Source organism: Trachypithecus francoisi, unplaced genomic scaffold (genome assembly GCF_009764315.1).
Source record: "Trachypithecus francoisi isolate TF-2019V2 unplaced genomic scaffold, Tfra_2.0 Lachesis_group0, whole genome shotgun sequence".
NCBI lineage: Eukaryota > Metazoa > Chordata > Mammalia > Primates > Cercopithecidae > Trachypithecus > Trachypithecus francoisi.
Genome location: NW_022681453.1, coordinates 16840828 through 17110310, shown reverse-complemented (window position 1 = coordinate 17110310; position 269483 = coordinate 16840828). Strand labels below are relative to the sequence as shown.

Sequence of the window (269483 nt, the reverse complement as noted above, 5' to 3'; positions counted from 1 at the left end):
ACTAGAAGTCATTTCTTTTGTTTTTTTTTTTTTTTTTGAGAGGGAGTCTCGCTCTGTTGCCTGGGTTGGAATGCAGTGGCGCAATCTCAGCTCACTCCAACCTCTGTCTCCCGGATTCAAGCGATTCTCCTGCCTCAGCCTCCTGAGTACCTGGGACTACAGGCGCCCGCCACAACACCCAGCTAATTTTTTTGTATTTTTAGTAGAGGCAGGGTTTTACCATGTTGGCCAGGCTGGTCTTGTACTCCCGATTTCAAATGATCCACCCACCTGGGCCTCCAAAAGTGCTGGGATTACAGGCGTGAGCAACCGTCCCTGGCCAGTCCTTTCTAATTCTTTCTTCTCCAGGCAGTTTCAGAGTAAAGCCAGTTAGGACTTCACTATCTTCCCCCAACACACACAGACACACTCTCACACATACACATTCTTTTCATTCAACCATGCAACTGCTACTGCTCTGACGGGTACCCACCCCACCCCATTGTGAATCAGCAGCTCAAACGAACAAGTAAAAGCCCAGAAATCACATTCAGCCTGTGAAGTCCTGGCTTTAAAAGCAGAAATGGCTACAGAGCATTGTTTGCACAGAAAACACATACAGCATTTAGGCCACTGACCTAGGTTCAGAAACTTCCATTTCAGCAGTTCTTGCAGAATGGCTGCTTTTGGGTTTTTTTTCAAACATTAAATCTGATAAAATTAGGTCAGGCATTTCTTGCACAATTAACAGTTCATCAAATGACTTCCTTATTCTGACTCAATGTAGTCCTATAAACAACATTTAAAACAAGTTTATTTTCAGGCTCAGTGCAGTGGCTCACACCTATAATCCAAGCACTTTGAGAGGCTAAGGTGGGCAGATTGTTTGAGCTCAGGAGTTTTAGAACAGCCTGGGCAACATGGCGAAACACTGTTTCTACAAAAAAAATACTGGCAGTCGCGGTGGCTCATGCTTGTAATCCCAGCACTTTGGGAGGCAAAGGCGGGTGTATCACGAGGTCAGGAGTCCAGCCAATATGGTGAAACCCCGTCTCTACTAAAAATACAAAAATTAGCTGGGCGTGGTGGCGCGTGCCTATAGTCCCAGCTGCTCCGGAGGCTGAGGCAGGAGAATCGCTTGAACCCGAGAGGTGGAGGTTGCAGTGAGCTGAGATTGCGCCACTGCACTCCAGCCTGGGTGATAGAGCAAGACTCTGTCTCAAAAAAAAAAAAAGGCCGGGCGCAGTGGCTCAAGCCTGTAATCCCAGCACTGTGGGAGGCCGAGACGGGCGAATCACGAGGTCAGGAGATCGAGACCATCCTGGCTAACACGGTGAAACCCCGTCTCTACTAAAAAAAAAAAATACAAAAAACTAGCCGGGCGAGGTGGCAGGCGCCTATAGTCCCAGCTACTCGGGAGGCTGAGGCAGGAGAATGGCGTGAACCCGGGAGGCGGAGCTTGCAGTGAGCTGAGATCCGGCCACTGCACTCCAGCCCGGGCGACAGAGCAAGACTTCGTCTAAAAAAAAAAAAAAAAAAAAAAAAAAAAAAAAAAAGCCAAGGTTGGTGACACATGACTGTGGTCCCAGTTACTTGGCAGCTGAGGTCAGAGGATTGCTTAAGCCCAGGAGGTCGAGGCTGCAGTGAACCATGATTGCACCACTGTACTCCAGCCAGGGAGACAGAGTGAGACCCTATCTCAAAATAAATAACATAAGTTTATTTTCAGAAAAGCATTCCTGGCCTGATAAGTCTAATAAATCTCTTACATTTTAACTTTTGGATAAGATAGAGTAAAAAGCACTAGCTAAAGATTTCCCCAAGGGGCTAGGCATGGTTGCATGCACCTGTAGTCCCATCTACTCAGGAGGTTGAGGTGGGGGAATCACTTGAGCCCAGAGGGTCAAGGCTGCAGTAAACTGAGATTGTGCCACTTCACACCAGTCTGTGAGACTCCAGCCTGAGCTGTCTCAAAACAAACAAACAAACAAACAAAAAAAAAAAACCCCAAAAAACCAACCTGGCCAACAAGGTGAAACCTTGTCTCTACGAAAAAATACAAAAATTAGCCGAATGTGAGGCAGGTGGATCATTTGAGGTCAAGAGTTTGAGACCAGCCTGGCCAACATAGTCAAACCCCATCTCTACTAAGAATACAAAAATTAGCTGGGCATGTTGGTGTGCTCCTGTAATCCCAGCTACTTGGGAGGCTGAGGTAGGAGAATTGTTTGAACCTGGGAGATGGAGGTTGCAGAAGCCAAGATTATGCCACTGCACTCCACCCTAGGCAACAGAGTGAGACTCCATCTCCAAAACAAAAACAAAATTAGCCGGGCATGGTGGCATGTGCCTGTAGTCCCAGCTACTTGGGAGGCTGAGGTGGGTGAATTGCTTGAACCCAGGAGGCGGGGGTTGCAGTGAGCTGAGATAGTGCCACTGCCCTCCAACCTGGGCGACAGAGAGAGACGCTGTCTCAAAAAACAAAAAAACAAAGCAAAACAAGAAAATTTCCCAAGAAAACACAGCATGGGTTTATAGAGAGCAGGCCATGATCCCTGTCAGAGTACTCTGAATTGACATGTTTTTGTTACTGTACTCATCAAGTAAGGGGAAGAGTATGCATTCACATACAGGTGTGACACACCTGGGCGGGCACTAAAATAAAGCCCAGCTCCAGCCAGCCACAGAAATTAATGGGTATCTGCCTCACATCAGACACTGACTGGGAGCTGAGGGGGAAAAATGTCAGAAGTCCTTGTACAAGGAATGAGGTCTCATAGGCCTTGGCCCTGAAATGGTGTAATTCCCACTGCCTCTCAGTGAGGCTATGTACAGAGACATTGCTGATCTCTACTCAACAGTCATTCCCAAGTCTTTCCTCCTGGCTGGCTGGCAGAATCTATTTTCCTGCTGTCAAGATAGGGACAGGTGACCTAATTGGCTACAAAGAGATGCAGAGGCTCCTGGGAAAGCCCCCATGATCCCGGGGAACAGGAGAAGGGAATGTTCCTCTCTCCCTTCTCGCTGGTGAGTGTTCTTGAGGGTACCCAGAGTTCTGGGAGCAAGGCAACCACGTTGGAGCTTTGAAGGCAAAGAACTAGAAGGCCCCAGAGAAACAAACTGATGTCTTTCAGCTTTGACCTTTCCAAGAACTCAACTCCAGACGTGTCATGTGAAAAAACAAGAACCACCAAATGGTTGGACCAATGGCTGCTGGGGATTCTGTTAGTTGTATCTAGAAGCATTGAGACTGACATGACATGACAGTGGTGTGTTGGGCAGGGGTACTAGGCAACTTGTTGCCCCTAACTGGCCGGCAGAAAATTTTCCTAGCCAGCTTACCTGTTGTAAAGGTAAGGGCAGGTGACCTGATCTTGGCTATGAAGAGACACAGAGGCTCCTGGGAGACCCATGCTTAGTGCCCCTCCCAGGTCCAGTGTAGTTGTGGCCCTCGAGACCAGTAGAGGAGACCATAAAGCAAGCCCACTTGATCCAAATTCCTAGAGCTCTAGCAGCATTCAGGAGCACATGTAGCTTACCCTCAGTGGTGACCTACAGTTCTGAAGACCATCTGGTTTCATGGGAGGCAAGTGAAGGGAATCTAAATCTCCCTGTAGCAGAATACCCCAGTCACCTTTGTCCCCAGCATGTGACTGTGTGTGTATGCATGTACCTGTGTGTGAATCTAAAGTCCTGGTTTCAGGCCGGGTGCAGTGGCTCATGCCTGTAATCCCAGCACTTTGGGAGGTTGAGGCGGGTGGATTACCTGAGGTAAGGAGTTCAAGACCAGCTTGGCCAACATCCAACATGGCAAAACCACGTATCTTTTTCTTTTTTTTTTTTTTTTGGAGTTTTGCTCTTGTTACCCAGGCTGGAGTGCATTGGCGTGATCTCAGCTCACTGCAACCTCCGCCTCCTGGGTTCAAGTGATTCTCCTGCCTCAGGCTCCCGAGTAGCTGGGATTACAGGCATCTCCCACCATGCCTGGCTAATTTTTTGTATTTTTTTTTTTTTTTTTTTTTGAGGCGGAGTCTCGCTCTGTCGCCCAGACTGGAGTGCAGTGGCCAGATCTCAGCTCACTGCAAGCTCCGCCTCCCGGGTTTACGCCATTCTCCTGCCTCAGCCTCCCAAGTAGCTGGGACTACAGGCGCCCACCACCTCGCCCGGCTCGTTTTTGTATTTTTAGTAGAGATGGGGTTTCACCGTGTTAGCCAGGATGGTCTCGATCTCCTGACCTCGTGATCCGCCCATCTCGGCCTCCCAAAGTGCTGGGATTACAGGCTTGAGCCACCGCGCCCGGCCAATTTTTTGTATTTTTAGTAGAGATGGAATTTCACCATGTTGGCCAGGCTGGTCTTAAACTCCTGACCTCAGGTGATCCAACCGCCTCGCCCTCCCAAAGTTAATAGGGTTACAGGTGTGAGCCACCATGCCTGGCCCAGTGAAACCACATCTCTACAAAAAATACAAAAAAAAATTAGCTGTGTGTGGTGGTACGTGACTGTACTCCCAACTACTGGGGAGGCCGAGGCATGAGAATTGCTTGAACCCAGGAAGTGGAGGTTGCAGTGAGCCAAGATCACGCCACCGCACTCCAACCTGGGAGACAAAGTGAGACTCTGTCACACACACACATAAAATAGTAATAAAAAAAAAGTCAGCTGCGTGGGGTGGCTCACACCTGTAATCCCAGCACTTTGGGAGGCCGAGGCGGGCAGATCATGAGGTCAGGAGATCGAGACCATCTTGGCTAACACGGTGAAACCCCATCTCTACTAAAAATAAAAATAAAAAAAATTAGCTGGGCGTGGTGGCGGGCACCTGTAGTCCCAGCTACTCAGGAGACTGAGGAAGGCAGGAGAATGGTGTGATCCCAGGAGGCAGAGCTTGCAGTGAGCCGAGATTGCGCCACTGCATTCCAGCCTGGGCGACAGAGCAAGACTGTGTCTCAAAAATAAATTAATTAATTAAAATAAGAAATAAAGTCCTGGTCTCCTGAGCATCCTTTGTGGATGTCATCACACACCCCCAAAGGCCAAAGGGAATATTAAATATGCCTTTGCTTTCTACACTAGTTGCTTAAGTTTTCTTCCCAGGGAAGTATCTGCAAGCATGACCCTTCATGTTCTTGTGACACTTTTTTTTTTTTGAGACAGAGTTTTACTCTGTCACCCAGGCTGGAGTGCAGTGGCGCGATATCGGCTCACTGCAAGCTCTGCCTCCCGAGTTCACACCATTCTCCTGCCTCAGCTTCCCAAGTAGCTGGTACTACAGGCGCCTGCTACCACGCCCGGCTAATCTTTTTGTATTTTTAGTAGAGACAGGGTTTCACCACGTTAGCCAGGATGGTCTCGATCTTCTGACCTCATGATCTGTCCACCTCAGCCTCCCAAAGTCTGGGATTCCAGGCGTGAGCTACTGCACCTGGCCCTTGTGACACCTTTGTCACACAGCAGACAACACTGTATTACATATGTAACCATCCTCCATCCCTAACCACACTGTGAACCCCTGGAGGGTAGGGACCATGAGCACATAATACTCAAGTACTATTAGTCCAGTGAAGAAATGACTAATAGCTGGATAATTCTTTCTTTCATTTATGCAAGAAATGCCTACTGAGAATTTGCACTGTGGAAAGGGCAAAGGATACACGCAAGTTAACATTAAATACTGGTTCATGGTTAAGACAGCGATGGTAATAGAATTACAGGAGGAAGACAAGACACTGGCGGCACCTGGGCCCAGGCTGCCACACCCTCTGCCCAAAGAGGGCTGGCCATCAACACAAGTGGCATAACCAGAATGGAATCTGTCCATTGGCACAACTCCCCTGTATAAAAAAAGTGATCCCACTTCCTCTCTGTGAGACTTGTTCGTTTTTTTGCCTCTATTATCTTCCGCAATAACCTAATCCTTATATAACAGAGGTTAGAAATCACTGAGAAGACATTTAATTCTTCTAAAGCATACTTCTAGAGTCTTTTTCTCTTCACAGTCCCCTGGGCGGGTTAAGGAGGCACAGGTGAGAAGGAACCAAAAATATTTCTCCCCTGCTGCCACCTCCAATGAAAGCATGTCTAATACTTGTGAATACTGCCATGTGTGCTCTGTTAGTGCTGGTCAAGTGTGGACCAAGAATAACTTGGGAGAGGCAAGTCCTGTCATGTGTAAAGAAAACTGTGGTAGCAGCTAAGACAAAAACTTTATGATTTGGAATAAAATAAAGCTTAAAGGCCAGGCGCAGTGGTTCAAACCTGTAATCCCCGCACTTTGGGAGGCCGAGGCGGGTGGATCACCTGACGTCAGGAGTTCAGGAACAGCCTGGCCAATATGGTGAAACCCCGTTTCTACTAAAAATACAAAAATCAGCCAGGCGCAGTAGCGGGTGCCTGTAATACCAGCTACTAGGGAGGCTGAGGCAGGAGAATCCCTTGAACCCAGGAGGTAGAGGTGGCAGTGAGCCGAGATCGCACAACTGCATTCCAGGCTGGGCGACAGAGTAAGATCTTGTCTCAAAAAAAAAAGAAAAAAAAGCTTAAAGTTCACACACCCAGACATTATTCACCTTTTTTTTTTTTTTTTTTTTTTGAGACAGAGTTTCGCTCTTGTTGCCCAGGCTGAAGTGCAGTGCAGTGGCGCGATCTTGGCTCACCGCAACTTCTGCCTCCTGGGTTCAAGCGATTCTCCTGCCTCAGCCTCCCAAGTAGGTGGGATTATAGGAATGCACCACCATGCCCAGTTAATTTTGTATTTTCAATAGAGACTGGGTTTTACCATGTCGGTCAGGCTGGTCTCAAAACCCTGACCTCAGGTGAACCACCTGCCTTGGCCTCCCAAAGTGCTGGGATTACATGCGTGAGCCACTGTGTGCGGCCCAACATTATGAATCTTTAATTAAACATCACAGTCCAAGATCAACCAGTATATGACCAATAAGCCAGGTTTTCCTCTAGTTCCCTTCCTGATTTTTCTTCTGTTCTTGTGGCCCAAGGTCCTCTGGTAATGGATGGATTGTCCACTTCTGGGATCTTGGTGTCCTACCGGGCCTACGGGTCTCTCTAGGATAAAGTTGCTCAACATAGAACACAGCCCTGGGGCCAAGGTATCTCCTGAGCTAATTCAGTCACTCTTGTCATCTCCTCCCGGGTCCCTAGGTCACTACCACAACAGGAACACGGAGGCAGATGTTCATTGTTTCCAGTTCTCTTTTTTATTTTTGAGACAGGATCTTGCTCTGTCACCCAGGCTGGAATGCAGTGGCACAATCATAGGATCACAGCTCTCTGCAACTTCAAACTCCTGGGCTAAAAAGATCCTCCTGCCTTGGCCTACTTAATAGCTGGGATATTACAGGTGCATGTCACCATGCCAGGATAATTATTTTATTTTAATTTTAAAATTTTAAATTTTTTTTTTTTTTTTTTGAGACGGAGTCTCGCTCTGTTGCCCAGGCTGGAGTGCAGTGGCCGGATCTCAGCTCACTGCAAGCTCCGCCTCCTGGGTTTACGCCATTCTCCTGCCTCAGCCTCCCGAGTAGCTGGGACTACAGGCGCCCGCCATCTCGCCCAGCTAGTTTTTTGTTTTTTTTTTTTTTTTGTATTTTTTAGTAGAGACGGGGTTTCAGCGTGTTAGCCAGGATGGTCTCGATCTCTTGACCTCGTGATCCTCCCGTCTCGGCCTCCCAAAGTGCTGGGATTACAGGCTTGAGCCACCGCGCCCGGCCAAATTTAAATTTTTTTTTTTCCTTTCTTTGAGATGAAGTTGGCCGGGTGTGGTGGCTCAAGCCTGTAATCCCAGCACTTTGGGAGGCCGAGACGGGGGGATCACGAGGTCAGGAGATCGAGACCATCCTGGCTAACACGCCGAAACCCCGTCTCTACTAAAAAATGCAAAAAACTAGCCGGGCGAGGTGGCGGGCGCCTGTAGTCCCAGCTACTCGGGAGGCTGAGGCAGGAGAATGGCGGGAACCCGGGAGGCGGAGCTTGCAGTGAGCTGAGATCCAGCCACTGCACTCCAGCCTGGGCGACAGAGCGAGACTCCGTCTCAAAAAAAAAAACAAAACCACCACTTATTTATTTATTTATTGAGACCAAGTTTTGCTCTTGTTGCCCAGGCTGGTATGCAATGGCATTATCCTGGCTCACCACAACCTCTGGCTCACGGCAACCTTTGCCTCCCATGTTCCAGCGATTCTCCTGCCTCAGCCTTCTGAGTAGCTGGGATTACAGGCGCATGCCACCACACCTAGCTAATTTTTGTATTTTTAGTAGAGATGGGGTTTCACCATGTTGGTCAGGCTGGTCTCAGTCTCCTGACCTCGTGATCCACCTGCCTTGGCCTCTTAAAGTGCTGGGATTACAGGCATGAGCCACCGTGCCTGGCCACCATTAAATCAAATGTTTACAAGCTAACAAAGTTTAAAGACTTTGTAAATAATGGTGACCTTGCAGTCCGGGCACGGTGGCCCCTGACTGGAATCCTAGCACTTGGGAGGCCAAGGAGGGAGGATCACTTGAGGCCAGGAGTTCAAGACCAGCCTGCGCAGCATGGTGAAACCCCATCTATACTAAAAATACAAAAATTAGCTAGGCATGGTGATGCAGACCAGTACAGCTATTTGGGAGGTTGAGGTAGGAGGCTCACTTGAGCCCAATACGTCGAGGCTGCAAGTGAGCTGTGATTACACCACAAAAAAAAAAAAAAAAAAAAAAAAAAAAAGGTGACCTTCTAACTATGGCTTTCACTTTATTCTTCACATTTCTTTTTTTTTTTTTTTTTTTTTTTTTTTGAGACGGAGTCTCACTCTGTCGCCCAGGCTGGAGTGCAGTGGCGCAATCTCGGCTCACTGCGAGCTCCGCCTCCCGGGTTTACGCCATTCTCCTGCCTCAACCTCCCGAGTAGCTGGGACTACAGGCGCCCGCCACCTCGCCTGGCTAGTTTTTTTTGTATTTTTTAGTAGAGACGGGGTTTCACCGTGTAGGCCAGGATGGTCACGATCTCCTGACCTCGTGATCCACCCGTCTCAGCCTCCCAAAGTGCTGGGATTACAGGCTTGAGCCACCGCGCCCGGCCTATTCTTCACATTTCAACTACCAGCACTTTGTAATCTTTTATTTTTTTTTCATGCAAATACCCAGATATCAAGAAGAATATTTTGCAATCCTAATATTAATTTTTAAGGAACTACCAATAATTGATGCGCTATTTTTATAGCTATTAAAAGCACTAAATTCCTGACTTAAAAACCTTTTCCAAATTTTTCATTTTTATAATTAGGTTTTGTCCCCTTTTCTAGTGGTGCTGAGGACTTGTCCTACTTGTCCTCCTTAAGACTGCCATAAATGGTATAGGAGAAACTGCTAAAAAAAGAAGAGGGAAGCAGACACCCTGAAATGTAGATTCCGAACTGATGTCAGTAACCAACTTTTTTTTTTTTTTTTGAGATAGAGTCTCACTCTGTCACCCAGCCTGGAGTGCAGTAGTGCGATCTTGACTCATTGCTATCTCCATCTCCTGGGTTCAAGTGATTCTCCTTATCTCAGCCTCCTGAGTAGCTGGGATTACAGGCGCCCACCACCATGCCCAGCTAATTTTTGCATTTTTAGTAAAGACAGGGTTTCACCACATTGTCCAGGCTGGTCTCGAACTCCTGACTTCAGGTGATCCGCCTGCCTCGGCCTTCCAAAGCCAAAATGCTGGGATTACAGGCCTGAGCCACCGTGCCCAGCCCCAACTTTCTTTTTCCATAAATAACAGGACTAAAGGTAGTGTTTCTTTTTTGATAACATTTTTAAGAGTTTCAGCTGGGCACGGTGGCGCACACCTTTAATCCCAACACTTTGGGAGGCTGAGGCTGGTGGATCATGAGGTCAGGAGTTTGAGACCAGCCTGCCCAAGATGGTGAAATCCTATCTCTACTAAAAATACAAAAATTAGCCAGGCGTAGTGGTGCACGCCTGTAATTCTAGCTACTCAGGAGGCTGAGGCAGGAGAATCACTTGATCCAGGGAGGCAGAGATTGCAGTGAGCTCGGATTGCCCCACTGCACTCCAGCCTGGGGGACTGAGCGAGACTCTGTCTCAGAAAAAACAACAAAACGAAACAAAACAAAACAGAAGAGTTTCAAAGAACTTTCATAGAAGGGGATTTGTTAGGGTTGGCTCTGCAGATGTAGAACCATCATGTGGTGGTAACTCTTATCTACAGGCGATTAATTGCTGTGTGGTTATTTGAGGCAGTTTTAATTTCACATTTACTTTCCCCTACTAATCTACCCAACTGCCAAGAGGCCTTTCTTATCAGATGGTGTGTGATGGATGTCCCAGGGAGTGCAAATTAATTTCAGTTGGCCAAACACAATATAAAAATAGTAAATCTGTTCAAATGACCTACCATATTTTCACTGGGCCAGTTCCCCTTCCTTCACCCCTGACACAAAACATAGCTCATCTTTTCAACAGGAATAGGGTAGAAAAATAAGAATAATAAAATAAAATAGACATGGCTCATCTGTTTCTCCTCTTCTCCCTCACAGCCACCTCCATAGTGAGAGGGTCCTAATGGTTCTGTGTCTGAGTTACACCATCGTGGGCATGAAGCACCCTGTCATTTTGTCTCTGCTCCAAAACTTCCTACAATGCCTGCCTGCCTTTTAAGGCGGGATATATGGTCTGTCCGGCCTCCTTTCTAGCTTTAGATCCCCTTAGGTTGTAGTAGTGTTGTAGTGCCTGCTCAACTGGCCTAATCCCCACTCTCTGATCCTGTCTTGCCTGTTCCAGAAATTCTCTTCTGGTCCCTTGAGTCTCCCCTCCTGTAACATGCATCCTCATCTTTATTCTGCCAGCATTTTTTTTCAATACCACACTCAAATGTTACTCAAGTCAAAGGTTTCCTATGAGAGCGGGGGTTGTGCCTGGCATTCTAAAGCCTTTGGTTCACACCCTTTTGTTTTTTTTTTTTTAGAGGGGGTCTCGCTCTGTCGCCCAAGCTGGAGTACAGTGGCGCAATCTTGGCTTACTGCAACCCCCGCCTCCTGGGTTCAAGCAATTCTTCTGCCTCAGCCTCCCGAGTAGCTGAGACTATAGACATGCGCCACCACGCCTGGCTAATTTTTTTTTTTGTATTTTTGGTAGAGACAGGGTTTCACCATATTAGCCATGCTGGTCTCGAACTCCTAACCTCGTGATCTGCCCGCCTTGGCCTCCCAAAGTCCTGGGATTACAAGCATGAACTACCGTGCCGGGCGCCCAGCACTTTTTTTTTTTTTTTTTTTTGAGACGACATTTCGGTCTCCACGTTGGTCAGGCTGGTCTCCAACTCCCGACCTCAGGTGATCCGCCTGCCTCGGCCTCCCAAAGTGCTGGGATTACAGGCGTGAGCCACCGCGCCTGGCCGGTTCACACCCCTTATTTGTATTTACATTTTTTTTGAGACAGGGTCTCACTTTGCCGTCCAGTCTCGAGAGAAGTGGCACCATCTTGACTCACTGCAACTTCGACCTCCTGCGCTCAAGGGATCCTCCTACCTCAGCCTCCCGAGTACCTGGGACCACAGATGCGCGCCACCTCCCGGCTAATTTTTGTAGAGACAGGATTTTGCCATGTTGCCGTGGCTGGTCTCTAACTCCTGGGCTAAAGCTATCCTCCCGCCTCAGCCTTCCAAAGTGCTGGGACGACAGGCTTGAACCACCGCACCTGGCCTGGTTCACACCCTTTAATTGCACTTACCACATACTGCTAGGCATTGAGGTTATTTCTGAAACATCTCTACTCTTCCACTAGATTCTATGAGGGCAGGAACTAGGTCTTATTTTTCTCTGAGGACAAGAACTGTTAGACAAGTGTATGGAGACTCATCTAGGCCTGACTTCCTCTTTCCTCTGGGTTTATTTCTCCCTCCAGGAGGCGGGTCGTGTGTCTGTGTGAGCGGGGCGACTGGAAAACACAGTGTTCAGGACGTTGTATTTTTTTTTTTTTTTGAGACGGAGTCTCGCTCTGTCGCCCAGGCTGGAGTGCAGTGGCCAGATCTCAGCTCACTGCAAGCTCCGCCTCCCGGGTTTACGCCATTCTCCTGCCTCAGCCTCCCGAGTAGCTGGGACTACAGGCGCCCGCCACTACGCCCGGCTAGTTTTTTGTATTTTTTTAGTAGAGACGGGGTTTCACTGTTAGCCAGGATGGTCTCGATCTCCTGACCTCGTGATCCGCCCGTCTCGGCCTCCCACAGTGCTGGGATTACAGGCTTGAGCCACCGCGCCCGGCCATCAGGACGTTGTATCTTGTTCCAGGAACTAAGTACATGCCTGGGTAACTAATGTGGAGTACCTCTCCTTCCTCTGTTGCTATCGCCCCTCTGTGGCTGCTTGGCAAGTAGCTCAGTATGAAGAGCTGACGGAATTCTCCGGTGGGCCAGGTGGCTCTGGCGTCCAGATTGTTTAAGGCGACTGTTAATGACTACAGCACACCGTTCAGTCTTGGTCCCAAGGCGCTGATGCACGTGGTACTTCCCGAAATCCGTGTAGGGCCGCTGGAGCAGGAGCCCGGATCCCATGTTTGGGCAGCTGACTCGCCTAAGGCCTCCAGCTGAAAGCGGAATGGCAGGGGTGAGAATGAACAGACCTAACTATGGGGCTTCTCGCACCTGGCCTGCATTTATTTAGGACCAGGATAACCTCGAAGGCCGGGCTGGGGTGCCCAATGGGTCGTGGGCTTGCTGTCTGACTCCCTGAGATCGGCGGGCTGAACAGAGCTTCCGAGTGTAGCGCCATCCTGAGCAGAGGGTAGGCGCCCGACGGCCGCGCAGCGGGCGGCAGGGCGGGAGGAAGTAGCAGCTGCTGCTCCCCGCCCACCCCTCTCGCATCTGCCTTTTCGCTCCACTGTTTGCGGGTGAGCAAGGTGGCGCGAGACGGGAGGGGATAAAAGACAGCGGCTGCAGGAGCCGAAGGCCGCGGCACGAGGTGGGGCAGGGGCGGGCACACGAGCGTGCGTGCGTGGGCGCGGTCTATAGCACGCCGCGCGCGGGGCGGATGTCCGGGCCGGCTGGGCCGGGGCCGCGGACGAGATGGCGGAAGGTGGAGGCCGCCGTGAGCGACCGGATGCAGAGACTCAGAAGTCGGAGCTCGGAGCCTTAATGAGGACCACACTCCAACGCGGGGCGCAGTGGTGAGCACCCGGCTCGCTCTTCCTCTGTGCAGAACCAGGGGCCGAGTGTCTGGTTCTTAGGCCAGCCCCCTTTTTCTCGGCTACAGTAGGGGCTGGGCGGGGATGGTATGTAGTGACCCTGAAAGAGTAGCCTGACACCTGCCCCTCGGGAGAGCTCCAGGATCAGCTCAGGGAAAGCGCAGGCGGGGCCTGAGGGTCGCCTCGGCTCATTTGGAGCCCCAGTGGGTGGGCCCGGCGGGGGCCAGGGGGATGGATGTGGAGAAGGGGAATGTTGGCGGGGACCCTGAGGGTGGGGAGAGCCCTTTACCATGAGGACTCGCCGTGTGACCTTGGGCGAAGGTGTCACAGACCTGGATTCCTCACTGTTAAAACCAGGATAGCAATATTTGGCTCTCCGCCCTCAGTGGGTTGAGGCGAAAATCAGAAGTACTTTGTAACTTGTAAACTGCCAACAGATGTCAAGGTCAGAAGCTGAACAAATGTCTGAGAGCCCCAGATTATTTTGGTAGCAAGTGTCAAAAATATTTGTGGCAGCAGTATCTCGGAGTGGGAGAGAGGGATAGGCTAGATCCTGGAGCTAGATAGAAGATGAAGAGTCCAGAATTTAGAAGACCCAGGCTGAGTTATTAGGCATCTTAACAGATTGTTTAGTAGAGGGGACAATACTTTGTACTACTGGAGAGATTCCTGGGTGGTATTATTGTGTAGGAGTAGAAAAACTAAGGCTAGACTTTGCATTTAGTATGATTGAGTGTTACCCATCTTGTTTTTTTGTTTGTTTGTTTTTTTGAGACAGAGTTTCACTCTTGTTGCCCAAGCTGGAGTGCAGTGGGGCGATCTCGGCTCACGGCAACTTCCGCCTCCCGGGTTCAAGCGATTCTCCTGCCTCAGCCTCCCGAGTAGCTGGGATTACAGGCTCACGCCACCATGCCCAGCTAATTTTTTGTAATTTTAGTAGAGACCGGGTTTCACCATGCTGGGCAGGCTGGTCTCGAACTCCTGACCTTGTGATCCAGCCGCCTCTGCCTCCCATTACAGGTGGGAGCCACCGTGCCCGGCCCGAGTGTTACCCATCTTTAAGAAACCATTATGGTGATGACCTACAGAGGAATTGAGCGGGAGAATAGAAAAATTGGGTTTATGAGGGGTACAGATAACAGCTTATGTATTCACCTGAGCTAGCCAGTTTGTGAAAGGCAGAGTAAACAGGTACTTTTTTTGTGGGGTTTGTTTTTTTTTTTTTTTTTTTTGAGGAATTTCGCTCTTGTTGCCCAGGCTGGAGTGCAATGGCATGATCTCGGCTCACGGCAACCTCCGCCTCCCGGGTTCAAGTGATTCTCCTGCCTCAGCCTCCCCGGTAGCTAGGATTACAGGCATGCGCCACCATGCCTGGCTAATTTTTTTTTGTATTTTTAGTAGAGACAGGGTTTCTCCGTTTTGGTCAGGCTTGTCTCGAACTCCCAACCTCAAGTGATTCACCCGCGTTGGCCTCCCAAAGTTCTGGGATTACAGGCGGGAGCTACCATGCCCAGCCTAGCAGAGGTACTTCTCAAGTTAACGTGTATAGGGCTCATAAAGAATACTCAGCAGAAGCAGAGGAAGTTTAAGATTGACTAAAATAATACAGTAAAATTGTACGGAAGGTATTGCCCAAGGGATTTGGAAGAAAAATAGCATTTTCAAGACGGATGTGTTTATGGGTCCTTGTGACCTCTGGGAAGTTGCCTGACCTCTCACATTTGTTGGTTATACAATTTTAAGGATGCACCAATATAATTGTTCATGCTTTGTTGCTCCACAGAGATTCTGTTTTAATTGTAAAACAGCATAGTGATACTTTTTTTTTTTTTTTTTGAGTCGGAGTCTCGCTGTGTTGCCAGGCTGGAGGAGTGCAGTGGTGTGATCTCAGCTCCCTGCAATCTCTGCCTTCCGGGTTCAAGCAATTCTCCTGCTTCAGCCTCCCTGGTAACTGGGATTATAGGCACGCACCACCACGCCCAGCTAATTTTTGTGTTTTTAGTAGAGACGGGGTTTCACCATGTTGGCCAGGATAGTCTTGATCTCCTGACCTTGTGATCTACCTGCCTCGGCCTCCCAAAGTGTTGGGATTACAGACGTGAGCCACCTCTCCCAGCCAGCATAGTGATACTTTAAAAATATAAATAGGTCTGGCACAGTGTCTCATGTCTGTAATCCCAGCACTTTGGGAGGCTGAGGCAGGAGGATCACTTGAGGCCAGGAGTTCAAGATCAGCCTGGGCAACATAGCAAGACCTAGCCTCTACAAAATAAAAATAAAAAAATAAATTAGCCAGTCATGGTGGTACGTGCCTATAGTCATAGCTACTCAGAGGCTGAGGCAGGAAGATCGCTTGAGCCCAGGAGTTTGAGGCTACAGAGAGCTATGATTGTGCCACTGCACTCTAGCCTGGGTGACCCTCTCTCTAAGGAAATAAATAGATAAATAAAATACCACATTTGCTTACATTTAAGTAAAAAAGTGGTAAGTTGAATATGAAGCACAACTTAATGCTTTTTGACAAGATGAACATACCTAAGCGCTAATATATGTCCATGTGTATGTGTATATTTATATATGTACACGCATGTTACATACTTTTGTTTTTTGAGACAGGTTTTTATTCCTGTCACCCAGGCTAGAGTGCAATGGCGTGATCTCAGCTCATTGCAACTTCCGTCTCCCGGGTTCAAGTGATTCTTGTGCCTCAGCCTCCCGAGCAGCTGGGACTACAGGCATGTGCCACCACACTCAGCTAATTTTTGTATTTTTAATAGACGGGGTTTGTTGCCCAGGCTGGTCTTGAACTCCTGAGCTCAAGTGACCATCCGCCTCAGCCTCCCAAAGTGCTGGAATTACAGGTGTGAGCCACTGTGCCTGGCCTTGTGTGTACATTTTTGGAACTCATTTGGTCCTTAAAAGAAAACTGAAGTGGATGGTGTTTCTAACCCATTTTCAGAAAGAGCATTAGTTTAGTGCTGTTCATGTCAAGTAAAACAGTGTAACCAAACTGTCTGCCTGGACTGGGACCTCTATAAAGATCATTATGAAATTAATGACTTGTGGTAGGGTGTGGTGGCTCATGCCTGTAATCCCAGCAATTTGGGAGGCTGAGGTGGGCAGATTACCTGAGGTCAGGAGTTTGAGACCATCCTGACCAACATGGAGAAACCCTGTCTCTACTAAAAATACAAAATTAGCCAGGCATGGTGGCACACACCTGTAATCCCAGCTACGGGAGGCTGAGGCAGGAGAATCACTTGGACCCGGGAAGTGGAGGTTGCGGAGAGCCGAGATCACACCACTGCACTCCAGCATGGGTGACAAGAGAGAAACTCTGTCTCAAAAAAAAAGGCCGGGCACTGTAATCCCAGCACTTTGGGAGGCCAAAGTGGGTGGATCACCTGAGGTCAGCAGTTCGAGACCAGCCTGCCCAACATGGTGAAACCCCGTCTTTACTAAAAATACAAAAATTAGCTGGACGTGGTGGTGGGCGCCTGTAATCCCAGTTAGTTGGGAGGCTGAGGCAGGAGAATCATTGGAACCCAGGAGGCAGAGGTTGCAGTGAGCCAAGATCGTGCCACTGCACTCCAGCCTGGGCGACAGAACAAGACTTGGTCTCAAAAAAAAAAAAAGACTCTATTTAAATAAGTATTTTGAAGCCACTTGTTTTCTTTCTTTTATTCACTCTTTGAACAATCATTTCACTTAATGGATGCATACTCTGGGGCCAGACTTTCTGTGCCATGTGGGGCCTGGGCCCTGCTCCTGCTCTTGTGGCAGTGTTATTTAGTGGGGGTTGCATATGCCTCAAGTGGAAGGACCATAAAAAAGATTAAGGAAGCAGCTGCAGACATTTATAATCTCAGCTTTTCTGCTACAGTAAATTTTTGTCTCTCTCTCTCTAGGTATCTTATTGACAGCCGGTGGTTCAAGCAGTGGAAGAAGTATGTGGGCTTTGACAGCTGGGACATGTACAATGTGGGTGAACATAACCTATTTCCTGGCCCAATAGACAACTCTGGGCTATTTTCAGGTATAGTAAATGTTGCTTTTCCAGCTAAACATTCACCTGGGCAGTGGCCAGATACTATGTGCATCTATAACATGGACATTGTGAACTTTCCTAGTGTGAGGAGATAGAAACAAGTATCCTCAATTTGCATCTGTAGCAGAAGTCTTTGCAAACCCTTAATGAGAAGTTAAGCTACTTTTATTCCCTTAAATTAACTGCGTCTCATAAGAGCATGCTTCTAACATTTTAACTATCTCTCTTTGCAAATTAGTTTGCTAGCTATTTCACATTTTAAGTTAGTATATGGAATTGAAAGAAGTAGTATGTCATTTTGAAATTGTATCTAAAATTTAAGAACCAGAATTTTTTGTTACCTTTGCAGTGGAACAAATTGTAAACCTGTGAACTTTCAACAGGAATTCCTGTGATGGCTGTTTTTATCATATAACTAGTGTGAGGAGAGGTTGAAGGTCAGTAGACAGAGTAGACTGTAGTCAGCTCCCAATGAGAACTGTGGGAAAACTGACATGTAACACACTAGAGCTTTGCTTGCACTTGTACATGCACCGAGATGACAGAGTCAGCTTTTCCCAGGCTTGCTTCTGCCTGACTTCTGACCTCTTTATAGTCATGATAGAGGTGATCTATCATGGGTGTCAAAAATCAGGGCAGTGCCAGGCCTGGTGTCTCCGCCTGTAATCTCAGCACTTTGGGAGGCCAAGGCAGGTGGATCACTGAGGTCAGGAGTTCAAGACCAGCCTGGCCAACATGGTGAAACCCCATCTCTACCATGTTGCCTAGGCTGGCCTTGAGCTCCTGGGCTCAAGCTATCTTCCTGCCTCAGCCTTCTTAGTCACTGAGACTATAGTGTTTTTTTTTTTTTTTTTTTTTTTTTTTGAGGTGGAGTCTCGCTCTGTCGCCCGGACTGGAGTGCAGTGGCCGGATCTCAGCTCACTGCAAGCTCCGCCTCCCGGGTTTACGCCATTCTCCTGCCTCAGCCTCCCGAGTAGCTGGGACTACAGGTGCCAGCCACCTCGCCCGGCTAGTTTTTTTTTTTGTATTTTTAGTAGAGACAGGGTTTCATTGTGTTAGCCAGGATGGTCTCGATCTCCTGACCTCGTGATCCGCCCGTCTCGGCCTCCCAAAGTGCTGGGATTACAGGCTTGAGCCACCGCGCCCGGCCAAGACTATAGTGTTCTATCACTCTCAGCTGTTTTTTAAGTTTTTTGGTAGAGACGGGGTCTTGCTATGTTGCCAGGCTGGTTGAACTCCTGGCCTCAAGTCATCCTGCCACCTTGGCTTCCCTGAGTGTTGGTGTGAGCCACCCTGCCTGGCCTAACTTGGATATTTTTTAAAATGAGCAATGCTTCAGTTCAGACCTTGTTTTAGGAGAGGTCATGATATAAACAATATCATTTACTTTGTTTCCTGAAATAGGTCAGATGATGGCACTATGCCACGAAGTTACCCTAAGGAATCATTTCATTATGTTCACATTTTGTTCTTTTTCTCATTTTTATGAAATGGAGAATTCTTAAGGTTTTAAATTCAGGTATACTTTGGCTTATTGTGCTTTGCTTTATTATATGTTGCAGTTAGTGCATTTTTAGCAAATTATCTAGGTATTTGGCAGCCCTGCCTTGACACTCTGTCAGTGCCATTTTTACAACAGCCTGTGTGCTCACTTTATGTCTCTGTTATCACATTTTGGTAATTCTCAAAATACTTCAAAATTTTTCATTATTATTTGTTATGGTGATCAGTGATCAGGGAGCTTTTTTTTTTTTTTTTTTGAGATGGAGTTTTGCTCTTGTTGCCTAGGCAGGAGTGCAGTGGCACAGTCTTGGCTCTTGGCAACCTCTGCCTCTTGGGTTCAAGCAATTCTCCTGCCTCAGCCTCCCGAGTAGCTGGGATTACAGGCATGTGCCACCATGCCTGGCTAATTTTGTATTTTTAGTAGAGTTGGTCAAGCTGGTCTTGAACTCCCGACCTCAGGTGATCTGCCCACCTCAGCCTCCCAAAGTGCTGGGATTACAGGTGTGAGACAGCATGCCCAGCCAACAGGGATCTTTCATGTTGCTATTGTAATTGTTTTGGGGCAAGATGAAGGGAGCGCATGTAAGACAGCGAACTTATTGTGTGTATTGTCACTGCTTCACCGACCAGCCGTTCCATCTCTCTCTCCTCAGGCTTTGATGATACTGAAATTAGGCGTCTTAGTAACCCTAACAACACCTTCTAAATGTTCAAGTGAAAAGGAGAATTGCATGTCTCTCACTTCAAATCAAAGCTAGAAATGATTTGAGTTTGGCTAAGGAAGCCGAAATAGGTTGTAAGCTAGGCCTCTTGTGCCATATAGCTAGCCAAGTTGTGAATGTAAATGTGAACTTCCTGGACTTAAGTGATCCTCCCACCTCTGCCTCCTGAGTAGCTAGGATTACAGGTGCTTGCCAGCATGTGTGGCTCATTTTTGTATATATATATATATATATATATTTTTTTTTTGTAGAGATGGGTTTTTTTCATGTTGCCTGGGAGATGGAGGAACCCAGGAAATGGCAGTTTCAGTGAGCTGAGATTGCGCCGCTGCGCTCCAGCTTGCGTGACAGAAGTGAGACTGCATCTCAGAAAAATAAAAAGTGCTACTCTAGTGAACACATGAATGATAAGAGACTGAAACAGCCTTATTGCTGATATGGAGAAAGTTGTTTATTCATTTATTTTTTTTTGAGACAAGGTGCCACCTTGTCTCAAGAAAAAAAAGGTAGCTACTGCTACCTCATGCAGTAGCACAATCATGGCTCACTACCACTTTGACTTTCCCAGGCTCAGGTGATCCTCCCACCTTAGCCTCCCAAGTAACTGGAACTACAGGTGCTACCACCACACCCGACTAATTATTGTATTTTTTGCGGAGATTTTTCGTAGGTTTTGTCACGTTGCTCAGGCTGGTCTTGAATTCCTGGGCTCAAGCGATCCTCCCACCTTGACGTCCCAGAGTGCTGGGATCACAGGTGTGTCACTGTGCCCGGCCTAAACAACAGATTTTCTTTTCTTTTATTTTTATTTATTATTATTATTTTTGAGACAGAGCCTCACCATGGGGTTTCACCATGTTGGCCAGTCTGGTCTCACACTCCTGACCTCAAGTGATCCGCCTGCCTCGGCCTCTCAAAGTGCTGGGATTACAGGCATGAGCCACTGTGCCTGGCCTAAACCACAGATTTTAAATGTAGACAAGACACCATTCTATTGGGAAGATGCCATCCATCTACCTCTTTGCTAGCTAGAGGGGAAAAGTCAGTGCCTGGGTTCAGAGGCCCCCCACCTTTTTTTTTTTTTTTTTTTGAGACAGGGTCTTGCCCTGTCACCCAGGCTGTAGTGTGTGATCACAGCTCACTGCAGCCTTAATCTCCTGGGCTCAAGTGATCCTCCCACCTCAGCCTTCTGGGTAGCTAGGACTACAGGTGCTTGCCACCATGCCTGGCTGATTTATATATATATATATATATTTTTTTTTGTAAGACAGAGTGTCACTCTGTCCAGGCTGTAGTGCAATGGCACGATCTTGGCTTACTGCAACCTCCACCTCCTGGGTTCAAGCTATTCTCCTGCCTCAGCCTCCCAAGTGGCTGGGATTACAGGCACCCGCCACCACGCCCAGCTAATTTTTTTTTTTTTTTGTATTTTTAATAAAGATGGGGTTTCAGCACGTTGGCCAGTCTGGTCTTAAACTCCTGACCTCAGGTGATCCATCCACCTTGGCCTCTTAAAGTGCTGGAATTACAGGCGTGAGCCACCGCACTCAGCTTTGTTTTTTTTTTTTATTTTTTTGTAGAGATGGGATTTTGCCTTGTTGCCCATGCTGGTCTCCCAACTCCTGGGCTCAAGTGATCTGTCTGCCTTGACTTCTCAAAGTGCTGGGATTATAGGCATGAGCCACTCCGTCCAGCCAGATTCAGAGCCTTGAAGGACAGGCTGACTCTCCTGTTAAGGGATACTGCACATGGTGACTTTAGGTTGAAGCCAACGCTCATTTATCATTCCAAAAATCCCAAGGCCCTTAAGAATTAGGCTAAATCTGCTCTGCCTGTGCCCTACACATGCAACAACAAAGCCTGATGATAGCATATTTATTTACAGCATGGTATAATGAATATTTTTGTTTTTATTTTATTTTTCTGGGACAGAGTCTCACTGTGTCACCCAAGCTGGAATGCAGTGGTGCACTCTCGGTTCATTGCAACCTCTGCTTCCTGGGTTCAAGTTATTCTCATGGCTCAGCCTCCCAAGTAGCTGAGATTACAGACGTGCACCACCAGGTCTGGCTAATTTATGTATTTTTAGTAGAGATGGGGTTTCACCATGTTGGCCAGGCTGGTCTCAAATTCCTGGCCTCAAGCGATCCACCTGCCTCAACCTCCCAAAGTGCTGGGACTACAGGCATGAGCCACCACAAGTTTACCGATTTTTTTTTTTTTTTTTTTGAGTCAGAGTTTCGCTCTTTTGCCCAGGCTAGAGTGCAGTGGTGCGATCTTGGCTCACCACAACCTCCGCCTCCCGGGTTCAAGCAGTTCTCCTGCCTCAGCCCCCAAGTAGCTGGGATTACAGACATGTGCCACCATGCCCAGCTAATTTTGTATTTTTAGTAGAGACGGAGTTTATCCATGTTGGTCAGGCTGGTCTCAAACTCTCGACCTCAGGTGATCTGCCCACCTCTGCGCCTCCCCAAGTGCTGGGATTACAGGCATGAACCACTACGCCCGGCCTCCCAATATATATATATTTTTTTGAGACCTAGTCTTGCTCTGTCGCCCAGGCTGGAGTGCAGTGGTGTGATCTCGGCTCACTGCAAGCTCCACCTCCTGGGTTCATGCGATTCTCCTGCCTCAGCCTCCGGAGTAGCTGGGACCACAGGCGCCTGGCTAATTTTTTTGTATTTTTAGTAGAGACAGGGTTTCACCGTGTTAGCCAGGATGGTCTCGATCTCCTGACCTCGTGATCCGCCCGTCTCGGCCTCCCAAAGTGCTGGAATTACAGGCGTGAGCCACCACGCCTGGCCTCCAGCCTCCCAATATTTTTAGCTCAGTGATGAGACCTACTGCTCAGAAAAAGCACTGAGCTAGTCTTATCAAAATGTTACTGCTGCTGGGCACGGTGGCTCACACCTGTAATTCCAGCACTTTGGGAGGCCAAGACGGGCAGATCACGAGGTCAGGAGATTGAGACCATCCTGGCTAACATGGTGAAACCCCATCTCTATTAAAAATACAAAAACAAAATTAGCCGGGTGTGGTGGTGGGCGCCTGTAGTCCCAGCTACTCAGGAGGCTGAGGCAGGAGAATAGCATGAACCTGAGAGGTGGAGCTTACAGTGAGCCGAGATCGTGCCACTGCACTCCAGCCTGGGGAACACGCAAGACTCCATTTCAAAAAAAAAAAAAAAAAAGTTACTGCTTCATTGCAATGTACCTAGTTACCCAAGAGCTCTGATGGAGATGCATGAGGAGATTAATGTTGTTTCATGCCTACTAAAAACATTCATTCTCAGCCTGTGAGTCAAGAAGTGATTTCAACTTTCTCTTTTTTTTGAGACAGAGTCTCACTCTGTTGTCCGGGCTGGAGTGCAGTGGCTCAATCTCGGCTCCCTGCAACCTCTCCCTCCCAGGTTGAAGCGATTCTCCTGCCTCCTCCTCCCAGGTTCAAGTGATTCTCCTGCCTCAGCCTCCCGAGTAGCTGGGATTACAGGCGCCCATTCCCTCTGCCCGGCTAATTTTTGTATTTTTAGTAGAGACTGGGTTTCACCATGTTGGCCAGGCTGGTCTCGAACTCCTGACCTCAAGTGATCCTCCCGCCTTAGCCTGCCAAAGTGCTGGGATTACAGGTGTGAGCCATCGTGCCTGATTTGATTTCAACTTTCAAGTCTTATTATTTAAGAAACACATTTTGTAAGACTTTATCTGCCATAGATAGTGATTCTCCTGAAGGATCTGAGCAAATTAAATTAAAAACCTTTTGGAAAGGATTTGCCATTCTAGATGCCATTAAGAATATTCAGGCCGGGCACGGTGGCTCACGCCTGTAATCCCAGCACTTTGGGAGGCTGAGGCGAGTGGATCAAGAGGTCAGGAGATCGAGACCATCCTGACCAACACAGTGAAACCCCGTCTCTACTAAAAAATACAAAAAATAAGCCGGGCCTAGTGGCGGGCGCCTGTAGTCCCAGCTACTCAGGAGGCTGAGGCAGGAGAATGGCATGAACCCGGGAGGTGGAGCTTGCAGTGAGCCGAGATCGCGCCACTGCACTCCAGCCTGGGCTACAGAGTGAGACTCCGCCTCAAAAAAAAAAAAAAAAAAAGAATATTCATGATTCCACCTGGTGCAGTGGCTTACACCTGTAATCCCAGCACTTTGGCAGGCTGAAGTGAGTGGATCCTTTGAACCCAGGAGTTGGAGACTAGGGTGGGCAACTTGGCAAAACCCCATCCCTATAAAAATTACAAAAATTAGCTAGGTGTGGTGGCATGCACCTGTAGATCTAGCTACTTGGGCGACTAAGGCAGGGGGATTGCTTGAGTCTGGGAGGTCGAAGCTGCAGTGAGCTGTGATCATGCCATTGCACTCCAGCCTGGGTTATAGAGTAAGGCCTTCCACTCCCAACTGCCCACACACATGCACAAAAACATTCATGATTCATGGGAGGAAGTTGAAATCAACATTAATAGGAGTTTGGAAGAAGTTCATTCCAACACTTACAGATGACTTCAGGGGGCTCAAGACATCAGTTGGGGAAGTAACTGCAAAAGTGGAAATAGCAAGAGAACTAGAATTAGAAGTGAAGCGTGAAGATGTGACTGAATTGCTTTATTTTTTATTTTTATTTTTATTTTTATTTTTTTGAGATGGAATCTCACTCTGTCGCCCAGGCTGGAGTGCAGAGGGGCAATCTTGGCTCACTGCAATCTCCGCCTCCTGGGTTCAAGCAATTCTCTTGCCTCAGCCTCCCGAGTAGCTGGGACTACAGGTGTGCACCACCACACCCAGCTAATTTTTGTATTTGTAGTAGAGACGGGGTTTCACCATGCTGGCCAGGCTGGTCTCAAACTCCTGACCTCATGATCTGCCCACCTTGGCCTCTCAAAGTGCTGGGATTACAGGCGTGAGCCCCTGCGCCTGGCCTATTTTTAATTTTAGTTTTAATTTATTTTTATTTCTTTTGAGACAGAGTCTTGCTCTGTCACCCAGGCTGGAGTACAGTGGGGTGATCTCAGCTCCCTGCAGTCTTCACCTCCTGGGTTCAAGCAGTTCTTATGCCTCAGCCTCCCGAGTAGCTGGGACTGCAGGCACACGTCACCACGGCCAGCTAATTTTTGTATTTTTACTAGAAACAGGGTTTTACCATGTTGGCCAGGCTGATCTTGAATTCCTGACCTCAAGTGATCCGCCTGCCTCGGCCTCCCAAAGTGCTGGAATTATAGGCGTGAGCCAACTTGCCTGGCCTGAATTGCTTTAATCTTATGATAAAACTTGAATGGATGAGGAGTTGATTCTTATGGGTGAGCAAAGAAAATGGTTTCTTGAGATGGAATCTACATCTGGTGAAGATGTTATGAGCATTGTTGAAATGACAACAAAGAGCCGGGCGCGGTGGCTCAAGCCTGTAATCCCAGCACTTTGGGAGGCTGAGACGGGCGAATCACGAGGTCAGGAGATCGAGACCATCCTGGCTAACACGGTGAAACCCCGTCTCTACTAAAAAATACAAAAAAACTAGCCGGGCGAGGTGGCGGGCGCCTGTAGTCCCAGCTACTCAGGAGGCTGAGACTGGAGAATGGCATGAACCCGGGACGCGGAGCTTCCAGTGAGCTGAGATCCGGCCACTGCACTCCAGCCTGGGCGACAGAGCAAGACTCCGTCTCAAAAAAAAAAAAAAAAAAAAAAGGAAATGACAACAAAGGAACCCTGCCCTGAAAAAGGCTTGTAAGCTAGTCAGAGGGATGGTGGGAAACCCTAACCACCTCATGTATGATTTATTTATTTATTTTTGAGATGGAGTCTCGCTCTGTCACCAGGCTGGAGTGCAGTGGCGCAATCTTGGCTCACTGCAACCTCTGCCTCCAGGGTTCAAGCAATTCTCCTGCCTCAGCCTCCCAAGTAGCTGGGACTACAGGTGCGTGCTACCACGCCCAGCTAGTTTTTGTATTTTTAGTAGAGACGGAGTTTCACCATGTTGGCCAGGATGGTCTTGATCCCTTAACCTTATGATCTGCCCGCCTCGACCTCCCAAAGTACTGGGATTACAGGCGTGAGTCACCGTGCCCAGTCAATTTTTTTTTTTTTTAACATTGTTTTGCCCTGAGTTACAGATAAGTTGCACCATAGTGGGTACGTTTTACTTTTACAGTTTCATGGCCTCGCCGGTCATCGGGAGAGCAGTGGCTTCCACTGTTCTCTGAGTGGGTGTTGATGGGCATAGACTTGGCAGGGAAGCTCCCATCACGCTTGGAAGGTGATCAGTCTTCCCTTTTTTTTTTTGAGACCGAGTCTCGCTCTGTCGCCCAGGCTGGAGTGCAGTGGCCGGATCTCAGCTCACTGCAAGCTCCGCCTCCCGGGTTCACGCCATTCTCCTGCCTCAGCCTCCCGAGTAGCTGGGACTACAGGCGCCCGCCACCTCGCCCGGCTAGTTTTTTGTATTTTTTAGTAGAGACGGGGTTTCAGCGTGTTAGCCAGGATGGTCTCGATCTCCTGACCTCATGATCCACCCGTCTCGGCCTCCCAAAGTTTTGGGATTACAGGCTTGAGCCACCACGCCTGGCCTAGTTCTGACTCTTGAGTACTGTTGCCTGTCTGGTGGGTGTAAGATGAATGTTTAGCATGTTGCATATGTTCTCTCTCCACTCCACAGGGGATTATGCAGCTGGGCTTTGATTTAGAGTGTTTAAAGATAAAAATGCTAATTGACTGTTGGTTAAATGAATTTAACTTCAGTGCCTTGTTTATTTAGTTTCTTAAGACATCTTTCAGAGGAAGACAATTTCTGATTTTAGTGTGTTATCATTAAGAATATTTTGGCTGGGTGTGGTTGCTCACACCTGTAATCCCAATACTTTGGGAGGCCTAGGTGGGTGGATCATGAGGTCAGGAGTTTGAGATCAGCCTGGCCAAGATGGTGAAACCCTTTCTCTACTAAAAATACAAAAATTAGCCAGGCGCAGTAGCAGGCGCCTGTAATCCCAGTTACTTGGGAGGCTGAGGCAGGAGAATTGCTTGAACTCAGGAGGTGGAGGTTTCAGTGAGCCAACATCGCTGCACTCTAGCCTGGGCAACAGAGCAAGACTCCATCTCAAAAAAAAAAAAAAAAAGAATATTTTGACATCCGGGTGTGGTGGCTCACTCCTGTAATCCCAGCACTTTGGGAGGCTGAGGTGGGTGGATCACCTGAGGTTGGGAGTTTGAGACCAGCCTGGCCAACCTGGTGAAACCCCTTCTCTATTAAAAATACAAAAATTAGGCCAGGCGCAGTGGCTTATGCCTGTAATCCCAGCACTTTGGGAGGCCAAGATGGATGGATCATGAGGTCAGGAGATTGAGACCATCCTGGCTAACAGGGTGAAACCCTGTCTCTACTAAAAATATGAAAAATTAGCCGGGCATGGTGGCATGTGCCTGTAGTCCCAGCTACTCTTGAGGCTCAGGCAGGAGAACTGCTTGAACCCAGGAGACAGAGGTTGCAGTGAGCTGAGGTCATGCCACTGTACCCCAACCTGGGTGACAGAACAAGACTCTGTCTCAAAACAAAGAAAAAAGAAAAATTAGGCAGGCATGGTGGCGGGCGCCTTTAGTCCCAGCTACTCGGGAGAATGGTTTGAATCTGGGAGGTGGAGGTTGCAGTGAGCCGAGATTATGCCACTGCACTCCAGCATGGGCAATAGAGCGAGACTCCACCTCAAAAAAAAAAAAAATATATATATATATATAGATAGATAGATAGATAAATATTCATAATGAACAATTTTTATTGTGGAATATGGAAGCCCTTTGTAAATGTAAATTGAAGGTTTTTTTTTTTTGAGATGGAGTTTTGCTCTGTCACACAGGTCAGAGTGCAGTGGCACGATCTCAGCTCACCGCAACCTCCCCTCTCCCAGGTTCAAGCGATTCTTCTAGAAGCCTCAGTATCTGGGATTTACAGGCACACGCCACCACACCCAGCTAATTTTCGTATTTTTAGTGGAGACGGGGTTTTACCTTGTTGGCCAGGCTACTCTCAAACTCCTGACGTGATCCGCCCACCTCGGCCTCCCAAAGTGCTGGGATTACAGGCATGAGCACCTTACTCGGCCTGGAGTTTTTCTTTTCTTTTTCTTTTTTTTTTGAGATGGAGTCTCGCTCTGTCATCCAGGCTGGAGTACAGTGGCACAATTTCGGCTCACTGCAAGCTCTGCCTCCCGGGTTCACACCATTCTCCTGCCTCAGTCTCCCAAGTAACTGGGACTACAGGTGCCCGCCACCACGCCCAGCTATTTTTTTGTATTTTTAGTAGAGACGGGGTTTCACCGTGTTAGCCAGGATGGTCTCTTATCTCCTGACCTCGTGATCCATCTGCCTCGGACTCTGAAGGTGTTGGGATTACAGGTGTGAGCCACTGCGCCCGGCTGAGTTTTTCATTTTTATCCTCTTCTCTCCCTCTAATTATAGAAGAAATACAAATTCCTCATAAAATGTTTATGGATAAAGACAAACCATGGATAAAGACAAACCATGGATAAAGACAAAAGTCTGCTCTGTATAATGAGCAGTGACAGAATTTTGGAATTTCATACCTGTTTCTTTCTGTAAATAATTTTCTTATTTCTGAAAAGTACATGGAAATCATGTAAAACCATCATTTCTGGGGTGAAGAGCAGTGACTTATGTGCTCTTTTCCTTTTTTAGATCCTGAGAGTCAGACCTTGAAAGAACACTTAATTGATGAATTGGACTATGTATTGGTCCCCACCGAGGCCTGGAATAAATTACTAAACTGGTACGGCTGTGTAGAAGGGCAGCAACCCATCGTCAGAAAAGTGAGTTATGTGAATCGTCCCACCTGCTGTTCACTGTCTGCAGATGCTTTCTTTTGGACACTGACTAGTATTTGCTAGGAAAATGAACATACCTCAGTGGTTGAATAGTGATGCTTGAGGCCTTGTTTCTGTATCTCTCTCTTTTTTTTTTTTTTGAAATGGAGTCTCTTGTTGCCAAGGCTGGAGTGCAACAGCACGATCTTGGCTCACTGCAGCCTCTGCTGCCCGGGTTCAAGTGATTCTCCTGCCTCAGCCTCCCGAGTAGCTGGGATTACAGGCGCCTGCCACTCTGCCCGGCCAATTTTTGTATTTTTAGTAGAGACAGGGTTTCGCCATGTTGGCCAGTCTGGTCTCAAACTCCTGACCTTGTGATCTGCCTGACTCGGCCTCCCAAAGTGCTGGGATTGCAGGTATGAGCCACCATGCCTGGCCTGTTTCTGATTCTCTTTAGGAAATCGTGGTTGTGAGCAAAGTTGCTCGTTCAGGATGTTATCATGAGTGGCCTCTAAACATCAGAGCTGCCCAGTGGCTTGGAATGTGCCCAGCAGTGCTGTGAGAACACTTTCTGGAAAATTCTATGAGAGAAAGTTCACTGGGGGCATATGGACATAATTAATGTCCTGCGTCTTATTTATCTTAGAAAACCTTTATGATACTGCTTTTCCCTCTATGCTTAAGAGTCTTTGAGCCAGGTGCAGTGGCTCACACCTGTAATCCCAGCACTTTGGGAGACTGAGGCAGGCAGATCACGAGGTCAGGAGATCAAGACTATCCTGGCCAACGTGGTGAAACCTCATCTTTACTAAAAATACAAAACTTAACTATGCGTGGTGGCACATGCCTGTAGTCCCAGCTACTCAGGAGGCTGAGGCAAGAGAATTGCTTGAACCCAGGAGGCGGAGGTTGCAGTGAGCCAAGATGGCGCCACTGTACTCCAGCCTGGCAACAGAGCGAGACTCCATCTCAAAAAAAAGAGTCTTGGCCAGGCGCGGTGGCTTACATCTGTAATCCCAGCATTTTGGGAGGCCGAGGCGGGCGGATCACAAGGTCAGGAGATCGAGACCATCCTGGCTAATATGGTGAAACTCCGTCTCTACTAAAAATACAAAAATTAGCTGGGAGTGGTGGTCGGCCCCTGTAGTCCCAGCTGCTCGGGAGGCTGAGGCAGGAGAATCTCTTGAACCCAGGAGGTGCAGGTGGTAGTGAGCCGAGATCCCGCCACTGCACTCCAGGCTGGCGACAGAGCAAGACTCTGTCTCAGAAACAAAAAACAGTGAAGAATAGGCGTCTCTCTGATTTCATCAAGATACTCTTGGCCTTAGTGGGTAGAAAATATATATATATATATATTTTTTTTGTGGGGGACAGAGTCTCGCTGTGTTGCCCACATTGGAGTGCGGTGGAATGATCTTGGCTTACCGCAACTTCTGCCTCCCAGGTTCAAGCGATTCCCCTGTCTTAGCTTCCTGAGTAGTTGGGATTACAGGCACATGCCACCATGCCTGACTAATTTTTGTATTTTTAGTAAAAATGGGGTTTAACCATGTTGGTCAGGCTGGTCTCGAATTCCTGACCTCAAATGATCCACCCACCTCGGCTTCCCAGAGTGTTGGGAATACAGGTGTGAGCTACCACACCCGGCCAGAAAAAAGATTTTTAAACTCCTGGTCCAGCACCGGTGGCTTTAAAAATCTGTTCTTTCGATCCCTTGATCAGTAAAGGAAACTGATTATCATGAGTTTTCTGCTTTTTGCTTCTGAAAAAGATGTGCTTCATCCAAGACTGCCCAGCTGCAAAACCGCTATACCTTCACCCCCGCCTCTTGTTCATAGGTCGTGGAGCATGGCCTGTTTGTCAAGCACTGCAAAGTCGAGGTGTATTTGCTGGAACTGAAACTCTGTGAGAACAGCGACCCCACTAATGTGCTGAGTTGCCATTTCAGCAAGGCAGATACCATTGGTGAGAGGCTGGGCTGGGGTCCCTAGTATGTGGTGAGAGAGTGTAGAACACTGTGGCTGATGGGAGGGAAGAGGGCATTATTTTATATGCCCTCTTTAGATTTGTTCCCAAATCATCTCGAGCTGTGGCTGCCAGTCCTGACCTGGGAGCCTGTTCCCCCAGGGAATTCTTATGGAGCGAACTCTGGGCCTGCTCCTTGCCCATTGTCTATGATAATGAAGATAAGGAAATGTAGATCCAGAGAAGTTTAAAAATAACTTATTTAAAAATCTCAGAAAGGTTTACAGTGAGCTACGATCCCACCACTGCACTGCAGCCTGGGCATCAGAGCAAGATCCTGTCTCTAAAAAAAAAAACAAATCTCAGCCAGGAAATGGCGGAGCTAGCTTTTGAAGCCATATCTGAGTTAACTCCAAAGATAAGCTTTCTCACTTTCTATGTTGCTTTTGCGCTGTAAATGAGAGACAAACATTAGAGAAGAAGCACAGGGAGACTTTCCAGGCGTATGAGTGCAAGAGGCCACCCATGGGAGATGATTGATTTTAGGAGTTATCGGGGTTGAACCAGAGCACCTGTGAGCATCTGAAAAGAAGGAGGATGAGCATTAGTTTGCCATGGCTGTCTTTAGCCTTGCATGTGGACAAAGCCCCAAGTGATATTTCTGCCTGTTCCTAGCAACCATCGAGAAAGAGATGCGGAAGCTGTTCAACATCCCTGCGGAGCGTGAAACACGGCTCTGGAACAAATACATGAGCAACACCTACGAGCAGTTGAGCAAGCTAGACAACACTGTCCAGGATGCTGGGCTATACCAGGGTCAGGTAGGAGGGCCCACGCCATTCCCCAGCAGGTAGCTCTGCCCAGGGTGTGTGGCCAGATTCTTTTTGCTTCTTAGCATGTTGGAAACGCAGTGGTTTGAACTCTCCTCATTTGGTTTCCCCTTTTACTCAGGTGCTAGTAATTGAGCCTCAAAATGAAGATGGCACATGGCCCAGGCAGACCTTGCAGCCAAAGTAAGTGAATTTTTTCTCCCTTGTCATAGGCTCACATGTGCAAAAGAGACAGTCTTTCCTAAGGCAGTACTTGTACTAAGAAAAATTGTTCTGATTTAGATGAAAAACGCCTATTTTGTATATCCAGAGTTCCTGCTTCTGGATGAAGACCCTGGCTTTTGGTAGCAGGGCAGCATCTAAGGGAAACCTGTCAGGATATCTCAGCAAGGTGGCGAGCCTCTCCTCGTGGAGAATGAGAAAAGGAGGAAGGGATCTGAGGGATCAAGTCTAAGGTTGCTGCTCTACCAAGAGGTTGCTTTGTTTTTGTCATGCTTTTATTTTCTTCACCTGTAGTTAGAGGCCTTGATGGATAAGAGGAGGGCTAAGGCATGGGGTTTCATATGACTTAAAAGTGATAGTTGGCCGGGCGCGGTGGCTCAAGCCTGTAATCCCAGCACTTTGGGAGGCCGAGGTGGGCGGATCACAAGGTCAGGAGATCGAGACCATCCTGGCTAACACGGTGAAACCCCGTCTCTACTAAAAAATACAAAAAACTAGCCGGGCGAGGTGGCGGGCGCCTGTAGTCCCAGCTACTCAGGAGGCTGAGGCAGGAGAATGGCGTGAACCCGGGAGGCGGAGCTTGCAGTGAGCTGAGATCTGGCCAGTGCACTCCAGCTTGGGTGACAGAGCAGACTCCGTCTCAAAAAAAAAAAAAAAAAAAAAAAAGTGATAGTTGAGGCCTGAACACGGTGGCTCATGCCTGTAATCTCAGCACTTTGAGAGGTCGAGGCAGGTGGATCACCTGAGGCCAGGAGTTCGAGACCAGCCTGGCCAACATGGTAAAACCCTGTCTCTACTAAAAATACAAAAATTAGCCAGGCTTGGTGGCAGGCACCTGTAATCCCAGCTACTCGGGAGGCTGAGGCTCAAAAGTCACTTGAATCCAGGAGGTAAAGGTTGCAGTGAGCTGAGATCGCACCATTTCACTCCAACCTGAGTGACAGTGCAAGACTCTGACCCCAAAAAAAACAACAAAAGTGATAGCTTGATTACACCTGTTTCTGCCCAGTGGCCTGTTACTCTTTGTTGCCCTGGGAGCTTGCTGGGTGAATTGTTCAGCTACAAAACTTGGACTAAAGATACATCGTCTCAGGAGATGTTCATGTGGTATGTGGAACTGTGCATGTTCCTAGAAAGGGAGATAAAGAAGTGATGAATTTTCCTTATGGTATAAGTTTTGGAAATTATATCTGTGTTCCAGTAGTTATGGGAACAATGTTGCGCTCTGTCCTTTTCCCTCTGTCAGGCCTTGGACTGTGACCATTACATAGTAGTGGTGCTCCTAGCTCATTTGAGAACCATGAAAACTATGAGTTCTTAAGAGAAGAAATGTTAGACCCCTGGAGTTCAATCATGGACTCCAGTTTAAGAAACCCTGGGTGCCAGTTGTTGACAAGATGAATAAAATCGCTGTGGTAGGCATAGCTGTGCTCATCTTCACCCTGAGATATCCATATCCTAATTCCTAGAGTCAGTTTCAGAATCTCTCACTATGTCAGGTGACATGTCAAAAGGGACTTTGCAGATGGGATTAAGCATGATGGTGAGTGCCTGTAGTCCCAGCTACCTGACAGGCTCAGATGGGAGCGTTGCTTGAGTCCAGGAATTTGAGGCTGCAGTGAGCTATGATTCCACCATTGCACTCCTGCCTGGGTGACAGCAAGACCCCATCTCTCTTTTTTTTCAAAAAAGGCTAGCGCGGTGGCTCATGCCTGTAATCCCAGCACTTTGGGAGGCCGAGGTGGGCTGAGCACCTGAGGTTGGTAGTTCGAGACCAGCCTGACCAACATGGAGAAACCCCGTCTCTACTAAAAATACAAAATTAGCCAGGCGTGGTGGTGCATGTCTATAATTTCAGCTACTTGGGAGGCTGAGGCATGAGAATGGTGTTTGCAGTGAGCCTAGATCATGCCACTGCACTCCAACTTGGGCAATAGAGTGAGACTCTGTCTCAGGAAAAAAAAAAAAAAAGGTACAATAATAATAAGCAAGGTTTAAGAAAGCATCTAATATCTGCAATATTCCAGAGATAAGTTCTGGGTAATGCCAGCATAGGTGAGGGGGCAGGAATTAGTATAGAGCAGAGAGAGATGAGAATGTCCAGAACTACTATTCTTGGAGATGAGAAAGGTGAACAATTGTAAGTTCATGTAATTTATGGGGAAAAATAAAAATAGAGATCCTAATAAGTTAATGGAACAACTAATAGAAATGGAAAATTGAATGTATAACTTTGAAACATGCTATGTCAGTTAGGAAAGGCTTCCTGGCAGGTAAGAAAAATCTGCAAATTAGTGTATTAAGCAAGATGGAGGCTTACATCTTTCTGAAAAGAATTTTTGACGTAGGCAGTCAATCCATTGCTGATGTAGCAGCTCCATGGCAGTATTAAACCCAGCTGTTTTGTTTGACAATTTTGCTTTACGGTGTGTGGCTTCTACTTCAAAGATGGCCACTCCTGGTCCAAGGTGACTGCTAGAACTGCAGTAATTAGACCTGCATTCCAGTAGCTGGGAGAGGGAGAAGGGAAGGAGGACCTACCCCTTCCTTTTTAGGACATTTCTCAGATATCATACATCAAACCTTCTTTTACATCTCATTGGCTAATCATATGACAATACCCGGCTTTCAGGAAGGCTGAGATGTACTGTATAGCAGGACTGCATCATGTCCAACTAAAAATTGGGGTTCTCAAACTAAGGAAGGAGGGGAAAATAGCTATCAGGAGGCGACTAGCAAACTGCCACACCTGCAAAAGGAAACTTAATGGAAGGCAAGAATGAAGGGGGAAAAAAACTAAGTAGTATAGTAATTAGAAAACGTGTTAGAACATGTGGAAAAAGGGGGAAAAGAAAACCTGAAATAAGGAGGCTGAATTACATTCGTTTAAGTCTAATAGCAGCATAAGAATCACTGTAGATGAGTTAAATTTACCAACCTAAAGACAAATTCTCAGATCAGACTTTAAAAGACAAATCACACCAGGGATATACAGTGGTGTGTGCCTATAGTCCTAGCTACTTCAGAAGGCTGAGGGAGGAAGCTTGCTTGAGTCCAGGAGTTCAAAGTTACTGTGAGCCATGATTGCATCATTTCTCTCCAGCCTGGGCAACAGAGTGAGACCCTGTCTTTTTTTTTTTTTTTGAGACAGAGTTTCACTCTTGTTGCCCAGGCTGGAGTGCAATGGCACAATCTCGGCTCACCACAACCTCTGCCTCCCAGGTTCAAGCAGTTCTCCTGCCTCAGCCTCCTGAGTAGCTGTGATCACAGGCATGTGCCACCATGCCCAGCTAATTTTGTATTTTTAGTAGAGACAGGGTTTCTCCATGTTGGTCAGGCTGGAGACCCTGTCTCTTAGAAAGAAAAGAGTCAGGCATGGTGACTTATACCTGTAATCCCAGCATTTTGGAAAGCTGAGGTGGGACGATAGGAGTTTAAGACCAGCCTGGTTGGCCGGGCGCGGTGGCTCAAGCCTGTAATCCCAGCACTTTGGGAGGCCGAGACGGGCGGATCATGAGGTCAGGAGATCGAGACCCTCCTGGCTAACACGGTGAAAACCCGTCTCTACTAAAAATACAAAAACTAGCCGGGCGAGGTGGCGGGCGCCTGTAGTCCCAGCTACTCGGAGGCTGAGGCAGGAGAATGGCGTAAACCGGGAGGCGGAGCTTGCAGTGAGCTGAGATCCGGCCACTGCACTCCAGCCTGGGCGACAGAGCGAGACTCCGCCTCAAAAAAAAAAAAAAAAAAAAAAGACCAGCCTGGTCAACATAGCAAGACTCCTGTCTCTACAAATTTTTCTTTTCTTTTTTTTTTTTTTTCCACATGTTCTGAAAATTTTTCTTTTTAAATTAGCTGGGCATGGTAGCTTGTGCCTGCAGTTCCAGCTACTTGGGAGGCTGAGGTGGGAGGATCCCTTGAGCACAGGAGTTTGAGGCTGCAGTGAGCTGTAATTGTGCACTGCACGGCAGCCTGGATGACAGAGCAAGAGCTTGTCTCAAAACACAACACACAAGAAAATAAAACAAGGCTGGGCGCAGTGGCTCATGGCCTGTAATCCCACTTTGGGAGGCCGAGGTGGGTGGATCACTTGAGTTCAGGAGTTCAAGACCAGCCTGGTGAACGTGGCAAGACCCTGTCTCTACTAAAAATACAAAAAATTAGCCAGGAGTGGTGGCGTACACCTGTAATCCCAGCTACTTGGGAGGCTGAGGCAGGAGAATCACTTGAACTCAGGAGGCAGAGGTTGTAGTGAGCCAAGATGGCACCATTGCACTCCAGCGTGCGTGACAGAGCAAGACTCCATCTCAAAAAAAAAAAAAAGAGACCAAACATGTTTAGTAATACATTGTGTGTCAAAGACACAGAGAAGTTGAAATTGAGGGAATGGAAATAGTGGCTCATGCCTGTAATCCCAGCACTTTGGGAGGCCGAGGCAGGCAGATCATGAGGTCAAGAGATCACGACCATCCTGGGCCAACATGGTGAAACCCCATCTCTACTAAAAATACAAAAAAATTAGCTGGATGTGGTGGTGTGCTCTTGTAGTCCCAGCTACTCAGGAGGCTGAGGCAGGAGAATCTCTTGAACCTGGGTGGCGGAGGTTGCAGTGAGCTGAGATCACGCCACTACACTCCAGCCCAGGCGACAGAGCAAGACTCCGTCTCAAAAAATAAAAAGAAACATACATCAAGGGAATATGTTATTGAAGGAAGGGTTAGAACTTTTTAAAAACCTACCAATAAGGTCAGTTTTATATATTTATCTTTTTTGTTTTTTTGAGACAAAGTCTTTCTCTGTCACCCAAGCTGGAATGCAGTGGCATGATCCCCTCCCAAGGTGCTGGAATTACAGGTGTGAGCCACCGCGCCCGGCCTATATATTTCTGTTTATTTATTTATCCCTTAACAGTCCTCCCTCCAATTTAATATATTTCTTGGCAGAGGATAGTAAATGTTTCCATGGATGGATTCCTTGGTGGTTGTTTTTTTTTCTTTTTTTTTTTGAGACGGAGTCTTGCTCTGTCACCCAGGCTGGAGTGCAGTGGCCAGATCTCAGCTCACTGCAAGCTCTGCCTCCCGGGTTCACGCCATTCTCCTGCCTCAGCCTCCCGAGTAGCTGGGACTACAGGCGCCGCCACCTCGCCCGGCTAGTTTTTTGTATTTTTAGTAGAGACGGGGTTTCACCGTGTTAGCCAGGATGGTCTCAATCTCCTGACCTCGTGATCCGCCCGTCTCGGCCTCCCAAAGTGCTGGGATTACAGGCTTGAGCCACCGCGCCCGGCCTCTTTTTTTTTTGTTGTTGTTGTTGTTGTTTTCTTTTTTTTTTTTTTTTTTTTTGAGATGGAGTCTTGCTCTGTCGCCCAGGCTGGAGTGCAGTGGCGCGATCTCAGCTCACTGCAAGCTCTGCCTCCCAGGTTTACACCATTCTCCTGCCTCAGCCTCCCTAGTAGCTGGGACTACAGGCGCCCACCGTCACACCTGGCTAGTTTTTTGTATTTTTAGTAGAGACGGGATTTCACTGTGTTAGCCAGGATGGTCTCGATCTCCTGACCTCGTGATCTGCCTGCCTTGGCCTCCCAAAGTGCTGGGATTACAGGCGTGAGCCACCACGCCCGGCCGTTTTTTTTCTTTTTCTTTTTTTTTTTGAGACAGAGTCTTGCTTAAACCCAGGAGGCAGAGGTTGCAGTGAACTGAGACTTCACCATTGCACTCCAGCCTGGGCGACAAGAGTGAAACTCCATCTCAAAAAAAAAAAAAATAGGAGGCCCTGGGAGATGTTGACCCAGCAGGGCGTGGCGCTGCAGAAGTACAACAACAAGCTGGTCAAATGCGTAGAGGAGCTATGCCAGAAGCAGGAGGAACTGTGCCGGCAGATCCAGCAGGAGGAGGACGAGAAGCAGCGGCTGCAGAATGAGGTGAGGCAGCTGGCAGAAAAGCTGGCCTGCATCAGTGAGAACCTGACATGCAAGACTGCCTCTCTCAGTAAGTTCTACCAGACCATCGCGGAGACGGAGGCCACCTACCTCAAGATGCTGGAGAGCTCCCAGACTTTGCTCAGTGTCCTGAAGAGGGAAGCTGGGAACCTGACCAAGGCTACAGCCTCAGACCACAAAAGTAGCGGTGACAGGGACAGCTGACCAGACCAGCTGACCTGCCTCCGTGTGCCTCTCAACTCAGCCCCAGCAAGTCTGTCCACAGAGTGTCTTCTTCATGGCAGCAGCTCTCTTCTTTCACTGTCTCAGGTGCCAAGAGGGGCAGCTGCCTACCTCCACTGGCAACAGTGACAAGCCCAGGGCACAGCCTGTGGGTCCTGGCTTCTGCTCACACAGGCTGTGGGGATGGTGGGCTCTAGGTCAGCTCTGCAAGGGGCCTGTCTCTGCAGCACCCACACTCCTGGGCTGCCAGGGAGGCCCTGGTTAGTCTGAACACCCTGGGCGTCCTCTCACCTTGTGCCTCCTCAGCCAGCAGAGGCCCAGGGCAGGGTCAAGGGTTCTACTTCATTCCAGAACCCAATCCCAGAAGCCACAGGCTTGCCCCTGTGGCCTGTGACTGTCAATAAACATTATCTTAGGCTGGGCGCGGTGGCTCACGCCTGTTATCCTAGCACTTTGGGAGGCCGAGACGGGCAGATCACGAGGTCGGGAGATCGAGACCATCCTGGCTATAACACGGTGAAACCCCGTCTCTACTGAAATACAAAAAAATTAGAAGGACGTGGTGGCGGGCACCTGTAGTCCCAGCTACTCGGGAGGCTGAGGCAGGAGAATGGCATGAACCCAGGAGGCGGAGCTTGCAGTGAGCTGAGATCTGGCCACTGCACTCCAACCTGGGCGACAGAGTGAGACTCCGTCTCAAAAAAAAAATAAATAAATAAAATAAATAAACTATCTTTGTAAAAATAAATAAATGACTGAATGAATGAGTGAATGAATGAAAAATAAATTAGCCGGGCTTGGTGGCTTACACCTATAATCCTAGCACTTTGGGAGGCTGAAGCGGGCAGATCACTTGAGGCCAGGAGTTCGAGACTAGCCAGACATGGTGGTGTGCACCCCATCTCTACTAAAAATAGAAAAACTGGCCAGGCACGGTGGCTCACGCCTGTAATCCCAGCACTTTGGGAGGCCAAAGTGGGTGGATCACGAGGTCAGGAGATCGAGACCATGGTGAAACCCCATCTCTACTAAAAATACAAAAAAAAAAATTAGCCGGGCGAGGTGGCGGGCGCCTGTAGTCCCAGCTACTCGGGAGGCTGAGGCAGGAGAATGGCGTGAACCCAGGAGGCGGAGCTTGCAGTGAGCCGAGATCGCGCCACTGCACTCCAGCCTGGGGGACAGAGCGAGACTCTGTCTCAAAAAAAAAAAAAATAAATAAATAAATAAATAAATAAACTAGCCAGACATGGTGTGTGCACCTGTAATCCCAGCTACTCGGGAAGCTGAGGCATGAGAATGGCATGAACCCAGGAGGCGGAGCTTGCAGTGAGCTGAGATGGGACTCCTGCACTCCAGCCTGGGTGACAGAATGAGACACTCTCAAAATAAATAAATAAATAGATAAATTAAAAGAGTTTATCATTATCTTAATTATAGTTCCAGGTACCAGACTCTAGATACTTGAGGTCAGTCTTTTTTTTTTTTTTTTTTTGAGATGGTGTCTCGCTCTTATTGCCCAGGCTGGAGTGCAATGGCGCGATCTCGGCTCACCACAACCTCCACCTCTTGGGTTCAAGTGATTCTCCTGCCTCAGCCTCTGAGTACATGGGATTACAGGCATGTGCCACCATGCCCGGCTAATTTTGTATTTTTAGTGGAGATGGGGTTCCTCTGTGTTGGTCAGACTGGTCTCTGACTCCCAACCTCAGGTGATCCGCCTACCTCGGCCTCCCAAAGTGCTGGGATTACAGGCGTGAGCCACCGTGCCTGGCCTAGTCTTAAAAAGATGGACTGATTCTCAGAGCAGCGTTCAGTCTGGAGAATGTCTGAGAAGCAAGTGGAGTGCAGTAGATTAAGGAGGGTAGGCATGGGCTCTGCCTGGTTTGCCCAGAGCCTCACTTTGGGCCTGGGCACAGGGATGTTACAGGTCTCCACCATGGTTTCAGGCACACATTTGAGTTGTAATTGATAATCACCTGACATGCCTTGGGAGCAGGACTTAACAGTAGAAAGGTGCCTGGGAGTCCTGAGGCTTGCCTACAGTGTCTCTTAGGAGCAGAGGTATCCTTGTTTGGAGGCATGTTGTCTGTTTTCAGAGTGTGGCATGAGACCCAGTCACAAATCAGAGTGAGATACTGCCTACCTAATATATATGCCTGAGATTCAGACATTTCCCCTGGCTGCCTATTTTCCAGCCTGTAATACCCAGGGTGTGTTCCACAGTTGCCTGAAGGTCTCGAGACTAGTCCCTGCCCTAGTGCTCAGCATTTCCTAGATTGTAGTAAATTTTCTGAAGAGAAGTTTTGCTTTTGACTTGTCTGTCAAAGATAGAGTATTTCTTAATAGATGGGGTCTTGCTTTGTTGCCCAGATGGGAATGCAATGGCATGATTATAGTTTACTACAACCTCTAACTCCTGGGATCGGGATCCTCTTGGCTTAGCCTCCCGAGTAGCTGGGACTGCAGGCTTGAGCCACCATACCTGGCTTTTTCTGTTTTGTAGAGACAAGGTCAGCCTCCCAAAGTGCTGGGGTTATAAGCATGAACCACTGCACCCAGCCTAAGGATAGAGGTTTTTTTTTTTCTTTCTTTTTTTTTTTTAAATCTTACTGTGTAAATTTTCAAGCACATAAAAAGTATCCTTTTATGCCCTTAATTTGGTTTCTTTTTGATTGAATTTACTATGAAAACTACTGGCAGTATTTTCTAGAATATTTTAAACGTCAAATACAATTTTTCTTTAATTTCTATCATCCAGAAATGTTGTCTTTTTTTTTTTTTTTTTTTTTTGAGGCGGAGTCTTGCTCTGTCGCCCAGGCTGGAGTGCAGTGGCCGGATCTCAGCTCACTGCAAGCTCCGCCTCCCGGGTTCCCGCCATTCTCCTGCCTCAGCCTCCCAAGTAGCTGGGACTACAGGCGCCCGCCACCTCGCCTGGCTAGTTTTTTTTGTATTTTTAGTAGAGACGGGGTTTCACTGTGTTCGCCAGGATGGTCTCGATCTGACCTTATGATCCGCCCGTCTCAGCCTCCCAAAGTGCTGGGATTACAGGCTTGAGCCACCGCGCCCGGCAATGTTGTCTTTTTAAGAAATCGACAGGTCTTGGATATCTCAAATGATTTGTATGGATTTTTGCCCTTTTTTTTTTTTTTTTTTGAGACGGAGTCTCGCTCTGTCGCCCAGGCTGGAGTGCAGTGGCCGGATCTTGGCTCACGGCAAGCTCTGTCTCCCGGGTTAACGCCATTCTCCTGCCTCAGCCTCCCCAGTAGCTGGGACTACAGGCGCCCGCCACCTCGCCTGGCTAGTTTTTTTGTATTTTTTAGTAGAGACGGGGTTTCACCAGGTTAGCCAGGATGGTCTCGATCTCCTGACCTCGTGATCCGCCCGTCTCGGCTTCCCAAAGTGCTGGGATTACAGGCTTGAGCCACCGCGCCCGGCCTGCCCTTTTTAAAAATAAATAAAATAAATAGAGACAGGGTCTCGCTATGTTGACCAGGTTGATCTTGAACTCTTGTCCTCAAGCAGTCTTCCCACCCTGGCCTCCCAAAATGCTAGGATTACAGGCATGAGCCACCAGGCCCGGCTGATTTTTGCCCTTTGAAGCTCAAGAAAATAGATGAGTTACCAATGAATAGTTACTGAAAAGAGGAGTGCCATACCATACATCTTGAGGTTCTGTGCATCAGAATTCGAATTTCACTATTCTGTCTTACCTGCTCTCGGTGCTGAGATGACTGAGTCTGCCATTGCATATCAGACCAGCCTTGGGCAGCAGACTTTCTTTATGCATAAGAGGCTAGGAAATCACATTGGACGTCTCACTGAACAGGATTGAATGCATGCATGCTTAAGTCTCCCATGTGGTGAATGAGAGTACCCTTGACTGTGGTGAATCTCGCTTAGTGCAGCTGCTTGAGTTCTTGGACTCCTTTGCAGCATGAGGATGAAGCTGTGTGAACCAAATCCTCTTTAGGATTAGAGAAGGGTACATTTCCTTATGGGAAGGTGAGAGACTGAGGAGCCCTCATTCTCCCTTGCTGTGACTGCACTGTGGAGCAAACCTCAGTTCAGGTACCTGCTTAGGCCCTATGTAATTTCCTGATGTGCCCACTGCTGGTATACAAGATCATACTTGTTTTTGCTGCCACATTTTTCTTCTCATAGGGAAGCCAAGTTAAGATCAGATCCTATGAGGGTGAGCACTGTGTGCACATCTTCTTAGTCATTTTCTGTATTCTAAAAATAACCTGGTATTCTAGAAGGGAAATCCCAGTTTTATATTTGAAACAATGGAAGAGGATTCACTTTCTTATTTGACTGAGTGCAGTGGCTCATGTATGTAATCCCAGCCCTTTGGGAGGCTGAGGCAGGAGGATTGCTTGAGTCCAGGAGTTTGAGACCAGCCTGGGCAACATAAGGAAACTGTTGCTATGGAGTACAAAAAAAAAAGGTAAAAATTAAAAATTTTAAAATAAGATTTACTTTCTTCCTTATGTCCTTATATAGATTCTAGCAGATTGATGAAATTGATAGCAATTTAAAATTTGGTCAATGAGCCCTTGAATTAATTTGAAAGTAGAAATCTAAAATAAGAGCCTGAAAAATATTAAAACGTGAATTTGAAACAGACAGGTTACAGTGGCAAATTCTAGGCCGGGCGCGGTGGCTCAAGCCTGTAATCCCAGCACGTTGGGAGGCCGAGACGGGCGGATCACGAGGTCAGGAGATCAAGACCATCCTGGCTAACACGGTGAAACCCCATCTACTAAAAAATACAAAAAACTAGCCAGGCAAGATGGCGGGCGCCTGTAGTCCCAGCTACTCGGGAGGCTGAGGCAGGAGAACGGCGTGAACCCGGGAGACGGAGCTTGCAGTGAGCTGAGGTCCGGCCACTGCACTCCAGCCTGGGCCACAGAGCGAGTCTCCGTCTCAAAAACAAAACAAAAAAAAAAAAACAGTGGCAAATTCGAAGGAACAAAATTCTCCATAGAAGGCATAGTGAAACCAAATTGGCATTTTTCTCTTCTCATGTCCTTGTACCCAGCTATTTAATTTGCATCCAGCCTTTTTGGAGAAGGTCATCTCTTATTGCCGTTTTTCTTTTTTTTTGAGATGGGGTTTTGTTCTTGTTGCCCAGGCTGGAGTGCAACGGCACGATCTCGGCTCACTACAGCCTCTGCCTTCTGGGTTCAAGCAGTTCTCCTGCCTCAGCCTCCCAAGTAACTGGGATTACAAGCATGCGCCGCTAGTCCTGGCTAATTTTTTTGTATTTTTAGTAGAGACGGGGTTCCACCATGTTGGTAAGGCTAGACTCGAACTCCTGATCTCAAGTAATCCACCCACCCACCTCAGCCTCCCAAAGTGGTGAGATTACAGGTGTGAGCTACCTCAGCTGGCCTTACTGCCATTTCTCTTTGCCTTTCACTGATAATTCTTAAAATTCAGGGAAGCAGGCCAGATGCGGTGGTTCATGCCTATAATCCCAGCACTTTGGGAGGACAGGGCAGGCAGATCACAAGTCAAGAGATCGAGACCATCCTGGCCAACATGGTGAAACTCTGTCTCTACTAAAAATACAAAAAAATTAGTTGGGTGTGGTGGCACGTGCATGTAGTGCTAGCTACTCGGGAGGCTGAGGCAGGAGAATTGTTTGATCTCGGGAGATGGAGGTTGCAGTGAGCCACGATTGTGCCATTGTACTCCAGCCTGGTGACAGAATGAGACTCCGTCTCAAAAAAAAAAAAAAAAAATTCAGAGAAGTTTATGATTTGTAAATCAAACCAGGATGCTTGAAGATGAACCTTTTGGGGTTTTTTTGTTTGTTTGTTTGTTTGTTGTTGTTGTTGTTGTTGTTTTTGAGACGGAGTCTCGCTCTGTTGCCCAGGCTGGAGTGCAGTGGCCGGATCTCAGCTCACTGCAAGCTCCGCCTCCTGGGTTTACGCCATTCTCCTGCCTCAGCCTCCCAAGTAGCTGGGACTACAGGCGCCCGCCACCTCGCCCGGCTAGTTTTTTTTTTGTATTTTTTAGTAGAGACGGGGTTTCACCGTGTTAGCCAGGATGATCTCGATCTCCTGACCTCGTGATCCGCCCGTCTCGGCCTCCCAAAGTGCTGGGATTACAGGCTTGAGCCACCGCGCCCGGCCTGTTTGTTATTTTTTAAGAGACAGAGTATAACTCTGTCACCCAGGCTGGAGTGCAGTGGTGCGATCTCGGCTCACTGAAACCTCTGCCTCCCGGGTTCAAGCAATTCTTCTGCTCCTCAGCCTCCCCAGTAGCTGGGACTACAGGCACATGCCACCATGCCTGGCTAATTTCTTTATCTTCTTTTCTTTGAGAAAGAGTTTCGCTCTTGTTGCTCAGGCTGGAGTGCAATGGCTGCAGTGCACTCACATTGCAATGTGAACAATCTTGGCTCACTGCAAGTTCCGCCTCCCGGGTTCAAGCAATTCTCCTCAGCCTCCCGAATAGCGCCACTACATCTGGCCAATTTTTTTTTTTTTTTTTTTTGAGATGGCATCTCGCTCTGTCACCAGGCTGGAGTGCAGTGGTGCAATCTTGGCTCACTCCCGGGTTCAAGTGATTCTCCTGCCCCAGCCTCCTGAGTGGCTGGGATTACAGGTGCCCACCACCACGTCCAGATAATTTTTGTATTTTTAGTAGAGACGGGGTTTCACTGTGTCTTGAACTCCTGACCTCATGGCCATACTGGTCTTGAATTTTTGACCTCGTGATCCGCCTGCCTTGGCTTCCCAAAGTGCTGGGATTACAAGGGTGAGCCACCTCACCTGGCCTAATTTTGTATTTGTAGTAGTGACGGGGTTTCTCCATGTTGGTCAGGCTGGTCTCAAACTCCTGACCTCCGGTGATCCATCTGCCTTGGCCTGCCAAAGTGCTGAGATTACAGGTGTGAGCCATTGCGCCCGGCCTGGCTAATTTCCTTTGCATTTTAGTAGAGACAGGTTTCACTGTGTTGCCCAGGCTGGTCTTGAACTCCTGAGCTCAGGCAGTCTGCCTGTCTCGGCCTCCCAAAGTGCTATGGAGTCCAAAAGAAAAAGATAAAAATTAAAATTTTTAAAATAAGATTTACTTTCTTCTTTATGTCCTTATATAGATTCTAGCAGATTGATGAAATTGATAGCAATTTAAAATTTGGGCAATTAGCCCTTGAATTAATTTGAAAGTAGAAATCTAAAATAAGAGCCTAAAAAATATTAAAACATGAGTTTGAAACAAAGAGGTTACAGTGGCAAGTTTGAAGAAACAAAATTCTCCATTGAAGGCATAGTGAAACCAAATTGGCATTTTTCTCTTCTCATGTCCTTATATACAGCTATTTAATTACAGGCATGAGCCACTGCGCCTGACCAGCCTTGTGGTTTTTCACACTGAAAGGGTATATGATGGTGTGGACTGATGTGATACAGGAAGACCAATTAATTTCTGGACTCTCACTTTAAGTTTACCTTGAAGTAGTATGAATACAGGCTTTTTGTAATTTATTTTAACTAACTGAATATGAAGAACATTTATTTCTTGAGAAGCGACCTAAGGCATTAAATAGGGCTTGCTCTTTGCAAAAAGTCAGTAGCATTGTTTCTGCTTCTCTCTCCCAGATCAAGCACTGCGCCTAGCAGAAATTTTACTGCCTCTCCAAAATCATCAGCAAGTCCCTATTCCTCAGTGTCTGCCTCTCCCATTGCAAATGGTGATAGCACTAGCACCTGTGGAATGCACAGTTCCGGTGTCCGCAGGGGGTAAGAGCAGGTCCTTTCATTCTGCTTCCTTTCCCTCTGTCCTTTCCCAGGCTGTATCTTGAGAGCTCATCTGCCGCTACACTAAGCATGGTGGGGTTAGAATTCCTCATGGGAACGTGCTGCATGTAGTTTCTCACTCCATTTCATACCTATAGTAAAGTGTGCTTCCAAGTTCTGATCTGTGCTGCTTGTCCTCCTGTGAGCTGGTGTTTTCCCCACAGCCTACATCACAGGTAGTCTTAGTGTGGGGCGGGGTAGGGGTCTCTGCATTTGTTTATGAAGGGATGGGCTGGCACATATGGCAGAGTAGTTGTGAAGGGACAGTGCTCAGCTGTGGATGGCCGTGATCCTTTCTCCAAGCATTTCGGGCACACATGCCACATGGCACAGATGGGGGAAGAGGGCAAATGAGGTGAGGAAGTGTGCATCAACTTTCAGGGCCAGTCAAGCCTGGTTGTGGCCTGGTGGGTGGTAGCAGATGCAAGCTCTTGATAACTAAAATGGTCCTCCCTTAAGTCACCTGGCAAAATTAGCATTTGCCAAAGCCTAACAGGAAAATTCAAATAGTGTTTCTTTCCTTAAGAATGTGCTTACCAGCTGCTAGTGTGTCAAGTAAAGGGTGGGGCAGGTCTGGAGGGCAGGGGAGGTGGTAGAGGGAATTTACATCATGGGCTTACTACCACACACAAGTTCTAGAGGCCCCCATAGGAGCCTCAAAAAACATCTTGAGGGCATGTGTTATGCACTTGCTTTTATTGCTGATGTGTGTTGTGTTTTCCAGTGGATCTGGCTTTTCTGCTTCGTATAATTGTCAGGAGCCACCATCCTCTCATATACAACCTGGGCTCTGTGGACTTGGAAACCTGGGAAACACCTGCTTCATGAACTCCGCTTTGCAGGTAGAGGAAAGAACTTCCATTCAAATAACACAGCATCTTGAGGTTTGGGTGGAAGCGGCCTGCAAAGACACTGGGTGGATCCTGTCCCAGGAGTCCCTGCCTACCCCTTGTTAGTGCTTCAGTAGTCTCTGCCAGGGCATCTCCCACTAGGTGGTACAGAATGGCTTCATCAGTATTTGTGGACCCCAGATGTCTTTGTAGTCAGTTCTGTGTTTGGTTTTATAGTAAGATTATTTTGAATTTTATTGACTATTGAGGTATGATCTCTCTAGAAAATGTTGGAATGCGGCCGGGCGCGGTGGCTCAAGCCTGTAATCCCAGCACTTTGGGAGGCCGAGACGGGTGGATCACGAGGTCAGGAGATCGAGACCATCCTGGCTAACATGGTGAAACCCCGTCTCTACTAAAAAAAAAAATACAAAAAATTAGCCGGGCGATGTGGCGGGCGCCTGTAGTCCCAGCTACTCGGAGGCTGAGGCGAGAGAATGGCATAAACCGGGAGGCGGAGCTTGCAGTGAGCTGAGATCCGGCCACTGCACTCCAGCCTGGGCGACAGAGCGAGACTCCGTCTCAAAAAAAAAAAAAAAAAAAAGAAAATGTTGGAATGCATCCCTGATTGGTCTCTGATGGGATGAGGAGAACTTATAGCAGGTGATGCCAAGCTCAATTATGCCTTGCTGAAGGCCAACTGCCTTTTCACTAAAAATAACTGTCCTAGCCAGGCGCAGTGGCTCACGCCTGTAATCCCAGCACTTTGGGAAGCCAAGGTGGGTGGATCACCTGAGGTCAGGAGTTTGAGACCAGCTTAGCCAACATGGCAAAACCCCATCTCTACTAAAAATACAAAAATTAGCCAGGTGTGGTGGCACATGCCTGTAATCCCAGCTTCTCGGGAGGCTGAGACAGGAAAATCGCTTGAACCCGGGAGGCAGAGGTTGTAGTGAGCCGAGATTGCACCATTGCACTCCAGCCTGGGCAACAAGAGTGAAACTCTGTTTCCAATTAAAAAAAAAAAAAAATAGCTGTCCCGCCCCATGCTCCTTACTATAGAAACTCCAAAATCCCCTATTTGAAACTTGTTTATTGGCCAGGCACAGTGGTTCACACCTGTAATCACAACCCTTTGGGAGGCTGAGGGAGTAGTATTGCTTGAGGCCAGGAGTTTGAGGCCAGCCTGAGCATCATGGCAAGACCCTGTCTCAAAATGGAAAAGAAAATAAACCTTGTTCATTAATTCATCAAGTATTTATTGGGCATATATTATGTGACACCACTGTAATAGTCATGGGCTGCAAGGAGTTAAAGTCCAGCTTCAAAGTTAGGAGGGCACAGTCCCCAAGACTGCCCTCATTTCCAAAACCAACTGCAAGTTTGCAGGTTTCCAAGACCAGCCTTAGTTTTGATAATTTGTTTAGAAGGAGTCACGGAATTTACTTAGTTATTATACTCATGATAATGGTTTATTGTAGTGAGAGGATGTAAACTAAAATCAGCCAAGGGAAGAGGCATATAGGGCAGAGGTCAGGAGGGTCAAAATGTAGAGCTTCTATTGTTTTCTACCTATGAAGTCAGTCCATGGTACTTTCCTTTTTTTTTTTTTTTTTTTTTGAGACAGCATCTCTCTCCTCTCTCTGTTGTCCAGGCTGGAGTGCAGTGGCGCAATCTTGACTCACTGCAACCTCCGCCTCCCGGGTATAAGCAATTCTCGTGCCTCAGCCTCCTGAGTAGCTGGGATCACAGGCACACACCACCACGCCTGGCTAATTTTTGTATTTTTAGTAGAGACAGGGTTTCACCATGTTGGCTAACCAGGCTGGTCTCAAATTCCCAACCTCAGGTGATCCACCCACCTCAGCCTCCCAAAGTGCTGGGATTACAGGCGTGAGCCACAGTGCCTGGCCAGAACATGGTACTTTCCTGGCATTGATATGTATTGATGCGTATGGAGTGCTGCAAACTATGGAAGCTCACCTGAGCTTCAGTGTCCAGAATTTTTATTGGGGCTTCATCTTATAAATATGATTGACTGGCAGGACGTGGTGGCTCACGCCTGTAATCCCAGCACTTTGGAAGACCGAGGCGGGCAGATCATGAGGTCAAGAGTTTGAGAACAGCTTGGCCAACATAGTGAAACCCTGTCTCTACTAAAAATACAAAAAATTAGCTGGGCATGGTGGCGGGCAACTGTAATCCCAGCTACTTGGGAGGCTGAGGCTGGAGAATCGCTTGAACCTGGGAGGCGGAGGTTGCAGTGAGCCAAGATCATGCCACTACACTCCATCCTGGGTGACAGTGAGAGACTGTGTCTCAAAAAAAAATAAAATAATAAAGTATAAATATGATTGACTAATTACCTAGGTGAACTGGTACCGTATGACCCAAAGCTCCCACCCTAAGTCACATTGTTGGTTTTTCTGGAGTGGCTAGCCCTTCTCACCCTAAGACTAGACTGTGCACTTCTGGTCAGCCTCCTCTCCACCTCCAAAATTGTATTATTAGATTATCCAGTATGACCCAAGGCCCACCGGGCAAACAGACAGTCCTATCAGGCATAACATTCCAGGAGCAAATAGATTACCTCCCAGAAGCCAGGGGCAAAGCTAGACCTGTTTGAGCAAAGCAAAATTCTTTTTTTTTTTTTCTTAGAGGCAGGATCTCTCTGTTGCCAGGCTAGAGTGCAGTGGCATGATCATAACTCACTGTAACCTTGAACTCCTGGGCTCAAGTGATCCTCTTACCTCAGCCTCCCAGATAGCTGAGACTACAAGTGTGTACCACCAGGCCTTGCTAATTATTTTTTCGTTTTGTTTTGTATATGTTTTTTTTGTGTGTGTGTGGAAATGGGGTCTCACTTATGATGCCCAGGCTAGTCTCAAACTCCTGGCCTTAAGCAGTCTCCTTACCTTGACCTCCCAAAGTGCTGGGATTACAGGTCTGAGCCACTGCACTTGGCCTGATATTCTTTACATAGGGACTCAGTGGTAAGCAAACCAGCAATGGTTTTTGTCCCCATAAAATTGATAATCTGGCTGGGTACAGTGGCTCACACTTGTAATCCCACTGATTTGGGAGGTCCAAATGGGAGGATCACTTGAGCCCAGGAGTTTGAGACCAAGTCTAGCTAACATGAGCAAGACCCTATCTCTAAAAATTTTAAAAAAAATAAGGGCTGGGCGCGGTGGCTCAAGCCTGTAATCCCAGCACTTTGGGAGGCCGAGACGGGTGGATCACGAGGTCAGGAGATCGAGACCATCCTGGCTAACACGGTGAAACCCCGTCTCTACTAAAAAATACAAAAAACTAGCCAGGCGTGGTGGCGGGCGCCTGTAGTCCCAGCTACTCGGGAGGCTGAGGCAGGAGAATGGCGTGAACCCGGGAGGTGGAGCTTGCAGTGAGCTGAGATCTGGCCACTGCACTCCAGGCTGGGTGACAGAGCGAGACTCCGCCTCAGAAAAAAAAAATAAAAAATAAAAATAAAAAATAAAAAATAAAAAATTTAAAGACTTACATTCTCACTTTTTTTTTTTTTGAGACATAGTCTTGCTCTCTTGCCCAGGTTTGAGTGCAGTGGTGCAGTCTTGGCTTGCAGCAACCTCCGCTTCCCGGGTAGCTGGGATTACAGGCATGTGCCACTATGCCCAGCTAATTTTTTGTATTTTCAGTAGAATGGGATTTCACCATGTTGACCAGGAAGGTCTGGAACTCCTGGCCTCAAGTGATCCACCCTCCTTAGCCTCCCAGAGTGCTGGGATTACAGGCATGAACTACCACACCTGGCTTACAGTCTAACTTTGAAGTTTTTTTTTTTTTTTTTTTTGAGACGGAGTCTTGCTCTGCCACCCAGGCTGGAGTGCAGTGGCTGGATCTCAGCTCACTGCAAGCTCCGCCTCCCAGGTTTACGCCATTCTCCTGCCTCAGCCTCCCCAGTAGCTGGGACTACAGGCGCCCGCCTCGTCGCCCGGCTAGTTTTTTGTATTTTTTAAGTAGAGACAGGGTTTCACCGTATTGGCCAGGATGGTCTCGATCTTCTGACCTCGTGATCCGCCCGTCTCGGCCTCCCAAAGTGCTGGGATTACAGGCTTGAGCCACCGCGCCCGGCCACTTTGAAGTTTTTTGTAGCGTGAGTGAAAACATAAAACATTTGTTAAAAGATTAGATAACCCTTGGGTTTTGAAATTATTTTCCAGCTGGGCGCAGTGGCTCCCAGCACTTTGGGAGGCTGAGGCAGGTGGATCACCTGAGGTCGGGAGTTCCAGACCAACCTGACCAACATGGATAAACCCCATCTCTCCTAAAAATACAAAATTAGCTGGGCGTGGTGACTCATGCCTGTAATCCCAGCTACTCAGGAGGCTGAGGCAGAAGAATCGATTGAACCCAGGAGGTGGAGGTTGCGGTGGGCCGAGATCGTGCCACTGCACTTTGGCCTGGGCAACAAGAGCGAAACTCTGTCTCAAACAAAAAAAAAAAAAAAAAAGAAGTTATTTTCCTCTTGTGGTGACGTGGAAATAGCCTAGTACTAAAGAAGAGGTGTGATTTGGCTTTTCATGGACAAGTTTTTCCAAGTCTTTGCACCCTCAGTTTTCCTTAGCTATTGAGTGAGGATAATGATGAGGAGTTTTAAAGTTCTAAATGTAAATATTAGGGCAAAAAGGGTTAAAATTTCACGATTTAAGCTTCCATCTCATGATGCTAGGAGAAAGAACCCAAAGGAAGTAGAAGGAGAGAAATAATAGCAGTAAGAACAGAAACTTATGAAAAAGGCTGGGCGCGGTGGCTCACGCCTGTAACCCCAGCACTTTGGGAGGCTGAGGCGAGCGGATCACCTGAGGTCAGGAGTTTGAGACCAGTCTGGCCAACATGGTGAAACCCCATCTCTACTGAAAATACAAAAATTAGCTGGGTGTGGTGGCCAGTGCCTGTGATACCAGCTACTCAGGAGGCTGAGGCAGGATAATCACTTGAACTCAGTGGAGGATGCAGTAAGCCAAGATCACGCCATTGCACTCCAGCCAGGAAGACAAGAGCGAAACTCTGTCTCAAAAAAAAAAAGCCAAAAAAAAAAATTTTTTTCATTAAACAAGAATTATTTGATTATTCAGCTTTTTTCCTAAAGTAGGGTTTTTCAGAGACAAAATCTTAGCCAATGCGTATGCAATCCTCTAAGACCACGTCCCTCGGAGATTAGCTGCAAGGGGTCCACCAGCTTGACCTCCTTGAGGCTGTGGTTTACCGTCATGAGCCTTCAGAGAATCTCCTGAGTGCCTCATTTTGTTGGGGTTGTCCCTCAGTGACCCTTTAGAACTTGATTTATCTTGTATCTCTGGTACTGTCTAGAAGATATGTAAAGCCCTCATCATGTTCTGTTTCAGTGCTTGAGCAACACTGCACCACTGACTGACTACTTTCTCAAAGATGAGTATGAAGCTGAAATCAACAGAGACAACCCTCTGGGGATGAAAGGGGAAATTGCAGAAGCCTATGCAGAGCTCATTAAGCAGATGTGGTCTGGAAGGGACGCCCATGTGGCACCTCGCATGTTCAAAGTAGGTAGACATACGGGTTGAGTATCTCTGTATATAGATGCTTGGGACCAGAAATGTTTTGGGACTTCAGGTTTTTTAGGGTTTTTTTTATAGTATTTACATTACGTTTGCTAGTTCAGCATCCCCATTCCAAAATCTAAAATGTTTCAATGAGCATTTCCTTTGAATATCATGTCAGTGTTAGAAAGGTTATGGATCGGCCGGGCGCGGTGGCTCAAGCCTGTAATCCCAGCACTTTGGGAGGCTGAGACGGGCGGATCACGAGGTCAGGAGATCGAGACCATCCTGGCTAACACGGTGAAACCCCGTCTCTACTAAAAATACAAAAAACTAGCCGGGCGAGGTGGCGGGCGCCTGTAGTCCCAGCTACTCGGGAGGCTGAGGCAGGAGAATGGCGTAACCTGGGAGGCGGAGCTTGCAGTGAGCTGAGATCCGGCCACTGCACTCCAGCCTGGGCGACAGAGCGAGACTCCGTCTCAACAAAAAAAAAAAAAAAGAAAGGTTATGGATCTTTGAGCATTTGGATTTCAGATTTTCGGGTAAAGGATACACTCCTGTACTTCCTTTTTCCCACTTTGGGGAGAGTGGTTTAGTGTTGTTATGAGGCATTCCTTTTGTTGCATTTTGGGATTAAGATGGGATCTGGGCCAGGCGCTGTGGCTCACGCCTGTAATCCCAGCACTTTGGGAGGCCGAGGCAGGTGGATCACAAGGTCAAGAGATCGAGACCATCCTGGCCAACATGGTGAAGCCCCATCTCTACTAAAAATACAAAAAGTAGCTGGGCGTGGTGGCGCGTGGCTGTAGTCCCAGCTACTTGGGAGACTGAGGCAGGAGAATCACTTGAACCTGGGAAGTGGAGGTTGCAGTGAGCTGAGATTGCGCCACTGCACTCCAATCTGGTGGCAGAGTGAGACTCCGTCTCCAAAAAAAAAAAAAAAGATGGGATCTGATGACCAGTCGCGATGGCTCACGCCTGTAATCTCAGCACTTTGGGAGGCCAAAGTGGGTGGATCACCTGAGATCAGGAGTTCAAGACCAGCCTGGCCAACATGGTGAAACCCCTTCTCTACTAAAAATACAAAAAATTAGCTGGGCATGGTGGTGCACACCTGTAATCCCAGCTACGTGGGAGGCTGAGGCAGGAGAATTGCTTGAACCTGGGAGATGGAGATTGCAGTGAGCCAAGATCACGCCACTGCACTCCAGCCTGGGCAACAGAGCAAGACTCCATCTCAAAAAAAAAAAAAAAAAAAAGGAATCTGAGACTAAAAGCACCACACTGTCAAACCCTTTTTTTTCTGTCATTCAGTCATTTAGCACACCCCTAAGTGTCTTCAGTGCCCACCTCTGGGTTGGGGATATCTCAGAAGTTATTTGTAAGCTCGTTCCTCAGAATGCTGTATTCTGTAATGGCAGTATTTAAATGGTCAGTTTCCTAAGCCAGACTATAAAAATTCAGTTTCTTGGAAGGCTGAGGTGGGAGGATTCCTGGAGTCCAGGAGTTTGAGACCAGCCTGGGCAACATAGTGAGACTCCGTTTTTGTTTTGTTTTGTTTGAGACAGAGTCTGACTCTCTTGCCCAGGTTGGAGTGCAGTGGCATGATCTTGGCTCACTGCAGCCTACACCTCTCGGGTTCAAGCGATTCTCATGCCTCAGCCTCCTGAGTAGCTGAGACTACAGGTGTGCACCACCATGCCTGGCTAATTTTAGTATTTTTAGTAGAGATGGGTTTTCGCCATGTTGGCCAGGCTGGTCTCAAACTCCTGATCTCAGGTGATCTGCCTGCCTCAGCCTCTCAAAGTGCTGGGATAATAGGCTTGAGCCACTGCGCCTGATCAAGTCTCTGTTTCTTTAAAAACAACAAAAAAGTTGGCCAGGCGCAGTGGCTCATGCCTGTAATCCCAGCACTTTGGGAGGCCGAGGCGGGCAGATCACGAGGTCAGGAGATCGAGACCATCCTGGCTAATATGGTGAAACCCCGTCTCTGCTAAAAATAAAAAAAAAAAAATTAGCCAGGTGTGATGGCAGGCGCCTGTAGTCCCAGCTACTCGGGAGGCTGGGGCAGGAGAATAGCATGAACCTGGGAGGCAGAGCTTGCAGTGAGCCGAGATTGCGCCTCTGCACTCCAGCCTGGGTGACAGAACGAGACTCCGTCTCAAAGAAAAAACAACAACAACAAAAGAAGTCCGGGCGCGGTGGCTCATTCCTGTAATCCAGCACTTTGGGAGGCTGAGGCGGGCAGATCACGAGGTCAGGAGTTGAGATCAGCCTGACCAACATAATGAAACCCCGTCTCTACTGAAAATACAAAAATTAGCCAGGTGTGGTGGTGCCCACCTGTAATTCCAGCTACTCAGGAGGCTGAGACAGGAGAATTGATTGAACCTGGGAGGCGGAGGTTGTAGTGAGCTGAGATCGCGCCATTGCACTCCAGCCTGAGCGACAGAGCGAGACTCTGTCTCTAAAACAACAACAACAACAACAAAATTAGCTGGACATGATGATGTACCTATAGTCCCAGCTACCAGGGAGGCTGAGGTGGGAGGAATTACGTAAGCCTGACAGGTCAAGGCTGCAGTGAGCTGTGATTGTGCCACTGTACTCCAGCCTTGGCGACAGAGACCCTGTCCCAGAATAAAAAAATAAAAAAGAGGCCGGGCGCAGTGGCTCAAGCCTGTAATCCCAGCACTTTGGGAGGCCGAGATGGGTGGATCACGAGGTCAGGAGATCGAGACCATCCTGGCTAACACGGTGAAACCCCGTCTCTACTAACAAAAAACTAGCCGGGCGAAGTGGCGGGCGCCTGTAGTCCCAGCTACTCGGGAGGCTGAGGCAGGAGAATGGCGTAAACCCGGGAGGCAGAGCTTGCAGTGAGCTGAGATCCAGTCACTGCACTCCAGCCTGGGCGACAGAGCCAGACTCCGTCTCAAAAAAAAAAAAAAAAAAAAGAATTGGGTGGCAACACACTGTGCTGAAGCTAATGTAAATAAACAACTGGAAGGTAGTGTTCAGGGATATTAGGGAAGTGTGGAGCTTCCTCAGTAATGGATGTGTTATATATTTGTACTGTATTATGGTAGCCACCAGCTCAAGCACCTCTGAGCACTTGAGATGTGGTTCATTTGACCAAGGAACTGAATTTTTAATGGTTTTTAATTGTAATTAATGTAAATTTAGGTTGCCATATGTGGCTAGTGGCTATGGCATTAGAGAATAGGTGTAGAACATGGTACTCCATTTTTTTTTTTTTTTTTTTTTTTTTTTGGGACACAGTCTTGCTCTGTCGCATAGGCTGGAGTGCACTGGCACGATTTCGGCTCACTGCAGCCTCCGCCTCCTGGGTTCAAACGATTCTCCTGCCTCAGCCTCCCGTGTAGCTGGGATTACAGGTGTGCACCACCATGCCCAGCTAATTTCTGTGTTTTTAGTAGAGACCAGGTTTTACCATGTTGGCCAGGCTAGTCTTGAACTCCCAACCTCAGGTGATCTGCCTGCCTCAGCCTCCCAAAATTCTGGGATTACAGGCGTGAGCCACCATGCCTGGCTGGTTCTCCATAGGATATATCACTGTCTCTGGGAGTGCTTAATACAACACAGACTGCTAGACCCATCCACAGAGTTTCTGATTGAATAGGTTTGCTGTGGGGGCCTGAGAATGTGCATTTCTACTAAGCTCCCAGGTGATACTAATGCTGCTGGGGACTATACTCTCAGAATAACTGGTGGAGAATAATACTGGACAGACAGTATTTAGGGACCTGAGGGCTGTTATGTACAGGAGGATTCCTCCAGCCGATGAAAGTATCATTTGTAATGTCCTTATGGAGTTTAAGACTCTGAACCAAAGAAGGACATGTTGGAGAGGGATTCATGTCAGTACTTGGGTGTGGTTACTCAGGATACCCTACCCTTCCTCCCCAGGACTTAAGGTAGTAGCCCAGGTTCCAGATTCATCCTCCTGGCTCTCTGATCTAGGCCTTCTCTCTGGTGGGAACCACTGGCCTCCTGTAGGCTCTTCAGGAGTTAATTGGACTACTCAACCAAGTGTTCTCTCTCACTACCCAGCTAGCTCCTCAAAGCTATTTTTGATGACAGTTCTCATTTGATTTAACTAGTTCTTTACATATTATGCCTTCTGATGCAGTTGCTTTTGTTGTAGACTCAAGTGGGACGTTTTGCTCCTCAATTTTCTGGCTACCAGCAACAAGATTCTCAGGAGCTGTTAGCCTTTCTTCTAGATGGATTGCATGAAGATCTGAACCGAGTAAAGAAGAAACCCTACTTGGAGCTGAAGGATGCCAATGGGCGGCCAGACGCGGTAGGCCATTAATGATGTCTGAACGAAGAAGCTGCCTCATATTGAGAGTGCAGGGATATTCTTCGGGTCTTTTGAGTGTGCTGTCAGGGCCCTGGTTGCGTCTCACCGTAGCGAGTTATAGGGATATGGTCTCTGTTCAAAAAAGAGCTAACTGTAGTTACTGCTATTTTTTTTTTTTTTTGTAATAGAGACAAAACCTTGCTATGTTGTCTAGGCTCGTCTCCAGCTCCTGAGCTCAAGTAGTCCTCTTACCTCAGCCTCCCAAAGTGCTGGGATTACAACAGGCGTGAGCCACCGTTCCCTAGTTACTCCTAATGCTTCCTCTTGGGCTTTTTCAAATTCAAGTGAGCTTGTTTGATATTTCACTGGTGAACTAGGGACTAAGAACACTCTGAAAACTGTAAAGTGCCTATAGTGGGGACCCCTAAGATTGTTATTGCTCACAATAAAAGCTATCCATGATTACTTAATTTGTTATTAATATCATTAGGACATTTATACTTTTTACCTTGATTTTCTGATCAGGTAAAGAGATTTTCTGATCAGCAAGAGGATTTTAGTCTTTCAGCTGCCCTATCACATTGGGATAATCAATATGAATGCTTTAAAGTAAAATTTAGATCTTCTTAGAAAAACTATGAGTTAGCTGAACTGTAGTATAGATAAAATTATTAAAATTTATTTGTTTATTTTTTTGAGATGGAATCTCGCTCTGTCACCCAGGCTGGAGTGCAGTGATGCGATCTTGGCTCACTGCAACCTCCACCTCCCGGGTTCAAGCGATTCTCCTGTCTCAGCCTCTTGGGTAGCTGGGACTATAGCCATGTACCACCACGCCCGGCAAATTTTTGTATTTTTAGTAGAGAGGGGATTTCACCATGTTGGCCAGGCTGATCTTGAACTCCTGACCTCAGGTGATCCATCTGCCTCAGCCTCCCAAAGTGCTGGAATTTCAGGCATGAACCACTGTGCCCGGCCAAAAACCTTACTTTAGATCACTGGAAACATGTAGGGGGACTTTCCTTGCCCTGGCCATGTCTCTGTACCCATAGTGTCCTCCGGGCTTCTGTTTCCTATCAGGACACACAGACCCCTAGTTTCCAATAGGTCCTATGTTGCCAACCTTATTAAGTGTGGGGATTACAATGAGGCACAGTGGCTTACCCCTGCGGTTCCAGCACTTTGGAGGCTGAGATGGGAGCATCACTTGAGGCCAGGAGCTCTAGAACCATCTGGTCAACATAGTAAAACCGCCATCCCTACCAAAACTAAAAAAACATTAGCCAGGCATGGTGGTGCATGCCTATAGTCCCAGCTACTTGGGAGTCTGAGGCAGGAAGATCGCTTTGAGTCCAGGAGTTTGAGGCTGTAGTGAACCATGATCGCACTAGCGTGAACGACAGAGCAAGACCATGTCTCAATCAGTCAATATAATATATATTTGAAATATATATATAAACATGTATTTGAAATATATATATAAACATATATATGAAATATATATATGTGTGTTGGGGTGGGGATTGGGTGTAGAGCTGGCATGTAGTATGAGTATGATACACTAAGAGTAGTCCTGGCCTTGCTTGTCCTGGATCAAGCTCTTGGCTGTACAGATTGCCACCTGATTCATCTCCAGGTTTGCTGTGAGTCATTCTGGATGCAGGGGCAAGGGACAGTGGTGTTGAGAATGTCCTATTTATCCCTTCATGCAGGTGGTGGCAAAGGAAGCCTGGGAGAATCACAGATTGAGGAATGATTCTGTGATTGTGGATACTTTCCATGGCCTCTTCAAATCTACTTTGGTTTGTCCAGAATGTGCTAAGGTTTCGGTGACCTTTGACCCATTTTGCTATCTAACGCTCCCACTGCCCTTGAAGAAAGATCGAGTTATGGAGGTTTTCCTGGTTCCTGCTGACCCTCACTGCAGACCTACCCAGGTAACAGAATCCACACCCTCATGGCACCCCTCACTGCAAGTGGTCTCCACATCCCAGTGGGACTGCTCCTATCTGCTACATTGGATGCCTCTGAGTCCCGTTGGTACTTGCCTGGGTATGGGCCCTTGGCCTCCATCAGACCTTCATGTAATCCCATATCTTTTAAGGCCTATTGTGAAGGTCTTTGGGGCTTCTTTGCTTCTCTGTCACTTTTTTTTTTTGAGACAGAGTTGCTGTGTCGCCCATTGTAGAGTGCAGTGGCATGATTTCAGCTCACTGTAACCTCTTCCTCCCAGGTTCAAGCGATTCTCCTACCTCAGCCACTCAGTAGCCGGGATTACAGGCGTGTACCACCATGCTCAGCTAATTTTTGTATTTTTAGTAGAGACATAGTAGAGACAGGATGTTACTATGTTGGCCAGAACTCCTGACCTCAAGTAATCTGCCCATCTTGGCCTCCCAAAGTGTTGGGATTACAGGTGTGAGCCATCGCACCTGGCCTCTGTCACTTTTTTGGCCACACTTCATTCACGCAACTAAAGTAACCTGATCTACTAAGTGGTTCTTGAATCTGAATGTTGGGGAACCAGAAGCAGGGTACTTTTTGTACTCGGATGTACCCTCAAATAATCTAGGACAGCCGGTACAGAAGATTAGACCAGATGAGAGGTGTGAGCAGCAGGTCTTAGTGTCTAACCCTGCTGATGGCTCACTGAGTAATTGTATTGCTTAGTAGCTTCTGTCTTTGGTTTCTTTATCTCTAAAGAAAGTTGAGGGCTGGGCGCAGTGGCTCACACCTGTAATCCCAGCACTTTGGGAGGCCAAGGCAGGCGGATCACAAGGTCAGGAGATCGAGACCATCCTGGCTAACATGGTGAAACCCTGTCTCTACTAAAAATACAAAAAATTAGCTGAGCATGGTGGCGGGCACCTGTAGTCCCAGCTGCTCGGGAGGCTGAGGCAGGAAAATGGTGTGAACCTGGGAGGTGGAGCTTGCAGTGAGCCGAGATTGCGCCACTGCACTCTAGTCTGGGCGACAAAGCTAGACTCTGTCTCAAAAACAAACAAACAAAAAAAGAAAGTTGAGGCAGGCCGGGCGTGGTGGCTCACGCCTATAATCCCAGCACTTCAGGAGGCCAGGGTGGGTGGATCACGAGGTCAGGAATTCGAGACCACTCTGACCAACATGGTGAAACCCTGTCTCTACTAAAAATACAAAAATTAGCCAGATGTGGTGGTGTGCACCTGTAATCCCAGCTACTCAGGAGGCTGAGGCAGGAGAATCGCTTGAACCTGGGAGGTGGAGGTTGCAGTGAGCCAAGATCGCGCCACGGCGCTCCAGCCTGGGCGACAGAGTGAGACTCTCAAAAAAAAAAAAAAAAAAAAAGAAAGTTGAGGCTGGGCTTGGTGGCCAACACCTATAATCCCAGCACTTTGGGATGCTGAGGTGGGAGGATTGTTTGAGGCCAGGAGTTTGAGACCCTGTCTCTACAAAAAATAAAATAAAATTTAAAAAAAAGGTAGGACCAGATGGCAATTTGAATTTGTATAATTTTAGCAGTTCTTTAGAAAGTACTCTAAATAATTAAGAATAAATTGAAGCAATATTTGGAAGAGGAAGAGATGGCCCAGCCCGCATGCTGCTGCCTGTGTATTGAGGAGGATGCTGACATAGAGGTCTTGCTTGTTTGCTCTGCTGCTGACTCATCTGTACCCTGACCTCACCCTACACTGTTTCTGGAAGGGCTCCTCTGCTCCTGGTAATGCCTGCTTCTCCTAATTCATTTCCCACCTTTTGTGGGGCACCCTTGTGACCTTGACCATCTCTCTTTTGCAGTACCGTGTGACTGTGCCGCTGATGGGGGCTGTGTCTGACCTGTGCGAGGCTCTCTCCAGGCTGTGTGGCATTGCTGCAGAAAATGTAAGGCGGGGCGATCAGTGGCACTCGGTCTATTTGGGATACTTCATAGCATTTGGAGTTTACTTTCATCCTTGAAGCCACTTTTTTGGGGTTGCTGTTATTGCCAGCACAAATGTGATTATTTGTGTGTGTCTGGATGCCTCACTCACTATTCACACTGTGGCTGAGACTGTCCCTTCTAGCTGCAGGAAACACTGTCTTTCCTTCATTGGGTTCACACTAGCTGTGGTCAAAGGACCAGGAGTAGGACTCTGCTGTCAGTTCTGTGCACTGAGGGTGGCATAGAGACTGCACATTACTGAATACTCCAGAGACTCTGGACAACTGCTGGTTTCTAGTTAGCACCACACTCCTCACCCTTCCTGCCACTCGAGGGCGGATGCTACCAGCGTGTTCAATTCTGATGGAAGCCATGCTGCTCCTCCTCAAGCGTTGGGCCTGAGCTCTCTGGGGCTGTTTGTGTAGTGGTTTCTCTAGAGACAACACTTGAGTATGGGTTTTTTTTTTTTTTCATTTGTTTCTGGGTTTTAAGCAGTTAGTAGGGGCACTCTTAGCCATTCTGTGGTCTTTCTATTACTGTTCATTCTTAGATGGTGGTCGCAGATGTATATAATCACCGATTCCACAAAATTTTCCAAATGGATGAAGGTTTAAACCACATCATGCCTCGGGATGACATTTTCGTGTGAGTACTCAGCAGTTTCTGTTGCAGGTCAGGTCAGAGGACCCGTTCTAGAGACTTTGCTGCATTCATATTTCCAGAACAAAAATTTGGGCAGTCATTGCTCATGTGGATTGGCCCTGACCCCTGGGTGCAAGAGATGGGTGTTGAGGGCATCGTGGGCAGCCCTCAGTGCTCAACCCCTCCTGCCATGAAGAGCTAGACATTCTGATAACTCTCCTCAGCATAGCCACAGCCTTTTTTCAACAGTTTTGTCTGTGAAGAAGACCAAATCACTGCTCCGACAGATGGCCCTACCATCAGAGATTCCTTTCTTTAAGAGGAATCACAGCTGTGTGATGGGAAGATGGGAGTAGGGGTGTGGTACGGAAGGATCTTGTCCTTTCTCTGCCACAGGCTGTGGCTTCTCAGCGAGTACCATGATACTACCATCCCCAATGCAGAAATGACAGAGAGGGTTGATTTAAACAGCTGTTTTCGGCTGGGTGCGGTGGCTCACGCCTGTAATCCCAGCACTTTGGGAGGCCAAGGCAGGCAGATCACGAGGTCAGGAGATTGAGACCATCCTGGCTAACATGGTGAAACCCCGTCTCTACTAAAAATACAAAAAATTAGCCAGGCATGGTGGCAGGTGCCTGTAGTCCCAGCTACTCGGGAGGCTGAGGCAGGAGAATGGCGTGAAACCAGGAGGCAGAACTTGCAGTGAGCGGAGATCGCGCCACTGCACTCCAGCCTGGGCAACAAAGCGAGACTCCGTCTCAAAAAAACAAAACAAAACAAAACGCTGTTTTCAGCTCAAACATTCTGTAAGCTCTGAGACACAATACAGAGGTCTCGGCCTTCCCACGTGCTGCTTCATGGCTGCTCTGTGTAACTGTGTGTGTGTCCCTCTTCCAGGCACAGTGGGGTAATAACTTGCCTGCTGCTCCCAGGCAGCCACTTGCCCAGGAAGTACGGAGCACAGCCGTACTGTCCCTCCCTCTTTACCTCTCACTCAGGAACTTGCCTCTGCGAAAGGGTTTCAGGATTTTGTTTTGGTTTTTGTTTTTGGCTGAAGAATTCAGTATGTAAAGGAGATAGTTCCTTCCCTTTACATTTTTGGGCCTATGACTTCTAGATCACTCTAAAAGGAATAATTCCTATCCACACCAAAGATCTATTTCTGTTCTCACTTGCACAGACACAACCAAGAGCTCATACTGTGCCAAGGGCTAGAACATGGGAAAGTCTGCTTTCACAGACATTTATAACCCCAAGCCCTTAACATGGTCTTCCGTAAATTCCAGAAACTAGTGTTTTCACACACCTGAGCTGAAAGGAACTGGAGGATTACCCTGTGGGGAGCTTAGCAGACCACCAACAAAGGAATTTTCAGAGGGCCTAAGGGCCAACCATTGGAAAAACAAATTCTTTTATATCTTTTATAGATGAATTGACAATTGTTTTATGAAAGCAATAGCAGCATCTGGGTTTTTTTTTTCTTTTTTTTTATAGATGGAGTCTCGCTCTGTCGCCCAGGCAGGAGGAGTGCAGTGGTGCGATCTCGGCTCACTGCAAGTCCGCCTCCCGGGTTCACACCATTCTCCTGCCTCAGCCTCCTGAGTAGCTGGGACTGCAGGCGCCCACCACGCACCTGGCTAATTTTTGGTATTTTTAGTAGAGCCAGGGTTTCACCGTATTAGCCAGGATGGTCTCAATCTCCTGACCTCGTGATACGCCCGCCTCGGTCTCCCAAAGTGCTGGGATTACAGGCATGAGCCACCATGCCCGTCCAGCATCTGGTATTTTTTATTATTTATTTATTTTTTTTTTTGAGACAGAGTCTCGCTCTGTCGCCCAGGCTGGAGTGCAGTGGCGTGATTGTGGCTCACTGCAAGCTCCGTCTCCTGGGTTCATGCCATTCTCCTGCCTCAGCCTCCTGAGTAACTGGAACTACAGGCACGTGCCACCACGCCCGGCCAATTTTTTGTATTTTTAGTAGAGACGGGGTTTCACTGTGTTGGTTAGTATGGTCTTGATCTCCTGACCTCGTGATCCGCCCGCCTCGGCCTCCCAAAGTGCTGGGATTACAGGCGTGTGCCCCCGCTCCCAGCCTGCATCTGCTGTTTTTTAATGTTTTGTACACTGTGCTACTAAGTTATTTAATTCTTACCACACCCTTTAAAGTGAGTAATCCCATTGTCCACCGAATAAATAGACTAAGAAGTTAGGTACTTATTACTAGGTCATAGCAGGCAGAAAATGGCAATGTGGACCTGGAACCTGGGGCGGCTGCACTCCAAGGCCTAGTTCTTTACCACTATGCTGGACCACAGTATTTACTTGAGAGCACGCGTTGGACATTTTTGTGTATTCTTAGAAATTCCTCCTGCATAAACTTCATTCAGGACTGTTTGCTAGACATTAGGCATTTGGCATTTGGGGAGGGGTGTGTGTCTGTCTGTGTGTGTGTGTGTGTGTATATGTGTGTGTGCGCGCGCGCGCACGCGCACACACACATGCATGTTTAGTTTCAAAATTTGAATCAGTAAGTTTGTGTCTCCCCCTATAGGAAGAGGGAAAGACTACAGTCGGTTGCCAACAATTTTGGTAACATCTGTTCCAGGATAAAACATCTATAAATCTCCTCAATTTCATGTATTCACTAAGTAAGACACATTTTTCTTTTTTTTTTTTTTCGAGACGGAGTCTCACTCTGTCGCCCAGGCTGGAGTGCAGTGGCCGGATCTCAGCTCACTGCAAGCTCCGCTTCCCGGGTTTACGCCATTCTCCTGCCTCAGCCTCCCGAGTAGCTGGGACTACAGGCGCCTGCCACCTCGCCCGGCTAGTTTTTTGTATATTTTAGTAGAGACGGGGTTTCACCGTGTACGCCAGGATGGTCTTGATCTCCTGACCTCGTGATCCGCCCGTCTCGGCCTCCCAAAGTGCTGAGATTACAGGCTTGAGCCACCGCACCCGGCCGACACATTTTTCAAAATCATTGATTTGTATCTAGCAGTTTATTTGATTATCTCTGATGTTTTTCAGAATTAGATATAATTCTTTTTTTTGTTTTTGTTTTTTTTGTTTTTGTTTTTGTTTTTGTTTTTGTTTTTGTTTTTTTTTGAGACGGAGTCTCGCTCTGTCGCCCAGGCTGGAGTGCAGTGGCCGGATCTCAGCTCACTGCAAGCTCCGCCTCCCGGGTTCACGCCATTCTCCTGCCTTAGCCTCCCGAGTAGCTGGGACTACAGGCGCCCGCCACCTCGCCTGGCTAGGTTTTGTATTTTTTTAGTAGAGACGGGGTTTCACCATCTTGGCCAGGATGGTCTCGATCTCCTGACCTCGTGATCCGCCTGTCTCGGCCTCCCAAAGTGCTGGGATTACAGGCTTGAGCCACCGCGCCCGGCCAGATATAATTCTTTTACTTCAGTGTTTTCGAACAAAGATGACAATTAGTTTTATAAATTTGCTTGCTCATTTGGAAAAAAAGAGCCTTTGGCTAATATCCTAGGTGTACATCTTTGTACAATATTTGTCTTATTAAGGGGCAGGGCACTCAATGCATTTTTTTTTTTTTTGACATGGAATCTCACTCTGGTGCCCAGTCTGGAGTGCAGTGAAGAGATCGCGACTCACTGCAAGCTCCACCTCCTGGGTTCATGCCATTCTCCTGCCTCAGCCTCCCGAGTACGTGGGACTACAGGTGCCTGCCACCATGCCTGGCTAATTTTTTGTATTTTTAGTAGAGACGGAGTTTCACCGTGTTAGCCAGGATGGTCTGAATCTCCTGACCTCATGATCTGCCTGCCTCAGCCTGCCAAAGTGCTGGGATTACCGGCATGAGCCACCATGCCCGGCCAACTCAATGCATTTTTTAAAGTTGAGCTCTTTGATCACAAAAGATGAACTTGGTGGCTGGACCCAGCTATGTGCCTTTGTGTTCAAAGTGATGATCTGAATAATGGCTGTTATCTGTGTTGGGTCCCAGTTGAAGGACCACAGAGTTTGAGGCTGTGGTTGGAAGAAGGAGTATCATGGTTAGCCCTCAGCCCCAGGTTGTATAGGTTCACATTGTGCTGACAATGGTCCTTCTTTGGATTCCTGACTCAACCTATAGAAACATCTTGGCAATAGTTATAGCCGCCTTTTCTACTCATATATGCTCTGTCGTAGTAATGATAGCCCTGGCCACCACATAGCTTCAGCTCAGATCTCTGTTGTTCACAAGGACCTACTGCTAAAGGTGCCCTCTTGTGTGATTAACGCAGGTACCAGGTCTGCAGCGCTTCCGTGGACGGCTCAGAATGTGTCACGCTTCCAGTCTACTTCAGGGAGAGGAAGTCCAGGCCATCAAGTACTTCCTCTGGGTCAGCGCTATATGGGCAGCCACTGCTGCTTTCTGTCCCCAAGCACAAGTTAACCCTTGAGTCTTTGTACCAGGCTGTTTGTGATCGTATCAGGTTGGTGGCAGGAATGTGATTTGGTTGTTATCTGAGATCAAGATATACCCAGTAATAGTAGAGTGGCAGCTGCTACCAAGTGGCTGTGTTGATCCTACATGCTCACCTCTGTAAGAAATGTGTTTGTAGGCCAGGCGTGGTGGCTTATGCCTGTACTCCCAGCACTTCGGGAGGCCAAGGCGGGCAGATCACCTGAGGTCAGGAGTTCGAGACCAGCCTGGCCAAGATGGTGAAATCCCGTCTCTACTAAAAATACAAAGTTAGCCAGGCATGCTGGTGGGTGCTTGTAATCCCAGCTGCTTGAGATGCTGAGGCAGGAGAATCGCTTAATCCTTGATTCTCCCGGGAGCTGGAGGCTGCAGTGAGTCGAGATCGCACCACTGCACTCCAGCCTGGGTGACAGAGCGAGATTCAATTTCAAAAAAAAAAAAAAAAAATGCACTTGTGCCAGCCCCTGGATGGGCCAGGGCAGGTGCTGTTGGGATGAGCCACCTGGCACATCTTAGGCACCATGATCCTAGGAGTCCAGTCCTCTTAGAATCATGTTAGGGAGGCTAGTGCTTTGATGGCATTTGTATTTTTTCTGAAGTGTTCCACTATCATTCTGAAGCCAGAAATTAGGATTATTGGGAAATACCTTCAAAAATGATGGTGCTACATGACTTTCACATAAGACTTGAGACAAACTTTCCTAGAGTCTTCATTGACTTAATTAGACACCTAATTTCTTGTGGGTTTTTTTTTTTTTTTTTCCTTCCGAGATGGAATCTTGCTCTGTTGCCCAGGTTGGAGTGCAGTGGTGCAATATCGGCTCACTGCAACCTCTACCTCCCGGGTTCAAGTGATTCTGCTGCCTCAGCCTCCCAAGTAGCTGGGATTACAGGCATGCACCACCAAGCCTGGCTAATTTTGTGTGTGTGTGTGTGTGTGTGTGTGTGTGTGTGTGTGTGTGTGTTTTTGAGATGGAGTTTCGCCCTGTTGCCCAGGCTGGAGTGCAGTGGCACAATCTCGGCTCACTGCAACCCCCGCCTCCCAGGTTCAAGTGATTTCTGGCTAATTTTTGTATTTTTAGTAGAGAGAGGGTTTCATTGTGTTGGCCAGGCTGGTCTCAAACTCCTGACCTCAAGTGATCCTCCTGCCTCAGCCTCCCAGAGTGCTAGGATTACAGGCATGAGCCACCATGCCTGGCCTAATTTTTGTATTTTTAGTAGAGATGGGGTTTCATCGCGTTGGCCAGGCTGGTCTGGAAATCCTGATGTCAGGTGATTGCCCACCTTTACCTCCCAAAGTGCCGGGATTACAGATGTGAGCCACCATGCCTGGCCATTTGTGTTTTTTTCTTTTTTTTTTTTTTTTTTTTTTTGAGAGGGAGTCTCGCTCTGTTGCCCAAACTGGAGTGCAGTGGCCAGATCTCAGCTCACTGCAAGCTCCGCCTTTAGGGTTCACGCCATTCTCCTGCCTCAGCCTCCCGAGTAGCTGGGACTATAGGCGCCCGCCACCTCGCCCGGCTAGTTTTTTGTATTTTTTAGTAGAGACGGGGTTTCACCTGTTTTGCCAGGATGGTCTTGATCTCCTGACCTCGTGATCCGCCCATCTTGGCCTCCCAAAGTGCTGGGATTACAGGCTTGAGCCACTGTGCCCGGCCTAATTTCTTAAAATACTGAGCCACCACGTTATTTTATTTTATTTTATTTTATTTATTTTTTGAGACAGAGTTGCTCTGTGCCCAGGCTGGAGTGCAGTGGCACAATCTCGGCTCACTGCAACCTCTGCCTCCTATGTTCAAGTAATTCTCCTGCCTCAGCCTCCTGAGTAGCTGGGATTATAGGCATGTGCCACCACGCCCAGCTAATTTTTGTATTACTAGAGATGGGGTTTCACCATGATGGCCAGGCTGGTCTCCAACTCCTGACCTCAGGTGATCCACCTGCCTCGGCCTCCCAAAGTGCTGGGATTAGCCACCACACTCGGCCCAGTGGATAATTCTAAAGCACTTTTATTTACATAAATTGCTTTGTGAGTAGCTGTCATCCATAGAAATTATGAACTACTTCTTAGCCACATGGTGGTAAAAATAGATAAATGTTACAACTAACAATCTTTTTTTCTTCCTTCTCTTTTTCTCTTTTTGAAGCCGCTATGTGAAACAGCCTTTACCTGATGATTTTGGCAGCTCACCCTTGGAGCCAGGGACCTGCAATGGCTCCAGGAACAGCTGTGAAGGTAAGCATACACCATGCTGTGTGGCTGTGACTGACCAAATACCTCCTGATTTCCCTCTTCTTCTTCTTTTTTTTTTTTTTTTATTTTTTTTTTTTTGAGACGGAGTCTCGCTCTGCCACCCAGGCTGGAGTGCAGTGGCCGATCTCAGCTCACTGCAAGCTCCGCCTCCCGGTTTACGCCATTCTCCTGCCTCAGCCTCCCGAGTAGCTGGGACTACAGGCGCCCGCCTCGTCGCCCGGCTAGTTTTTTTGTATTTTTAAGTAGAGATGGGTTTCACCGTGTTAGCCAGGATGGTCTCGATCTCCTGACCTCGTGATCCGCCCGTCTCGGCCTCCCAAAGTGCTGGGATTACAGGCTTGAGCCACCGCGCCCGGCCTCTTTTTTTTTTGAAACGGAGTCTCGCTCTGTCGCCCGGGCTGGAGTGCAGTGGCCGGATCTCAGCTCACTGCAAGCTCCACCTCCCGGGTTTACGCCATTCTCCTGCGTCAGCCTCCGGAGTAGCTGGGACTACAGGCGCCCGCCACCTCGCCCGGCTAGTTTTTTGTACTTTTTAGTAGAGACGGGGTTTCACCGTATTAGCCAGGATGGTCTCGATCTCCTGACCTCGTGATCCGCCCGTCTTGGCCTCCCAAAGTGCTGAGATTACAGGCTTGAGCCACCACGCCTGGCCGACACGTCACTTTTCTTTTTGGGACTTAGGTGACTCAGTGGCTTTATTTCTGTAAAACTATAGATGTCTTTCAAGTTAGTGCTGTAAATTTTTTTCTTTTTCTTTTTTTTTTGAGACGGAGTCTTGCTCTGTCACCCAGGCTGGAGTGCAGTGGCCGGATCTCAGCTCACTGCAAGTTCTGCCTACTGGGTTTATGCCATTCTCCTGCCTCAGCCTCCTGAGTAGCTGGGACTACAGGCGCCCACCACCTTGCCCAGCTAGTTTTTTTGTATTTTTTTAGTAGAGACAGGGGTTCACCGTGTTAACCAGGATGGTCTCGATCTCCTGACCTTGTGATCCGCCTGTCTTGGCCTCCCAAAGTGCTGGGATTACAGGCGTGAGCCACCGCACCCGGCTTTTTTTCTTTTCTTTTTTTTTTTTTTAAGAGTAAAGTCTTAAGGCCGGGCGCGGTGGCTCATGCCTGTAATCCCAGCACTTTGGGAGGCTGAGGCGGGTGGATCACGAGGTCAGGAGATCGAGACCATCCTGGCTAACACGGTGAAACCCTTTCTCTACTAAAAATACAAAAAATTAGCTGGGCATGGTGGCGGGCACCTGTAGTCCCAGCTACTCGGGAGGCTGAGGCAGGAGAATGGCATGAACCCTGGGAGGCGGAGCTTGCAGTGAGCCGAGATTGCGCCACTGTACTCGTGCCTGGGTGACAGAGTGAGACTCTGTCTCAAAAAAAAAAAAAAAAAAAGAGGAGTAGGGGCTTGATTATCACCCAGTCTGGAGTGCAGTGGTGCAATCATGGTTTACTGCAGCCTCAACCTGCCAGGCTCAGACTATCCTTCCACCTTGCCCTCCTGAAATGCTGGGATTACAGATGTGAGCCACTGTGCCCAGCACATAAATTCTCAGTTGCAGACAGGCGTGATGGCTCATGCCTATAATCCCAGCACTTTGGGAGGCTGAGGCAGGGAAATAATCTGAGACCAGGAGTTCGAGACCAGCCTGGCCAACATGGTGAAACCCTGTCTCTACTAAAAAATACAAAATTAGCCTGGCGTGGCAGCGTGTGCCTGTAATCCCAGCTACCTGGGAGGCTGAAGCACAAGAATCGCTTGAACCCAGGAGGCAGAGGTTGCAGTGAGCTGAGACCGCATCACTGCATTCCAGCCTGGATGACACAGCAAGATTCCTCAAAGAAAAACAAAAACAAAACAACAACAACAAAAAATTATCAGTTGCAAAACCAAATGTCCAGTTTCCTCCAAGACATGCTGTCCTAGAAAGTGAGAATTGACTTTAATTAATTAATTAATTAATTTCTATGTGGAGTTTCACTCTGTTGGCCACTGGAGTGCAGTGGCGCAATCTTGGCTTACTGCAGCTTCAATCTCTTGGGTTCAAGGGATTCTCCCACCTCAGCCTCCCGAGTAGTTGGTACTATAGGTGTACACCACCACACTTGGCTAGTTTTGTATTTTTAGTAGAGACGGAGTGTTTCCATCATGGCCAGTCTGGTCTCGAACTCCTGGCCTCAAGTGATCTGCTCACCTCCGCCTTCCAAAGTGCTGGGGTTACAGGCCTGAGGCATTGTGCCCAGCTGAGAATTTACTTTAAAAATAATGACCACAAGGCTCTGTCTTCAAGAGATACTCCAAATTATTTTTGGCATTTTAGGGTTGAGTAAGTTTTATTATTATTATTACTATTATTATTATTATTATTTTTTCTTTTGAGACAGATTCTCATTCAGGTGATCCACACACTCCTTTAGGTCCCCTGCTGATTCTCTGAGAGAGCTTGGGTAGCTGCTTTCAGTGGATCCTGCTTTTCTGCTTTTTCTTTTTCTTTTTCTTTTTCTTTTCTTTCTTTCTTTTTTTTTGAGACAGAGTTTTGCTCTTGTTGCCCAGGCTGAAATACAGTGGCGCGGTTATGGGCACTGCAGCCTTGACTTCCTGGGCTCAAGCGATCCTCCCACCTCATCCTTCTGAGTAGCCAGGACTGTAGGAATGTGTCACCATATCCAGCAAATTTCTTTTTCTTTTATTATTTTTTCTTTTTTGTAGAGACAAGGTCTTCCCGTGTTCCCCAGGCTGGTCTTGAACTCTTGAGTTCAAGCAATCGGCCGGGCGCGGTGGCTCAAGCCTGTAATCCCAGCACTTTGGGAGGCCGAGATGGGCGGATCACGAGGTCAGGAGATCGAGACCATCCTGGCTAACATGGTGAAACCCCGTCTCTACTAAAAATACAAAAAAAAAACTAGCCGGCCGACCTGGCGGGCGCCTGTAGTCCCAGCTACTCGGGAGGCTGAGGCAGGAGAATGGCGTGAACCCGGGAGGTGGAGCTTGCAGTGAGCTGAAATCCGGCCACTGCACTCCAGCCTGGGCGGCAGAGGGAGACTCCGTCTCAAAAAAAAAAAAAAAAAAAAAAGAAAAGAGTTCAAGCAATCCACCCGCCTTGGCCTCTCAGAGTGCTGGGATCATAGGTGTGAGCCACCACATACAGCCAATATTTGGATTCTCTTTTTTTTTGAGACTGAGTCTCGCTCTGTCACCCAGGCTGGAATGCAATGGTGGGATTATAGGTGCCCACCACCATGCCCAGCTAATTTTTGTATTTTTAGTAGAGATGGGGTTTCACCATATTGGCCAGACTGGTCTTGAATTCCTGACCTCAGGTGATCCACACACCTCGGCCTCCCAAAGTGCTGGGATTACAGGCGTGAGCCACTGCACCCAGCCCCAATATTTGGCTTCTTGTTCTTGCCTGAAATGTTATGTTCATTTCCCGCTAGGGATAAATAGGAATATATTTTGTGTATAAGTCCACCAGCAGGTGTTGGAATGGTAATGGTAGTCTCTGAACAGACCCTGGGTGATCTGTGGCAGTCTGGAAGCTAAGGCACTCTGATCCCCAGCTCAAAGTGTGGGGTGGACTTGAACAAGTCACTTCATCCCTCTGAACCTTGGTTTACCTATCTGCAAAAAGATACCTGCTTCACAGATCTGCGATTACAATTTGAGGTCATGTGCTTAAAGGACAGGGCACATGAAAGGCACTCAGTCAGTAACAACATCTTGTGAGTGTGTTTGCTATTTTTATTGCTAACCCTGCTTCTTAGGCATGTCTGGGACAATGAGTGTCACCTTTTGAATCCTACAGGTGAATCTTGGTGTGTAGACTTCAGACCTTGTTTAAGCACAAAGGTTTTTTTTTTTTTTTTTTTTGTTTTCTTTTGAGGTAGGCTCTTGCTCCGTCACCCAGGCTGGAGTGCAGTGGCGTGCTCTTGGCTCACTGCAAGCTCCACCTCCTGAGTTCACGCCATTCTCCCGCCTTAGCCTCCTGAGTAGCTGGGACTACAGGCGCACACCACCACGCCCGGCTAATTTTTTGTATTTTTAGTAGAGATGGGGTTTCACCATTCACAGGATGGTCTCGATCTCCTGACCTCATGATCCACCCACCTTGGCCTCCCAAAGTGCTGGGATTACAGGCATGAGCCACTGTGCCTGGCCAATGTTTGTATTTTTAGTAGAGATGGATTTTCACCATGTTGCTCAGGCTGGTCTTAAACTCCTGACCTCAGGTGATCCACCTGCCTCAGCCTCCCAAGGTGCTGGGATCATAGGCTGCTTTTTTTCTCATCCTGTGAAATACAGTCCATGGCATTTAATTCTGACTGCATTGGCCCAAGGCTTCTGGCATTGTCCAGGTAACTGGCAGCTGGTGGCGTGAACCAGGACAGAGTTCTTATGAGTATGAGGGCACTGCTCATTTCCTGAGTGGGACTGAGGCAGTTTTGGGTTCTGCCCTTCTCCGAGAGGCAGCAGGCAGGGCAGGTTTTTCCTTGCCAGTGTAGGAGGGGGACAGGCTTATTGTGTGTAAAGGGACAGTGTCATGTCTCAGGAGTTAAGCAAGTTCGGAAAGGAACCTCCATGAGAGCCAGGGGTTGTGGGCTTTTAAATAGCACATTCTCCTTTTCTCAGAATTTCCATTTTTACTGATCAAGTATGGGGACTCTTTGTTTTAAATCTGTTTTTCTCTATTACTTTTACACCACCTTTTGGAGTGGTCCCCATCTTTGCTAAAGTTACTTATTTGATACTTTAACTTTCCGCTTAGACTGTGTCCTCCCCTTATGGAGCCCTGGGACCTAGCATGGTAAACCTGCACCTTAGAGACCTTTAGTAAATACTAGTTAAAGGAAAATTCAGGATAGGTTTTTTTCTGGAGGAACTGAATATTTGTGTTTATTGTAATATTTGAAAATAGCTGGGCATGGTGGCTGACGCCTGTAATCCCATCATTTTGGGAGACTGAGAGGACAGATCACTTTAGCCCTAGAGTTGGAGACCTGCTTGGCCAACATGGAGAAACCCTGTCTCTACTAAAAAATACAAAAATTAGCTGGGCGTGGTGGTGCGTGCCTGTAATCACAGCTACTCAGGAGGCTGAGGCAGCAGAATTGCTTGAACCTGGGAGGTGGAGGTGGCAGTGAGCCAAGATTGCACCACTGTACTCTAGGCTGGGCAACAGAGTGAGACTCCGCTTCAAAAAAAAAAAAACAGGCCGGGCGCGGTGGCTCAAGCCTGTAATCCCAGCACTTTGGGAGGCCGAGACGGGCGGATCACGAGGTCAGGAGATCGAGACCATCCTGGCTAACACGGTGAAACCCCGTCTCTACTAAAAAATGCAAAAAACTAGCCGGGCGAGGTGGCGGACGCCTGTAGTCCCAGCTACTCCGGAGGCTGAGGCAGGAGAATGGCGGGAACCGGGAGGTGGAGCTTGCAGTGAGCTTAGTTCCGGCCACTGCTCTCCAGCCTGGGCGACAGAGCAAGACTCCGCCTCAAAAAAAAAAAAAAAAAAAAAAAAATTGACCTTTAAGATGTGTTTCTCGGCCGGTGTGGTGGCTCAAACGCCTGTAATCCCAGCACTTTGGGAGGCCGGGGCGGGTGGATCATGAGGTCAGGAGATAGAGACCATCCTGGTGAACATGGTGAACCCTTGTCTATTAAAAATAGAAAAAAGTAGCCGGGTGTGGTAGCACGCACATGTAGTCCCAGCTACCCGGGAGGCTGAGGCAGGAGAATCATTTGAACCCGGGAGGCGGAGGTTGCAGTGAGCTGAGATCACGCCATTGCGTTCTAGCCTGGACGAGAGTGAGACTCCATCTCAAAAAATAAATAGGGCCAGGCGCGGCGGCTCACGTCTGTAATCCCAGCACTTTGGGAGGCCAAGGCTGGTGGATCATCTGAGGTCAGGAGTTCAAGACCAGCCTGACCAACATGGTGCAACTCCGTCTCTCCTAAAAAAAATATAAAAATTAGCTGGGCATGGGCACATGCCTGTAATCCCAGCTGCTCAGGAGGCTGAGGTAGGAGAATCGCTTGAACCTAGGAGGTGAAGGTTGCAGTGAACCAAGATCGTGCCATTACACTGTAGTCTGGGTGACAGAATCAGACTCCATCTCAGATAGGTAGGTAAGTAGGTAGGTAGGTAGGTAGATAGATAGAGAGATAGAAAGAATGGCTAGAGTGAGACTGTCTCGGATGGATGGATGGGTGGATGGATGGATGGATGGATGGATGGATGGGTGGGTGGGTGGCTGGATGAATGGATGGGTGGGTGGGTGGATGGATGGGTGGGTGGGTGGATGGATCAAAGATAGTGTTTCTCACCAAGCTGTCGTCTTGAGTGTTGAGTATGTGTTTCATTTAAGCCCTTTTCTCTCTGTGGGCCTAATGATGAAGTTGCAAGAGTGAGAGACCATGTGCTGTGATGTGATGGCCAGTAGACAGGATGGCAGGGCTGCTGAATCTCATTGTGCCTGCAGGTGGCTCATTTAAGCTCTCTGAACCTGTGCTTCCTCATCGTGGAATAGCAGTGCCCAGTCTGCCTGTCTTGCAAGGGTGTGGTGAGGGTCACATGTGAATTCAAGTTAAATGCAAAGAAATAGCTTTAACTTCATATACACAGAACAAAATCTGGAAGGAAACACCATAGTTATGTATTAAATAAAATTTTTAACATTGAAATGGTGGGAAATTATATACATATTGTTTTCCATTTATGTGCCAGGAGAAGATGAGGAAGAAATGGAGCATCAGGAAGAAGGCAAAGAGCAGCTTTCAGAAACAGAAGGCAGTGGGGAAGATGAGCTGGGAAATGACCCCACTAAGACCACCCAAAAGAAGATCAAAGGCCAGCCCTGCCCAAAAAGGCTTTTTACCTTCAGTCTTGTGAACTCCTATGGAACAGCTGACATAAATTCACTTGCAACTGATGGAAAACTACTTAAACTCAACTGTAAGCACTGTTTCTGACCTTTTAAGCTGGGCTTTAGGGACTTAGGATCTGTTTGAAAATCCTTGCACTTGATACTTACCGCATTGGGCTTTCACAGTCTCTGTGCCTCCAGGAGCAGACACTTGTATGATCCTTGGCTTGAAGCCCCCTAAGGACTGTTTCAAAGGTCTCCCTACCTTTCAGGCTTTTCTTCTCGGTCCTCGATGACCTTGGAGGAAAGTAGGTCTCTCTCCACTTCCTCTGTGGGAGTTTGCTGTGGGTCAGTAACCTTTCCCATGGCCACTCTTGGCAGCAACATTTCCCCATACTTGTTCACTTATAAGAATAAACGCATATTTATTTTGTTAATTAATGCTCAAGAAATGTGATCCATTCAGAGGATGGTCATGGATTTTGTAGCCTCACTGACACATGGAGGTTGTAGTGGAGACTGCTGTACAGACAGGAAGAGGTATTCTGAGGGGTTGTGTGAAAAGCACAATTGGCCAGTGAGGACATGTGCCAGCTGGGGGAGGGGAAGCATCTCTGTCTTTCAGCTCCCTTCCCACCTCACCCTCCTGAGTAGCTGAGACTACAGGTGCACACCACCATACCCAGCTAATATTTATCGTTTTTTTTTTGAGACGGAGTCTCGCACTATCACCCAGGCTGGAGCACAGTGGCCGGATCTCAGCTCACTGCAAGCTCCACCTCCCGGGTTTACGCTATTCTCCTGCCTCAGCCTCCCAAGTAGCTGGGACTACAGGCGCCTGCCACCTCGCCCGGCTAGTTTTTTTTTTTTTTTTTTTTTTATGAGACAGAGTCTTGCTCTGTTGCCCAGGCTGGAGTGCAGTGGCCGGATCTCAGCTCACTGCAAGCTCCGCCTCCCGGGTTCCCACCATTCTCCTGTCTCAGCCTCCCAAGTGCTGGGACTACAGGCGCCGCCACCTCGCCCGGCTAGTTTTTTGTATTTTTTATTAGAGACGGGGTTTCACCGTGTTAGCCAGGATGGTCTCGATCTCCTGACCTCGTGATCTGCCCGTCTCGGCCTCCCAAAGTGCTGGGATTACAGGCTTGAGCCACCGCGCCCGGCCTAGTTTTTTATATATATATATATATATTTTTTTTTTTTAGTAGAAACGGGGTTTCACCGTGTTAGCCAGGATGGTCTCGATCTCCTGACCTCGTGATCCGCCCGTCTCGGCCTCCCAAAGTGCTGGGATTACAGGCTTGAGCCACCACGCCCGGCCCATTTTCAGGTTTTTTGTGGTTTGTGGTAGGATGATAAATCTGGGCCCTATTACTCCATCTTGACCTGTGCCCTTTCAGAATTCTCCATAATTAGTTCCTTTGTAGCTTATCTGTATCACTAAGGAAGTCTTTGCCAAAGGCTTTTTGGGTCTGGGGGTCAGAAGGTCTGGCCCATTGCAGAGCATTGCTCTTGGCAGTGGCTGCTGATGGGGGAGAAGGTGTTGATGGTGTGGCCTGAGTGTGATCCTTCTCACTCCTGTCACTTGGAGAGCCTCTCCTGTTGCTTGCCATTCCATAACAAGTGACATTTTGGTCCTCCTCAGCTCGATCTACACTGGCCATTGATTGGGACAGTGAAACTCGGAGCCTTTACTATGATGAGCAAGAATCTGAGGTATGTTCCTTGGGGTTTGTGGTCGGTGGTGTCTGCTGATTTCTGCTCTGGATGTGGACTGCAATCACTTTCACCAGTTGCACAGCAATTTAGAAAGTTATATTTAAGACTGAGAAGGAAAAACACTTCAAGATTTTGTCATTTTATGTTCAGAGTCTCTAGAAAGGTTACTACATTCCATGTGGGAGAGCCTCTGAAGGCCTTCGTGTCAGTGCAGTAAGATCTCTTTCTCCAGCAGAACTGAGTGCTTTGTTTCCCATAGGCCTACGAGAAGCATGTGAGCATGTTGCAGCCTCAGAAGAAGAAGAAGACCACAGTGGCCCTGAGAGACTGCATAGAGCTCTTCACCACCATGGAGACCCTTGGGGAGCATGACCCCTGGTATGCAGCTCCTCACTCTCTGAGCGGAAGCCCCATGCACCCCAGGACTCAGATCTGCCAGGGCCATCTGTGCACATAAACCCCTTTGTATTTGGATGTGTCACTTCTTTATATAGCCAACCCTACAACATTGTCCTCTGTGAGTTGAGGTTTCCTAGGAAAGCCATCACCCCATTTTGAAAGACAGGTCCCTGGCCAGAAGCAGTAGTGTTGAGTGCTGACCTAAAGGATGGCAGCTGTCAGGGGACTGCAGCTGTGCCTCCATGCATGAGTGCCCAAGTGGCACCGGCTGCCTGCCTGCCCTACTAAGTAGAGGTTTTTCTTTTCAGGTACTGTCCCAACTGTAAGAAGCATCAACAGGCAACAAAAAAGTTTGACCTATGGTCCTTGCCCAAGATTCTGGTGGTCCACCTCAAACGTTTCTCCTACAACAGATACTGGAGGGATAAGCTCGACACAGTTGTAGAATTCCCAGTCAGGTGGGTCATGGTGACTGGTGTTAGGAACATTTAAAAACAGGCAGAAAATCTTGGCACTGATTGGCTGAGTGGTTTGCCACCAAAAACTTCTGAGTAAGGATGTGTGTTGCTGGGCTCTAGGAGGTCAGAGTTTAGCTGTAGTTACCCCTCCTGTCCCTATCCTGCATCTTCGGGGAAGAGACTCTTCAGTGGAAGCATTTGCCCAGACACAGGCTGCTCACAGTCATCCCTGCCACTGCTAGTTTCCCTCTTAGGTCACTTAGGCCACCTAACTGTCCTGTTTTTCCTGTCCATCATCTGTCACAGGTAGCCTCACCTTAGCAGAGGCAGCCCAATAGGGGACAAGGCAACCAAGAATAGCCTGCCAGGGAGAGTTGGGTTATTATTGGGGGGTGCAGTTGGGCTGCAGACCTGCCATGGTCCTGTCCCTGGGGTAGGGACTGGGACTGGCTGTCTACTCATATCCTCTCAAGCCCCATGGTACAGACCATAACTAAGAACAGGAAAGTAAGTCAACAGATAGATGTTCCCTGGCTGGGCACAGTGGCTCATGCCTGTAATATCATCAATTTGGGAGGCCAAGGTGGGAGGATCACTTGAGCCTAGGAGTTCAAAAACAGCCTGGGAAACAGATTTCCTCTCTACAAAAAATAAAAAATATATTTAAAAAAAATAGGCTGGGCATGGTGGCTCACGCCTGTAATCCCAGCACTTTGGGAGACCAAGGTGAGCGGATCACAAGGTCTGGAGATCAAGACCACCTGGCCAACATGGTGAAACCCCATCTCTACTAAAAATACAAAAGTTAGGCCGGGCGCGGTGGCTCAAGCCTGTAATCCCAGCACTTTGGGAGGCCGAGACGGGCGGATCACAAGGTCAGGAGATCGAGACCATCCTGGCGAACACGGTGAAACCCCGTCTCTACTAAAAAAATACAAAAAACTAGCCGGGCGAGGTGGCGGGCGCCTGTAGTCCCAGCCACTCGGGAGGCTGAGGCAGGAGAATGGCGTAAACCCGGGAGGCGGAGCTTGCAGTGAGCTGAGATCCGGCCACTGCACTCCAGCCTGGGCGACAGAGCAAGACTCCATCTCAAAAAAAAAAAAAAAAAAAAATTACAAAAGTTAGCTGGACGTGGTGGCACGCACCTGTAGTCCCAGTTACTCAGGAGGCTGAGGCAGGAGAATCGCCTGAACCTGGGAGGCAAAGGTTGCAGTGAGCCAAGATCGTGCCACTGCACTCCAGCCTGGTGACAGAGCGAGACTCCATCTCAAAAATAAAAATAAAAAAGAGGCCGGCACAGTGACTCACACCTGTAATCCCAGCACTGTGGGAGGCCAAGGCAGGTGGATCACTTGAGATCAGGAGCTGGAGAGTAGCCTGGCCAACATGGTGAAATCCTGTCTCCAGTAAAACTACAAAAATTAGATGGGTGTGGTGGTGCATGCCTATAATCCCAGCTACTTGGGAGGCTGAGGCAGGAAAATCTCTTGAACCCAGTAGGTGGAGGTTGCAGTGAGCCAAGATTGTGCCACTGCACTCCAGCCTGGGTGACAGAGCAAGCCCCTCTCTCAAAAAAAAAAAAAAAAGTAGGCCGGGCGCAGTGGCTCACACCTGTAATCCCAGCACTTTGGGAGGCTGAGGCAGGCTGAGACTAGGTCAGGAGATCGAGACCATTCTGGTTAACACGGTGAAACCCCGTCTCTACTAAAAATACAAAAATTAGCTGGGTGTGGTGTGGCGGGCGCCTATAGTGCCAGCTACTCAGGAGGCTGAGGCAGGAGAATGGCATGAACCTGGGAGGTGGAGCTTGCAGTGAGCCGAGATCGTGCCACTGCACTCCTGCCTGAGCAACAGAGTGAGACTCCAACTCAAAAAAAAAAAAAGGGAAAAAAAGGGAGTTGCCCACAAAATGCACATTTTCTTTTTTTTTTTTTTTTTTTTTTTTGAGGCGGTGTCTCGCTCTGTCGCCTGGACTGGAGTGCAGTGGCGGGATCTCAGCTCACTGCAAGCTCCGCCTCCCAGGTTCACGCCATTCTCCTGCCTCAGCCTCCCGAGCAGCTGGGACTACAGGCGCCCGCCACCTCGCCCAGCTAGTTTTTTGTATTTTTAGTAGAGACGGGGTTTCACCGTGTTAGCCAGGATGGTCTCGATCTCCTGACCTCGTGATCCGCCCGTCTCGGCCTCCCAAAGTGCTGGGATTACAGGCTTGAGCCACCGCGCCCGGCCAAAATGCACATTTTCAAATGCTTTCTGGGGGAAAGAATAGATACATGTCAGCAGGAGACTCTAGGTGATGGCTAGTAAGTATTTGTTGTAAAAATTCTTTATCTTGGCTGGGCTCAGTGGCTCATGCCTGTAATCCCAGCACTTTGGGAGGCTGAGGTGGGTAGATCATGAGGTCAGGAGTTTGAGACCAGCCTGACTAACATGGTGAAACACCATCTCTACTAAAAGTACAAAAAAAAAAAAATTAGCCAGGCATGATGGCACACGCCTGTAATCCCTGCTACTTGGGAGGCTGAGACAGGAGAATCACTTGAACCCAAGAGGCGGAGGTTGCCGTGAGTCAAGATCATGCCACTGCACTCCAGCCTGGGTGACACAGTGAGACTTCGTCTCAAAATAAAAAAAAAAATTCTTTATCTTTTCTGTGTGTTTGAAAAATTTTAAATAAAGAATTGGAGGAAGAAAGCTTTCTGGGGCCTGTTTTGGTTGAGTTTAAATTATTATGGCACCAATTGTAATTCTGTTAAGAACAGCCATTTCTGCATAGTTGCTGAAGCCCTCTGTGTATCTCTAGACCCACTCATCACCATTTTGTCTGGTGCTGGAGTTACCCAGAAAGTTTCTCCCATTTTCTTTTGCTGCTGTTCTTTTTTTTTTTTTTTTTTGAGATGGTGTCTCGCTCTGTCGCCAGGCCAGAGTGCAGTGGCACGATCTCGGCTCACTACAACCTCTGCCTCCTGGGTTCAAGCGATTCTCCTACCTCAGCCTCCTGAGTAGCTGGGACTACAGGTGCGTGCCACTACGCCCAGCTAATTTTTTTATTTTTAGTAAAGATGGGGTTTCACCATGTTGGCCAGGGTGATCTCGATCTCCTGACCTCATAATCCGCCCACCTCTGCCTCCCAAAGTGCTGGGATTACAGGCATGAGCCACTGCGCCTGGCGTTTTTGTTGTTGTTGTTGTTTTTTATACGGAGTTTTGCTCTTGTCGCCCAGGCTGGAGTGTAATGGCACTATCTCTACTCACTGCAACCTCCGCCTCCCAGGATCAATCGATTCTCCTACCTCAGCCTCCCAAGTAGCTAGGACTACAGGCATGTGCCACCATGCCCGACTAATTTTTGTATTTTTTAGTAGAGACGGGATTTCACCATGTTAGGCAGGATTGTCTCAATCTCCTGACCTTGTGATCTGCCCGCCTCGGCCTCCCAAAGTGCTGAGATTACAGGCGTGAGCCACGGTGCCCGGCCTAATTTTTGTGTTTTTAGTAGAGACAGGGTTTCAGCATGTTGGTCAGGCTTGTCTCAACCTCCTTACCTCAGGTGATCCACCTGCCTCGGCCCCCCCAAAGTGCTGGGATTACAGGCAGGAGCCACCACACCGGCCCCATTTTCTATCCTGAATATGTCAGTGGTCAGAACATGGACCCTAGGGCCCCTTACATCTTGGTCTTTCTCGAATAGTTTGAGTGCCTCCCTGTGTTCTGCTCTGTTGCATAACAGAGGTTGCTGGGTTACTCTAACTACTTTGTCTGGGTTTAACATATTCAAGAACTATTTTTGTGTTTTGTGCTCAGAGGGCTGAACATGTCTGAGTTTGTCTGTAACCCGTCAGCAAGGCCTTATGTGTACGACCTCATTGCCGTGTCCAATCATTATGGAGCCATGGGGGTTGGCCACTGTAAGTATTGACATCTGCTTCCTTCTGAGATGTTGAAATGCGCTTGGCCATCATCTCTCACCAGTGGACCAGGCATTGTCCTAAATGCTTTGCTTATGCAGTTTCACAGGCTTCATGCTGCAGTCTTTCTTCATAGTGATTCTGTTCTTTTTTTTTTTTTTTTTTTTTTTTGAGGCGGAGTCTCACTCTGTCGCCCGGGCTGGAGTGCAGTGGCCGGATCTCAGCTCACTGCAAGCTCCGCCTCCCGGATTTACGCCATTCTCCTGCCTCAGCCTCCCGAGTAGCTGGGACTACAGGCGCCTGCCACCTCGCCCAGCTAGTTTTAATTCTTTTTTTTGTTATTTTTTTTTTGAGATGGAGTCTCGCTCTGTTGCCCAGGCACAGTGGCGCAATTTCTGCTCACTGCAAGCTCTGCCTCCCAGGTTCACACCATTCTCCTTCCTCAGCCTCCCGAGTAGCTGGGACTACAGGCGCCCGCCACCACGCCCGGCTAATTTTTTTGTATTTTCAGTAGAGACGGGATTTCATCGTGTTAGCCAGGATGGTCTTGACCTCCTGACCTCGTGATCCACCCTCCTTGGCCTCCCAAAGTGCTGGTATTACAGGCGTGAGCCACTGTGCCCGGCCTTTTAATTCTTTTTTTAAAGTTCTTTTTTCCATTTTCATATTATTTACTTCAGTAACCCCACCTCTAGGAATCTATCCTAAGGAAATAACTTGACACTGGGGAGAAGCTTTATACACACAGATACCTGTTTAAAACAGTGAAAAGTTAGAGCATTGGTGACCAACTGGCACTACTGTCTACTTGATGGAAGAATACATAAACATTAAAAATAAAATTAGGCCAGGCATGGTGGCTCATGCCTATAATCCCAACACTTTGGGAGGCCAAGGCGGGAGAATCACTTGGGACCAAGAGTTCAAGACCAGCCTGGCCAACAACGCAAGATCCTCTCTCTAAAAAACAACAAAAAAAATTAGTTAGATGTGATGGCACCCCTGTAGTGCCATCTACTTGGGAGACTGAGGCTGGTGGATCCATTGAACCTGGAAGGTTGAGGCTGCAGTGAGCCATGATTGTGCCACTGCACTCCAGTCTGAGCAACAGAGCAAGACCTATCTTAAAAAGATAAGAAGTAGGCCAGGCGTGGTGGCTCAACACCTGTAATCCCAGCACTTGGGGAGGTCAGGCAGGTGGATCACCTGAGGTCAGGAGTTCAAGACCAACCTGACCAACATAGAGAAACCTGGTCTCTACTAAAAATACAAAATTAGCTGGGCGTGGTGATGCATGCCTGTAATCCCAGCTACTCGGGAGGCTAAGGCAGGAGAATCACTTGAAGTCCAGGAGGCGGAGGTTGTGGTGAGCCGAGATCATGCCATTGCACTCCTGTATGGGCAACAAGAAAAACTCCATCTCAAAAAAGAAAAAAAAGATAAAAAGTAAATAAAAATTAAATTAATACTAACCTGGGGAAATGCTGATTGTATGTTAAATGAAAACAACTACACAAAATTATATCCTTACAAAAGGTATCACAACTGTGGTAATGAACAAGCAAAGAAACTGTGATGGGCCGAGGAGTGAGCCTGGAAGGATTGACACCAAAATGTTCATTTTACTTTTTCCCTCTTTGCTTTACTGTTGTGCAAAATTTCTGTAAGGTTTGCTTTTTTTTTTTTTTGAGACTGAGTCTCGCTCTGTTGCCCAGGCTGGAGTGCAGTGGCACGATCTTGGCTCACTGCAAGCTCCTCCTCCTGGGTTCATACCATTCTTCTGCCTCAGCCTCCCAAGTCGCTGGGACTACAGGCACCCGCCACCATGCCCGGCTAATTTTTTGTATTTTTAGTAGAGATGGGGTTTTGCCATATTGCCCAGGCTGGTCTTGAACTCCTGGGCTCAAGTGATCCACCCTACCTTGGCCTCCCAAAGTGTTGGGATTACAGGTGTGAGTCACCGTGACCAGCCTGTGTTCATTTTTATTTGCTAATTTTTGCACACAAACATACCATTTGGGCAAGTTTCTCATCCTCAGTTTTCTCATCCATGACGTTAGGCTGGTTGTGTGAGGGTACACATTGGGCCTACAGTTGGAACTTCAAGATTGAAAGCCACCATTGTTGCTATTGTGTCAAGCACAGACTGTGTGAACTGGCCGTGAACACCTCTGTTGCCCTTTCCCATGATCTCACTACCACTTTGTGTAGTCAGTGCTATAGTGAGGAACTGAGGCTGCAGTGTTGAACACCTTACCTAAAGCCACACAGTAAGATGACACTGGAAATCAGATCTCCATTGGATTCTGAGGTTTCTGAGAGTCTGGGTGGAGCAGGAACTGGGCTGGGATTGCTGTAATAAACACATCCTGCTTCGGAATAGTCTAAAATCGAGACAGGGAGCATTGTCTGTGAGAAATGCTTAAATCATTGTGGGAAACTGTTACCCAACCACAGACTCTGGACTCCTAGTTTGAAAGATAAATTTCTTTTTTTTTTTTTTTTTGAGACAGAGACTAAGGTATATTGTTCACATCCAGCTCTGCAAACCCAAACACCCAGTGTTCCCCTAACTGGGATTATTCTGCAGGTTCCAGAGGCACTAAACATTCTGTTGATGTTAGTAGCCACCCGCCTAGACGCAGTGGGGGAGATTGACTTGACATGTCCTTGTGAGAGCTATTGTTTTGCTTAAATCTTCGAAGTTTCAGCTCCTTTTATGGGTTCCCTGGTTTTAGATTATTGCACATAGCCATCCTGAAGATTGGCACTGAATAGCTCTATTTTTTGGATTAGTTTCCCAAAATTATAGTTTAAAACCTTGGTCCCTGACAGCTCCATTTTTAGCCTTTTCATCCTTTTTGAGAAGGAACAGATTAGAAAAGAAGGTGAGTTGTTGGCCGGGCGCGGTGGCTCAAGCCTGTAATCCCAGCACTTTGGGAGGCCGAGACGGGTGGATCGCGAGGTCAGGAGATCGAGACCATCCTGGCTAACACGGCGAAACCCCGTCTCTACTAAAATATACAAAAAACTAGCCGGGCGAGTTGGCGGGCACCTGTAGTCCCAGCTACTTGGGAGGCTGAGGCAGGAGAATGGCGTAAACCCAGGAGGCGGAGCTTGCAGTGAGCTGAGATCCGGCCACTGCACTCCAGCCTGGGCGACAGAGCGAGACTCCGTCTCAAAAAAAAAAAAAAAAAAAAAAGAAGGTGAGTTGTTTTTTGGTTGTTAAGACACATACTGTGGCCGGGCGTGGTGGCTCAAGCCTGTAATCCCAGCACTTTGGGAGGCCGAGACGGGTGGATCACGAGGTCAGGAGATCGAGACCATCCTGGCTAACACGGTGAAACCCCGTCTCTACTAAAAAATACAAAAAACTAGCCGGGCGAGATGGCGGGCGCCTGTAGTCCCAGCTACTCGGGAGGCTGAGGCAGGAGAATGGCGTAAACCCGGGAGGCGGAGCTTGCAGTGAGCCGAGATTGCGCCACTGCACTCCAGACTGGGCGACAGAGCGAGACTCCGTCTCAAAAAAAAAAAAAAAAAAAAAAAAAAAAAAAGACACATACTGTAAACTATTTTTAATTTCAGGGGTTTTGTTTTGGGGATTTTTGTGTTTATTTAGTGCATGCCTAATAAGCTAGCCAGATTAATTTTCTGGAGACCGCTAGAGTATTTTCTTTGTTAACTTGGCAGACACTGCATATGCGAAGAACAAACTGAATGGGAAATGGTATTACTTTGATGATAGCAACGTGTCCCTGGCCTCTGAGGATCAGATAGTGGTGAGTAGGCCATGATATGTGGTTCTTCCTCATGTCTTTACGGATTAAAGCTGGGAAGAGCCTCTATCAGGCTAGTTGGTTATTTCATCATCCTGATGTGACAGTGGGAGCTAGGTGTGAGAGCTGGCTGGCATTCCTTCAGGGACCTTCATAAATGAGATGCTCAGCTCACCTCAGAGTTCTCTGCACAGGGCTCCTTCCATTCCCCGCTTCCTGGCAGGGGCAGCCATCCTCAGGTGGAAGGGTCTCCACTGTGTGGATATGGCAGATCTTTGAGGGTTTTGGACAGCTAGATAAAAGCTGGGGAAAATGGGTGATTTTTCCAACCACTGAATGGCCTTTCCCCCTCTTGTATTTTAGACTAAAGCAGCTTATGTGCTATTTTACCAGCGTCGAGATGATGAATTTTATAAGACGCCTTCACTCAGCAGTTCTGGTTCCTCTGATGGAGGGACACGACCAAGCAGCTGTCAGCAGGGCATGGGGGATGATGAGGCTTGCAGCATGGACACCAACTGATGCTGACTCCACGATCCTGCCACCCTGCAGCACCAGCGTAATTCCCCAGGAGAACATCTTTGACACTCTGCAGGCTGCTAGTGTTCTGTCTAAAAACCAGACAAGGAAATACCCTTTTATGAGCAGAAGGGGAAAAAAAAAAAAAAAAAAAGACCGTTTACCTAGAAGAAGCTATGTCCAGTGGCTGAATTATTTTTATTTTTAAACAGGTGGTGAGAAATTTCTGTGAAACCTGTGAAGCTGAAAAGGGGGTGGGATGGGGGTACACAATGGAGTATGTCTGATGGATCCCAAAGAATGGAGAGAAACACAGGCGCTGAGTATGGAGCAGCCTGGAGACCCACCCCCACCTGCAGGGCTGCCCTGAGCGCCTGGATTTCTGGTTCTGATGCTGATACTGGTTACCCCAAGTAGTCTGCTCACAGTAACCCAAGCCTCAAGTAAACTCCCCTTTCCCTCGCTATGTGCACTGATACGGGTTTATAATTTTTTGAAAGTTACCCACTGAAGCCCATTTCTCCGTTGAGTCATCTTGTAATTTCCAGCTTTCTCCCCGCTAAGGAAATGAAGATATTTAGTGTTGGGGATCCTGGCCCCTCAACCTCCTTTGGAGCCCAGCAGTTATGTTATATCCCCTGCTACCCTAGATGAATTAAGACGGTTCAATGCTGCGTGGAACTTTTATTAGATAACACACTTATTAGGTAACACTTAAAGGAAGTCAGTACATAAAACTGCCTGGTGCTTTGTCCCGTCCAGTTGTTTCCATGTTGGCTTGAGAACAGAAATCTTTGTGGGAGTTGTCAGCCTGGAAAGGGCTCCAGTTCATGCCGATTTAGGGTAGTAATACATTTTGGTGTTACCCAGATGCTTTCTAGAACGGGTTCTTTCCTCATCCCTGCCAAGACTCTTACCGGGGCCCCGGTGGAAAGACCCGTCCCCACTCCCACCGAGGGGCCAGCTGCCGCGTGTGGGGCCACAAGGCCTTAAGGAACCGGACGTACGGGTCTGGGCTTTTTTGTTTGACCTTTAACCTAATCCGTGGGGGTTTGGGGCCTGCGCGGGGCGCGCGCATGCGATGACCGTTGGCTGGGTCGGTGTCACTGCGCTGCGGGTGAGGACAAGGACGTGGCTGCGACCTGCCAGAGGGCGGGGTGCGGGGTACGGCCGGGCGGCCTGGGAGCCGCGGTGGGGCAAGAGGCAGTGGCGGGGCGGGCCAGGAAGCTGTGGGAAGTGGGGCGGGGCGTCCTTGGGGTTTCTGGCAGATCGCGGGTTCGTCCGCGATAGCCGACAACCGCCTACTCCAGGAGGAAAGCCCGAGGCTTGTGGGTCCTGCTTTAGCCAGGGCCAAGCTCCGGGAAATCGTGGCCGATCGGGGTGGTTTGCAGCCTCATTTGTAACATTATTGTGTTGCCCTGTGCATTTCCAATGCATTACATAAAGACATGGTCGCTTTTAGGAGAAATGTCTGAAAAACTAAGAAGATGCAGAAAGGAACTGACTGCAGCCATTGACCGGGCCTTTGAAGGAGTTAATTATTCCCAGGAGTGCACAAGCCAGCGGAGGCTGGAACTGAGCGCCGCGCCGCTCTCCTCCTCGCTGCCCGTGCACAGGCTCCTCTGCAGAAGACATCCTCTGGCAGCCTGCTCCTCTGCTGTTCCTTTTGCTGCTGTCCCATGTGCTCCTGAGAATGAGAACCCTGCCTTTGCAACAAACCATGCCCTGGTAAATGCAAAACCACATGCTCTGTGCCCCGAGAGAAAACCTCTGACCAGCAAGGAAAATGTATTGATACATTCCTCCATTTTGGCATCTGAAAGAGAGTCTTGGAGAACTGCAGGAGAGGGGGAAAACTGGAGAAAAGAAAATTTAAGGTGATTCTAATTTTGATAGCTTAACAGCTACAATTAAGGGGATTCTTGTTTCTGAAAAAAATTGTTGAAGATCCTAGATTTAGTTCATGACAGTGCTCTTACCTCCTCTTGGCAACTCTGTGACTGCATTTGGGGAGTTCATAGACATTCTTCAGAATCTGGTCTAGGAAACAGTTATATTTTGTGTATGTGTTCCAGTTGAGGGGTTAGTTGTCAATCGTTGATGTCAAACCAGTCATGGAAACCACTTTGCAGTACCCAAAGGGGTAGTGGATGTAAAATAACCTGGTGTTTAAAATAACCTTATTTTTTAAGTTGCAGAAACAAAGTCTTAATTCCATCTTAACTCCTGTGTTTGAATCTGGACACTGGGGCCTTTGATACCCTCCTTTGCCCACATTAGGGAGAGGCTGAATTGAAGTCTGGGCCCTACTTCCTGGCTTATCTTTGCGTCTGCTCCCCACTCTTACCCCAGCGTTTTTGGACCATCACCAGGTCTCCTCTAGACTTTTTCTCCCAAGTAACTTGAAATTGCCTGGTCCCAGACACCTTGACTTGGAGAAGGGATGAACATAAGAGATGAAACTTCAAAGTTCTGCCATCTTGGCTGCTTCATAGGAAGGGAATAAAGAGGCCATTTAATTCATTCAACTCCACAAAAAATTTTTTTCCTTTCAACTCCACAAATACATTGGTACTCATAAGCAGTGCAGGCCTTATCGGGTGTGGTGGCACGCCTGTAATCTCAGCACTTTGGGAGGCTGAGGTGGGTGGCTCGCTTGAGGTCTGGTGAAACCCTGTCTCTACTAAAAACACAAACAGTAGCCGAACGTGGTGGCGCGCATCTATAATCCCAGCTACTCGGGAGGCCGAGGCAGGAGAATTGCTTGAACCCAGGAGGCAGAGGTTGCAGTGAGCTGAGATCTTGCCACGGCACCCCAGCCTGGGTAACAGCAAGACTCCATCTAAAAAAACAAAAAAATGCTGGGCACAGTGGCTCACACCTGAATCCCAGCACTTTGGGAGGCTGAGGCGGATGGCTCACCTGAGGTCAGGAGTTTGAGACCAGCCTGGCCAACATGGTGAAACCCGGCTCTACTAAAAATAGAAAAATTAGCTGGGCGTGGTGGTGGCCGCCTATAATCCCAGCTACTCCAGAGACTGAGGCAGGAGAATTACTTGAACCTGGGAGGCAGAGGTTGCAGTGAGCTGTGATTGCGCCATTGCACTCCAGCCTGGGGGACAGGAGTGAGACTTCGTCTCAAAAAAATAAAATAATAAAAATAAGTAAATAAATAAAACAAACAAATGCAGGCTGGGTGAGGTGGCTCATGCCTGTATTCCCAGCACTTTGGGAGACCGAGGTGAGTGGATCGTCTGTGCCCAGGAGTTTGAGACCAGCCTGAGCAACATGGCTAAACCCTGTCTCTGAAAAAGAAAAAAAAATTAATGCAGTCTGTGATACAGTCATGTGAGTCTGTAATACAGTCATGTGAGTTATTATGGTAAAGCTGTTAGTCAGTTTCTCCACTGATGTAGCAGTTTCCAATTGTCCTCTAATCAAAGCATAAATGACAAGATCACTAGTAAGTTTTTGTCTTTGAGATTATCTAAAACTGAGTTTCCCTTCAATATTTTCTTGAAAGAGAATCTAATTCCCCACCTTTTCTTCCCCCCAACCTGGGGCTGCAGGAAAGATATGGAGAGAGATTTGAAGGCTGACTCAAACATGCCACTCAACAATTCTAGCCAAGAGGTCACGAAGGATCTGCTTGATATGATCGGTGAGTACAGTGGGCCAGTCCATCCTGTCCTTGGGAAGGTAGGTCCTTCACATGGGTCTGAATCAGCAAGTATCTCAGATTTAAGAAACACTCTCGGCCGGGCACGGTGGCTCACGCCTGTAATCCCAGCACTTTGGGAGGCCGAGGCGGGCAAATCACGAGGTCAGGAGTTCAAGACCAGCCTGACCAATATGGTGAAACCCCGTTTCTATTAAAAATACAAAAATTGGCCGGGCCCGATGGCTCACGCCTGTAAACCCAGCACTTTGGGAGGCCGAGGCAGGCGGATCACGAGGTCAGGAGATTGAGACCATCCTGGCTAACATGGTGAAACCCCATCTCTACTAAAAAATACAAAATATTAGCCGGGCATGGTGGCGGGCTCCTGTAGTCCCAGCTACTTGGGAGGCTGAGGCAGGAGAATGGCGTGAAACCAGGAGGAGGAGCTTGCAGTGAGCCGAGATCGCACCATTGCACTCCAGCCTGGGCAACAGAGCGAGACTCAGTCTCAAAAAAAAAAAAACAAAAATTAGCCGGGCGTGGTGGTGCATACTTATAATCCCAGCTACTCAGGAGGCCGAGGCAGGAGAATCGCTTGAACCTGGGAGGCAGAGGTTGCAGTGAACCGAGATTGCACCACTGCACTCCAACCTGGAGGACAGAGTGAGACTCTGTCTTAAAAAAAAAGAAAAAAGAAACACTCTCTTCTAGTTTGAGTACCATACCAAGATCTGTCTCTTAAAATTTTTTTTAATTAGCTGGTCACAGTGGTGTGTGCCTGTAATCCCAGCTACTAGGGAGGCTGAGGTGGAAGGATCACTTGAGCCCAGGAGTTCAAGCTATGATCATACCACTGTACTGCAGCCTGGGCAACTGTATGAGATCCCATCTCAAAAAAAAAAACACCACCACCACTTTCTGGGGAGAGAGACAGAGTCTCATTATATTACTCAAGCTGGAGTGCAGTGGCACAATCACAGTTCACTGCAGCCTCAACCTCCCTAGGCTCAGGTCATCCTCCCAGCTCAGCCTCCCAAGTAGCCGTAGTACTACAGTAGTACTACAGGTGCACGCCACCATGATTGACTAATTTTTGTATTAGGGTTTTGCTATGTTGTCCAGGCTGCTCTCGAATTCCTAGGCTCAAGTGATCCACTTACTGTAGCCTCCCAGTGCTGGGATTACAGGCAAGAGCCATAACGCCTGGCCAAAACACTCATCTTTTTATTTGGTAGATTTGTTTTGCTCAGACTCTGCATTGAGTACAGAACTGAATGTTAACAAACCCTGTTCCTTCCCTCATACAGTTGATTATCTTGTGAGGTGATACATCAATCAGGTCATGTCATAAATGTCTAGATACATTGAGTCCCTGAAGGCAAGGGATGGTGGCCACTAGGACATGGTGATTGAGCTTAGATTTTTAGGAAACAGGACATAGGCAAAAAGGAGAGAGTAGTTTAGCTGGGGTCGGTAATTAAAGGTTAGGAGAAGGGCTGGGCACAGTGGCTCACACCTTTAATCCTAGCACTTTGGGAGGCAGAGGCGGGCAGATCACTTGAGGTAAGGAGTTCGAGACCAGCCTGGCAACATGGCGAAACCCCTTCTCTACTAAAAACACAAAAAATTAGCCAGGTGTGGTGGTGCACGCCTGTAATCCCAGCCACTTGGATGACTGAGGCATGAGAATTGTTTCAACCCAGGAGACAGAGGGCAGAGGTTGCAGTGAGCCGAGATCGCACCACTGCCCTCCAGCCTGGGTGACAGAACGAGACTCTGTCTCAAAAAAAAAAGATAAGGAAAACAATTAGAAGTCAAAAGCTTTCCTATAATTCTACCACCCAGAGATAGCCACTGTTAATACAGTATAGCATACATCCTGTCAGACTTTTTTTCTACATACAAATCTGAATGTCTTGTATGTGAACTACATGTGCTCTATTGTTTGTTTTGTCTTTTTATTATTATTAGTAGTAGTAGTATTTTTTATAGAGACGAGGTCTTGCTTTGCTACCCAGGCTGGTCTTGAACTCCTGGTCTCAAGTGATCCTCCTGACTCAGCCTCCCAAAGTGCTGAGTTTACAGGCACACCATGCCAATGTGCCCTGTTTTTTAAAAACTCATACTACAGCTCCTAGTAAAGGGATGTATAACCTTGGGTGCTACCTGAAGCTATTGTTTCTGAAGGGTCTCCAGGTTATGAGGGAGGAAAGGGAGGCCTGGTGAGGGTAGGTACTCACCCTGGGCCACAAAGTAAAACCCCTGTCAGCCTGTGAGTCTCCTCCAGTAGCTCCAGGAGGTAAACTGAAGTCATTACTGCCTCTACTCACCATCTCCCTTGGCCTTCACCAACATCAGGAAGCCTTTTTTTGAGACAGGGTCTCACTCTGTTGCCCAGGCTGGTCTCAAACTCCTGGGCACAAGTGATTCTTCTACCTCAGCCTCTCAAGTTTCTGGGATTGCAGGTACACACCACTGCTCCTGGCTGGGCAGCATTTTGATTACCCTAAAGACCTTGTTTTTTTTTTTCACATTGTGTCTTGTCATCCCTGAGAGCCAGGACAGACAACCACGTACATTTCTATACCCTCACACTTACACCTTTCTTGGGGACTGGCATGTGTTTGGAACTCAGTAAAAGCTTGGGCCTGAAAGGAAGGTACCAAACCCACCTTAATTTGGCAGTCTGGCAGCCTGCCTGTCCTGGGGCAGGAATGCCTGCTTTTGCATAATCCCTGACAAATGACAACCCATTCATGGTTTTTAACTTGCACCTGAAATGTCTTCAGAAACCTTCCACTGGAATTGTAAAGCTGAATGTTCTTATTTTTAAGACCATACAAGCATCCGAACTATTGAAGAATTGGCTGGAAAAATAGAATTTGAAAACGAATTGAACCACGTGTGTGGTCATTGCCAAGATTCACCCTTCAAAGAGGAAGCCTGGGCCCTGCTCGTGGACAAGAGCCCTCAGAAGGCCTCAGATGCTGACCCTGGCAGCCTCAAACGGGCTTTTGATGATCATAATATCATTGAGACTGTTCTGGACTTGGAAGAGGACTACAATGTGATGACCTCTTTGAAATACCAAATTGAGTAAGGACAATTGATCTAAGCTTTGATTCCTTACAGCAGGAGGCTGCCCTTGAGCCTGAGCAGAAGCAGCCACAGTGGCCGTTAGGGGCCACATTTCTCAAAAGATTGGCAGAACCTGAATTACCAGACCCTTTTTAAATCCCAGTTATGTCCCTTTTTAAGCTGTTAGACCAGTTTTTTTGAATTCCATTGCTTTGAAATGTTTCCTATTACTGATTTTTTTTTTTTTTTTTTTTTTTACTTTCCTTGACCTCTCGAATGTTTTTTTGATTGATGTTCAATATACCCAGTACCCATGGTACGTGTGGGTTGTGGGCCTCTGCTGTGTCTCTTGGTGTTCTTTTCCATGGACCCCTAAAAAAGTGCAGGAGTGGCCAGGCACAGTGGCTCATGCCTGTAATCCCAGCACTTTGGGAGGCCAAGGCGAGTGGATCACTTGAGGTCAGGAGTTTTGAGACCAGCCTGGCCAACATGGGGACACCCCATCTCCACTAAAAATACAAAAATAAGCCAGGAGTAGTGGTGTGCACCTGTAGTCCCAGCTACTTGGGAGGCTGAGGCAGGAGAACTGCTTGAACCCAGAGGCAGAGGTTGCAATAAGCCTAGATGGCACCGCTGCACTCCATCCTGGGTGACAGAGCAAGACTCCGTCTCAAAAAATAATAATAATTTAGCTGGGCGTGGTGGTTCATGCCTGTATTTCCATCTACTTGGGTGGGGGCTGAGGCGAAAGGATCACTTGAGGCCAAGAGGTGGAGGTTGCAGTGAGCTGAGATCGTGCCACTGCACTCCAGCATGGGTGACAGAGTGAGACCCTCTCTCAAAAGACAAAAAAAAAGGGGAAGAAAGGAAACTGAATCTCAGGGAAGTGCCCACCTCCTGAGCTAATAAGAAGGAAGGAATATGGGGGTGAGGCAGAGCTGACGAAAGGCTGTTTTTTGCTTTGATTATTTTTATTTTTTATTTTTATTTTTTTGAGACGGAGTCTCGCTCTGTCGCCCAGGCTGGAGTGCGGTGGCCAGATCTCAGCTCACTGCAAGCTCCGCCCCCCGGGTTTACGCCATTCTCCTGCCTCAGCCTCCCGAGTAGCTGGGACTACAGGCGCCTGCCACCTCGCCCGGCTAGGTTTTTGTATTTTTTAGTAGAGACGGGGTTTCACCGTATTAGCCAGGATGGTCTCGATATCCTGACCTCGTGATCCACCCGTCTCGGCCTCCCAAAGTGCTGGGATTACAGGCTTGAGCCACCGCGCCCGGCCTGATTGTTTTTAAAGACCAAGTGAAGTATAGTATAAGAAGGGGGGAAAGAGGGGAACAAGCAGTTAGATCCGTAACTGTCAGTAGTCAATTGAGATAACTCACTACCTTTGGACCAGCCAGGGCTGTTTATAAGTGCTAAAGCCTGAACAAACCAAAGAGTTGGGGAGAAAGGCCTAACAGCTGAGTGATTGCTGAACAGACTGTCCTTTAGGCCAGTGACTCTGGCATAGGGCTGGCTGCATAGCCAGCAACACCCCTTACCACAGGTCTAGTGATTCCTCTGGGCTCGAAGGTGGAGGCTACACACCCACTCCTTAGCAGAGGTTGGCCTGGCACCTGCTGGCTCCCCAAGAACTATAGTATGGTTAGACCCTGGCCACTTGATTGCACGTACCTCCCCAGTGGGCGTGCCCTGGTTCCCAACCAGTTGTGGTCACTGCCACTGCCCTGCCTGGGGCAGGAGTAGAGGTTAAGACTAACTAGAGGCTCCTTCCAGGCCGCCTACCACTCAGTCCTTGCAGGAGGTAACACACTCGATAAGCATTCACAGCCTGTGGAGTCAGAGGCCAATTTCTTTTCCCTGAGCAAGAAGAATGGAAGCAAATGAGAAGGGCTCACAGCATGCTCGACTGCCCCTGCTCAGGTGAAGAATAGCCTGTCTGGATGGAGAGATGTCAGGTTACTTGATACTCAGAAAAACAGGTCTCAAAACAGTGTCTTCCAAATAATACATGTGGTTGTGGACACTCTTCTATAGACGAGGTGGAGCTTAATTCCTGTCCTTACCCCCATATTCCCACCTCATTACCACCCTTTCAAGGTGAACTAGACTTAATGATTCTTCCCACGATTAAAGTGGGAAAAGGGAAAAGTCACAAATTTATAGTGGGGAAAGCCTGGCAGACACCTAACCAAGTGATGTCATGTATATGTCATGAGAGGGGTACATCACTTCCCTGGTATTCCTACCAAAAACCAAAATTCCCACTATATGATCATGAGACAAATGTTAGACAAATCCAGACGTGGGGGACATTCTACAGGATACCTGGCCAGAACTCAAGACTGTCGAGATGGCCGGGTGCAGTGGCTCATGCCTATAATCCCCAACACTTTGGGAGGCTGAGGTGGGCAGATCACTTGAGGTCACGAGTTCGAGAATGGCCTGGCCAACATGGTGAAACCCCATCTCTGCTAAAAGTACAAAAATTAGCCCGGCACGGTGGCTCACGCCTGTAATCCCAGCACTTTGGGAGGCCGAGGCAGGCGGATCATGAGGTCAGGAGATCGAGACCATGGTGAAACCCCGTCTCTACTAAAAATACAAAAAATTGGCCGGGCGCAGTGGCGGGTGCCTGTAGTCCCAGCTACTCGGGAGGCTGAGGCAGGAGAATGGCGTGAACCCGGGAGGCGGAGCTTGCAGTGAGCCGAGATCGCGCCACTGCACTCCAGCCTGGGCGACAGAGCGAGACTCCGTCTCAAAAAAAAAAAAAAAAGTACAAAAATTAGCCAGGCGTCATGGCATGTGCCTTTAGTCATAGCTACACAGGAGGCTGAGGCAGGAGAATTACTTGAACTCAGGAGGTGGAGGTTGCAGTGAGCCAAGATCGCATGACTGCACTCCAGCCTGGGCAACAAGTGAGACTCCACCTCAAAAAAAAAAAAAAAAAAAAAAAAAAGACTGTTCAGGTCATGAAAAATAAGGAAAGACTCAAAAACTATCAACAGACCAAGAAGACAGAATGGCTAAATGCAACATGGAATCCTGGAGTGCATCCTGGAACAGAAAGAGAACATTATTGGAAAAACTGATAAAACTTGAATAAAAACTAATGTTTAATGTATTGATGTCAGTTTCTCAGTTTTGACAAATGTATCAGTTATGTAAGATGTTGACATTGGAGAGGCTGAGTGAAGGATATATATGAAGTATCTTTTCTGTAAATCTAAAGTTATCCCCAAACTTAAAATGCATGTAATTGCACTTTGGATCAAGTGCAGTTGATCTCAAGTTTGTGAAAATGTGTATGAGCTCATGTGCAAAAAAACTTTTGGGGGTGATGGATAAGAGGGTATAGTCTTTTTTTTGTCATCTGTATTTTCTTATTTATCTGCAGTGGACATGTATCAATCACTTCTTTAAAGACAAAAGCAGTTAGTTTAAAAATCCTCATCTCTAGTCAAGTAGCCATGGACATCCTTCACAAAGTACCTGTCCAGACCCAACTTTCAGTTTCTGGAGTGGAGTGGGGCCACAACAGGAGGGCTTGGCAGGACCCTGACACAAGGGCAGTCCTTTTCTGGGGGAGCTAGATCCTCAGGAGCTGGATTCTCTAGGTCTCAGGAGCTTAGATAGGTCACCGGTTTACTACTGGTCAGGGCCTGGCCCCTCTCAGGTGGGGCTTTGCAGATGTGGCTGTATTAAATGGGGATCTAGCCGGGCAGGTGGTTCACGCCTGTGATCCCAGCACTTTGGGAGGCTGAGGTGGGTGGATCACTTTAGGTCAGGAGTTTGAGACCAGCCTGGCCAACATGGTGAAACCCTGTCTCTACTAAAAATACAAAAATTAGCTGGCGTTGTGGCACATGCCTGTAGTCCCAGCTACTTGGGAGGCTGAGGCAGGAGAATCGCTTGAGCCCAGGAGGCAGACATTGCAGTGAGCTGAGATCGTGCCACTGCACTCCAGCCTGGGTGACAGAGTGAGACTCTGTCTCAAAAAAAATTTTTAAAATGGGGATCTATCTATCCCTAACTCTAGAAGACTTTGAAATTTATTTATTTATTTTTAACCTACCTAGAGTAGAGATGGGAATGAGGGCCCAGCACAGGGTGAGGGTGGGGAATGAGGGAGAATACAGGCTCTCCCTGGCCAAAGAGACAGGTATGTATTTGCTTAAGCAAAGCCTTTATGTGAAAATTCAGATTTGCCAAACAGGCAGTTCGTCCTGGAATCCCTGAATGTGGAACTTTTCCTCACTGTAGTAATGCAGCTGTACAGTCAAGCAGGTGAGCCCTGAGCCTCTCCATGGCAGTCCCAGATTAGCAGTGAGTGGGCACATAGGCCTCCTCATTTCCCTGGTGACACGATCTACTCCTGTCTCTGCATCTCTGGCTCCCTGAGGTGCCCAAGAAGAACTTCCCGCCTTCATCATCTGAGTCTATACAGTGGGCAGATATATGCTTATTTGCTCAGAACAGGGTTTGGGGAGCTGTTCTCCAGGGATTTAGTTGGAGGGGGAACAGGTGCCCAGAATTTTAATAAAACTTCCTCAGGTTTGTAAGGAGCTAGGACCAAATATTTCTCAGGGAGACTTGATAGTTGACCTTGTTCATGACTGAGAAACTTTAAATGTTTTACATCATTCAGTTCTCTCCCCCAGAGTTCATCTTCGCAAGCCAAACAATCACTGAATTGTTTCCATGGAAACACCAAACTGCAATTTGGATTACCAGAATCAAAATAGAAACAAGACAGCTTCAAAAATAAATAGCTTTGGAACTTGCTAGTTGCAAACTGCAAATTCAAGCCATAGCACAACGCATATGAGAAGCTGGACCCATCCAACCCTATGACAAGAGGTTTCCAGGATCTATGGCTGCATCCCACCAGTGTTAATGCCAAAGCCACTAGAAACCAGGGTTGTAAGCCAACTGATGATACACTTCACAACAATACTTAAGGGAGGAGCTGGTCTTTAGAAGCTTCTAGAAAGAGAGATTTAAGAGCTGGAGGGGAAGGCTGAGAAGGGCAGGAACAAGGAGAGAGATAAGTGAATGGCAGAGTGAAGTTCCAGCAGGGAGCACAGAGTCACAGCCGAGGCCTGGGAGAAAAGCAGCAATTCTTTTTTTTTTTTTTTCCTGAAACAGAGTCTTGGTCTGTTGCCCAGGCTGGCGTGCAGTGGAGTGATCTTGGATCAATGCAACCTCCTCCTCCCAGGTTCAAGGGATTCTTCTGCCTCAGCCTCCTGAGTAGCTGGGATTACAGGCATGCGCCACCACGCTTGGCTAGTTTTTGTGTTTTTAGTAGAGATGGGGTTTCACCATGTTGGTCAGGCTGGTCTCGAACTCCTGACCTCGTGATCCACCTGCCTCGGCCTTCCAAAGTGCTGGGATTACAGGCGTGAGCCACCCCATCTGGCCAGCAATTCTTTCAAAGAGGACATTAAAAAGGGCTGGCTGCAGGCTGGAAATGATGACCCGGCCCTCAGTTCATTCCGATTCCTGTGTTCCCCACACTCACAGGCATCACTGCCTGTGTAGTCACATGGATCTGGTTCTAGATTGTGAACTCTTGCCAGTTAAGCTCTGGGAGCACTTACGTTAGCACACCTCTGCCTCTGTGAGGCTCAGGCCACCACAATTGGCACTGGGACGTACCTTCTCATCTCTAGGACTCAGGGTTCCCCTTACCCATCTGCCTGCTGTGCCCCTCACTCTTAGGATAGGGGATCCAACTCCTGGCACACCTGCCCTGACTCCTTAACATTCTCCTGGGCCCACCTCACCACCATCTCTTTCAATCCCAGAGATGATTCCAACAGCATCCGGAGACCAGAAGGAAGGAGACAGACAACCTGGGGGCCTATATCCCTCACCTTTTTACTCAGGAATGCAGTGATAGAGTAACACCATTCTGCCAACTGGTGAAACTGTGAGTTGTCAATGTTCAAAAGGTCAATGAAGATTTGCAAAAGGGGCCTAGCTCAGGCCGATCTCCCTCCTGAAATGGCTAGACCAGGTGCTCACCACAGGAGAATGGTGTGAACCCAGGAGGCGGAGATCGCGCCACTGCACTCCAGCCTGGGCAACAGAGCGAGATTCCGTCTCAAAAAAAAAAAATAATAATAGAGACTTTGTCACGCCCAGGCTAGAGTGCAGTGGTGAGATCTTGGCTCATTGCAACCTCTGTCTCCTGGGTTCAACTAATTCTCCTGCCTGAGCCTCCTGAGTAGTAGCTGGGATTACAGGGGCCCGTTACTACGCCCGGCTAATTTTTGTATTTTTAGTAGAGATGGGGGTTTCACCATGTTGGCCAGGCTGGTTTTGAACTCCTGACATCAAGTGATCTGCCCTCCTTGGCTTCCCAAAGTGCTGGGATTACAGGCGTGAGCCACTGTGCCCAGCCCAGAGTGGTACTTTTTTTTTTTTTTTTTGAGATGGCGTCTCACTCGGCCTCCCAAAGTGCTGGTACTATAGGCATGGGCCACTGTGCCCAGCTTCAGAGTGGTACTTCTGATTGAGCCACAAGATGTTTTAATGTGGTAGCAAAGACCAATGAGTCATGCAAACCGTAGGAGGCCTTGGGAAGCCAATACACCTGATTATAGATGATTATTGAAAAGGCCCTGGATCGCTTCTCGGCCTTTTGGCTAAGATCAAGTGAAAAGGCTCTGGGCCAGGTGCAGTGGCTAAAGCCTATAATCCCAGTACTTTGGGAGCCCAAAGCAGGAGGATCACTTGAGCCCAGCAGTTTGAGATCAGTCTGGGAAATAGGGAGACACCATCTCTATTTTTAAATTTTGTGTGCGTGTGTGTGTGTGTGGCAGGGTCTCACTCTTTCACCCAGGCTGAAGTGCAGTGGTGTGATGTCGCCTCACTGCAACCTCCGCCTCCCAGGTTGAAGTGATTTTCCTGCCTCAGCCTACCAAGTAGCTGTGATTACAGGCTCCTGCCACCACACTCGGCTAATTTTTTATTTTTTGTAGAGATGAAGTTTTGCCATGTTGGCCAGGCTGGTCTGGAACTCCTGACCTCAAGCGATCCACCTGCCTTGGCCTCCCAAAGTACTGGGATTACAGGCGTGAGCAACCATGCCCGGCCTATATTTATTTTTTTTTTTTTTGAGATGGAGTTTTGCTCTTGTTGCTCAGGCTGGAGTACAATAGTGTGATCTCTGCTCACTACAATTTCCACCTCCCAGATTCAAGCAATTCTCCTGCCTCAGCCTCCCAAGTAGCTGGGATTACAGGCAGCTACCATCACACCTGGCTAATTTTTTGTATTCTTAGTAGAGATGGGGTTTCTCCATGTTGGTCAGGCTGGTCTCAAACTCCTGACCTCAGGCAATCTGCCCACCTCAACCTCCCAAAGTGCTGGGATTACAAGCATGAGCCACCGTGCCCGGCCCTTTTTAAAAAGTTTTTTAGGCCGGGCGCGGTGGCTCAAGCCTGTAATCCCAGCACTTTGGGAGGCCGAGACGGGCGGATCACGAGGTCAGAAGATCAAGACCATCCTGGCTAACATGGTGAACCCCGTCTCTACTAAAAATACAAAAAAACTAGCCGGGCGACGTGGCGGGCGCCTGTAGTCCCAGCTACTCGGAGGCTGAGGCAGGAGAATGGCGTGAACCGGGGAGGTGGAGCTTGCAGTGAGCTGAGATCCGGCCACTGCACTCCAGCCTGGGCGGCAGAGCGAGACTCCGTCTCAAAAAAAAAAAAAAAAAAAAAAAAAAAAAAAAAAAAAAATTTTTTATAAAAAAAAATTAGGCCGGGCGTGGTGGCTCAAGCCTGTAATCCCAGCACTTTGGAGGCCGAGACGGGTGGATCACGAGGTCAGGAGATCGAGACCATCCTGGCTAACATGGTGAAACCCCGTCTCTACTAAAAAATACAAAAAAACTAGCCAGGCAAGATGGCGGGTGCCTGTAGTCCCAGCTACTCGGAAGGCTGAGGCAGGAGAGTGGCGTAAACCCAGGAGGCGGAGCTTGCAGTGAGCCAAGATCAGGCCACTGCACTCTAGCCTGGGTGACAGAGCGAGACTCCATCTCAAAAAAAAAAAAAAAAATTAAAGCCTGGGTGCAGTGGCTCACGCCTGTAATCCCAGCACTTTGGGAGGCCGAGGCAGGTGGATCGTGAGGTCAGGAGTTCAAGACCAGCCTGGCCAAGAAGGTGACACTCCATCTCTACTAAAAATAAAACAAAATTAACCGGGCGTGGTGACAGGCACCTGTAATCCCAGCTACTTGGGAGGCTGAGGCAGAAAATTTCTTGAACCCAGGAGGCAGAGGTTGCAGTGAGCTGAGATTGTGCCACTGCACTCCAGCCTGGGCGACGAGCAAGGCTCTGTCTCAAAAAAAAAAAAAAAAAAAAAAAAAGGGCCGGGCGCGGTGGCTCAAGCCTGTAATCCCAGCACTTTGGGAGGCCGAGACGGGCGGATCACTAGGTCAGGAGATCGTAGACCATCCTGGCTAACACGGTGAAACCCCGTCTCTACTAAAAATACAAAAAACTAGCCGGGCGAAGTGGCGGGCGCTTGTAGTCCCAGCTACTTGGGAGGCTGAGGCAGGAGAATGGTGTAAATCCTGGAGGTGGAGCTTGCAGTGAGCTGAGATCCGGCCACTGCACCCCAGCCTGGGCGACAGAGCAAGACTCCGCCTCAAAAAAAAAAAAAAGAAAAAGAAAAAGGCTCTGTCATCCAGAAACAATCTGAGGCTCATGTTATTTGCATTCTTCTTGGAATGTGTGGGAGAACATTAATATCTTAGGTTCCAACTGAATATCTAGAGGGAACAAAGATTTACTCAGGAAATCTATTTGACAATGGATCCCAGCTGTAGTGGGGAAGGACTCTGTTCTAGGCTGCCTGGAAAATGCCTGATTTGACAAAGAGTTTTGGCCTCAGGCCTGGCATAAACTCGGCTCATGCCTGTAATCCCAGCACTTTGAGAGGCTGAGTAGGGACGATCACTTGAACCCAGGGGTTCAAAACCAGCCTGGGCAACATGGTGAAACCCCATCCCTACAAAAAATATAAAAATTAGCCGGGTGTGGCCGGGCCCAATGGCTCATGCCTGTAATCCCAGCACTTTGTAAGGCTGAGGCAAGCAGATCACTGGAGGTCAGTTTCGTTTGAGACCAGCGTGGCCCACAGGGCAAAACCCTGCCTTTACTAAAAATGCAAAATTTAGCTGGGTTGTGGTGATGGGTGCGTATAATCCCAGCTACTCTGGAGGCTAAGAAGATGGCTTGAGTCCAGGAGGTCGAGGCTGCAGTGAGCTGAGATCGCACCACTGCACTCCAGCCTGGGTGACAAAGTGAGACTCTGTCTCAAAAAAAAAAAAAAAAAGTCAAAACTAACTTCTAGGAAGCAACTATCATTTTTTAAAATAGAGGCAGAGTCGGGCCTGGCATGGTGGCTCACGCCTGTAGTCCCAGCACTTTGGGAGGCCAAGGCGGGCAGATTATGAGATCAGGAGTTCGAGACCAGCCTGGCCAACGTGATGAAACCCCATCTTTACTAAAAATACCACAATTAGCTGAGTGTGGTGACAGGTGCCTGTAATCCCAGCTACTCAGGAGGCTGAGGCAAGAGAATCATTTGAACCTGGGAGGCAGAGGTTGTATTGAGCCGAGATTGCACTATTGCACTCCAGCCTGGGCAACAAGCGTGAAACTCTGTCTCAAAAAAAAAGAAAAAAAAGGCAGAGTCTCACTGTGTTGCTGAGGCTGATCTCAAACTCTTGGACTAAAGAGATTCTCCCTCTTTTGCCTCCTAAATGCTGGGATTACAGGTATGAATCATTGTGCCAGGCTGCAACTATCTTTTTTGAGAGCAGACAGGCTGTTTTCTGGGCACTTTGGGTGAGAGGAGTTGCTGGGAACTGATCTGGGAGAGAAAGCATCTTGTAGGAGGCCCCTTGACAGGAGCCCTTTGGAGCTTCTGAGGCAAAACAGGAAAAGGAGAAATTGGCTGAGCACGATGGCTCATGCCTATAATCCCAGCATTTTGGAAATCAAGGTGGGCAGATCACCTGAGGTGAGGAGTTCAAGACCAGCCTGGCCAACATGGTGAAGCCCCCATCTCTACTAAAAGTACAAAAATTAGCCGGCGTGGTGGCGGGCGCTGTAATCCCAGCTACTCTGGTGGCTAAGGCAGGAGAGTCGCTTGAACCCGGGAGGCGGAGATTGCAGTGAGCTGAGGTTGCACCATTGCGCTCCAGTCTGGGGCACAAGAGCGAAACACCATCTCAAATAATAGATAGATAGATAGATAGATAGATAGATAGATAGGAGATAGATAGATACTTGTGAATGTCAAGAAAATTAGGTACTGCAATCAGCTTCATTTCCGTCCTTGGGCTGTAGCTGGAGTTGTATCAGAGGGAGAAGCCCCTGGTGGCTTTTTGTTTTGTTTTTTTGAGACAGTCTCGCACTATCGCCTAGGCTGTAATGCAGTGGTGCGATCCCAGCTCACTGCAACCTCTGCCTCCCGGGTTCAAGCGATTCTCCTGTCCCAGTCTCCCAAGTAACTGGGATTACGGCACCCGCCACCATGCCCAGCTGATTTTTTGTATTTTTAGTAGAGATGGGGTTTCGCCATGTTGGCTAGGCTGGTCTCGAACTCCTGACCTCGTGATTCACCTGCCTCAGCCTCCCAAAGTGCTGACATTACAGGCATGAGGCACCGTGCCCAGCCCTGTGTGGCTTTTTAGGCCCCAGGCCCCGTAGGCTTCCCACTACATCTGCCCCTGGGTAGCCACATACAGTTCCAGGAACATCTAAAGAGCCAAAGATATTGATTTCCCAGGGACATGCTTGGATGCTTGGGCTGTGACACCCTTGCCAAACCTGGCAGGAACATAGTAGTTAATTTTATTTTTTTTTGAGACGGAGTCTCGCTCTGTTGCCCAGGCTGGAGTGCAGTGGTGTGATCTTGGCTCACTGCAACCTCCGCCTCCTGGGTTCATGCCGTTCTCCCGCCCCAGCCTCCTGAGTAGCTGGGATTACAGGCACCCGCCACCATGCCCGGCTAATTTTTTGTATTTTTAGTACAGATGGGGTTTCACCGTGTTAGCCAGGATGATCTTGATCTCCTGACCTCGTGATCCACCCACCTCGGCCTCCCAAAGTGCTGGGATTACAGGCATGAGTCACTGCACACGGCCTAATTTTTTTTTTTTTAAACCTTAGGAATAAATTAAGAAACGATATCTTTTTCTGACGATCCCCAGAGACAGGCAGTGTAATTTTAATTAACCCAGTCTTATTAGGAGATAAGTTTACTCTTCATTCTACAGAGACACTTAACTCATGGAACACTGAGTCACTCTGACCCTTGACTTCATTACACAAAATGAAATACTTCTGAAGAAATACAGAATTTCTTAACTCATAGCAGGATCAAAGAACAAAGGGTCCTGCTTTCGCATTTCAAAATTGGACACAGTTCTCAAAAAGGCCACAAATACTTATGGAGTCTCAACTCTAAATTAAAATGACTAATCATTAAACTGTTCAACTTAGAGTAATAAAAGATGTCTAGATACAGACCCCTCTGGCCTATAGTCAGTCTGGGAAGGGTTAGAAAGAACCAACCCTTTGTGTGGCTGGGCTCCTTCCATATCTTCCTTGCACAAGCAATGAAACCCAGCAGGGAAAGCAGTGGAGCTGGCAGAAGGCAGAGTGAGAAGACATCCAGTGAGGACTGAAGGGAGAGGAAAGGCCAGGGCAGCCTCAGGTACAGCTCATGCCTTAACTTCCTTGGCCTCAGAGAGGGTTGCTCTGATTGCCTGTGGCTCCCTACAGACCACAGGAGGCCCTTGGTCTGGAAATGAGAGTGAGAACAGTTTAGGCTGGTGTCTGGCAGCCCTGCCATAGGTGTCCCAGGAAAATTCAACTCCTCCATATTGAGATTTTGATGGGACACACATCCCTGAAAATAATGTAAAAAATAAGAAACAAGAACCATTGCTTTCTACAGTGGTCCACTCAGTGGCCCCAATGTTATTTACTGTACTGGCTTGGAAATGGGCAAATTCTGGAAACTATCCATCCCATGAGGATTTTCCCCTTCATATAATACAGGAAAGGGAAAAACCAGTTTGAATGGGTTGTGTTTAATCAAAATCATCTTGTGAGAGCCTTAGGAACTAAAAAGATGGTATGTATCTGATTTTCATGTTTTTTTTTTTTTTTTTTGAGACAGAGTCTCACTCTGTCACCCAGGCCAGAGTGCAGTGGCATGATCTCGGCTCACTGCAACATTTAACTCCCGGGTTCAAGTGATTCTTCTGCCTCAGCCTCCAGAATAGCTGGGACTACAGGTGCGTGCCACCATGCCCAGCTAATTTTTGTATTTATTTATGTTTTTTGAGACGGGAGTCTTGCTCTGTCGCCCAGGCTGGAGTGCAGTGGCACAATCTTGGCTCACTGCAAGCTCTGCCTCCCGGGTTCACGCCATTCTCCTGCCTCAGCCTCCCGAGTAGCTGGGACTACAGGTGCCCGCCACCATGCCCGGCTAATTTTTTTGTATTTTTAGTAGAGACGGGGTTTCACCGTGTTAACCAAGATGGTCTTGATCTCCTGATCTCGTGATCCGCCTGCCTCGGCCTCCCAAAGTGCTGGGATTACAGGCATGAGCCACCGTGCCCGGCCTAATTTTTGTATTTTTAGTAGAGATGGGGTGTCACCATATTGGCCAGGCAGGTCTCGAACTCCTGACCTCGTGATCCACCCGCCTCGACCTCCCAAAGTGCTGGGATTACAGGCGGGCGCCCTGATCTTCTCTCCCCTCTCCCCTCTCCCTTCTCCCCTCTCCCTCCTGTCTTCTTCCTTTTCCCTTCCCTTCTCCCTTCCTTTCCTTTTCCTCTTTCATTTTGAGATGGAGTCTTGCTTGTTCTGTTGCCCAGGATGGAATGCAGCAGCGCGATCTCGGCCCACTGCAAACTCCTCCTCCCCCTCTCGGGTTCTTGCCATTCTCCTGCCTCAGCCTCCTGGGTAGCTGGGACTACAGGCACTTGCCACCACGCCTGCCTAATTTTTTTTTTTTTTTTGTATTTTTAGTAGAGACAGGGTTTCACTGTGTTAGCCAGGATGGTCTCAATCTTCTGACCTCGTGATCCACCCGCCTCGGCCTCCCAAAGTGCTGGGATTACAGGCGTGAGCCACCACTCCTGGTCCCTGATTTTTCATTTTTAAGAGACAGGGTCTTGGTCTGTCACTCAGAGGGGAGGTACAGTGGCACAATCATAGCTCACTGTAACCTCAAACTCCTGGGCTCAAGTGATCCTCCCATCTCAGCCTTCCAAGTAGCTGAGATCACAGGTGCATGCTGCCACGTCCAGCTAATTTGTTTTTTTGTTTGTTTGTTTTTGTTTTGTAGAGATGGGGTCTCACAGGCTGGGCGCAGTGGCTCACGTCTGTAATCCCAGCACTTTGGGAGGCTGAAGCGGGCGGATCACCTGAGGTTGGGAGTTCAAGACCAGCCTGACAAATACAGGGAAACCCCATCTCTACTAAATATACAAAATTAGCCGGGTGTGGTGGCGCATGCCTGTAATCCCAGCTACTCGGGAGGCTGAGGCAGGAGAATCGCTTGAACCCGGGAGGTGGAGGTTGCAGTGAGCCGAGATCGCGTCATTGCACTCCAGCATGGGTAACGAGAGTGAAACTCCTTCTTAAAAAAAAAAAAAAAAGAGATGGGGTCTCACCATGTTGTCCAGGTTAGTCTTGAGCTCCTGGCCTCAAGCAATCCTGCCTCAGCCTCCCCAAGTACTAGGATTACAAGTGTGAACCACTGTGCCTGGCTTCTATTTTATTTCATAAGTAAACTTAAAAAATTAAACTGGGACATCAGTTTGATAAACTTGAAGGAAAAAATAGGCCAGGCGCAGTGGCTCAAGCCTGTAATCCCAGCATTTTGTGAGGCTGAGGCAGGCGGATCATGAGGTCAGGAGTTCGAGACCAGCCTGGCCAACATGGTTAAACCCCATCTCTACTACTAGAAATACAAAAATTAGCTGGGTGTGGTGGTGGGTGCCTGTAATCCCAGCTACTTGGGAGGCTGAGGCAGGAGAATTGCTTGAACCTGGGAGGCAGAGGTTGCAGTGAACTGAGATCACACCATTGCACTCTAGCCTGGGTGACAGAGCAATATTCCGTCTTGGGGGAAAAAAAAGAAAAAAAATATATATGCTTTTAAATGTTTTATTTCTGATAACAAAAAATACATATGTGTTGCAAAAATTCAAAAAACTTCAGCAAGATATAAAAGGAAAGCCAAAGTCCCATATAAGCCCACTGCTCTTCAGAAATAATACAAGGTCTACAATATTACTAGTTTTAAGAAAGTGCTTGAAAAACAGGACAAGGGAAAAAGCACCCAGGAAGAAAAATGGCTTGTGAGCAGTGATGCTCTGGACATTTGCTAGTGTATGTCACCTCTTTCACTGTCAGGCTTATCATTTTCTGTGTTCACAAGAAGATTTAGGGTGTCCTGTAATATGTCTACTGATCAAAAAATGCAAACTGACAGCGTAAGTGGCTAAATATAAAGAAAAAAATCCTGAGGCCTGAAAATGTATTGGTCATGTGTAGGGAATATTTTAAAGACCCAAAAATGTTGTTTGGAGTCATGCTGCCACAGCAAGTTTTATGAGAGCCCTTCTGCTACATAGTATTCCATAAGGAGGCCTGCCCGCCTTTCGCCAAGTACAGGCACCCTGCTCCAGATGCACCACCACCACCACCAGGCTGCTGCCTCAGCTCTCATCACCATTTTCACATTTCATTCCAACAAGTAAGGATGCACTTAATCCTTGTCATGGGCAGCGCCTGGTACCCAGAGTGCTGGACCTTCCCTCCCCTCGTGCCCATTGACCCCACCTCAGCAGGGCTTCTGACTCTAGGGTACTTGGCAGGCTTCAGGGACTTTCTGCTCTTGGCCAGCCCAAATGTCCTGCGATTTGTCTTTCTAGCTGAGACCAATAAATTAATTGTGGGCTGGTCAGAAGCCATCATCATCACTGCTATCAAAACCCAGGTCATAGAGCAAATTCTTTCCTGCCTCCTTGCATAGAGGGGTCTCTGAACATCCAAGATTGAGGTCACTGAACCAGCTCATCTGGTGGTCCCCCTGGGAACTGCTGGAAAGTAGCCTGTTGTCTTGGGAAGAGCATCTGCTGAACTGCAAGAGTCTTCCCTGCACTGCCCTTGCTGTCTTATTGGGCATGACTGTTCCTCCCAGAATAGGGCAGACTGGTTTTCTGGGGCTCCTGGGATATTGCAGATGCAGAGGCTGAGCATCGGGTTCCTGCTGCCCCAGGAAGGGCCTTTGTGGGACAGAAATTGCAGGCTGAGGACTCTGATATTTGGAATTGAATTTACAGGTCTGGTTTGGGATTTGTTTTTGCTTCCTGGCTAGGAGCCTGCCTCTGTGGGCCCTGTGGGCCTTCCTGGGCTGCTGCTTCTTGTCTTTCCCCTGCATTTCTTCAGTCCCATCCTTCTGTTTAGTCACCAAATGTTCACATGGGTCACACAAAAACATACTTTGGGCTTGATATTTTTGGCAGGCATTCTTAATGCTGGTTGAAAAGTTGTTTATCTCCAGTGATGTGAGCTGTGAGGCTCCTTGGGAAACCAGGTCCCTGTCACTAGGAATCTTATGGCCTTGGATGCTGGAACCACAGTTCTTGGCACCTGTTTTAATAACAGCCCAGTTCTTGCAGTTAGTCTGCACTGCCTTGTCCTTTACATGCCTATTTCTTTCATGGGACCCAAATGCTGGCAGTGCAGCCTCTTCTTGGAGAGCATCATTCTTTGCTCCTTCACCCCAGGCACCAAATTCTCCAGGTTGTAGGGAACCCATACCAGGATTCCATGCAGCAGGGAAGGCCTGGGCCTGCCATAAAACTGGCTTCTCAAAGGTGTATTTTTCCTGCCCGGTGAGATTGAGGCTCTGGGCCAAAGGTGGCGACGTCTGAGAAGCGCTGTCTTTTACATGCCCAGGTACTGGAGGCACTGAGATCAATCTCTTCAGCTCTGCTAGGACACTAGGCACATTCAGCTGGCCTAGCTGCTCACACAGCTGCTGGAATTCCTGACTCTGCTGAGCAACTAAAACTTCAAGGTGCTTCAGGTTGGACTTCATTTCTATAAACTCTGCTTGTCTCTGGGGAGAGAGGCAGTGAGAAAGACAGTGATGGACAGTGCAAGTCAGAAAGCACAATAAACATGAGAACAGACCACTGGATGTGACCGCAGAACCACGGCTTGCTCCCTGTAGGAAACCTCCCAGGGTAAGCAAAACTACACTCTGGAGTTGAACCCTTGGGGCCCACATCATGTCAAGGAACCTTGGGAAAGGAAGCTAGCTTATATGCTGGCCCCTTTCCAAGTGGCCTGTGCTGGCCTCTGGTCTTAGCTGAAAATATGCAACTTTAAAGGTTTCTCAGCCGGGTATGGTGGCTCACGCCTGCAATCCCCAGCACTTTGGGAGGCTGAGGCAGGTGGATCATGAGGTCAAGAGATTGAGACCATCCTGGCCAACATGGTGAAAAACTCCGTCTCTACTAAAAATACAAAAATTAGCCAGGCGTGGTGGTGCGCACCTATAAGTCCCAGCTACTCGGGAGGCTGAGGCAGAAGAATTGCTCGAACACGGGAGGTGAAAGTTGCACTGAGCCAAGATCGTGCCACTGCACGACAAAGCAAGACTCTGTCTCAAAAAAAAAAAAAAAAAAAAGTTTCTCTCTGGATCTGGTTACAAAGCCCAAAACACACTTGGAAAGAGGTTGGGGTTTACACTTACAGCTTCAGATCTTTTCTTCATCTCAAGGATGGCCTGCTCCATGTTGCCTTTGTCCTGGACTGCCTCGAACACCAGGTCATTCTGAACCTGCACAGTCTCTTGTACTAAATACAAAACAATGACAGTTTACCTCCTGAAGACTATGTATGCATCTGCCCAAACCACAGAACCACAGCAGTGAAAAGGGAGGAGCTGGATGCAGACCAGAGTGGTTCCTCCAGGTTCTCTTTCCCTCCCTCCTTGACAAGATCCTGGCTAGAGCAGACCTAACCTCAGCACCTGCTGGGGACTCTTGAGAATGGGGACTCTGAGACAACAGCACAAACCTCTGTGGCCTTCCTTCTTGGCCCTGTCATCAGAGTGATCTTTGTAGAATGTAGTTATCATCATGCACCCTCTGAAACCTTCATTGAAACATTTTTTTCTTTTTTTTTTTTTGAGACGGAGACTAGCTCTGTCACCTGGACTGGAGCGCAGTGACACGATCTTGGTTCACTGCAACCTCCACCTCCCAGGTTTGAGCGATTCTCCTGCCTCAACTCCTGAGTAGCTGGGATTACACGTGTGTGCCACCACACCCGGCTAATTTTTGTATTTTTAGTAGAGATGGGGTTTCACCATGTTGGCCAGGCTGGTCTTGAACTCCTGACCGCAGGTGGTCTGCCCGCCTCAACCTCCCAAAGTGTTGGGATTACAGGCGTGAGCCACTGTGCCCAGCCCATTGAAACTTTCAGTGGCACCCCACTGGCCACTGAACAAATCTAAATCTTTAAATTGGCTAACAAGATCTGGGCTCACTTCCCTTTACCCATTTGTCCTCCTCCACATCTCTGGACTCTGTTTTCTCTCTCACCACTGGCCTTCGTACAAAGTCTTCCCTTAGCTTCAAGTACCCTGCTTCTGTCCCTGTCATCCCCCCGACCCACCAATCGCCACCTTAGTCCAGCTAATTCCTATTCTTCCTTCTACTTTCAGCAGTAACCTCCTCAGAAAATACCATTTCCACTCGGTTAGGGTGTTGCTTCTCTCTGCTGGTAGCACCGTGTATGTGCCCTACTATCATTTATTGCCCTCCATTTATTTATCCCATACTTAACACTTGGACCCAAATAGACTTGGGGACCTAGGTGCTAACTACATCAGGACTGATACTGATTTCCCTCTTTTACACAGTGAGATTCTGCACACACACACACACACACACATTTAATGACACAAATTGTGTTGCAATTTATTGCCATCCTCTTGCTAGACTACAGATCATATGAAGATGCTTTTATATTTATTCAATGAATGTTTAATGAGCATATACTATGTGCCAGGCACTATGGATATAATAGTTATCAAGACAGATAAAGCTAGCCAGGCGTGGTGGCTCACGCCTGTAATCCCAGCACTTCAGGAGGCCGAGGCGGGCAGATCACCTGAGGTCAGGAGTTTGAAGCTAGCCTAGCCAACATGGTGAAATCCTGTCTCTACTAAAAATAGAAAAATGAGCCAGGCATGGTGGCAGGTGCCTGTAGTCCCAGCTACTCGGTTGGCTGAGGCACGAGAATTGCTTGAACCTGGGAGGCAGAGGTTGCAGTGAGTTGAGATCCCGCCATTGCACTCCAGCCTAGGTGACAGAGCGAGACTTCATCTAAAAAAAAAAAAAAAAAAAAAAGACAAATAAAGCCCTCTTGAAATTGCAATCTTAGGGAAAACAGGTAGTTAATGACTAATTATACAAATAAATTATACAAATAACTATAAATGTAATAACTGCTCTAAAGGAAAAGTATATTGTGCTTGAGACCATGTAACATGTAGACTTAGTCACTCTCAGGGGTAAGATTTCCCTAAGAAACTGTTATTTAGCTGAATTATCATAAAACTGTAAGGGAAAGAATATTACCAACAGAAGAAAGAGCATGTTCCAAACAGGAATTGAGATCAGCATGGCTGAAACATGGTGAGCAAGGGGTCCAGGAGCAGGCCACAGCTGAGGGGAGGCAGGTCACAGCTACACAGAGGGGTGTATGGGCCATGGCAAGATTGGTGGGCTTCATTCTTTTTTCTTTTTTTTTTAATTTGAGATACAATCTGATTGTCACCTAGCTGGAGTGCAGTGGCATGATCTCAGCTCACTGCAACCTCTGCCCCCAGGTTCAAGAAGTTCTCCAGCCTCAGCCTCCGGAGTAGCTAGGATTACAGGCATGCACTACCATGCCCAGCTATTAATTGTATTTTAATAGAGACGGGGTTTTGCCATGTTGCCCAGGCTGGTCTCGACCTCCTGACCTCAGGTGATCCACCTGCTTCAGCCTCCCAAAGTGCTGGGATTACAGGCATGAGCCACCATGCCTGGCCGAGATATACACCTTTATCTGAAAGTTTATTGTCAGACACTGTGCTAGGAGCATGGGAAACAATTTTGAACAAAACTGTCTACCTACATGAATTTTTTTTTTTTTTTTTGAGACTGAGTCTCCTTCTGTTGTGAGGCTGGAGTGCAGTAGCACAATCTCGGCTCACTGCAACCTCTGCCCCCAGGTTCAAGCAATTCTCCTGCCTCAGCCTCCCAAGTAGCTGGGACTTTAGGTGCGTGCCACCACGTCCAGCTAATTTTTGTATTTTTAGTAGAGCCAGCATTCACCATGTTGGCCAGGATGATCTTGATCTCTTGACCCCACGATCCACCGGCTTCGGCCTCCCAAAGTGCTGAGATTACAGGCATGAACCACCACACTCAGCTGAATTCTACAGTCTAGAAGAGGGAAAAAATAATAAACAGGCTGGCCGGACGCGGTGTCTCAAGCCTGTAATCCCAGCACTTTGGGAGGCCGAGACGGGCGGATCACTAGGTCAAGACCATCCTGGCTAACATGGTGAAACCCCGTCTCTACAAAAAAAATACAAAAAACTAGCTGGGCGTGGTGGTGGGCGCCTGTAGTCCCAGCTACTCGGGAGGCTGAGGCGGGAGAATGGTGTAAACCCGGGAGGCAGAGCTTGCAGTGAGCTGAGATCCGGCCACTGCACTCCAGCCTGGGCGACAGAGCGAGACTGTGTCTCAAAAATAAATAAATAAATAATAATAATAATAAACAGGCTGGGCACAGTGGCTCACACCTATAATCCCAGCACTTTGGGAAGCCACTGAGGTGGGAGGATTGCTTGGGCCCAGGAGTTCTAGACCAGCCTGGGCAACATAGTGAGATCCTGTCTCTATAAAATGAAAAATAAAAATTAGCTAGATGGGGTGGTATGTGTCTGTGGTCCTAGCTACTCGGGACGCTGAGGCGGGAGAATTGCTTGATCCCCCAGGAGGTCAAGGCTACAGTCAGCTGTGATTGTGCCACTGCACTCCAGCTTTGACGACAAAGTGAGACCCTATCTCAAAAATAAAAAAAAGAAAGAAGAAAGCAGTAAGACATGGTACATTTATGTTATGTGTATTTTACCACAATTTTTTTATTGTACTTTATGTTCTAGGGTACATGTGCACAACGTGCAGGTTTGTTACATATGTATACAGGTGCCATGTTGGTGTGCTGCACCCATTAACTCGTCATTTACATTAGCTACATCACCTAATGCTATACCTCCCTCCTCCCCCCACCCCACAACAGGCCTTGGTGTGTGATGTTCCCCTTTCTGTGTTCAAGTGTTCTCATTGTTCAATTACCACAATTTTTAAAAAGTGGGTCCAGGGCTGCGCCACCCCACTGGCAATGCTGGTTGCCTTCTGCAAACTGCATATGCCTCACTCCCTCAGTGTGTAAATTAACAAACACTAATGAGTAACAACAGAAAATGGCATGAAAACAGTAGAAATCAGCAATTTTGCACAGGAAGTTTTGGGAAATGTTTACTGTAGTCTCCCTACAGTTCGGAAAAAAATTGAACAAACAAGATGAATTTGGTGGCAGGGCGTGTGACTCATGCCTGTAATCTCAGCACTTTGGGAGGCCGTGGAGGGTAGACCACCTGAGGTCGGGAGTTCAAGACCAGCCTGACCAACATGGAGAAACCCTGCCTCTACTAAAAATATAAAATTAGCCAGGTGGCACATGCCTGTAATCCCAGCTACTCGGGAGCCTGAGGCAGGAGAATCTCTTGAACCTGTGAGGCGGAGGTTCCAGTGAGCTGAGATTACGCCATCACACTCTAGCCTGGGCAACAAGAATGAAACTCCATCACAAAAAAAAAAAAAAAAAAAAAAAAAAAAAGATGAATTTGGTGCTTTGAAAAGTGTGAAAGCTGCTAAAGAACTCTATTCTCAGATAGCAGAAGTAACCAAAATTAATGAAGCTCTTGCAGAACATACTGGACTTGTAAACAAATCTTCTTATGAAGATCAAGGTGACACTAAGTAACCCTTCAGAACCACATGAACTAATGAGTGAAGAAGTATACAAAAACTAAGTAGGGGCCGGGTGCGGTGGCTCACGCCTGTAATCCTAGCACTTTGGGAGGCCAAGGCGGGTGGATCACAAGGTCAGGAGATCGAGACCACGGTGAGACCCTGTCTCTACTAAAAATACAAAAAATTAGCCGGGCGCAGTTGCGGGCACCTGTAGTCCCAGCTACTGGGGAGAATGAGGCAGGAGAATGGCGGGAACCCGGGAGGCGGAGCTTGCAGTGAGCCGAGATCGGGCCACTGCACTCCAGCCTGGGCGACAGAGCGAGACTCTGTCTCAAAAAAAAAAAAAAAAAAACTAAGTAGGAAGGGCACAGTGGCTCACGCCTGTAATCCCAGCACTTTGGGTGGCCGAGGCGGGCAGATCAGCTGAGATCGGGAGTTCGAGAACAGCCTGACCAACATGGAGAAATCCCGTCTCTACTAAAAATATAAAAATTACCCATGCGTGGTGTCGCACGCCTGTAGTCCCAGCTACTCAGGAGGCTGAGGCAGGAGAATCACTTGAACCTGGGAGGCAGAGGTTGCGGTGAGCCAAGATCACGCCATTGCACTCCAGCCTGGGCAACAAAAGCAAAACTCCATCTCAAAAAAATAATAATAATAAAATAAGGCCGAGCGCAGTAGTTTATGCCAGTAATCGCAGCACCTTGGGAGGCCGAAGCTGGCGGATCACAAAGTCTGGAGATTGAGACCTTCCTGGCCAACATGGTGAACCCTGTCTCTAGTAAAAATACAAAAATTAGCTGGGCATGGTGACACACGCCTGTAGTCCCAGCTACTCGGGAGACTGAGGCAGGAGAAACACTTGAACCTGGGACGTAGAGGTTGCAGTGAGCCGAGATTGGGCCACTACACTCCAGCCTGGTGACAGAGAGAGACTCCATCTCAAAACAAAAAATTAGCCAGGCATGGTGGCATGTGCCTGTAGTCCCAGCTACTCGGGAGGCTGAAACAGGAGAACCACTTGAACCTGGTAAGGGCAGGTTGCAGTGAGCTGAGATGGCACCACTGCACTCCAGCCTGGGTGACAGAGCGAGAGACTGTCTCAAAACAAACCAACCAACCAACAAACAAAAACTAAGTAAAATATATTGAGAAGTGAAAATGAAACCCCTAAACTAACATGAAACAATTTAATCCAGCATAGTTATTTTCATTTTTTTTTTTTTTTAGTTTTTTGAGACAGAGTCTCGCTCTGTCACCCAGGCTGGAGTGCAGTGGCGCAATCTCGGCTCACTGCAACCTCCGCCTCCAGGGTTCAAGTGATTCTCCTGCCTCAGCCTCCTGAGTAGCTGGGATTACAGGCACGTGCCACCACGCCCGGCTAATTTTTGTATTTGCAGTAGAGACAGGGTTTCACCATGTTGGTCAGGCTGGTCTCGTACTCCTGACCTTGTGATCTGCCCACCTCGGCCTCCCAAAGTGCTGGGATTACAGGCATTAGCCACCGTCTCTGGCCCAAATAATTTTTTAGAAGGCAAATTTTCCCATATTTCTCACCACAGGTGCAAGTTCAATTCCATGTGTCAATCAATTAGAAAGAGGCTATTTACTTAGGTATTGGATTTCTGCTCCTAAACTCAATTAGTCAAATATTCTTCAGACATCCATGTAGATATTTATAGTAGAGACCAAATGTAATTATCCTTCCATAGAGAAGTTCCTAAATAGTAATGTTTCTTAGCAACAGTAGACATTACCGACCCTCACAAAAGCAGAGCATGAGAAAGGCAAGCAAAGTGTTTGATTCTGGATTAAGTGCTCAGAAAACATCCATCTGAGGTCCCATACGTTCACTTCTTGTCCCCAGGGCAACGTATGTTTGGTGTCTTCTCTTTTATAAGAGCTTTTGTATCAGACTCATTACTTTCAAAGTCTATCCATATTTTTTCTTTTAAATAATTTAGTTATGAAAATAACTGAAAACCATAAAAGTATAAAAAGGCATACAATGAAAAAATGATTGAATCTCTCCTCTGCAGACCTTGGTCTTCCTGGATTTAACATTATCACTGGTTTCTGGAATTTTACATTAATACGTGTGCATATCTATATATACATTATAGGTCCTGTGTTTGTATGTGTATGTGTGTCTAGAAGAGTATTCTTCTTTGCTTTGACTATAAACATTAGATAATTTTAGCTTTTATGTAAAAATGCCATTTAAGGCCGGGCGCGGTGGCTCAAGCCTGTAATCCCAGCACTTTGGGAGGCCGAGACGGGCGGATCACGAGGTCAGGAGATCGAGACCATCCTGGTTAACACTGTGAAACCCCGTCTCTACTAAAAAATACAAAAAACTAGCTGGGCGAGGTGGCGGGCGCCTGTAGTCCCAGCTACTCGGAGGCTGAGGCAGGAGAATGGCGTGAACCCGGGAGGCGGAGCTTGCAGTGAGCTGAGATCCGGCCACTGCACTCCAGCCCCGGCGACAGAGTGAGACTCCGTCTCAAAAAAAAAAAAAAAAAAGCCATTTAAAATCCATTTCCATATTCTGGACAACATCTGTTTTCCTGTTAAGATGATTTTTAAACAATTTGTTTTTATTTAGCAAAATTTGACAAGGCCTCAATTGAGATGAGATCAGATTGTGATGCAACTTAGAAATGAATGCTTTTCCCCAGATGGCCAGTGATTTTCCTTTTACTCTGTAGTTTTATTCTCCCTCAGGTGCTGATAAGAGCCTAAGGAAAGATCTGGCAGCCTCCTTGTATAAGATAAGACCTCCTCCAACTTTTTTAGGGATACTCTTCCCAATTTTCACTGGCTGGTCACACTTACTGACAAGATGTATCCTGGAGCATGTGAAGAGCACCTTTTTGTTGTTTTAATTTAACAATGAACAGATATTTCCATTCTACCATATTCATATAGATGGATCTCTCTCTTCTTAACAATTATATCTATTTTGCTTAGAAAGGCTTCTCACATTCTAAAATTATAAAAATGTTGTCCATTTGGTTGGCCAGGTGTGGTGGTTCATGCCTATAATCCCAGCACTTTGGGAGGCTGAGGCAGACAGATCACAAGGTCAAGAGTTTGAGACCATCCTGGCCAAAATGGTGAAACCGTATCTACTAAAAATGTAAAAATTAGCAGAGCGTGGTAGTGCATGCCTGTAGTCCAGGCTACTTGAGAGGCTGAGGCAGGAGAATCGCTTGAACCCGGGAGGCAGAGGTTGCAGTGAGCCGAGATCATGCCACTGCATTCCGGCCTAGTGACAGAGCGTGACTCCATCTCAAAAAAAAAAAAAAACAGTTGTCCATGTTTTCTTCTAGTTCTTTTTATAATTAGTCACCAGACTTAACATATGAGGTAAAGTAGTATACAAGAGGCTTTGGTAATTCACTTTATTACTCTGGTCCTTAGTGTCCTCAGCTGAAGAACAGGAAGAGTTAGATTAGATGGCCACAGTGACCCTTCTGGCTGGGCAGGCTGACTGGGAAAATATTTAATGACCTAATCTGTGAAGGCACCAATTACATAACAATGCAAGACAGTACTTTCACACAGTATCTTTACTTCCCTATTCCCTGATGAGCACAGTGAGTAGAGACTGAAAGCTTGCAGAATGCACTGAGGTGGAGTTCAATGCTCTAGGATAGCTGGACTGGACGTGGCCATATGCTATAGGATTTGTCTGGTTCCTCTCTCAATGATTTTCTTTCTTTTTTTTTTTTTTGAGACGGAGTCTGGCTCTGTCGCCCAGGCTGGAGTGTAGTGGCCGGATCTCAGCTCACTGCAAGCTCCGCCTCCCAGGTTTACACCATTCTCCTGCCTCAGCCTCCCGAGTAGCTGGGACTACAGGCACCCACCACCTCGCCCGGCTAGTTTTTTGTATTTTTTTTTTAGTAGAGATAGGGTTTCAACGTGTTAGCCAGGATGGTCTCGATCTCCTGACCTCGTGATCCGCCCATCTTGGCCTCCCAAAGTGCTGGGATTACAGGCTTGAGCCACCGCGCCCGGCCCTCTCAATGATTTTCTACTTCTCATTATTTGCTACCAAGAAAGAGAATTATTCTGCATAGGCTACTTGTGCCCATTTTCAAGAATGACCTGTCCTTCTAATTCATATGATGCTACTGTGTTTGTTACTGAGTCTTTTTTTTTTTCTTTTTCTTTTTTGAGACAGAGTTTCATTCTTGTTGCCCAGGCTGGAGTGCCTGCCTCCCGGGTTCAAGTGATTCTCCCACCTCCCAAGTAGCTGGGATTATAGGCCTGCACCACCACGCCTGGCTAATTTTGTATTTTTTTTTTTTTTTTTTTGAGATGGAGTCTTGCTCTGTCTCCCAGGCTGGAGTGCAGTGGCCGGATCTCAGCTCACTGCAAGCTCCGCCTCCCGGGTTCACGCCATTCTCCTGCCTCAGCCTCCCGAGTAGCTGGGACTACAGGCGCCTGCCACCTCGCCCAGCTAGTTTTTTGTATTTTTTAGTAGAGACGGGGTTTCACCGTGTTAGCCAGGATGGTCTCGAACTCCTGACCTCGTGATCCGCCCGTCTCGGCCTCCCAAAGTGCTGGGATTACAGGCTTGAGCCACCGCGCCCGGCCTGTACTTTTTTTTTTTAGTAGAGATGTGTTTTCACCATGTTGGTCAGGCTGGTCTCAAACTCCTGACCTCAAGTGATCCACTCGCCTCGGCCTCCCAAAGTGCTGGGATTACAGGCATGAGTCACTGCGTCTGGGCTTTTCTTGTTTGTTTGTTTGAGAGTCTGGTTCTATCGCCCAGGCTGGAGTGCAGTGGCATGAACTCAGCTCACTGCAACCTCCCTCTCCTGGGTTCACCTCATTCTCCTGCCTCAGCCTCCCAAGTAGCTGGGACTACAGGCGCTCACCACCATGCTCAGCTAATTTTCTCCTGACCTCATGATCTGCCCGCCTCGGCCTCCCAAAGTGCTGGAATTACAGGCATGAGCCACCATGCCCGGCCTTTTTTTTTTTTTTTTTTTTTCAGATGGAGTCTCACTCTATCATTCAGGCTGGAGCGCAGTGGCGCCATCTCGGCTCACTACAACCTCCATCTCCCAGGTTCAAGCGATTCTCCTGTCTCAGCCTCCCAAGTAGCTGGAATTACAGGCGCCAGCCATCATACATGGCTAATTTATGTATTTTTAGTAGAGACAGGTTTTCACCATGTTGGACAGACTGGTCTCGAACTCTTCACCTCGAGTGATTCACCTGCCTTGGCCTCCCAAAGTGCTGGGATTACAGACATGAACCACCACGTCCACCCCTGAGTCTTTCTTTTTTCTTTTTTTTTTCATTTTATTTAGTTTTAGTTTTAGTGTTTAGAGACAGGGTCTCGCTCTAGCTTCCAGGCTGGAGTGCAGTGGCACCATCTTGGCTCACTGCAGCTTTGACCTCCCAGGATCAAGCGATCCTCCCACCTCCCCCTCCCTAGTACCTGGGACTATAGGCATATGCCCATGCCCTGCTGGTTTTGTTTATTTTTTGTAGATACAAAGTCTCCCTATATTTCCCAGGCTGGTCTCAAACTCCTGGACTCAAGCAATACACCCACCGTGGCCTCCCAAAGTGCTGAGATTAGGCTGGGCGTGGTGGCTCACGCCTATAATCCCAGCACTTTGGGAGGCCAAAGCAGGCTGATCACCTGAGGTCAGGAGTTCAAGGCCAGCATGGCCAACATGGTGAAACCTTGTCTCTACTAAAAATACAAAAAAAAAATAGCCAGGTGTGGTGGTGTGCACCTGCATGAGACTCATGCAGAGAGACTCGTGCAGGAAAGATTCATGCAGGAGACTCCCTTGAACCAGGAGGAAGAGGTTGCAGTTAAGTGAGATCGTGCTACTGCACTCCAGCGTGGGTGACAGAGCGAGACTCCATCTCAGAAAAACTAAAACAAAAACACAAAGTGCTGGGATTATAAGCAGGAGCCACCACGCCTGGCCTCTCTTCTGAGTCTTGTACCCTTTGAAAATTAAGGAACCAGTCAGGCGCGGGTAGCTCACGCTTATAATCCCAGCACTTTGGGAGGCCGAGGGGCGATGGGGGTGGATCACCTGAGGTTAGGAGTTTGAGACCAGCCTGGCCAACATGGTGAAACCTCATCTCTATTAAAAATACAAAAATTAGCCAGGCATGGTGGCAGGCGCCTGTAATCCCAGCTACTCGGGAGGCTGAGGCAGGAGAATCTCTTGAACCCGGGAGGCGGAGGTTGCAGTGAGCCAAGATTGTGCCATCGCACTCCAGCCTGGGGGACAGGAACAAGAGTTCGTTCATCTCAAAAAAAAAAAAAAAAAAAAAAGAAAGAAAAGAAAAGAAAAAGAAAATTAAGGAACCACTGGAGCAAAGGATCAGGATCCCTTTGCCTACTCTAAGCCAGATGCAGTTTTAGTTCTGTCTCTGCCTTGATCTTGTGTTGGGCCACAGGCATTTCTTTTCCCTTTTCTGGGATTTAAATGCCATACTTTTGCTGCAATCCTCGTTTTCTGTACTTCATCCAGTTTTATTATTATTATTATTATTTGATATGGGGAGTTTCACTCTGTTGCTCAGGCTGGAGTACAGTGGCACAATCTCAGCTCACTTCCACCTCTGCCTCCCAGATTCAAGCGATTCTCCTGCTTCAGTCTCCCAAGTAACTGCAATTACAGGTGTCTGCCACCATGCCCAGCTAATTTTTTTTGTATTTTTAGTAGAGACAGGGTTTCGCCATTTTGGCCAGGCTGGTCTCGAACTCCTTACCTCAGGTGATCCTCCTGCCTTGGCCTCCCAAAGTGCTGGGATTATAGGCATGAGCCACCATGCCCGGCCCACCCAGTTTTAAATGTAAAACAAAAACGGAGTACTTTCCTTGGGTACTTATAAATGAGTTACTCTATCATGTTATACAAAGGAAGCATCCCTGATTTGCTTTTGCTCTCTGTCTTGCTACTTCTTGTGGGGATAACAGTCTTAAGTCTTCCAGAATAAATTTCTTTGTTGTTTTTTTTTTTTTTTTGACAGAGTCTCACTCTGTCGTCGAGGCTGGAGTAAAGTGGTGCCATCTCGGCTCACTGCCACCTCCGCCTCCCGGGTTCAAGCAATCCTTCTGCCTCAGCCTCCCAAGTAGCTGGGACTACAGGCCCCCGCCACCACATACGGCTAATTTTTGTATTTTTAGTAGAGATGGAGTTTCACCATATTGGCCAGGCCAGACTTGAACTCCTGACCTTGTGATCTGCCCGCCTCGGGCTCCCAAAGTGCTAGGATTACAGGTGTGAGCTACTGTGCCAGGCCCGAGAACAAGTTTCTAAACAGATGCATAGTTGCCCTGTGTGTGGGATGCCCAGGTTGAAATCCAGCAGACAGTACAGTGCTTCTATGCAGACAGTTGTGGATTAATTTTGAGGCCACACAAAGACATTAATTTTCGTAAATTATGAGCAGTCCACCCCATGGCATTTGAATAAGTTGATTTCAACTTGTTTACAAAATAAACACACAGACAAATGCAAACAAGTGCAGATGCACAGTCATCAGCTCATCATTTTGCTAGGAAACAGGTGGTTCTAGAGAGGTATTCACCTAAGGAGAACTGTATATTCGCTGTCTTCTCTTTATAGGGCAAGGGCCATGTTTTCATCTAAATGTAAACCACTAATTGGTGGAGCACAGGATTTTATAAACCACAAACTATAAGTAAAATTGATAATGGGGTCGGTCGTGGTGGCTCACGCCTGTAATCCCACCACTTTGGGAAGCTGAGGCAGGCAGATCACGAGGTCAGGAGATGGAGACCATCCTGGCTAACACAGTGAAACCCATCTCTACTAAAAAATTTTAAAAATTAGCTGGGCGTGGTGGCGGGGGCCTGTAGTCCCAGCTACTCGGGAGGCTGAGGCAGGAGAATGGCATGAACCCAGGAGGAGGAGTTGCAGTGAGCCGAGATTGCGCCACTCCACTCCAGCCTGCGCGAGAGAGGCTCAGGCTCAAAAAAAAAAAAAAGAGAATGATGCTGTGATTCACAATACAGCTCTCACTGAAACCAAGGCAGCAAGAAGAGCAGTAGGTACTACGGTATTTCTGACTCCTTAGGGGGCAGTCAGTGTCTATAGACAGCACAGGCAGCAATTCATTTGGGACTCAAGGATGTTGCTGACTCACTTCAGGCAGTGAGATGAGAAACCCAGCAGAGCTACCTGCCCTGAGGCATCATGATTACCAGGTGGGGGATTAGTGCTTCACAAAAGGCATCATGGGACCAGAACATTGTCACATAGAGGTGGGCCCCACTACCCGGCTTAGTGTGCTCCACATCTCTTCAGGAGTAACCCTATGTACCCATCCTCTCATCTGAAACCCTGTGAGGAACCTCACCACTGGAAACCAGGCTAGGGTCAGAAAGTTCATGTTCATCATTCACCAGTGCCCTCTGCTGATACCTCAAACATGAGGCACTCACATGTCTTGGCCACAGTCTCCAAAGAATCCAAAATAGATTGGCTTCTTGAACTGAGATGTTCCTCAGACTTTTCCACAGACGTCTGCAACTAAGAAACCCAAAATTATGAAATAATTCACAGGCTGTTGCCTTATTTTACTATCTTAGAGAACTGTCATTTCATGATAAATAGGGGTGGTTAAAATATTGCTATTCTACATTAACTAAAGTCAATACAATATAAATATTAAACTTCTTAAAATATAAGATGTTCTAACTCCTTGAAAAGTAGCTGTACTTACCCTGTGAATGCTTTCTCTAACATTAGAAACAAAGTTGTATAGAGTCTCACTAGAATAGGAGGGAAAAAAGAAAACAAATCTTTGTGAAATATTGAAGTGATAAGTAACATAAATGATTCCATAAACATGGCAGATCTCTACCTAGCATAGCATCAAAACATTGCTTGATTAGATCTGAAGACTTGACCCTGAGAAACCTTAGTATCCAGCAGGGAAATAAAAAAAGAGAGTCTCAGCACCTTGGGAGGCCAAGGAAGGTGGATAACGAGGTCAGGAGTTCAAGACCAGCTTGGCCAAGATAGTGAAACCCCGTCTCTACTAAAAATAGAAAAATTAGCCAGGCGTGGTGGCGAGCACCTGTAATTCCAGCTACTCAGGAGGATGAGACAGGAGAATTGTTTGAACCTGGGAGGCGGAGGTTGCAGTGAGCCAAGATCATGCCACTGCACTCCAGCCTGAGAGACAGAGTGAGACTCCACCTCAAAATAAAATAACAAAATAAAATAAAATAATAAAATAAAATAGTAAAGTAAAAAGAGGGCCGGGCGCAGTGACTCACGGCTGTAATCCCAGCACTTTGGGAGGCCGAGGCAGGTGGATCACGAGGTCAGGAGATCGAGACCATCCTGGCTAACACAGTGAAACCCCGTCTCTACTAAAAATAAAAAAAATTAGCCGGGCGTGGTGGTGGGTGCCTGTAGTCCCAGCTACTGGGGAAGCTGAGGCAGGAGAATGGCGTGAACCTGGAAGGCAGAGCTTGCAGTGAGCCGAGATCATGCCACTGCACTTCAGCCTGGGTGACAGAGTGAGACTCCATCTCAAAAAAAAAAAAAAGGAACACAGACTTCCTATGACCACTGTTAAGGCAAATCACATTTTTCTTTTTAAAGTCCATATTCATATACATATTTATATGTAAATATTCATATGAAAATATTAATTTCTAATGAAAAAGAAGCTATCACAGTTATTCCTCAACTATATATCCTACTCGTTTTTTTTTTTTTTTTTTTGAGACTGAGTCTCGCTCTGTTGCCCAGGCTGGAGTGCAGTGGTGCGATCTCAGCTCACTGCAAGCTCCGCCTCCTGGGTTCACGCCATTCTCCTGCCTCAGCCTCCCGAGTAGCTGGGACTACAGGCGCCCGCCACCATGCCTGGCTAATTTTTTGAATTTTTAGTAGAGACGGGGTTTCACTGTATTAGCAAGGATGATCTCGATCTCCTGACCTTGTCATCTGCCCACCTCGGCCTCCCAAAGTGCTGGGATTATAGCCATGAGCCACCACGCCTGGCCACATCCAACTCTTAAAAAAAGACTCACACAGGGGCCGGGTATGATGGCTCACACCTGTAATCCCATCACTTTGGGAGGCCAAGGCCGTTGGATCACCTGAGGTCAGGAGTTTGAGACCAGCCTGGCCAACATGCTGAAACTCCATCTGTACTAAAAATAAAAATATATTAGCCAGGCATGGTGCTATGCGCCTGTGGTCCCAGCTACTTGGGAGGCTGAGGCACGAGAATCGTTTGAACCCAGGTGGCGGAGGTTGCAGTGAGCCAAGATCGTGTCACTATACTCCAACCTGGGCAACAGAGTGAGATTCCATCTCAATAAACAAAACAAAACAAAAACCAAAGAATTCATACATCGTATGATGAAAACTCACGGACATGAACAGAAGATCAACAGACACTGGGGCCTAGTTGAGGTGAAGGGTGGAGGAAGGAGAGGATCAGAAAAAAAATAGCTATTGAGTACTATGCTTAGTACCTGGGTGATGAAATAATCTGTACAACAAACCTCTGTGACAAGAGTTTACCTATGTAACAAACCTGCACATATACCCCTGAACCTAAAAGTTTAAAAAAATTCAAAAAAAATTTTTGAATGTAAAATTTAAAAGATTTAATGCATTCTATTTTTTGTTGTTGTTTTGTTTTTTTGCTTGAGATGTAGTTTCACTCTTGTCGCCCAGGCTGTAGTACAATGGTGCAATCTAGGCTCCCTGCAACCTCTGCCTCCTGGGTTCAAGTGATTCTCCTGTCTCAGCCTCCCGAGCAGCTGGGATTATAGGCACCTGCCACTGTGCCTGGTCGCATTCTATTCTAGACTCTAAAATAAATAAAGTTGTCCAACTTCCTAATCCTGATGATTTGAAAAGAAAAATCAGGGGGCAGATGTTTAGGAAAAATAAGTGTAACCTTACTTGAATATTACATTTCTCTTAGAAATCCTCTAGTTTTTATTTTTCAGAGAGAAAAAAATTGTGGTGGACTATGCAAATCTACCACAAATCACACTGACAAGAAGGCAATTAAGAATAACTAGGAGGCTGGGTATGGTGGCTCATGCCTGTAATCCCAGCACTTTGGGAGGTCGAGGTGGGAGGATTGCTTAAGCCCAGGAGTTCAAGACCAGCCTGGACAACACAGTGAGACACCATCTCTGGAAAAAAAAAATTAAGTGGGCACGGTAGTGTGTGCCTCTGATCGAAGCTACTTGGGAAGCTAAGGTGGGAAGACTGCGGTGGCTCATGCTTGTAATCCCAGCACTTTGGGAGACCGAGGTGGGCAGATCACCTAAGGTCAGGAGTTCGTGCAGCCTGGCCAACATGACGGACCCCGTCTCTACTGAAAATACAAAAATGAGTTGGGCATGGCAGCATGTGCTTGTGATCCCAGCTACTCAGGAGGCTGTGGCAGAAGAATCACTTGAAACCAGAAGGCGGATGTTTCGATGAGCCAAGATTGTGCCAATGCACTCCAGCCTGGACAACAAGATTGAAACTCCATCTCAGAAAAAAATAAAATAAAATAAATAATAATAATAATAATAATAATAATAATGGCCGGGCGTGGTGGCTCACGCCCATAATTCCAGCATTTTGGGAGGCTGAGGTGGGTGGATCACCTGAGGTGAGGAGTTTGTGACCAGCCTGGCCAACATGGTAAAACTCTGTCTCTACTAAAAATACAAAAATTAGCCGGGCGTGGTAGCGGGTGTCTGTAATCCCAGCCACTTGGGTGGCTGAGGCAGAAGAATCGCTTGAACCCAGGAGGCGGAGGTTGCAGTGTGCTGAGACTGCGCCACTGCACTCCAGCCTGGGCAACAAGAGCAAAATACCATCTCACAAAAAAAAATGATAGTAATATAGGTGAACTTCAAAGGGAAGAGTGCTGTGAAATGGTTAATTTATGTGTCAATTTGACTTGGCTAAGAGATGCCCAGATAGCTGGTGTGTTTGTGAGAGTCCTTCTGTAAGAGATTAGCATTTAGGCTGGGGACAGTGGCTCAGCCTATAATCCCAGTACTTTGGGAGGCTGACATGGGAGGATCTCTTGAGGTCAAGAGTTCAAGACCAGCCTGGATAACACAGTGAGACCCTGTCTCTACAAAAAAATAAAAATTAGCCAGGCATGGTGGCACATGCCTATGGTCCCATGTACTAGGAAGGCTGAGGTGGGAGGATCACTTGAGCTCAAGAGGTTGAGGCTGCAGTGAGCCATGATCTTGCCACTGCACTCCAGCATGGGTGACAGAGTGAGACCCTGTCCCAAAATATTAAAAAAAATACCCAAAAATTGGTAGACTGAGTAAAGAAGATTGCCCTCACCTGTGTGGGTGGGCATCATTCAATCTTGCGAAGGTCCAAATAGAACAAATAGGCAAAGGAAGAGCAAATTCACTCTTCTTCATCTGGAACATCCAACTTCTCCTGCCCTTGGACATCAGAGCTCCTGGTTTTCAGGGCTTTGGAGTCAGACTAAATTGCACCATTCTCTTTCCTGGTTCTCTAGCTTACAGATGGCAGACTGTGGGATTTCTTAGCCCCCATAATCTCATGAACAAATTTTTATAATAAATCAATCTATAGGCTGGGCGTGGTAGCTCACACCTGTAATCCCAGCACTTTGGGAGGCTGAGGCAGGCAGGTCACGAGGTCAAGAGATCGAGACCATCCTGGCCAGCATGGTCAAACTCCGTCTCTATGAAAAATACAAAAATTACCCGGGCGTGGTGGCAGGCGCCTGTAGTTCCAGCTACTCAGGAGGCTGAGGCAGGAGAATCGCTTGAACCCGGGAGGTAGAGGTTGCAGTGAGCCAAGATTGTGCCACTGCACTCCAGCCAGGTGACAGAGCAAGACTCCGTCTTAAAAAAAAAAAAAAAAAAAGCCGGGCGCGGTGGCTCAAGCCTGTAATCCCAGCACTTTGGGAGGCTGAGACGGGCGGATCACGAGGTCAGGAGATCGAGACTATCCTGGCTAACACGGTGAAACCCCGTCTCTACTAAAAATACAAAAAAAAAAACTAGCCGGGCGAGGTGGCGGGCGCCTGTAGTCCCAGCTACTTGGGAGGCTGAGGTAGGAGAATGGCGTAAACCCGGGAGGCGGAGCTTGCAGTGAGCTGAGATCCGGCCACTGCACTCCAGCCCGGGCGACAGAGCAAGACTCTGTCTCAAAAAAAAAAAAAAAAAATCAATCTATATTTCTCTCTCTTCCTCTTTCTCTCCCTCTTTCTCTGTGTGTCTGTGTCTGTGTCTGTGTGTGTGTGTGTGTGTGTGTGCATGTGTGTATGCATAAGTCCTATGGTTTGGTTTCTCTGGAGAACTCTAATACATGCTATTATGCTAAAATTGAATTATTTAATTACTGACACTCTATGTCTTGTTTTACTCAGAAAAAATGAGTTGTCTCATCCATTTGAAAGGTTTACATACCTGTCACATTTATCTTTTGCCCTTTTCTTTTTCTCCTCAAACTGTTCCAAGAGGCCTTTTGATTTTCCAACTGACAAAGGAGGAGGAAATAAACCTCCATCTTTTATATCTCCTCCAAACAGCTGGGGCTTTGTCTGGTACTTTGCGAAAATGCTAGGTTCACCCTGTTAAATGAAAAAATATATAGCATTTCACATATAAAAATATTTATAGCATTCACTATTTTCTGTACAATGCAGAGTCACATTTAAGTGCAAACCATATTGCTGTAACGTAACATAGCAAGTAGTATTTCCATTTTATTTTTGTATACACCAGAAAATTATATTTAAAATAAAGCAACTGATTTTATTAATATAGATTTTGCCTTACCAGCCCAGAGAGATTTTAAATGTCAACTAAAATAGCTTAGAATCAACTGCATAAATTTACAGGCAAGAACAGAGAACCACTTATGCTATTGCTGAGATGAAGTGTTGAAGTTTTCATAATCATAATTTTAACTCAAATTGCTGTTGCTCAGCTGCTAGTGAACTAAACTCATATTGGTAAGTTTGATGTGGACTGCACAGTGGGCATGCTGACACATGGTGAGTCACTTTCTGCATTCTTAGGCAAAACTCTGAAACATTCAGGGAGGTCATTTATTCTTTCATATCACTAGATACCAATTTTTGTACTGAAATACTTATTTCAGAGAATACTTTACTAACTTAAAGCACCGACTGGCTGGGCACGGTGGCTCATGCCTGTACTCCCAGCACTTTGGGAGGCCGAGGTGGACGGATCGGATCACAAGGTCAGGAGTTCGAGACCAGCCTGACCAATATGGTGAAACCCCGTCGCTACTAAAAATACAAAAATTGGTCAGGTGCGGTGGCTCATGCCTGTAATCCCAGCACCTTGAGAGGCCAAGGCAGGCGGATCACCTGAGGGCAGGAGTTTGAGACCAGCCTGCTCAACATGGCAAAACCCTGTCTCAAGTAAAATACAAAAAATTAGCCGGGCATGTTGGCAGGTGCCTGTAATCCCAACTACTCAGGAGGCTGAGGCAGGAGAATCACTTGAACACAGAAGGAGGAGGTTGCAGTAAGCCGAGATCGTGCCACTGCATTCCAGCCTGGGCGACAAGAGCAAAACTCCATCTCAAAAAACAAAAATTAGCCGGGCATGGTGGCGCACGCCTGTAATCACAGCTACTCGGGAGCCTGAGGCAGGAGAATCGCTTGAACCTGGGAGGAGGAGGTTGCAGTGAGCTGAGATCATGCCACTGCCCTCCAGCCCGAGTGACAGAGCATGACTCTGCCTCAAAAAAAAGGTACCAACTTAATCTTATTTGTTAAGTCCTTATTTGATGCATGTAAGTCTGTATATAAAACTTGAGCCCAGGCTGGGCACAGTGGCTCACGCCTGTAATCCCAGCACTTTGGGAGGCCGAGGCAGGCAGATCACCTGAGGTTGGGAATTCAAGACCAGCCTGACCAACATGGAGAACCCCGGCTCTACTAAAAATACGATATTAGCCAGGCATGGTGGCGCTTGCCTGTAATCCCAACTACTCAGGAGACTGAGGCAGGAGAATTGCTTGCACCTGGAAGGCAAAGGTTGCGGTGAGCTGAGATTGTACCATTGCACTCCAGTCTGGGCAACAAGAGCAAAACTCCGTCTCAAAAAAAAAAAAAAACCCTTGGAGCCCAAGAGTTCAAGACCAGGCTGGGCAACATGGCTAAACCCCATGCCTGCAAAAAATACAAAAATTAGCAGGTGTGGCTGGGCACAGTGGCTCACACCTGTAATCCCGGCACTTTGGGAGGCTGAGGCGGGTGGGTCATGAGGTCAGGAGATCAAGACCATCCTGGCTAACATGGTGAAACCCCGTCTCTACTAAAAATACAAAAATTAGCTGGGCATGGTGGCACACGCCTATAGTCCCATCTACTCGGGAGGCTGAGGCAGGAGAATCTCTTGAACCCAGGAGGCAGAGGTTGCAGTGATCTGAGATCGTGCCCCTGCACTCCAGCTTGGCGACAGTGAGACTCCCACTCAAAAAAAAAAAAAAAAAAAAAAAATTAGCCGGGTGTGGCCGGGCACAGTGGCTCACACCTGTAATCCCAGCACTTTGGGAGGCCAATGCAGGTGAATCACTTGAGGTCAGGAGTCCGAGACCAGCCTAGCCAAGAAAGTGAAACCCTGTCTCTACTAAAAATACAAAAATTAGCTGGGCATGGGGGCAGGCACCTGTAATCCCAGCCACTCAGGAGGCTGAGGCATGATAATTGCTTGAACCCAGGAGGCAGAGGTTGCAGTGAGCTGAGATTGCACTGAAGCAGGAGATGCAAAGAGAAAAACAAGCTTTCTCTTGCTGAGCTGACTCACTCCAAGACCTAGCAATAGGAAGCAGAGCTCTGACGGGACTTTGATAACACTATCTGCAAAACCAGAGCCCTCAAGGAATGTGCTCCAGAGCCCCCTCTCCTCTCATTCCCAGGCAAGGGTGGGAAAGCAGGTTTTTCTCTTTTCCCAACTTCCCCCTCCCCTTTGATAATCCTTCCTTAGTGATACTCAAGGTTACTTCACAGAGTTTTACAATTCTTGTTTCTCTTCTGTGCAACACGACAAGGTCACAAGACGAGCTTAAGTAAGATATGTACCAGATGCAAAGCCTGCTTTAGTTTGATAAGTTCCTGTTTTCCTTCCAATGCAGCTGCAAGGTCATGAGCTATGCTAGGGTGACGAAACCCATCACTGTTTGATTAACTGCCTTTGTTCTGCTTCTGTATGCCCGCTTGCCTGCACTATAAACTTCACGCCACCAAATTCCCACCACGCCATTCAAACTGGCCAATCCCCTTTCAGAAGTGTGTATAAAAGTCAAGCCCTGTTTAGTTCAGGTCTCAGCCTTTTGGATGCGAATCCGCTGAGCTGGTGCACACCTTAATAAAATCCTCCTGATTCACCCATTTGGTCTCTCTGATCCTCTGATTCCTGCCACAGCACCACTGCACTACAGCCTGGGCGACAGAGTGAGACTCTGTCTCAAAAACAAAACAAAACAAACCTACATTTAGTTATAGGTGTCTCCAGAATAAAAATGTTTTTGACTCACAAGAAAAGACAGGTTGATCTCAAAAAATCAGGCTGGGTATGGTGGCTCACACCTGTAATCCCAGCACTTTGGGCAGCCTAGGCAAGCAGATCATCTAAGGTCAGGAGCTCAAGACCAGCCTGCCAACATGGCAAAACCCCATCTCTACTAAAAACACAAAAATCAGCCTCCCCAGTAGCTGGGATTATAGGTGTGTGCCACCACACACAAAAATAGGTGTGGCACACACCTATAATCCCAGCTACTGGGGAGGCTGAGGCAGGAGAATTGCTTGAACGTGGGAGGCAAAGGTTGCAGTGAGCGGAGATCATGCCACTGGACCTTGGCCCAGGTGACACAGCAAGACTCTGTCTCAAAAAAAAAGAAAGACAGACAGACAGAAAGAAAGAAAGAAAGAGAAAGAGAGAGAGAGAGAAAGAGAGAGAGAGAAAGAGAGAAAGAGAGGAAAGAAAGAAAGAAAGAGAGAGAGAGAGAAAGAAAGAAAGAAAGAAGAGAGAGAGAGAAAGAGAGAAAGAGAGGAAAGAAAGAAAGAAAGAGAGAGAGAGAGAAAGAAAGAAAGAAGAGAGAGAGAGAAAGAAAGAAAGGTTAATCTCAAAAAAATCAAGGATTCAAGAGACTCTGTTCCTCATTCTGGCCTTTTTTTTTTTTTTTTGAGATGGAGTCTCGCTCTGTCACCCGGGCTGGAGTGCAGTGGCCGGATCTCAGCTCACTGCAAGCTCCGCCTCCCGGGTTTACGCTATTCTCCTGCCTCAGCCTCCGGAGTAGCTGGGACTACAGGCCTTTACTCACTAACCTAGGCCTCAGAATCCTCATCTCCTTCAAGGACATAATGTAGTATAGTTCACTAAAGTATACAAATTACATGAAGTTTATTATTTTAAAAGGTCTGTCTAAAATAAAATTTGTTATTTTATTTCTATTTTATGAAAACTCTTTTTACTTATTAAGTTCTCACAAACAATAGTATGACTAGCCTTAGGCAAATATATATACATATATATTTGCCTTTCCCTAGAAGTGGCCAAGGGATTGACGCTATTTTATGTTGCTTTGTAATAGAAGAAACTGCAAATATAAATGTTGCCATTTCAGACTATTAAGTCAAATGAGTCACTAATCAAGCACAAATCTCTTTAGAAGAGTAATCCTTACAGATGTACAATTCTAAAATATACTCCAACAGAATAAGTTTTTTTTTAAGGCTAGAAAATAAGTATTGGTTGTTGGGTTTTTTTGTTTTGTTTGTTTGTTTTGAGACAGAGTCATGCTCTGTCTCCCACACTAGAGTTCAGTGGTTTGATCTTGGCTCACTGCAACCTCCGCCTCCTGAGATCGAGAAATTCTCTGCCTCAGCCTCCTGAGTAGCTGGGATTACAGGTGCCTGCCACCACACCTGGCTAATTTTTGTATTTTTAGTAGAGGCGGGGTTTCACCATCTTGGCCAGGCTGGTCTTGAACTCCTGACCTCGTGATCCACCTGCCTCAGCCTCCCAAAGTGCTGGGATTATAGGCGTGAGCCACCACACCTGGCCTTGTTTTTTTTTTTTGTTTTTTGAGACGGGGTCTCACTCTGTCACCCAGGCTGGCGTACACTGGCAGAATCCTGGGTCACTGCATCTTGACTTCTTGGGCTCAAGCAATCCTCCTACCTCAGCTACCACACTCAGCTAATTTTTGTACTTTTTGTAGAGATGGGGTTTTGTCATGTTGCCCAGGCTGGTCTCAAACTCCTGGGCTCAAGCGATCCACTCACCTCAGCCTTCCCAAGTGCGGGGATTACAGGTGTCAGCCATTGCGCCTGGCCAGAATAAGTATTCTTTATAATTTATCTCCATAATAACTGTGAAATGTGTGCAGAGCAATTCTGGAAACCAGACTCACCTCCAGAGAATTCTGTTGTGACTGTTTTGAATGTCTCAAGTGGGGACCAAAGTCCAAGGGTGCTGATAGGGTTTCTGAATTTTCTGGACAGAACTGAGATCCAAAGAGGAACTGGGAATCGCTGAGACTGGAATAATCATTTTGATTATTATTCCAGTTGGATAACTTCTTGTTCCTGAAATTAAGCAAAAAAAGTGTATCAAATTGACAAATATCCTGAACAAATGAAATCATAGTTCACAGCTGTCCATTTAAGAATATTTTGGGCAGAGTGATAGCTTGTTCTGACCTTCAAGTCCCCTGTATATTGTCAGTACATTGAAACACAAAGAAACATAAGGAAATTCTGAGTACCACACATTTTTATTAAAATCTGGGAACAACCAGATGGAAACTCAAACAGAAAAGACTGACATCGTCATTCTTTGTATAACAGCATTCTAGGCTACAACACCACATTGGAAATTACAGTTCATAAAATTGTAGAGATTAAGAGAATGTTATCATTTTATTTTATTGTTTTGAGACAGGGTCCTCCTCTGTCGCCCAGGCTGGAGTGCAGTGGCATGATCTCAGCTCACGGCAGCCTCAGCCTCCTGGGCAGCTAGGACTACAAGTATGTGCTACCACGCCTGGCTGATTTTTGTATTTATAGTCAAGATGGGGTTTTACCATGTTGACCAGACTGATCTTCAACTCCTATCCTCAGGTGATCTGCCCATCTCAGCCTCCCAAATTGCTGGGATTACAGGTGTGAGCCACCGTGCAGGGCCAAGAATGTTATTTAAATTTTTTTTTGAGACAGAGTCTCGCTCTGTTGCCCAGGCTGGCATGCAGTGGTACAATCTTGGCCCACTGCAACCTCCACCTCCCAGGTTCAAGCCATTCTTCTGCCTGAGCTCCTGAGTAGCTGAGATTACAGGCACCTGCCATCACATCTGGCCAATGTTTGTATATTTAGTAGAGACAGGGTTTCACCATGTTGGCCAGACTGGTCTCTCAAACACCTGACCTCAGGTGATCTGCCCACCTTACCCTCCCAAAGTGCTGGGATTACAGTGATGAGTCATTGCACCTGACCAAGAATGTTATCTTTTTAAAAGATCAATCTGTTCATCATTAAAATAGATAAATAAAATAAGGTACATGCATTAGCTGATTCAGCAGCCATGAGCATTAAGTTAGATTTATATATAATCAGCCAGGCGCGGTGGCTCACGCATGTAATCCCAGCACTTTGGGAGTTCGAGGCAGGCAGATCAGGAGGTCAGGAGATCGAGACCATCCTGGCTAACACAGTGAAACCCCGTCTCTACTAAAAAATACAAAAAAAATTAGCCAGGAGTGATGGTGGGTGCCTGTAGTCCCAGTTACTCAGGAGGCTGAGGCAGGAGAATGGCGTGAACCCAGGAGTCAGAGCTTGCAGTGAGTTGAGTTTGTGCCACTGCACTCCAGCCTGGGCAACAGAGCAAGACTCCTTCTCAAAAAAAAAAAAAAAAGATTTATATATAATCACATGGGATTTTGAGACTTCTCAAAAACATAGTTTTGAGTATAAGGAAAGGGAAAAATTGAATGAACTTGGCCAGGTACGGTGGCTCATGCCTGTAATCCCAGCACTTTGGGAGCCAAGGCTGGCAGATCATGAGGTTAGAAGTACGAGACAAGCCTAGCCAAGATGGTGAAACCCCGTCTCTACTAAAACTACAAAAATTAGCTGGGTGTGGTGGCAGGCACCTATAATCCTAGTTACCTGGGAGGCTGAGGCTGAAGAATCACTGGAACCCGGGAGGCAGAGGTTGCAGTGAGCTGAGATTGCGCCACCACACTCCAGCCTCAGCAATAGAGTGAGACTCAGTCTCAAAAAAAAAAAAAAAAAAGAAGAATTTACTCTATTACAGATCATTTATATAAATTTTTAAACCTACATTATACACACCAAACAATTATGTAATTGAGTGTATAGAAGGTAACTGGAGGGTACACATTAATTCTAGAGTGTGTGCCTACAGAGAAGGAACAGAGCAGGGCTGAAGGGAGAGAAGGAGCCATAATAAAACAATCACAGATAGACCTTGTTATGGACTGAATGTGTCCCCCACAAATTCACATGTTGCTATGATGGTATCATCATAACAACCCTGATATGACAGTATTTGGAAATGGGTTCATTAGGAAGTAATGAGCGTTAGATGAAGTCATGACAATATGGCTCTTATGATAGGATTGGTGTCCTTATAAAAAGGGACACCAGAGGCCGGGCACGGGGGCTCATGCCTGTAATCCTAGCACTTTTGGAGGCTGAGGTGGGCGGACTACCTGAGCTCAGGAGTTTGAGACCAGCCTGGGTAACACTGTGAAACCCCATCTCTACTAAAATACAAAAAAAAAAAAAAAAAAAAAAAAATGGCACCCACTGGGCATGGTGGTGTGCACCTGTACAGTCCCACCTACTTGGGGGGTTAGCAGGAGAACTGTTTGAACCAGGGAGCTGGAGGTTGCAGTGAGGTGAGATTGTGCCACTGCACACCAGCCTAGCAAGAGAGTGAGACTCCATCTCAAAAAAAAAAGAAAGAAAGATATCTCTATAACAATTTGTGTTACTTAACATTGTTGCATAACTTGAGAAAACACGCTTTTCCTTTTTTTCTTTTTTTTTTTTTGAGACAGAATTTCACTCTTGTTGCCCAGGCTGGAGTGCAATGGTGTGATCTTGGCTCACTGCAACCTCCATTTCCTGGTTTCAAGCGATTCTCTGGCTTCAGCCTCCTGAGTAGCTGGGATTACAGGCATGCACCACCATGTCTGGCTAATTTTTGTATTTTTAGTAGAGATGGGGTGCTAAGATCAGCTCAGTCATGGAGAGCCTAACCCAGTGGCACTAGAGGAATTAAAGACACACAACAGAAATATAGAGTGCGAAGTGGGAAATCAGGGGACTCACAGCCTTCAGAGCTGACAGCCCTGAACAGAGTTTGACACACATATTTATTGACAGCAAGCCAGTGACAAGCATTATTTCTATAGCTTATAGATTAACTAAAAGTATTCCTTACGGGAAACAAAGGGATGGGCTGAAACAAATGGATGGGCTCTGGCTAGTTATCTGCAGCAGGAACATGTCCTTAAGGCACAGATTGCTCATGCTGTTGTTTGTGGCTTAGGAATGCCCAGGAAGCCCTGGGTGGGTCAGGTGTTCTTTGCACTCATTCCGGTAAACCCACAACCTTAAGCATGGGTGTCATGGCCATCACAAACATGTCACAGTGCTGCAGAGATTTTGTTTATGGCCAGTTTTGGGGCCCATTTATGGCCAGATTTGGGGGCCTGTACCCAACATGTCCCCCTTTTTTGTTTGGCAAGGCAGTAAAAGCAAAGGCAGCTTTGTCATGGTGAGCTAATTCTTGCAGGAGTTGAGACCCGCATCTGCAGACTATACAAAGATAAAAAACACAGATTAAAGCACAATCATCATTGAAATCACAGAGCCTCCAAGTGTCTTTATCTATTTTAATGGGTTAATAGCTGCTAATCTCTCTGCAGCTTTCAAGCACTCCAGTTCCTGGCATTAAGGTCAGGTGTGCCTCGGAAGCTTTAAATATTTGTTCTTTTAATTTTGCAATATCCAAAGACAAGTGTGTAGAGTGTCCTTCTAGATGCTTTTTTATTCTTTTCCAAATTTTGATCTTATTTAAGAGCCATTAATAGTTTCCACAATGGCCGGGCGCGGTGGCTCAAGCCTGTAATCCCAGCACTTTGGGAGGCCAAGACGGGCGGATCACGAGGTCAGGAGATCGAGACCATCCTGGCTAACATGGTGAAACCCCGTCTCTACTAAAAATACAAAAAACTAGCCGGGCGAGGTGGCGGGCGCCTGTAGTCCCAGCTACTTGGGAGGCTGAGGCAGGAGAATGGCATGAACCCGGGAGGTGGAGCTTGCAGTGAGCCGAGATTGCGCCACTGCACTCCAGTCTGGGTGACAGAGTGAGACTCCGCCTCAAAAAAAAAAAAATAGTTTCCACAAATCCTTATGTTTAGCTCCTACAGTGGGCCATATCATTTGAGGTTGAAGTGCCACGATAGCGCTATGTTTACAGATAATAGGAACTCCTGCCATCTTTCTTACCATTTCTACCATCTGACCATTTTGTTTAAACCAGCTGAACATGGCGTGGCCGTGGCATGCTGATTGAGAGGTGCAATTCAAGCTAAACATCTCCTTAGGGGACCAATCAATAATGATTCCATAGGAATCCTTGCACAGCACCTCTGCCTGTTCTGCAATGCAATCTTCCCAAATAAGTACATTCATTATTTCTGGCCAGGTCGAATTCTGTTTACAAATAGGTTTTTGAGGGCAGTATGCCTCAATTATAGGAGCAAATTTATTATGGTAAATACTGAGACCAGAAAGTATGTGTAAATGTGTCATAGAGTGGTTACATCCAGGCATTATTGCCAGCCAAAATTGATAAATATGCCCAATGAGTATAACTGTTCTGTGTCAGCCCTTGTTGAAGGAATATTCACAGCAATGGTGATCACCACTATCATAGCTATCATTAAATTACTAATTGTGACTGGTGTCCTGCTTTCCTAAGGTTCTCTTCTGCCATCTGTGACAGCTTCTTGATCTGTCCCCAGGTAGGTGGCTGTGTTCAACAGGTGCTGCTCGTGACACCTGGGGTCCTCCTCAGCATCAGTCTCAACATGGCTGCAACTGGTGGGTTTTGGGATCCTCCCCAAACCTCTTCCTGGGTATCTGGCTCATAGGTAAGGCTTCAACTGTCTCAACGGCACCCAAATTGGCTGTTGATTCTGTCCTGGAGAAACACAAGCATAACCTCTACCCCAAGTTATTATTTTGCCTATTTCCCAACTTTTTGTTATCAGATCTCTCCACCAAACCAGTTGTTCTGCTTCTGTCTTTGCAGCTAGTTTCTGTAGATGCTGTTCAGCTGCTGATACCATCTGGCCTTTAGGCAGGCTCAAAAAAATTTAAAGTCAATAATGCTAGATTCAATTGTATATGGGGTGACCCGTTTCTCCCTGTTTCTCCCCTTTTGCTTTTGCAACTACTGCTTCAGGGAGAGATTCATTCTTTCTACTATGGCTTGTCCTTGAGAATTATATGGAATGCCAGTAATGTGTTTAATATTCCATAGAGAGAAAAATGTAGCTAGAGCTTGGCTAGTATAGCCTGGGGCATTATCTGTTTTAATAGAAGCTGGAATGCCCATCACTGCAAAATACTACAAAAGGTGACGTTTAACACAGGCAGAAGACTCTCCTGACTGGCATGTAGCCCAGACAAAGTGAGAAAAGGTGTCCACACATACATGTGTATAAGACAGTCTCCCAAATGAGGGAACATGTGTGACATCCATTTGCCAAAGAGAATTAGGTTCCAATCCTTGAGAATTAACTCCTCTTGTAAAAGATGAGGAATGTACCATTTGGTAAGTTGGGCATCGCTGCATGATAGCTTTAGTTTCTTTCCAGGTAATGCTGTATCTGTGTTTGAGACCACAGGCATTAACATTGGTTAAATTGTGAAAGTGTTTGGCATTAGATATTGCAGTAGCAACTAGGCAATCAGTCATTTGATTCCCTTCAGTTAAAGGTCCTGGGAGAGGCATATGAGCCCTAATATGAGTGATGTAAAAAGGGTGCATCCTACTCCTAACTGCTGTTTGTAATTGGATAAATAAAGTTATCAGTTGTTCATCTGTATGAAATCGTAACTGAGCATTTTCAGTTAATTGTGTGGAATGAACCACAAAGAATCCAAAATCACATTAATAGGCATATCAGAAATAGTCAATACCTCAATTACAGCTACAAACTCCACTTTTTGAGGTGAAGTATAGGGCATCTGAAAAACTTTACCTTTCGAGCCAGAATAAGAAGTTTTACCATTTGTAGACCCATCTGTAAAAACATTGTCAGCACCTTCAATTGGTTTAAATTTAGTTATTTTAGGGATAATCCAATTAGTTAATTTCAAAAATTGAAACAGTTTTGTTTTAGGAAAATGATTATCGAGAATACCCACAAAGTCAGCTAAATGGGTTTGCCAAGTAAGACAATTTATAAAAGCTTGCTGTATTTGTGCCTTAGTGAGAGGGACAATAATTTTTCCAGGATCATATCCATGTAATTTAACAATCCAAGTTCTCCCATTTCCCATCATAGTAGCAATTTGATCCAAATAAGGAGTTAGAGTCTGTGAATTAGTATGTGGAAGAAAAAGCCATTCTACTAAGTCGTGCTCTTGGGCAGTAACACCAGTAGGTGAATGATGAGTTGGAAAAATTAGCAAATCTAGAGTCTTCTCTGGATCTATTCTATTTATTTGAGCCTTATGGACTTGCTTTTCAATCAGCTGTAACTCTGTCTCAGCCTCTGTTAATTGTTGAGGGCTAGTGAGACTAGGATCTCCTCTAAAGATAGAAAATAGATTACTCATGGCATAGGTAGTAATGCCTAGAGCAGGTCGTACCCAATTAATATCCCCTAGTAATTTTTGAAAGTCATTTTATGTTTTCAATTGATCCCTACATACAGTTACTTTCTGTGGCACAATAGTAATGTCATTTACTAAGGTCCCCAAGTAGGAGTAAGGTGTGTTAGTCTGAATTTTGCCAGAAGCTATAAATAAACCAGTGTGAGAATCGAATTTTGCAAGTGATCATAACATTGGAGTAATATTTCTTGAGTGGGGGCAGCACAAAATATATCGTCCATACAATGAATAATAAACTTTTTTTTTTTTTTTTTTTTTGAGACAGAGTCTTGCTCTGTCGCCCGGTCTGGAGTGCAGTGGCCGGATCTCAGCTCACTGCAAGCTCCGCCTCCCGGGTTCACGCCATTCTCCTGCCTCAGCCTCCCGAGTAGCTGGGACCACAGGCGCCCGCCACTTCGCCCGGCTAGTTTTTTGTATTTTTAGTAGAGACGGGGTTTCACCGTGTTAGCCAGGATGGTCTCGATCTCCTGACCTCGTGATCCGCCCGTCTCGGCCTCCCAAAGTGCTGGGATTACAGGCTTGAGCCACCGCGCCCGGCCGAATAATAAACTTTTTATGAGTAGGTTCAATTGCTTGCCCTATGTAAGTCTGGCAAATTGTTGGACTGTTTAACATGCCTTGTGGCAACACTTTCCAATGAAAACGCTTAGCAGGCTGCAGGTTGTTTACTGCAGGAATTGTAAATGCAAACCATTCACAGTCTTGCTCAGCTAAGGGGATAGTAAAGAAACAGTCTTTTAAATCTATGATTATTAAAGGCCAGTTTTTTGGAATCATAGCAGGAGAAGGCAATCCTGGCTGTAATGTCCCCATAGGTTGTGTAACTGAATTTATGGCTCCTAAGTCAGTTAATATACTCCATTTACCCGATTTTTTTCTTAATAGCAAAGAGTGGAGAATTCCAAGGGGAAAATGTTGGAGTTATGTGTCCTTTTTTCTAATTGTTCAGTAAATAAGTCCTCTAAAGCCTCCAGTTTCTCTTTACTTAGTGGCCATTGTTCTATCCAAATTGGGTTATCTGTTAACCGTTTTAAAGGTATAGGTTCTGGAGGCTTAACAATGGCCGCCATCAAAAATGATTTCCTAAACCTTGGCAGGAACTTTGTCTTTCCGCTTGAAGTGGTTCCTTCAAACCTTGCAATTTTTTTCCTAGTCCCATACCAGGGACATACCGTTTCATGCATCATACATTGACTTTGAGGGCTGTATAATTGCTCAGGAATTAGAACCTGTGCTCCCCATTGTTGTAATAAATCTCTTCCCCATAAATGTATAGGTACAGAAGTTATAATTGGTTGAATAGTCCCAGGTTGTCCATCGGGCCCTTCACAATGCAAAATATAACTGCTTTGATATACTTCAGGGGCTTTACCAACTCCAGCTATGTTAAATTGAGCGGGCTGAATTGGCCACGTGGATGGCCAGTGCTGTAGAGAAATGATTGAAATGTCCACTCCTGTATTTACCAAACCTTTAAATTTCTTTCCCTGAATAGTTATTTCACAGGTAGGATGTTTAACAGTAATTTGATTCACCTAATAACCTGCTTTGCCTTATTTGTGCTTCCAAATCCTCCTGTTCATTTAATTTCACTTTTCCCCATTTCTGCATATGGCACAATCAGGAGATGTGCTATACGCTCTCCTGGCTCTGCTTTCCAGGGAACAGAAGTAGATATAACAATTTGAATTTCCCCATTGTAATCTGAATCAATGACCCCTGTTTGTACTTGCACTCCTTTTAAGTTTAAACTAGATCTACCTAGAAGTAATCCTATCATCCCCACTGGCAAGGGTCCACAGACCCGTTGGAACTTTTTGCAGGGGTTCCCCAGGCAGAAGGCTCACAGCTTTTGTGCAGCATAAATCTGAGAGGTGAAGCTAGCTGAACTTCCTGGGTTGAGTGGGGACTTGGAGAACTTTTCTGTCTAGCTAGAGGATTGTAAATGCACCAATCAGTGCTCTGTGTCTAGCTAAAGGACTGTAAATGCACCAATCAGCACTCTGTAAAAACGCACCAATCAGTGCTACATGTCTAGCTAAAGGATTGTAAACACACCAGTCAGCACTCTGTATAAATGCACCAATCAGCACTATGTGTCTAGCTGAAGGATTGTAAATGCATCAATCAGCATTATGTAAAATGGACCAATCAGCACTCTGTAAAACGGACCAATCAGCTCTCTGTAAAATGGACCAATCAGCAGGATGTGGGCGAGGCCAAATAAGGGAGTAAAAGCTGGCCACCTGAGCCAGCAACAGCAACCCACTTGGGTCCTCTTCCACACTGTGGAAGTTTTGTTCTTTTGCTCTCCACAATTAATCCTGCTGCTGCTCACTCTTTGGGTCTGCACCACCTTTAAGAGCTGTGACACTCGCCACAAAGGTCTGTGGCTTCACTCCCAAAGTCAGCAAGACCATGAACCCACCAGAAGGAAGAAACTCCAGAGACATCTCAACATCTGAAGGAACAAACTCCGGACATACCATCTTTAAGAGCTGTAACATTCACCGTGAAGGTCCACGGCTTCATTCCTGAAGTCAGTGAGACCAAGAACCCACTGGAAGGAATACATTCTGGACACATTTTGGCGCCCAACGTGGGGCCTTTGCCAAGTGGTGAGTACCATCAGACCCCTTTCGCTTGTTACTCTGTCCTATTTTTCCTTGGAATTCAGGGGCTAAATACCAGGCACCTGTCTGCCAGTTAAAACTGACTAGCGTGGCCGCCGGAATAAGGACACGGGTGTCAGGCTTTCTAGGAAAGGGCTCTGTAACAACCCCTGACTCTTTGGAGTGGGGAACATTGGTTTGCCTGGAACCAGCTTCTGCTTTTCCTGTACTTCTGGGCTGAGCCAAGGTTGACAGAGATGAAAGTCATTCAGCTCTGGGGTCCTGACAAGTTGGTTGACCCTGTGGCCATGAGTGGAACTCTCAAAGTCATGTCACCCAAGCCAAGACTCACCCATCTATCCTATCTATCCTGACCCTTTCCTCCTGGATCCTAATGCTTGTCAGATAAACTTTCTCTAGCTTCTCTTCTCTGAGGCTAGTCCTGGTTCTAAAAACCACTTCCTGTCTCTGGTGCTTTTCTAGTTTCTCCTGTAAGAATGATTTCTAGTATAAACTCCAGGACTCTATTCCCTTCTTGAGGCATCCGGGCTCACCAATCAGAAAGACATAATTTTTGCCCCAAGTCCTGCCATAGAGGGTACTATCTGGAATTTTAGTATCTCTCCTCAGACTAGCAGGCCTAACAAAAGCTATTCCTGAAGCTAGGATATAGGGAGCTTCAGAAATGATATCCTTTGTATTCAAGTAAGGATAAAAGGCATCATTCTTCCAACCCTGGAGATCCCCTTCCCTCAGGGTATGGCCCTCCACTTCATTTTGGAGATTTCACATCTTTTTTTTTTTTTTGAGACGGAGTCTCGCTCTGTCACTCAGGCTGGGGTGCAGTGGCCGGATCTCAGCTCACTGCAAGCTCCGCCTCCCGGGTTTATGCCATTCTCCTGCCTCAGCCTCCTGAGTAGCTGGGACTACAGGTGCCCACCACCTCACCCGGCTAGTTTTTTTGTATTTTTTAGTAGAGATGGGGTTTCACTGTGTTAGCCAGGATGGTCTCGATCTCCCAACCTCGTGATCCACCCGTCTCGGCCTCCCAAAGTGCTGGGATTACAGGCTTGAGCCACTGCGCCCAGCCGGGGCTTCACATCTTTATAGGACGGGGTAAAGTCCCAGTACTAACAGGAGAATGCTTAGGACTCTAACAGGTTTTTGAGAATGCGTTGGTAAGGGCCACTAAATCTGATTTTTCTCAGTCCTCTTTGTGATCTAGGAGGACAGGCAAGGGTGCAAGTTTCCAAGAATGTGTCGGTAACAACCTTCCTTGATCCTCCTTATGGTCTAAGAGGAAAACTACTGTTTCTGCTGCTGCGTTGGTGAGTGCAACTATTCCAATCAGCAGGGTCCAGGGACCATTGTGCATTCTTGGGCAAGAGGTGTTTCTGCTGTGCATTGGTGAGCACAACTATTCCATTCAGCAGGGTCCAGGGACCATTGCAGGTTCTTGGGCTGGGGGTAGCAACAAACAAACGAAAACCATGGGCAGTTTTGTCTTTCAGATGGGAAACACTCAGTCATCAACAGGCTCACCCTTCAAATGCATCCTAAGCCATTGGGACCAATTTGACCTGCAAACCCTGAAAAAGAGGCGGCTCATTTTTTTCTGCACTATGGCCTGGCCCCAGTATTCTCTCTTTGATGGGGAAAAATGGCCACCTGAGGGAAGTATAAATTACAATACTATCCTGCAGCTTGACCTTTTCTGTAAGAGGAAAGGAAAATGGAGTAAAATACCTTATGTCCAAGCTTTCTTTTCATTGAAGGAGAATACACAACTATGCAAAGCTTGCATCCCACAGGAGGACCTCTCGGCTTACCTCCATATCCTAGCCTCCCTATAGCTCTCCTTCCTATTAATGATAAGCCTCCTTTAATCTCCCCTGCCCAGAAGGAAACAAGTAAAGAAATCTCCAAAGGACCACAAAAACCCCCAGGCTATTGGTTATGTCCCCTTCAAGCTGTAGGGGGAGGGGAATTTGGCCCAACCTGGGTACATGTCTGCTTCGCCTTCTCTGATTTAAAGCAGATCAAGGTCAATCTGGGGAAGTTTTCAGATGATCCTGATAGGTATATAGATGTCCTACAAGGTCTAGGGCAAGCCTTTGATCTCTCTTGGAGAGATGTCATGCTATTGTTAGATCAAACACTGGCCTTTAATGAAAAGAATGCGGCTTTAGCTGCAGCCCGAGAGTTTGGAGATACCTGGTATCTTAGTCAAGTAAATGATAGAATGACAGCTGAACAAAGGGACAAATTCCCTATCAGTCAGCAAGCCATCCCCACTATGGATCCCCACTGAGACCTCGACTTAGATCATGGGGACTGAGTCACAAACATCTGTTGATCTGTGTTCTAGAAGGACTAAGGAGAATTAGGGAAAAGCCCATGAATTATTCAATGATGTCCACCATAACTCAGGGAAAGGAAATCCTTCTGCCTTCCTCGAGCGGTTATGGGAGGCCTTAAGAAAATATACTCCCCTGTCACCCGACTCACTCGAGGGTCAACTGATCCTAAAAGATAAGTTTATTACCCAATCAGCCACAGATATCAGGAGAAAGCTCCAAAAGCAAGCCCTGAGCCCCGAAAAAAATCTGGAGGCATTATTAAACCTGGCAATCTCAGTGATCTATAATAGGGACCAAGAGGAACAGGCCCAAAAGGAAAAGCGAGATCAGAGAAAGGCCACAGCCTTAGTCATGGCCCTCAGACAAACAAACCTTGGTGGTTCAGAGAGGACAGAAAATGGAGCAGGCCAATCACCTGGTAGGACTTGTTACCAGTGTGGTTTGCAAGGATACTTTAAAAAAGATTGTCCAATGAGAAACAAACTGCCCCCTCGCCCATGTCCACTATGCCAAGGCAATCACTGAAAGGTGCACTGCCCCAGAGGACAAAGGTTCTCTGGGCCAGAAGCCCCCAACCAGATGATCCAACAATAGGACTGAGGGTCCCTGGGGCAAGCACCAGCTCATGTTGTCACTCTCACTGAGCCCCGGGTACATATAACCATTGAGGGCCAGGAAATTGACTTCCTCCTGGACACTGGCACAGCCTTCTCAGTATTAATCTCCTGTCCCAGGCAACTGTCCTCAAGGTCCATTACTATCCGAGGAATACTGGGACAGCCTGTAACCAGGTTTTTCTCTCACCTCCTCAGTTGTAATTGAGAGTTTCATATGCCTTTCTTGTTATGCCTGAAAGCCTCACACCCTTATTAGGGAGGGATTAGCCAAAGATGGAGCTATTATCTACATGAATATGGGGAACAAGTTACCCATTTGTTGTCCCCTACTTGAGGAGGGAATCAACCCTGAAGTCTGGGCATTGGAAGGAACAAACTCAAGCTTCAGCCTTAAGCCATCCCACAAGACAAAACTTCTCTTTATACATCAGAGAGAGCAGGGATAGCTCCTGGAGTCCTTACTCAGACTCGCGGGACAACCCCACAACCAGTGGCATACCTAAGTAAAGAAAATGGCTTAGTAGCAAAAGGCTGGCCTCACTGTTTACGGGTAGTTGCAGCAGTGGTAGTCTTATGACAGAGGCTATCAAAATAATACAAGGAAAGAATCTCACTGTCTGGGCTACTCATGATGTAAATGGCATACTAGATACCAAAGGAAGTTTATGGCTATCAGACAACTGCCTACTTAGATACCAGGTGCTATTCCTTGAGGGAACGGTGCTTCAAATACATACATGCCTTCAACCTTGCCACTTTTCTCCCAGCAGATGGGGAACCAATCAAGCGTGACTGCCAACAAATTATGCTGCCCGAGATGATCTCTTAGAAGTCCCCTTAGCTAATCCTGACCTTAACCTATATACCGATGAAAGTTCATTTGTGGAGAATGGGATATGAAGGGCAGGTTATGCCATAATTAGTGATGTAACTGTACTTGAAAGTAAGCCTCTTCCCCCAGGGACCAGCACCCAGTCAGCAGAACTAGTGGCACTTACCCTACAAGCCTTAGAACTGGGAAAAAGAGGCTGGGTGCAGTGGCTCAAGCCTGTAATCCCAGCACTTTGGGAGGCCGAGACGGGCGGATCACGAGGTCAGGAGATCGAGACCATCCTGGCTAACACGGTGAAACCCCGTCTCTACTAATAAATACAAAAAAATTAGCCGGGCGAGGTGGTGGGCGCCTGTAGTCCCAGCTACTCGGGAGGCTGAGGCAGGAGAATGGCGTGAACCCGGGAGGCGGAGCTTGCAGTGAGCTGAGATCCAGCCACAGCACTCCAGCCTGGGCGGCAGAGCGAGACTCCGTCTCAAAAAAAAAAAAAAAAGAACTGGGAAAAAGAAAAAGAATAAATGTGTATACAGATAGCAAGTATGCTTATCTAATCCTACATGCCCATGCTGCAATATGGAAAGAAAGGGAGTTCCTAACCTCTGGGGGGAACCCCCATTAAATACCACAAGGAAACTATGGAGTTATTGCATACAGTGCAAAAACCCAAGGAGGTGGCAGTCTTACACTACCAATGCCATCAGAAAGGTGAAGGAGAAAAGACAGAAGGAAACCGTCAGGCAGATGCTGAGGCCAAAATTGCTGTCAGGTGGAACATCCCATTAGAAATACCTATGGGGCCAGGTGCAGTGGTTCACGCCTGTAATCCCAGCACCTTGGGAGGCCGAGGTGAGTGGATCATGAGGTCAGGAGATTGAGACCATCCTGGCTAACACGGTGAAACCTCGTCTCTACTAAAAACACAAAAAAATAGCTGGGCGTGGTGGCAGGTGCCTGCAGACCCAGTCACTCGGGAGGCTGAGGCAGGAGAATGGTGTGAACCTGGGAAGTGGAGTTTGCAGTAAGCCAAGATTGCGCCACTGCACTCCAGCCTGGACGACAGAGCAAATTTCCATCTCAGAAAAAAAAAAGAAAAGAAAAAAAAAAAGAAATACCTACGGAAGGACCCTTGGTATGGAACAACCCCCTCCAAGAGATTAAGTCCCAGTATTCCCTGACTGAAACAGAATGGGGACTTTCACGGAGGCATAGTTTTCTCCTCTCAGGGTGGTTAACAACAGAAGAAGGAAAGGTACTTATACCAGAAGCCAGTCACTGGAAAATACTTAAAACCCTCCATCAAACTTTTCATACAGGTATTAAAAACACTCATCAGATGGCCAAATCCCTATTTACAGAGCCAAATCTCCTCTGGACCATCCGACAGGTAGTCAAAGCCTGTGAGATGTGCCAAAGGAATAATGCTTTGGTCCATTATAAGGCCCCTTTGGGGGAACAAAGAATAAGTCACTATCCCGGAGAGGACTGGCAGTTAGACTTCACCCATATGCCTAAGTCAGAGGGATTTCAATACTTGTTGGTGTCTGTGTTGATACCTTTACAAATTGGATAGACACTTTCCCCTGCAAGTCAGAGAAGGCTCAGGAAGTGATTAAAGTCCTAACTCATGAAATAATTTCTAGATTTGGGCTTCCCCAAAGCTTACAGAGCAACAATGGTCTGGCTTTTTTCTTTTTTGAGACGGAGTCTCACTCTGTTGCCCAGGCTGGAGTGCAGTGGTGTGATCTCAGCTCACTGCAAGCTCCGCCTCCCGGGTTCATGCCATTCTCCTGCCTCAGCTGGGACTATAAGCACCCGCCACCACGCCGGGCTAATTTTTTTTTTTTTTTTTTTTTTTTTTTTTTTTTGTTGAGACGGAGTCTCGCTCTGTCGCCCAGGCTGGAGTGCAGTGGCCGGATCTCAGCTCACTGCAAGCTCCGCCTCCCGGGTTTACGCCATTCTCCTGCCTCAGTCTCCCGAGTAGCTGGGACTACAGGCGCCCGCCACCTCGCCCGGCTAGTTTTTTGTATTTTTAGTAGAGACGGGGTTTCACCGTGTTAGCCAGGATGGTCTCGATCTCCTGACCTCGTGATCCGCCCGTCTCGGCCTCCCAAAGTGCTGGGATTACAGGCTTGAGCCACCGCGCCCGGCCCGGGCTAATTTTTTGTATTTTTAGTAGGAGACGGGGTTTCACCATGTTAGCCAGGATGATCTCAACATCCTGATCTTGTGATCCGCCCGCATCAGTCTCCCAAAGTGCTGGGATTACAGCCGTGAGCCACTGCACCCGGCCAATGGTCCAGCTTTTAAAGCCACGATAAGTCATGGAATTTCCAGGGCGCCAGGGATACAATATCACCTTCACTGTGCCTGGAGGCCACAATCCTCAGGGAAGGTCGAGAAGGCAAATGAAACACTCAAGAGGGACTTAAGGAAACTAACACAAGAAACTCATCTCCCATGGCCTACTCTTGCCCACGGCCCTGTTGAGAATCCGAAATTCTCCTCACAATATGGGGCTCAGTTCATATGAAATGCTGTATGGACAATCTTTTCTCACAAATGACCTCCTACTCGATCAGGAAACGGCCAACTTGGTCAAAGACATAACTTCTTTGACAAAATATCAATGAAACCTTAAAAACCTACCTGAAGGATGTCACAGAGAAAAGGGAACAGAGTTGTTTCAACCAGGAGATCTAGTGTTGGTCAAATCTCTCCCATCTACCTCCCCATCTATGGACTCTTTGTGGGAAGGACAATACTTGGTAATCCCCTCTACCCTCACTGTAGTTAAGGTGGCAGGAGTGGAATCTTGGATTCACCATACCCAAGTTAAATTTTGGACACCCTCTGAGGAACCTGCAGGACTGTCAGCTCAGGAGTCCCAAGATCAGCCAGATCAGTCTCGATATACCTGCAAACCATTGGAGGACTTGCATCTCCTATTTCAGAAGGAAACATCCCAGACTAAAAAGGCTCCTACGGCTGATCCTGAGGAAAAACCCCTTCCTCTTTAAAAAAGTGAAAACCTACATAATCTTTATCTTTAACACCTCTCCTTGCCCCTTTAATGGAATCCTTTTACTATTTCATTATATTATTAAGCAGCATACTAACTATACTTTTTGTAATAGAACTACATACTGTAGCTCCTGCCAGGACGAAAATCATAATCACATCAACCTTTTTTCTATCTTCCTTCCTTCTGACAGCAATTTACTCCTACTTTTTTTTTTTTTTTTTGAGACGGAGTCTCGTTCTGTCGCCCAGGCTGGAATGCAGTGGCCGGATCTCAGCTCACTGCAAGCTCCGCCTCCTAGGTTCACGCCATTCTCCTGCCTCAGCCTCCCCAGTAGCTGGGACTACAGGCGCCCGCCACCTCGCCCGGCTAGTTTTTTGTATTTTTTAGTAGAGACGGGGTTTCACCGTGTTAGCCAGGATGGTCTCGATCTCCTGACCTTGTGATCCGCCCATCTCGGCCTCCCAAAGTGCTGGGATTACAGGCTTGAGCCACTGCGCCCAGCCAATTTACTCCTACTTTTAACTCAGACTAGATAAAATGATCTCGTCTTCTGGAACACCCTCTTTACCTTCCTCTACCCATCCCTCCTGTTTCCTTGGACACCTCATACAATTGCCCCTCCCCTTACACTAGCTCCTAATTACCTCTTCAAGACTCTCAACTTAACCCACTCTCTGTTAAACCAGTCCAGTCCTTCCCTGGCAAATGACTGTTGGCTTTGTAGCTCTCTATCCATCAGCACAGAGCCATAAAACTAATACCCCTACTTATAGGGTTAAGAATGGCTACTGCTACAGGAACCAGAACAGCCAGTTTATCTACTTCATTATCCTACTACCACACACTCTCAAAGGATTTCTCGGGCAGTTTGCAAGAAATAATGAAAACTATCCTTATTCTACAATCCCAAATAGACTCTTTGGCAGCAGTGGCTCTCCGAAACCGCTGAGGCCTAGACCTCCTCACTACTGAGAAAGGAGAACTCTGCACCTTCTTAGGGGAAGAGTGTTGTTTTTACACTAACCAGTCAGGGATAGTACAAGATGGGTCCACCCAGCGTTTACAGGAAAACGCTTCTGAAATCGGACAATGCCTTTCAAACTCTTACACCAAACTGTGGAGTTGGGCGACATGGCTTCTCCCTTTTCTAGGTCCCATGACAGCTGTCTTGCTATTACTTGCCTTCGGGCCCTGTGTTTTAACCTCCTTGCCAAATTTGTTTCCTCTAGAATCGAGGCCATCAAGCTACAGATGGTCTCACAAATGGAACCCCAAATGAGCTCAACTAACAACCTCTACCGAGGACCCCTAGATCAACTCACTGGCTTTTTGGCAGGCTTAGAGAGTTCCCCTCTGGAAGACACCACTGCTGCAGGGCCCCTTCTTCGCCCCTAACCAGCAGGAAGTAGCTAGAGCAGTCATTGCCCAATTTCCAACAGCAGTTGGAGTGTCCTGTTTAGAGGAGGGATTGAGAGGTGAAGCCAGCTGGACTTCCTGGCTCGAGTGAGGACTTGGAGAACTTTTCTGTCTAGCTAGAGGATTGTAAATGCACCAATCAGCACTTTGTAAAAATGCACCAATCAACACTATGTGTCTAAAGGATTGTAAACGCACCAATCAGCACTCTGTAAAAACACACCAATCGGCACTTTGTAAAAAATGCACCAATCAGCACTCTGTAAAATGGACCAATCAGTTCTCTGTAAAATGGATCCATCAGCAGGATGTGGGCAGGGCCAAATAAGGTAATAAAAGCTGGCCACCTGAGCCAGCAGCGGCAACCCGCTCGGGTCCCCCCTACACTGTGGAAGCTTTGTTCTTTTGCTCTTCACAATAAATCTTGCTGCTGCTTTCTTTGGGTTCGCACCACCATTTTTTTTTTTTTTTTTTTAAGACGGAGTCTTGCACTGTCACCCAAGCTGGAGGTTCAGTGGCTCTATCTTGGCTCACTGCAAGCTCTGCCTCCTGGGTTCATGCCATTCTCCTGCCTCAGCCTCCTCAGTAGATAGGACTACAGGTGCCCACCACCACACTCTGCTAATTTTTTGTATTTTTAGTAGAGATGGGGTTTCACTGTGTCAGCCAGTATGGTCTCAAACTCCTGACCTCGTGATCCACCCACCTCGGCCTCCTAAAGTGCTGGGATTACAGGCATGAACCACTGTGCCAGCCAGGTCCATACCACCTTTAAGAGCTGTGACACTTGCCACAAAGGTCTGTGGCTTCACTGCTGAAGTCAGTGAGACCACGAATCCACCGGAAGGAAGAAACTCCAGACACATCTGAACATCTGAAGGAACAAAGTCTAACACTCACCGCAAAGGTCGGCGGCTTCATTCCTTAAGTAAGCAAGATCAAGAACTCCCTGGAAGGAATAAATTCTGGACACAAATCTACTGTGGCATTACCGGGTATGGTGGGGGACAGGCATTGTACGGGGATGAGGGAATGGCCTGAGCCAGAAATGCCCCAGTTTGGAACAGAGCCTGGGACGGGACCCTCATGGCATTTCCCAAAATTAAAAGGAAAAGGCTCACATGTAGCTATAATATTTCCCTGTTGATCTAGGGGGTGTATCCTAACAGGTAACTGCCAGCCTCTATATCACACTCGTGTCTAGCTCGCTGAATTCCTGCGTGAATAGAACTGAGAGGGGTTGCTCAAGGCACTGCTCAGTCATTGGGGGCAACCACTTTTCACTCAATGTCCTCTGGAAAAGAAAGATCTGGAGGGTCAGGCCACTCTTTTTCTTCAAAATAAGGAGGGGGTGCAGAAGAGTAGGGATGAACCTCTTCCTCCTTTGCCACTTTAGCTTTAGCTGGCAAACAAACCTGTTCTGTTACCTCTTCTGTTACTCTTCATGATTAGTGCGAAAAGGTTCCAAGGTGGAATGAACCAGAACCCACACTTGTCCCATTGTTGCCCTGATGCTTCTGAGCTCCCCTTCTTACTCACCACAGGGATTGCTTAAGAGTACTCAGGTGTCCTCCAGCTTAGTTCCACATTCTCCAACTGTTGCTATGGCGACCCTTTGGCCAGGATTCGAGCCCCATGTATGGGCACCACTTGCTGAAACCAGCTCAGTTGTTGAGACCCTAACCCAGTGGTGCTAAAGAAATTAAAGACACACTGGCTGGGCGCAGTGGCTCAAGCCTGTAATCCCAGCACTTTGGGAGGCCAAGACGGGTGGATCACGAAGTCAGGAGATCGAGACCATCATGGCTAACATGGTGAAACCCCGTCTCTACTTAAAAAATACAAAAAAAACTAGCCGGGCGAGGTGGCGGGCGCCTGTAGTCCCAGCTACTCAGGAGGCTGAGGCAGGAGAATGGCGTAAACCTGGGAGGCGGAGCTTGCAGTGAGCTGAGATCCGGCCACTGCACTCCAGCCTGGGCGACAGAGCGAGACTCCGTCTCAAAAAAAAAAAAAAAAAAGAAATTAAAGACACACACAGAAATATAGAGTGTGTAGGCGGGCGCGGTGGCTCAAGCCTGTAATCCCAGCACTTTGGGAGGCCGAGATGGGCGGATCACGAGGTCAGGAGATCGAGACCATCCTGGCTAACACAGTGAAACCCCATCTCTACTAAAATACAAAAAACTAGCCAGGTGAGATGGCGGGCGCCTGTAGTCCCAGCTACTCCAGAGGCTGAGGCAGGAGAATGGCGTGAACCCGGGAGACGGAGCTTGCAGTGAGCTGAGATCCAGCCACTGCACTCCAGCCTGGGCGACAGAGCGAGACTCTGTCTCAAAAAAAAAAAAAAAAAAGAAATATAGAGTGTGGAGTGGGAAATCAGGGGCCTCACAGGCTTCAGAGCTGACAGCCCCAAACAGAGTTTGACCCACATATTATTGACAGCAAACCAGTGAAGCATTATTTCTACAGATTATAGATTAACTAAAAGTATTCCTTACGGGAAACAAAGGGATGGGCCAAAACAAAGGGAGGGGCTCTGGCTAGTTATCTGCAGCAGGAACATGTCCTTAAGGCACAGATCACTCATGCTATTGTTTGTGGTTTAGTATTGCCTTTAAGCAGTTTTCTGCCCTGGGTGGGCGAGGTGTTTGCCCTCATGCAGGTAAACCCACAACCTTCAGTGTGTGTGTCAAGGCCATCACGAACATGTCACAATGCTGCAGAGATTTTGTTTATGGCCAGTTTGGGGGCCCATTTATGGTCAGACTTGGGGGTCTGTTCCCAACAATGGGGTTTCACCATGTTGGCCAGGCTGGTCTCAAACTCCTGACCTCAAGTGATCCACCTGCCTCGGCCTCCCAAAGTGCTGGGATTACAAGCATGAGCCTCTTTTTTTTTTTGAGACAGATCTTGCTCTGTCACCCAGGCTGGAATGCCATGGCACGATCCCATCTCACTGCAACCTCTGCTCAGGTGATCCTCCCAACTCAGCCACCCTAGTAGGCATGCACCACCATGCCCAGCTAATTTTTTTATTTTTTGTAGAGATAGGGTTTTGTCATTGTAAAGTACATGGATGTGCTTTAGTCAAGGAATAGGAAGAGGCGGATATTCAGGCCTGCATGACTCAGCGAGTTTGGTGTGCAAGCGCATAACTCCACTTGTTATATAACTTGTTTGTGTAAGTTCATACTTGGCTCTATGCCACTATTGTCTGAAAAAGGTATAACTGCAGCCAGGTGCAGTGGCTCATGCCTATAATCCCAGCACTTTGAGAGGCCAAGGTGGGTGGATCATAAGGATAAGGTCAGGAGTTCGAGACCAGCCTGGCCAACATGGTGAAACCCCATCTCTACTAAAAATACAAAAATTAGCCGGGCATGGTGGCACATGCTTGTAATCCCAGCTACTTGAAGTCTGAGGCAGGATAATCGCTAGAACCCAGGAGGCAGAGGCTGCAGTGAGCCAAGATCACACCACTGCACTTCAGCCTGGGTGACAGAGCAAGACTCTGTCTCAGAAAAAAAAAAAAAAAAGGTGTAACTGTCCTGCTGACATTGTACAGGGATCTCTTGGGGGCTTGGCTTGGCTCGGCTCAACATGACTTGACATGGTGGGCATGCTGGTGCCCAGAGAAAGAGAAAGAGCCGGAGCTGTCCTTTGCAGACTGACAGGAGTGAACCAGGATACACCTCAGCTTGCTTGTGCCAAGAGAAAGAGTTAAGCTGCTGACCCTGAAGGGAAGGGAGAGCCAGCTGCACAGCTGTGCATGGCAGCAGCCAGCTCAAGCAGACAAGACAGGGCGGACAGTGTGAGAGTAAGCTGCTAATAAGAAAGCCAGTGTGAGAGTAAGCTGCTAATCAGAAAGCTGCAGAATAAAACCATATTCATCTGTCTACAGACCCCAAAATATTCTTTCTGCTTATCCACCAACTCCCCTTGGATTTCAGCATGGGCTGGACCCAGACCCCGGGAACTGACAGTCATGTTGCCCAGGCTGGTCTCAATAATATTACTATCTGAGCTCTGCCTTCTGTCAGATCTGTGCCAGCATTAGATTCTCACAGAAGCACAAACCCTATGGCAAACTGCACAATGCAAGAGATCTAGGTTGTGCACTCCTTATGAGAATCTAATGCCTGATGATCTGTCACTGTCTCCCATCACCCCCAAATGGGACCATCTAGTTTCAGGAAAACAAGCTCAGGGCTCCCACTAATTCTACATCACAGTGAGCTGTATATATATATATGTTTTTTGTATTATACTTTAAGTTCTAGGGTACCTGTGCACAACGTGCAGGTTTATTACTTAGGTATACATGTGCCATGTTGGTTTGCTGCACCCATCAACTCGTCATTTACATTAGGTATTCCTCCTAATGCTATCCCTCCCCCAGCCTCCCACCCCCTAACCAGCCCTGGTGTGTGATGTTACCCGCCCTGTGTCCACGTGTTCTCATTGTTTAACTCCCACCTGAGCGAGAACAAGCAGTGTGTGGTTTTCTGTCCTCGTGATAGTGTGTCCAGAATTGGTGGGTTCTTGGTCTCACTGACTTCAAGAATGAAGCCACAGACCCTCGCAGTGAGTGTTACAGTTCTTAAAGATGGTGTGTCCCCTGGCCGGGCGCGGTGGCTCAAGCCTGTAATCCCAGCACTTTGGGAGGCCGAGACGGGGGGATCACGAGGTCAGGAGATCGAGACCATCCTGGCTAACACGGTGAAACCCTGTCTCTACTAAAAAAATACAAAAAACTAGCCGGGCGAGGTGGCGGGCACCTGTAGTCCCAGCTACTGGGGAGGCTGAGGCAGGAGAATGGCGTAAACCTGGGAGGCGGAGCTTGCAGTGAGCTGAGATCCGGCCACTGCACTCCAGCCTGGGCGACAGAGCAAGACTCCATCTCAAAAAAAAAAAAAAAAAAAAGATGGTGTGTCCAGAGTTTGTTCCTTCAGATGTTCAGATGTGTCTGGAGCTTCTTCCTTCTGGTGGGCTCGTGGTCTCGCTGTCAGGAGTGAAGCTGCAGACTTTCGTGGTGAGTGTTACAGCTCTTAAAGGCAGTGCATCTGGGCCGGGCGCGGTGGCTCAAGCCTGTAATCCCAGCACTTTGGGAGGCCGAGACGGGCGGATCATGAGGTCAGGATATCGAGACCATCCTGGCTAACACGGTGAAACCCCGTCTCTACTAAAAAATACAAAAAACTAGCCAGGCGAGGTGGCAGGCGCCTCGCCAGTCCCGAGTAGTCCCAGCTACTCGGGAGGCTGAGGCAGGAGAATGGCATAAACCCAGGAGGCGGAGCTTGCAGTGAGCTGAGATCCGGCCACTGCACTCCAGCCTGGGCGACTGAGACTCTGCCTCAAAAAAAAAAAAAAAAAAGGCAGTGCATCTGGAGTTGTTCATTCTTCCCAGTGGGTTCGTGGTCTTGCTGGCTTCAGGAGTGAAGCTGCAGACCTTCGTGGTGAGTGTTACAGCTCTTAAAGGCAGCGTGGACCCCAAAAGTGAACAGCAGCAAGATTTATTGTAAAGAGTGAAAGAAGAAAGCTTCCACAGTGTGGAAGGGGACCCAAGCAGGTTGCCATTGCTGGCTCAGGCAGCCTGATTTTATTCCCTTATCTGACCCCACCCACATCCTGCTGATTGGTCCATTTTACAGAAAGCTGATTGGTCAATTTTGACAGTGCTGATTGGTGCGTTTACAATCCCTGAGCTAGACATAAGGGTTCTCCAAGTCCCCACTAGACTCAGGAGCCCAGCTGGCTTCACCTAGTGGATCCTGCACTGGGGCTGCAGGCAGAGCTGCCCACCAGTCCCGAGCTGCACCTGTACTCCTCAGCCCTTGGGGGATTGATGGGACCGGGCGCCATGGAGCAGGAGGCAGCGCCCATCAGGGAGGCTCGGGCTGCACAGCAGCCCACCCCTGAGGGGGGGCTCGGACATGGCAGGGTGCAGGTCTCGAGCCCTGCCCTGCGGGGAGGCAGCTGCCGCCTGGTGAGAACTCAAGCACAGCACCAATGGGCCAGCGCTGCTGGGGGACCTGGTGCAATCTCTACAGCTGCTGGCCAGGGTGCTAAGCCCCTCACTGCCTTGGGCTGGTGGCGCCCGCCGGCCTCTCTGAGTGTTGAGCCCTCCAAGCCCGCATCCACGCCCTCCGGAACTCACGCTGGCCCGTGAGCACCATGCGCAGCCTCGGATCCCACCCGCACCTCTCCCTCCACACCTCCCTGCAAGCAGAGGGGAGCTGGCTCCAGCCTCAGCCAGCTCAGAGAGGGGCTCCCACAGTGCCGTGGCAGGTTGAAGGGCTCCTCAAGCGCCACCAGAGTGGACGCCAAGGCCGAGGAGGCATCAAGAGTGAGGGCTGCTAGCATGTTGTCACCTCTCAATAGTTTCCCTAGATTGATGGTTTCCAGCTTCATCCATGTCCCTGCAAAGGACATGAACTCATCCTCTTTTATGGCTGCATAGTATTCCGTGGTGTATATGTGCCACATTTTCTTAATCCAGTCTATCATCGATAGACATTTGAGTTGGTTCCAAGTCTTTGCTATTGTGAATAGTGCCACAGTAAACATACATGTGCATTTGTCTTCATCATAGAATGATTTATAATCCTTTAGATATATGCCCAGTGATGGGATTACTGGGTCAAATGGTATTTCCATTCTAGATCCTTGAGGAATCGCCACACTGTCTTCCACAATGGTTGAACTAATTTACACTCCCACCAACAGTGTAAAAGTGTTCCTATTTCTCCACATCCTCTCCAGCATCTGTTGTTTCCTGACTTTTTAATGATCGCCATTCTAACTGGCATGAGATGGTATCTCATTGTGGTTTTGAGTTGCACTTCTCTGATGACAAGTGATGATGAGTATTTTTGCATGTCTGTGGGCTGCATAAATGTCTTCTTTTGAGAAAGTGTCTGTTCATATCCTTTGCCCACTTTTTGATGGGGTTGTTTTTTTCTTGTGAATTTGTTTCATTTCTTTGTAGATTCTTGATATTAGCCCTTTATCAGAAGTGTAGATTGCAAAAATTTTCTCCCATACCATAGGTTGCCTGTTCACTCTGATGGTGTCCGGAATTGGTGGGTTCTTGGTCTCGCTGACTTCAAGAATGAAGCTGCGGACCCTCAGGTGTGTTACAGTTCTTGAAGATGGTAGTCCGGGAGTTTGTTCCTTCAGATGTCCAGATGTGTCTGCAGTTTCTTCTTTCTGGTGGGTTTGTGGTGTCGCTGACAGGAGTGAAGCTGCAGACCTTTGCGATTGAATGTTAGAGCTCTTAAAGGCGGCATGTCTGGAGTTGTTCGTTGTTCCTGGTGGGTTTGTGGTCTCACTGGCTTCAGGAGTGAAGCTGCAGACCTTTGCAGTGAGTCTTACAGCTCATAAAGGCAGCGTGGACCCAAAGTGTGAGCAGCAACAAGATTTATTGTAAAGAGCAAAAGAACAAAGCTTCCACACTGTGGAAGGGGACCCAAGCAGGTTGCGGCTGGCTGGCTCAGGCAGCCTGCTTTTATTCCCTTATCTGGCCCCACCTACATCCTGCTGATGTGTCCATTTTACAGAGAGTTGATTGGTCCATTTTACAGAGAGCTGATTGGACCGTTCTGACAGGGTGCTGATTGGTGCGTTTACAATCCCTGAGCTAGACACAGAGTGCTAGACAGAAAAGTTCTCCAAGTCCCCACTAAGTTTGCTAGATACAGAGTACCAATTGATGTATTTACAAACTGTGAGCTAGACACAGAGTACTGATTGCTGTATTTACAAACCCTGAGCTAGACACAGAGTGCTGATTGGTGTATTTACAAACCCTGAGCTAGACACAGAGTGCTGATTGATGTATTTACAATGCCTTAGCTAGACATAAAAGTTCTCCAAGTCCCCACTAGATTCAGGAGCCCAGCTGGCTTCACCTAGTGGATCCCGCGCAGAGGCTGCAGGCAGAGCTGCCTGCCAGTCCCAAGTCGCGCCTGCACTCCTCAGCCCTTGGCCGGTCAACGGGACAGAGCCCAACGGAGGTGGGGGGCACTCGTTAGGGAGGCTCAGGCAGCCCTGGAGCCCACCGCGGGGGGCGGTTCAGGCATCGCGGGCTGCATGATGATAATTTCTTTTGCTGTGCAGAAGTTCTTTAGTTATATCCCATTTGTCTATTCTGGCTTTTGTTGCCGTTGCTTTTGTTGTCTTAGTCATGAAGTCTTTGCCCATGCCTATGTCCTGAATGGTATTGCCTAGGTTTCCTTCTAGAGTTTTTATGGTGTTAGGCCTTACATTTAAGCAATTCTCATGCCTCAGCCTCCTGGGTAGCTGGGATTACAGGAGCCCACCACCACACCTGTCAAATTTTTGTATTTTTTTGGAAAGACAAGGTTTTGCCATGTTGGCCAGGCTGGTTTCAAACTCCTGACCTCAAGCAATCTGCCTGCCTCGGCCTCCCAAAGTGCTGGATTACAGGTGTGACCCACTGTGTCTGATCATAATTATTTCATTATATATTACAATGTAATAATAGAAATAAAGTACATGATAAATTTAATGCACTTGAATCATCCCAAAATCATTTCTCCATATCCTGGTCTGTGGAAAAATTGTCTTCCTCAAAACTGGTCCCTGTTACCAAAAAGTTTAGGGGCTGCTGCATTAAAACACACACGAATCATTCCTTTATCAAATGTTAAATTTAAAGCAATTAGATAACATATAAGTACGTATTCTGAGCCAAAGAAACCTTTATAATATTAATACAAACTACTTGTTTCTATTTTGATATAAACATACTATTATTAAAACAAAAAGAAACTCTAAAAGTTCAGGACAGAGAAGGGTGATTATTTTTACTCGGAAATGAAACCAGCCCCAGTCCCATACACAGTTGTTTTTGGATAAACATAGAAATTGACCCTTCTCCTGTTAAAGCTTGAAACTCCCATTTGTTTTTTCTGAGTTCCTTCCTCAGGAAAGGACCTTCAGGCCTCTCAAAAAAGTATCAAATAACTGAAACTCACCAGATCACTGCACCAGATGCCTCCTTGCTCCCCCCAGTTCTTGTTTTCTTACAAATTGTTACATTTCCTCCCTGCTAAATAAACCCTTAATTTTAGTTAGGGAGAGGGATGTGAGACTAAGTTCCCATCTTCTCTGCTGCCAATTAAAGCCTTCTTCCTTGGTAATACTCCTCATCTCATGATTGGCTTTGTGTGTGGTGAGCAGCAGGATGTAGACTGAACCCCTGGTGTTTTGGTAACAGAACTATTTTCTGAGGTAAACTAAGAAATGGGTTACAAACATATAATATGGGTAACATAATCATTGCTCAAAATAGTTATCTGTGATTTTCCTTTTGGGCCAAAGAGAATAATTAGCTAGGCTTGGTAGGCCGGGAACAGTTTTGTGAGCCTACTGAAATTATGTAGGATTTATATCTTTTAAACTATGAAGGCCAGGCACGGTGGTTCACACCTGTAATCCCAGCATTTGGGAGGCTGACGCCATTGAATCACCTGAGGTCAGGAGTCTGAGACCAGCCTGGCCAACATAGTGAAATCCCGTCTCTACAAAAACTACAAAAATTAGCTGGGTGGCACATGCCTGTAATCCCAGCTACTGGGGGGCACTGAGGCAGGAGGATTGCTTGAACCTGGGAGGCAGAGGTTGCAGTGAGCCGAGATCGTGCCACTATACTCCAGCCTGGGCAACAGAGTGAGACTCTGTCTCAAAAAAAAAAAAAAAAACAGAAGGCAAAAGCTTCATGACACTGGATTTGGCAATCTTGGATATGATACCAAAGGGACAAGCAGCAACAAAAACAAAAAAGTCCAACAGACAAATTGGACTTAATGAAGATTTCCTGGGCATGGTGGCTCACGCCTGTAATCCCAGCACTTTGGAAGGCCAAGGAGGGCGGATCACCTGTCAGTTGTTTGAGACCAGACTTTCCAACATGGTGAAGAAACCCCATGTCTACTAAAAACACAAAAATTAGCTGGGCGTGGTGGTGGGCACCTGTTATCCCAGCTACTTGGGAGGCTGAGGTGAGATAATTGCTTGAACCCAGGAGGCCAAGGTTGCAGTGAGCTGAGACCACACCATTGCACTCCAGCCTGGGCAACAAGAGTGAAACTCCATCTCAAAACACAAAAAAAAACAAAAAAAGTGAAGATAGTTTTTCACTACTCCCTATCAACTGTAAGCATTTTTTTTTCTTTTTCAGAAATTAAAAAAAAAAAAAAAGCAGTGCTCTAGTTTCTGATCAATTGATAAAACTTCAGGAAGGTGTTAAAGAGGAAAGAAACTATCCAGTGATAAAAGCATACCATAAGCAATTACAAATCCCTTAAATATACACTACTTCTCAGGCATACTCACCAAGTTAGCAGTGACAGGCTTATTGCAGGATGGTAGACACCAATGTTAAGTACCTTAGTGGAGTAGTTGAAAGGACAATACCTCAATGAGCCTTGTCAATACATAGAGTGGCTCTTAATCTCCGCAGTACCTATAAATTGCACTGTACAACTGAACATATATCTGAACATTGTCTTGATTTTGCTCCTTGCTATTTCAGTAGCAGTTGCTGCAACTGGGCTGAATGTCCAGATGTTGGACCTTCTCTGATACTAACTGGCCCAATGCTGGATACAAAGTCATTACTCAGTTAACACACAGAGCTGGATTGGTACCATTTTTGTAATGGACAGAATAAAAAAAAGGACAAGAAGATGCAGCAGAGACAGAGAAGAGGAAGAGAAGAAGAGGCTGTATAGGCTACCTCCATTATTATAACCTAATAGGAAGGGAACCCTCTTTTTTTTTTTTTGAGATTGAGTCTCACTCTGTCGCCCAGGCTAGAGTGCAGGGGCACAATCTCGGCCTACCACAAACTCCGCCACAAGCAATTCTGCCTCAGCCTCCCCAGTAGCTGGGATTACAGGTACACATCAGCTCCCCCGGCTAATTTCTGTATTTTTTTAGTAGAGACGGGGTTTTGTCATGTTGGCCAAGCTAGTCTTGAACTCCTGACCTCAGGTGATCCACCCGCCTCGGCCTTCCAAAGTGCAGGATTTATAGACATGAGCCACCACGCCTGGCCAAGAACCTTTTTTCTATGAAATCAATGAAACTAGAAAATCCTCTTAAGGATCAGAGAATATAACCAGAAAACTTACCCAGAGCCTGAAGGAATACTGAGCATCTCTTTGATATTCCAGACATTAAAGTTCATTTCTTACAGTTATACCTATTAGAAAGAACAGATGAATATTAAGAAAGTTAATAATTTTTTCCAAAGATTACTAGTGACTATTATATGTACATGAGGACATTCCAGCAGCTATATTCCCATCCAATTAGTGAAAAAAAATTTTTTTTTTGAGATGAGAGTTTTGCTCATCACCCAGTCTGGAGTGCCGTGGCTCGATCTCGGCTCACTGCAACCTTTGCCTCCTAGGTTCAAGCAATTCTCCTGAGTAGCTGGGATTACAGGCACCCACCACCATGCCCGGCTAATTTTTGTATCATGCCACTGTCTCAAAAAAATTAAATAATAGAAACACAAAACCATTTATATTTCCACCCCCAAAAAAGAAATACTAAGTATAACAGTGACAAAATATATACAACATATATACGAGGAAAACTACAAAACTCTGATGACAGAAATCAAATTAGAACTAAATGGAGGGGCCGGGCGCAGTGGCTCACATCTGTAATCCCAGCACTTTGGGAGACCGAGGCAGGTGGATCACTAGGTCAGGAGATCAAGATTATCTTGGCTAACACGGTGAAACCCGGTCTCTACTAAAAATACAAAAATTACCCGGGCATGGTGGGACGTGCCTGTAGTCCCAGCTACTTGGGAGGCCAAGGCAGGAGAATTGCTTGAACCCGGGAGGCAGAAGTTGCAGTGAGCCGAGGTCATGCCACTGCACTCCAGCCTGGGGCAACAGAGTGAGACTCCATTAAAAAAAAAAAAAAAAAAAAGCCGGGCGCGGTGGCTCACACCTGTAATCCCTGCACTTTGGGAGGCAGAGGCAGGTTGATCATCTGAGGTCAGGGGTTTGAGACCAGCCTGGCCAACATGAAGAAACCCTGTGTCTACTAAAAATACAAAAAATTGGCCGGGCGCGGTGGCTCAAGCCTGTAATCCCAGCACTTTGGGAGGCCGAGACGGGCGGATCACGAGGTCAGGAGATCGAGACCATCCTGGCTAACATGGTGAAACCCCGTCTCTACTAAAAATACAAAAAACTAGCCGGGCGAGGTGGCGGGCGCCTGTAGTCCCAGCTACTCGGGAGGCTGAGGCAGGAGAATGGCGGGAACCCGGGAGGCGGAGCTTGCAGTGAGCTGAGATCCGCCACTGCACTCCAGCCTGGGCGACAGAGCGAGACTCCGTCTCAAAAAAAAAAAAAAAAAAAAAAAATACAAAAAATTAGCTGGGCGTGGTGGCAGGTGCCTGTAATCCCAGCAACTCAGGAGGCTGAGGCAGGAGAATTGCTGGAACTGGGGAGGCGGAGGTTGCAGTGAGCCAAGATCTCTCCACTGCACTCCAGCCTGGGCAACAAGAGCAAAACTCCATCTCAAAATAAAAAATAAATAATAATAAAAAAAAGAAGGCTCCTAATGTCCTTTCAAAAATACTTTCTTTTTTTTTATTTATTTATTTTATATAATACAGATGGGGTCTTACCACATTCCCCAGGCTCGTCTCAAATTCCTAAACTCAAGGGATATGCCTGCTTTAGCTTCCCAAAGTGCTGGGATTATAGGCCTAAGACACCTCACTCAGCCCCTTTTTATTTTTATTTTTATTTATTTATTTATTTTTGTAGAGACAGGGTTTCACCATGTTGACCAGGCAAACTTTTTAAGTAGCATACAAAATTGTGTGTGTGTGTGGCCGGGCGCAGTGGCACACGCCTGTAATCCCAGCACTTTGGGAGGCCAAGGCAGGTGGATCACAAGGTCAGGAGATTATCCTGGGTAACACGGTGAAACCCTATCTCTACTAAAACTACAAAAAAATTAGCCAGGCATGCTGGTGGGCACCTGCAGTCCCAGCTACTCAGGAGGCTGAGGCAGTAGAATGGCGTGAACCCAGGAGGCAGAGCTTGCAGTGAGCCAAGATTGCGCCACTGTACTCCAGCCTGGGCGACAGAGCAAGACTCCATCTCAAAAAAAAAAAAAAAAAAAAAATTGTGTGTTTGTGTGTATATGTTCCATTACATTTTTTTTTTTTTTAGACAGAGTTATGCTCTGTCACCCAGATTGCAATGGTGCAATCTCGGCTCACCGCTACCCCTGCCTCTGAGTTCAAGTGATTCTTGTGCCTCAGCCTCCTGAGTAGCTGGGATTACAGGGATTACAGGTGTGTGCCACCATGTCCAGCTAATTTTTTGTATTTTTAGTAGAGATGGGGTTTTGCTATGTTGGCCAGGCTGGTCTCAAACTCCTGGCTTCAAGTGATCTGCTGAGGCAGGAGAATCGCTTGAACCCAGGAGGCAGAGGTTGCAGTGAGCCGAGATCGCACCACTGCACTCCAGCCTGGGCAATTGAGTGAGACTCCACCTCAAAAAAAAAAAAATTAACAGGGTGTGGCAGCACAAGCCTATAGTCCCACCTACTTGGGAGGCTGAGATGGGAGGATCACTTGAGCCCAGGAGGTGAAGGCTGTAGTGAGCTAAGATTGTGCCACTGTACTTCAGCTTGGGTGACGGAGAAAAAAAAAAAAATCTCAAAAAATTATCTCTCAGTGTCAAAAAATTTAAAAAAATTTTTTTTTTTTTTTTTTGAGACGAAGTCTTGTACTGTTGCCCTGACTGGAGTGCAGTGGCGTGATCTCGGCTCACTGCAAGCTCCGCCTCCCGGGTTCACGCCATTCTCCTGCCTCAGCCTCCTGAGTAGCTGGGACTACAGGCACCTGCCACCACACCCGGCTAAATATTTTTTTGTATTTTTTGTAGAGACAGGGTTTCACCGTGTTAGCCAGGATGGTCTCGATCTCCTGACCTCGTGATCCGCCCGCCTCGGCCTCCCAAAGTGCTGGAATTACAGGCGTGAGCCACCACACCCAGCCAGAAAAAATTTTAAATAAATTTAAATAAACAAACAAGCTAGATATGGTGACATACACCTGTAGTCTCAGCTACTTGGGAGGCTGAGGCGGCAGGATCACTTGAGCCCAGGAGTTCAAGGCTTCAGTAAACTATGATCCCAAAACTTCACTCCAGTCCAGGCAACAAAGCAAGACCCTGTCTCTAAAAAAAAAAAAAAAAAAGAAGAAAAGAAAAGAAAAGAAAAGAAAAGAAAAACCTCAACAGAAAGAAAAAATGCTCTTGAGAACACAGGGCTGGCTGATGCATGATCTAGTTTCAACATGAAACAAGGTAATAACATAACCAGTCATCAAGTAACAAACTAAAGGAGATGAGCTTTGCTTTTCCTACCCCCTTTCATCTGTCCACCTCTATTCCACACATTTTTTGTCTGACGCTTTTTTTTTTTTTTTTTGAGACAGAGTCTTGCTCTGTCACCCAAGCTGGAGTGCAATGGCACAATTTCGGCTTACTGCAACCTTTGCCTCCTGGATTCAAGTGATTCTCCTGCCTCAGCCTCCCGAGTAGTTGGGATTACAGACATCTGCCAGCACACCTGGCTAATTTTTGTATTTTTAGTAGAGATGGAGTTTCACCATGTTGGTCTGGCTGGTCTTGAACTCCTGACCTCAGGTAATCCACCCGCCTTGGTCTCCCAAAGTACTGAGATGACAGGTGTGAGCCACTGCACCCAGCGTGTCAGAGGCATTTGAACCAGAGCAACTCTATCTTGAATAGGGGCTAGGGAAAATGAAGCTGGGACCTGAGCTGCATTCCCAGGAGGTTAGTCATTCTTAGTCACAGGATGAGACAGGTCAGCAACGATACAAGTCACAAAGGCCCTGCTCATCACAAAGAATGCAGTAAAGTAGCTGGCCAAAATTTGACAAATCCAAGATGGCAATTAAAAGTGACCTCTGGGCCCGGCGCAGTGGTCATATCTGTAATCCCAGCACTTTGGGAGGCCAAGGTGGGCGGATCACTTGAAGTCAGCAGTTTGAAACCAGCCTGGCCAACATGGTGAAACCCCATCTCTATTAAAAATACAAAAATGAGGCCAGGCACGAGGCTCACGCCTATAATCCCAGCACTTTGGGAGGCCGAGGCGGGTGGATCAAGAGGTCAGGAGATCTAGACCATCCTGACTAACATGGTGAAACCCCGTCTCTACTAAAAATACAAAATATTAGCTGGGCATGGTGGCGGGCGCCTGTAGTCCCAGCTACTTGGGAGGCTGAGGCAGGAGAATGGTGGGAACTTGAGAGGCAGAGCTTGCAGTGAGCCAAGATCCCACCACCGCACTCTAGCCTGGGCGACAGAGCGAGACTCCATAGAAGGAAGGAAGGAAGGAAGGAAGGAAGGAAGGGAGGAACGAAAGGAGGCAGGGAGGGAGGGAGGGAGGGAGGGAGGAAGGTAGGAAGGAAGGAAGGAAGGAAGAAAGGAAGGGAAAGGAAAGGAGAAAAGGAAGGAAAAAGAAAAAGAAAGGAAAGAAAAAGGAAGGCAGGAAGGAGAAGAAGGAAGGAAGGAAGGAAGGAAGGAAGGAAGGAAGGAGGGAGGGAGGGAGGGAGGGAGGGAGGGAAGGAAGGAAGGAAAGAAAGGAAAGAAAAGAAAGAAAGAAAGATAGATTAGCCAGACGTGGTCGCACGTGCCTGTAGTCCCAGCTACTCAGGAGGCTGAGGCAAGAGAATCGCTTGAACCCGGGAGGCAGAGGTGGCAGTGAGCTGAGATTGCACCAGTGCACTCCAGCCTGGGCGACAGAGCGAGACTCCGTCTCACAAAAAAAAAAAAAAAAAAAAACAACATTGACCAGGTGTGGAGGCTCACTCCTGTAATCCCAGCTACTCAGGAGCCGAGGCAGGAGAAAACCTTGAACCAGGAGGTGGAGGTTGCAATGAGCAGAGATCATGCTAATGTACTCCACACTCCAGCCTTTGTAACAAAGCAAACTCTGTCTCAAAAAAAAAAAAAAAAAATTACGGCCAGGCATAGTGGTTCATGCCTGTTAATCCCAGCACTCGAGATCAGCAATTCGAGACCAGCCTGGTCAACATGGCGGAACCCCATCTCTACTAAAAATATACAAAAATTAGCCAGGCATGTTGGCACGTGCCTGTAATCTCAGCTACTCAGGAGGCTGAGGTGGGAGAATCGCTTGAAACCAGGGGGTCAGGCTGCAGTAAGCAGAGATCTCACCACTGCACTCCAGCCTGAGTGACAGAATATCAAAAAAAAAAAAAAAAGTGACCTCTGGTCGTCCTCATCACATGTCATAGCTAATTATAACGCATTAGCATGCTAAAAGACACTCCAACCAGCACTATGACAGTTTACAAATGCCATGGCAACATCCAGAAGTTACCCTATATTGTCTAAAAGGAAGAGGAACTCTGTTCTTGGAAATCTCCACCCCTTTCCCAGAAACTTGATGAATAATCCACCCCTCGTTTAGCATATGATCAAGAAATAACCATAAAAATAGCCAACCAGCAGCTTTTGGGTCTGATCTATGGAGTAGCCATTCCTTTAGTTCTTTTTATTTTATTTATTTTATTTTTTTGAGATGGAGTCTCGCTGTGTCACGCAAGCTGGCGTGCAATGGCGTGATCTCAGCTCACTGCAACCTCTGTTTTCCGGGTTCAAGTGATTCTTCTGCCTCAGCCTCCTGAGTAACTGGGACTACAGGCACCTGCCACCACGCCCAGCTAATATTTTGTATTTTTTTTTTTAGTAGAGACAGGGTTTCACCATATTGGCCAGGCTGGTCTTCAACTCCTGACCTTGTGATCTGCCCACCTTGGCCTTCCAAAGTGCTGGGATTACAGGCATGAGCCACCGCGCCCGGACCAGTTCTTTACCTTCTTAATAAACTTGCTTTCACTCTACTCTGTGGACTTGCTCCAAATTTTCTTGTGAGAGATCCAAGAACCCTTTCTTGGAGTCTGGATTGGGACCCCTTTCTGGTAACATCTTCCCCAACAAAGCATAATTTCATCTGCATTACTTTCCTCCATAAACTCTCAGAAAAAGCCCCTTTCAGATTACAGATCCTCATCACCAAAATTCTTTTAGAAGGAAAGTATAAAATTTTGGGGTGATCCCTTCACACAACTAGTAATCATTAACCTCAGTTAAGGGAACTACAGTTGTCCCTCTGCTATGTTGGGGATTGGTTCCAGGATACAGCCCGATCCCAACAATATACCGAAATCTACACACACTCAAGTCCAGAAGCCAGCCCTGCAGAACTAGCATATATGAAAAACTGGCCCTCCGTATATGCAGCTTTCACATGCTGAATCCACATAGCTGAATGCTACGGTTTAAATGTCCCCTCCAAAAACTTATGTTGAAATTTAATTACCATTGTGATAGTACTAAGAGGTAACACTGTTAAGAGGTGATTAGGCCATGAGGACTCCAGCCTCATGAATAGATTAATGTAAGTGGGTAATGTAAGTGAAGTGCATTCAGAAGTGAGTTCATTATCACTAGAGTGGGTTGTTATAAAAGTGAGCTCCAGGTACTGGTACCTTGATACTGAACTTTCCAGCCTCAAAAACCGTGAGAAATAAATTTATTTAAGTCACCTAGCTGTGGTATTCAGTTATAGCAACACAAAATGGACTAAGACAACGTTGAAAGCCAAGATCCTCATAGTTTCCCCTAAACACTCTCCTCCTGTGGTCTTCCCATTTTATTTAAGGACGATTTCATCTTCCAGGTGCTTAGGCCAAAATCTAAGTCCTCCTCAATTCCCTTTTCTTAGTCTCACATCCAGTCTGTCAGCAAATACTAAACTAATTCCTTCAAAATATATCTAGAATTTGACCACTCCTCACTCCCTCCTTTCTGGCAACTGGAGGGTTGCCAGATAAAATAGAATACCAAGTAAAATTTGAATTTCCCAATGTTATATGAGACATACAAAAAATATTGTTTACCTGAAATTCAAATTTAACTGGGTGTCCTGTATTTTTATTTGCTAAATGTGGCAACCCTACTCCACTGCCACCAGCCTGGATTATTGCAATGGCCTCCTAACCACTCTCCCTGATTTCACCCTTGTCCCACGTCAGTCTCTTCCCTACAAAGCAGCCAGAGTTACAGTAACCCTAAGTCAGATCACATCGTCCCTCTACTCAAATCCTCCACTGCTCTTACCCTACTCAAAATAAAAGCCAGAATTCTCTGTGATTATCTACAGGGGCATCTGTAATATCCCCATAGCCCTCCACCATTCCCATCTATACCCTATTGCATGACTCTTTTGGGGCTCATCACTGTTGTTCTCCCTTGCTGGGCACAAGCAGTTTCATGTCGCTTTTGCACGCTGCACCCTCATTTTGGTGCATACCTCCCTCAGATATCAGCATGACAGACAACTCCATCTCCTTCAAATTACTTATTCAAACTTATAACCTCTAGACCAGGTATGGTGGCTCACACCTGTAATTCTAGCACTTTGCAAGGCCGACGTAGGAGGACTGTCTGAGCTCCGGAGTTCGAGACTCGCCTGGGCAACATGGTGAAACCCCATCTCTACTAAAAAAAAAATACAAAAAATTAGCTGGACGTGGGGGCGCACACCTCTAGTTCCAGCTACTCAGGAGGCTGAGGCAGGAGAATCGCTTGAACCCAGGAGGCGGAGGTTGCAGTGGGCCAAGACTGCACCATTGCACTCTAGCCTGGGTGAGACAGCGAGACTCTGTCTGAAAAAAATAAAAATAAAAATAATTGGCTGGGCGTGGTGGCTCACACCTGTAATCCTAGCACTTTGGGAAGCCTATGTGAGTGGATCACGAGGTCAGGAGATTGAGACCATCCTGACTAACACAGTGAAACCCCATCTCTACTAAAAAAAAAATACAAAAAATTAGCTGGACGTGGGGGCGCACACCTCTAGTTCCAGCTACTCAGGAGGCTGAGGCAGGAGAATCGCTTGAACCCAGGAGGCGGAGGTTGCAGTGGGCCAAGACTGCACCATTGCACTCTAGCCTGGGTGAGACAGCGAGACTCTGTCTGAAAAAAATAAAAATAAAAATAATTGGCTGGGCGTGGTGGCTCACACCTGTAATCCTAGCACTTTGGGAAGCCTATGTGAGTGGATCACGAGGTCAGGAGATTGAGACCATCCTGACTAACACAGTGAAACCCCATCTCTACTAAAAATACAAATATATATATATATACACACATACAAAAAATTAGCTGGGCATAGTGGTGGGGCGCCTGTGGTCCCAGCTACTTGGGAGGCTAAGGCAGGAGAATGGCGCAAACCCAGGAGGCGGAGCTTGCAGTGAGCGGAGATTGCGCCACTGCACTCCAGCCTGGGCAACAGAGGGAGACTCTGTCTCAAAAAAAAAAAAAAAATTTAAGAAAAAGTAACCTCTTACCAATCACTATGGCTCTCCTGTGCTTTTTTCTCTGCAACACATCATCATTCTAATACACTATAATATTCTGTTAACTTGTGTTTTCTGTCTCTACAGATATCCATGTTTACTAGAATGTAATATTAAGCACTTTTGAGGACAAGAATTTTTGCTTTATTTACTACTATAGCCCTAGAACCTGAAAATCATTCCTGGAACATAATAGGAGCTCAGGCCGGGCGCGGTGGCTCAAGCCTGTAATCCCAGCACTTTGGGAGGCTGAGACGGGCGGATCACGAGGTCAGGAGATCGAGACCATCCTGGCTAACACGGTGAAACCCCGTCTCTACTAAAAAATACAAAACTAGCCGGGCGAGGTGGCGGGCGCCTGTAGTCCCAGCTACTCGGGAGGCTGAGGCAGGAGAATGGCGTAAACCCGGGAGGCGGAGCTTGCAGTGAGCTGAGATCCGGCCACTGCACTCCAGCCTGGGCGACAGAGCGAGACTCCGTCTCAAAAAAAAAAAAAAAAAAGGAGCTCAGAAAACATTTATTGTTTAATGAGTTAAAAACTTGGGAACTAAATTACAACTAGATTTTGTGGAGCAAAATATGCCAAGTAGTCACAAATTTAAAATATATGATTTTCTTTCTTTTTGAGTGGGGCTTCACTCTATTAACCAGGTTGGAGTGCAGTGTTGCGATCTTGGCTCACCACAACCTCCACCTACCAGGCTCAAGCAATCTTCCCACCTCAGACTCCTGAGTAGCTTGGACACAGGCACACGCCATCATACCTGGCTAATTTTTCATATTTTTGATAGAGACAGAGCTTTACCATATTGCTCAGGCAGGTCTCACACTCCTGAGCTCAAGTGATTCACTCGCCTCGACCTCCCAAAGTGCTGGGATTTACAGGCATGAGCCACCACACCCGGCCCAATTTTCTTTGAGATGGAGTCTCGCTTTGTTGACCAGCCTGGAGTGGAGTGACATGATCTCAGCTCACTGCAACCTCCATCTGCCAGGTTCAAGTGATTCTCCTGCCTGAGCCCACCGAGTAGCTGGGATTACAGGTGTGTGCTACCACACCTGGCTAATTTTGGTATTTTTAGTAGAGACAGGGTTTTACCATGTTGGCCAGGCTGGTCTTGAACTTCTGACCTCAGATGATCCACCCGCCTTGGCCTCCCAAAGTGCTGGGATTACAGGTGTGAGCCACCACACCCAGCCAATCCGGCCCAATTTTTTAAAATTGTGGTAAGCGGCCGGGTGCAGTGACTGAAGCCCGTAATCCCAGCACTTAGGGAGGCCGAGGCAGGCGGATCACGAAGTCAGGAAATTAAGACCATCTTGGCTAACACGGTGAAACCCTGTTTCTACTAAAAATACAAAAAATTAGCTGGGCGTGGTGGCATGCACGCCCTTGTGGTCCCAGCTACTCGGGAGGCTGAGGCAGGAGAATGGCGCGAACCCGGGAGGTGGAGCTTGCAGTGAGCGGAGATCGTGCCACTGCACTCCAGCCTGGGCAACAAAGACTCCGTCTCAAAAAAACCAACAACAAATGTGGTAAGTATACCCTTATTCTCAACATGTCTAAGAACCAGCTAGGGCTTAATGTACTCAAACTCAGGTTCATCTCTCTTTTGTGCATGTATTTATCTCCATGCTACCTGTATAGGCTTTTAAATTCCCAGAGGATGGAAATCCCATCCTATCTTCAAAGCTCTCTTTGAAGATACTAGTAAGAGGTATTCGTTCTAAGGTGGAACACCGGTCATTCCAAGGTAAATGAAAACTGAAATGCACAGATTAAAACTTTCACCTCTCACTCAAGCATAAAAGGGGAGAAAAAGTTGGGTGCATGGAAGGAATGGAACTGTGTACAAGGGAAGGGCCCTGGCAGGGTGGGTAACAAGGGAGGAACACGTGAGGGGGAGAGGATCGCCCCCAGTGGCATGGACTACCCCATCTGACCACCATCGTCAACTCTACGGCGAGAATCTTTTCTTCTTTTCTTTCTAATTTTTTTTTTTTTTTTTTTTTTTTTTGAGACTGAGTCTTGCTCTGTCGCCCAGGCTGGAGTGCAGTGGCGCGGTCTCGGCTCACTGCCACCTCCGCCTCCCGGGTTCTAGTGATTCTCCTGCCTCAGGCTCCCAAGTAGCTGGGATTACAGGCATGCGCCACCACGCCCGGCTAATTTTTGTATTTTTGGTAGAGACGGGGTTTCACCATGTTGGCCAGGCTGGTCTCGAGCTCCTGACCTCAGGAGATCCACCTGCCTCAGCCTCCCAAAGCGTGGCGTGAGCCTTCGCAGCCGGCCTACTGCGAGCATCTTGAGGCTGCGATGTGAGGCCCTCCAGGCGCCCCTCCCATTCCTCCACTGCAGAAAGTTCTAGCAGAGTAAAGCAGGTCTCTTACTCAGACGTCAGGCCTCCTGTGGCCCCCGCCAGGCCCTCCTCAAACACCAATGGCCGGCAGTCCTCTCTAATTTTCCGCCTCTTCTCTACCGGGAGACACGCTCTGAGCTCCTAGACTAAATCCTTCTGACGTCTTTCCAGAGGCCTCACAGGGTTTTCCCTACTCATAATCAAAGAGAAATCCCAGCGGGCTTCTCTGGGTTTCCGCTCACTCTGGCCCCGCCAGGGCCGACGCGGTCTCACTCCTCAACTCCAGGCGGGGATATGAAGAGGAGGTCGCAGACCCCTGCGAATCGAATGAAAACTGCTCTCCAAAGATAAGCGCGGAAGTGAAGCCTCCTTCAAGAGCCAGAGCGGCCATCGCCATTAGGAAAGAAAGAGCAGGGGAGGGACTATAAGACCAACGTCCCGGGAAAGCCGGGGAAGACCCCTGGAATCCTGAACCCAGACCCACGGCCCCATCCGGCTTCTCAGCCGCTCCCCACGCCTTCCCCCAGCCCACCCTGCCCAAACCTCTCCTGTCCCCACCTCTTGCTGCTGGCGCGCGCCCGACCTGGGGCTGCCCTGACGTGGCTTCGAGGTGGCGGCGTCCAGCTGCAGCTGCCACAGCACGCGCGGCCCCGCCCCCAGGTCCTCTTCTGACCAATAGGGATTCCGTCCCGTCCCAGGGCCCCGCCCCGCCACGACAGGCAGCTAACGGTTTTAACTGTCCTAGTGGTAGCACGCGCGGCCCCGCCCCCAGTGTCTCGACCAACTGGGATTCCGTCCTGTCCTCAGGGCCCCGCCCTCTCCGCGACAGGCAGCTAACGGTTTTAACCGTCCTAATGGTCTCAACTGCGCTGATCGTGGGCCCCGCCAAGCCTCCTGCCTGGTGCCACACCGCCGCACGCCACACCCAGCCCACGTGCACCCCATGCAACGTTCCCTCACACCCCCACACTGACACCGGAATGGCCACCCTCGGCCCACCTGGCGTGCAGACCTGCTCACTTGTCGCTCGATCTACACCCCATTGTGTATGACCAGAACAAGGAGGCCCTGGTCCCCAAGAATGGCGAGGCGCCACCTGTGAGGACAGCATGTGGGGTGGACCTGGTGGCCAGGGGCCAGAGCACGGATGATGCTCGGGTGGTCTGAGCAAGGGCAGGACAAGAGGAGCAGCTGGGATGACAGGCGCTGTGGGCAGATGGGGACATCGAACGGGGCCCCTGGAGGAGAGAGAAACGAGGCAAGAAATCGTCTGAGGTTCCTGGCCCGCCGGATGCTGGAGTGGCCTGAGGGCAGGAACAGTGGGGGTAGGCAGGAAGGATCTATGTAACTCTGCCTCTGGTGCTTATAGATGACTTTGAAAGCAAAAAACATGCTTGAAACCAGTCTGGGCAGCATGGTGAAACCCCAGCTCTACAAAAAATTAGTCCGGCGTGGTGACATGTGCCTATGGTCCTAGCTACTCAGAGGCTGAAGCGGGAGGATTGCTTGAACCTGGGAGGTAGAGGCTACAGTGAGCCGAGATCGCACCACTACACTCCAGCCTGGGCGACAGAAGGAGACCGTGTCTCAAAAAACATGATGCGATCACCAATGGAGTATAAATGGAAAGGAGATTGGATTGAGCCCCAGGACACACCAGTTTAGAGGCCTTTGGAGATGAGGGAAAAGCAGCCAAGGAGTTGGAGCAAGCCTGATCGGGAGACGGGGAAAGACACCATGAGAATGAGGCATTCTGGAAGGCACTTGGAACTGCTTCAAAGACGAGGCAGAGATCAGCTATGACAAATGCTGCGGATGTGTTCAGGGAAGACTGGTTAGAATTAACGTTGGGTGACCTTGGTAGGAGCAGTTACAGTGATGTAGTGAGAATGAAAACCTGATTTGTGTATGGATTCAAAAAATGAGGAGGAGAGATTTGGCATATCCATACAATGGAAAACTACTAAGCGATAAAAAGGAATGAAAAATGGATACAACAACATGAATAGGCCGGGCGCGGTGGCTCAAGCCTGTAATCCCAGCACTTTGGGAGGCCGAGATGGGCGGATCACGAGGTTAGGAGATCGAGACCATCCTGGCTAACCCGGTGAAACCCCGTCTCTAGTAAAAAATACAAAAAACTAGCCGGGCGAAGTGGCGGGCACCTGTAGTCCCAGCTACTGGGGAGGCTGAGGCAGGAGAATGGCGTAAACCTGGGAGGCGGCGCTTGCAGTGAGCTGAGATCCGGCGACTGCACTCCAGCCCGGGGACAGAGCAAGACTCTGTCTCAAAAAAAAAAAAAAAAGAATAAATTTCAAAATAATTATGCTGAGTGAAGACCAAACACAAAAGAACACATACTGTATGATCCCATTTATATAAAATTCGAGAAAATGCAAATTAATCTATAGTGACAGAAAGCAGAGGTGTGGGGTTGCCTGAGGCAAATGAGTGCCATAAGGAAAGATTGCGACTAGGCAGAAGGAAACTTGGGGTGATGGACGTATTTACTATCTTCTTCTTCTTTTTTTTTTTTTTTGAGACGGAGTTTCACTCTCGTTGCTGAGGCTGTATTTATCTCCATGCTACCTGTATAGGCTTTTAAATTCCCAGAGGATGGAAATCCCATCTCCCTAAAGCTCTCCTTGAAGACGCTAGTACAGCATTGTTTGAACCTGGGAGGCTGAGGTTGCAGTGAGCGGAGATCACGCCACTGCACTCCAGCCTGGGCGACAGAGTGAGACTCCCTCTCAAAAAAAAAAAAAAAAAGTAAAAACGTGGCCAGGCGCAGTGGCTCACGCCTGTAATCCCAGCCTCTGGGAGGCCGAGGCGGGCGGATCATGAGGTCAGGAGAGAGATGGAGACCATCCTGGCTAACACGGTGAAATCCTGTCTCCACTGAAAATACAAAAAATTAGCCGGGCATGGTGGTGTGCGCCTGTAGTCCCAGCGACTGGGGAGGCTGAGGCAGGAGAATGGCGTGAACCCCAGGAGGATCGCTTGAACCCGGGAGGCGGAGGTTGCAGTGAGCCGAGATCTTGCCACTGCACTCCAGCCTGGGCGACAGAGCGAGACTCCATCTCAAAAAAAAGAATACGAAGCATTAGCCAGGTGTGGTGGCGCACGGCTGTAATCCCAGCTACTTGGGAGGCTGAGGTACCAGAATCACTTGAATCCAGGAGGCGGAGGTTGCAGTGAGCAGAGATCATGCCATTGCACTCCAGCCTGGGCGACAGAGCAAGACTTCACCTCAACAACAACAATAAAAAAAGCCGGATGTGGTGGTGGGCACCTATAGTCCCAGCTACTTGGGAGGCTGAGACAGGAGAATGGCTTGAACCCAGGAGGAGGCAGAGGTTGCAGTGAGCCTAGATCGCGCCATTGCTCTCCAGCCTGGATGATAGAGTGAGATTCTGTCTCAAAAAAAAAAAAAGGCCGGGCGCGGTGGATCACGCCTGTAATTCCAGCACTTTGGGAGACCGAGGAGGGTGAATCACAAGGTCAGGAGATCGAGACCATCCTGGCTAACACGGTGAAACCCCATCTCTACTAAAAGTACCAAAATTAGCCAGGCATGGTGGCGGGTGCCTGTAGTCTCAGCTACTCGGGAGGCTGAGGCAGGAGAATGGCATGAACCCGCAGGTGGAGTGCAGTGAGCCGAGACTGTGCCACTGCACTCCAGCCTGGGCAACAGAGTGAGACTCCGTTTAAAAAAAAAAAAAAGAAAAAAGTAAAAGCTTTACAGATAGAGTTCAAGCTCCATTCTGTCCTCCCTGATACCGTTCCCTTTGCTCCCCTCCCCAGGTGATTCCTTTACTTTTCCTGCCATTCTCTGCCTTAGCCTCCTGAGGAGCTGGGACTACAGGTGCCCGCCACCACACCCAGCTAATTTCTTTCTGTATTTTTAGTAGAAACAGAGTTTCACTGTGTTAGCCAGGATGTTCTCAATGACCTTGTAATCCACCCGCCTCGGCCTCTAAAAGTACTGGGATTACAAGTGTGAGCCACTGCACGTGGCCTGTATTTATTTTTAGTAGAGATGAGGTTTCACCATGTTAGCCAGGATGGTCTTGATCTCCTGACCTTGTTATCCGCCCGCCTCAGCCTCCCAAAGTGCTGGGATTACAGGCGTGAACCACTGCACCTGGCCGCCAGTTGATTTATATCCTATATTTGTTTCCCATCATTCCTATGCATGCTTTTTTTTTTTTTTTTTTTTTTTGAGATGGAGTCTTGCTCTGTCGCTTAGGCTGGAGTGGAATGGCATGATCTTGGCTCACTGCAACCTCTGCCCTCTGGGTTCAAGCGATTCTCCTGCCTCAGCCTCCCAAGTAGCTGGAACTACAGGTGTGCGCCACCACGTCTAGCTAATTTTTGCATTTTTAGTAGAGATGGGGTTTCACCGTGTTAGCCAGGATGGTCTTGATCTCCGGACCTTGTGATTCACCTGCCTCGGCTTCCCAAATTGCTGGGATTACAGGCACATGCCACCATGCCCAGCTAATTTTTTTTGTATCTTTATTAGAGACGGGGTTTCACCATCTTGGCCAGACTGGTCTTGAACTCCTGACCTCAGGTTATCTGCCCGCTTTGGCCTCCCAAAGTGCTGGGATTACCGGCGTGAGCCACTGCAGCCAGCCCATGCTTTTTATTTTTAATTATTATATTTAAAAAATTATTTATGGGCCGGGCGCGGTGGCTCAAGCCTGTAATCCCAGCACTTTGGGAGGCCGAGACGGGCGGATCACGAGGTCAGGAGATCGAGACCATCTGGCTAACACGGTGAAACCCCATCTCTACTAAAAGTACCAAAATTAGCCAGGCATGGTGGCGGGTGCCTGTAGTCTCAGCTACTCGGGAGGCTGAGGCAGGAGAATGGCATGAACCGCAGGTGGAGTGCAGTGAGCCGAGACTGTGCCACTGCACTCCAGCCTGGGCAACAGAGTGAGACTCCGTTTAAAAAAAAAAAAAGAAAAAAGTAAAAGCTTTACAGATAGAGTTCAAGCTCCATTCTGTCCTCCTGATACCGTTCCCTTTGCTCCCCTCCCCAGGTGATTCCTTTACTTTTCCTGCCATTCTCCTGCCTTAGCCTCCTGAGGAGCTGGGACTACAGGTGCCCGCCACCACACCCAGCTAATTTCTTTCTGTATTTTTAGTAGAAACAGAGTTTCACTGTGTTAGCCAGGATGTTCTCAATGACCTTGTAATCCACCCGCCTCGGCCTCTAAAAGTACTGGGATTACAAGTGTGAGCCACTGCACGTGGCCTGTATTTATTTTTAGTAGAGATGAGGTTTCACCATGTTAGCCAGGATGGTCTTGATCTCCTGACCTTGTTATCCGCCCGCCTCAGCCTCCCAAAGTGCTGGGATTACAGGCGTGAACCACTGCACCTGGCCGCCAGTTGATTTATATCCTATATTTGTTTCCCATCATTCCTATGCATGCTTTTTTTTTTTTTTTTTTTTTTTTGAGATGGAGTCTTGCTCTGTCGCTTAGGCTGGAGTGGAATGGCATGATCTTGGCTCACTGCAACCTCTGCCCTCTGGGTTCAAGCGATTCTCCTGCCTCAGCCTCCCAAGTAGCTGGAACTACAGGTGTGCGCCACCACGTCTAGCTAATTTTTGCATTTTTAGTAGAGATGGGGTTTCACCGTGTTAGCCAGGATGGTCTTGATCTCCGGACCTTGTGATTCACCTGCCTCGGCTTCCCAAATTGCTGGGATTACAGGCACATGCCACCATGCCCAGCTAATTTTTTTTGTATCTTTATTAGAGACGGGGTTTCACCATCTTGGCCAGACTGGTCTTGAACTCCTGACCTCAGGTTATCTGCCCGCTTTGGCCTCCCAAAGTGCTGGGATTACCGGCGTGAGCCACTGCAGCCAGCCCATGCTTTTTATTTTTAATTATTATATTAAAAAATTATTTATGGGCCGGGCGCGGTGGCTCAAGCCTGTAATCCAGCACTTTGGGAGGCCGAGACGGGCGGATCACGAGGTCAGGAGATCGAGACCATCCTGGCTAACACGGTGAAACCCCGTCTCTACTAAAAAAAATACAAAAATCTAGCCGGGCGAGGTGGCGGGCGCCTGTAGTCCCAGCTACTGCGGAGGCTGAGGCAGGAGAATGGCGTAAACCCGGGAGGCAGAGCTTGCAGTGAGCTGAGATCCGGCCACTGCACTCCAGCCCGGGCGACAGAGCGAGACTCCGTCTCAAAAAAAATAAAAAATAAATAAAAAATTATTTATGTAAAAATAGAGACAGGGTCTCATATCGACCAGGCTGGTCTTGAACTCCTGGACTCAGGCAACCTGCCTGTCTTGGCCTCCCCAAGTGCTAGGATTACAGGAGTGACCCACCACACCCAGCAAGTTCATATGTTTATATCCATAAACCATAGCATTGTTTTGTATATTTGTATTATTTATTTATTTATTTGAGACAGGGTCTCATTCTGTCTCTCAGGCTGGAATGCAGTAGCACAATCATGGCTCACTGCTGCCTCACCCTCCTGAGATCAAGCAATCCTCCCACCTCAGCCTCCTGAATAGTTGAGACCACAGGTGCGCATCACCATGTCTGGCTAATTTTTGTATTTTTTGTAGAGATGGGATTTCGCCATGTTGCCCAGTCTGATCTTTAACTCCTGGGCTCAAGCAATTCGCCCACCTCAGCCTCCCAAAGTGCTGGGATTACAGGCATGAGCCACCATGGTTACTAAAGGGGGTGAACTGTTTAAGTCCCTCTTTTACAAATAAGAGAGAATTCAGTCAATAATTTGTCCAAGGGTAGCTCAGAATGGAACCATAATGTCAAATCTTTGCAAGTTCCTTCTCTGTTCTTCTGTTATACTCTATTCCTTTACTCGGCCCTTGAAACATTCACCTGTCATGATTAGCATTCTCAGTCACCACAAACTCCTAAGAGATAAATTGGCAAAGCCTATTCTGAAGCAGTAATTTTATCCTAAAAGCCACCAAACTCTTTAACATTTCTTCTGACTCTATGGAATGCTTTCTAAATTTATATTCCTGGCAGTATGAATGCATAGGTTTTTAAATGCAGGAAAATGTTCTTTGAATATTTCATTGGCTGCGAATCCATTAGACTCTACCATGGAGCCCTGTGTGTTTCTATACATAAGGGCTCTTTCAGGCTGTTAATGCCAAGGGGCAGGTTTTTCTCACAGAGAAGAACTCGGGCAGTAAGGACACAGGGGCAACAGGCCATGTGCTACCTCAACAAACAGCAGCAGCATTATGCAGTCACAACCTTCCCTTGTCACTAAGCAACAAAAGAATTGACCTCCAGAGATTCTCTTTCCTGAAGACATCCTCCAAAAAGGCAAGAGGGAAGTTTGCCTTTTCTGCTCCCTTCTTGGAAAGATGCAAAGTGCGTTAGTAGGCTCCTGGGTAAGAGTGCACTTTATGTTAATCCTGGCCCCTGGCCCTCTGATTGTACCCAAAATCTGACTGAGTCATGACAGTGAAGTGAAAAGGTTTTCATCAGGCATCCAACCTGGAATAGGACCCTGAGCTTCCCACTTCCTCTCCACCATCTTGAGGTCACCCCTGGAGGCTGCCTAGTCTTCCTAACACTTTGCCCCCTTCCATGCATCATGGTCTCCTGCAAGCTAGTGGAAACTCCTAGTCCTCTAGCCACCCCATTTATTCCTAGTTAATTGTTTGAGCCCCCCAAACTTTTGGAGTTTGGCTGCTCTCTAGTCTGGGAACATTTTGAGGGCAAATACTGTGTTTTTGTCTATCTGTATTTCCCATGCTCAGCCCCATGCCTGGAAGACAATAAAGGTTCGATAAATACTGTTGAACTAACCTGAATAGAGAGTGAGGGGTTCCTGACAGAGAAGGATAGACAGACAAAGTGATCCATGTCTTTGGATGGAAAGATATGAGGCTTTCTAGTCGTGTTAAATAGCCCATTGTCATGGCCAGAGGGTAGGCTTAGGACGGATTCTTCTGCTCAGGGTTATAATTGTAGAGGGCCAGACACACCCATCCTCTCCAGGGAGAACTTAGGACAAAGAGGTTGGGCCATAGGAGTTCCCAGACATGATCATCCACAGAGTGTCCACATAATGACATCAGCACAGTATAGCCCCTTTCTTGAACCTCTGATAGTTGCTTATTTCTGTCTCCTGACAATTCCTCTCTCCGAAATCCTCTCCAGGCCAGGCGTGGTGGCTCATGCCTGTAATCCCAGCACTTTGGGAGGCCAAGGTGGGCAGATCACGAGGTCAGGAGTTCGAGACCAGCCTGGCCAACATGGTGAAACTCTGTCTCTACTAAAAATACAAAAATTAGCCGAGTGTGGTGGTGGGTGCCTGTAATCCCAGCTACTCGGGAGGCTGAAGCAGGAGAATTGATTGAACCAGGGAGGCAGAGGTTGCAGCGAACTGAGATCATACCACTGCACTCCAGCCTGGTGACACAGCAAGACTCCGTCTCAAAAAAAAAAAAAAAAAATCAGCCTGGCATGGTAGTGGGCACCTGTAGTCCCACGTACTTGGGAGGCTGAGGCAAGAGAATGACTTGAACCTGGGAGGCAGAGGTTGCCGTGAGCTGAGGTTGTGCCACTGTACTCCAGCCTGGGCAACAGAGCAAGACTCTGTCTCCAAAAAAAAAAAAAAAACAAAAAAAAACTGTGGGGAGAACAACAAAGGGGATTTCTTCTCCGGCTCTTTAGGGAAGGACCACACCCCTGATCAGTGGTCCTGCCCACAACTCTCTCCTCTGAATGAATGGCACTCCTTCCCTACACATGCATAGCCCAAGTGGGTCATTACAGCTGAGTTCAACTGTCCCAATGATGGATGAAGACACTTCCATACTGGTCCATCTCCAGGAGTGTCCTAACTCCTTAGATTCTTTCTATTCTGTCAGGAACTTCCAGAAGGGGCTTCTGGTCTGGCTTTCCAAGAACCCTCAACTGGGGCCCTGAGGTCTAGGACCCATGGTCGAGATTTGAGTGAGTTATCCTCATTCCTGTCTTGTTATAGCACAACAATGGCTTCTATGGGCACTACAGAAGCCAATTCAAGAGTGAAAGTGCTAGAGAATACCGCCTTGCAGCCAAGCCCCAGCCTCCAGCAGTGTTCCTGCAGCGATGTCAGGTACAAGGCTGACCTAAAGGCAGTGGGGGTGACTGGACCAGTTCTTGCCTCTCCCAGAACCCAAGAGCATCATCCCATCCCTTCCATGGCTGTATTGACACCTATCCCTGGGACAAGCTTTACCTTTCTTCTCTGAGATGTCAGATCTTTCCCCTACAGACAGGGTAGTGAGTGAGTGCCAAACTGAACCGTCTTGCTCACTGCCCTTTCTAGATGGACAAAGGGTAAAGGCCTAGCTGGGGTGGGTAGCTACAGGCAGACAGCCTCTAGAACCCAGGAAGTAAGCTTTGAGTTTTGCTGACAACTACCTTCACATTCAGATTCCTTGATGCTAAGAAAGCCCATGGTCCATCCCACAGCCAGCTTCACAGTCCAGGGCCTTGGAAATTAGTAGGAGGCCTCCTCTGGTCAGGGAAGTGGTACAGGAGGCAGCTGGGTACTGGCTTACACATTTGGCCAGGGAATACTGGAAAGGAGTGATGGCACAGGTAGCCTGGAGTGGCTATAACAGGCTTCTGAAGAACAGGAAAGGGATACAGGGCCATAGGCCCTTTACTACTTACAGGCCTGGAGACAAGGAAGGGGCACCGTGTATCATAAATCAGGGTCATGGCTGGGCAAGGTGGCCCACGCGTGTAATCCTAGCACTTCAGGAGGCCGAGGCAGGTGGATCACTTGAGGTCAGGAGCTCGAAACCAGTCTGGCCAACATGGTGAAACTCCATCTTTACTAAAAATACAAAAAAAAAAAAAAAAAATAGGCCAGGCGCAGTAGCTCACGCCTGTAATCCTAGCACTTTGGGAGGCCGAGGCAGGTGGATCACCTGAGGTTGATAGTTCAAGACCAGCCTGACCAATATGGAGAAACCCCATCTCTACTAAAAATACAGAATTAGCCTGGCTTGGTGGCGCATGCCTGTAATCTCAGCTACTCAGGAGGCTGAGGCAGGATGCTGGCTTGAACCCAGGAGGTGGAGGTTGCAGTGAGCCAAGATCAGATAGTGCCATTGCATTCCAGCCTGGGCAACAAGAGCAAAACTCCGTCTCAAAAAAAAAAAAAAAATTAAACCGGGCATGGTGGTGCACACCTGTAATCCCAGCTACTTAGGAGGCTGAGGTAGAGAGAATTGCTTGAACCCGGGAGGCAGAAGTTGCAATAAACCAAGATGGCACCACCACACTCCATCCTGGGTGACAGAGTGAGACTCGGTCTCAAAAAACGAAATAAAATAAAAAATCAGTCACAATAGTAAAAAGCATACTCAGCAGAACTCAGAAGGTTACATTTACAAAGGATTGCTGGTGACAGCCTCAGATAAAGGCAGTCCCACAGGCTGTTAGCAACCAAGTGGTTAGTACCACTGAGCAAAAGGGACAAGGGGGAGGCATGGCTTCTAGAATCAAGAAAGAGATAAAGGTATGGAAAGGGTCACCCTGACAGGAGCAGTAATCCTAGGTAGAGAGACATAGCCAGGTGGGAGGTGGCCTAGGAGGGAGCCAAGAGAAGAAACACTTCCTCTCTCTTTTCCTCCATCTCCTCCCAGGGCTCCCTGGTGGCCAGAACAAAGCGAATGCAGTGTTGAGTGCAGTCAGGTCAGCCTCCAGAGCAACAGCTGGGTAGAAGAAGGCCCAGAGGGACGTGAAGGGGTGCCTGAAACAGGTACCACCCACTGCACCTTCTTGCTTCCCAGCCTTTTGCCAGGTCCAACTTGATCTGCCATCTGGATTTTCTATGAATTGCTTTCCCAGGCTGAGACCAGGGTCCTGGAGGCTTCTATTTTATGGAAACTGAACTTCCTTAGCATATGCACTTGCAAGGGCTGCCTGCTACAGCCTACCAAGCCAGGCCCAGATGCAGCTCCAGACTGTCCATCCAGGGCCACCTCCCTTTTGAGAGTGATGGGATGTGGGAAGTACAGAAAGAGAAGCAACCCAGAGACTTCCTGTTGTATGTCTGTCATTGCCCTCAGTGGCAGCTCTCCTCCCAGAGACTGGAACATCCTATCAATCTGGTAAACTCATTCCTCAGGAACAGACATGTAAGGGACATGTTTTGGCTGCAGATCAATGTAAGGATTTTCTACACAAAAAATTTACTAGCATTAGCAGCAGCCCCAAGTAGCGTAATCTGTGTCTTGGATTCAGGTTATATAAATGTCAAATCTCATGGTTCTTCCTAGGTCTAAAGCTGTTTTAATTAATAGGACTGCTCAGAGAAGTTGCACATTTTCTTTTTGCATTGACTGAGAGGTACCAGGTTTCAGCTGGCAGATTCTAGCTATTTTTTTTTTCTTTTTTTTTTTTGAGACAGTGTCTCACTCTGTTGCCCAGTCTGGAGTGCAGTGGCTCGATCTCTGCTCACTGCAAGCTCCGCCTCCCAGGTTCACGCCATTCTCCTGCCTCAGCCTCCCAAGTAGCTGGAACTACAGGTACCCACCACCACGCCTGGCTAATTTTTTTTGTATTTTTAGTAGAGACGGGGTTTCGCAGTATTAGCCAGGATGGTCTCAATCTCCTGACCTTGTAATCTGCCCGCCTCGGCCTCCCAAAGTGCTGGGATTACAGGCAGATTCTAGCTATTGTTTAAAGCCTTTCCAAGATGTAGCATCCACTCTCCTTTGGTTTGTAAAATTTTTGTCCATGACATACAGATGCAAGAAAATTATTTTTTCTTTTTTTTCATTTTTTCTTCTAAAGCAGATTAATCTCTTTCTAGCCTTCAACTGCCTGATTCTTGGGAAATATAATTCTGGTCCTCTTAGTTCCTCAGGTTGGACAAGAGTTCTGTCTGGTTGGGTGCATGTTCTTCACCTGCAGTGCCATGATTGCTAGGCCCCTGCTGCCATCCCATCCCTCAGTTTACCAAGGAGCCTCCTCTCTTAGTGCAGACTGCCAAGCCTCCACAGGGGCCCTTAGCCCTCCCACATGCAAATACTGCCCCTTCCAAAGAAACCCACCTCTCTTCCAAGGCTTCTTAAGATGGAATCCCAATCCTGGCTCTACCTGTTCAGAAACCATGGATTTTACCACCTCGATGGAAAAGGAGCCTTGAATGATTAAGAAACAAAGATGCTAGTGATCATTCTTTGCAGGGCAAGAATACCCAGAATTGCCTGGGTAGAGAGGAAATGACTGTGCTTCTCACCAAGCTCCCACAGTTTTGAGAGAACAAAACTCCCTGGGCGTCAATAAATTATCCTACCACTATAAGAATAGTGAATTTCCAGTCAGAGGTGCCTCCGACAGGAAAGACATGTACATTCTAGGGCTAAGTGCAATTTGGTAGCTGAGGATAGACACGGGAGAAATTTGGGGGTCAATTGAAACTTGCCCCAGACTCCTAGATTTTAATTGAAACTTTCATTGAAATAATTATCAATTCATAAGCAGTTGTAAAAAATAATAGAGATTTCTTTTACACTTTGCCTGGTTACCTTCAATGGTAACATCTTGCAAAGCTATGGTATAATATTACAACCAGGACATTGACACTGATTGATATAATCACTAAAGTTCATTCAAATTTCCCTAGTTTTACTTGTACGTGTGTGTGTGTGAGTGTGTGTGTGTGTGTGTGTATTAAGAGCTATAGGCTGGGCACAGTGGCTATAGACAGGGCGCGGTGGCTCATGCCTGTAATCCCAGCATTTGGGAGGCCGAGGCGGGCGGATCACAAGGTTAGGAGATCAAGACCATCCTGGCTAACATGGTGAAATCCCGTCTCTACTAAAAAATACAAAAAATTAGCCAGGCATGGTGGCGGGCACCTGTAGTCCCAGCTACTAAGGAGGCTGAGGCAGGAGAATGGAGTGAACCCAGGAGGCGGAGCTTGCAGTGAACCGAGATGGCAACACTGCACTCCAGACTGGACGATAGAGCAAGACTCCGTCTCAAAAAAAAAAAAAAAAAAAAAAGAGCTATAAAATTTGCCAGGCGAGGGGCCGGGCACGGTGGCTCAAGCCTGTAATCCAGCACTTTGGGAGGCCAAGACGGGCGGATCACGAGGTCAGGAAATCGAGACCATCCTGGCTAACACAGTGAAACCCTGTCTCTACTAAAAAATACAAAAAACTAGCCGGGCGAGGTGGCGGGCGCCTGTAGTCCCAGCTACTCGGGAGGCTGAGGCAGGAGAATGGCGTAAACCAGGGAGGCGGAGCTTGCAGTGAGCCGAGATTGTGCCACTGCACTGCAGCCTGGGCGACAGAGCAAGACTCCGTCTCAAAAAAAAAAAAAAAATTTGCCAGGCGCGGTGGCTCATACCTGTAATCCCAGTACTTTGGGAGGCCAAGGCGGGCAGATCACCTGAGGTCGGTAGTTCAAGACCACCCTGACCAACAAGGAGAAACCCCATTTCTACTAAAAATACAGAATTAGCGGGGATAGTGGCACATGCCTGTAATCCCAGCTACTTGGGAGGCTGAGGCAGGAGAATCACTTGAACCCGGGAGGCAGAGGTTGTGGTGAGCCAAGATTGCTCCATTGCACTCCAGCCTGGGCAACAACAGCAAAACTCTGTCTCAAAAAAAGAAAAAACAAACAAAAAAAAAGAGCTATAAAATTTTAGCTGGGCGCGGTGGCTCATGCCTGTAATCCCAGCACTTTGGGAGGTTCAGGTGGGTGGATCATGAGGCCAGGAGTTTGAGACTGGCCAATATAGTGAAACCCCATCTCTACTAAAAACACAAAAAATTGGCAGGGCATGGTGGCAGGCACCTGTAATCCAAGCTACTTGGGAGGCTGAGGCAGGAGAACAGCTTGAACCCAGGAGGCAGAGGTTGCAGTGGACTGAGATAGAGCCACTGTACTCCAGCCCGGGCAACAGTATGACACACTGTCTCGAAAAAGAAAGAGCTTTAAAATGTTATTGCCAATGTAGTTTTGTGTATCTAACACCACAGTTGACTGTGGTGGTAGACCAACATCGCAAGGGATCCCTGGTGCTGCTCTGTTTTTGTTTTTGTTTTTTTTTTTGTTTTTTTTTTGTTTTTTTTTTGAGGCGGAGTCTCGCTCTGTCGCCCAGACTGGAGTGCAGTGGCGCAACCTCGGCTCACTGCAAGCTCCGCCTCCCGGGTTCACGCCATTCTCCTGCCTCAGCCTCCCGAGTAGCTGGGACTACAGGCGCCCGCCACCTCGCCCGGCTAGTTTTTTTTTTGTATTTTTTTAGTAGAGACGGGGTTTCACCATGTTAGCCAGGATGGTCTCGATCTCCTGACCTCGTGATCCGCCCGTCTCGGCCTCCCAAAGTGCTGGGATTACAGGCTTGAGCCACCGCGCCCGGCCTGTTTTTTTTCAAGTTTCACTCTTGTTGCCCGGGCTGGAGTGCAATGGTGTGATCTCGGCTCACTGAAACCTCTGCCTCCCGAGTTCAAGCAAATCTCCCGCCTCAGCCTCCCGAGTAGCTGGGATTATAGGTGCCCACCACTGCGTCCAGCTAATTTTTTTGTATTTTTAGTAGAGACGGGGTCTTACCATATTGCCCTGGTTGGTCTCAACCTCCTGACCTAGGGCGATCTGCCTGCCTCAGCTTCCCAAAGTGTCAGGATTACAGGTGTGAGTCACCCTGCCTGGTCTATGTAATTTATTTTTCTTTAAGACAGAGTGTTGTTCTGTCACCTAAGCTGGAGTGCACTGTCGTGATCTCAGCTCACTGCAACCTCTGCCTCCCGGGTTCAAGTGATTCTCCTGCCTCAGCCTCCTGAGTAGCTGGGATTACAGGTATGCACCACCACACCTGGGTAATTTTGTATTTTTAGGAGAGACGGGGTTTCTCCATGTTGGTCAGGCTGGTCTTGAACTCCTGACCTCAGGTGATCTACCTGCCTTGGCCTCACAAAGTTACAGGCGTGAGCCACTGTGCCTGGCCCCCACTTCTTTTTTTTTTTTTTTAAGATGGAGTCTTGCTCTTTCGCCCAGGCTGGAGTGCAGTGGCGCTATCTTGGCTCACTGCAAGCGTGGCCTCCTGGGTTCACGCCATTCTCCTGCCTCAGCCTCCCGAGTAGCTGGGACTACAGGCACCCGCCACCACGCCTGGCTATTTTTTTTTTTTTTTTTTTGTATTTTTAGTAGACACAGGGTTTCATTGTGTTAGCCAGGATGGTCTCGATCTCCTGACCTCGTGATCCACACTCCTCAGCCTCCCAAAGTTCTGGGATTACAGGCGTGAGCCACCGCGCCCAGCCCCCTTTTCTAAATCAATCTTCTATTTCTAAGATTTTGTCACTTAAAATATTATAGACAGGGTGCAGTGGCTCACCTCTGTAATCCCAGCACTTTGGGAGGCCAAGGTGGGTGGATCACTTAAGGCCAGGAGTTCGAGACCAGCCTGGCCAACATGGTGAAACCTTATCTCTACTAAAAATACAAAAAATTAGGCCAGGCACGGTGGCTCACGCCTGTAATTCCAGCACTTTGGGAGGCCGAGGTGGGCGGATCATGAGGTCGGGAGATCGAGACCATCTTGGCTAACACGGTGAAACCCCATCTCTACTAAAAACATAAAAAATTAGCTGGGTGTGGTGGCAGGTGCCTGTAGTCCCAGCTACTCGGGAGGCTGAGGCAGGAGAATGGCATGAACCCAGGAGGCGGAGCTTGCAGTGAGCCGAGATTGCGCCACTGCACTCCAGCCTGGGCGACAGAGCAAGACTCCGTCTCAAAAAAAAAAAACCAAAACAAAAAATTAGCTGAGCTTGGTGGCTCATGCCTGTAATCACAGCTACTCGGGAAGCTGAGGCAGGAGAATCCCTTGAACCTGGGAGGCGGAGGTTGTGGTGTGCCAAGATCACACCACTGCACTCCAGCCTTGAGATGGAGACCAAGACTCCATCTCAAAAAAAAAAAAATTGCATAGGCCAGTTGCGGTGGGTCATGCCTATAATCCCAACACTTTGGGAAGCCAAGGCAGCAGACTGCTAGAGGTCAGGAGTTTGAGACCAACCAGGGCAATATGGTGAAACCCCATCTCTGGTAAAAATACAAAAATTAGTCAGTGTCGTGGCACATGCCTGTAATCCCAGCTACTTGGGAGGCTGAGGCATAAGAAGCTCTTGAGGCCGGGCGCGGTGGCTCAAGCCTGTAATCCCAGCACTTTGGGAGGCCGAGACGGGCGGATCACGAGGTCAGGAGATCGAGACCATCCTGGCTAATACGGTGAAACCCTGTCTCTACTTAAAAATACAAAAAAAAACTAGCCGGGCGACGAGGCAGGCGCCTGTAGTCCCAGCTACTCGGGAGGCTGAGGCAGGAGAATGGCGTAAACCCGGGAGGCGGAGCTTGCAGTGAGCTGAGATCCGGCCACTGCACTCCAGCCTGGGTGGCAGAGCGAGACTCCGTCTCAAAAAAAAAAAAAAAAAAAAAAGAAGCTCTTGAACCTGGGAGGTGGAGATTGCGGCAAGCCAAAATCACGCCACTGCACTCTAGCCTGGGTGACACAGTGAGACTCTGTCTCAAAAAAATAATTAAATTAAATTAAAATGTTATATAAAGCTGGGCACAGCTCATGCCTCTAATCCCAGCACTTTCAGGAGGCCAAGGCAGGAGGATTGCTTGAGCCCAAGAGTTCAAGATCAGCCTGGGCAACATAATGAGAACTCATCTCTAAAAAACAGTTAAACAATTAGCCAGGCATGGTGGCATGCGCCTGTGGTACCAGCTACTCAGGAGACTGAGGTAGAAGGATTGCTTGAGCCCAGGAGGTCAAGGCTGAAGTGAGCCATGATTGTGTCACCGCACTCCAGCCTGGCAACAAAGTGAGACCCTGTCTCAAAAACAGTTATGTAAATAGAATAATACAATAAGCACCCTTTGGAGACTATTTTTGCAGCATAATCTCCTAGAGATTCATCCAAATTATTGTGTGTATCAATAGTACATTTATTTTCATTACTGAGTAGTATTCCTTGGTACCAACTTACCAGTTTGTTTAATCATTCATCTGTTAAAGGATATCTGACCTGATTCCAGTTTTTCGCTCATACAAGTAAAGCTTTTAAGAATATTTCTGTATAAATTTTTGGTTGAACATAAGTTTTTGTCTCTCTGGGATAAATGCCCAGGAATACAATTGCTGGGTCATGTAGTAGTTGCATGTTTAGTGTTATTGTTTTGTTTTGTTTTGTTTTTGAGACAGAGTGTCGCTCTGTCGGCCAGGCTGGAGGGCAATGGCACAATCGCAGCTCACTGCAACCTCCGCACCCCGGCTCAAGCAGTTCTCCGGCCTCAGCCTCCTGAGTAGCTAGGATTACAGGTGTGTGCCACCACGCCTGGCTAATTTTTGTATTTTTAGTAGAGACAAGGTTTCACCATGTTGGCCAGGCTGGTCTTGAACTCCTGATCTCAGGTAATCCACGCACCTCAGCCTACCAAAGTGCTGGGATTACAGATATGAGCCACCAAGGCTGGCTGCATGTTTAGTATTTTTGTTGTTGTTGTTGTTGTTTTGTTTGTTTGTTTTTTGAGATGGAGTCTCACTCTGTAACCCAGGCTGTAGTGCAGTGGCTCACTGCAACCTCCACCTCCCAGGTTCAAGCAATTCTCCTGCCTCGGCCTCCCAAGTAGCTGGGATTACAGGAGGCTGCCACCACGCCTGGCTAATTTTTTTTTTTTTCTTTTTTGTATTTTTTAGTGGAGGCGGGGTTTCACCATCTTGGCCAGGCTGGTCTTGAACTCCTGACCTCATGATTCACCTACCTCTGCCTCTCAAAGTGCTGGGATTACAGGCATGAGCCGCCACTCCCGGCCACATGTTTAGTTTTTTGTTTGTTTGTTTGTTTTTAAGTTTAAGTTATTTATTTAAGCCATCTCCTGCCACAAGCAAAGGGATGGAAGACCAGTATACCAGTCATCATTTGATACAAAAAGATGAGCTTAAGGTCCCGTATACTTTTTCTGGTCCATGTGCAGAGTAATGGTCCAAACCAGTGCTGTGGTCCCTGGTGCCCAGGTAGTGGTCCAGATTCTCTTTATTCATCTTCGTAGCCAGTTGGAAGTGGATTCACATGAGGGTTATGGAATAGAGTATGGTTACCATCTCCCCAGGGAAACGGCTTGGTCCTGATGCGGAGATGAGGGTAGGCGATGAACTCGGGTCTCTCGTGCTCTCCGTGGTGTGACTTCAGGTACACATTCAGCATGCTGACTGCCACACCAGGGAGCACGACGAAGAAGGTGAGAGTCTTCCACATGCGAGCTGATCCCTCTTTGCCATTGGCGCCACTCGACATAGGCCACCCCAGCTGTGGGCCGGACCGACCCAGCAGACAAGAAACCCAGGACACACCAACTGCCGCCATTTTCAACCTGGACTACTCCACATGTTTAGTTTTTAAAAGAAACTGCCAAACTGTTTTCAAGAGTGGCTTTATCATTTTATATTCCTACCAGCAATGCATGAATGATCTGGTTTCTCTGCATTCTCACCAATACCTGGTGTTGTCTCTATTTTCAACTGGAGCCATTCTGATAGATGTGTAGTGATATTTTATTGTGGTTTTAATTTGCATTTCCCTGATGTTTAATGATGAATATCTTTTCATGTGTTATTTGTCATCTGTATATCTTCTTTAGTTAGATGTCTTCATGTTTGCCCATTTTCTAATTAGACTGTGATTTTACTGTTGAGTTGAGAGGGTTCCTTATATTTTCTAGTCCTCTGCTGGATATATGGTTTATAAATATTTTCTCCCAGTGTGTAGCTTGGTTTGCAGTGGCACGATCATGGCTCATTGCACTCTTGATCTCTTTTTTTTTTTTTTTTTTGAGACGGAGTCTTGCTCTGTCACCCAGGCTGGAGTGCTGTGGCCGGATCTCTCAGCTCACTGCAAGCTCCGCCTCCCGGGTTCACGCCATTCTCCTGCCTCAGCCTCCTGGGTAGCTGGGACTACAGGCGCCGCCACCTCGCCCGGCTAGTTTTTTGTATTTTTTAGTAGAGACGGGGTTTCACCGGGTTAGCCAGGATGGTCTCGATCTCCTGACCTCGTGATCCGCCCATCTTGGCCTCCCCAAGTGCTGGGATTACAGGCTTGAGCCACCACGCCCAGCCGATCTCTTTTTTTTTTGAGACAGAGTCTCGCTCTGTCACCCAGGCTGGAGTGCAGTGGCTTGATCTTGGCTCACTGCAAGCTCCACCTCCCAGGTTCACACCATTCTCCTGCCTCAGCCTCCCGAGTAGCTAGGACTACAGGTGCCCGCCACCACGCCCAGCTAATTTTTTCTATTTTTTAGTAGAGACGGGGTTTCACTGTGTTAGCCAGGATGGTCTCAATCTCCTGACCTCGTGATCCACCCGCCTCGACCTCCCGAAGTGCTGGGATTACAGGCATGAGCCACTGCGCCTGGCTGCACCCTTGACCTCTTAAGCTCACGTGATCCTTCCCCTTCCTTATTAGTTGCTGGGACCACAGGTATGCAACACCACGCCTGGCGTTTTTTTTTATTTTTTGTAGAGACAGTATCTGGGAGCCTTGCCACGCTGCCCAGGGGAGCCTTGCCATGCTGCCTGGGCTGGTCTTGAACTCCTAGGATCAAGCAATCCTTCCTCCTTGGTCTCTCAAAGTCCTGGGATTATGGGTGTGAGCCACTGCACTCGGCCTCAGCTTGCTTTTTTTTTTTTTTTGGAGACAGAGTCTCCCTCTGTTGCCAAGCCTGGAGTGCAGTGGCAAGATTTCAGCTCACTGCAACCTCTGCCACCCAAGTTCAAGTAATTCTCCTGCCTCGGCCTCCCAGGTGGCTGGGATCACAGGCACCCGCCGCCACACCCAGCTAATTTTTGTATTTTTAGTAGAGACGAGGTTTCACCATGCTGGCCAGGCTGGTCTCGAACTCTTGGCCTCAAGTGATCTACCCGCCTCTGCCACCCAAACTGCTGGGATTATAGGCGTGAGCCATCGTGCCCAGCCTTAGCTTGCATTTTGAGTAATGAAAGCTTCCCACCTTCTTAGAGTTTTCATTCTGCTTGAAGACTGCCATCGGACTGTCTAAGGCAGGCGGTTCTAAAAAGGGAACTCTTAAACACACATACAATAAGCTCTACCCTGAAGATTCTGGCTCAGGGATCTAGAATGGATTTTATCTGGGGACCTGCTGTCAGCCATTACCTGTACTCCCAAGCCAGCCAAGCCTGACCTCACCAGATCTGGCCACTTCAGGTCTACAGCAGGAGAAACTGAGTGGCTGGAGAGGGTATGGCTCTGAGGGCAGAAGTCAGTCACAAAGGCAAGAAGGTAGTCTTGGGACAGATTCCTGCTGAAGCCTGGAGGCCTAAGAGATGGTCTTTCTCTGCCTGGAAGTGGAGCAAGGCTCTAGCTCCAACTGAGCCAAAGTAAATTCCCTGGGGCCAGGACCTTCTGTCCCTGATCATTAATTTTTTTTTTTTTTTTCCTGTCGCCCAGGCTGGAGTGCAATGGCGCGATCTCGGCTCGCTGCAACCTCTGTCTCCCAGGTTTAAACAATTATCCCGGCCGGGCGCGGTGGCTCAAGCCTGTAATCCCAGCACTTTGGGAGGCCGAGACGGGCGGATCACGAGGTCAGGAGTTCGAGACCATCCTGGCTAACACGGTGAAACCCCGTCTCTACTAAAAATATAAAAAAACTAGCCGGGCGAGGTGGCGGGCGCCTGTAGTCCCAGCTACTCGGGAGGCTGAGGCAGGAGAATGGCGTAAACCCGGGAGGCGGAGCTTGCAGTGAGCTGAGATCCGGTCACTGCACTCCAGTCTGGGCGACAGAGCGAGACTCCGTCTCAAAAAAAAAAAAAAAAAAAAAAAAAAAAAAAAAACAATTATCCCACTTCAGCCTCCTGAGTAGCTGGGATTACAGCCAGACATCACCACACCCAGCTAATTTTTTTGTGTGTTTTAGTAGAGACGGGGTTTCACTATGTTGGCCAGGTTGGTCTTGAACTCCGACCTCAAGTGATCTGCCCATCTCAGCCTCCCAAAGTGCTGGGATTACAGGCGTAAGCCACCACACCCAGCCTAATTTTTGTATTTTTAGTAGAAACGGGGTTTCAGTATGTTGGCCAGGCTGGTCTCAAACTTCTGACCTCAAACTTCTGCCTCGGCCTCCCAAAGTGCTGGGATTACAGGTGTGAGCCACCGTGCCCAGCCTGTTTATTGATTTAACAGCAACATTTATTGAGCAGTGCTGGAGTTATAGATATGAGCAAGACAGACTGCCTTTGCCCACAAGAAGCTTATGTTTTAATGGTGGGGCATGCGATGTTCTAATCGGTGGGGGGAACATCATATAGAATAATATAGTATGTTAGCAGGTGAAAAATGCACGGTTAGAGTGATGGAACTATTGGCCTAGTGCTCAAGGAAGGAAGAGGGAGGTGTGAGGGAATTATCTGGGAAGGAGAAGGAACAGGTGGTGCAAAGCCCTAAGTGGGAGCACCTGGTATGCCTGAGGAGCAGTGGGGAAATCAGTGTGGCTGGAGGTAACAGAAGGATCAATATCGTGTGGGTCTCACAGACCACTATGATGACTTTGGCTACCACAAATAGGAGGAACTGTTGTGAATTTTCAGCAAATGAGATGTGCTCTCATTTATGTACTAACAGAAATATGCTGGCTGCTAAGTGGACAACAGACTGGAGGGGCAAGTTTGAAAGCAGGGACACCAGGCAGGAAGCTCTTGCAATAATTCAGGCAAGAGAGGAATGTGGCTTGGATAGGGGAAAACAGTGGGCATGCTGAGACGTGGTCTGGTCGTGGGCACATTTTGACCACAGTATCAACAGGATACTGGCACATTCAATGTGGGGTATGAGAGAAGAGAATCAAGGGGACTCAAGGTGTTTGACAGGATCTGGCTGCCGTGGTCTGAGCTGGGGGAGGCTGTAGGTGGAGTGTGTCTGGGATGACCCAAAGCTCAGTCATATGTTTGGAGATGCCCAATTGGGCATTTACATGAAGATGTGGAGTAGGCAGTTGTCTACTGAGCCCAGAGTTCAGGAGAAAGTTTGAGCTGGAGATAGAAATTCCAGTTTTCAGATGGCATTTAGGGCCAAGAGTCTGGGTATGTTGATGGGGGAGTAAGTGTGGATGCAGGGGAGGAGAGGACTCAAGTCCTGGGCAATCAAGAGTTAAGGCCCGGCCGGGCGCGGTGGCTCAAGCCTGTAATCCCAGCACTTTGGGAGGCCGAGTCGGGCGGATCACGAGGTCAGGAGATCGAGACCATCCTGGTGAACACTGTGAAACCCCGTCTCTACTAAAAAATACAAAAAACTAGCCGGGCGAGGTGGCGGGCGTCTGTAGTCCCAGCTACTCGGGAGGCTGAGGCAGGAGAATGGCGTGAACCCGGGAGTCGGAGCTTGCAGTGAGCTGAGATCCGGCCACTGCACTCCAGCCCTGGCGACAGAGCAAGACTCCGTCTCAAAAAAAAAAAAAAAAAAAAAAAAAAGAGTTAAGGCCCAGCTTGAAACTCAGCCACTGCTCCCCTGATGGGAGGATGTCCTGGAAGATGCCTCCTTATTGAGGACCCTCCTCAATAAGGGTTCCATGGTCTTCTGCTTCAGGGCAAGTCCCAGGTTGAGATATCCCTGAGAAGTGTTGCTTTAATTAGTCTCTGCCCTCTGTCTGTTGGCAGTTTAGCAGCTTAGGGACAGTGGCTCCTGGCGACTTCCCTCCATTAGGGACCCTGAGGCAGTGATCTGGGTAAGGGCGGGTAAATAAGCATCATTTTCCCTATTCACTTTCTTTCTCACTATCTTTCAAGGAGCCGGCGCAGCAACACTTCTTCTCCAAGCATGACAACCGTACCTCCTTTGACAAAGTGAGTGCCAAAGAGAGGAAGAATGGCAAGCAGTCCCCCAGCCTAAGTTGAAGTCTGGACAGAGCAGGTGGTAGGGTGGAGGGGATGACACTGAGGGAGGGCTCCTTATGAAGGCAGAGGAGTGGCTGTCTTACCCCACAAACTTTTTCCTCTGGGAAACAGCCTATTCCCCCAAACAGAGACATCTCTATGTTGGTTTCCTCTGCCAGCTTGCCAGACAATGTGCAAGTATCCTGTGGGCCACTAACTTTCTGGGTGCTTCACCTTAGAATGAAAGACATCACTGGGGAGACAGGCCAAGGAGGCCAGGGTACAGGCCAAGACAGCCAGGCCTAGGACAGGCATCACCAAGCAGACTTGGGGTTAGGAGGGGTCCAAGAAGGTGCTTGGTGCCAGGAATATGGGCCAATGGCCCGTACCGTTGAGGAGGGCCCCTACTGCCTGCTGCAGGGAATTGGAAGGCGGAAGGACCTGGAGCGCCTGTGGCAGCGGCACACCTTCCTGCGCTGGGCACCCTGTGAGATAGAGTTGCGCCAGCAAGGGCCCCTGGAATCTTCTTACCAGGCCGATTTCCGACCAGGCCCAGGACTCAGTGGCCTCCCCCAGCGACTCGTCCATTTTGTGCAGGTCCAGCCTTCCCATGCCAGGACCACCTACCAGCAGAACTTCTGCTACCCATCCCGGGGTGGCCACTGTGACAGTTACAAGTTAGGGCCCCAGGCGCCAGTCACAGACATACTGCCTGACCTCCCAGTGATCCCAAAACCCAAGCTGCTGCAGCACTACCTTCATGCTGGGGTCTCTGAGTGTCTAAACTGGTCCAGAGCATTAAACAAGGACAGCTGACACAGCAGCCTCTCTGTGCTTGCAGCCCACAATGGGATGCAGCCCAAGAGGCTGAAAAGTAGTAACAGGCTGCCAGGTCCTATGCCTGTCTCCCATGGCACTTGTGCCCATGGTGTTTGTGTGTTGGGCATGGGAGGTGCTGCTCTGGGATCCCTGCCACTAAGTGAGAAAGGGTAAGGCCTGCAGGAGGCTAAGAGTCCAGGAGGGTTGCCATAGCCACAGCAGGTGCGTTCCAGGGTCCCAAGTACTACTCTGTTCTTGCAGCAAACCCAGCTGTAGAGAGGAAGATTAGAGGGCAGTCCCCAGCCTACATTGAAGTCAGGACAGAGCAGGTGGTAGGTTGGAGGGGGTGACACTGAGGGAGGGCTCCTTATGAAGGCAGCAGAGTGACTATCTTCCCCACAACCTTTCTCCTCTGGGAAACAGCCTATTCCCCCAAACAGAGACGTCTCTGTGTTGGTCTCCTCTGCCAGCTTGCCAGACAATGTGCAAATGTCCTATGGGCTGCTGACTTTCTAGGTGCTTCACCCTAGAATGAAAGGCATCACTGGGGAAGCAGGCCAAGTATTCAGTGTAGCTATGGGGAAAGCAGACCCCAGAGACCTGTACTAGCAGGCAACAAAGGCTGGAAGAAGGAAGAGTTGGCAGCTTTCTCAGGAGGCAGCTGCCTTGGAGGGGTTTGCTGGGTGGCCACACAGTCCTGTTCAAGAGACAGCTGCCCCACAGCTGAGGCAGAAGGAGACTGCCCTGGGCCACAAAACCCACTGAACCACTCCTCCCTGTGGAGGTGAGCAGAGACCCTAAGGAGACACTCTGTAACTTGGATCTGGAGGTCTTCCTAACCCTGTGGTATTTTGTTGTTGTTTTCTGAGCACTTCTCTGGTCACCCTATCCCACCATCCTTTGGTGACATGTGACAGCCCTTCCTTACTGTCCTAGTGCTCTCTAATCTCCATGACAGTAAGGAGGTGCTGTCATCACATGTTGCCAAAGAATAAGCTCAGGCTTAGATGGAACAGAAATACCAAATCACTTTGGGAACACCGACCAGATCCAAGAGGCTCCTTCTGGACTCTCATCCCTAGGAGCATTGAGACCCCCCAAAGGCAGACAGGGGCAGTGGAAGCAACAAGGGAGTTCACACCAGGGTCCACACACTAGGTTTTAGCAGCACTTTTACTTCCACATCCAAACTCCCTGGGTCCTCACAACAGCCCTGTGAGGTAGGTAGGGTAGGAAGGTTTCAGAGACCCCCATTTATAGATGAGGATGCTGAGGCACAGAGAAGTGAAGTGACTTGTCCAAGGTCATACAACCAGCAGTGTAGAGGGCCCAAAGCCAGCATTCCTCTGCTTGAACTCCTGCGCTCTGGCCCTCTGGCAGGTCCCACATCCTCTCTCTCTGTGTCCCCCACCCTCTCAACTCTCCTGGGTCTACAGGGACCCTAAAGGCAGCCTGGCAGGGATTTTTCAGGAATGGCAACTGGGGTAGGCCTGGTCAACTCCAGATAGGAACTGACCCTGAAGAACATGAGGCCAGCTTTCCTTCTCCCCATTTCCCAGTTGGATGGAAGGCCTAGTAGGTCCCAGGGCAAGGATGGAGCTAGGCATGATTCATGAACGAATGGTGATAAAGGTAGGTGTAAGCATATGTGTCCTGCACTAAAGGCAAAGGCTCCCCTAACCCAAGGCCCCAAGGCAGTGTCTCAAGTGCTCACCCCTGTGCCTCTCTCATCCCACAGAGCCACAGTGAGTGTCCTCAGCAGCAAAAGGAGCCATAGAAATAGCTGCCTCTGGCAATGAGCTGCTCCAGTGGACAGCTCCCACCAGGCCTTCAGACCCCATCACGCAGACATAGTGCCTCCACGGCTTGACTGGGGCCCTGGGCCACACCCCCAATAACAAACAGCCGGGGCCCAGCCTGCAGACTAGAGCAGGAGCAGCGGGCAGTGGGCATGGCTGGCAATGCCTCCCAGCGCCTCCTTGCAAGGCTAAAGCTCTCCACAGAGCCCAAAGGACATGGCTGGTTTCCTGCAAGAAGGAGAGAGAAGGCTGTAAGAGGCACAGGCTGTAGGGACTCCAGGCCCTTCTGCTCCCTGAGCCCAGAGAACAGCCCAGTAGGTATCACCCCAGGATGAGCTATCAGTGCCTTGCTCTTCATTGCCTGTGTTCATCATTTGTTCATTCATTCATGTTTCTATATGTCCTCTTGACTGTGCATACAGTGGTCATTTCTCCTGCTGCTGTCTCGTAGACCCTTGCTGGTGCTTGACAGAGCCCCCAGTCACTGAGGAACACCCTGAGTGCTGGGCCAGGGAGACCACATCCTGCCTGCTTCACAGATAGGGAAAAGAGCTCATAAAGCCCTGACCCTGGAGTGCCTGGAGATGGGCAGAAGGTGGCACACATGCTGGGGGCTACTCTTGCCTGTCTTGGGACTCCCTCCTCTCCCCAGCCCCATAGAGACTTACCAAGGCCCCCAATGGCCACAATGTGGCCCCCAAGGGACCCAACCACAAAGTCTGCCCTCTTATCCCTCATGCGCAGGCTGCGGGGCAGTTTGGTCCAGGACCCTGCAGGAGAGGGGAGGTCAGATCTAGTGATGTATGCACTATGCCCCTCCATCCCACAGAGAGTGGCAGGACAGCCCAGGACAGCCACTGCTCACCATGCTCCAGGTCAAACATCTCCACAGTGTTGACAAAGTGTGGGCGAGAGTAGAAGTTGTGGGGCCCAGGCTGCTGCAGGCCACCCAGGCTAAAGACGCTGCCTTCAGCCATGGCGCAGCCAGCAAAGGCCCGACGGCTGGGTAGGCTTGGATGCCGGGTCCATGTACGGGCCTCCAGATCAAAGGCTTCAAAAGCAGTCACCGGGAGCTTGCCCTGGCGGCCCCCTGTCAATGGAATTGGGGTACCTGGGAAGGAGCCCGGGAGGCTTGGTATGCTCCTTACTCACTAGGTTGCTGATCTGCCTGCCTCAGCCTCCCATATCCTGCTGTGTGCACACTTGCACATGAATCATCCACCCTACAGCCCCTCAGATACTGGGGTTTGGTTTTCCAACCACAGCAAGACCACCAGGGGTCAGAGCCTCAGAACAGGCATGGATCACCCCAACAAAGCTTATTTTGTTCTGCCATCCTGGACTGAGCCCGATCCCTATCCCAGCCAACCTATGAGGATGAGGATTTCTAAACTCTGAGCCCCTTTCCCACATCCCCCAGGCCCTTACCCAGGACATAGATCTTGTTCCCATGCAGGAAGGTGGAGGCCCCATAGCAGGGTGTGGGCATGGAGGGTAGCGAAAGCCAGCAGTCCCGACGGGGCTCATACACACATACCTGAGCCTGGGGGGCCGTGTCAGGGCCCATTCCCCCTAGAGCATACACCATACCATCTGCATAGAAAAGAGTAGTTCAGATTGTACCCTAGCCTGCCAGGGTACCCCACCCTGACAGCTGCCCTGGTAAGGCCTGGGGGTGGCTGAAGACCCATGTGTTTATGGCATCCCTTGCCAGGAACAGACACTCTACTACCTGCCTGCAGTGGGGGTTGGGAGAGCTGGGATTCCTACTCTGGCCAGGGCCCCTCCAAGTAAAGAGCAGGAGGCAGCCGATCTAATTATAATCCGACTCTGTCTCCCTGGAGACGCTATGGCAACAGAGTCTGGCATCCAAGCAGGGCTGGCCTGGGCTGGTGGTCAGACCTGGAGGCCAGAAGGTGGGGACTCCCCCGGGGAGGAAGATGGGGGGATGGCTTAAGCCAGGGGTGAGAAACATGGGGATCAATCTGCTTAGCACAGAGCTCAGTCTGGGGAGGGGGATTGGGGACCAGCTGGAGTTGGAGATGGGGCTGGGAGAGGAATGGCTTGGGTCTGCTGGGTAAAGATACTGTCCACAAGCCTTCTGCCCCAGGATCCCTGCCAGCACCTCTGTGTGACACTCTTTCATTAGAGTAGGCTCTCACCCTCTGTTAAACCCTCAGAGTCAGCTATGATATGTCTGGGGGCCTTGGGGTAATGGGCCAGTCAGCTGGGGGCTTCCATGGGAACCATCCCAGGTCATTTGGCCTTTGTCCATATCAGGCTCTCTGGTGTGTGGGAAGGGTTGGGAGTGGGGCAGGAAGTCTAAGCACAGGCTCTGAGCGGAGGCCCTACTCCTCTCCCCAATCCCAGACTATTTATAACCCTGGGAGTCATTAGGCCATCCCACCTCCATCTCTTAGAAATGAGGAGTGGGGCAACAACATGGCTGGGGTCTCCCATCATCCTGGGATTGGCTTGGGCTCTGCCTCCCCCCTTAGCCAGAAAAGGCAGTTAATAGAAGGCTGCTGAAAGCCTAGCTCAAAGCTAGACTGGAAAGGATACAGGGGATGAGGCCACATCCTGAGCACCCATGTAAAAATTACAGCTCTTGTCCAGTCTCTGAGGGTAAGGGACTAAGTCAGGAAATAATAAAAGGTGTTAGGGTACCTGAAGTGCCTTCCTTGGGACGCCACTCACCTCTCTCCACAGTTGCAACCCCCATGGCTGCTTGAGGCAGGGTGGCCCGACGCTCCCAGCGGCCCTCATCCATCAGGAAGGCCTCTACAGCAGCTACTGGGCTCTGGACCTCATCCACACCACCCACCACTAGCACCTGCTTGCCCAGAACTACCGCAGCTGCTCCAGCCCGGGCAGTGGGCAGGGGTGCCAGTGCCAGCCATGTGTGCGAGGCCATGTCCAGTGTCTCAGCAGTGTCCAAGGGCAGTCCAGCCCGGCCACAACCCCCCAACACCAGCAGCTGCCCATCTTGGTGTGCCACTGTGCTATAGACCCGGCAAGTGGGCATGGGGGGGAACACCTGCCAAGCAAAGGCCCGGCCACCTCCTGCAGACATGGTGTTCACTGCCAATGGCAGGCCATGCTGTCTGCTCAGACTGTAGGCCTCACTGGGGAGGCATGACAGGGCCTCATCTTGATTCTGCCAGGGCCACAAGAGGTATATGACCAGTCCAGGGACCTTGCCTTCACCTGGAGGAAACAGGGAAAACAGGGGTCAGGGCCACTGACCATCCCCTCAGGAAACAGATAAGCAGCCCATAGCTGAGGGCAGGGCTAGCCCAAAATAACTGGTGGGAAAGGCAGGGGGAGAACCCAATCCCTCTGGCTAGTACATCACTGTGGAGGCCCTCCTGGAGTGGGAAGGAGGGTAGACCCCAGGTACCCAGGAGCCTTTCCCCTTTCCCATTGGGGCATGAAGGATTCAGCTTCCCACCCACTACCCTAACCACTCAGCAACTGGGTCAAATCTAGGTCTAGACCGGCGGTAGTAAGGTGACTAGAACAGGACTCTCCATCCAGGACCCTTCCTTTCCTCTCAACAAGCCTCACACTGGTCCTGCATGAGGGGAGTCCTACTATATCCTCCCCTTACTGGCTTCCAGAGTGCCCTGGGCACCCTAGGGGTCCCCATGCCTACTGTCAGGGGTCAGACTCCAGAGTATCCTTACAACATCCTGGGAGCCATTCCACAGGGTTAAACCATTCCCACCAGTAAAAGGCCAGAGTCAGGCTGTGTTTCAGACTAGGGGAAGGACTGCACACCAGGGTTCCACACTCTCCTCTCGAGGTCCCCCACAGGAGTTTGCCCATTCCAAACCCCCCAGAAGCCAGATTTCCTGGTGTCCAGAAGTGGGGTGGGGGGGCCGTTGGGGGACTCTCATGACCACAGGACTCCAGGGTCAGAGTCCAGGGCGTTTCCAGCAGGAATGGGCAGCTGGACTTCTGGGTTCCCTCGCAGCAAATCCCCAAGTTCTCCAGCCACCCCTTTCTCTTGGGGGCTACACTCCTGGACCCCTGGCAGGAGGGCCTCCTGGCCCCAAACTTCCAGTTCAAGGATGTGGGGGGCGGGTCTGGGCTAACGCGCTTGGGGTTCTACACCCTGCGCCCCAAACTTCCCTTGAGCGCGGCTCCCGCGGGACTCACCCGCCGGTGCTCCGACGCAGCTAGGGCAAGGGGTCCGCCGTTCGGCCTCCGCTGACGCCGGATCTGGCTGGGGCTGAAGTCGGGCTCTGGTGGGGCTCCGGCACTGCTCCGGCGCGGGGCGGGGCTGGGCCAGGTCCGCCCCTCGCCCCCCTCCCCCTGCGACTCAGAGAAACCTCCGCCCGCCTTAACCCTGCACATGCCGCAGCTGGAGCAGGGCGTGCCGATCCACGGTCACACGCAAACGAACAGATAAACGGACACGTGGACATTGGGCCTGACAGAATTTAGCGTCCGACCTCGGGCAGGAGTAGAAATGAGGCAGCGGCAAGCGACACAACACCTGTATGGCAAGGGGCAGTTCTGAGCCCTACCCAGCCTGGGTGCGCAGGCTATGTAGAGCAGGCCAGCCGAACCTGAGGGCTTGGGGGGCCGGCGCCTGCCCCCCTGCGCTGAGCTCCCAGGAGCCCAATGACAGACTTCCCGGCGGCGCCCCCTGGAGGCCACTGGGGGCATGGCCTGGGCCTCTGTCATGTGGGGGCAGCCTGGGTCGCCCTTACCTGGGCATAAAGCAGGAATAGGTCTTACAGTGTACACTGAGGCTAGCGGGGGTGGAGGAACAGAAGGTACCGACCCTTCTACAAACCTGAGTGGGGAGAATTCTTGAAGGGAGTGATACTGAGCAGAGGATGTGCTGGAAGAGTCAGTGACCAGGGGACCTCCCAAGTGGGTCACTCTGGCCTCATCCTGTAGGGCCTGAGAGACCTGGACTACTCCGAGACCCAAGGCATATTATAACTATACATGTTTAGGATCCTGGGCTTGCCTCTAACCAACTCTGGGGTCAAGCAAGAGCAAACTGGTGTGACAGGGGCCCACTTACATCAGGCCCAGACCTTGGCCCTGCCTATCTTCTGAGCATTCAGAGTATTAGCTAAGTCTTCAAGCTGGGGGCCCATTTGTACAGGTCAGTGGTACCTGTGGGAAGAGGTCCTTGCAGTTGTCTGTGTCTGCCCACTGCCTTGTCCCCCTTTCATGGACAATGCTTATCTTAGTTTCCCCAAAGCAGACCTGGACAAAGATATACATGCATATAGTTAGTATGAGAGGTGAGGCAAAGAAACACCAGCAGTGGCAAGGAGACAAGGAAAGCAGCCAATAAAGGAAGTGTCATCAAGCAAGCTACCACTGTGGGCAATTGGGACCAAATCCTGCTGGGGATTCTGGGAGCCAGCATAGAACATAGGCCTTACATTATTGCTGCCCCCAAGAGCAAGGGGAGCTGAGGTACTCATTCTCAAATCTCCATTAGTCATGGGTTGAGAGCTGTTTGGGGGCAATTACCTATTAACTCCCTGGCCTATCTCACATCTGGCCTTCCCAGAAGTCTATGGGTAGACCCTGCCCCATGACCAGAGAAGAGAGCCTTCACCCTTTTCAGGGACTATCAGTTGGATTCAGTCGGCCTGCACAGAAATGGTGGTGCCAAGACTGGTTACAGACTGCACAGACCCTGACTTGAAGGCTTCAATTCTCCTTGTCCCACTTCATCTTGGACTTGCTCTTCAGTGCCCTCACTTGGGGGCACTGTTGCCACCCTCTTGTGATTGCCAATAGGCTTCCAAGAGGCTCACACTGCCCTGCAGTCCCCTTCATATTTGCTACTGTTCCCTTTCCAAGCTCCTTCCCCCTACTTTCCAGCAATTAAGCACTTACAAGCCACTTGCCTTTAGATACCTCCCAACACCCCAAGTCCCTCTAGTCTCCCCTTCCTCCCCTCCAGTCAAACTCTTGAAGCCATCTGTCCTCACAGACTCCACCTTCTTGTTACTTGCCACCTCAGCGTGCTGCCACTCCTCCCCAAAAATTGTTCTTGGAAAAGTCATCATGGAATACCATATAGCTAAAACTATATGTGCCTGTGGTCCTTAACTAAATCTTGCTAGCATCTTCAAAGTTTTGCCCCTTGTGACCTCAACTTCCTCCTGCTGCTTGTCCTGCTTCTCAGAATCCTTTTTGTTTGTTTTTGTTTTTTGTTTTTTGAGACACAGTCTCACTGTCGCCCAGGCTGGAGTGTAGTGGTGCGATCTTGGCTCGCTGCAAGCTCCGCCTCCCAGGTTCATGCCATTCTCCTGCGTAAGCCTCCCAAGTAGCTGGACTACAGGCGCCTGCCACCACGCCTGGCTAATTTTTTTTTTTTTTTTTTTTTGTATTTTTAGTAGAGACGGGGTTTCACTGTGTTAGCCAGGATGGTCTCGATCTCCTGACCTCGTGATCCGCCCGCCTTGGCCTCCCAAAGTGCTGGGATTACAGGCGTGAGCCACCATGCCCAGCCCACCACATATACATATATATATATATATTTTTTTTTTTTTTTTTTTTTGAGCACGATCTCGGCTCACTGCAACCTCTGCCTTCCGGTGGTTTCAAGCGATTCTCCAGAGTAGTCCCAGCCTCTCAAGTAGCTGGAACTACAGGCATGTGCCACCATGCCCAGCTAATTTTTTGTATTTTTAGTAAAAACAGGGTTTCACCATGTTGGCCAGGATGGTCTCAATCTCTTGACCTCATGATCCGCCCACCTCGGCCTCCCAAAGTGCTGGAATTACAGGCATGAGCCACTGCACTCGGCCTAGAATCTTTTGCAGGCTCTGCTTCTTCTCCATCACCAGGAATTGGCTCCTCAAGATTCAACCCTGGCTTTTCTCCCTGGCACGCATATTTCCTCTTGAGGCAATACCTCCCAAGCCACTGCCTTCATTCACATCTAGATCTCTATCAGATCTCACTGCTCAGACAAGAGGTGGGTCCAGGATCCACTGAGAACCATATAAGGCTGGAGGAGCAGGTGGCTTACTCGTGTAATACTAGCACTTTGGGAGACTGAGGTGGGCGGATCACCTGAAGTCAGCAGTTTGAGACCAGCTTGGCCAACGTGGTGAAATCCTGGCTCTACTAAAAATACAAAAAATTGGCCGGGCGCAGTGGCTCACGCCTCTAATCCCAACACTTTGGGAGGCAAAGGTGAGTGGATCATTTGAGGTCAGGAGCTTGAGACCAGCTTGGCCAACATGGTGAAACCCCACCTCCACTAAAAATACAAAAATTAGTGGCCGGGCGCGGTGGCTCAAGCCTGTAATCCCAGCACTTTGGGAGGCCGAGACGGGCGGATCACGAGGTCAGGAGATCGAGACCATCCTGGCTAATACGGCGAAACCCCGTCTCTACTAAAAAATACAAAAAACTAGCCAGGCGACGAGGCGGGCGCCTGTAGTCCCAGCTACTCGGGAGGCTGAGGCAGGAGAATGGCGTGAACCCGGGAGGCGGAGCTTGCAGTGAGCTGAGAGCCGGCCACTGCACTCCAGCCTGGGCGGCAGAGCAAGACTCCGTCTCAAAAAAAAAAAAAAAATTAGCCAGGCATGGTGGCAGGCACCTGTAGTCCCAGCTACTCTGGAGGCTGAGGTAGGAGAATTGCTTGAACCCGGGCGGCAGAGGTTGCAATGAGCTGAGATCGTGCCACTGCACAACAAAAGAGACTCTGTCTCAAAAAAAAAAAAAAAATAAGGAAGAAGAAAAAAAAGAACCATATAAGATGCCAAATGGAAAGCAAAGACTGGGTCCTGGGATCACCCTGTGTTCTCTCTCATCTCATCCCGTCTGATCCCAGTTGTGCCTATAGACTCAGCATCCACTAGAGTCCATGTCAAGTCAGACTGCACTCTGATGAGTGTTCCCAAAGAGTTCCATAGGGCATACTGGGCACCAGGAGGCAAAAATTAGGCCCTACCACCCCCAAAGGGAGCTAGGTACCCCATGATCCTTACCCCTAATCTCTATCATTTCCTCAGTTCTCATGTCTGGAAGGGACACAGCAGAGCCAGAGGATTGGACCTACCCTTCCTCGTTCTCCATTTGCCCTAACTTCTGAGTTGAACATCACCAGAGAGAGGTCTGGATATACTTGCACTGGTGCCATCCCTGGAGGATGGGCTCTCACTCTCTATGGAAGGGGTTTCTGTTTGCACAGCCATGGCCCACCTGCACACAGGAGGCCAACACTGCTGGCTTTGGAGAAGCTGTAGAAGGCAACTGGTTGAATCGGTCCTGAGAGAGTGAACAGTCAATCCTCAACCATGGACAGGGCCAGAGACTGGACTCACCCACAGCTGGGGACTGGGGGCGCCAAGATGGGGCTTCCTGACTGCACCCCATGAGACCCTGGCCCTTAGGACCCTACTCTTCCTTTCTCTCCACCAGGAATAAAAGGCTAGAAGCACTGACCCCAGAGGAACACGAGATTTTGCAGTTCCTGCTAGATACCTTGGCTACACTTAAAGGCACTGAGGATCTCACCATCAGTGCTGAGGCTCTGGGAAGCTAAGAGGCACCAGATGAGGCCTATGGCACTGCTGGGTGAACTAGGCACTTGTCTTTAGGAGTGTCTGGACCCCTCTGTATAAGCAGGGAAAATACAGAGCAACTAGAGGATCCTGGGGTCACATGGGCAGGAAAAAGGGCTAGTACCCAGTTTCTTTTTTTTTTTTTTTTTTGAGACGGAGTCTTGCTCTGTCGCCGGGGCTGGAGTGCAGTGGCCGGATCTCAGCTCACTGCAAGCTCCACCTCCCGGGTTCACGCCATTCTCCTGCCTCAGCCTCCCGAGTAGCTGGGACTACAGACGCCCGCCACCTCGCCCGGCTAGTTTTTTGTATTTTTTTAGTAGAGACGGGGTTTCACAGTGTTCGCCAGGATGGTCTCGATCTCCTGACCTCGTGATCCGCCCGTCTCGGCCTCCCAAAGTGCTGGGATTACAGGCTTGAGCCACCGCGCCCGGCCCCAGTTTCTAAATGAAGCATACCACTACCCTCCTGTGATTGCCAATAGGCTTCCGCCTGACCCTAACTACCAAATAAGGCACCACTGCAAGGCTCAAGGTCCAAGAGTTGTGGCAATATTTCTGCCTCCTGGCTCAGGCTCTGACCCTAGTTCAAATGCTCCCACTACCTCATCCATGAAACCAGGGCTCCCAGGATGGCTCCCAACCTGGACTTGGGAACCTGTGACTAATGACACCTTCAGTCAGAGCTGTGAAGACCACTCTGACCTCTCATTGAAGTCACAGACCCCTAAGGTTGATTTTGATCTGTATCCTATAACCACCACCCCTGTACTAGCCCAAGAGCATGGGTAAAAAGACTGAGGTCCCAGACTCCTAGGCAAAAGGAAAGGGGTTCTGAGCAGTGTTAAGACTGGAGGCAGGACTTCCTTCCATTGAGGGGCTGAGGTTGGGCCAATGACTACACCTGCCCTGACCTGCCTGAGCAAGTATACTCAGGCCCACAGTGGTATACTGGAGCTCCCAGACTGGGTATGCATTTGGGCTTGCATGCACTACTTGTGATCACGTGCACACCAGCCTTTTATGCCATGTGCCATGGGCCCTATTCTCAGGAAGAGAGGAAGGCCTGCTGTCCTTGGAGGAGATACCCTTACTGCAAAACAAAGGAGATCACCTGAGACTCCCTGTCAGGAGGCACTCCTCTTTCACCCTCTGGTCAAGTGTCTGGGACTGAAGTGGGCATTGTCAGTGGCTAAAGATCAGAGGGTGGAAGATGGCCCGAACCTTGCCAGGAGCCCCTCCCAGATGTCAATGTACCACCAGCTCCCCTCAGAAAAGGTGTCAGATGACCCATAATCCAGTCTTAGCCGGGCTGTAGTGAGTCCTTGCCTGGGGCCGCGTCAGAGGGCACCTCTGTTCTTCAGCTTTCTGCACAGGGCCGAACGGGTTTGGGGCGGTCACCGCGGCCACCACCTCCAGGCAGTCCTCCTTGGTACCCAATCTGCTCCGCCCCCAGACTTTGGGGGGAAATGGGGTCTCGGGGGTCAAGGGTCATTAGGGCGGGCTGGGTCCCGGAAGCGGAAGCGCAGTACACTTCCGGCGCGCAGCGGGCGGCCATGTTGGAGCAGCGGAGGCGGCGCAGAGGCGCGTCTTGGGTCCCCGCGGCGGCGCCGGTAGGTTGGAGCCGCGGGCCTAGCCGCGCCGCGGAGGGGTAGCCCGCGAGGCGGCAGGGCGGACGGGCAAGCGGCCGACTCTTCCCAGACCCGCGTCCTCCGCCGGCCTGGCCGAGACCCCCACCCCACCCCCACCCCGCGCCCAGCGACCCCACCCTGGGGCTGCGCGGTCCCAGTCGGGCTAGCATCGTTCACCCTGTACATTTCGCTGCCTCAGTGACCCCCGCCTCACGGCTTGGGCCCTAAGGACGCGCACTCCCAGCCTGAGGGCCCCGATCTGCCCCCTCCCCCGTTCCGCCTGTATGGCGCCTCTCTCACTCTCTCACCGCCTATCTTCCGTCAGCTTCTCCTGCCTCCCCAGGGGCACGTGTGAAGGGAAGTCGGGAGCCGGGCAGCAGCCTCTGTTTCCGAAGCTTCTCGAAAGCCCAGAAAACCCCTCCCAAGAGCCCAGCCTAACCTGCGTGGAAGATCCCCCAGGTCACCCCAAATATTTGCGTCGGGGCGCGGGTGAGGATGGGAAATAGGTCCCTCTCTCTTCTACAGTTCACAGCTCTGGGAACTACATCCCCTCAAAAAATATTAATAAAGAACTGAAGTCATGTGCAAGGATTGTGCTTGGAGAACGGTCTCTGGGGTGGGGAAGTGCCCAAGACACCTGAGGATCCAAGAATGTTTCCAAACAAAGAGCCCCAGGGCATTTCCTCCAGGGTATCGTGAAGACTTCATCTCCTGCATTAGAGCGGTGGGAAGAAACTACACAGAAGGGCCTCATGGCCCGAGGGACCTGCCTGATCCTGGCTGATCTTTGAATGCTCTGGTGCAGCTGGGGAGCTGCCTCCTGCTTCTGGGAGCCCTCAGTGTTAGGTTGGGTATTAGATGTTAGTTATGATTGATGGCCATAGCTTCTTTAAAGAAGTCTGGAACTAGTTGGGTGTTCTCAGTCACCTCCATCTGGGCTGTACTGAGGTCTGTAGCCCTCCAAGTCTTAGGGAGGACAGTTCATACTGCTAATGTCCCCTTGACTCACCATCCTACTTGGAGCCTTTGGCTCCCATTGTCCTTAAACCTTGGGTTCTTGGTCTGGCTGCCTGGTCCCCGGTCTGCCTGGTTGCCTAGGGAGATGTCATTGGCACCTGCTACTCGTCAGCTTTCTGGTTTCTGTTGAAGAAAAATCCGACTCTTTCCCTGGATTTGGTCTCCATGCCTCTGGAAGTAGAAAATGGGTTGCTGAGTACCCTGTCTGGAGACTGAAAACAGAACTTCTGGTGGGCAGGGAGATTCCCCCACCCCACTCCAGCTCCACACATGAACAGCAGCAGCTGGAGAAGCAGATGGGCATGGGCAGTGGGTGTAAGTCTGGGCCCTTTGGCTAACATTCAAGGTTCTTTGTTGCTCTATTACTGCCTATTTTTTCACCTAGATCCCAGATCCCACACCAAGTATGCCTTAACTCTTTCTCACTTTGGAGCCATTGCGTTAGCTATTCCTCTTTTTGCTCTATTTCCATCTGATCCTTTTTCATTCATCATATCCTAGCTAGGTGTTGACTCTCTCAGGAATCCTTTCCTGACCCATTGGCAAACTGAGCTGAGTGCCAGCATTCACTCCCAAGAATCTTAATGGTGTATTTTTCTTGCCTTCTAGCCTGGGTTCCTTGAGGACAGGGATATTGCCTGTATTCCCAGAGCTGAGTAGTTCTAGGTTTCGGGCCTCAGAAAATACAGAGTTGAATTAAAATGTACCAGGCTCAAATCTTTTCAGGGACCCGGCAGCAGGTTGGATGGCTCTGAGGTGTTTCTGAGCATGTATCTTGAAGAAGCTCCCTGACCCTTACCCTCTCCTCCCACCCCAGCATGGTAGAGGGTCAGGAGACCAGGGTTTTACACCAGGAAGTGTCTCACTCTGGCCAGATTCCTCAGTGTCATGGAGATTGGGGCACTGATTGACCTGTCTATGTGTTCTGGCCCCTTGTCTTAGTGCCATTCTTATTGACTCTTTTCCTCTTGTCTTGGAGGTGCCAAGCGCTGGTTTGTGGATACCCAGGCAGATCTGCAGTGCCTAATGCCATGAGTGTGGTGGTTCAGCATGTGGAGGAAAAAGCTGTGCACTCCTGGTCACGCATCTCCACGGCTGGGAAGAAGGCCCTGGAAGAGGCGCTGCTTGTCTTTAACCCCATGAGCCAGGATCTCAGTGCCACAGAGGCCCAGCTTGTGGCCTTCCTGCAGGGCCTGCGAGATGATGGCTTCCAACCTACCATCCTGCGCAGTGGTGATGTCTATGGCTATAGTTCATGCACAGCTAATCCCCCAAGCCAGACGAAACTGCAAGCTCGTGCCCCTAACCCAACTGCCACATCACCTCCAGCCAGTGCTCCCCGAACTGCCATGCGGTTGCCCGCAGGTCGGGCCACACTGCTTCCCATGCCACTATCTGGTAGGCTGGCTAAAGCATCCGCACCAGCCCTTGCCAAGCATGCTACCACCAACCTGCTGCTGAGCTCTCTGAAGCAATCAAGTGCCAGCCATGCCCGGGGTGCAGCAGTGGGCTTCCCCACCCACCTTTATCCAGGTGTCTACCCTGCCATGCGGCTCTCTGTTGTCCTTGAGGCCCTGGTTCCACTCAAGACTACCATGCCCTGCTTGGGTGCCAAGCACAAGGCACAGTCACTGCATCTCTCACTTGCAGACTCTCCTCTGAAACTGCGGAAAAGTTCAGGGAAGGGTCCAGGGAACCCCCGGCCCAAAGCTCCCAGGAAAACCACAAGCAAGGGCTCCAAGTGTCTGACTCGCAAAGGCCCTGGGGCTGGACCCCGACGAGGCTCTGGGCACCAGAGCAAAACCAACAGAGCCACTGGGTCCCCCAGTGTCCGGCGAATGAAAGGGGGCTCTGCCCTGGGCACCAAAGCAGCCCAGGCCAAGGTAGCTCGAACACTGGCCAAAGCTGCTTGTTCCCAAGCCAGGGTGGCTCGAACACAGGCCAAGGCTGCTAAGGCCCGGGCCAAGGCCAAGGCAGCCCGGGCCAGGGCCAAGGCCAAGGCAGCCCGGGTCAGGGCCAAGGCCAAAGCCAAGGCAGCACGGGTCAAGGCCAAGGCCAAAGTCATGGCAGCACGGGCCAAGGCCAAGACTAAAGCCAAGGCAGTACGGGCCAAGGCCAAGGTGGCTCGGACCCAGCCCAGGGGCAGGGGCAGGCCAAAGGGGTCTGCTAAGACCAGAACTACAAGGAAGGGCCAGAAATACCGCCCTGAGACTGTTGGGCAGAAGAGGAAAAGGGCTGAGGAGGCAAAAGATCTTCCTCCCAAGAAGAGAACACGGCTTGGGCCCCGATCTCCTAAGGCATGGCTAGGGCCTGGAACAGCAAAGCTGCTCAAGTTCCGTGCCATAAAGGTAGATAGGCGGTCCTCGGATGATGAGGTACGGCAGCGGGCTCAGCGGATTCTCCGCGTGAACCTGTCACCTGAGATACGGCTCCAGCCATTGCTGCCACATTCAGCAGTCTGATTCCTTCACACGGCAATGTTTGGGGAAACTGAGCCCAGCTGTCTATGTGGCCAGTGGTACAGTGTGCTATGCCCGTGGACTCCACAATCTTGAGGACTCCGGGTACCTCTCTAGGGCCCTTGTGACCACCAGCCTCCTTTCAGAAACTGGAGGGGGTGGGTTAGGGTGGGGTGGGTGGGTGGGAGGGGTGTTTTCATGGCGCGATGCACTGTGACTTGTTATTCAAGTTGTATGTCTACTGTTCCATCTATCACGTTTTATACCTTTCCACCTTCCAGTCTCCCTGCCCACCCTCCATGGTCTTTTTTGTATGTGTGGCTGCTGGCAGGCCAGCTTGAAGATATAGGGAAAAAGGTCCCAGAAATAGGTATGCCTATTTCTGGGGGTTGTGGGAGGAGGCGGCTCCTGGGCCCCTTTGGAGACATGAGGGGAAATTGGCTTCTGTGGGTGTCTGAGAGGCATCCCCTGAAGGCAGGAGCAGAGCCACTATGAAATAAGACACTTCCCTTTGAGGCTGCTCCGGTTTGTGATCCAGACAGGCCCTGTGTAGGACAGTAGGTTCCATGGGGAACCTTGCAGCTAGTGGGTTTTTAGGTCCTGGAATGGAGCCTTTGTGGTACTTCTCCCTAGGGACCAAACAGACAGCCTGGCTAAAATCTTGGGGCTTAGCCTGGGCTTTTCTGGTTTGGGACCAGGCCCACAGGGGTTGAGGTGCTTCTCCCTCTCTGCTCTCCTGGGAGAGAATAACTCTCCTGAACTTTGATGAGTGGCAAGGTACTGGTGGTTGAGTCAGGACCACAGAGGTTGCCCTCAATGACCAAATAATTTTATCCTTGGTTGGGTGAGGTTTTCCATGACTGCCTGATCAGCAGTACTTTCTGTCTGGATTTGAAGTGCTCTCTCTATTCCTAGGTCCAGTTTCATCATGCCCTCCAACATGGTCCATATGTTAAAATACATTGTCACTCTTCCTGCTCTAGAGAGGGGGCTGGGTCCTGGGACCTGAAGGAAGTAACTGTCCTGCCCATCTGTAGTCCGTCACTGGCTGCCCAGGCTGAATGGCAGTGCCTGGAGTGGGCAGGGAGGGGTACACATTTCCCCTCCCTGGGTTAGGGACATCATTTGAGTGAGAATCAGATAGTTTCTGTTTCTGGGTTTGGGCCCTACAACCTGCCAGCTGCCCTGGGCGATGGACCTATGGAGGAGCTCTGTGCTTCTTGGTGCCCTCCTTCCCCTTCTACATCTTGTGGCATGCTTCCCCTGGGTGTGTCCTCCTTTGGTTTTCCAAGCTCTGGGACCTTGCTCCCAGCTGTGCTATTGCCCCACTACCCTGCATGCTACTTGCCTCTGACAACTCTTTTCATTCATGATGTGAATATGGGGAATGACCTGAGAGCCACACTCAGCTCCTCAAGGGCAGCCTAGCTTGGGGCTCACGCGTGTAATCCCAGCACTTTGGGAGGCCAAGGCAGGTGGGTCAGTTGAGGTTAGGAGTTTGAGACCAGCCTGGCCAACATGGTGAAACCCCGTCTCTACTAAAAATACAAAAATTAGCCAGGCGTGGTGGCGCACACCTATAGTCCCAGCTACTTGGGAGGCTGAGGCTGGAAGGTCACTTGAACCTGGAAAGCGGAGTTTGCAGTGAGCTGATATCTCGCCGCTGCACTCCAGGCTGGGCGACAAAGTGAGACTGTCTCAAACAAAAAAGAAAAAGAAAAGAAATCAAGGTTCCCTGTGGGGTGGGGTGGAGGGGGGTGGTTATTCCTGGGATCTCTGGTCAGACCCTGCCCCTCCTAGTCCAGGCTCCTAGAGCAGTTTCCTATGGAGTGCCAGATATCGTTTCCCAACCTGGCTGCATCAGCATCCTGGTTGTTGACTGGGGCCAGAACCAGAGTCTTCGAACTTCATCCAGTAGGTCCTGAGCCCTACTTCATTGACAGTCACCTGCAGGTGAGGGCTCTGGAGACTGGTTTCTTTGGGTGTCCTGGGCTGGTTCAGCCCTATTGGGGGTCTGGGTCATTGCTGGGAGCTAGAAGGAGAAACCTGTGCTGTGAAATTTTGGAGTAGAGGTCTGATCATTAACCTGTCTAGTCAGTTTCCTTGAGTCCTAACCCAGGACTCAGAATTACCTCTGTGACTCTTGCGACCAGGGAGGCCATGACATTAAGAACGTGATCTCCCGTAGTGGCCATGGTGGCAACGAGACCTGGCAGGCAGAGTGGTGATGGCGCAGTGTGCCCATGTGTGGAGGTGTGGAGTCAGGGCCTGGTCACTAGCCCTATGGCTGCAGGTGTTGAAAATGTCACCATCGGCTGGATGCAGTGGCTCACGCCTGTAATCCCAGCACTTTGGGAGGCCAAGGTGGGTGGATCATGGGGTCAGGAGATCAAGACCATCCTAGCTAACAGGGTGAAACCCCGTCTGTACTAAAAATACAAAAAATTAGCCCGGCGTGGTGGCGGGTGCCTGTAGTCCTAGTTACTCAGGTGGCTGAGGCAGGAGAACGGCATGAACCCGGGAAGCAGAGGTTGCAGTGAGCCGAGGTCATTCCTCTGCACTCCAGCCTGGGGAACAGAGCAAGACTCCGTCTCAAAAAAAAAAAAGTCACCATCAAGGCTGGGAGCAGTGGCTCACGCTTGTAATCCCAGCACTTCAGGAGGCCAAGGTGGGAGAATCACAAGGTCAGGAGATAGAGACTATCCTGGCTAACACGGTGAAACCTGGTCTTTACTAAAAATACAAAAAATTGGCTGGGTGTGGTGGCACACGCCTGTAATCCCAGCACTTTGGGAGGCTGAGGCAGACAGATCACGAGGTCACGAGATTGAGACCATCCTGGCTAACAGTGAAACCCTGTCTGTACTAAAAATACAAAAAATTAGCCAGGTGTGGCAGCATGCACCTGTAGTCCCAGCTACTCAGGAGGCTGAGGCAGGAGGATGGCGTGAACCTGAGAGGCAGAGCTTGCAGTGAGCCAAGATCGCACCACTGCACTCCAGTGTGGGCGACAGAGTGAGACTCTGTCTGAAAAAAAAAAAAAATACAGGCCGGGCGCGGTGGCTCAAGCCTATAATCCCAGCACTTTGGGAGGCCGAGACGGGCGGATCACGAGGTCAGGAGATCGAGACCATCCTGGCTAACCCGGTGAGACCCCGTCTCTACTAAAAATACAAAAAACTAGCCGGGCGAGGTGGCGGCGCCTGTAGTCCCAGCTACTCCAGAGGCTGAGGCAGGAGAATGGCGTGAACCCGGGAGGCGGAGCTTGCAGTGAGCTGAGATCCGGCCACTGCACTCCAGCCCGGGTGACAGAGTGAGACTCTGTCTCAAAAAAAAAAAATACAAAAAAAAACCACAAAAATTATCAGGCGTGCTGGCACACACCTGTAGTCCCAGCTACTCAGGAGGCTGAGGCAGGAGAATCTCTTGAACCTGGGAAGTGGAGGTTCCAGTGAACCAAGATCGCACCACTGCACTCCAGCCTGGGTAAAGAGCAAGACTCTATCTCAAAGAAAGAAAGAAAACGTCACCATCCAGCTGGACCTAGAGAGTGCCTTCTACTTCACCCACCTCAAGACTTTCCCAGTGACCCAGTGCCCCATCCTGAAGGCTTGTTTAGCAAGTGCTGACCCTGTGCTTCCCTACTTGATGGCCACCAGTGATGCTTGTCCCTGGTGACTCCCCAGACATTCCACCTAGCAGCTGTGCTCCTTGAGCACTCAGTGGACCATGTCGCTCCTGGCACATACACAGATATTTTGTCTACAACTGCCCAAGCCTCTTTCTTGGGATCCCTCCTGCCCCTAGCCACAGAGTCCGTGACCTTGTCTGTGACCAGCATTACTCAGACATCCAGCCTTCCACTGAGGGCAAGGTCAGGCCCAGGGGAAGGGGGGTTGGGCCCTGGGGTGAAATAAGAGGCTCAAACCTGCTTCTTTCTCCCAGGTAATTTTCAAAGTTCTGGACCCAGCCATTCCAGTAGAGGACCGAAACAACCCTGAGATTCAGGGTAATCATCCCCAGCAGTCCTGTATCCTTTGTGTGTCAGGACAGAGCTTGTAGATGCTGGGGGAAAGAGGCCCTGCCTGGAGTGGGCACTGGTGGGACAGGGCAAGTAGGCAAGCTCAGTCTCCCAGGGCCATTCCCCAGCCCTGCCCCATCACGGTCCTTTTTGTGGCCTCCCATTTATGCCCCATCACTGTTCCCCATACTTGTACCCAGTGTATAGGGACTGGCACGGGGAACAGTTTCCATTTCTCCCGTCTCTGCCCCATTATTGAATCCCTTTGTGAGGCCCAATCATCGTTCCTCATTTCCTCATATCTGTCCCCCATCTCCACTCCTATCACTGCCCCTTACAACTCTTCACTTTGTGGGCCCTCGTCACTGTCCCTGTCATGGTCTACCTGTCATTGCTCCTCCAACTCCATTCATGACCCTGACCTCTGCCGTTTGTCCCTGCAGCTGCCTCTAGGTGGCACCAGGGCATCTCTGGATGTAACACCTTCCTTACAAAGAAGTCTTTTGTTAAAGGATAAGAGAGAGCCACGTAACAATAACCTAGTAGGAGAACCCAGAATCAGGCCAAGAGGGTACCAGAGCAGGACAAACGCCGAACTAGTTTTTTGTCTACACCCACTGGGCACTCCCTGCCCCCCTTAACTGCAGTTATTACCAGCTGCTCACCCTGAGTCCTCATGGTAGGTCTGCAAGCTGCTGCTGTTTTCACCTCAGATGAGAAAAGAGGGGAGGCCTGCAGAGGAAAGATACAGGAGGTAGCGGACCTCCTGTATCTTAGTAACGGACCTAAGGTGTGGAGCAGGGAGAGGAGCCATGGATCCATTCCTTTATCTATGTGTTCATATAACAAGCACCCATTAAGCTGTACACTCTGTCGGGCATCTGGGCATTGTTTGATGAGAAGCAGACAGAAAAGGTATCTGCCTTCTTGGAGCAGGCATCAAGTCAGAAAGACAGTTTGATAAATAATCCATCTGTGACCATGCATTGTTAAATGATGGGGATACATTCTGAGAAATGTGTCATTACACAATTTCATCGCTGTGCAAACATCTAGACTGTACTTACATGGTATAGCCTACTACACTTCTAGACTATCTGGTATATCCTATTATTCCTAGGCTACAAACCTGTACAGCATGTGACTGTACTGAAAACTGTAGCCAATTGTAACACAATGGTATTTGTGTATCTAAACATAGAAAAGGTACAGTAAAAACATGGTATAAAAGATGAGAAATGGGCCGGGCGCGGTGGCTCAACCTGTAATCCCAGCACTTTGGGAGGCCGAGGCGGGCGGATCACGAGGTCAGGAGATCGAGACCATCCTGGCTAACACGGTGAAACCCCGTCTCTACTAAAAAAATACAAAAAAAAACTAGCCGGGCGAGGTGGCGGGCGCCTGTAGTCCCAGCTACTCTGGAGGCTGAGCCAGGAGAATGGCGTAAACCCGGGAGGCGGAGCTTGCAGTGAGCTGAGATCTGGCCACTGCACTCCAGCCTGGGTGGCAGAGCGAGACTCCGTCTCAGAAAAAAAAAAAAAAAACAAAAGACGAGAAATGGTACAGCTGTATAGGGCACTTACCATGAATGGCACTTGGAGGACTAGAGGATGCTCTGGGTGAGTCAGTGAGGAGTGGTGAGTGAATGTGAAAGCCTAGGACATTACTGTACACTACTGTAGATTATAAACACTGTACACGGGCTATACCAAACGTATAAAAACAAATGTTTTCCTTCTTCTATAGTAACCTTAGCTTTCTGAAGTTTTTTTACCTTACAGACTTTTAACTTTTTACAGCTTTTATAACACTTAGCTTAAAACATGTGTATAGCTGTACAAAAATATTTCCTTTATATCCCTATTTGATAAGCTTTTCTCTATTAAAATTTTTTTTCACATTTTAAACTTTTTTATTAAAAACTAAGACAAACACACACATTAGCCTAGGCTTACATAGGATCAGGATCATCAATATTGCCGTCTTCCACCTCCAGATCTTGACCCACTGAAAAAAATCTTTAGGGGAAATAACATGCATGGAGCTATCATCTATGATAACAATGCCTTCTTCTGGATACCTCCTGAAGGACCTGCCTGAGACTGTTATACAATTAATTTTTTTTTTGAGACAGGGTCTCACTATGTTGCCCAGGCTGGGGTGCAGTGGCACCATCTCTGCCCACTGCAATCTATGCCTCCCAGGCTCAAGTAATCCTCTCACCTCAGCCTCCTGAGTAGCTGGGACCACTGGCCTATGCCACTAGGCCCAGCTAAGTTGTTTTCTCTTTTTTTTTTTTTTTTTTGAGATGTAGTTTCCCTCTTGTTGCCCAGGCTGGAGTGCAGTGGCACAATCTTGGTTCACTGCAACCTCTGCCTCCTGGGTTCAAGCAATTCTCCTGCCTCAGCCTCCGGAGTAGCTGGGATTACAGGTCCTCGAACTCCTGACCTCAGGTGATCCACCTGCCTCGGTCTCCCAAAGTGTGCTGGGATTACAGGTGTGAGCGCCCGGCCTTTTTCTTTTCTTTTTTTTGAGACGGAGTCTTGCTCTGTCGCCCAGGCTGCAGTGCCGTGGCTCAATCTTGGCTCACTGCAAGCTCTGCCTCCTGGGTTCATGCCTCAGCCTCCCAAGTAGCTGGGAGTACAGGTGCCCGCCACCATGCCTAGCAAATTTTTTGTGTTTTTAGTAGAGACGGGGTTTCACCGTGTTAGCCAGGATGGTCTCAATCTCCTGACTTCGTGATCTACCCACCTCAGCCTCCCAAATTGCTGGGATTACAGGCGTGAGCCACTGTGCCTGGCCTAATTTTTGTATTTTTTTGTGGAGATAGGATTTCACCATGTTGCCCAGGCTAGTCTTGAATTCCTGAGCTCAAGTTATGTGCCCACTTTGGCCTCCCAAAGTTCTGGAATTACAGGCGTGAGCTACAGTGCTCGACCATGTTTTACAATTACTTTTTTTAAAAAGTAGAAGGAAAGCTGGGCATAGTAGTACATGCTTGTAGTCTCAGCTACTCAAGAGGCTGAGATGGGAGGACTGCTTGAGTCCAGGAGTCCCAGTCCAGCCTGAGCAAAATAGAACTTTTCTCTAAAAAAAAAAAAAAAAATTGGCCGGGCATGGTGGCTGACACCTGTAATCCTAGCACTTTGGGAGGCCGAGACGGGCAGATCACCTGAGATCATGAGTTCAAGACCAGCCTGGCCAACGTGGCAAAATGCCATTGCCATCTCTACTAAAAATAGAAAAATTAGCCAGGCGTGGTGGTGCACACCTGTAATCCCAGCTACTTGGGAGACCGAAGCATGAGAATCCCTTGAACCTGGGAGGTGGAGGTTGCAGTGAGCTGAGATCGCCCCATCGCACTCCAGCCTGGGCGATGGAACTGCCATCTGAAAAATTTTTTTAAAAAGATTAAAAAAGAAAAAAAACAACTAGAAGACACACATTCGAAAATAATGGGCCGGGCGCGGTGGCTCAAGCCTGTAATCCCAGCACTTTGGGAGGCCGAGACGGGCGGATCACGAGGTCAGGAGATGGAGACCATCCTGGCTAACACTGTGAAACCCCGTCTCTACTAAAAAAAAATACAAAAAACTAGCCGGGCGAGGTGGCGGGCGCCTGTAGTCCCAGCTACTCGGGAGGCTGAGGCAGGAGAATGGCGTGAACCCGGGAGGCGGAGCTTGCAGTGAGCTGAGATCCGGCCACTGCACTCCAGCCTGGGTGACAGAGCAAGACTCCGTCTCAAAAAAAAAAAAAAAAAGAAAATAATGATAAAAAGTATGGCATAGTAAATACATAAACAAGTAATAGTCATTTATTATCATGAAGTATTATGCACTGTACTTTTTTTTTTTTTTTTGAGACAGGGTCTCACTGTTGCCCAGGCTCTAGTGCAGTGGCATGATCTCGGCTCACTGCAACCTCCGCCCCCAAGGTTCAAGCGATTATCCCGCCTGAGCCTCCGGAGTAGCTGGGATTACAGGCGCCTGCCACCATGCCTGGCTGATTTTTTGTATTTGTTTAGTAGAGATGGGGTTTTGCCATATTGGCTACGCTAGTCTCGAATTCCTGACCTCAGGTGATCCACCTGCCTTGGCCTCCCAAAGTGCTAGGATTATAGCTGTGAGCCACCGTGCCCGGCCTACTGTACATAATTGTATGTGCTGTACTTTTATATGACTAGCAATGCAGTAGGTTTGCTTCATAGTATCATCACAAATATGAGTAATGTATTGTGCTACAACATTATGACAGCCACCATGTCCCTAGGCAATAAGAATTTTTCCTCTCCATTGTAATCTGATGGGTGCACGATTGTAATACCTATGTGGTTTAGCTGAATGATAGTAGATTTCTAGTTTTGACTATGGGCTGGCAAGTGGAATCCTTTACTGCATTAGGGAAGCAGGTTTCAGATAACTGATGATACCATGGTGGGGTGTCCAGGAAGTAGTGGGATGTGCAGGTCTCAGTTCAGGAGTAACATCAGGATTGGAGAAAGGGGATCCTCACTACAGAAGTGGAATTATCACCATGGGGAAGGCTGTGGTCATCCTAAGACAACATGCCCAGGGAAGCAGGGATGACAGAGCCCATAGCATGAGTGCAGGAGGAGTGGATGCAAGGATGTGGAGAGGGGAGAGACTCCTCCCATTCCCTTCCCTCCTCTCCAGTCATAGAAAGTGAGGACTAAGGCACCCAAGGTCTGACCATCTGTGTCTTCAGAGCTCCTACATGTGACTAACCTCTGTGTAAACTTCTCCAAACTGTATACACTGGGTGACAGGCCCCTAGGAGGCCTCAAGGGACACCACTTCCATTACTATGCCTTCTATGATCTTATGGCCAGAGGCAGTTGCCCGTGCCTTAGGCACACCTCTCCTCTGAGTGCAGGTCTGCATCTTGGACCCCAGCCAATGTGGTGAAGACAATGGGAGGGGCATTCTGTGGCCGGTGGGGTGGGCAAGCTGGGACACCAGAGCAGGCCTGCCTTGCCCTCCTCCCTACCAGGTACATGGGCTTTGCATCTGTCGCAACCAGTCGGTGCCCACTGGGAGTGCTGCCAAGACCTGCACCAGGATCATCCATGACATGCAGCAGAGCCTGGGCACCCCCATGCCTGCTGGGATGAATGCCATACTCTACTCTGTCTGGCCATACCTGTCACAGGTCCGCCCACCTGTGACATATTTACCTTTCTGGTTCTGCCTCAGAATGTGAGTGCCATGGGCATGTCTAGAGTTGTGACTTTGACACGGCTGTGTGTCTGGTTATGTGAGTGGAGGCGTGTGTGATGCGTGTCAGCACAACACAGCTGGGCGCCACTGTGAGTTCTGCTGGCCCTTCTTCTACTGTCATCCGTGAGAGGATCTCTGTTCCCCTCGGTCCTGCAGACATGAGTCCTTCAACCCCTGATCCCAACACTGACTCTCATCCTTCAGCTCCATAGTGACCGCCGACCAAATTCCATCCTTAACCTCTGACCTCTGATCTAGCCTGTGACTGTGACCCTGTGGGTGTCCTGGAAGGGGATTTATGTGATGCTCATGTGAATGAGACCCATGGCCTCCTCTCTGGGCAGTGTTGCTGCAAAGTGTATGTTTGGGGTTAGCACTGTGACTCCTGCTGGCCTGGTCACTATGGCCTGAGCTCCACCCAACCTTAGAGCTGCCAGTGTGAGTGACACTCAGGGTGGGCCCCCACCTCCATGTCCTTCTGGCTCTGCCCCAATTACTGCCACACTCACCTACCCACCCCACTGCAGTTCCATTAGCAAGCTGAGAGCCCTATGCCTGCACCTGCAGGTGTGACCCCAGGGGTCATGTCCCTGGTACTTATGTCTGTGATCCCTCCAGTGGTACCTGTCACTGCAAATGCTTTGTCTCTAGACAGGACTGTAGCCATTGTCTGGTGAGGCTTGACCCATCTTCTGATTTAACCTTGACCTAGGGCACTGAGCTTCTTGGAGCTATAGCCTTATAATGAGTATCAGGCTATAGTTATCATGACTGTGGACTGAGCCTTGTACTTGGGTGGGTGTCGCTCACTGACTTGGTCACCAGGGTCAGCATAACTTTGGCTAGCTGAACCACCATATGCCCTCAGGTGGGAGTTTTGGAAATAAAAGGGAAATCAATTAAACGTGTATTTAAAGAGTTTTGTTTTTGTTTTGTTTTTGAGACAGAGTCTTGTCTCGCTCTGTCACCCAGGCTGGAGTGCAGTGGTGTAACCTCGGCTCACTGCAAACTCCGCCTCCCAAGTTCAAGCGATTCTCATGCCTCAGCCTCCTGTGTAGCTGGGATTACAGGCACGCGCCACCACACCCAGCTAATTTTTGTATTTTTAGTAGAGACAAGGTTTTACCATGTTGGCCATGCTGGTCTCCAACTCCCGACCTCAAATGAGCTGCCCGCCTTGTTCTCCCAAAGTTCTGGGATTACTGGCATGAGCCATGACCCCCGGCCAAAGGTTTTTTTTTTTTTTTCAGCAAACATGTTTAGAGGAAGACTTAGTCCAAGGAATAACTCCATCCTCTCTTTGCCTGGAATGTTACCAACTCTTTGCTTAACTTTTTTTTTTGAGATGGAGTCTCACTCTTGTCTCCCAGGCTGGAGTGCAGTGGTGCAATCTCAGCTCACTGAACTTCTGCTTCCCAGGTTCGAGCTATTCTCCTGCCTCAGCCTCCCAAGTAGGTGAGATTACAGGAGCCCGCCACCACGCCCAGCTAATATATATATATTTTTTCAGTAGAGGTGGGGTTTCACCATCTTGGCCAGGCTGGTCTCGAACTCCTGACCTCGTGATCCACCCGCCTCGACCTCCCAAAGTGCTAGGATTATAGGCGTGCGCCACTGTGCCTGGCCTCTTTGCTTAACTTTTATTTAACCCTGGTTGTGTCCCCATCTCCTTCTTATGTCTCTCTGTGAAGTTATTCAGGAGTGCACCATGGTCTTCTCTCTCGCTTTCAGATGAAGTCAGAGGAACATTCAGGCCATTTCTCACCACTTTTCCCACCATACGCAGACCCAATATAAGACTTCTCAGGCCCCTCCCCTCCTCTTCCTGTCCAGATCTTCTTGCCATCCCCAACCCAACTACTGTCTCCTATAGCCCGAGTTCTAGGGTCTGAGCAGTGACCTCAGGTATTCTGCAGTGGTGAGTCTCTGCATATCCCACCCCCACTTCTGTGGCTGCCACTAGCATGAGCACTAATCTGGGTATTTCTTTTTTTTCTTTTTCTTTTTTTTTTTTTTTTTTGAGATGGAGTCTCGCTGTGTCGCCCAGGCTGGAGTGCAGTGGCACGATCTCGGCTCACTGCAAGCTCCGCCTCAGCCTCCGAATACCTGGGACTACAGGCGCCCGCCACCTCGCCCGGCTAGTTTTTTGTATTTTTAGTAGAGACGGGGTTTCACAGTGTTAGCCAGGATGGTCTCGATCTCCTGACCTCGTGATCCGCCCGCCTCGGCCTCCCAAAGTGCTGGGATTACAGGCTTGAGCCACTGCGCCTGGCTTTTTTTTTTTTTTTTTTGAGGCGGAGTCTCGCTCTGTCGCCCAGACTGGAGTGCAGTGGCCAGATCTCAGCTCACTGCAAGCTCCGCCTCCCTGGTTTACGCCATTCTCCTGCCTCAGCCTCCCCAGTAGCTGGGACTACAGGCGCCTGCCACCTCGCCCGGCTAGTTTTTTGTATTTTTAGTAGAGACGGGGTTTCACCGTGTTAGCCAGGATGGTCTCGATCTCCTGACCTCGTGATCCGCCCATCTCGGCCTCCCAAAGTGCTGGGATTACAGGCTTGAGCCACCGCGCCTGGCCTCTTTTTTTTTTTTTTTTCTTTTCTTTCTTTTTTTTTTTTTTTTTTTTTTTGAGATGGAGTTTCTCTCTTGTTGCTCAGGCTAGAGTGCAATGGTGGGATCTCAGCTCATGGCAACCTCCATCTCGCGGGTTCAAGCAATTCTCCTACGTTAGCCTCCTGAGTAGCTGGGATTACAGGCATGCGCCACCACACCCAGCTAATTTTGTATTTTTAGTAGAGATGGGGTTTCTCCCTGTTGGTCAGTTTGGTCTCGAACTCTCATCATCAGGTGATCTGCCCACCTCGGCCTCCCAAAGTGCTGGGATTACAGGTATAAACTACAGCGCGTGGCCTTTTTTTTTTTTTTTTTTGAGACTTCGAGATGGATTCTTGCTCTGTCACCAGGCTGGAGTGCAGTGACGTGATCTCGGCTCATTGCAACCTACCCCTCCTGGGTTCAAGCGATTCTCCTGCCTCAGCCTGCCGAGTAGCTGGGACTACAGGCACATGCCACCACGCCCAGTTAATTTTTGTATTTTTAGTAGAGACAGGGTTTGACCATGTTGCCCAGGATGGTCTCAATCTCTTGACATTGTGATCGTCCCGCCTCAGCCTCCCAAACTGCTGGGATTACAGGTGTGAACCACTGTACCCGGCTGAAATCGCATTCCTACTAAAAATACAAAAATTAGCCAAGCGTGGTGGCGTGTGCCTGTACTCCCAGCTACTCAGGAGGCTGAGGCAGGACTGAGCCGAGATCCCGCCAGTGTACTCCAGGCTGGGTGACAGAGCGAGCTTCCATCCAAAAAAAAAAAGAAAGAAGAAAGAAACGAAGGGAGGGAGGGAGGCAGAGAAAGAAAAGGAAGGAGGCATCTCTGGGACCACATGATCATTTCAGCATCACCTCACCTCTTCTCCCCTCCCCATTCACCGCAGGGTTGTGGTTCTGTACAGACTTTCTGCTTTGATCCAGGAACATGCTACTCCAGGACACAGGCTGTAGTAGACCAAGGGAGTATGGAGGACTGAGGGAAGCTTCATCCATCTGGATTTAGTGAGGTCCTAGGGGCTCCACCCTACAACTGGCAGAGACATAATTTTTTTTTTTTTTTTTTTTTGAGAAGGAGTCTTATTCTTGTCGCCCAGGCTGGAGTGCAATGGCGCAATCTCAGCTTACTGCAACCTCCATCTCCCAGGTTCAAGCAATTCTCCTGCCTCAGCTTCCTGAGTAGCTGGGATTACAGGTGCCCGCCACCACACCCAGCTAAATTTTTTTTTTTTTTTGAGACGGAGTCTCACTCAGTCGCCCAGGCTGGAGTGCAGTGATGTGATCTCGGCTCACTACAACCTCTGCCTCCTAGGTTCAAGCGATTCTCCTGCCTCAGCCTCCTGAGTAGCTGGGACTACAGGCACATGCCACCATACCTGGCTAATTTTTTTTAAAAATAGAGTTGGGGTTTCACTGTGTTAGCCGGATGGTCTCAATCTCCTGACCTCGTGATCCGCCAACTTGGCCTCCCAAAGTGCTGGGATTACAGGTGTGAGCCACTGCGCCTGGCTCAGAGACATAAATTTTATTTTGTTTTATTTTATTTATTTATTTATTTTGAGATGAAGTCTTGCTCTGTCACCCAGGCTGGAGTGCAGTGACACAATCTCGGCTCACTGCAAGCTCCGCTTCCCAGGTTCACGCCATTCTCCTACATCAGCCTCCTGAGTAGTAGCTGGGACTAGTAGGCGCCTGCCACCATGCCCGGCTAATTTTTTTGTATTTTTAGTAGAGACAGGGTTTCACCGTGTTAGCCAGGATGGTCTCCATCTCCCGATCTTTTTTTTTTTTTTTTGAGACGGAGTCTCGCTCTCGCCTGGGCTGGAGTGCAGTGGCCGGATCTCAGCTCACTGCAAGCTCTGCCTCCCGGGTTTACGCCATTCTCCTGCCTCAGCCTCCGGAGTAGCTGGGACTACAGGCGCCCGCCACCTCGCCCGGCTAGTTTTTTGTTTTTTTGTTTTTTTTTTTTTGAGACGGAGTCTCGCTCTGTCACCCAGGCTGGAGTGCAGTGGCCGGATCTCAGCTCACTGCAAGCTCCGCCTCCCGGGTTCACACCATTCTCCTGCCTCAGCCTCCCGAGTAGCTGGGACCACAGGCGCCCGCCACCTCGCCCAGCTAGATTTTTGTATTTTTTAGTAGAGACGGGGTTTCACCATGTTAGCCAGGATGGTCTCGATCTCCTGACCTCGTGATCCGCCCGTCTCGGCCTCCCAAAGTGCTGGGATTACAGGCTTGAGCCACCGCGCCCGGCCAGTTTTTTGTATTTTTTAGTAGAGACGGGGTTTCACCATATTAGCCAGGATGGTCTCGATCTCCTGACCTCGTGATCCGCCCGTCTCGGCCTCCCAAAGTGCTGGGATTACAGGCTTGAGCCACCACGCCCGGCCTCCATCTCCTGATTTTGTGATCCACCTGCCTTGGTCTCCCAAAGTGCTGGGATTAAAGGTGTGAGCCACTGCACCCGGCCAATTTTATTTATTTTATTTTATTTTATTTTTTGAGATGGAGTTTTGCTCTTGTCACCCAGGTTGGAGTAGAATGGCACAATGTTGACTCACTGCAACCTCTGCCTCCCAGGTTCAAGCAATTCTCCTGCCTCAGCCTCCTGAGTAGCTGGGATTACAGGTGCCGGCCACCTCAGCCAGCTATTTTATTTTATTTTATTTTATTTTATTTATTTTATTTTTTATTTTATTTTATTTTTGTATTTTTAGTAGAGACGGGATTTCACCACGTTGGCCAGGCTGGTCTTGAATTCCTGACCTCAGGTGATCTGCCCGTCTTGGCCTCCCAAAGTCCTGGGATTACAGGCATGAGCCACCCGCACCTGGCCTGTTTGCTTATTTGTTTGTTTGTTTATTTATTTATTTTGAAACAGAATTTTGCTCTTGTTGCCCAGGCTGGAGTGCAATGGCACAATCTCGGCTCACTGCAACCTCTGCCTCCTGGGTTCAAGTGATTCTCCTGCTGCAGCCTTTGGAGTAGCTGGGATTACAGGCGCCCACCACCACAACCACACCCAGCTAGTTTTTTTTGTATTTTTAGTAGAGACGGGGTTTCACCATGTTGGCCAGGCTGGTCTCGAATTCCTGACCTCAGGTAATCCACCTGCCTCGGCTTCCCAAAGTGCTGGGATTACAGGTGTGAGCCACTGTGCCCAGGCTCAGAGACATAAATTACAGCAAGACAAGCTTGATGCAGTGAGGCTGGGAGGCAGGGATCATAGAGGCCTGGAGTTGCAGCAAGAGAATTAAGACCTACATAGATGGAGAGTGTAGGCAGAGGAGCCCAGGCAGGGGAAACAGCTCATGCAAAAGACAGAAGATAAGATGAGGCACGTGCCAGATCTCGTAAGACGTTTTGGGCCAGGAGAGAGGCTTAACCTTTATCCCAGGGAAGGTGGGGAACCATAGAAGAGATTTAAGCAGGGAAGAGATGTGGGGAAAATGTATTGTTTGGCGGAAGGCCCAGATGGAAGCTACCAAAATGATTCCGAGTAAGAGATGGCATTCTCTCGACTAGATTGGGGCCACTGGAGATGGAGGAAAAATTGACTCAAAAGGGATTAGGGGTTTGAGGGGCTGGGCATGGTGGCTCATGCCTGTAATCCCAGCACTTTGGGAGGCCAAGGCAGGATCACCTGAGGTCAAAGTTCAAGAGAAGCCTGGTGAACATGGTGAAACCCCGTCTGTACTAAAAATACAAAAATTGGCCGGGCGCGGTGGCTCAAGCCTGTAATCCCAGCACTTTGGGAGGCCGAGACGGGCGGATCACGAGGTCAGGAGATCGAGACCATCCTGGCTAACACAGTGAAACCCCGTCTCTACTAAAAATACAAAAACTAGCGGGCGAGGCGGCGGGCACCTGTAGTCCCAGCTACTCGGGAGGCTGAGGCAGGAGAATGGCGTAAACCGGGAGGTGGAGCTTGCAGTGAGCTGAGATCCGGCCACTGCACTCCAGCCGGGCGACAGAGCGAGACTCCGCCTCAAAAAAAAAAAAAAAAAAAAAAAAAAAAAAAAAAAAATACAAAAATTAGGGCCGGGTGCGGTGGCTCAAGCCTGTAATCCCAGTACTTTGGGAGGCCGAGGCGGGCGGATCACGAGGTCAGGAGATCGAGACCATCCTGGCTAACACGGTGAAACCCCGTCTCTACTAAAAAAATACAAAAGCTAGCCGGGCGAGGTGGCAGGCGCCTGTAGTCCAGCTACTGGGGAGGCTGAGGCAGGAGAATGGCGTGAACCCGGGAGGCGGAGCTTGCAGTGAGCTGAGATCCGGCCACTGCACTCCAGCCCGGGCGACAGAGCGAGACTCCGTCTCAAAAAAAAAAAAAAAAAAAAAAAAAAAAAAAATTAGTTGGGTGTGGTGGTGGGTGTCTGTAATCCCAGCAACTCCGGAGGCTGAGGCAAGAGAATCACTTGAACCTGGGAGGTGGAGGTTGCAGTGAGCCGAGATCACAGCATTGCACTCCAGCCTGGACAACTAGAACAAAACTCTGTCTCAAAAAAAAAAAAAAAGATTAGAAAACAGAAGGGGCGCCAAGGGGTGGGGGTAGGGATGTTCCCCTTGGATGAGGGCCAATCCAAGAAAGGTGGCAAGTGTTAATGAGTGGGGCTGATTGCCTCTTGCTGGCTTCCCTTGACCCTCTTGCTATCTTGTGCACCTGCCATGGGTGAACACGTTGCCTGGGCTGGGGTCTTTGTACCCTGGGGCCTCAGGCATTTACAGGAGTTCCACCAGGCAGGCTTATGGAGGCAGCAAGGCCAGGCCTCTCCAGCACTATGCCTGAAGGCTGTGCCTGCCTGTTCTGCAGCATCTCAGCCCTGCTCCATGGGGATGGAGGCTTGAAGTGGCTTCAGGGTACGGGTTGCAGGAGCACCATGAGGTTCATTTAATCTTTCCTTCCTCTGCCAGCATGTGAGTGCCATCTGCAAGGTTCACTGAGCACTGAGTGGGGCCTGCTGTGTGGGCAGTATCCCTGCCATCTTCATATCATTAGTCATATTTGTGACCCCTGTGTGCCTGGAAAGCAGGCTTTGGGCTTCTGGCTGCAGTAATGAGCCTTCAGGGCCTGTAGGCATGGGGTTGGGGGCCAGCTATCTCCTGTCCTTGCATGGCTTGATTGCTTTGTCACTCTCCACAGCGTGCCGCTGATGTGCTGAAGTTACCACCAATGCCATCTATAACCCTGTGAATGGGCAGTGCATGTGCCAGACAAGACTTGCTGGTTGCTGCCATGACTACTGCCTCCCTGGCTACTGAGGCTTTTGGCACTGCCAGCCCTCTGCCTGCAATGGGCATGCTGAGTTGTGCCACCCACTTATATGTATCTGCCAGGCCTGTCAGACTGGCACTGTACAGACTGGCACTGTAAAAAATGAGCACTGTCATTGGATGGGTTGAACAGGCCCCATACCACGTGCTACTGCTCCCAGGTGCTTAGATGGCTACTATGGAGACCCCACTCTAGGCTTGGGCCAGCAGTGCTGGCTCTGCCTTTGTCCTGGGCACCCTGATTCCTGCCTCTATCATGGGAGTTCCTGCCATGTGGACAGCATGATAGGCATGTCCTATTCTTCTGTTTAGCTGGCTATGCAAGTGAGGCATGGTTGGCAGTGACAAAGCCACAGCCTTGGTCAATTGTTCACAATCCCGTCAGGTCCACATGACAGATTTTCCCAATGCTACCTGTATGCTGAGCTGGGCACCATCTTCAAGGAGTTCCTATTCTGAGGAAGGAGGGCTGAATGGGGGGAATTACAGGTATAGACCTTGAAAGCCAGGAGGATGGGCTATAATTTCCTATTGTGTCCCTCCTAGCCAGACCTCAGACTTTCTGACTGTGTATCTGAGACCCACAGGACCCCAGGGTACAGGAAGACACATATACCCCAGTCCTCTCCAGGCCTCAGCTGTGACCACTTCTGTGACTATTTTGGGCACCCGGCCAGGAGGAGACCCCAGAAGAATCCATACTGGTACTTCCAGTGCAGCAATATCAATCTCCATAATCCTGCTGCCTGTGACCCCCACAGTGGGCACTGTCAGCATTCTGTGTACTACAGCCACGTCCCTGGCTGTGCCTGCTGCAGGCCTGGCTTCCACAGCAGTGACCTGTGCTCAGAGGGCTGCCAGCATGAATTTGTGGGTGTGGACATCCCAGGGTGATCGGGTGGGATTTTCACTCCCCAGATTGGCCAAGCCTTCCTCTCCCCAGGCTGCAGTTGTGACCCTTGAGACAATGTCCTCATGTGGTAACCATCTGGGGCTGAAGCCTGTGCTACACCCGCACTCTGGGGCAAGACTGCAGCCACTGTGCCCCCCCTCTTCTGGAACCTGGGAGATCCCTGGGGCTGTGAGCCCTGTGGCTGCCATGCTCAACACACTTTGCAACCAATGTGCCACCCAGTGAGTAAGCCCATATTGCACATAGCATGTGGTCATAGCCAGGTGTGAGTGAACTTGCACTTGCTTGTGACACAATGTGACTTCTGGCTGCTGTGAGTGAATGTGACCACCAGCACCAGTACTGCTACGTGGGGCTGCAAACAGCTGTGTGAGTCTGCTCTCATGTGACGTTAACTATGAAGTAGTGTCAGGGTGAGGGGGAGCATGGACACGAGGCTGCATGTGCCCAATCCCACATGCAGCCATGCACTAGTGTGTGAGTGAACCACTGTGAGTAGGTCATGGCAAGCAGAGTGAGCATGATGAGGGGTGGAGACGGAGTGGGGCTGGAAGGAGGAGACTGAGGAGGTACAGGTGGAGGATTAGGACTGAGATCTGGTGCAGGCAGAGAAAGATGGCCATGGGAAGCAAGTGTTTCCAGGAGGAAAGTGGTCAGAAACTGAATGAGATGAAGCCTGAGGCGTGTTCTTGTGTCCTTGGCAAGGAGAGGGGTGGGAGTCAGACTCAGGGAGTGAGGGAGGCATAGGAGGAGGGGCATGGAAACAGTGGGTATGCAACTCAGGACATGAGGAAACAAAGGGCAACAGGTCAGGAGATGAGAACGAGTGGGTCCATGGGAAGCAAGGGCTGGCGATGTGGGAAGGTGCAGATTGGCCAAGGGAGCAGGCCAGAGTATCTGGGGAACCAGCCCAATATTTCAGTGTAGGTTCTTTCTATTTTCCCTAAGTGTCAGCCGGTCTGAGAAATAAAGAGAAAGAGTAACAAAGAGAGAAATTTTACAGCTGGGCCTCTGGGGATGTCATCACGTATTGGTAGGACCGTGATGGTGACCCCAAGCCGCAAAACCAGCAAGTTTTTATTAGGGATTTTAAAAGGTGAGGGGGTGTACGAACAGGGAGTAGGTCATAAGGGTCACATGCCTCAAAGGGCAATAAAGATCACAAGGCGAAGGCAAAATTAGAATTACTGATGAGGGTCTATGTCCTGCTGTGCATGCATTGTCTTGATAAACACCTGAACAAAAAACAGGGTTCAAGAGCAGACAACCGGTCTGACTAGAATTTACCAGGCTGGAATTTCCCAATCCTAGTAAGCTTGAGGGTACTGCAGGAGACCAGGGTGTATTTCAGTCCTTATCTCGACCACATAAAACAGGCACTCCCAGAGTGGCCATCTATAGACCTCCCTGCAGGAATACATTCCTTCCCCAGAGAATCAATTATTACTATTCCTTGCTGGGAAAAGAATTAAGCGATATTTCTCCTACTTGCATGTCCGTTTATAGGCTCCCCGCAAGAAGAAAAATATGGCTGTATTCTGCCTGACCCCGCAGGCAGTCAGACCTTATGGTTATCTTCCCTTGTTCCCTGAAAATCAGTTATTCTGTTCTTTTTCAGGGTGCACTGATTCATATTGTTCAAACACACGTTTTACAATCAGGTTTCATATTGTTCAAACACACAAGTTCTATAATCAATTTATACAATAGTGGTTCTGAGGTGACATACATTCTCAGCTTACAAAGATAACAGGATTAAGAGATTAAAGACAGGCATAAGAATTATAAGAGTACTATTAGGGAAGTGATAAATGTCCATGAAATCTTCACAATTCATGTTCAGAGATTGCAATAAAGACAGGTGTAAGAAATTATAAAGTATTGCCGGGCGTGGTGGCTCAAGCCTGTAACCCCAGCACTTTGGGAAGCCGAGATGGGCGGATCACGAGGTCAGGAGATCAAGACCATCCTGGCTAACATGGTGAAACCCCGTCTCTACTAAAAAATACAAAAAACTAGCCGGGCGAGGTGGCGGGCGCCTGTAGTCCCAGCTACTCCAGAGGCTGAGGCAGGAGAATGGCCTAAACCCAGGAGGCGGAGCTTGCAGTGAGCTGAGATCTGGCCACTGCACTCCAGCCTGGGCAGCAGAGCGAGACTCCGTCTCAAAAAAAAAAAAAAAAAAAATCACGAGGTCAGGAGATCGAGACCATCCTGGCTAACACGGTGAAACCCCGTCTCTACTAAAAAATACAAAAAACTAGCCGGGCGAGGTGGCGGGCGCCTGTAGTCCCAGCTACTCGGGAGGCTGAGGCAGGAGAATGGTGTAAACCCGGGAGGCGGAGCTTGCAGTGAGCTGAGATCCGCCACTGCACTCCAGCCTGGGCGATAGAGCGAGACTCCGTCTCAAAAAAAAAAAAAAAAAAAAAAAAAAAAAAAAAATTATAAAGTATTAATTTGGGGAACTGATAAATGTTCATGAAATATTCGCAATCTATGTTCTTCTGCCTCAGCTCCAGCCAGTCCCTCCGTTCGGGGTCCCTGACTTCCCGCAACACCAGAGAAAGCAGAAAGGGAGAGGATCTCAGCCAAATGCAAGTGTGGGTGCTGCCCTGGGCAGGAACACAGCTGGGAGGAAATACAAGTATGTGTGTGCCACACAGGTCTAAGCACTCATGTCCTTTTCCCTCTCATGACCCTTCCCAAAGAAGGGTCTTTGGCCCTGCTCACTAGCCTATGCTTTCTTCCTTCAGGTCATAGGTCAGTGCCCCTGCTGGGCAGGGTCTGGGAGCTGCACATGCTCCCGGTTGCATAATGGGTATTGGGGTGATACTGAGCAGGAGTGCAGAGGTGAGAGGGGCACTTGCACATTCCACAGCCAGGGGTGAGGCTGCCCTGCAGGGGCTGCTCAATGTGGAATAACAAGGGAGTGGTTGGGGTTTTCCTGAGGGAGAACACAGCACGTTTATTGCTGTTTCCCCAAAGAACTTAATGAAATACTTATGAAAACAGCTGAAGGGAAACAGCAAGGCTAGGCAAGGGATGCCTGTAGAAAGGACACATCAGGTGGCTCTTTCCTCACCCTGCCTGCCAGCCCTTGACCCTGGTTGACCCCTGACAGGGCCGCAGAGCCCCTGAAACCCTGTGCTGTTTTCCTGACCAAATACTGCCATGCAGTATGGCCTCTCTGTCCAGAGTGAATGCCAGTGCCCATGGCAGTTCTGAGCAGTGGCTTAGGCAAGGGTTGGTGTGCACCCTCGCACCTACACAGGGCCATTCTCATCCTTCACTTTTTTTTTTTTTTTTTGAGACATAGTGTTGCTCTGTCGCCCAGGCTGGAGTGCAGTGGTGCAATCTTGGTTCACTGGAAGCTCCGCCTCCCAGGTTCATGCCATTCTCCTGCCTCAGCCTCCTGAGTAGCTGGGACTACAGGTGCCTGCCACCTCACCCTGCTAATTTTGTTTTTGTATTTTTAGTAGACATGGGGTTTCACTGTGTTAGCCAGGATGGTCTCGATCTCCTGACCTTGTGATCTGCCCACCTCAGCCTCCTAAAGTGCTGGGATTACAGGCGTGAGCCACCATGCTCAGCTTCTTCAGACTTTTTTTTGAGACGGGCTCTCACTCTGTCACCCAAGCTGGAGTGCAGTGGCATGATCTTGGCTCACTGCAGTCTCAACCTGCCAGGTTCAAGGGATCCTCCTGCCTCATCTCCTGAGGAGCTGGGACTACAGATGTGCACCACCATGTCCAGCTAATTTTTGTATTTTTTGTAGAGATGAGTTTTTCCATGTTGCTCAGGCTGGTCTTGAACCCCGAACTCAAGTGATCCACCCACCTTAGCCTCTCACAGACCTCTTATTTTTTCAGAAATAGGGTCTCATGAGCCAGGCATGGTGGCTTACACCTGTAATCCCAACACTTTGGGAGGCTGAGGAGGGTGGATCATGAGGTCAGGAGTTCAAGACCAGCCTAGTCAATATGGTGAAATCCCATCTCTACTAAAAATATATATAAAAAAATTAGCCAGTGATTTGTTTTTCTAAAGACCACCAGGGCGGGCACAAAAGAACCAGCAAGTAGGCAAGGGTAGGAACAAAACTGCAAATTTACTTTGGTCACCTAGCTTCAGGGAAGTAGGTGGGTAGGGGTCTGTTGGCCTCCGGCAAAGGAGGCCAAGAGAGTCCCCCCAGTGGGGCTCTCAGGCGGGGTTCCTGACGCAGTCTCGACATCCCGACAGGAGTGGGGCTGGGAAGTCCGCGCGAGGCGTCCCTCCGGAGCGGCTTTTCTAGGAGTGGGCGGGCAATAGGCGGGGCACGGGCGTGTTGGGGGGCGTTCCACAGGTGCGACCAGGTAAATCTTAGTCTCTTCGGATTGACGTCACCTGGTGCATGCCTGGTTGGTCTGCACCTTCCCGGGTGCCGGCTGCATTTTCGCGCGCGCGGGAAAAGTTGGTGAAGAAGAACCCGGAAGTGCACCATCTTGCCTCCGTTCATCCACAGTCCAACCTTTTATTGGTAATAGTGATAAGGGGCGTCGTGGTCTGTCTGGCTACTTCCTGCTGTTAAGGGGCGTCGTTAAGGTCGGGGCCTATGGTTGGTATTTGGACGTACGGATGAAGAATAAAATAAGGCACAGTATTAGTACAGGAATGAGGAATGGAAGCATTTGTTGGAATATGGGCAAAACCCAGAAGGAAGGTCCCGGCAAGGTTGGGGAGTATGAGATAGTTAAGAAAATTTAGTAAGTTTGAGGTGAGTGGGGGAAAGTTGAACTGATTTCTCGGCCTAGTAAGGGGGTAGGGCATGAGAGTATAATGAGGAACGAGTGCGCAAAGTAGTTGTTGGCTAGGCAGCAATTAAGGAGTGGAGTTTTTTTGTGGAGTGGATGGCTTTCCGTCTACTCCTACTAGAGATATTGGATGGAAGGCTAGGTCCAGAGAAGGACAGCAAAACAGAATAGGTAGCCTCGCTGTTGATTAAAAAATTAATTGTCTTACCCACTACCAGGAGAGTTACCCGCGGCTCGGCGAGGGTGATGGGGGTCCCCGAGTCTCGGCACCTTCAGTTGTCGTCGTCCAGATGTAGGAGCTGGAAGGAGCGCCCAGGATCCTGGGAAAGGGGGTCACGTGGAGACGCAGCACCTGTTCTCAGGGTGGGGCAATCAGACTTCCAGTGTCCTCCCTGCTGGCAAGCAGGGCAGGGGGTTGCTGGTGGACGAGGGTTAGGACATTCACTGGCCCAATGTCCTGATGCCTTGCACTTATAGCAAGGCTGCGTTGGGGCTCAGGGACCTTGTGGACACCTGTTGGCATAGTGTCCTGCCTTGCCGCACTTATAGCAGGCTCCTTTTGTAGCCTTGGAGTCTGCGGCGTGTGTGCTCTCTGGCCTGGGGTTACGACTGGGCTGTAAAGCCGCTGCTAGGAGCTGTGCTTTCTGTTCGAGGCGAGCCTGCCATCTCCTCTCTGGAGTTATAGACCTTAAAGGCTAATTTAACCAGGTCTTGTATTGGTGCCTGAGAACCATCCTCTACCTTTTGAAGTTTTTTACGAATGTCAGGAGCTGATTGAGAAATGAAATAAGACGCCAAAATAGTGGCCCCTGTGGGGGAGGCCATATCTAACCGGGTATATGGGGTTAGAATCTCAGTCAGTTTAGGGTAGAGGTTAGGATAACCTGGAGGTCATGCCAAGTTAAGTCATAGGCCTGACAAAGGTATCTAAATTCCTTTATGTATATGGTAGGATTAGCTGAGAAATCACCTAAACGCTTCTCAATTTTGGAAAGATCGGCCAGTGAAAAAGGGACATGTACTCTGACTACCCCCTCTGCCCCAGCTACCTCTCGCAAAGATGCTAACACTGTAGGAGGGTATGGGGCAGGAGATAGGGGACTCAAGACAGCCAGTTGGGGGAGCGGAAGGAGGCACGGGACCGAGTGGATTACTAGTAGATAAGGAGGCAGGAGGAGTCTGGGCAGGAAGGGAGGGGGTGGAGAGAGCGGGGAGAGAAAGTGGAGTATAGGGCAGATCGGGACGAGAGCGTAAGGCCCAAAAGCCTTGTATGTAATTAATTTCAGACCACTTGCCTAGCCGCTGGCAGAAATTGCTAAGGTCGATCACGCCACAGTGGAAAGGAAAATTAACCCCTTCCTCCTAAGGTCTTGTTTAAGCTGTAAGGTTTTTAAATTGGCTAGGAGGCACCCTAAGGGGGTGCTCTTTGGAAATTTGGACTGGGGGGTTTCCCGTTTGTTTCCTCTTTACTTACACAATGGACACAATGGAAATGGAAGTGGATCTCTGCCTGGCTTCAAAGTGTCCTTTGGAACCAGCAGAGACAGACTGGAGGCTCATGGAGCCAAAGTGGAGATTACCTTCAGGCGGACGTCTCCATCCTGAACGGGTCTCCGGAGCCACTTGGTGGCTCAAAAGTGGGCCTCAGACCTGCGCAGGATTTTTGGCCGAGGGAGGTAAAGAGGAGACAAGGGCACTTACCCCAGAGAGGCTGTGAGAGTGAGGGAAGCGGGTCTCAGGTCCTGGTCCCTCTGCGGCGTGGGAGCAGGAGGAGGTTCCTCAACCCTTAGAGGCCTGAGGAGGGGTCTCCTCCCGGGTCTTCGGCACCAACTGATTTGTTTTTTCTAAAGACCACCAGAGCGGGCACAAAAGAACCAGCGAGTAGGCAAGGGCAGGAGCAAAACTGCAAGTTTATTTTTGGTCACCTAAGGTGTGGGGGAGAGGTCTGTTGGCCTCCGGCAAAGAAGGCCGACAGAGTCCCCCGGTGGGGCTCTCGGGCGGGGTTCCTGATGCAGTCCCGACATCCCGACAGGAGCGGGGCTGGGAAGTTGGCACGTGGCGTCCAGTCCGGAGCGGCTTTTCTAGGAGTGGGAGGGCAATAGGCGGAGCACGGGCGTGTTGGGGGGCGTTCCGCAGGTGCGACCAGGTAAATCTTAGTCTCTTCGGATTGATGTCACCTGGCGCATGCCCGGTTGGTCTGCACCTTCCCGGGTGCCAGCTGCATTTTCGCGCGTACGGGAAAAGTTGGTGAAGAAGAACCCGGAAGTGCACCATCTTGCCTCCGTTCCTCCAAACAGCCAGGTGTGGTGGCTGGTGCCTGTAGTCCCAGCTGCTCAGGGGGCTGAGGCAGGAGAATCACTTGAACCTGGGAGGCGAAGGTTGCAGTGAGCCGAGATCTCTTACAGAGAGAGACTCCGTCTCAAAAAAAAAAAAAAAGAAAAAAGAAAAAAGAAAAAGAAATAGGGTCTCCTCTGTCACCTGGGCTGGAGTACAGTGTCATGATCTTAGCTCACTACAGCCTCGACCTCCCAGGCTCAAGTGATCCTCCCATCTCATCCCACTGAGTAGCTGAGACTACAGCAGGCGCCGCCACACCTGGCTAATTCTCAAATTTTTTTTTGTAGAGACAGGATCTCCCTATGTTGCTCAGACTGGTCTCAAACTCCTGTGATCCTCCTGCCTCAGCCTCCCAAAGTGGTGGGGTTACAGGTGTGAGTCACTGCACCTGGCCCATCCTTTAGGGCTCTCGAAGGTAAGGCTAGAACTAGTGTCATCTGCTCTCTACCCTGATATCAGGAGAACCCGCTCCCGATGGTTACGCGGGTTCTTTTCTATTTTCTAGGCGTCTCAGCTGGTTTGGGAAATAAAAGGAAAGAGTACAAGAGAGAGAAACTTAAAGTTGGGTGTCCAGGGGAGACATCACATGTCGGCAGGATCCGTGATGTTCCCCGAGCCGTAAAACGAGCAAGCTTTTATTAGCAATTTTCAAAAGGGGAGGGAGTGCACGAATAGGGTGTGGGTCAGAGAGATCACATTCTTCACAAGGTAATAAAATATCACAAAGCAAGTGGAGGCAGGGTGAGATCACAGGAGCACAGGATGGGGCGAAATTAAAATTGCTAATGAAGTTTTGGGCACGCATTGTCATTGATAACATCTTATCAGGAGACAGGGTTTGAGAGCAGACAACCTGTCTGACAAAATTTATTAGGCGGGAATTTTCCTCATCCTAATTAGCCTGGGAGCGCTACAGGAGACCGGGGCTTATTTCATCCCTTCAGCTTCCACCGTAAAAGGTGGCCACCCTCAGGGGGCCATTCATAGACCTACCCTCTGCAAGCTCCGCCTCCCGGGTTCACGCCATTCTCCTGCCTCAGCCTCCCAAGTAGCTGGGACTACAGACGCCCGCCACCTCGCCCGGCTAGTTTTTTGTATTTTTTAGTAGAGAGGGGTTTCACAGTGTTCGCCAGGATGGTCTCGATCTCCTGACCTCGTGATCCGCCCGTCTCAGCCTCCCAAAGTGCTGGGATTACAGGCTTGAGCCACCGCGCCCGGCCTGGGCGCATTCTTTTCTCAGGGATGTTCCTTGCTGAGAAAAAGAATTCAGCGATATTTCTCCTATTTGCCTTTGAAAGAAGATAAATATGGCTCTTCCGTCTGGCTCACCGGTGGCTGAAGTCTCATCTCTCTTGTTCCTTGAACATTGCTGTTATTCTGTTTTTTTTTTTTTTTTTTTTGAGACGGAGTCTCGCTGTGTCGCCCAGGCTGGAGTGCAGTGGCCGGACCTCAGCTCACTGCAAGCTCCGCCTCCTGGGTTTACGCCATTCTCCTGCCTCAGCCTCCCGAGTAGCTGGGACTACAGGCGCCCGCCACCACGCCTGGCTAGTTTTTTGTATTTTTTTAGTAGAGACGGGGTTTCACTGTGTTAGCCAGTATGGTCTCGATCTCCTGACCTCATGATCCGCCCGTCTCGGCCTCCCAAAGTGCTGGGATTACAGGCTTGAGCCACCGCGCCCGGCCAACTTTTTTTTTTTTTTTTTGAGACGGAGTCTTGCTCTGTCGCCCGGGCTGGAGTGCAGTGGCCGGATCTCAGCTCACTGCAAGCTCTGCCTCCCGGGTTTACGCCATTCTCCTGCCTCAGCCTCCGGAGTAGCTGGGACTACAGGCGCCCACCACCTCGCCCGGCTAGTTTTTTGTATTTTTAGTAGAGACGGGGTTTCACCGTGTTAGCCAGGATGGTGTCGATCTCCTGACCTCGTGATCCGCCCGTCTCAGCCTCCCAAAGTGCTGGGATTACAGGCTTGAGCCACCACGCCCAGCTATTCTGTTCTTTTTTTAAGATGCCCAGATTTCATATTGTTCAAACACACATGCTCTACGAACAATTTTGCAGTTAATGCAATCATCACAGGGTCCTGAGGCGACATATATCCTCCTCAGTTTACGAAGAAGATGATGGGATTAAGAGATTTTTTTTTTTTTTTTTTTTTTTTTTTGAGACAGAGTCTCGCTCTGTCGCCCAGGCTGGAGTGCAGTGGCCGGACCTCAGCTCACTGCAAGCTCCGCCTCCTGGGTTTACACCATTCTCCTGCCTCAGCCTCCCGAGTGGCTGGGACTACAGGCGCCTGCCACCTCGCCCGGCTAGTTTTTTGTATTTTTTTTAGTAGAGACGGGGTTTCACCATGTTAGCCAGGATGGTCTCGATCTCCTGACCTCGTGATCCGCCCGTCTCGGCCTCCCAAAGTGCTGGGATTACAGGCTTGAGCCACCGCGCCCGGCCGGGATTAAGAGATTAAAGTAAAGACAGGCATAGGAAATCACAAGGGTATTGATTGGAGAAGTGATAAGTGTCCAAGAAATCTTCACAATTTATGTTCAGAGATTGCAGTAAATACAGGCATAAGAAATTATAAAAGTATTAATTTGCCGGGCGCGGTGGCTCAAGCCTGTAATCCCAGCACTTTGGGAGGCTGAGACGGGCGGATCACGAGGTCAGGAGATCGAGACCATCCTGGCTAACACGGTGAAACCCCCGTCTCTACTAAAAAATACAAAAAACTAGCCGGGTGAGGTGGCGGGCGCCTGTAGTTCCAGCTACTCGGGAGGCTGAGTCAGGAGAATGGCGTAAACCCGGGAGGCGGAGCTTGCAGTGAGCTGAGATCCGGCCATTGCACTCCAGCCTGGGCCACAGAGCGAGACTCCGTCTCAAAAAAAAAAAAAAAAAGTATTAATTTGAGGCCGGGAGCGGTGGCTCAAGCCTGTAATCCCAGCACTTTGGGAGGCCGAGATGGGCGTATCACTAGGTCAGGAGATCGAGACCATCCTGGCTAACATGGTGAAACCCCATCTCTACTAAAAAATACAAAAAAACCGGACGAGGTGGCGGGCGCCTGTAGTCCCAGCTACGGGGGAAGCTGAGGCAGGAGAATGGCGTAAACCCGGGAGGCGGAGCTTGCAGTGAGCTGAGATCCGGCCACTGTACTCCAGCCTGGGCGACAGAGCGAGACTCCGTCTCAAAAAAAAAAAAAAGTATTAATTTGGGGAACAAATAAATGTCCATGAAATCTTCACAATGTATGTTCTTCTGCTGCGGCTTCAGCCGGTCCCTCCCTTCAGGGTCCCTGACTTCCTGCAACACCTTGACCCTATCTTTCCTCTGCAGCCTGTGCCTGTGACCCACAGGGCTTCTTCTTGCCCAGCTGTGACTCACACATGGGCACCTGCTTCTGCAGAGAGGGCATCTTAGGGCTGAGGTGCCAGGCATGTGCTCATGGCTCCAGAGGTGCCTTCCCACACTACACCTCCTGTCCCACCTGCTTCACCTTCTGAGACCAATTCCTGGCTCTGCTGCTGCCGCAGCTGGAAGCTGTGGCCCAAGAGGTGGCCACCCTATGCTAGGGGATGCCTGGTTGGGGTGTTAGGGGCCAGGGTGGACACCTGCAGGTCCTAGATCAGGTACTGAAGCAGGCACAGGCTGCTCCCTCCAACCTGGGACCCTGCCCACTGCTCAGTGGGTTCTTGCTGCCTTCCACTATTGGGAGCAAGCCCCCTGAAATCTGGCCATAAACTGGCCCCAAAACTGGCCATAAACAAAATCTCTGCAGCACTTATAACATGTTCTTAATGGCCCTAACGCCCAAGCTGGAAGGTTGTGGGTTTACGGAATGAGGGCAAGGAACACCTGGCCCGCCCAGGGTGGAAAACCTCTTAAAGGCATTCTTAAGCCACAAACAAAACATGAGTGATCTGTGTCTTAAGGGCATGTTCCTGCTGCAATTAATTTGGCCCATCCCTTTGTTTCCCATAAGGGATACTTTTAGTTAATTTAATATCTATAGAAACAATGCTAATGACTGGTTTGCTGTTAACAAATATGTGGGTAAATCTCTGTTGGGGCTGTCAGCTCTGGAGGCTGTGAGACCCCCTGATTCCCCACTTCACACCTCTATATTTCTGTGTGTGTGTCTTTAATTCCTCTAGCGCTACTGGGTTAGGGTCTCCCCCACCCAGCTGGTCTTGGCATTCCACAACTCCTCCCATAGCCTGGACATATGGGAGGAGCAGCATCAGCAACAGATACAGAGCCAGGGGGACTGTGGGTGGGAGCCATGGGGGAGTCACAGGAAACCATGGCTTGGACATGGGGTTGTAGGAGACATATTCCACATCTGACCCACGCCCACCAGCTGCAGCAAATCCAGGCCATAGTAAGCTCCACAGGTATCCAGGCCCGGGAGACATGGCATTGGGAAAGGAGACCTTAGGGCACGACTACCATGACCCATATGCAAGCAGCCGTGCAGATCATGCAGCGCTTCCTCATGGGTACATATCTGCTTGTTGCATGTCTGTTCACAGCCAAGGGCAGGGTTAATAGGGTATCCAGGACACTATCATGATACTCCTTCCAGAATGAGGAATATTCATCAGGGCTGACCAGGGTCAAGTGGGAACACTCGTGTGTGGGTAAATTTTTAACAACTGGCTGTGAGTCAGGGGAAACAGATTTGTAGCATTTATCAATATCCATGATGTAAGTAATGCTATCATGATTGATTTCAGTCTACCATACCATTTGACAACTTATTTGCAAAATTCCTGAAAATTTAACAATTGGCTTTTAAATTTTTATTTTATTTTATCTTATTATTATTTATTTATTTATTTATTTTGAGAGAGAGAGAGTCTCACTCTTGTCACCCAGGCTGGAGTGCAGTGGCGCAATCTCAGCTCACTGCAACCTCCACCTCCTGGGTTCAAGCGATTCTCCTGCCTCAGCCTCCTGAGTAGCTGGGATTACAGGTGCCTGCCACCACATCCAGCTAATTTTTGTATTTTTAGTAGAGATGAGGTTTCACTATACTGGCCAGGTTGGTCTCAAACTCCTGACCTTGTAATCTGCCTGCTTTGGCCTCCCAAAGTGCTGGGATTAACCTTTTTTATTTTTTTTTATTTTTTATTTTTTTAGAGACAGAGTCTCGCTCTGTTGCCCAGGCTAGAGTGCAGTGGTGTGATCTTGGCTCACTGCAGGCTCTGCCTCCCAGGTTCAAGCAATTCTTCCTCAGCCTCCTGAGTAGCTGGGCCTACAGGCACACGCCACCACGCCTGGCTAATTTTTTGTGTTTTAGTAGAGATGGGTTTTCACCGTGTTGCTCAGGCTGATCTCAAACTCCTGAGCTCAGGCAATCTGCCCGCCTCAGCCTCCCAAAGTGCTGGGATTATAGGTGTGAGCCACTGCGCCTGGCCAACAATTGGCTCTTGTAACTCCAGCACACCACTGGATAGTTGTGTCTGAGGCAGGATCGATGAGAGATTAGGGTCAGGGTTCATTGGGTCAGAGTTCAGGGTTCAGGTCTAAGATCCCTACTCTTTTCCCCACAGACAAAGGTGTGGACACTACAAGTGTGGAGCTGGTGTTATGGTGTGGTCTGTCAGTGCCCCTTCCCCAAGGTGGGGGCAGTAGGCATTGCTCTTCTGCTGGGTCACATCCAGGGTGCTTTCCCTGTACTGGATGCCATGGGCCAGAAGATGCCCGAAGCTGAAGGCATCCTCCATCAGGCAGAATGAACCAGGTGAAGAGCCAGGAGGCTGGAGGTGGAAGTCAGAGGTTGGGCAGAAAAGGGATGCCTAACTGAACACCTGTGTTCTTCAAGGAGGGTACGGCGTGGGCCCAGCACCAAGCACTGGATGTTTAGGGGGTGCTGGCTGAGGGGGGAACGGAACTCATGCAAGCCCTCAGAGCAAGGGCTACAGGAAGTGAAGTTGGCACTTGAAGGCCTGGAGGCCACTCTACAGGAGGTGATACCCCCACTTGTACCCTCAGCTCCTTTACATCCCTTGTTCAATGACCTGTGATTTCCATTCTCCCTGAGATCCTTGACTCACTATTGATACCACAGTGCTACCAAGTACCCTGACCATGATAATACTCAGCCTAGTTGCTACTGTGTCCTCTCTGTGACCCCCTAATCTTTGCCCCAGGTGGCAGGGTGCCTGGCCCAGATGGCACTGGCAGTTGAGATACCCCAGTCCCAGGGCATGTGTCCAGTGTAGCTAAGGTGTTCAGGGCATGTTTTGTCCTGAGTCAGCAGCAGGCCCAGGAGGCTTTAAGAGTGGGCAGCATGAGTCGTAGGCAGGGCTGAGGGCCTGGGCAAGATGAAATGGAGAAGAGTAGGCACTGGGGTCTCAGGGACTCCCTCTGGAACAGTGGAAAGTGGGATTTGGGCTGGGGCTGGGCTACACTGGACTGAGGCGAGATCTCAGTTCTAAATTCTCCTTTCCTCCAGGAATCTTAGGCAGTAATATATTTGGAGCAATATATTCTGGGTGGGGTGGGGTTTCAGGTCCAGCCCTGCCCCAGGAGTTGCAGTTGGCCCTTTTGCCTGTGGCGAGCTGCAGGAGGACACATATGGCCTGGTAGCCACTGTGCAGGATGCAAAAGAATGGGTGCAGCAGGCTTGAGCTGAGGCCCAGGATCTCCTGAAGAAGGCATAAAGCAGCTTCAGCTGCCTGCATGGTGCGTGGCTGGCCTGCAGTAGGGCAGGCACGGGGAAGGGTTTAGGGTCAGATGGAAAGGTCAGGGCCAGAACAGGGATGTTGTGGAAGGGTTAAGGCTGGGTCCAGATCAGGTCTTGACTCATGTAGGGATCAGGGCTGGGGTCAAGGTTTAGACCAGAGATCAAGTGTTGATTAGGTTCAGAGTTTATTTAAGGTTAGGGCTGGGTCAGGGTCAAGGTTGTGATAGAGACTGGGGCCAGGATTGGAGGTTAGAGCGAGGGGTCAGAGCCTGGCTCAGATGACCTGACCCCAGGGTTGGGGTGCCTGACACAGAATGCACAGGCACTGGGCAAGAAGGCAGCCACCCTGCAGGCCCTGGAGCAGCAGGCAGCTGAGCTGCTTGGGCACATGATGTGCTTTGCCACCGGTTAAGTACACCGCCTGCTGATTACTGTCTATGGAAACCAGCAAGAAGGACTGTGGGATCACCTGGGCAACTCAAAGTGGCCCTAGAGTGATCCAGGAATCTCCTGGCCTTGGGAGACCAAAGATCCTGAGTGCCCACTGACCCTGAGTGACACCCCCATGTGGCCCCACGGCCTTCTGATCTTGAGAAAGCAGACAGATCATGTAACTCCCTGAGGCCATCTAGTGTCCCAGACCCTGATACACATTTATCTCTGAGTGATCTAAAATTGTGAGACTACAGTGCCGGCATTCTCCACTCAAAATAAGTAAGTAGGGCCTGGCGCTATTTACTGGCTCATGCCTGTAATCCCAGAGCTTTCGGAGGCAGAGGCTGTAGGATCACCTGATGTCAGTAGTTCGAGACCAGCCTAGCCAACATGGTGAAACCCCATGTCTACTAAAAATACAAACATTAGCTGGGCGTGGTGGTGGGCGCCTGTAATCCTAGCTACTTGGGAAGCTGAGGCAGGAGAATCGCTTGAACCTGGGAGGCAGAGTTTGCAGTGAGCCGAGATCTCGCCACTACACTCTAGCCTGGGCGACAGAGCGACACTCCGTCTCAAAAAATAAATAAATAAATAATTAGAAATTTAACATTCTCAGTCATCTCTAGTATCCCTGATCCCCCAGGTTCACTACATGATCCTCAGGGTGACTGGAGACTTCTACTTCGGATATCCAGAATAACTCCCAGCGATGCTTAAAGTGCAACGGATTGACTGACCCCCACCCCCGCCGCCCCCAAACGTCTTTGTGTAGTGGGGAGATTCCCCTGAGGAACTCCCACCAGCTGTCTTCCCTGGATGGCAGCTCAGGGCACTCCCTGCCATGACTGCGGAGGCGGCAGGCCAGACCCAGCCCTAATGACTGGCAGACCCCACAGTTTCCCCAACTTCCCGTTCCCAGGGCCCTGGGTGGGGCGCGCCCCATGTCCCCCACCCACTTTCCTCCTTCTCTCCCCCCCTTACGCCGCCGCGCACATTCCAATCCCGGGCTCTAGCGATCCCGGCAGGCCAAAAAGTCTGGAGCGGATAAATAGCTACAAGATCCGGAGTCGCTCGCCTGTAGCTCTGGTCCAGGGTCCGCCACCCAGAGCCTATTTCCATACTGGGAAACAGGCAGCACTTCTCGTGCCTACTTACCGTAGCGACTAGTGGGGTAGGCAGTGACCCCCCTGGAGCTGCGCTTCGGGCTGGGTGTGCACTTTCGCCATCTCTCCTCCAGCCCCATCCTGTCCCGTCCCTAAGAGTACCCGAGAGTCCCCCCACAGCCCTGAAGAGGGGAATTTGGTGCTCCTGCTTGTGCCCTCCAGCCTCTCTGTTGATGCTGGAGCCTTGGGATCAAGCGGCTGAGTTGATGGTGATTTCCAAGGCGCCCATGACTCTGAGGGGAAAAGGCTATAGGCTCCTTGGTCCAGAGTTGGATACCCGAAGATCAGATCTCTCTCATTTGCTCCTGCCATGCACCCAACTTCGTGAGCCCCCTTCCAATGATAGTTTAAAGCACCAAATCTCTTACCCTCCCCTGGCCCTCGTATAGGTGTGGGCTTGGGGGCACAATAAATATTTGTGGGTGAAGTGATCTGTGTCTGGTTCCTGGGGCGAAGGCAGTTTCCAGGGGGCAGGGGTAGGGTTGGGGTGGGGGCGCTCTCCACCCGGTGTTGCGCTCCTGCCCAGAGTCCGCTCCGGCCTTTCCTTCTTGCCGCAATTCCCAACTTTGCTCAAAGTCGCTAAGACTCTAAGCTGTTGGAGGGACCGCTGGACAGACCTGGGGACTGACAGAGGGCCTGGAGAGAAGCAGGCCAAAGACCCACAGGCAGAGTTGACACGGAACCCCAAAGGAAGGAGGAGGGCTCGGGCCCGAGACCGTTCACCTCCCCTTATCCCTTGTTCTCCTCTTCAGGATGGAGCTGACCTCAAGGGAAGGAGGGAGGGGACAGCCTCTGCCCTGGGAACTTCGACTGGGCCTACTGCTAAGCGGTGAGAGGGCCTGGTGGGGACTGGGGGTTGTGGAATGTGATGGTAGGTCCTGGTAGTTGTCCTTGGGGCACATGAGGTGGGGCCACCAGATAGGAACTCAGCAGAACTGGCTGAACTACTGTCCCCAGTGCTAGCCGCCACACTGGCACAGGCCCCTGCCCCGGATGTGCCTGGCTGTTCGAGGGGAAGCTGCTACCCTGCCACGGGCGACCTGCTGGTGGGCCGAGCTGACAGACTGACTGCCTCATCCACCTGTGGCCTGAATGGCCCCCAGCCCTACTGCATCGTCAGTCACCTGCAGGTGTGGCTGGGGACAGGGTGAGAGGCTGAGTCACGGTGGGGCTGGCACTGCCTGAGGCACTGATTCTAATTCCCATCCAACCCAGGATGAAAAGAAGTGCTTCCTTTGCGACTCCCGGCGCCCCTTCTCTGCTAGAGACAACCCACACAGCCATCGCATCCAGAATGTAGTCACCAGCTTTGCACCACAGCGGCGGGCAGCCTGGTGGCAGTCAGAGAATGGTGAGGCCATGGGTGGGGCAAAAGTGAGCAGGCTGCCCACCAGTAGCTTTGAGTCCTTGACTTTCGACTCCTGTCCCAGGTATCCCTGCGGTCACCATCCAACTGGACCTGGAGGCTGAGTTTCATTTCACACACCTCATTATGACCTTCAAGGTGCCTGCATATCTGGGAGCCTGCCCGAACCACCCTGCTTGGCTCTCCATTGCCCCTGGACAGAGTCTCAGCTCCTTAACCCAGCCTCCTTGAGTGTGGATGCAGGAGGCTCCTTCATCCCTTCACACCTTCCATTTGCCTCCAGGCCTTTGCACATGATCTTCTGCCTTTCCAATCCCAGGCTGGGTCAGGTGCTGTCTCCTTGAGCCCCATGAACCCTGAGTCTCCCCATTAGAGGTGGCCACCCTTGCTGGTCATTATCTGGCTTCCACCAGTCACCCTCACTCTCTGTGAGCTGTTTGAGGGCAGTCTTGGGCTGAGCAGGGCTCTTGATATTCCTAGATTGGGCTTGGGTCCTGGTGCCTGCTGATCAGCTATGCCCCCCTATCCAGACATTTCGCCCTGCTGCCATGCTGGTGGAACGCTCGGCAGACTTTGGCCGCACCTGGCATGTGTACCGATATTTCTCCTATGACTGTGGGGCTGACTTCCCAGGAGTCCCACTAGCCCCTCCACGGCACTGGGATGATGTAGTCTGTGAGTCCCGTTACTCAGAGATTGAGCCATCCACTGAAGGCGAGGTGAGGACTGGCATCTGGGCTGGGGGCCGGAAGCTGGGGATGATGGGCCTAAGGCAAGATTCAGTGTCACTATGAACTCCCTGCCTCTCCAGGTCATCTATCGTGTGTTGGACCCTGCCATCCCTATCCCAGACCCCTACAGCTCACGGATTCAGAGTGAGTGCTCCACCCTTTGAGCCTGGCACAGTCCGTGTCCGGCTAGGGACTATTTGGGGCCTCAGTAACTATTTTGGATGCTTCCTAGGGCAGGTGCCAAGCCCAGTTTAGCTCGGGTGGCAGTATACAGGAGGTCTTTCAAGGTGACCTTGGCAGCTGAGCCCCTAGGTGGGCAGGGGGTAGCGGGGGCCTGCCTGGTCAGTTGGCCCCCGTTGCCCCCACCTCAGACCTGTTGAAGATCACCAACCTACGGGTGAACCTGACTCGTCTACACACATTGGGAGACAACCTACTCGACCCACGGAGAGAGATCCGAGAGAAGTACTACTATGCCCTCTATGAGCTGGTTGTACGTGGCAACTGCTTCTGCTATGGACACGCCTCAGAGTGTGCACCCGCCCCAGGGGCACCAGCCCATGCTGAGGGCATGGTGAGGGGCTTCAGACGGTTGGGATAGGGCTAGGGGCAGGGGCGGACATGGCTGAGCAGTGCTGACAACCTGCCTGCCAACCTTCATAGGTGCACGGAGCTTGCATCTGCAAACACAACACACGTGGCCTCAACTGCGAACAGTGTCAGGATTTCTATCATGACCTGCCCTGGCATCCGGCTGAGGACGGCCATAGTCATGCCTGTAGGAGTGAGTGAGATCTTGGCCTCCATAGCTCCAGCACTGCAGCCTGGCTGTGCCCTCGGTAGAACCTAGATCTGGTTGGTCAAGCCCCTAAAACCCAGGCTGTATCCAAAGAGTATGCACCCCTTGATGCCCCTTGGGACCCCCTCAATACTCCTCTACAGTCTGCTCTGGGTAGGGAACCATTATGATGCTGAAGCCTTGAAGTCCCTGAGCCCCTACCCACAAATTCTGGCCTGTGATAGGGATCTAAGGTGGCCTACTCCTTACCCTTGTGATCTGGTTCCTCAAGTGGCCTTTGCCTTGCCCTTCCTCCCCTGCCAGAGTGTGAGTGCCATGGGCACACCCACAGCTGCCACTTCGACATGGCTGTATACCTGGCATCTGGCAATGTGAGTGGAGGTGTGTGTGATGGATGTCAGCATAACACAGCTGGGCGCCACTGTGAGCTCTGTCGGCCCTTCTTCTACCGTGACCCAACCAAGGACCTGCGGGATCCGGCTGTGTGCCGCTGTGAGGCTGGGATTGGGCAGGGGGAGAGAAAGCTGAGCCTGGGGCAGGAATTAGAAAGCTGGACTGCTGTCTAGATTGCAGGGAATTGGGGTTAGGGGCTTGGGGTAGAGCTAGACCAGGGATCCAGGGTGGGATCCCTTAGGCTTAGGAGAGGACTGGTAATGAGCTAGTTGAGATAGGGTGAGTGACCCTGTATCTCTTTTTGCCATCAGCCTGTGATTGTGACCCCATGGGTTCTCAAGACGGCGGTCGCTGTGATCCCCATGATGACCCTGCACTGGGACTGGTCTCGGGCCAGTGTCGCTGCAAAGAACATGTGGTGGGCACTCGGTGCCAACAATGCCGTGATGGCTTCTTTGGGCTCAGCATCAGTGACCCTCTGGGCTGCCGGCGTATGTGTCTCTTGCCCTAACTTCTATGCTGACCTTTAACCCCCGTCCTCTTACTCCTGACTCAGCTGAACATGAGCACTGTCACAGTTCCCCAAAGTGCTGATGGTCCTCCTTCCCCGCAGGATGTCAATGTAATGCACGGGGCACGGTGCCTGGGAGTACTCCTTGTGACCCCAACAGTGGATCCTGTTATTGCAAACGTCTAGTGACTGGACGTGGATGTGACCGCTGCCTGGTGCGACTGGAGGGGGCTGGAGTTCTAGGGGCATGATTTGTCCTTAGAGCATAGGGCTGGGGTGTGATATCTATGCCAGTGGATGGGTGCTGAGAGCTTAGGATCCAGTCCTGGCTGAGAAGCCTCAGGTCTGGGAGGCCAAGGGTATGGGCCAGTGGTCTGGGGGGCATGTTTTCACTGAGGAGTGATTGAGGCTAAGATGTGTGGTTGGGATTTCCTGCTGGGTGGCAAGGGGGTCTGGAGGTCTGTTTCTGGCCCCCAGCAACTCCTTTCGCGCAGCCTGGCCACTGGGGCCTGAGCCACGACCTGCTCGGCTGCCGCCCCTGTGACTGCGACGTGGGTGGTGCCTTGGATCCCCAGTAAGTGCTGTAAAGGGAGCCTGGGAAGGGATGGGGAAAGATCCTGAGCAGGAGAGAAGGTCCTTCTTGAGTAACCACAGAGTTCCTTCCAGGTGTGATGAGGCCACAGGTCAATGCCACTGCCGCCAGCACATGGTCGGGCGACGCTGTGAGCAGGTGCAACCTGGCTACTTCCGGCCCTTCCTGGACCACCTAACTTGGGAGGCTGAGGACACCCGAGGGCAGGTGTGGGGCCTCCCACTAAGCAGAGGGCTGGATGTGGGTGGACACATCTATGACTGGAGAGGTGGGGTTATGGGCAGTACCTTGTTGGGGGATAGGGGTGATATCTAGCTTTGGCAGGAGAAATGGGACAGAAGAGGCAAAGCCTCACCTGAGCCTCCATCCCTGGCTGCGTTATCTCCCAGGTGCTCGATGTGGTGGAGCGCCTGGTTACTCCCGGGGAAACTCCATCCTGGACTGGCTCAGGCTTTGTGCGGCTACGGGAAGGTCAGGCCCTGGAGTTCCTCGTGGCCTCTGTGCCGAAGGCCATGGACTATGACCTGCTGCTGCGCTTAGAACCCCAGGTTAGACACTGTTACCTAATCTGGAGCTGAACCTCTGCATGTGGAAGCATCTCCTCCATCATCCCGTTTTCCCAGGTCCCTGAGCAATGGGCAGAGTTGGAACTGACTGTGCAGCGTCCAGGGCCTGTGCCTGCTCACAGCCTGTGTGGGCATGTGCTGCCCAAGGATGACCACATCCAAGGGACTCTGCAACCACACGCCAGGTGAGGGCACTGCTGGTAGCACTCACAATGGCAGGGGGTTGTGGGGCCAGCCCTAAGCAAACTGCAGGGCACCTGGAAGACCCCACAGCTCATTCATCTGTTCCTTTCAAATACCTCCAGAATGCTGGTTGCCAGGCTCTGTTGGGCATGGCTCTGTTCACAGAAAGGAAGTAGACAGATCAAGGCCTGCTCTCTCAGGGGCCTAAGGTCCAGAGGCCAAGGCAGGAATTAATGGGAAATCACCTGGTGTCACTATCAGGAGGACTCACAATGGTGGTGGTAGAGTGGTAGTGGTGGGGCTGTGGCATCACAGCACTCTGAGCAGTGATGTGCCTGGTCTGATTCATGTTTTATTACACTTTGGGTAGTATTTGTTTCATGTTTCATGTTTCTTTTTTTTTTCTTGAGACGGAGTCTTGCTCTGTCACCAGGCTGGAGTGCAGTGGTGCAATCTCGGTTCACTGTAATCTCCACCTTCCGGGTTCAAGCAATTCTCATGCGTCAGCATCCCGAGTAGCTGGGACTACAGGCGCCCGCCACCACGCCTAGCTAATTTTTTGTATTTTAGTAGAGATGGGGTTTCACCATGTTGGTCAGAATGGCCTCAATCTCCTGACCTCGTGATCTGCCTGCCTCGGCCTCCCAAAGTGTTGGAATTACAGGTGTGAGCCACCGCGCCCAGCCCTGTTTCATTGTTTCATGTTTTGTTTATTTGTTTGTTTGTTTTTGAGACCGAGTCTTGCTCTGTCACCCAGGCTGGAGTGCAGTGGCGTAATCTCGGCTCATTGCAAGCTCCACCTCCTGGGTTCACACCATTCTCCTGCCTCAGCCTCCCAAGTAGCTGGGACCACAGGCGCCCGCCACCACGCCCACCTAATTTTTTGTATATTTAGTAGAGACAGAGTTTCACCGTGTTAGCCAGGATGGTCTCCATCTCCTGACCTTGTGATCCACCTGCCTTGGCCTCCTAAAGTGCTGGGATTACAGGCATGAGCCACCACACTCAGCCTATTGCTTTTAGTTTTTGACCATGTAAATATTCAAACAGAAGGAAAAAGAATAACATGTTGAACCTGGCTGTGCCTATTATAGACATTTTGTCAACTGTGACTTGTGTTTAGAAAAAAAATTCCTCTAGACCAGGCATAGTGACTCATGCCTGTAATCCCAGCACTTTGGGACACTGAGGCAGGAGGATCACTTTAGCCCAGGAATTCAAGACCAGCCTAGGGAACATGGCAAGACCTTGTCTCTACAAAAAATAAAATAATCAGCTAGGCATGTTGTTGTGTGCTTGTGGTTCCAGCTACTTGGGAGGCTGAGGCGGGAGGATCTCTTGAACCTAGGAGGTCAAGGCTGCAGTGAGCCGAGGTTGTGCCACTGCACTCCATCCATCCTGGGCAATAGAGACTGCATCTCAAGTAAATAAATAAATAAATCAGAAAAGAAAAAGAAAAAAGATGAGGGATTGAAGAACAATTTTTGGGATGGGATAAAAAAACCCAAGTATGAGTTTGCAGCACAATGGGAAAGGAAAGCCTTGGAGACAAAGAGAGAGGGGGTGACGTAGTGTTGATGAAGAAGAGCAGCTGTTGTCGGCTGTAGGTTGGGGTCAGAGGAAGTGTGAAGTGGTTATTTAGGAGAATTGGCAAGTTCCTGGGGTTTCTAGGCTTTACGAGTATTTCCAGTGAGTCTGCACAGGTGGATGTATGATTCTAGAGGGCCACCTTTACGGGACTATTCTGTGCAGATTCCTTTTTTTTTTTTTTTTTTTGAGACAGAGTGTCACTACTCTGTCACCTAGGCTGGAGTGCAGTGGCCGGATCTCAGCTCACTGCAAGCTCTGCCTCCCGGGTTTACACCATTCTCCTGCCTCAGCCTCCCGAGTAGCTGGGACTACAGGCGCCCACCACCTTGCCCGGCTAGTTTTTTGTATTTTTTAGTAGAGACGGGGTTTCACCATGTTAGCCAGGATGGTCTCGATCTCCTGACCTCGTGATCCGCCCGTCTTGGCCTCCCAAAGTGCTGGGATTACAGGCTTGAGCCACCGCGCCCGGCCTCCGTGCAGATTCTTTCTTGGGGTGCCCAGCTGTTTGTTGGCCTAGTGCAGCCCAACCCAACCCACCTATAGTCTCTGCTTTGGCTGATGGTCTGGTTGCTGGGAGTAGGATGGGAGAGGCCCAGATGATTTGTACAGGGCCCCTAGATGACCCACTGCACCTGTCCCCACTTGCCCCCAGGTACATAGTGTTTCCCAATCCTGTCTGCCTTGAGCCTGCTATCTCCTACAAGCTGCATCTGAAGCTGGTACGCACAGGGGGAAGTGCCCAGCCTGAGACTTCCTACTCTGGACCTGGCCTGCTCATTGACTCGGTGAATAATCTCCTCTTGCCCACACCAACCAAGATGGCAGAGCCTGTGGTGTAGGACTTGTCGGATAGCAGGGGTCTGTGGCAGAAGAGGCAGTCCCATGGTGGTGCCAGGGTAGGCAGGCTTGTGGCAGTGCTAAGGCAATGCCTATGTGGTCCCAGGTCTGAACTGCGATCTTCCTTGCTCACTCCTTCAGCTGGTGCTGCTGCCCCGTGCCCTGGTGCTAGAGATGTTTAGTGGGGGTGATGCTGCTGCCCTGGAGCGCCGGGCCACCTTTGAACGCTACCAATGCCAGGAGGAGGGTCTGGTGCCCAGCAAGACTTCTCCCTCTGAGGCCTGCGCGCCCCTCCTCCTCAGCCTGTCCACCCTCATCTACAATGGTGCCCTGTGTGAGTCTCTGTGATGTGGGTTGATGGGGCAGAGGTGGGGACCCAGCCTGACTTGGCCCAACCCTCCTCCCCACAGCATGTCAGTGCAACCCTCAAGGTTCACTGAGTTCTGAGTGCAACCCTCATGGCGGTCAGTGCCTGTGCAAGCCTGGAGTGGTTGGGCGCCGCTGTGACCTCTGTGCCCCTGGCTACTATGGCTTTGGCCCCGCAGGCTGTCAAGGTACTCTCCTGCCTCTTGTTCCCTGCTATGCTTCTCTCTCCTTCCCATTACTGTTCTCTTTCCTCCTTCTGGACATGCTGCTTCTTTCCTCAAACTAAGTCTTGGACCCTCTACTCTCAACCTGGGTCAGTTGCAGTTCTCTTCCATTTTCTGACCTTCCCACCTAGACTCCCACTACCCACACTCCCCTGAGACCCTCCCCAACCCACACTCCCCTCCAACCCCATTCCCTGGCTCAGTCTCTGCCTTGCTCCTAGCCTGCCAGTGCAGCCACGAGGGGGCGCTCAGCAGTCTCTGTGAAAAGACCAGTGGGCAATGTCCCTGTCGAACTGGTGCCTTTGGGCTTCACTGTGACCGCTGCCAGCGTGGCCAGTGGGGATTCCCTAACTGCCGGCCATGTGTCTGCAATGGGCATGCAGATGAGTGCGACACCCACACAGGCGCTTGCCTGGGCTGCCGTGATCACACAGGGGGTGAGCACTGTGAAAGGTGAGCCTGGAGTAGCTATGAGTGGGTTGGTTGGTGGACAGGCTTCCCACGGATGACACATTTCTTCTTCCTCCTCCCTGCAGGTGCATTGCTGGTTTCCACGGGGACCCACGACTGCCATATGGGGGCCAGTGCCGGCCCTGTCCATGTCCTGAAGGTCCTGGGAGCCAGCGGCACTTTGCTACTTCTTGCCACCGGGATGAATATTCCCAGAACATTGTGTGCCACTGCCAGGCAGGCTACACGGGTGAGTGGATAGGGGGCAGGCGTGGGATCAGGGTGAGTTGGCTGGACTGAGCACTCACAGCTTCCTCTTGACTGTGGGCAGGGCTGCGATGTGAAGCTTGTGCCCCTGGGCACTTTGGGGACCCATCAAGGCCAGGTGGCCGGTGCCAACTGTGTGAGTGCAGTGGGAACATTGACCCAATGGATCCTGATGCCTGTGACCCCCACACGGGGCAATGCCTGCGCTGTTTACACCACACAGAGGGTCCACACTGTGCCCACTGCAAGCCTGGCTTCCACGGGCAGGCTGCCCGACAGAGCTGTCACCGTGAGTATGAGTGTGGGAGGGCATGGCTGAGTTAGGGTTCTGCTTCTTGGCCTCCTCTTGACTACTGTGCTCATCTTGGTTGGCACAGGCTGCACCTGCAACCTGCTGGGCACAAATCCCCAGCAGTGCCCGTCTCCTGACCAGTGCCACTGTGATCCAAGCAGTGGGCAGTGCCCATGCCTCCCCAATGTCCAGGGCCCTAGTTGTGACCACTGTGCCCCCAACTTCTGGAACTTCACCAGCGGCCATGGTTGCCATCCTTGTGCCTGCCACCCAAGACAGGCCAGAGGCCCCACCTGCAATGAGGTATGGGACCCTCCTGCAGATCCCTGGTTAGATGGGGTCAGGTGTCTTTCTTGTCTCGAGGGCTCAGCTTCTGATAGAGGCTCTGACCCTGCCTTGTTCCCACCCCAGTTCACAGGGCAGTGCTACTGCCGTGCCGGCTTTGGAGGGCGGACTTGTTCTGAGTGCCAAGAGCTCCACTGGGGAGACCCTGGGTTGCAGTGCCGTGGTGAGGGAGCCAGCGGGGCCAGGGTGGATGGAGGACTTCCCAGAATGCCCCACAGTGGCCCTAACTCTGTCCTCTGCTCTTTCTTGCAGCCTGTGATTGTGACCCTCGTGGAACAGATAAACCTCAGTGTCACCGCTCCACAGGTCACTGCAGCTGCCGCCCAGGCGTGTCTGGTGTGCGCTGTGACCAGTGTGCCCGTGGCTTCTCAGGATTCTTTCCTGCCTGCCATCCCTGCCATGCATGCTTCGGGGATTGGGACCGAGTGGTGCAGGACTTGGCTGCCCGTACACAGCGCCTAGAGCAGCGGGCACAGGAGTTGCAGCAGACGGGTGTACTGGGTGCCTTTGAGAGCAGCTTCTGGCATATACAGGAGAGGCTGGGCATTGTGCAGGGCATCGTAGGTGCCCGCAACACCTCAGCCGCCTCCACTGCACAGCTTGTGGAGGCCACAGAGGAGCTGCGGTGCGGAAGGACCCAAGAATACATGGTGGGATGGGGCAGAGGCCCAGTGGACCAGGGCCGAAGCCTGTCTAAACAGCCCCCTCTCCATCATCGCAGGCGTGAAATTGGGGAGGCCACTGAGCACCTGACTCAACTGGAGGCAGAGCTGACAGATGTGCAGGATGAGAACTTCAATGCCAACCATGCACTAAGTGGTCTGGAGCGAGACAGGCTTGCACTTAATCTCACACTGCGGCAGCTGGACCAGCATCTTGACTTGCTCAAACATTCAAACTTCCTAGGTGAGTTGTTAGCCAACTAGGCAGGTGGACTAGGGTCAGTCTTCAGCTGACTGTCTGCCTTTGCCCAATTTAGGTGCCTATGACAGCATCCGGCATGCCCATAGCCAGTCTGCAGAGGCAGAACGTTGTGCCAACACCTCGGCCCTGGCAGTACCTAGCCCTGTGAGCAACTCGGCAAGTGCTCGGCATCGGACAGAGGCACTGATGGATGCCCAGAATGAGGACTTCAACAGCAAACACATGGCCAACCAGCAAGCCCTGGGCAAGCTCTCTGCCCATACCCACACCCTGAGCCTGACAGGCATAAATGAGCTGGTGAGGTGCAAGTGTTGGGTGGGACAGGTGGGTGTAGATGTTCCTCCCACAGGGCCCTGACTTGTTCTGTGCCTGGCAGGTGTGTGGGGCACCAGGGGATGCACCATGTGCTACAAGCCCTTGTGGGGGTGCCGGCTGTCGAGATGAGGATGGGCAGCCCCGCTGTGGGGGCCTCAGCTGCAATGGGGCAGCGGCTACAGCAGACCTAGCATTGGGACGGGCCCGGCACACACAGGCAGAGCTGCAGCGGGCACTGGCAGAAGGTGGTAGCATCCTCAGCAGAGTGGCTGAGACTCGTCGGCAGGCAAGTGAGGCACAGCAGCGGGCCCAGGCAGCTCTGGACAAGGCTAATGCTTCCAGGGGACAGGTGGAACAGGCCAACCAGGAACTTCGAGAACTTGTCCAGAGTGTGAAGGACTTCCTCAACCGTGAGCCTCCCATGTGTCCCAGGCCATGTGGTTGTTCCTTTGGCAACTCCCTGTGTCTGTATCTCCCTTGGTTCATACTTAAGCCTCAGGGCCTACACTGGATTAGTGTTTATGATCCCTTGACTGGCTCCTGAGTCCTTGCCCATATGTGGTCCCAGGTCCATGTTGAGTCTGAGCCCCTTGTATAGTCCCTGTCCTTGTGATTACATCCTTATAGCTGGTAACAAACCCCTATCCCATGTACATGTCCTGAGTCCACATCCCAAAACTATATCCTCATGCCCATGCTGGAGAATCTATGTTCTTAAGCTCTTGCTGTGTCCCTATAGAGGAGGGGGCTGATCCTGATAGCATTGAGATGGTGGCCACACGGGTGCTAGAGCTCTCCATCCCAGCTTCAGCTGAGCAGATCCAGCACCTGGCGGGTGCGATTGCAGAGCGAGTCCGGAGCCTGGCGGATGTGGACGCGATCCTGGCACGTACTGTAGGAGATGTGCGTCGTGCCGAGCAGTTACTGCAGGATGCACGGCGGGCAAGGTCTGACCCCATCCCTGGCCCCTGACACCTGGTTTTGATACCTCCAGGTTCTGATTCCCCCTTTTCCCCAGGAGCCGGGCTGAGGGTGAGAAACAGAAGGCAGAGACAGTACAGGCAGCACTGGAGGAGGCCCAGCGGGCACAGGGTGTTGCCCAGGGTGCCATCCAGGGGGCAGTGGCTGACACACGGGACACAGAGCAGACCCTATACCAGGTGAGGTCTTCCTAGGACATCAGTGGGATAAGGTTATGGGCATGCACCGTAGATCTGTGTAACCTTTGGCTCACCCATGGCAGGTACAGGAGAGGATGGCAGGTGCAGAGCAGGCACTGAGCTCTGCAGGTGAAAGGGCTCGGCAGTTGGATGCTCTCCTGGAGGCTCTGAAGTTGAAACGGGCGGGAAATAGTCTGGCAGCCTCTACAGCAGAAGAAACGGCAGGCAGTGCCCAGGGTCGTGCCCAGGAGGCTGAGCAGGTGGGTTGAGGCAGAGCCAGCTAGAGAAGGTAGGGGTGGAAGATGGGCCTCCACTGAGCTACCACTCTAGCCTAACCCTCTACATCTGCAGCTGCTACGGGGCCCTCTGGGTGATCAGTACCAGACGGTGAAGGCCCTGGCTGAGCGCAAGGCCCAGGGTGTGCTAGCTGCACAGGCAAGGGCAGAGCAACTGCGGGATGAGGCTCGGGACCTGTTGCAGGCCGCTCAGGACAAGCTGCAGCGGCTACAGGGTGAGAAATGGGGCAGGTGGGCACCAGAGACACAGGACTGCAGGAGACCCCTCTAAACTGACACCTGCCCTTCCTAGAACTGGAAGGCACCTATGAGGAGAATGAGCGGGCACTGGAGGGTAAGGCAGCCCAGCTGGACGGGCTGGAGGCCAGGATGCGCAGTGTGCTTCAAGCCATCAACTTGCAGGTGCAGATCTACAACACCTGCCAGTGACCCCTGCCTAAGGCCTACTCCAGTTCCTAGCACCGCCCCACATGCATATCTGCCTATGCACTGAAGAGCTCTTGGCCCGGCAGGGCCCCCAATAAACCAGTGTGAACCCCCACTGTGTTGTCTGGACTCTGATTTGGGGCGGGTGGGGGAGTCTCCAGGGGAACCTCGAGGTTGCCCCTAGCAGGGCCCATGCAAGGCTAACCCACCCGAGCACCGCCCCCTTCCGCTCGGGCCCGCCCCGGAGCTGCCTGCCAGTCTCCCCGAGCCCATTCCCGCCGGAAGTGCGTCAGCAACTTGGTGCTCCGCCTCCCGCGGCCTTAACTAGAAGTCGAAACAAAACAAGCCGCTAAGGCGGTGGCGGCGGCGCCGGGACGGGGGAGGGGCGCGCCGGAACCGGAACCGACCTGACGCCGGAACCGGAACGGAGAGCGGGTTGCCAGGGCCCGAAAAGGGCTGGCTGCGGCGGTCTCGCTCGGTGAGTGGAGCGGGCTGCAACTCGCCTGCTTGGCCGCAGCGGGGAGGCCGCAACGCGCTGCCGCGGCGGCCTGTTCAAGGTCACGGGCCGTGCCAGTCCCTACCCCTAGTGTCCCGCAGCGTGCCAGCCCACTGATGCCGGCGGGGCCGTTACGCTATGCCTGTGGCCAGCCTCCCACCTGGGAGAGGACTGGCGGCCAGCGAGGGCAGCTTCCTGGAAGAGGTGGTGGCGGGCTCGGGGTTCAGAGGCTGAAGCTGGGTTGCAACTCGACCGGGGCGCTGGTCTGTGGTCAGTAACCCCGCGCTGCCATTTCAGGCCGGCTCGGGTCTCTAGACAGCCCCTTTCCCGCCTCGACGTCTCCGGGGCATGGGGGAGGGACACGACCTTCGACTGGGGCTGGGTGAGAGAAGGAGGCGTCGGTGGCAGGTGTCATTAAAGATCCAGTCCACCAGTACCACATCTGACCTGTAGAAAGGTATCCTACCATCCCTCCTTCCTCCTTTACACACTTAGGGGAACACAGACTAGTCATTATCTGTTCTGCTACTGGTTCAGGCCAGGCTTGAGGCTGCCAGGGGTCCTGGATCCATGGTCCTCCCCAGCCTCATCTCAGTATCTAGCTTCAAGACCTTCATTTCGGAGGGGGAAGCAGTCCAGAATCTACCGGTGGGTCTGTGGGAAATTGTAGTGGTCCCTGTGTCTCAGAGCTCATGAGTGAAGGCATCTGGGAAGGAAGGTGATGATTTCTGTTCCAGTCTCAAACTGGATTCCCATCCTGCCTTAGTACTGGAGCAGGGTTGTTGCTGAAGAGGTAGTGTGACATCTAGATACACTTTTCAGTCCCTCTCTGCTTGGGACAGCAGCTGGGGAGAGGACTTTCTCTTAAAATGAAGAAGAACCAAGCAGTACATAGGAGCAGGTTCTTGCTAAGGGTGGGAGCTGGCAGGAGGCAGGTGGAGTGCCTTAGCCCCAGGACTTTTTCTGGGCAATGGCAGAACCTGGGTTGAGCCTGTTTTCAGCCACAAAGCCTGGTCCTCCTGTGGCTTGTCTCCTTTCCTGCCTTCCTCCTCCACCTTCTATTTCTCCAGTGGTGACTAAGCAGCCAGTAAGAGTGAAGGAAAAGTGAACACCCTGCTCGGAGTGCCAGCCTTGTGGGCTGGAGCCATGGCTCCTCTCCAGATTGGTGGAGTAGCCTGGTCCCAGGCCATGACTTCCCTTGACCCGGTGCCCCCTCAGTGAGGCTTCCAGCTGTGTGGGACTATTATGGTGGGTATCTATGAGGCTTGGCCAGAAGTGGTTTCTGCTACTTGCATTATTTACTACCTCTTCAAAATAGCCTGAGAGTGTCCAGGGGTTCTTCAGAGATGAGAAGATACAGCTCTGTAGCATTAGGAGTGTCCTGGATTGCTGAGCCCTGGCTGTAGCTAAAGAGCAAGTTGTTGGGTCTTGGCAGTGATCACTGGCTCTTTTCCATTAGGCTGTTGGTTCCTTGCTGGAGAATTTGGCCACAAAGAGTTGCCAAGATAGCTGGGCCAGGAAGAAAGCGCCGCAGCCCTGACCCAGACGCTGTTGCCGGCCCCGGGGCACTCTGGCTGTCGACCAAGCGGCTCAAGATGTCTGGCGGGGCCAGTGCCACAGGCCCAAGGAGAGGGCCCCCAGGACTGGAGGACGCAACTAGTAAGAAGAAGCAGAAGGATCGAGCAAACCAGGAGAGCAAGGATGGAGATCCCAGGAAAGGTGGGAGTGGCATTCCCAGAGTGCTTGTGGCCTTCTTTCCATCCCATTTTATTGAGTATACAGATTGGGGTTTGGGAGATGACTTTTTTGCTCTTCTCTCTGTCCTGGTCTGATGATGAGAGAAGGACCCATGATAGGCTCAGTAGAGCCTCAGCTTTGAAGCCTGAGTACTTGGCTAAGATCCAGAAGATGGTGCTGTTGGGGGGCTTGCCTTCTTTCTTTTTTAAATTTTTTTTTCTTTCTTTTTAACCTGTTCTTTCTTTTTTTCCTTGTTTTTTTTTTTGAGATGGAGTCTTATTCTGTTGCCCAGGCTGGAGTACAGTGGTGCAATATCGGCTCACTGCAACCTCCACCTCCTGGTTCAAGTGATTCTCCTGCCTCAGCCTCCCAAGTAGCTGGGATTACAGGTGCATGCCACCACGCATGGTTAATTTTTTTTTTTTTTGAGACGGAGTCTCACACTGTCATCCAGGCTAGAGTGCAGTGGCGTGGTCTTGGCTCACTGTGGGCTCCACCTCCTGGGTTTGAGTGATTCTCCTGCCTCAGCCTCCCAAGTAGCTGGGATTACAGGCACGCACCACCACGCCTAGCTAATTTTTGTATTTTTAGTAGAGACGGGGTTTCACCATGTTTGCCAGACTGGTCACAAACTCCTGACCTCAGGTGATTTGCCCGCCTCGGCCTCTCAAAGTGCTGGGATTACAGGCATGAGCAACTGTGCCTGGCCCCATCCTTTTTTTTTTTTTTTTTTTTTTTTTTTTAAAGAGGCAGGGTCTCACTCTTGCACAGACTGGAGTGCAGTGCAGGTGTGATCGTAGCTTACTGCATCCTCAAAGTCCTGGACTCAAGTAATCCTCCTACGTCAGCCTCCCTACCATGCTTGGCTAATTTTTCTTATTTTTTTTTTAGAGACAGGGTCTCGATATGTTGCCCAGGCTGGTCTTGAACTTCTGGCCTCAGGTGATCCTTCTGCCTCAGCCTCCTGCGCAGCTGGGATCACAGGCTCACGCCACCATTCCCGGCTGTTCTTTCCTTCGTTGTCAGGGTCAGCATCCACTCCTCGAGAGGAGCAGACCAAAGAGGGTCAGTTATGAATGAGCTTTTTGGGTGCTAGGGAAGGGGAGGGAGCCCTTACAATTTGGCTCCCATCTGAAGCAGTTTCATTAGGGCTGGGTCTCTGTTACCTGCTTATCACCATCAGGAGCTTGTGAAGACCCTCATGATCTCTTGGCTACTCCCCCTCCAGAGTTGTTGCTCGATTGGAGGCAGAGTGCAGAAGAGGTGATTGTCAAGCTTCATGTGGGAGTAGGTCCCCTGCAGCTGGAGGATGTAGATGCTGCTTTCACAGATACGGACTGTGTGGTGCGGTTTGCAGGTGTGTCCATCTGCCCTGAGCACAATAGTATGTTTGAATCTTCTGATATCTCCTATCCTACCTCATGGACCCTGCTCTGTCTCCAGGTGGTCAGCAGTGGGGTGGTGTCTTCTATGCTGAGATAAAAAGCTCTTGTGCTAAAGTGCAAACCCGCAAGGGCAGTCTCCTGCACCTGACCCTGCCCAAAAAGGTGCCTATGCTCACATGGCCCTCCCTCCTGGTGAGTTCTAATAGTACAGGGTTGGGTAGGGATAGCCAGTGTAGTCGACAGGGCCTGATTGCTGTATCTTTGGCAGAAGAAACCTCTAGGGACCCAGGAGCTGGTGCCGGGGCTGCAGTGCCAGGAGAATGGGCAGGAACTGTCTCCCACTGCCCTGGAGCCAGGCCCTGAGCCCCACCGGGCTAAGCAGGAGGCCCGGAACCAGAAGCGGGCCCAGGGCCGTGGTGAGGTAGGCTCAGGGGCTGGCCCCGGGGCCCAGGCAGGGCCCAGCGCCAAGAGGGCTGTGCATCTCTGCAGAGGGCCAGAGGGGGAGGGGTCCAGGGATGACCCTGGACCCCGGGGTGATGCCCCACCCTTCGTGGCTGACCCGGCCACCCAGGTGAGAGTTGGGCACCTGTATGGGTGTTAGGAAATGGGGGGAAAGGGTGTGCACTGGAGTGGGAGCCACCTGGCAGAGCCCGGGCTGATTCTGCCCACAATCTTGCCATTAATAGGTTGAGGCTGATGAACAGCTTTGCATACCACCGGTGAACCCCCAAACCTGCCTCCTGGGCTCAGAGGAGAATTTAGCCCTTTTGGCAGGAGAGAAAGCAGTGTCTCCTGGGAATGACCCAGTCTCTCCAGCCATGGTCCGGAGCAGAAACCCTGGGAAAGATGACCGTGCCAAGGAGGAGATGGCAGTGGCAGCAGATGCTGCAACCTTGGTGGATGGTAAAGGTGGGGGTGGGCAGGCAGAGCCCTAGGTTGGGTTGCAAAGCTTGTAGGTGGTTAGGGAGTAGAGTAGCAATAGGCTGGAACCTGTCCTGGTTGGAGCTGAGCCATGGTCTCAATATAGAGCCCGAGTCGATGGTGAACCTGGCATTTGTCAAGAATGACTCGTATGAGAAGGGCCCGGATTCAGTGGTGGTGCACGTGTACGTGAAGGAGATCTGCAGGGACACCTCGAGAGTACTTTTTCGTGAGCAGGACTTCACACTCATCTTCCAGACCAGGTGGGTGGGCAGATGATGGGGCAAACAATGCCTCAGGTGGGACAGTATGTCTCATGCTCCTCCTCTTGTCCTTCCTCCTATCCTGCTGTGCCTCTGCAGGGATGGAAACTTCCTGAGGCTGCATCCAGGCTGTGGGCCCCACACCATCTTCCGTTGGCAGGTGAAGCTCAGGTGGGTGGTGCCCAGCTCCACCACTGTGCCTGTCCTACTCCCCCAGGCTCCATCTCCCTGGCTTATCTATCCTGATGCCCATTCCTCCTAAGTCCCTGAGTTCAGCCTTTTCCCACAGGAATCTGATTGAGCCAGAGCAGTGCACCTTCTGTTTCACGGCTTCTCGCATCGACATCTGCCTTCGTAAGAGGCAGAGTCAGCGCTGGGGGGGCCTGGAGGCCCCAGCTACACGAGGTCTGCACACGAGCTCCCTTCATTGCCCAGTTCCACATGACCAGGACCCAAACCCCTGTCACATGCTGCTAACCACCAGCCCTCTCATTCCCCCTTTTTAAGGTGCAGTGGGTGGTGCAAAGGTTGCTGTGCCGACAGGTCCAACCCCTCTGGATTCAACCCCACCAGGAGGTGCTCCCCACCCCCTGACAGGCCAGGAGGAGGCCCGGGCTATGGAGAAGGATAAATCCAAGGCACGATCTGAGGACACAGGGCTAGAGAGTGTGGCAACCCGCACACCTATGGAGCATGTAACCCCAAAGCCAGAGACACACCTGGCCTCGGTGAGAATTCTGGGGTGGGAAGGACGAAGAATGGAGGTTGGAGAGTCTTAGATCTGTTCTCTCATGTCCTCTTTGCTCCCCCAGCCCAAGCCTACATGTATGGTGCCTCCCATGCCCCACAGCCCAGTTAGTGGAGATAGCGTGGAGGAGGAGGAAGAGGAAGAGAAGAAAGTGTGTCTGCCAGGCTTCACTGGCCTTGTCAATTTAGGCAACACCTGCTTCATGAACAGCGTCATTCAGTCTCTGTCCAACACTCGGGAACTCCGGGACTTCTTCCATGGTGAGGGCAGGGCCTGGAGCCTGGGGTATGGGCAGAGAGGGTGCCTTTGTCCCTCACACCTTTGCTCCGCTACTATTCCTAGACCGGTCCTTTGAGGCTGAGATCAACTACAACAACCCACTAGGGACTGGTGGGCGTCTGGCCATTGGCTTTGCTGTGCTGCTTCGGGCTCTGTGGAAGGGCACCCACCATGCCTTCCAGCCTTCCAAGTTGAAGGTGATCTGTGACCACTGTCACCCTTGGCCGCAGGGGGCGGGGAGGGCCAGCCAACTGGGTGTGCAGTGGGTGCTAGGGCTTTGTGTTCACACCTTGGCTCTTGTATCCAGGCCATTGTGGCGAGTAAGGCCAGCCAGTTCACAGGCTATGCGCAGCATGATGCCCAGGAGTTCATGGCTTTCCTGCTGGATGGGCTGCACGAGGACCTGAATCGCATTCAGAACAAGCCCTACACAGAGACCGTGGACTCAGATGGTCGGCCTGATGAGGTCAGGGTTAGGGACAGAGGGTGGGCATGTCTCATGAGCATCCCAGCCCCCAGGCCTCTTTGGTTCTCACCACTCTGCCTCTCAGGTGGTAGCTGAGGAAGCATGGCAGCGGCACAAGATGAGGAATGACTCTTTCATCGTGGACCTATTTCAGGGGCAGTACAAGTCGAAGCTGGTGTGCCCTGTGTGTGCTAAGGTGTGATGGGCTCCCCTGGAAAGAGGCCCTCTATTCTGGTCACATTAGGTTCAGAGGCATATGCATCTTAAGGTTTGGGCAAAGAAGCTGGCAGGGAGGCCTTAGGATTCTATATGGGCTGAAGAGCCCACTTAGGTAGGCTTCCTGACTGAGGGAAAAGTGATGTTAGAGCTCAGAGGTGTTGTGGCAGGGTTGTGGGCACATGGGGTGCAAGTGTGAGGCAAATTCATAAAGTGGCTGAGTAGGGCTTTGAGTGCCAGAAAGAAGGATTGTTATCTCCTGGTGGTCCTCCTGCCCCATCTAGTGTCCTGAAGCCTGAGAGTTTGCTGGTTGGCTGTGGAGGCCCTGAGAGCCATCAGAAGCCCTGGAATGGGCTCTTTGGGCATGAACATTTTGTCTCCCACTCTGTGTGCAGCTACCCAGTGCCACCTCTACATCCACAGGTCTCCATCACTTTTGACCCGTTTCTTTATCTGCCGGTGCCCTTGCCACAAAAGCAAAAGGTTCTCCCTGTCTTTTATTTTGCCCGAGAGCCCCACAGCAAGCCCATTAAGGTGAGGAGTAAGCCCCTACCCTCTGGACTGTTCTAGAGAACGTGGCCCACCTCCCTCACTGACTGCCCTTTTTGCCACAGTTCCTGGTGAGCGTCAGCAAGGAGAACTCCACTGCCAGTGAAGTATTGGACTCCCTCTCTCAAAGCGTTCGTGTGAAGCCTGAGAATCTGCGTTTGGCGGAGGTATCTTTGTCCTTCCTTGGGCTATTATATATATGGATGTGTGTGTATACTCACCATAGACACGTGTGTATAGTCATTGGCATCTACAGATATACACATGGGCTGGGCACGCCTGTAATCCCAGCAGTTTGTGAGGCTTAGGTGGGCAGATCACTTGAGCCCAGGAGTTTGGGACCAGCCTGGGCAGCTTGGTGAAACACCGTCTCTACAAGAAATTAAAAAAGCAGCTGGGTGTGGTGGTACATGCTTATAGTGCCAGCTACTTGGGAGGCTGAGGCAAGAGGCTCACTTGAGTCCAGGAGGTGGAGGTTGCAGTGAGCAGAAATTGCACCACAGCACTCCAGCCTGGGTGACAGAGTGAGATTCTGTCTCAAAAATAAATAAATAGATAAAAAATAAAAATAGGGCTGGGCATGGTGGCTCATGCCAGCACTTTGGGAGGACAAGGCGGGTGGATCACGAGGTCAGGAGATCCAGACCATCCTGGCTAACATGGTGAAACCCCACCTCTACTAAAAATACAAAAAAAAAAAATTAGCCGGGCGTGTTGGCACATGTCTGTAGTCCTAGCTACTCAGGAGGCTGAGGCAGAAGAATCGCTTGAACCTGGGAGGCAGAGGTTGTAGTGAGCCGAGATTGCGCCACTGCACTCCAGCCTGGGCGACAGAGCAAGACTCAAAAATAAAAATAAAAATAGACATACACATGAGTATGCCTGTGACTATACAAAAACAGGTGATGTACTGTTATTTTGTCTGTACAACAGAAGTGCCCTCAGTTCCTAGCCATTATCAGGGTTTTATTCCCCTTTGTCGTGGTGGATCCCAACTGCATTTCCCTTTTTAGATAAGGAGCTTGAACTGCAGGACTATCCCTATGTTCGCTCTGCTTCTCCCTCTATCCTGCTGCTCTCTCCTTTTATCCCAGTTGTGTGTGCTAGCTCTCCCCAGGGGTTCCTAGCCTTTAGCCTGACAGTGTCGGTTTTCTCAGGGGTAAGAGTTGGGAGGAGGCTCTTTGAATATGGACCCTCCGTAATAGTATGTTACAGTCTTATAAGGCTATTCTAGTTATAGCAGGGCAGAGTCCCTCAGTGTGGAGAGCTGGTGTGGTTGATATCTGCCTCACACCCGGTCTTTCAGGCCCTCTGATGCATCAGGCTCCTTATGGCATTGGACACTGAGACGGGTGCCAGTAGAGGCTAAGCCTATTTGGGCCTACAGACCTCACCACTGCCCACATAGACCTACGGCCGGGCCAAGCCTTCTTAAACTCTGGGGCAGGGCTAGGGAAGGGCTTATCCTCATGTGGGATCTGTGTGTTCTGTGTCCCCAGGTAATTAAGAATCGTTTCCATCGTGTGTTCCTGCCCTCCCACTCACTGGACACTGTGTCCCCATCTGATATGCTCCTCTGCTTTGAGCTGCTATCCCCAGAGTTGGCTAAGGAGCGGGTAGTGGTGCTAGAGGTGCAACAGGTGAGTGGGGGCCAACCTGACGGCATAGGGCCCTGGTGGGTGGAGCACTCCTGCCTGGTCTTGCTGAGCCAGACGACCCACCCTAGCGCCCCCAGGTGCCCAGCGTCCCCATCTCCAAGTGTGCAGCCTGCCAGCGGAAGCAACAGTCGGAGGATGAAAAGCTGAAGCGCTGTACCCGGTGCTACCGTGTGGGCTACTGCAACCAGTGAGGACCCCCATCGTCTCCCTGACCCTTTATTTCCACCTTCCATGTACCACCCTGCCCCTTCCCTTCACACCAAGGCACATATGCTTAAGCTTTCTACTTGCCTACTTTACCAGGCTCTGGGGGAGGCAGGGCTGGCATACCCAGTTCCCAGGGACTGTGACTAGCCCCCATTATGGAGTTATAGGAGATGGGCCTAAGGGCCTTATCCTTGTCTTCCTCTTCCCCTCAGGCTCTGCCAGAAAACCCACTGGCCTGACCACAAGGGCCTCTGCCGACCCGAGAACATTGGCTACCCCTTCCTGGTCAGTGTACCTGCCTCACGCCTCACTTACGCCCGCCTCGCTCAGCTGCTAGAGGGCTATGCCCGGTAAGTGCCCATTGGTTGGACTAGAGTGGTGTAGGTGGGAGCAGAGGTGCTAGATGGGCTGGTCACGAGTCCTACTTGCCTTGCTCTCTGTTGCCAGGTACTCTGTGAGTGTATTCCAGCCACCCTTTCAGCCTGGCCGCATGGCCTTGGAGTCTCAGAGCCCTGGCTGCACCACACTGCTCTCCACTGGCTCCCTGGAGGCTGGGGACAGCGAGAGGGACCCCATTCAGCCACCTGAGCTCCAGCTGGTGACCCCTATGGCTGAGGGGGACACAGGGCTTCCCCGGGTGTGGGCAGCCCCTGACCGGGGTCCTGTGCCCAGCACCAGTGGAATTTCTTCTGAGATACTGGCCAGTGGGCCCACTGAGGTTGGCTCCTTGCCTGCTGGCGAGAGGGTGTCCCGACCCGAAGGTAAGACCCAGTGAAAAGCTCTGGGAGCTGGAGAGGAAGATGGGGAGGATGTGGGGGCTGTTGTTTAGGACCTGGTGGGCCTGGTGAGGCCCTGATGGGCAGGGAAGCTTTGATTATCATGTTCTCACACAGCCGCTGTGCCTGGGTACCAGCACCCAAGTGAAGCTATGAATGCCCACACACCACAGTTCTTCATCTATAAAGTTGACTCATCCAACCGAGAGCAGCGGCTAGAGGACAAAGGTGTCTGAGGCTGTGGGTGGGAGCCATGGGGTGGGCTGAGCTGGCTGTTCTTCACAGCTGCATGACCTCTCTCCCTGCCAATCTCCAGGAGATACCCCACTGGAGCTGGGTGACGATTGTAGCCTGGCTCTCGTCTGGCGGAACAATGAGCGCTTGCAGGAGTTTGTGTTGGTAGCCTCCAAGGAGCTGGAATGTGCTGAGGATCCAGGCTCTGCCGGTGAGGCTGCCCGGGCCGGCCACTTCACCCTGGACCAGTGCCTCAACCTCTTCACACGGCCTGAGGTGCTGGCACCCGAGGAGGCCTGGTGAGAACAGAGCAGTAAGCAGATAAGGGGGCAGGATGGAGAAGAGAGACTTGCTGGTCCTGACCTAACCTCTGTCCCCACCAGGTACTGCCCACAGTGCAAACAACACCGTGAGGCCTCCAAGCAGCTGTTGCTATGGCGCCTGCCAAATGTTCTCATTGTGCAGCTCAAGCGCTTCTCCTTTCGTAGTTTTATCTGGCGTGACAAGATCAATGACTTGGTGGAGTTCCCTGTTCGGTAAGCAATGGACCTTGGTAACTGTGGGTGGGGTGTGAGGACCAAGGTGAGCATCCTGAGCACCTGCTGCCTGTCTCACCCCTCCCTGACTGGACCTGACCTGCAGGAACCTGGACCTGAGCAAGTTCTGCATTGGTCAGAAAGAGGAGCAGCTGCCCAGCTATGATCTGTATGCTGTCATCAACCACTATGGAGGCATGATTGGTGGCCACTACACTGCCTGTGCACGCCTGCCCAATGATCGTAGCAGTCAGCGCAGTGACGTGGGTGAGGGCACACACAGCCAGCAGGATAGATGGTAGGGGTGGTGGTACAGACTTTGTTCACACTCTTCCCACCCTGCCGTAGGCTGGCGCTTGTTTGATGACAGCACGGTGACAACGGTAGACGAGAGCCAGGTTGTGACGCGTTATGCCTATGTACTCTTCTACCGCCGGCGGAACTCTCCTGTGGAGAGGCCCCCCAGGGCAGGTCACTCTGAGCACCACCCAGACCTAGGCCCTGCAGCTGAGGCTGCTGCCAGCCAGGTGAGGCATGTGGGCGGCTTTACAGAATAGTGGGGGACAGCTCACAGACTGCGGGGCAGGGTTGGGGATATAGCTTCCTCTCCTCCAGCCACAGGCCCCCTGAGCCTTGGGATTCATGAAAATTGCAGAGTTCCCTTAACATCAAAGCTTTATCCAGAGGCATCCCCATGCCCTGGGGACACTAACATGCAGGTACACTAACATGATGCCACTGGCAAGCACATTGGCACCCAGTTGGCACAGGTCAGGCAACTGCTGTGAACCTCACTGGGCACTGTGCTGTGAATGGACTATACCTGATACTCTCTAGATTTCCTCTGCACATTCCCCACATGTTAGCCCACACACCCTCACTTGTGACATCCCTGAGTTCTAGTGTGCACTCAAGACAAGGCCTATTTGGGCTGGCCATGGCCTCTGGTGGCTGTTATACTCTCTGAGGTAAGCATCTGTCTTTGCTGAGCCTTCAGGATCTTCTGTCTCTTTTAGTGACATTATGTGCCATAGGCCCAGTTGGTGGGTGTAGGCACATCTCTTTTCTGGACTGGCCACCTCCTTTCTGACTCCCCATCCTCTCTTGAGCCTTCTCTGTCAAGGATTAGAGAAATCCCTGCAGAAGACTGGTCAGAATCTGGGGTATGGGTGGGAAGGAGCAAGGAGATTGCTCTGGGATTGGCGCTCTGTTCCCTATAAATCAGTGTCCTCTGGAGAGGCCTGGACTGAAACACTAACCAGATAACTCCCCTCCCACCTCCATGTGGAGCTGCACGTGGATTGAAAGCTGTTTAGGGTAGGCCAAAATGCTGTCAAGATTCACTTACACTTGTGTGCTCTTAGTCTGGACAACCCTGAGGTTGGCTGCCTGCCTTCCTCCTTGCTGCTTGATCTAGAATGCAGAGTGTTAGCCCCAGTCACCCCAGGTGGGACTATCATGGCTAAGGGTCTCAGGGACACTGGGTCGTCCCCACCCCTGGGGTGCTGATGGCCGTTTCCACATACCCTAGGCTTCCCGGATTTGGCAGGAGCTGGAGGCTGAGGAGGAGCCGGTGCCTGAGGGGCCTGGGCCCCTGGGTCCCTGGGGGCCCCAAGACTGGGTGGGCCCCCCGCCACGTGGCCCTACCACACCAGATGAGGGCTGCCTCCGGTACTTTGTCCTGGGCACCGTGGCGGCTTTGGTGGCCCTCGTGCTCAACGTGTTCTATCCTCTGGTATCCCAGAGTCGCTGGAGATGAGCTCGCCTGCAGGCAGCTGCTGTGAGCTGGCCTACCTGCCTGCCCCAGGCCATGCCTGCCTTTGTTGTGGGGAACACCTCTGGGCTTTGGGCCTCAGCTTGTGCATCTGGTGGGAGAGGGTGGGGAGGCTGTGGCCCCTGCACGGGCAGAGCATCGTAGGGTGTGTATCCATCCAACTGTCTGTCCGTTCATTCTGCTGCTCTGACCCTTGGCCTCAGGCTTGGCCTTGCCCAAGCTACTTCCTGTACTTAAAGTGTTAATAAAGCCAGACTATTCAGGCCCAATCTTGTCTCTCTGTCTGAACGCCGCTGCTGTCTGCGCCTGCCTTGGGACCCTCCCTTGGGTGCCAGGGCTCCAAGCCAGCACCCCCGGGATGCCAGGCGGCATACTGGGCAGCCCCCAACCCCTGTCCTCGTATTCTGTTGCAGGGACTAGGCCCTGGCCAGGCCCCCGAGGTGGCCCCCACGCGGACAGCCCCTGAACGCTTCGCCCCCCCTGTGGATCGGCCAGCCCCCACCTACAGCAACATGGAGGAGGTGGATTAGCAGGTCCCTGGCTGATGGGGGGGACTGGGTTTGGGACACCCACCACAGAGGGCCAGCTCCTTGCCGCTTCTCCTTCTCTAACCCAGAGGACACTGGCTCTGTCAACGAGAAGCTGTGGGGTATGATTTGGGTGTGGAGACCTCTCAGGTTGGGACTTCTTGTCAGCTTGGACCCCTGACCAGTGGGCTTTGGCTTCTCTAGCCACCTCCAGTGCTGTGTGATTTGATTCTGTTGTACCTTCAATTCTTTCTGACCCACATTATAAACATTATAATTTTATTCTAAAATTGTAATTTTTTTTGCATTTTGGAAGTGATTGCTGCTGTTTAAATATATTTTAAAAATAAATAATAAATAAGTAGACTTAGTGACTGTGATCCACCACGTGCTGGGGCCACCTCCCCTCCCCATCATTTGGAGAGTGTGTGTGTGTGTTTATATATGAGAAACCCTGAAGGTGCTCTAGTCTGAAGGGAGATGATGGGGTCCCAGCTCATGTCATGAAGACCCCAGTGCTATCAGCTCTTTGGAGCTTACCTGCTGTTCTTTGATCCCACATAAGAGGCAGCTGTGGTAAGCATAGTCCGGATCTCAATATGGCCAAGGGACAGAGGAGTATATGAAGCACTGGAGCTGATAGCATGGAGTAAAAGGTGCATTCACCAGAGCAGCCTGGGGCTGACAGCCAGACAAGTCAGGGAGGACTTGGGGGACAGAAGTACTGGGAGATCTTCCTCCTCCTCTCCTGTTCTCAGCTTTTTCTTTGCTGTAACTTGAACACCATCTGCATCCCTGCGGGTAACAGAGCAGGAGGAAAACTGCTGTGGGGTAGATACTGCTGCCCTGAAAAGAGGACAAGCAGAGAGGACCAGAGTGAATCTTGTCTGACTTCTATTGGAGGGAGGGTGCTGGGGCCTGCCAGCCTTAAGAGTCTTCCCTTAAGAGTCCCTGAAGCCTTCCTTCTTTGGCCAGGCATGGTGGCTCACTCTTGTAATCCCAGCGCTTTGAGAGGCTGAGGCGGGTGAGTCATGAGGTCAGGAGTTCGAGACCAGCCTGGCCAAGATGGTGAAACCCCGTCTCTACTAAATATACAAATATT

The 269483-nt window shown here is 49.4% G+C and overlaps 10 protein-coding genes across 44 annotated transcripts; 7 read left to right on the top strand and 3 right to left on the bottom strand.

Annotated features, from left to right (window-relative positions):
- Positions 1 to 12258: 12258 nt before the first annotated feature.
- Positions 12259 to 85506, top strand: USP4 (ubiquitin specific peptidase 4). Of its 7 annotated transcripts, none has more exons than XM_033207190.1 (22): positions 12259 to 12580; positions 17066 to 17193; positions 28107 to 28237; positions 30070 to 30196; positions 30872 to 31017; positions 31148 to 31209; positions 45013 to 45153; positions 45935 to 46052; positions 51425 to 51598; positions 55761 to 55919; positions 57632 to 57856; positions 59694 to 59777; positions 60368 to 60462; positions 64707 to 64898; positions 67033 to 67121; positions 73858 to 74085; positions 75639 to 75709; positions 75972 to 76090; positions 76420 to 76569; positions 80371 to 80474; positions 84165 to 84253; positions 84614 to 84939. In XM_033207190.1, the coding sequence occupies exons 2-22, from the start codon at positions 17130 to 17132 to the stop codon at positions 84770 to 84772; spliced, it is 2727 nt and encodes a 908-aa protein (XP_033063081.1). In that variant the 5' UTR covers positions 12259 to 12580; positions 17066 to 17129; the 3' UTR covers positions 84773 to 84939. The 7 variants fall into 7 exon arrangements, with proteins under 7 accessions (XP_033063081.1, XP_033063067.1, XP_033063076.1 ...); XM_033207176.1 differs by lacking the exon at positions 12259 to 12580 and adding an exon at positions 12965 to 13139 and having other exon boundaries at positions 84614 to 85506; XM_033207195.1 differs by lacking the exon at positions 12259 to 12580 and adding an exon at positions 13135 to 13244.
- Positions 36987 to 37882, top strand: LOC117081408 (Sjoegren syndrome nuclear autoantigen 1 homolog). Its single transcript, XM_033207256.1, has one exon. It carries the CDS (start codon positions 37022 to 37024, stop codon positions 37382 to 37384), a length of 363 nt encoding a protein of 120 aa, XP_033063147.1. The 5' UTR covers positions 36987 to 37021; the 3' UTR covers positions 37385 to 37882.
- CUNH3orf62 (chromosome unknown C3orf62 homolog) lies at positions 85155 to 92352 on the top strand. Of its 3 annotated transcripts, none has more exons than XM_033207242.1 (4): positions 85765 to 85886; positions 86232 to 86646; positions 88339 to 88430; positions 91265 to 91842. In XM_033207242.1, exons 2-4 carry the CDS (start codon positions 86237 to 86239, stop codon positions 91528 to 91530), a joined length of 768 nt encoding a protein of 255 aa, XP_033063133.1. In that variant the 5' UTR covers positions 85765 to 85886; positions 86232 to 86236; the 3' UTR covers positions 91531 to 91842. The 3 variants fall into 3 exon arrangements, with proteins under 3 accessions (XP_033063114.1, XP_033063133.1, XP_033063124.1); XM_033207233.1 differs by having other exon boundaries at positions 85787 to 85933; XM_033207223.1 differs by having other exon boundaries at positions 85155 to 86646; positions 91265 to 92352.
- Positions 92353 to 106065: 13713 nt separating this feature from the next.
- IHO1 (interactor of HORMAD1 1) lies at positions 106066 to 171795 on the bottom strand. Of its 2 annotated transcripts, none has more exons than XM_033207154.1 (8): positions 170883 to 171795; positions 159641 to 159711; positions 131097 to 131271; positions 126110 to 126273; positions 121393 to 121441; positions 121112 to 121199; positions 108312 to 108415; positions 106066 to 107672 (listed from the first exon to the last, which is right to left on the bottom strand). In XM_033207154.1, exons 2-8 carry the CDS (start codon positions 159694 to 159696, stop codon positions 106509 to 106511), a joined length of 1800 nt encoding a protein of 599 aa, XP_033063045.1. In that variant the 5' UTR covers positions 159697 to 159711; positions 170883 to 171795; the 3' UTR covers positions 106066 to 106508. The 2 variants fall into 2 exon arrangements, with proteins under 2 accessions (XP_033063045.1, XP_033063053.1); XM_033207162.1 differs by lacking the exon at positions 170883 to 171795 and adding an exon at positions 170356 to 170831.
- Positions 171796 to 177027: 5232 nt separating this feature from the next.
- On the top strand, positions 177028 to 194070 carry CUNH3orf84 (chromosome unknown C3orf84 homolog). The gene is made up of 4 exons (XM_033207146.1): positions 177028 to 177737; positions 179342 to 179455; positions 193166 to 193222; positions 193652 to 194070. Exons 1-4 carry the CDS (start codon positions 177711 to 177713, stop codon positions 194066 to 194068), a joined length of 615 nt encoding a protein of 204 aa, XP_033063037.1. The 5' UTR covers positions 177028 to 177710; the 3' UTR covers positions 194069 to 194070.
- Positions 188220 to 188756, bottom strand: LOC117081344 (cytochrome c oxidase subunit 6A1, mitochondrial-like). The gene has a single exon (XM_033207150.1). The coding sequence runs from the start codon at positions 188739 to 188741 to the stop codon at positions 188412 to 188414; it is 330 nt and encodes a 109-aa protein (XP_033063041.1). The 5' UTR covers positions 188742 to 188756; the 3' UTR covers positions 188220 to 188411.
- Positions 194071 to 195226: 1156 nt separating the features above from the next.
- KLHDC8B (kelch domain containing 8B) lies at positions 195227 to 202131 on the bottom strand. Its single transcript, XM_033207130.1, has 6 exons — positions 200032 to 202131; positions 198568 to 199077; positions 197299 to 197463; positions 196736 to 196960; positions 196539 to 196640; positions 195227 to 196098 (listed from the first exon to the last, which is right to left on the bottom strand). Exons 2-6 carry the CDS (start codon positions 198941 to 198943, stop codon positions 195902 to 195904), a joined length of 1065 nt encoding a protein of 354 aa, XP_033063021.1. The 5' UTR covers positions 198944 to 199077; positions 200032 to 202131; the 3' UTR covers positions 195227 to 195901.
- A 3803-nt stretch (positions 202132 to 205934) lies between these two features.
- Positions 205935 to 209804, top strand: CCDC71 (coiled-coil domain containing 71). Of its 2 annotated transcripts, none has more exons than XM_033207140.1 (2): positions 205935 to 206037; positions 208052 to 209804. In XM_033207140.1, exon 2 carries the CDS (start codon positions 208104 to 208106, stop codon positions 209532 to 209534), a length of 1431 nt encoding a protein of 476 aa, XP_033063031.1. In that variant the 5' UTR covers positions 205935 to 206037; positions 208052 to 208103; the 3' UTR covers positions 209535 to 209804. The 2 variants fall into 2 exon arrangements, 1 of the variants encoding a protein (XP_033063031.1); XR_004436148.1 differs by lacking the exon at positions 208052 to 209804 and adding an exon at positions 206381 to 206643 and having other exon boundaries at positions 205952 to 206037.
- A 33719-nt stretch (positions 209805 to 243523) lies between these two features.
- LAMB2 (laminin subunit beta 2) lies at positions 243524 to 255724 on the top strand. Its single transcript, XM_033207125.1, has 33 exons — positions 243524 to 243641; positions 243729 to 243805; positions 243934 to 244106; positions 244192 to 244327; positions 244407 to 244480; positions 244873 to 245061; positions 245154 to 245217; positions 245445 to 245647; positions 245737 to 245857; positions 246176 to 246364; positions 246577 to 246756; positions 246879 to 246991; positions 247271 to 247350; positions 247443 to 247575; positions 247758 to 247916; positions 247992 to 248119; positions 250360 to 250492; positions 250686 to 250878; positions 250955 to 251098; positions 251356 to 251587; positions 251671 to 251834; positions 251916 to 252140; positions 252229 to 252446; positions 252555 to 252651; positions 252741 to 253113; positions 253210 to 253394; positions 253468 to 253709; positions 253789 to 254137; positions 254467 to 254674; positions 254746 to 254887; positions 254971 to 255147; positions 255239 to 255398; positions 255476 to 255724. The coding sequence occupies exons 2-33, from the start codon at positions 243730 to 243732 to the stop codon at positions 255610 to 255612; spliced, it is 5397 nt and encodes a 1798-aa protein (XP_033063016.1). The 5' UTR covers positions 243524 to 243641; position 243729; the 3' UTR covers positions 255613 to 255724.
- Positions 255725 to 255910: 186 nt separating this feature from the next.
- USP19 (ubiquitin specific peptidase 19) lies at positions 255911 to 268747 on the top strand. Of its 25 annotated transcripts, none has more exons than XM_033206940.1 (28): positions 255911 to 256087; positions 257565 to 257824; positions 258734 to 258907; positions 259026 to 259199; positions 259286 to 259419; positions 259496 to 259798; positions 259914 to 260136; positions 260255 to 260411; positions 260511 to 260582; positions 260701 to 260816; positions 260919 to 261139; positions 261224 to 261419; positions 261502 to 261635; positions 261746 to 261904; positions 261990 to 262100; positions 262544 to 262654; positions 262735 to 262836; positions 264169 to 264309; positions 264396 to 264514; positions 264747 to 264884; positions 264982 to 265295; positions 265428 to 265538; positions 265627 to 265843; positions 265928 to 266080; positions 266187 to 266347; positions 266429 to 266607; positions 267612 to 267860; positions 268268 to 268747. In XM_033206940.1, the coding sequence occupies exons 2-27, from the start codon at positions 257701 to 257703 to the stop codon at positions 267837 to 267839; spliced, it is 4272 nt and encodes a 1423-aa protein (XP_033062831.1). In that variant the 5' UTR covers positions 255911 to 256087; positions 257565 to 257700; the 3' UTR covers positions 267840 to 267860; positions 268268 to 268747. The 25 variants fall into 25 exon arrangements, with proteins under 25 accessions (XP_033062831.1, XP_033062995.1, XP_033062987.1 ...); XM_033206978.1 differs by lacking the exons at positions 255911 to 256087; positions 268268 to 268747 and adding exons at positions 256430 to 256562; positions 257176 to 257353 and having other exon boundaries at positions 267612 to 268123; XM_033207104.1 differs by lacking the exon at positions 267612 to 267860 and having other exon boundaries at positions 259071 to 259199; positions 259914 to 260130.
- Positions 268748 to 269483: the final 736 nt, after the last annotated feature.

Excerpts from the sequence above, each read along its gene's own strand:
- USP4 (XM_033207176.1), top strand. The coding sequence starts at position 13,039 with ATGGCGGAAGGTGGAGGCCGCCGTGAGCGACCGGATGCAGAGACTCAG. Across the intron at positions 31,018-31,147 it reads CTGGGCTATACCAGGGTCAG|GTGCTAGTAATTGAGCCTCA; the intron begins GTAGGAGGGCCC and ends CCTTTTACTCAG. Across the intron at positions 75,710-75,971 it reads ATGATGAGCAAGAATCTGAG|GCCTACGAGAAGCATGTGAG; the intron begins GTATGTTCCTTG and ends TGTTTCCCATAG.
- LOC117081408 (XM_033207256.1), top strand. The coding sequence starts at position 37,022 with ATGTTGACCCAGCAGGGCGTGGCGCTGCAGAAGTACAACAACAAGCTG.
- USP19 (XM_033206940.1), top strand. The coding sequence starts at position 257,701 with ATGTCTGGCGGGGCCAGTGCCACAGGCCCAAGGAGAGGGCCCCCAGGA. Across the intron at positions 264,885-264,981 it reads CTGCTAGAGGGCTATGCCCG|GTACTCTGTGAGTGTATTCC; the intron begins GTAAGTGCCCAT and ends CTCTGTTGCCAG. Across the intron at positions 265,296-265,427 it reads GAGGGTGTCCCGACCCGAAG|CCGCTGTGCCTGGGTACCAG; the intron begins GTAAGACCCAGT and ends GTTCTCACACAG.
- LOC117081344 (XM_033207150.1), bottom strand. The coding sequence starts at position 188,741 with ATGGCGGCAGTTGGTGTGTCCTGGGTTTCTTGTCTGCTGGGTCGGTCC.
- LAMB2 (XM_033207125.1), top strand. The coding sequence starts at position 243,730 with ATGGAGCTGACCTCAAGGGAAGGAGGGAGGGGACAGCCTCTGCCCTGG. Across the intron at positions 246,365-246,576 it reads GGATCCGGCTGTGTGCCGCT|CCTGTGATTGTGACCCCATG; the intron begins GTGAGGCTGGGA and ends TTTTGCCATCAG. Across the intron at positions 247,576-247,757 it reads CTGAGGACACCCGAGGGCAG|GTGCTCGATGTGGTGGAGCG; the intron begins GTGTGGGGCCTC and ends GTTATCTCCCAG.
- CCDC71 (XM_033207140.1), top strand. The coding sequence starts at position 208,104 with ATGAGTGTGGTGGTTCAGCATGTGGAGGAAAAAGCTGTGCACTCCTGG.
- CUNH3orf84 (XM_033207146.1), top strand. The coding sequence starts at position 177,711 with ATGCAAAGTGCGTTAGTAGGCTCCTGG. Across the intron at positions 177,738-179,341 it reads GTGCGTTAGTAGGCTCCTGG|CACAACAATGGCTTCTATGG; the intron begins GTAAGAGTGCAC and ends GTCTTGTTATAG. Across the intron at positions 179,456-193,165 it reads TGTTCCTGCAGCGATGTCAG|GAGCCGGCGCAGCAACACTT; the intron begins GTACAAGGCTGA and ends CTATCTTTCAAG.
- IHO1 (XM_033207154.1), bottom strand. The coding sequence starts at position 159,696 with ATGAACTTTAATGTCTGGAATATCAAAGAGATGCTCAGTATTCCTTCA. Across the intron at positions 126,274-131,096 it reads CACAACAGAATTCTCTGGAG|GGTGAACCTAGCATTTTCGC; the intron begins GTGAGTCTGGTT and ends TTCATTTAACAG. Across the intron at positions 107,673-108,311 it reads TGAAGAAAAGATCTGAAGCT|AGACAAGCAGAGTTTATAGA; the intron begins GTAAGTGTAAAC and ends CTCTCTCCCCAG.
- KLHDC8B (XM_033207130.1), bottom strand. The coding sequence starts at position 198,943 with ATGTCTGCAGGAGGTGGCCGGGCCTTTGCTTGGCAGGTGTTCCCCCCC. Across the intron at positions 196,961-197,298 it reads GAACAAGATCTATGTCCTGG|GGGGCCGCCAGGGCAAGCTC; the intron begins GTAAGGGCCTGG and ends TTCCATTGACAG. Across the intron at positions 196,641-196,735 it reads GATGTTTGACCTGGAGCATG|GGTCCTGGACCAAACTGCCC; the intron begins GTGAGCAGTGGC and ends CCTCTCCTGCAG.
- CUNH3orf62 (XM_033207223.1), top strand. The coding sequence starts at position 86,201 with ATGCATTACATAAAGACATGGTCGCTTTTAGGAGAAATGTCTGAAAAA. Across the intron at positions 86,647-88,338 it reads TGGAGAAAAGAAAATTTAAG|GAAAGATATGGAGAGAGATT; the intron begins GTGATTCTAATT and ends CTGGGGCTGCAG. Across the intron at positions 88,431-91,264 it reads GGATCTGCTTGATATGATCG|ACCATACAAGCATCCGAACT; the intron begins GTGAGTACAGTG and ends CTTATTTTTAAG.